Genomic DNA, 288,358 nt, shown 5'->3' on the forward strand with positions numbered 1-288,358 from the left:
ATGCAAGTAGAGATCCTATGTTTAAAAGAGGTGGGCTTGTTATTTTGTCCAGTGCTGGGGCTTCAAATCAGGCCCTGGACCAGGCCTGACATTCTAGTCTTCAAGGATGGTGAGCTTCCCCTTTCCCCACAGTGCAATGGGGTTACCCAGATTTGAGTTCAAATCCCAGCACTGACAAAAGTTTCATCCTGATGTCAGAAGCCAGTCTTTGCACCTGTTTTCCTCTCATGTGGAAGTCCTTGGTCTCAGCTAGGATGGAGAATGAATGCATAGGCAACTCTGTAACCATGTGAACAGGTTGCCATCCATGTCAGCACAGTTATATCTGTCACCATACTCAGTAAAATACACAATACCTCCATGAATTAGACACAAGTTAAGGAGAAGTGCGCCGAACACAAGATGCTATCTACACCAATATGTTAATACAGATCTTGTTTCAATTATAAATTTATGCCTATCCTGGCTCTCCCTGGGGCTCGATGTCAGGTCCTGGGAATGGCCTAACTCCTCAGCTGCTCACAGGCCAGTGTCCTCCCCTTGACCCTTTTACCAATTGGGACTGCTAGGCTTTGAGTTCAAATCCCAACTCTGCCAAAACATGAATGCTTCTTTCAGAAGCCCTTTGTTGCACCTGTTTTCCTGTGCTGTGAAGTCCTGGGTCTCAGCTAGGACACAGTATGCTATATAGGCAACTCTATACACATTGGAATAGGTTGCCATCCATATCAGCAAAGTTATATCTGTCATCATATGCAATAAAATACAAAATGCATCCCTGATTAAGACTCAAAATAAAGAGAATAACTACACTGAATGCATGATGCATTCCACACATGTAAGTAAATAGAGATCATCTCTGTAAATTATGAATTTATAACAATAATGGCCCCCACCAGGGCTCAATCTCAGGACCCGGGATGGACCTAACCCTCTATTAGCTCAGAGGCTGGTGTACTCACCATGACCCATTCACCGCTTTGGTTTTCTAGGCCTTGAGTTCAAATCCCAGCACTGTCAAAAGATGAATACTGATGTGAGAAGCCAAGTGATCCTCCTCTTTTCCTTTGCTGTGAAAGTCCTGCTTCTCAGCTAGGAATGGAGCATGCTATATAGGCAACTTTATAGCCATGTGAACAGGTTGACATCCATGTCAGCACAGTTATACCTGTGACCATACTCAGTAAAATACACATTACTTCCATGAATTAGACACAAATTAAGGAGAAGTGCACTGACCTCAAGATGCTGTCCACACATGTATATAAATAGAGGTCCTATGTTTAAATTATGAATTTATGCCTATCCGGGCCCTCCCTGGTGCTCAATGTCAAGTCCTGGAAATGGTCTAGCTCCTCAGTTGCTCACAGGCCAGTGTCCTCACCTTGACCCTTTCGCCAAATGGGCCTGCTAGGTTCTGAGTTCAAATCACAACACTGCCAAAACATGAATCCTGATGTGAGCAGTACATCAGTTCACCTTCTTTCCGGCCCTGTGAAAGTCCTGGGTCTCATCTAGGATGGACAGGCATAGGCAACTCTATAGACATGTGAATAGGTTGTCATGCATGTCAGCACATTTATATCTGTCATCATACACAATAAAATACAAAATGCATCTCTAATACACAGAATAAAATAAATAACTACACTGAAAACATGATGCATTTCACACATGTATGTAAATAGAGATCCTATGTGTAAAATAGGTGGGCATATGATTTTTGCTAGTGTTGGGGCTTCAATTCAGGCACTGAGAGCAGGCCTGAACTTGTACTCTTCAAGAATGGTGATCTTCCCCTTCCCCCACAGTGCAACAGAGTTACCCAGACCTGAGTTCAAATCCCAGCTAAGGCAGTAAAATGGGGTGAATTCGGAGCTAGGGTTCTTCCTTCACAATTTTTTTTAACAGACTCAGAGCTTGAACTCAAGTCGTGGCAACTCTGCTTCAGTTCCAATCATCCTGGGCTGCAGCCTCTGGACCTACAACTCATCGCATCCTAGGACCCCAGGGCTTGCAGGGAAAAAAAGCAGCGAAGGGGAAAAAAAAGTGGCACGAAGTTCGATCTGGCGCTTTTTATGTTCATTTTCCTTTGCATGGTGACCATGCTGGGTCCGAACTCGGCGGCCTGCAGAGTGAAGGTGACCTGGGCTTCCGTTCAGGCCCTGGGAGCAGACCTGACCTTGTAGTCTTCAAGAATGGTGAGCTTCCCCTTCACCCACTGTGCTATAGTGTTACCCAGATCTGAGTTGGAATCCCAGCTGTAGCAGAAAAAATGGTGCTAATTCTGGGCTAAGGTGGTTTATTATTTATTATTTTTATTTTATTTTATTTTTTGCCAACCAAGGGATTTGAACTCAGTTCATGGCAACTCTGCCTCAGCTTCGATCACTTTAGGCTGGTGGGCTGCCATGGGCGCATAGCCGATCCTGTGATCCTAGGCCCTGAAGCCTTGCAGGAGATAAAAAAAAAAAAAAACCACACTGGAAAATAGCTGCGGGATGGATTTTTTACATTTTATTCCTTTGCATGGTGACCAACCTGGGTCTGAATGACAAAGCTACAAGTTTACTTCACTTAGCATTGGCCAAGGCTAGCGGGCTATCGTGGAAGCCACAGGCCCATATGTCATCGAAGGCCCTAATATTGAATCCTGGTCCTGACACCTACCAGTGGGGAGGTTTCCCAAGAGACTTGTTCCTATGCACGGGAATAACGATGGAATGTTTGCAAACTCATGAATGTATAAGTTTCTGCGGGCATTGGTCCAATCTAAAATGGGATGCAATGATCCTAGGATGCTGATTGATCTTAATGAATGGTTTATTAAGCATGAAAACAATACTACTCCTTCAATGGCAGCATAATAATACATAAGAGTTGGTAGGAATGTAGTTGATGTCATTGAATCCTAAGTAGATGTCTCTGGAATTCTATACAAATATATGTTTATTGGTATACTGCCACCTGCCTATCCATGTATGACTATTTTGTCCACCCTTGTGGCTCAATCTCAGGGTCTGGGAACTGTCTGGAAGCTTCTTTGGCTAGAGGTTGCCGTGTTGAATTAGGTCTGCTAGGCCCTGAGTTCATATCCCAGCACTGCAAACAATTGGATTGTGGAATAAGAAGTCAAGTGTGACACCTGTTTTCCTTTTCTCTGAGAGTCCTGGGTGTCAGACATGATGGAGAACACGTCTACAAATTTAGATACTATGTGATGGGATGCCATCAGTATAATAAATGGAATGCATATCATCACAGTCAATAAATGGTAAATAATTGAATAAAACAAAAATGCAATCAATAACCACAACTAACAGGATATGGACTGAACATCTGTAGTAAATACAAATACTATCTTTACAATAAATATAAATAGTATGTTTTCCAGGGCTGAGGCTTGAATTCAGGCCTAGGGACCAGGCCCAAATTTATTGTCTTCAAGCATGGTGAGCTTCCTCTTCGTGCACAGTGCTACAGAGATACCCAGACCCTGAGTTCAAATCCAAAGCCTAGTAGAAGAAAACAGCGTGAATTGCAAGCCAAGGAGCTAATTTATTTATTTATTTATTTTTGCGAAGCAAGGTCTTGAACTCAGGTCATGGCAACTCTGCCTCAGCTTCCATCATCCTAGGCTGGGGTGCAGCCACTGGAGCCACAGCCAATCCTGGAATCCTAGATCTCCAAGCCTTGCAAGTGGAAAAAATATGCACAGAAAAAAAGTGGCAGAGCCGGGGGCAGGTGGCTCACAACTGAAATCCAAGCTACAGAGGAGGCTGAGATCTGAGTATCGCAGTTCAAAGCTAGCCCGGGAAAGAAAGTCCGCTAGAATCTTATCTCCAATAAACCACTAGAAATCCGGAAGTAACACTGTGACTCAAGCGGTACAGTGTTTGCCTTGAGCTGAAGAGCACAGGGACAGTACCCAGGCCCAGAATTCAAGCCCTATGACCTACCAAAGAAAAAAATGTTGCATGATTGCACTTTTACATTTCCTTCCTTTGCACTATGACCATCTGGATCTGAATGACAGGGCTCCAAAGGGTGCTTCATCTTGCATTGCTGAAGGCTAGCAGGCTATTGAGGAAGCCATAATCCCGCACAGGAACATAGGTCTAGATTTCAAATCCCAGTCATGCCACTTCCAAATAGTGGAAGATCTTAAGAGACTCGTTCTCATCCATAGGAATAACGATGGAATGTTATCAATGTCACAGTTGAATGAGCTAATCGTGAATGCTACTCATATAAAATTAGACATCATAATTTCAGTAGACTGATTTTATTTAATATGAAGCATTAAAAGAATACAATTTCTTACAGGGATATAATAATTTCAGTACCTTGATTTACTTAATAGTTTGTTAAGGATGAAAAAAATACTATTAATTACATAGAGGCATAATAAATACCCCAGAATTGGTAGAAATGTAGTCTATATAACTGAATAATGTGTAGACACCTCTGGCACTCTATAAAGATATAGATTTATTAGCATAATACCATCTACATGTCAATTTGTTCTTATTTTGTCAACCCTAGGGGCTTGATCTCAGACCCTGGGAACTGCCTGTCAGCTCAGTTTGCCCCAGGATGGCGTTCTGATATTCACCCATTAAGGAATTTGGCCTTGTAGGCTTTGAGTTCAGACTCCAACACTCCCAAACAATGAATCATAGAGTAAGAAGCTGATGGTGACACATTTTCTTTTTCTGTGAAATTCCTGGGTATCAGGTATGAAGTGGAATACATATGCAGACCTATATCCTATGTAATCAATGTAATCAATATTCTATGTGCCATAATACTCAATAAAATAAATGGCCAATACGTGAATAAAACAAAAAATAAAATGAATAACTACACTGAATGCAATAAAGAGTCAACATATGTATGTAAACATAAATAATGTATGTAAAATATACATGAAAAAGATGTTTTCTAGTGCTGGGGATCGATTTCAGACCTAAGGAACAGACTAGAATTTCTTGACTTCACGGAGGTGAGCTTCCCCTTCCCACACAGTGCAACAGAGTTACCCAGACCATGAGTTCCAATCCCAGTCCTGGCAGAAAAAATGGCACCTTCATACAATGTGACACCCAATTCTTAGATTTTTCATTATGCCTCCATTTAATGAATATGATTGTTTAAATGCTTCATAAAGTGTTAGTTTAAAATTGATTAGAGTCTTAGGATATAATTGTGTATTATTTTATCCTATAATCGTTTAAGAACTGCCCATTCAATCATGACATATATCATATTCCATTGGTATTCATATGGATAGGAATAAGTTTCTTAGGATCTCCTGCCATTTGGAGGTGGCAGGAACAGGATTCAAACTGTGGGCTCCAGCTTCCACCATTTAATCCTCAGGATAGGGAACTCACAAGTCTGCCCAAGAACATCGGCAATACCAATGATTAGGCAGGCACCCGTGGCTCTCAGTAGTTCTCCTTAATACTTACAAGTCTGTGATAGGAGGATCATGGTCAAAGTCACCCTTGTCCAACTTCAGTGCCAACAAAGTCAGAAGTAGAGTCTTGTGGCTCCAGAGGTTGAGGGCTAGCCTTGAGCAAAAGCAGCTCAAGGACTGTGCCCAGATCCAGAGTTAAAGGTCCAGGACAGGCAACAAACAGACATACAGAACAATCTGTGCAGCCATCCAGCTAAGGCAGGTCACCTTCGTTTCCCCAGCAGGATTGGACAGAGTTTCCTTGGAAAGCAGCTGCTCTCATCTTGACTCCGCCCATTCTGCCTGCATCACAGTATTCTGGTCACATCTCCATTCTTTCATGGTTCTTTCTGAACAATGGGATACAAGAATGGAGGCCACACCCAAATTCCATGCTGCCCAGAAGGACCAGGATTCCCTCTGTTGGTTGACACCACTACCAGCAGTTGAGGAAAGTAGAGGTGGCTAAGTGGTGAGCAAGAGACTCCAGGTGACTTTGGAGTAGAGTATGAAATTGACATATTAATCAGTGAGTGGGAGAAGACAGGATTTCCCAGAGCCTGGGAATGTGGCCAGCCCATCTTTCCCATCCTAGCGCTCAGATGTCTGAAACAAGACTCCATGAGAAAGCTGTGGGGATGAAACTGCCACCAGAACACCGGTAGAAGAATCCTCCTGACAGATCTGCAACATTCAAGAAAACAAAGAACATGAAAAAGGGAAGGGTCCGGCCAAAGGTGATGCCCACCACTGGCCTCCCGTGCCTTTGGACACAGTCACAGCCACGAGGTTCCAGAGTGTCAATGGTCCTGATACCACCAAGGATCTGCAGAGGTGCTACTGACACGTGGTGCCCACCCTGGATCCCAGCAAAAGAAGAAACCAGGCACTCTATGCCAAGATCCAACCACTGAAGCAGGAAAAGTCAGACCTGCAGGATCAATGGAAGAAAAAGAGGCAGAAGATAGCCCAGGTGCATGCAGCACCTAAAATGGAGCTAGAGATCCACAAGGCACCCATACAGAGTTTGATTTCTGCAGAAGGCAATTTACAATGTGCACCCGCCTGCGTGCAGCAGGTGGCCAATGACACAGAAAGGGAGCAGGAAGCTCTCACCAGCTGCCTGCAGGCCACAGAGCAGTGCATGGTAGAGCTGGAGATGTCAGCTTCTGTGGTTACTGATCACAGAATGAGACTGAAATGTTCTTTGAACAGCTGCATGTGGTGACCCTTCTGCTCAAGGAAGGCGAGAAGCTTCGATGACCTGGAGCAAGTGAACTCAAAGTTACAGGAGAAGCTGGATGTGCTCTGGACAATAGGGAGAAAGGAATCTGCAAGTTCCAACAAGCACTGGTGGGGCATGAAGAATTGAAGAGACTACTAGACAACGTGAGCTGACTGGTGAGCACAGCGAATCTAGAGAGACACCTTCACAGAAGACCTGAGCATTGAGAGGACCACGTGGAAGGAGGCGGCCCTGCAGCTGACCCAGAAGGTAAAACAACTGACAGAGGAGAAGGAGCGAGGGTCGAGGCAGGTGTTCGGCCTAGAGAATACTGGAAGAACCATGGCCCATCTCAGGCTGAGTGGCAGTTCCAGGCCCAGGCCTACTGCACAAAGATGGAGTTGAAAAACCTGGAGGAATAACTTCACATCCAGATCTAGGAAAACCAGAGGCTCCATCTCCAGAATGCAGAGCAGCAGGAGCAATTGTGCAGACTGGAGGAGAAGGCCAAGGTTTGGCAGGAGATCCCCGAGACCCCATGATGTGCATATGTGTGTGACAGACAGCTGGAGGAACAGCTGGCCCTGCTGTGGGAGGCTCTCCACAGGGTGATCGGTGAGGAGAAGGAGCTCGCCAGCATCCTAGACACAGCAGCAGGTGAAGAAACACCTGTGGGAACAGCTGGTACACACAGAGGAGAAGAGAGAGGAATGGAAAGAAGTGGCTGAGAGAGAAAGAAAGCCAAGCATCTCAGGATCAGCAGGAGCAGTCCCTGGCCCCGCTGCAGGAGCTCAGAGCCATCTATGAGCGGCACATCACCACCAATTAGCGGCTTAGCTCCGAGAAGGAGGCCCTGCAGCAGCACATAGAGAGGCAGACCCAACTCCTGGAACAGCTGAATAAAGTGCACAGCCCGACCAACTGAGGAGACCAGGTGGTGCCCTCAAAGTGGCAGGACACTCTCAAGTGCCTGAAAGTAATCAGACCACAGGAGGAGCGGCTGCAGGCCCAGCTGAGCTTCCTGGTGTTCCTTGGGAAAGGGGAAGTCTAAAACCCTGGAGAAGCAAAAGGAGAGGAGTCGACTCCCCACCACATGACCATTTCAGAGGATGGAGACATTCCCCAAACTGAGAGGGACATGGATTTGTGAGCACTCTTAGTGGCTGAAATCCACAGGGGGAAACTCCTGCAGCAGGAGTGGCAGGCCTGCTGCAGGCACCAGGTTCACTTGGCAGCTCAGTGCCAGAGAAAGCTTGAGCCACAAGCACTCCATCCCATGAGCTGGCACCACAGCTGTGTGGGGATGGGAAACGGGACACGTGGGCGTCTGAGAAGAAATTATACTTTGTCCACTACCTGCCTAATAAGATGGACTTCCATAGTCCAGCGGGTGATCTTCAACATAGATGCAGCCAGCTGTCGGCACAGATCGCACTGTTGAGGAGTCCCTCGTGGCATGTAAAGAGCAGATGTTCATTCTGGCTGAGCTGTATCAGAAGAAACCTGAGCGTGTGTACCAGCTGTCCTAGGAGAAGATGGAGAAATGGAGAGGGCTGTGGGAGCCGTTGTCACTCCTCACAGGGGAAGACATGGACAACGGGCTCCTGATGCCAGTACAGGCTGAGTCTCCTGTCACTGCCGCAGCTTTGGATGACTCCAGGCTCCAGGGCGGGCGAAATGAGGGAGGAGAAGAAAGGTTTTAAAGAATTGCCACTTCAACACAGTGTGGAAACTACCAGAAGGGAGATCAAGATTCCCAACCCCATAGAGGACTCCCCCACAAAGCACATCCTGCCGCAGCTGCCCCACATCCAGAGCTACCCACAGCTCATGGGCTCAGTTGAGGAACAGTCCCTCCCTTTCTTCTGTAGACTGATGTAGATGATGACTACGTGACATGATGATTCTCCAAAGCCTCAGCAGCCACCATAAGTAGGTGGCCAGGTGGCCTTCTCTCAGGCCTCCATCTGCTGAGTCATGGAAAGGGTAAACTGCGGGTTGGGTAGGCCAAAGGCTGCTGGGAGGTGTCCCATATTCAAGGGACATCTATTGGTGGCCAGGGAAGAGGCCCATGCTATGCTTATCACAAAGAAGAAAATGTTTTCAAAGGGAAAACAAGCCTCCAATAAAGATTGTTCTTCCAGTCCTGGAGCTTGAACTCAGGTTCCTGAGCTCTTTGTCTCATGGCTAGCACTCTACCACTTGAGCCACAGGGCCACTTCTTGTTTTCTGATGGTTCATCGATGATAAGAGTCTCACACACTTTCCTGCCAAGGCTGGCTTTGAACCATGATCCTCCAGATCTCAGCTTCCAGATTAGCTAGAATGACAGGCATGAGCCACCAGTGCCCAGCTTTTGATACCTTTTGAAGGCATCTTGGCGAGTCTGTAAAAGGATACCTAAAGGGCCTGGATAGACCTTGACCCAGTCAAGGAGCTGGGTGGGGGAAGGCTGACCTTCTAGCCATTCTGTTCCCCAAAATTAAAAATGCCAGGTGGTGTTGGATGCATCAAACATCTAGGCCAATAGCCACCAGACTCAGTGGGGAAAAGGTAGAGAATACCCAAAGATTTCAGTGTAGAAATCCTTGATTTTGCATGCATGTGGTGTGTGTGCATGTGTGTGTGCGCGCGCGTGTGTGTGTGTGTGTGTGTGTGTGTGAACTCAGGGCCAAGGCTCTATCCCTGAGTTTTCTTGCTCAAGACTAGTGCCCTGCCACTTGTGCTTTTCAATGGTTAATTGTAGGTAAGTCTCAAGGACTTTCCTGTCCAGGGTGGCTTCAAAGCGTGATGGGAGCCCCAGGGAAACAAGATTAAATACAACTGATACAATCCTTATGGTGGACAAATCCTGCCTCCTCGTGGCTAGAGGTAGAACATGCATCCCTCTGCCATCATGGAGGACTATCGTCCTCTAGAGTTCAATTTGGGAAAGTGACCAGGGCCAACCTGACTTTAGCTCACCCTGAGTGATGATTCCAGAGCAGATCTGTTCCACCCTAGGCCAAGAGAGCTCCAGTAGGCCCTGCTCCTAGGGGCACAAGGAAGTGAGAAGTCAGCTCCAGGGCCACCTAGGAGCCTTTGCCCATGGACACCCCAACTTGGCCTTCCTGATTACCATAAGACCTGTCAAAGAACAACCCCAAAAAAAACAAACCAAAATTGGATCTGTGAATCAAAGTGGTAGAGTTCTAGCATTGAACCAAAGAGCTCAGGGACAGGGGCCCTAAGCTTTGAGTTCAAGACCCCCAGCTGACCTTCCCCCATAAAACACACATTAGCTAAATGTGAACTAGTAGGATTTGTGAAGTGTTTCTGAAGAATGATGATACTGCAGAAAGCACCCGAATTCTAATGACAACTGAACTTGTGACATACAGGTATGTGCTGAGTCCTTCACAGGGTGCTGTTTTTCGAGTCCTTCCCACATAGGGTGTTTTTTCTGAGTCTTCAAAAACCATTCTGTGTGCTGAGTCATCCCAAAGGGTGCTATGTTCTGAGTCCTTGAGAAGAGTAGGCTGTGCTGGATTTTTCAAAGAGTGCTGTGTGCTGAGTCCATTACACAATGTACTTTATGCTGAGTCCTTCAAAAGTGTGGGATGCTAATTCATCCCAAATGGTGTTATGTGCTGACCGCTTGAGAAGGGAGGGACAGGTGAATTTTTCAATGAGTGCTGTGGGCCCATTCCTTTACACAGGGTACTTTTGCTGAGTGCTTCAAAGAGGGCTGTGTGCTGAGTTATCTCAATGGGTGCAATGTGCTGCATCCTTGAGAAGAGAGGATGAGGTGAGTGCTATGTGCCGAGTCCTGTAGACAGTGATCTGTACTGTCTTTCAAATAGCGCTGTGTGTTGAGTTCTTCCACAAGGTGGTATGTGCTGAGTCCTTCAAAACTGTGCTATGTGCTGAGTTTTTCAAAGGGTGTTGTGCACTGAGTGTTTTACACAGGGTGCTACATACTCAGCCCTTCAAAGGGTAGTATGTATGGAGACTTAACACAGGATGCTATATGCTGAGTCCTGGGAAAGGGTGCTACGTGCTGAGTTTTTCAAAGTGTGCCATGCACTGAGTCTTATACACTGCATGCTATGGATTCCCTCCTTCAACTGGTGCTGTGTGCTGAGTCATCCCAAAGGCTATTATATGCTAAGTCCTTCAAAGGGCACATTGTGCTGAGTCTTTTACTCAGGGTGCTTTGTGATGTTTTTTGAAGTATGCTGGGTGCTGAGTCATCCAAAAGGGTGCTATGTTCTGAGTCCTTGAGAGGTAGTTTTCCCCAACAATCTCTCTCAGTCTCTCTGTCTCTCAGTCTCTCTGTCTCTGTCTCTCTCTGTCTTTCTGTCTCTCTCTCTCTCTCTCTCTCTCTCTCACTGGGTCACTGTGCATGTGCTTGATATGTGGAGTGGAGAGGCTTGGAGGAGAGTCTCCTCTTGTTGTGGGGCTGAGGGGAGATTCGATCCCCTGAGCAAGTGCTAGGGTTGGTGGGGAGTGCTGAGTTGAGGTGAGGCTGTAATTCCCATGGCCTGGAAGCCTTAGGGCCCAGTCAGGGCTGCTCTTGTGGGCAAGGGTAGGGGGCAGAGCCAAGGGGAAGAGGGGACTGGGCCGAGGGGAGGAGAAGGCAGGGCTCAGGGGCCTCACTGTGGAGGCAGCAGTGGCCAGGATCTCACAGGGGCAGGTGCGCATACACAAAGGGTGTGAGGCGGCCCGCGAGAGAAGTGGAGGTAGAGAGAGAGAGCAGAGAGTAGCTAGGACAGGCACGAGGGGAAGTGGCTTCACATGCTCTGTTCGTGGATCAATAGAAAAATAGCCAAAATGAGAAAAAGGCAACAAATGTACAGCCAAGAAGAATATAGTTAGAATAAAGGTAGAGGCAATAAAGGTGCAGCCAAATGTATAGGAAGCCTTGAACCAACACCCCCTTCCTGCAGGCATGCTTCCATGAAGCTTATGCTTTGTCTGGCATGATCTCTCATGCAGATTCAGCAGGAGGTGTCATGGAAATTCTTCCTTTTTTATTTTTTTACTGAAGATCATGAATGTCTTGGTTCACAGAAGAGACAAATCTAAAGATCATCCGGAAAATGACTGGAAATATAAGAATAAGAATTGGGTGAATTGATCTGACAATGGCAATTTTAATTATTACATGAATCCAATCCAGAGGATTGAGGGCCTCCACGTTATGCTTAAATAACGCTGCCAAAGATTGTAAATTTTTTACATCTGAATGAGCTTTACTAACTGCTGTAATTTTGTCCTGTAAAACCTCCATAACATTAGAGATATCTTTATCTATCCAAACTCCTAACAAATGATTTTTGGTGGCATTCCAATTAAAAGAAAATTTATATTTTAGAGCAGTAACACAGATATATTTAAAACTAGCCTGACATTTACCTAAGAGTTGTGTTTTTAAATTTTGGACTTCCTGACCTATAGACAGAACCACTTCCTCCAGAGCATTTATTTTCATTTCTAACTTTTTATCTATAATTTATTGTTTTACTAGGGCTAATGAAATATTTTTGCTTAAATCAGTAACAAAACGAGCAGTGTTTACTTCATTTATTAAGGCTGCTGTAGAAATCACTAAAGAGCTAATTATTGTTATTAAAGCACTTATTCCTAAAATCAAGGCCGCAACAAAGCGTTCTGGCTGCAACATAATATCCAGAGATTTCAACATTTGTAAAGCAGAATTTTTAAACCAAGGGTCATTTTATAGATCTACACGTAACATTACATACGAAGGTCTTTTTAAAATAAAAATTACAGAATATGTTTTACCCAGAGAAGAAGTAAAACAATTAGTAAAAATAAAATCTTTACAGCTAATATAATAAGATTTTCCTTGATTAATAATGATTAAATTATCTAGTTTTCCAGCTAAAATTCCCATAGGATAACCCACACATGCTCTTACCCCAATTGCAGTACTCTTAGTTTCCTTGGGCTTTTTCAGTAAAATCATGGTTTTTGCTGCAAAAATTCTGAACCAATCCAGCTGAATGCCCGTTTTATTGTGAAAGGGACAGTGACTAACCAAAATGGAAGCCACCCACCCTGGAGTGAGCCATCTTTTCAGGGGTTCCCCGTGCGTATCAGGAGCATAGCCATTCAACTTTGATGAATTATGTTTTAAGTAGCAGGCATAATCATAATCGGGGTTAGCAATGGAAAAATCAAAAATACTATCTGGTGCCCAATAGGATTATAAAAAAGAGGCCTTTTGAAATCCACATTCCCACCATTTTGGTGAGGTAATTAATGCATCCCCAAACTGATCCTTGTCATGATATTTTCGTAGGCAGTTACCTAAATGTATATTACTCTTGGGAATGAAAAAGGATTCATTATAAGTATGAAAGTCTAATGTCATCATGCCAATTTCCCACATCAATCTTTTTTTGAACTTTTTATCATTGGATTGATCAAGGGCATCAGTCAAAAAAGTTCTATAGTTTATAGGCAAACACCCAGGGAGATTTTCTCCTGATAGCGTTATACAAATTGGAGTTTTATCTGTCATTCCTTCATAATTAATTGTTTGAGAAGTCATATGAGAATTAGAATAGTCCTCCAAACCCCCTAGCAGGTCACTATTATTTGTCATTACTTAAATCTTCATCCCTCCCATCGCACGGGATATAGAAGAGGAGGATTAGGAACATATGCCCTGTATTGTTCTCCTGAAACAGACACTGACTGCATAGCAATAATGCCAAGCATAGGAAGAAACATATTTTCAACTGTGATAGTCTTTCCCGTAGAAACCACAATCTCCTCTGCAGAATGGGTGATCTTCTTAATTTGTTACCAGGTTGGTGGTTGAGCATTTTTGTTGTCTTTGCCTGTTGAGGAGAAAGGTGAAGACTTTTGAGCTTCTGCATCGTTTTCTTCATTAGCATCTTCTGTTTTTGTTTTTGTTTTTTTGTTTTTTTGGGTTTTTTTTGCTGGGTTTCTCTTATCTTTGTAGAGGCACACGAGTCGGTTGAGATTCCAGATGGGTGACTCGGCATCCTGTGGAAACACACATGTATACCCTCTTCCCGAGGTGATTAATACATCAGGCCCTTTCCAGGTGCCTGTGAGCAAATCTTTCCTTTTAACTTTTGGCTGAACTTTAAATCCAATTTCGCTCCAATGTTTTTGCACAAGTGTAAGTTTTTGTTCATTAGTATTAAGGTGATTAATTACAAATAAAGCATGATGGTTTCTCTAGTTAATAAGTCAGTCATCATATTTCCAAATGAAAGAGGTGGGAAACCGCCATCTATTCCCTATAATGTAAGCTGGACCAAACTCAGTCATAACTGTTGTGGGAATCTTTCTTTTCCATTTATTATCAGAGGTCCCTTTTTCTATAACTCTCTGTGCTTTTGGGATAACTCCTTCTGGTTTAGTTTAATTCATTAATTCTGCCTATTGTAACATATCTGGAAATTTTATATTTCTATATTTACTATGAGGGAGCCGTAAAACTGCTTTTGAAGTTGCAGGAGTTTCTGGAGGCAGCTTCCCATCAGATGATATATTGATTGGGGAATTGTCCACATCTAATCTTTGGTCTTAGTCTTTATTATATAGAGAAGCCGTCTCTATTGGACTGGAAAGAAACAACATGCTCTGTTCACGGATCAATAGAAAAATAGCCAAAACAAGAATAAAGGCAGCAAATGTACAGCCAAGAAGAATATAGTAAGAATAAAGGTAGAGGCAATAAAGGTGCAGCCAAGTGTATAGGAAGCCTTGAACCAACACCCCCTTCTGCAGGCATGCTTCCATGAAGCTTATGCTTTGCCTGGCATGATCTCTCAGGGAGACTCAGCAGGAGGTAATGTGGCAAATGGGGTCTGCTCTTAATCATGCAATAGGTGTGGGATAATGAAACAGAACATGGTTCTCTTTCATCATTACCCAATCTCCATGATGAAGGGAATCCTTCACTCTATTCAGTTTTGCAGCTGGGGAAAATGAGGCATGGAGAAGCCAGGTGATCTACTCATGACCCCCAGTGCACAGGAAGCTTGGCCTGACTTCTCTGCCATGCTCCCTAGGACAGTGGGTGCTATGCAGTCCACTTCTTATGATGGGAAGTCCACTGCTTGTCAGTCGTGGGGCTTGAACTCTGGGCCAGGGCACTGTACCCAAGCTCCTCAGATCAAGGCTAGTGCTCTACCACATGAGCCACAGAATCACTTCCGGTTTTCTGGTGGTTCTTTGAGAATAAGATTCTCACAGACATTCCTGCCTGGGCCAGCTCTGAACCATGATCTTCATATCTCAGCCTCCTGTGTAATTAGGATTATAGGCCTGAGCCACCGGCACCCGGCATAAGTGTAATTTTGTCCTTATTTATCTCTCTGTCTCTCTCTCACACAGGAACTGGTTGAATGGGTGTTGGAGGAGGTGGCCCAGCATCCCTATCTGGCTGGAACCCAAGGTGGTCCTCTCATTCTGGTTGTGGGCTGTGGGTCAGGAGCTGTGTCGGTCACCCTGTTGAACCAGCTTCATGAGGTAAGCCCCTCTGTGCACTGTCTGGACCATGATGGTTATGCATTGTCCATCCCATCAGTCCTTCCCCAAATCCCTCTGCTAGACCATTGAAGGAAATTGGATGAGGAGGCATTGTCCCCCTGCCTAGCACTATCCTGGGCCTCTGACCCTCACCCTCACCTATCTGGTCAGACCCTGGTTATAAGACAATGAAAACACTCAGTGTCTACTATCCTTTGTTAGGGTGTGTCATTTTGGTTAGGGGGGCAGAGTGCAGAAAAAAAAACCTAGACCTGAAACCTCCCGGGGGACGTTTGTTCTTGTGACAGAGCCCAGTCATTGCTGTGGATAAGGAGGAAGCCACCATCAGACTGACCCAGAACAATGCTGAAAGATAGGAAGGCTGTTAAAGTATCAAACCCACTCATGTCTGCTTCCCACTCCCAACAATGGGGTGCAGTGTGGGTGGCTCAGCCCTGGGCCTAAGGGATTATAAATGGATGGTGGCAGTCAGGAGCTGGTGGCTCCGGCCCATCATCCTGGCTATTTGGGAAGCTAAGGTCTGATGGTCGTGACTAAGAGCCAGCCCGGGCAGGAGAGTCCGTGAGATTCTTATCTCCCAAGAACAACCTCCCCCTCAAAACCCACACACAGAAAAGCCAGATTTGGTGTTGTGGCTCAAGTGGTAGATCCTCAGCCTTGAACAAAAGAAGCTCAGAGATAACCTGAATCTAAGCCCTAGGACTCACAAAATAATAATAAAATAAGTGAACTGTGTATACATTTTATCAGACAACCAAGACAGATGGATTCAGTCTTCACGTTGGTACCTGTAGCCAAAGATAAGGGGCTTCCCTTGATGTTCCCCAAAACTTCTCTTTCTCTCCTTTATCTGTCCAGGTTCGGTTGCAGGGCATAATTCAGATCATCCCCCTGGATGTGACCTTAGGTACCCTCCCCCATTCGTCTTCCTTGGGGTGACTATTCTGGATGCACTCCCTGCTGGAAAGATTTGGTACTGGAGAGATGGGGGTAGGTATCCCCAACAGACTCCCACACACCCACACCCACACACCCACACACACCACTAGGCCTACTCAGACTAGCCTTTTCCAAAGACACTTTATCTCCTTGGATTAACTGACCTAGGAGAGGATCTTGATCCCCTGAAACTGATTACTTTAACTTGGGCTTGCTAGTTGAAAGGGGAGCAATAAAATAATAGCCTTTGGTGCCCGTCAACCGGGGCTAAGACTCACACTGTCATCCTAGCTACTTGGGAGGCTGAGATCTGAGGTTCACAGTTTGAAGCGAACCATAAGCTAGAAAGCCTGTGAGACTCTACTTTCCATGGAACCACCAAAAAGCCTGAAGTGGAGCTCTGGCTCAAGTGGTAGAGCCCCAACCTTGAGCACGAAAATTCAGAGAGAGCTCCCAGATCCTGAGTTCAACCCCACACAAAGAAACGGCCCCATCTTCTTGCCCACAGACTGCCTGAGCTTCGAGGGCCCTATCTCGGAGTGTGGTACAACACCTGTCCCTGGGTGGTGTATCAGTGCCTTCAGAAATCCGGTGGTGGAGCCCTTCCCCTTTGTGCATTCTCAACCCACACTGGATGGAAGACAGGGTGTGATAAGGCCAGAAGCCTGCAGAGCAGAGAGGTTCCAGCTCTACCAAGGTGATCAGAACGGGCTTCTTAGAGGCATCACTTGAAAAGGGGGCCTTGCTTAACAAGGAGGTGCTGACAGGAAGCACAGAGAGCAAAGTTGCAGCAGATGATGGAGAACATAGCAGAGCGTGTTCATTTCCAGCCAGGACTGTTGGTGGGAAACATGGTAGAGATGTGCAAGACTGTCTGGAGACAGGCCCGATGGGTCACAGAAGAACAGCTATGCAGGGCTGGGATTGTGTCTTAGAGGTAGAGGGCTTGCCTAGCATGCAGGAAACCCCGGGTTCGATTCCTAGGTCCTGCATACACAGAAAATGTCAGAAGTGGCACCGTGGCTCAGGTGGAAGTGCTCACCTGGAGCCAAAGAAACTCGGGGATACCACCCAGGCCCCAAGGCCAAGCCCAAGGGCTGTCAACATAAAATAGCTCTCCAAGGGACCTTGGTGACCGGTGGATGGCTATGCCCTGTAGCTCTTAATAGATCATGCATGCTTTGTGTTTCCTTCTTTGACAGAAGTGAGCTAGACACTCCTTCTGCCCTGGAAACCCTGGACACATTATCAGCAACCCTCCCAACATCTTCCACTGGGACATGGAACAGCTGGCCCCAGAAATTCTCAGGTACTGGTTGATTGGGGCAGGGGGATACAGGGAAGGCACCAGAACTCCTAGTGGGTCTGATCTGTCCTGGACGACCAGGCCATCCATAGGAGGCAAATGGTAGCTTAGACAGGGCTAGTGATGTGGAGGGGGCCCTTTAATGCCCATGGCTCCACCCAGATTCTGAGCTTCCCTTTGCTGTCCCTGAAGGAGGTAGAGGGGTGTCTAGGTGGTAACATCTAGAGGAGGACAAGCTGGAAATTCTGAAGGACAAGACACCTTAAGCTGTGTGCAGGTGGCTCACACCTGTGATCTCACACCTGTTATCCTGGCCACTCGGGAGGTTGAGATCCAGAGGATCTCATTTCCCAGCCCAGGCAAGAGAGTCCCATGAGAGCCTCATCTCCAATCTGCAACTGGCAGTGGTACTGTGGCTCAAGTGGTCGAGCACTGGCCTTAAGGAAAATTAGAATTCAGGGACAGTACCGAAGCCCTGAGTTCAAACCCTGCAACCAAAATTCAAAGAAAGGAAGGAAGAAAGAAAGACACCCCTTCCTTGCTTGCAAAAGATGTTGAAGTAGTGAGGTTGCTGTGGTTGGGAGACCAGGTGCTGGCCTCACTGTACAGACATTTCTAAGAACTCCCCAGGTTTGCCCCAGTGTGAAACCACAGTAGGATGGATGGTGCCTTACCAAGAACTCTATAGGTCGTGGCCTGTGGCAGGCAGGGAGTGGGTGAATGGGAGCAGGGGTGGGATATTAGGGTCAATTATATGCTCTCCATCCATGGAAGAATGGTTTTGGATGCTGGTGTAAAAGTCTGAACTGAAGGGTTGCATGTGGTTTGTGGCATGACCAGATGGGTTTCCCCTGGGTCTAAGAAGGTGGCTGAAGCCAGGCGCCGTTGGTGGCTCACACTGTGTCATCCTAGATACTCAGGAGGCTGAGATCTGATTGATGATCGTGGTTCAAAGCCAGCTTGGAAAGGAAAATCTGTGAGACTTTATCTCCAGTGAACTACCAGAAAGCCAGAAGTGGCACTGTGGCTCCAGTGGTAGAGGGCCCACCTACAGCTGAGGAGCTGAGGGATTGTGCACAGGCCCAGAGTTCAAACCCCATGACAGACCAACAATAAGGCAGCTGAGATTTCTGCATAGTCGTGTGTACATTTAGGAAATTCCAGGCTGTGTTATGAGCCATTCCAGATGTGTGAGAGGCCATGAGTTTTGTCTTCAGTTGGTCTGAGGATAGTAGTACCATCTTCTTTGGGGTGGGATGTTCAGATTGCTCAGGGACTTCTGAGGCCTTGGGCTACTTGTGTGTGTGTGTGTGTGTGTGTGTGTGTGTGTGTGTGTGTGTGTGTGTGTGTGTATTTTTCCCTCTTCTTTCTCTGTCCACTTCCTGGGTGCCTGTTTGACTCTTTCTGCCTCAGATGGTGCCCCTCCTCCATGCCGACCTTGTGCTTTAGCACCCTATCAAGGTCAACAATGAGTCCTAAATTGCCAGAGGCCTGCATTTCAGCGTTACTTTGAGACCCAAGTCTGGCCTGTCCAAATCTTTGGGCACCTCCAGGGGATTCTGGGCCAGCAGGGCCGGCTGGCATAGGGTCTCCCCTGCCTCTGTGGGTCCTTAGTCATTCGATGTCCTGTTCTTTTTCTCAGCTGGACCTCTGGCTGCAGGTCCCTCTCTTTAGGCTGGCAGTGAAGTGGAGAAAAGGGGGTTTCTGGTGGCTCTGGCCAACTTGAGCTTGATATCTGACTGAAGGCTGCCCATGCAAGGAAGGTCCGGGGATACATGGGAGGTGAGGCCAAAGTGGCTTAGAAGTATCCGTTGGTGTCTAGGAAATGTCAACGTAACTTGTCGCAGGAAAGTCTATCTTCCTGCCCCAGCTTGGTCTCTCAGGTCGTTCTAGAATATTCTGGATGACCAGAATACAGAGGCACAGACTTTAGATTCTACGTACAGGGAACTGGGGCATGAGAAACTGGTATGGCCAATACCTCAATGTTCTGGGGCATTAGCCTTGACCTGGCTATGCCCCTCTTGTTAAAAGTTCTCTTAATCCAGTACTGGCCACACACCGGCCACTTGTGACAGTGCTATAAAAGTGGCAGGAGTGGAAGTGAGATCAAGGGGTGACCGAAATCTGGATTTATAGCCTGATTGGGGGTGAGGTGGAGGCAAAGTGTGTCTGTAAAAAAAAATCTTAGAGCTGGAACTCAGGGCCTAAGCACTTTCCCTGAGCTTCCTTTGTTCAAAGCTTAAACTGTGTCACTTGAACCACAGCTCACCTTTCATCTTTTTTAGTAGTTTCCTGGAGAGAAGAGTCTCACATGCTTTCCTGCCTGGGCTGGCTTCAAGCAGCCATCCTAAGAGCTCAAAATCGTAAGTAGGTAGGATTGCTGGTATGAACCATTGGGACCTCCTAAGGATGTTGTTGTGTGTGCTTTTTTGTGCATGAGTGTGTGTGTGTGTGTGTATTTGCGTGAGTGTGTGTATGTGTGTGTTCGTGCGTCTACCGAGGCTTGAACTCAGAGCCTATGTGGTATCCTTTAGCTTGTTTGCACAAGGTTTGTGCTCTACCACTTGAACTACAGTACACATAAGCTCCCAGCAGCCCCTGACTGTGTCTGGGCCATGGCAGTAAGTTCCATGGGACCTGCCCCTCCATCCATGCACAGGGCCACAGGACCAAGGGAAATGTCACTATGGATGCTCTTTTATAGTCGGCCCACGACTGAAGACCTTCATTGGACCTCAAGCACTGGTGAGCCCTGGAACTCCAGGGATAGCGAATGCTACAAGCACCAGCCAGCCGGCTCTGGATTCCTGAACCCACAACTCTTTCATGAGCCCAACTCAACACCCACCGGAGGTGTGCCTGACAGATTTGCACTGTTATGATATCTACATGAGTAGGCTTTACCTGCCATGCCACCTTCTGCCGCTCCTGGCCCAGAACCGTGGTCTGAGACATTGATTTACTGCTCAGACCCACACTGCACCCATGACAGATTTCATTCTGATGAGCCAGACAATGACCTCCATGCCCCAAGGCTGGACACTTCCCTGATAATGTGGCTCAATCTGTAGGCAAAAGCCTCCAAATGGGCTGCTCTCAAGACTTGTAGGATACCTAGACATTGGGAGAAACTCAGGGGCCCACTGGAAAATACTCTGCTTAGAACCACTAAGAGATCCAAGCAGGCCAGGTGTTGGTCATGGGTTCATGGGTTGCTGTCACCTAGCTTCAGCTTACCACTTGAGCCAGAGGGCCACTTCCAGGTTTCTGGAGTTTCAGAGTCCCCGGACTTTCCTGCCTGGGCTGGCTTTGAACCGGGACCCTCACATCTCAGCCTCCTGAGGAGCTAGGAGGACAGGCATGAGCCACCAGTGCCTGGCTGATCTGGCCTTTCACAACAGTCGACTAGGAGCTCCTGAAAGCTTTTCTTTATTTTTTTTTTTTTTTGCCAGAACTGGCCTTGAACTCAGGACTGGGCTCCGGTCTCCTAACTTTTTCCTTGAGGTTGGCACTTTACCACTTGAGCCATAGCACAATTTCTGGCTTTGGGTATTTCACTGGCAAGAAGAGTCTCACTAAATTTCCTCCTCTGAGCTGGCTTTGCCCCACGATCTCTGAACCCAGTCTCCTGATTAGCTAGGATTTACAGGAGTTGAACCACTGTTAACATTGGGCTAGAAGCTTTTGCCCTGACTCCTCAATGCAAAGGATGCCTGAGTGTCAGGAGCTGTGAAAAATAGGCTTCCAGCCACAAGAAATGGTTGAGGTCCATGGTGAAAAGTCAAGCTAATCTTCCCCCTGGGCCTCATTCTGGGACCCCATCCTCTTCCCTACCAGTGACTCAAGTACAAACCTTGACCCAGACTCGCATGTCCTGCCAGATTTGTCTGAAGCCACAGAACCTCCATTCCACCCACACCACCTGCTCTACACCACACCTCAGGACCTTTGCCCATGTTGTACCTTCTGCATGAGGCTCTCTATCCTGTTTCACGCCTTAGAACTTCTGTGGAATTTTGGCACTGGTTATATCACCTGCTGGAGCAAGTCTTCCCTTCCTTTTTCCCTCGAGATATGGAAATTGTGCAGGCTAACTGGCAAATGCTCTATCTTGGTGTGTGTGTGTGTGTGTGTGTGTGTGTGTGTGTGTCTGTGTGTGTCTGTGTGTGTCTGTGTGTCTGTGCCAGTCTTGGGGTTTGAATTCATGGCCTGGACACTATCCCTGAGCTTTTGTGCTCAAAGCTAGCACTCTACTCCTTGAATCCCAACTCTACTTCTGGCTGTTTGGGTGTTTAATTGGACAAAATTGTTTCATATAGACTGTCCTGCTTGTAATTGTGATCCTCAGAACTCAGCCTCCTGAGTAGCTTAGATTACTGGGGTGAGCCACAAGCACCTGCCCTCTACCTCTTTCCTCTAACCTCGGCCCTCCTGAGTCCCAGAAGAATATGTCTCACCATGCTCCCTTTTATTTTTTTGCCAGTGTTGGAGCATGAACTCAAGGTATGGGCATGTTCCTTAGATTCTTTTGCTCAAGGCTAGTCACAGTGCCACGTTTGGCTTTTTCTGTTTGTGTGGTACTGAGGAATTGAAACCAGGGCTTCGTGCCTATTAGTTAAGCACTCTACCGCTAAGCCATATTTGAAGCCCAAGGCTGACTTGTAATAGGAGTTATGAGGGTAGGATTTATTGGCTTACGCTTTGGCATAGAAATCGCTGACTATTTCATAACGTTGCCAAGATTTGGGACCAGTCAATGACTCGGCAATGAGGAATGATGAATGAGTGAGAGCCACCAGGCCACAGAGGCCTAGGCTCACATCCTACAGAGGGATAGAGAATATAGATCCAGAAACTTCGACCACTCCTGGAGGCAGTGGCTGGCTGCTAGGTGTCCCAATGGGACACCTCAGCTAGAACATAATGCATCCATTGCACACACCAGCCTAGGCAAAGCCTTCGGGGCTTCAGTTATTAAATGGCAGAGGGATGCTTTGTTTAAGCTGCCGGCGCATACTTAGTACTCTCTGAGGGCTTGTCCCAGCCGGCCCAGGGGCTGCTGGGCATGGGCAACCTGCTGAATGCCCATCATCCATACATCATCCATGCATACACAGAGACATGGAGTTACTGCTCCCTTTTTTTGGGGGGGGGGGGTGCAGGTATGGGGTTTAACTATGAGCCTAGGCCTTGTCCCTTAGCTACATTTGCTCAGGGGAAGCACTATGCAACTTGAGCTACAGCCCCACTCATGGTGTTATTTTTTTCCTGTGATCTCTTAGAAATAAGAGTGTTGCCGACTTTCCTGCCCTGGCTGAATTCAAATTGGCATTTGCTACATCTCAGCCTCCTGAGGAGCTAGGATTACAGGCAGGAGCCGCTGACATCTGGGTTTCTTTTCTTCCTGTTGTTCTTTTTTTAATCGTGACAGTCTGAAATCTTCAAGGTGTCAGTCCAATGGTTTGCATTCGAAGTAAACTACCCAGTCCTGGAGTTCAAATTCTAGGACGGCTACCCACAAATGAAGGGAGATCCTGACAAACTCATTCCTATTTTTGTGAATGCGAATGGAATGCTAAAAAAGAAATAATTAAATTTGCAGTTAATGAATGATTCTATTTTAGAATGCCACACAAATATTATTGGATTTATGTCTTCCATTCTAGCACCATAGTATGATTCCCGAAATGGAAGGATATTGACTAATTTTTAATTAATGCTTTTATAAGTATTCTACCATGATACTTCATTAAATAGTGGCATAATGTAATAACTAATTATTGGTGATAGTATACATAATTGAATATACTCACATTCCCTCTTTTTCTCTATATTATATATATATATATATATATATACACACACACACACTCACATACATATCTATCAATGTGTATATTGGGCACTACTCTGGCTTGATCTAAGCTCCTCAGAATTTCCTCACAGCTCAGTTTGCTAGAGGCTGGTGTGCTAAGACTGAGACCCCATTTATGAATTGGGCATTCTAGGCTGTGAGTTAAAATCCCAGCAAGGCCCAAAATTTATTCATGAAGTAAGAAGCCAATTTGACAAATTTTTATCTTTTCTGTGAAAGTCCTGGGTCTCAGTACGATGTATAATCCATATGCAAATATAATCTAGATGAAATGATGTAATAAATGAAGTGTTATATGTATAATACTAAATAAATAAGGGTAATAAACCTTATACGCATTAAACCCATGTATGTAAATAGATCTCATATATGAATATTATGCTGAGGCTTTAATTCCGACCCTGGGAACTGGTCTGAATTTCTTGTCTTTAAGGTCAGTGAGCTTCCCCTTCACCCACAATACTACAGAGTTACCCAGACCCTGAGTTCAATCCCAGGCTTGCCAGAACAATGATGCAAATTGCACACCAGAGCCTTATTATTTATTTATTTACTTACTTACTTATTTGCCAAGCACAGGGCTTGAACATAGGTCTTGGCACCTCTGCCACAGCCAACCCTGGTTTCCTAGGACCCGAGATCAAATCTCAAGGCTGGCAAAAATAATAAGGAAAAGGATAAAATTGAGAAGTTCAAGAAGGTGGTTTTACTTTTTTTTCCCTTTGAACTGTGACCATCCTGGGTCTAAATGACAAGGCCCAGAAAGTACACATGACCTTGCATTGCTGATGTTTGGTGGGCTATTAGGGAAGCCATAGCCGAAACCGGCAACTTAGACCTGGAGGTCGAATCCTGGGACTGCCACTAATGAATGGCGGCATGGTCTAAGAAATGCATCCCGATGTTACATCCGTACAAATGGAATGTTATAAAAGTAAGAATTAATTTAGTATTAGATAGCTAGCTCACTAGGTAGGTAGGTAGGTAGGTAGGTAGGTAGATGATAGATAGATAGATAGATAGATAGATAGATAGATAGATAGATAGATAGATAGATAGATAGATAGATAGATAGATAGATAGGCGATCTGGTCTTAGACATCAGGAGGAAAGAAGGAAACAATTCCCAGTCTTGAGACCTTCTGCAGTGCTCTAGGCCACCAGCATCGCCATCACACACCACAGAGCAGGAAGACTGTCCCTATCCCACTTCTCAGGCAGCAGAAGAGCCAAGAGGGCAGAGCCAGGTTCTAACTCAGGTGCTTGGAGATAGTAGAGAAAGGGCCCTGCCTCTCCTTGGAGTGGAGATTTGCATTAATGATGTGGAGAATGAAGGAAGGAGAATGGACTGGAAGAGGTAGAAGAAGGGCCTTCAAATCTGACAGAGAGTCAAAAACCTACTTCCTAAGATCAGAGAGTAGGGTTTTTCTACTCTGTTCCTCCCCTCTCCTCCATGAAACTGGCTCTCTATTATTAACATAAAGATACACTGAGGCTCCCTTCACCTGAGGAAAAAGGTTAATTAGTCATTGTTTGAAGAGGCTGAGAAAAGCCTGCCCCTGGTGTAACTCTAACAAATGTTTGAGGTTTCCTCTTTGCAGGCTATGCCTGGAATGAATAAAGTGGTTTTGCAGCTCACTTCCCTGTTGAGTGTGTACATTCTGCCTCCTAATCCTGCAGGCCTAGGTCTCTTCACCTAGCCAGGCTTTTGAAACTGTTTTCTGTCCTTCAAATCCAGTGTTACACTGGAGTTCTTCCTGCTAACAGGGCTAAGGATTGAATCCTGAGAACTTCATTTGAACCCAGGATGGGTCAACAATGTTTCTTTCCTGTTTCTATAGCTTGAGAACTCTAAGAACATTTAGAGTGCAAGTAACCTCTCATCACCAAGGGAAACACACAGGAAGCTCTTGAACTTCTGACCTTTCAGAAGTGGAAGTCAGAATGTCGTAGACTTTCCTGCCCTGGCTGGCTTCACCCTGTGATCCTGAGACCTCAGTTTCCTGAGCTAGAGTTATGGGCCTGAGCTACTGGTGCTGTGCTAGGTTCAGAACTGTAATGACATTGACAATATAAGTCAAGTGCTTATCACAAAGGGCTTGGGGAGCATATTATGCCTTTCAACATTGGACCTTTCAGAACTCTGTAGGACACAAGGTTATAATGTTAGAGTCTGAGAGGCTGGACATATGGATCTGCTATACTTGAACCTTGAGCCCTGACTCCAACTCTGATGTATATCAATGTTCATTTTCCAGAAAATGTTCTCATAATTAGCAAATTGGAAAAGTACTTTGATTATCCCTCACTCTTTTTCCAGTTGTTTTTCTCATACTGAAGCCTGGGTGCTCTCCCTGCACCCTTCAGCTCAAGGCGAACACTCTACCACTTGAACCACAGTGCCATGTGAGGTCTTTTGGTGATTCATTGGAGATAAGAGTCTAACAGGCTTTCCTTGTGTAGGCTGTCTTGGAACTGTGGTCTTCAGATCTCAGTCTCCTGAGAAGCTAGGGTTCCAAGAATTCCCCACCAGCAACTGGCCTATTGTTTTTACCAGTCCTGGGGCTTGATCTAAGGGCCTGGGTACTGTCTCTGAGCTTCTTTTTCTCAAGGCTAGCACTCTATCACTTGAGCCACTTCACAGCTTCTGGGTTTTTCTGAATATGTGGCACTGAGGATTCAAACCCTGGCATTCATGCATGCTGAGCAAGCTCTATACCACTAAGCCACATTCCCAGCCCCACCCTTAAAATTTTATCCCTCAACTTGCCTATCCTCAAGAAAAGGCTTCTGATTATAAATCATCTAAAGGAATCCCTATAGTAAGTTGTCAAAAGATAACTAAGACAAAGCTCATACTTGGGAGAGACTCTAAACATGTGATGAATGTGACTAATGCCTCCATTTAATTATGTATCATGTTTCAACATTTAATATAGTATTAATGAATAACAAGTCAATGATCTGATTTATTGTGTATAATTTTATACTAGATGTACAAAACATAATAAATATTATGTGTATAATAATATTAAATACAATAAACTATAAAATGAATAAAATAAAATAAATACAAAATCAATAATTATAATAATCAATATATAATATTCATGCATATGTACATATATATCATATATTACACATGTATAGAAATATTTTTTACATTGCAGGGCCTCAATGCAGGCCCTGGGAACTCTAGCTTGAATTTCTTTTCCTCAAGGACAGTGAGCTTCCCCTTCACCAATGGAGTAAAAGAGTTACCCGGAAATGAGCTCAAATCCCTTCAATGGCAGAAATACTGGCTCCAATTCCAAGACAATGACTTAAAATTTTTAATGGAAGCATTTATGTTTATTCAGTTCCATACTGAACATTAAAAAAAAAAGCAATGTAGAATTTTGTACAGTTATTCAGATATCCTTCCCTTACCCCCAAAGTGCTTCTTTGAGCACTACATTATTTATGTATGTTTTCTATTGTAAAAATGTTGTACAGAGGGGTTACAGTTACATTAACAAAGTAATGAGTACATTTCCTATTGAGCATTGTTGCTTCCTTCTTTGTTCTCCTCCTACCTGTTTGATCTTCATCTGTCCCGCGGAAGATGAATGGGGTCTGTGGAAAGGTAAGTGTGCTGCTGGCCCATTCGCCAACCTCCCGTAGCCCCGGAGACAGTCAGATGCAGCAGGGAGTCAAGTCAAGCAGGAATTCGTTTATCACCATGCAGCAAGCAATTTTTAAAGCAAAAAACCACGTGGCATGGAAGGGGAAGAAAAGGAACCAACCAATCACTGTAGAGGTCATCCTATCATGCACTTAAGCTTTCTATACTTTCTCTGCTGTCTTTCGTGCTATATAACTACAGACGTCACTGTTCCTGGTTGTGGTACACAGTCAGATTTTAACATAAACAACTCCGTCTCTGCCCACTCAACTGCCTCTCAGCGCCACCTTTGCTGTCCATGTGCCCTACAGATTCCCCCTTTTATAATGGCAAACCCACCTCTTTGCTGAGGTTCAGGTCAGGGCACCTCCTATGAGGTTCAACCAATTGGCACCTCCTCTTTCCGTGGTTCACCTAAAGTATGGAGTAATCTTCAGCACTGAGCTTATCATAATAGACACAGAGAGCCATGCGTTGGATCTCTTGGTCTCCACCCTTTCCCATATAACTGCAACCCCCACATCCTGCTCATCTCCCAGTTAGTTATCCTTTTTCCCTCCTCAGTAAAGTTAATAAACGTCAGCCCCACCACAGTTAGAAATGTCCGAAGCAGTTTGATTACTTCTGGGACATATATAAAGTCACTATCTTATAAGGTTGACCTCTTTAAAGCATGGGAGCAGCCTGGATATTGGGGGTACCACACATGAGGCACAGTGCATCCTCGTGGGCCCCCTTGGTAAAGGGGGTCTCAATCTCCAACATCCCAGGATCCTCTAGCCAGGTCAAAGATGTCAAAATGCAGCTCAGGCCTCCAGGTCGAAGGGACAGCATCTCTTTTGGTGCTGTTGATGATTTCTCCATTTGATCACTGCCCAGGTCACACATTGAGGTTGATGTGGATTCCGTAGGGCCATTGCCAGGACTAGGAGGGTCAGGACAGCCAACAGCTGGAGTATCACCATCTGCAATTGTTAAAGAATGCAAGAGCTTCTCAAGGGCTGATTGCCCTTGGGGATGGTCAGTAATCATCTTTTTAGCTTTCTCTCTTTTAAACACAAGCCTCGACCAGCATAGCCATTTTACTTTCCTTGTTGGTTAGTTTATCCTTGGGCTTCTTCCTGTATAGAAGAAATGGGTAAAACTTAAAGTTCCTGGCTGGGATCCAAATGAGGGCTGTCTCTCCTATGGAAAAAACATATCTGAATCCCCTGCCCATGGTAACTAGGGGGTCAGGTCTGCTCCATTGTTGTGTCAGGGAGTCCTTCCACCTGACTTTCACTTGGGGCTTAGGATTTAGTTGTCCCCAGTGTTTCTGAAACCTGGATTCAATTGCCCCTTTTGAAAAATTTAAAATGTTAATGGTAAAAAAAGCTTTCTGTAACTATATATGGGGGTTAACTCCCACTTATTTCTATAATTGCTTGGCCTTGGAGATTATAGGGATTTCCTGTATGAGTAATATGCCATCTCTCAAAGAACTATGACATTGCTTTACTAACAAAACAATGTCCATTATAGTTTTAACTTGTGCTACTAGACCCAAGGTGGCAAAGCATTGAAGAAAATGTGCTTCTGAATGTTTAGTTCTTTCTCCTGTATGTGCTGTAGCCCAACATGCTCCTGAATATATATATTTAGAAAAAAATATATATTTAAGCTTACCAAAGGCTGGAAAATGAGTCACATCAGGTTGCCAGAGGACATTGGGTTTGAGGCCTCTGGGATTTACCTCTGGTGGTTGTAGCGGGGGTACTTTTAAGAAGGGCTGGCATGTTTTATGGGTATGTATTATCCTTTTGAGATCCTTTACAGGAACCTGAGGAAATCTATGTTGAAAACCTCTCCAATTATTGTGGGTTAAATCATGTAAATGGGTGGCCTCTTGTAACATTAAAGCTTGTGGGCCAGTAGCTAACTGGTCTGTCCAATTATTGCCCATGGATAAAAACCCAGGAAGTTTTGAATGCCCTCTCAAATGTTGAATATGAATAAGGGCTCCCCGTCCATCTAAAAGGCACTTAAGGGTGTCCAAAATGGGAAAACAGGGTTTCCATCCAGCTTAATATGTGCCTGGGGAATATGAGGGAGCAAGTTAATCATATAAACTGTCAGAATACAAATCAAGGGGTTTTTGAATGTCCCAAAGGATCATAATTACGGCAAACATTTCTTTTTATTGTGCTGACCCTTGACAAGGTTGAAATCTTTGTTGGCTTGTGGTCTTTTGTTGATCCTCAAAGGCTGCCTACACAGAGCCTGTTTTACCTCCATCAGTAAAAACATGGAAAGCGCCAGGAATAGGTTTAGGAGAAAATAGAGAAGGCATTATGAGGGGAAGTCACCATAACATGACGGTCCATTTAGATGACCCATAATGGCAGTCAATTTGACCTAGAAACCCTTCCAGGGAGAGAGCAAGTTGAGCATTGGCTCAAGTGAACACTCAACGTCTGCCATCCGAAATGGAAAAACAATGGAGTGAGGGTCAAGGCCATAATGCCTTTGGGATTGGGTCCTGGAACCAACCCAGATGCCCCTCAGTAGATGAATGGATCAAGAAAATGTGGTATATATACACAATGGAATTCTATGCCTCCATCAGAAAGAATGACATTGCCCCATTTGTTAGGAAATGGAAAAACTTGGAAAAAATTATATTAAGTGAAGTAAGCCAGGCCCAAAGAAACGTAGGTCCCATGGTTTCCCTTATTTGTAATATCTAGTATATGTATGAGTCAAGCGGAAAAGGTCAGATAATGTGATGTCAGGAAAATGAACCCTTAGATGTGTATTTTAATGTTTTTTTCTTTCATGCATGTGTTTCTAACACATTTATAAGATTATCTCTTTGTTGCTTTGTATGTCCCTCCCCCACAGTATAACCCTTGCTTTCACTATATTTGATGTCAGTATAACTTGTGGAGGAGATAGGGAAAAACCAGTTGTTTAAGGATACAGGTGGACCTGTTGCAACAATGAGAAGTACAAGTTGTCATGTCCAAAACGAACTTTACAACGTTGGTGCGGGGGGGGGGGGCTGGGGGGGGAGGAAGGAGGAGGATTGGGATTAGGGGGGGAGGGGGGAGGCTGGGAAGGGATGTGAAGGGTAAACAAAGGAGGAGGCTGCAATGCTTGGTAAGAAATGTACACATTATCCTGCCCATGTAACTGTAACTCCTCTGTACAGTATGTTCACAAATAAAATTAAATTAAAATTAAAAAAAAAAAAAAGAAAATAGCATCGGCAAGTTGGTCTGCCTGAGAGTACACCTGAGGTGTGCCCCCCAGAGGAGTGTGAACACACTCTAATGGCTCCCCCTCTTTGACTTAAAACTGCAGAAATCAATGTAACACCTGCAAACAACGAGAGGGAAATGGGCTTAAGAATAGAATACCTTTTCAGGGAAAGTTCATACAGGGCTCTTTGGAACTGTAAAAATATTGCCCGATGGCTGCTTGTAATTATAATAACTTCTTGGGGTGTCCTGTCTTTTAGTCTGGTGAATAAGGGCACAAGACTATTTTAGGGATGGGAACCCATGGAAACAGCCAATTGATTTCCCCTAAAAGACTTTGAAGTTTGGTTAGGGACAGAGATGCTGGAATATCCAGCAAAGGCTTAAGGGGGCTGGCCTGAGTCAAGGTAAGGTGGGATCCGAACACCTTAAAGGAGGTACCATTTGAATTTTATTTAGGGCTATGGTAAAAAAAAAAAAAAACCCTTTTTTAATATGGTGAGAACCTGGGCTAGAAGACCCTCCAGGCGGCCCAGGTCTTGATGCCCCAGAATTGTTTCATCCATGTAGGCATAGGCAAGGGAGGTGTCTGAACCCAGCACAGGCCCTAAAAGTGTGGCCAAGTATTGTTAGCAAAAGGCAAGGCTATTGGCCATTCCCTGTGGCAGCAACGTCCATTCAAACCCCCGATCAGGATGGGAAAAAATTAAGAGAGGGGATGGAGAAGGCAAATTTCTTGCAGTCATCCAGATGCAAGGGGATCAAAAAAAACTATCTTTAATATCAATTACAACCAAGGTATATTCTGAAGCGGGAGTCCAGGGCATTCCTCTTAGGGAATTCCTACTAGCTCTATCCTTTCAGTTTCCTTATGTAGATCTTGGAGCACAAACCAAGCCCGGATGCTTTTTGGATAACAAATACAGGTGTGTTCCAATGACTCACAGAAGGAAGTATGTGCCCAAGTTTTATCTGTTCCTCCACCAAAAGGTGGCGTGCTACAAGTTTAGGTTAGGTCAATGGCCACTGCTCCACCCAAATAGGGCTTCTCGGTTTCCACCTAATGGGAGGTACTTGGGGGACAATTGCCTTTAGGATTGGGGGTGCACCCAAGTGGGTCCCTTATGTTCTTCTCTGTACTTATGAAAGTTAAAAAATTCTTTTTCTTAACTCCCTCTAGATCCTGTTTAAGTTTTTGTGATTTTACTCTATCCAGGATATCATCATAGGATGCTCGATGGTCTGTAGTGACCACAGCATCCATTTGTCTTAGCATGTCTTGCCCTAGTAAATTGGCGGTGAGGTTTTTTGTCACTAAAGGGCATATATTTCCCTGCTCTCCATCTAGGCTATTCCATTTCATAAGGGCGACCGACTCTTTGGACTGGGATTTGCCCCCTACCCCCAATATCGGGGGTCTGTGTGCAAGCTTCCAGTCCTAGGGAACTTCCTCCTCCCTGAGTATGGTTCAATCTGCCCTCACATCAATTAGGCAGTGAAACTGCTTTACCCCTATGAAAATACACATTTTAGGGTGGAGTCCTTCCCTCAGGGGGATGGTCCAATGGGCCTGGGTCGTCCTGCCATGAGGTTGCCTGGGCCTTATAGCAGAGGGGGTTCCTCCTTGAGCTAACGGGGCTGGAGGATGCCCCTCCCCTAGTTTAAAGGCTTCCCATCTAAATCAAATTTGGATCAACAATCCTTTCTCCAATGGTATCCCTTCCTGCACTTGCGGCAGGGTGTAGGGAGTGGTTTGGACCCCCCTGGCTGGTTGGCAGTGGGTGGAGGGCAGGGGGGATTGTTTTGAACAGTCCCACTTAAAGGGGACCTCCTGTCTGCATTTAAAACAAGTCCCTCTCCCTGATGGCCTTGGGGTTCATTGGCCCTGGGCTGCCAGAGCCTGGGTAAAAGCCTGCAGATGTCTGAGCCTGTAAAGTTAAAGATAGTGATTGGGCCTGGGGCTGTTGTGTTCCACATCCTGGGAGGCCATCACCCATGTGCTCAGGGAACACTCTCTCAATCCCACGCAGGCTGTGTGGTGGTCTGCATTCATCCCTTCCCAAACCAGTAGCTTTACAAACTGATCTCAGAGGTCCCCTGCTGGCGACTTGCGGTGAACACTGTTGGACTTGGTCTATAAAATCAGGTAGAAGCTCACCCAGGTTTTGTCTCACTCCTGCTATGGGGAACTTAGTGGGTCCTTCATCCAATTAGTACCACTCGGCAAGTCCGGCCTGCCTCACCTGGTCGCAGTACGGGCCAGTTATTGAGTGATGTCTGTATCTTATTTTTATATATTATATTATTACCAATTATTTGGTATAAAATTATACCTCCATTAATTAATCACAGTAGAAGACTTAATAAAGTATTAATTAATCAATGACCTATATTTATTGCTTACAATCATATACTGGAATGACTAGCTAATTAGTAATTTAATTAGTACATTTCAAACATTGTATTTGTATTCCTATAGATAGGAACAAGTTTCCTAGATCTTCAGCCGTGTGCACTCCCGGGATTGAACTCAGGGCCTAGGTGTCTGGGTTGGACTCAGGCTTCACTGACAGTCTCCAGCCTTCGACCATGCAAGGTCATGTACAATTTTCAAGCCAAGCAATTGAGACCCAGGAGGGTCACAGTACTAAGGAAACAAAAGTAAAACTGTTGTATAAAACTTCCTGGTCTTTTCCTCCTCCATTTTTGTTGGTTTGATTTTTTTTTTTTGTTTTGTTTGTTTTTTTTGTTTTTGTTTTTGCAAGAGCTGGGAGTTGAACTTGGGTCTTAGGATCCCTGAATCATCTGTGTTTGTAAAAGCTGCACCCAGCCTAGGGTAATCATGGTTTAAGACACAATAAAATGCTTCCTTGAGTAAAAGGAGCTCAGGGAAAATGTCTAAGCTCACAGTTCAAGCCTCAGGAATTGCCACAAAAAAAGAGCCAGTAACTCCATGTGTCTGTGAATTTATCCATGTATTTGTATCGGTGAACATCCAGATTCTCTATGAAGAAAGGCACCCAGATAGGAAATTTGCTTTGAATAGAAAGATTTCATAGCACAGAGAGTACTTTCAAGATGGTGCATGTTCCTTGGCTCCCCTCAATATTCCCAGTGTAGCCTGAGGGGTTCTTCATACCCCAGGCTGCTGGAGAAAGTCTGCCTCATTGTTGGAACAGGCAGAGAAAAAGCCTCACTCCTTTACACTCTGTAACAAACAATTCATGCAGGGCAATTAGGGAGGATGTGTGTGGGCAGGATCTGAAAGTCAGGAGAAAAAGGCCTCTTTGTACCCCAATGTTGGGTCTTCGTCCATCCCACAAAAGAAGGAAGGGGTCCTCCATCAGAAAGAATGACATTTCCCCATTTGTTAGGAAATGGATAAACTTGGAAAAAATTATATTAAGTGAAGTAAGCCAGGCCCAAAGAAACATAGTTCCCATGGTTTCCCTTATTTGCAATATCTAGTATATGTATGAGTCAAGCAGAAAAGGTCAGATAATGTGATGTTAGAAAAATGAACCCTTAGATATGTATTTTAATGTTTTTTTTCTTTCATGCATTTGTTTCTAACGCATTTATAAGATTATCTCTTTGTTGCTTTGTATGTCCCTCCCCCACAGTATAACCACTGCTTTCACTATATTTGATGTCAGCATAACTTGTGAAGGAGATGGGGAAAAATAAGTCATTTAAGGATACAGGTGGACCTGTTGCAACATTGAGAAGTACAAGTTGTCATGTCGAAAATGAGCTTTATAACTTTGGTGGGGGGGGGGGGGCGTGGGGAGGATTAGGGGGGGAGGCTGGGAAGGGATGTGAAGGGTAAACAAAGATGAGGCTGCTATGCTTGATAAGAAATGTACGCATTATCCTGCCCATTTAATTGTAACCCCTCTGTACAGTATGTTCACGCAACAAAAATTAAATTAAATTAAACAAAAAAAGAAAAACTGTTTTATTAACAGAGAGCAGGCTTTTTTAAAGCCAAAAAGGGCTGGTGGCATGGCAAGGGAGGAAGAGGAACCAATCACTGTCAAGGTCACCCCCTATCATTAACCTGAGCCTTCACGGGCTGGTTAGGCACTGATCAGAAGATCAATTGGGCCCTGCCCAATCTACTCTCTCCCAGCGCCCTCTTGGCTGCCCATGTGCTCTACAGTAAATTGGGCTCTGCCCACTCTACTCTCTCCCAGTACCATCTTTGCTGCCCATGTGCTCTACAGTAAACTAGGCTCTGCCCACTCAACCCCCTCTCAGCGCCATCTTTGCTGCCCATGTGCTCTACACCCCAAGCTATCTCTCCTCCCAGTGCTCTGTTTTGACAGAAAGTCTTCATTTGTGCCATCTCCCGTGGCAGGCCAAATTCTCTGCACTCATCCTGTCTTTGTAAGCCTATGTTTCAGTGTTGAAACATACTGCTACCACTAATTCAAGAGTCTTTCTGGCAGTCAATTAGGGAGCTGAACTTAATGAAATGATTCATTATTGGCAACGGTGCCTCCGTGTGTGTGTGTGTGTGTGTGTGTGTGTGTATGTGTGTGTGTGTGTGCATACACCAGTCATGGTGCTTGAACTCAGTTCCTAACCACTCTGAGTTTTTCTCCTGTACAAGGACAGCACTCTACCAATTGAGCCACACAGCCATTTCAGGCTTTTTTTTTCCCTAGGGATGTGTTACTGAGAATTTAACCCTGGGTTTCACACATGCAAAGCAGTCTACCTCTAAGAAAAATTCCCAGTGCTCCACTTCTGGTTTCTTTCTTTCTTTTCTTATAAGTTGGAGGAGTTGAAGTCTGGGCCTGGTGCTGCCTCTGACCTCTTCAGCTCATGTGTAATGCTCTACCACTTTAGCTACAGCACCCCTTTAGGCTTTCTGGTAGTTTATTGGAAATACCCATCTCAAGGAATTTCCTGCCCAGGCTGGCTTTGGACCGTGATCTGGGATAGTTTTGAACCAAGATCCTCAGCATCCTGAGCAGGCAGGATGATAGACCTCAGCTAAAGACACCTAAGCCTTGACACTTTGCTGCAAGCATGTCCTTGGCTCCACATGGTAGAACATTAGCCATGAGCCCAAGAAGAAAGTCAGCAACTAGTCTCTGAGTTCAAGGTTCATGATGGAGAAAACAAAACCAAAACAATTGTCTGGAGGAGACAAGTCACTACAGCTCGGTGTATACATAAATTGGGCCTTGCCTTGGGGACATATATGAGCCTCTGCACAATTATCTTACTTCTGTAGCTCCTATAAGGACCAGATGAACCAATATAACTCATGAAGGACTCAGTATATAGGACCCTGTGAAGGACTCAGCACACAGTACCCCATGAACGACCTAGCACCCCTGGAAGGACTCATCACATAGCTGTATTCCACAAACTGTCATTAGAATTAGGGTGCTTTCATCAGTATCACCATTCTTTTAGATACATTTCACAAACCACACAAGTTCACATCTAACGGTTTAGAAAGGTCTTTTTTGTGGATAGGGTCATCAGCCTCTGGGATTGCACTCATAGGTTGGAGGTACTGTCCTGAGATCTTTTCCTCAAGGCTACATCTCTACCACTTTGAGGCACAGCTTATAGTCTGGCAGACTTCCTGCCAGGGTTGAGTTTTCAACCCACTAGTGTCTTATGTCATCCCCCGAGCAGCTAAGGGTGAGCCAGCAGTGTCTGGTTCCATGGTGCTGGGTTGCAGCTGTTAAACTCTGGCTAAGTCAGGTTAGATGCCAACCATCAGCTTCAGATTCCCAGCTTGCTCTGTGATGAGGTATTTGCAGTGTTATCCTTATATAGTTGCAGTCAGAACAGTCTATCTTTTTTTAATCCCATTCCTGGGTCTTGAGTAAGAGTCTAGACACAGTCCCTAAGCTTTTATGCTAAGCTAGTGCTTGGCTGTTTGAGTAACAGCATGACTTCTGGATGTTTCTGTGCACACAGTAGAGAGGAATCGAACCCAGGGCTTTGTATGTACTAGGCAAGCACTCTACCACTGAGCCGCAGGAATGACAAATGTAGAAACAGATATATAGATTGTTTCATAGATATATAGAAATATATATATATATGCATGTATGTATAAAACAAGACAAGGATATCTGTATATTATTTGATTTTATATACTATATTACTACCACTTATCGATAAATTATTCCTTCCTTTATTTAAGAATGGTGGTTGAATACATAACAAAGTATTAATTGAAAATTAGTCAGTGTACTATAATTATTGTGCATAATTTTATAATATAATCATACACTACTAATGTAATTGTTAGTTTACAACATTCCATTCGTATGGATGTATATCGGAATGTATTTCTTAGGATCTCCCACCATTCGTAGGTGGCAGTCCTGAGATTCGCACCCCGGGCCTAGGTTGCTGGTTTTGGTTATGGCTTCCATGATAGTCCACCAAACTTCAGCAGTACAAGGTCATGTACACTTTCTGGGCCCTGTCATTTAGACCCAGGATGGTTGCAATGCAAAGGAATAAACTATGTAAAACCGCCTTCTGGAACTTCTCAGTTGTATCCTTCTCCTTTTTCCCCCCGCTTTTAGTTCTTCTATTTTTTTTTTTTCGGTATTGGGCCCAGAACTCTGAATCTGGGTGCTGTCCATCAACTATTCAGCTCAAGACTATCGTTCTACCACTTGAGCCATAGCACTACCTCCAGCTTTATTCTGCTTATGTGGTGCTGAGGAATCAAACCCAGAGCCTTGTGCATGCAAGCTAAGCACTCTATTACTGATTCACCTTCCCAGCACTTCTCCTTTTTTTTTTTTTTTTGCGAGTCCCAAGATTTGAACTCGGGTCATAGGATCTTAGGATGGGCTGTGGGTCCAGAGGCTGCACCCCAGCCTAGGATGATAGAAGTTGAGGCAGAGTTGCCACGAGCTGAGTTCAAGCTCCAGGCCTGGCCAAAAAAAATTAAGGCCCTGGCTTGGAATTTGCACCATTTTTCTGGAAGGCCGAGAATTTGAACTCAGGGCCTGGGCAATTCTGTGTCACTGTGGTGCAGAGGAAGCTCACTATCATTGAATACAACAATTTCAGCCCAGTTTCCAGGGCCCGAATTCAAGCCCCAGCACTGATAAATAATATTCATATATAAGATCTATTTACATACAGGGGTTTATTCCCTATGACATTTATTACCCTTATTTTTCCATGAAAAGGTCAGTGTAGAGAAAAAGCCCTTTGCAAACTGAGCTGCCAGCCAGTTCTGAGGACCTGAGAACAAGCCATAGTAGTGGTTGATAGATATAGATATAGAGATTGAGACTGATATAGAGATAGATAGATAGATGTGTAGTTGGCTATATATGAGAGAGAGAGACTATGTGAGGATATTATATTATATATATTATGAATTGTTATTAAATTATACCTCCATTTAATGAAGTATCATGGTTGAATACTTATTGAAGCATTAATGTAAATGTAGACAGTATTCCTTAATTGGGACTATCACACCGTGGTGCTAGAATGGAAGACATAATCCAATACTTTTTGTGTGGCATTGTATAAGAGAATCATGAATTAACTGCAAATATAATTATTACTTTTATAACACTCCATTAAACATTCACTTGAATAGTGAAGATTTTCTCAAGATCTCCCTCCATTTGTAGGAGGCAGTCCTGGCATTCGAACTCCAGGCCTGGGTAGTTTACTTCAAAATGCAAACCATTAGAATGACACTGTGAAGGTTTCAGTTTGTCACAATGAAAAAAAGAACAAGAAGAAAAGAAAGCCAGGTGTCATTTGTGCCTGCCTGTAATCCTAGCTCTTCAGAACTCTGAGAGGTAGAGAATGCCAGTTTGAATTCAGCCAGGACAGGAAAGTCCACAGCACTGTTATTTCTATGGGATCTCAGAAATAAAAAAAATTGCCATGAGTGTGCCTGTGGCTCAAGGACAGAGTGATACCTTTGAGCAAAAGGAGCTCAGGAAATGTGCCTAGGCTCATAATACAACCCCTGAACCTGCCAAAAAAAAGTAACTCCCTGTCTCCCCATATATGTATGCATGTATTTCTATCGGTGAAGGTCCAGAATCCCTAAGATGAAAGGCACCAAGCTAGGAAAATTGCTTTGAATAAAATGATTTCATAGCACAGTCAGTGCTTTCAAGACAGTGCATGTTCCGGGGCTCCCCGATACCAGTGTAGCCTGAGGTTTTCTCGACACCAGGGATTGCTGGAGGAAGTCTGCCTCATTGTTGGAACAGGCAGACAAAATCCTCACACCTTTACAGCTGTGTAACAAACAACTCCACCTGGGCCAATTAGTGAGCAGGAGTGTGGGTGGGCTCTGAAGCCTAGGAGAAAAAAGGCTCCTTTGAAACTCAAGCTATCTCTATCCTCAGTGCTATTTTGACTGGAAGCCTCCATTGGTGCCACCTCCTGTGGAAGGCCAAGTTCCCTGCACTTATCCTGTCTTTGTTAGGCTATGTTCCAGTGTTGAAATAACTTGCTACAATAAATTCAAGGGTCCTTCTGGCAGACAACAAGGGAGCTGAACCTTATAAAATGATTCATGATTGGCAACAATGCCTTCCTAGTGTCTGGAAGCTTGCTAAATCTAAGCACATGTGTAATATCACAATACTTCCTGTCATCTAGAGCTGGTGAAGCTCATCAAGTTTTAAAACCTTTGAACTCTCCTAGTTGGTCCCTGGGTGGCTAGGTTTTGGGGTTGAACACAGGGCCTGGGTGCTGACCATGAGCTCAGAACAGAAGCTCAGTGCTTTACCATTTGGTGTCACAACATCACTTCTGGTATCTGTGTGTGTGTGTGTGTGTGTGTGTGTGTGTGCACGAATGTGTGTGCATACACTTGTCCTGGAGCTTGAACTCAGGACCTGAACACTGTACCTGAGTTTCTCCTGTACAAAGATAGCACTCTACCACTTTAGCCACAGAGCCACTTCAGGCTTTATTCTAGTGATGTGGTACTAAATAATCAAGCCCAGGTATTCATACATGCAAAGCACTCTACCCTAAGACACATTCCCAGCAATCCACTTCAGGTTTCTTTCTTTCTTTTCTTGTAATTCAGAAGAATTGAAGTCTAGGCCTGGGTGCTGTCCTTGCGCTCTTCAGCTAAATACAAGTGCTCTACCACTTGAGCTACAGCACCCCTGCAGGTTTTTGTTAATTCACTGGAGAGAATCCTCTCAAGGAATTTCATGCCCAGTCTGGCTTTGGAAAGTGATCCTCAGCTCTCAGGCTCCTGAGTAGCTAGGATGACGGTGCGAGTTATTGGCACCCAGCTTCCACTTCAAGTTTCTAAGTAGTGAATAGGAGATAATAGTCTCTTGGGACCTTTTGTGTCTGGGATAGTTTGGAACCGAGGTTGTCAAATACCAGCTTCCTGAGTAGGTAGGATGACAGACCTCAGCTACAGATGTAGATGTAACACTCTTTTGAAAGAGGGTTCTTGGCTCCACATGGTTCAGTGGCTAGGTCCTGAGTTCAAGGTTCACGACCAAGAAAAATAAACCAAAACAATTGTCTGCAGGAGACAACTCAATAGAGTTAGGTACATTCACAATTGGCACTGACATTGAGACATATCTGAGCCTCAAGATTCTCATCTGCACCATCATCTGACTTCTGGAGCCCTTACAAGGACCAAGTGGAAGAATTTACCCCGTGAAGGACTCAGCACACAACACCCCATGAAGGACTCATCACATAGCTGTATCCCACAAGCTGCCAGTGTTAGGGTGCTTTCCTCAGTACCACCATTCTTTCAGAAACACATAACAAGCCACATAAAGTTCACATCTAATGATTAAGAGGGATGGGGTTTTGGGGGGAGGTGGAGTCAGCCACGGGAACTGCACTGAAAGTTTGGGGGTACTGTCCTATGATCTTTTGCTCAAGGCTAGAACTCTACCACTGTGGGCCACAGCTCAGAATTTCAGCGACTTCCTATCAGGGCTAGGTTTTAAACCCACCAGTGTCAGATCTCAGCCCCCGAGTATCTTGCATGACAAAGGTGATGGAGCCAGCACCATCTGGTTCTGTGGAGCTGGGTTGCAGCCGTTTACCTCTGGCTAAGTCAGGTTAGATGGCAGCTGTCTGCATCAGACTTCTGGCTTGCTCTGTGATGAGGTATTTGCAGTGCTATCGTTATATAGTTGCAGTCAGAACATTCTTTTTTTGGTGCCATTCCTGGGTGTTGAGTAAGAGTCTAGACACAGTCCCTAAGCTTTTATGCTCAAAGCTAGTGCTCCGTTGCTTGAGCGACAGCACAACTTCTGGATTTTTCTATGCACATTGTAGTGAGGATTGAACCCAAGGCTTTGTATGTACTAGGCAAGCACTCTACCACTGAGCCCCAGTAGTGCCAGTAGTGACAAGAGAATAAACAGATCAATTGTGTAGATTGGTAGATAGATAGATAGATAGATAGGTAGATAGATAGATAGATAAATAGATAGATAGATAGATGTGTAGATATATATATATATATATGCATAAAGAGAGAGGGAATGTGAGGATATTAAATTATGTACATTATTACCGATTATTAGTTATGAAATTACGCCTCCATTTAATAAATTATCTTGGTTGAATATTTATAGAAGCATTAATTAAAAATTATTCAATATCCTTCCATTAGGGGAAATCACACCATGGTGCTACCATGCCAGATATAAATCCAATAATTTTTGCGTGGCATTCTAAAATAGAATCATGAATTAACTGCAAATTTAATTATTACTTTTATAACATTCCATTAGCATTCACATAAATAGGAATGAGTTTGTCAGGATCTCTTTCCGTTTGTGGGTGGCAGTCCTGGCCTTCGAACTCCAAGCCTGGGTAGTTTTCTTTGAATCCAAACCATTGGAATAACACCATGAAGATTTCAGATTGTTATGATTACAAAAAGAACAAGAAGAAAAGAAAACTAAGACCCAGGGGCTCCTGCCTGTAATCCTAGCTCCTCAGGAGGCTGAGATGTAGAGAATGCCAGTTTGAATTCAACCGGGGCAGGAAAGTCCGCGACCCTCTTATTTCTAAGAGATTACAGAAAAAAAAAAAAACATGAATGGGGCTGTGGCTCAAGGGCAGAGCAATACCCTTGACCAAAAGGAGCTCAGGGACAGGGCCTAGGCTGATAGTACAACACGGAACTGCCCCCCCCAAAAAAAGGAGGCAATAATTCCATGTCTCTGTGTATGGATGGATGATGTATGGATGATGGGCATTCAGCAGGTTGCCAATGCCCAGCCCCCCAACCTGGGCAAGCTGAGACAAGCCCTGAAGAGTACTAAGTGTGAGCCGGCAACTTGAACAAAGCATCCTTGTATGCCATTAAATAACTGAAGCTTGATGTTCTGGCTGAGATGTCCCATCGGGACAATTAGAAGCCTGCCACTGCCTCCATGGAGACCACAGTTCCTAGACTGTAGGAGTTGTCAAAGTTTCTGGCTCCATATTCTCTATCCCTCTGTAGGATGTGAGCCTAGACCTCTGGTGCCTGGTGGCTATCACTCAATTAACATTCCTCATTTCCTAGTCACAGGCTGCTCCCAAATCTTGGTAAAGGTATGAAATAGTCAGCGATTTCTATGCCGAAAGAGGTATGCCAATAAATCCCACCCTCATAACTCCCTTTAGAAGTGAGCCTTGGGCTGCGAATGTGGCTTAGTTGTAGAGTGCTTGCCTAGCATGCACTAAATCCTCGGTTCGATTCCTCAGTACCACAGAAACAGCAAAAGCCAAAAGTCGCATTTTTGCTTAAGTGATACCCTTGAGCAAAAGAAGCTCAGGAACTTGCCCAGACCCTGATTTCAAGCTACAAGACTGGCACAAAAAGATGTGAACCTGGTGAGACATATTTTTTCTGGGACTCAGAGGAAGGCCAAGGTTATATGTAAGAAGTAGGGTAGAAGGCAGGTGCTGGTGGCTCACCCTTGGAAGTTACTCAGGAGGCTGAGATCTAAGGATCCCAATTGCAGGCAAGAAAGTCTATATGAGAACCTCTTTTCCAATTAAACACCCCCAAAGCCAGAAATAGAACTGTGGTTCAAGTAGTAAAGTGCTAGCCTTGAGCACAAAAGCTTAGGGATAGGATAGCATCCAGGCCATTAATTCAAACCCAGGAGAGGCACACACACACACACACACACACACACACACACACCACACCACACAAACACACACACACACACACACACACACACACACACACACACACACACACACACACACCAAGATAGAGCATTTGCCAGTCAGCCTGCAAAAATTCCATCTCTACCAACTCAATATAACAAAAGAGGTAGAAGGGAAGCAAAGACTTGTTCCAGGAGGTGATATATCCAGTGCCAAAATTCTACAGGAGTTCTAAGATGTGGATACAGGAAGAGAGCCTCAGGCAGTAGGTACAGCATGGACAAAGGTCCTAAGGTGTGCTGTAGAGCAGGTGATGAAGGCTCTGTGGCTTCAGAAAAGTCTGGTAGAACATTCAAGGCTGGGTCAAGGTTTGTACTTGAGTCACAGGGCAGAGGGTGGGGTCCTAGAATGGGCCCCAGGGGGAAGATTAGCTTGGCTTTACACCAAGGACCCCAGCCATTTCCTGTGGCTGGAAGCCTATTTTTCACAGCTCTTAACCCTCAGGCATCCATTGCATGGAGGAGTCAGGGCAAACACAGGGAAGAACTCTTGCTTAAGAAAAGCTTCTAGCCCAATGCCACCAGTGGCTCAAACCCTGTAAATTCTAGTTACTCAGGAGACTGAGATAGAGATCGAGGGTCAAGCCAGATCAGGAGAGGAAAGTTAGTGAGACTCTTCTTGCAAATGAACTACCAAAAACCAGAAATGGAGCTGGGGCTCAAGTGGTAGAGTGCTAACCTTGAGGGAAAAAGTTAAGAGACCAGAGACCAGACCCTGAGTTCAAACCCAGTGCTGGCACAGAAAAATAAAGAATAGCTTTCAGGAGCTCCTAGTCCACTCTGGTGAAAGGTCAGATCAGCTGGGCGCCGGTGGCTCATACCTGTCCTCCTACCTCCTCAGGAGGCTGAGATGTGAGGATCGCAGTTCAATTCCAGCCCAGGAAGGAAAGTCCGGGAGACTCTGATCTCCAAGGAACCTCCAGAGGACTGAATGTAGTTCTGTAGCTCAAGTGGTAAGCTTAAGAGCTAGGACAGAGCCCAGGTCCAGAGTTCAAGCCCCGTGACCAACACCTGGTCTGCTTGGACCTCACTGTGTGGCTCTAGGCAAAGTAGTTTCCAGTGGGCCCCCTGAGGTTCTCCCAATGTGTAGGTGTTCTACAAGTCTTGAGTGGAGCCTGTTTGGAGGCCATTGCCTACAGAACGGGCCACAGTACCAGAGAAAGATCGAGCCTTGGGGCATGGAGATCATCAGAATTGCATCTGTCATGGGTGTAATGTGGATCTGAGCAGTAAATCGCCATCTCAGACCAGGATTCTGGGCCAGGAGGGGCAGGTGCAAGATGTCACACCAAGTAACGTCCACTCATCCGGGTATCACAAGTGTGTGAATTTGTCTGGCACACCTTGGGCAGGTGTTGAGTTGGGCTCATGAAAGCCTTTTAGGCTCAGGAATCCACAGCCAACTGGCTGCTGCTTGTAACAGTCGCTATCCCAGGAATCCCAGGGCTCGGAGTCCTGCTTTCCTCACCAGTGCTTGTGTGCAGATTAAGATCTGCAATCGTGGGCCAACTACAAACGAGCATCCCTAGTGTCCTTCCCTTGGTCCTATGGCCCATGCACAGATGGAGGGGTAGGTTCTATGGAACTTACTGCCATGGCCGAGACCCCTCAGCCCAAGGAAGACTTAGGGAGAAACCACTTGATTTGGCTTGAGAGTTTACTTTGACTATGCCTCACGACTGGCCCCAGTTCTAGCTCAGCTCATCATTACTACCTTCCTCTGTATGTGTATGTATGTGTGTGTTTGTGTATGTGTGTGTGTGTGTTTGTGTGTGTGTGGTGTGTGTTTGTGTGTAGATGAGCAAGTATGATCTTGGTACTAAGGCTTGAACTCAGGGCCCAGGCTCTGTCCCTCACTTTTTTCATTCAGGGCTAGCTCTCTACCACTTGAGCCACATCTTTTCTTCCAGCTTTCAGGTGGTTCTGGGGAGAGGAGAGTCTCACAGACATTTCTTGCTGCACTTCCTCTGAATGGCAATCCTCAGATTTCAGACTCCTGAGGAGTTAGGAATATGAGACATGAGCTATTAGCATTTGGCCACACTTACCTTCTTGGCTAAAACAGACTACCTCTCTCCCAGCTAAGCACCTATCTACAGCCACCACTCCTATCCCAGGCTTCAGACGAAACATAACCTCCTCCCCTGAGGACAAAGAAATGGGATCAGTTTGACCTTTGTGGTCTCTTCACAATCAGGGGCTGGTGGGAGCTGTTATGGAGGTCAAAGATCTTGGCCAGGGCAAGTAGACATCTGTTACAATAGAAGAGAGTATGAAAAGATATCCTTACAGCTGGATGCCAGTGGCTATAATCCTGGCTACTCAAGGCTGAAATCGGAGGATCAATCAAGATTAAAAGCTAGCCTGGGCAGACTCTTATCGCCAATAAATCACCAAAAAGATGGGAAGAGAGCTACTGTAGTTCAAGTGGCACAGCACCAACCTTGTGCAAACAAGCTAAAGGATAACACCTAGGCTCTGAGTTTAAGCCCTGGGAAACACACACACACACACACACACACACACACACACACACACACACACACACACACACACACACACACACACCCAACCTTAGCAGTTGCCCGTGGCTCATACCAGCAATCCTAGCTACTCAAGGGGCTGAGCTCTTAGGGTGGCAACTTAAAGCCATCCCAGGCAGGAAAATATGTGAGAAACTTCTGTCTACTAAACTACTAAAAAAAGATGAAAGGTGAGTTGTGGTTCAAGTGTTAGAGTGTTAGCTTTGAGCAAAGGAAGCTCAGGGACAGTGCCAAGCTCTGAGTTCCAGCTCTAAGATTTTTTAAAGACATCCCCCACCCCACTCCGGCCATAAATCAAGATTTTGGTCATCCTAGATCTCATTTCTGATCCTGCCACTTCCACAGCAGTAGTAGCTCGTGTGTGGCCATGGACTAAGAAGTGAACTTACACAAGTGGGTGATAGCCATGTCAAGGCTAATGCCCCAGTACATTGAGGGACTGGTACATACCAATCCCTTATCCCAGTTACCTGGTCCTGGAATCTAAAGTCTGTGCCTCTGTATTCTGGGCTTCCGGAATTGTTTAGAAGCACCTGAGAGGCCCAGCTGGGCCCAGAAGATAGACTTGCCTGTGATAAGGTACCTTGACTTTTCCTTGATACTGTCTAACACTTCCCAGCCACCTTGGCTTCCCCTCCCATGTAGCCCCAGATCATCATTGCTTGGACAGCCTTCAGTAAGCTATCAAGCTCGATCTGGCCAGAGCCACTGGAAACCACCCTTCCCCCACTCCACTGCCAGCCTGCTGGGAGTGGGATATGCAGCCAGAGGAAAATGACAGAACAACGCATGACTGACCCTGCCAGCCCAGCCCAGAGGCAGGGGAGAACACATGCCAGCTGACCCTGCTGATTCAGAATCCCCTGGAGGCGGCCAAAGATATGGACAGCCGGACTTGGGCCCCAAAGAAAAGCTGGTATATGCAGGTCTCTGGCAATTTAGGACTCATTGTAGACGCTTATAGGGGGCTAAATGCAAGGTTGCCAGGGAGGAGGGGCATCATCCAAGTTCAGGAAGAGGCAGACAGGCACCCTGGAAGTGGACAGAGATGAGGGAAATACACACACACACACACACACACACACACACACACACACACACACACACACACACACACACACGGGTAAGGCAAGGCCTCAGCAGTCCCTGATCACCTGAACATCCTAACCCCCAGAAAGATGGCTCTACAGTCCTCATATCAAATGTAGACAAAACTCAGAGCCTCTCACACATCTGGAATGGCTCATAATTCAGCATGGCACTTCCTACTGTACTCACTGCTATGAAGAAAAGCCAGCTACCTTATTTTTGGTTGTCGGTCATGTTGTTTGAACTTTGGGCCTGTGTGTAGTCCCCCAGCTCTTCAGCTGAAGGTGTGCGCTCTACCACTGGAGCCATAGCATCACTTCCGGTTTTCTGGTGGTTCACTGGAGATAAAGTCTCTCAGACTTTCCTGCCCAAGCTGGCTTTGAACTGTCATCCTCAGATCTCAGCCTCCTGAGTAGCTAGGATGTTATTTGTGAGCTATGGGCAGCTCCTGGCTTCAGCCACCTTCTTAGACCCAGTGGAAACCCAACTTGTCAGGCCACAAAGCACATTCAACCCTTCACTTCAGACTTTGGCGCCAGCATCCAAAACCATTCTTCCTTGGATGGAGAGAATAAAATTGACACTACCCTCCCACCCTTGCTCTCATTGGTCCACTCCTTAGGTAAGGTAGGACACAACCTCTGGAGTTCTTGGTAAGCCAATGCACACCCTGGTGTGACTTCACACTGGGGCAAACCTGGGGAGTTCTTAGAAATGTCTGTACAGTGAGGCCAGCATCTGTTCTTCCAACCATAGCAACCGCACTCCTTCACCATCTCTTGTAAGCAAGGGGTGCATTCTTTTTTGTTTTTTTGTTTTTTGTTTTTATTTTTGGTTGAGGGGCTTGAAATCATGGCTTGGGTACTGTCCCCGATGATGATTTTTGCTCAAGGACAGTGCTCTACCACTTGAGCCATGGCACCACTTTTGGTTGGAGATTGGAGATGAGACTCTCATGGGACTTTCCTGCCTGGGCTGGGAAGCAAGTTCCTCTGGATCTCACCCTCCCAAGTAGCCAGGATGACAGGTGTGAGCCACCAGAGTGGGACTTACGGTTTCTCATTCCTTAGAATTTCCAACTCATTCTCCTCTAAACACTACCACCTAGACACTCCTCTACCTCCCTCAGGCATGGCAAATGGAGGCTCAGAATTGGGGTAGGGCCATGGGTATTAAAGGGCCCCCTTCACATCACTACCTCTCTCTAAGATCTCATCTGCCTCCTCTGGATGGCCTGGTCTTCCAGGGCAGATGAGACCACTAGGTGTTCAGCAGCCTGCCCTGTATTCCCCCGCCGAACCCAACCAGTACCTGAGAATTTCTGGGGCCAGCTGCTCCATGTCCCGGTGGAAAATGTTGGGAGGGTTGCTGATAAGTGGGTCTAGCAGTGCTCAGGACAGAAGGAGTGTCCAGATCCCCGCTGTCAAAGAAGGAGACACAATGCATGGATTGATCTACTAGGAGCTACAAGGCATAGCCATCCACCTGTCACCCAGGTCCCGTGGAATGCTGTTTTATATTGTCAGTCCTGCGGCTTGACCTCGTGGCCCAGGCGCTGTCCCCGAGTTAGTTTTGCTCGAGGCCAGCACTCGTCCACCTGAGCCAAGGTGTGACTTCTGGCTTTTTCTGTGTATGTGGAACCTAGTAATCAAAACTAGGGTTTCCTGAGTGCCACGCAAGCCCACTACTGCTAAGACACAATCCCAACCTTGGAAAGCTGTTCTTCTGTGACCCCTTGGACCTGTCTCAGCACAGTCTTGCACAAATTTACCGAGTTTCTCAACAGCAGCCCTGGCTGGAAATGAACACACTCTGCTATGTTGTCCTTGATTTACAGCATCGTTGCTCTCTGTGCTTCTTGTCAGATCCTCCTTGTTAAGCAATGCCCCATTTCAAGTGCTGTCTCTAAGAAGCCCACTCCAAAAACCCTGGCAGAGGAGGATCTTTTCCACTCTTCAAGCTGCCAGTATTGTCATGCTCTGCCTTCCAGTTGATGTGGGTTGAGAGCACACAAAGGGGAAGGCCTGGCTTCCACCATCCAATTTCTTTCTGAAGGCCCATACTACCCAAGGACCAGTGCTGTATTTAACTCCATGACAAGGCACTCGAGGCCCAGGCAATCTGGGGCAACAAATGGGGCCATTTCTTTGTGTGGGCTTGAACTGAGGGTCTGGGAGCTGTCTCTCTGAGATTTTGTGCTCAAGGCTGCTACTCTATCACTTGAGCCACAGCTCCACTTCTGGCTTTTTGGTGGTTCCATGGAGAGTAGAGTCTCACTGACTTTGCAGCTTATGGTTGGCTACAATTTTTGATCCTCAGATCTCTGCCTCTCGAGTAGCCAGGTTGTCAGGTGTGATCCTGAGCCAGAGGTGACAGGCACCAGGGCCTTTCTTTTGAGATTTTGTTTATCTCATGTCAACTAGCAAGCCCTAGTTAAAATAATCATTTACAGGGGATCAAGTTCCTCTCCTAGGTCAGTTAATCCAAGGAGATAAAGTGCCTTTGGAAAAGGTTAGTCTGAGTTGGCTAGGTGAGTGTGTGTATGTGTTTGAGTATGAGTTTCTGGGATACCTACCCACATCACTCTGGTGCTTCATTCTCCCAGCGGTGAGTACATCCAGGATCTCCACCCCAAGGAAGGTGGGTAGAATAGGGTACATAAGGTCACACCAAGTATGATGATCTGAATTCTATCCCACAACTGAAGCCGGGAGAGTTAATAGAGAGAAGGAGAGGTTTAGTGGAACATCAAAGGAAGCCCCTTACCTTTGGCTACAAGTACCAGAGAGAAGACTGAATCCATCCTTTTTGGTTGTAAGATAACAGGTGCCCACTATTCATTTATTTTTTTTTTGTGAGTCCTAGGTCTTGGATTCATTCCCTGAGCTTCTTTAACTCAAGGCTGAGGCTCTAACCCTTGAGCGACAGCACCACATCTGCCTTTTTGTGGGGGAAGAGGTGGTTTATGGAGATTAGAATCCCTCAGACTCTCCTGCCTGGGCTGGCTCTTAGTCATAACCATCAGTCCTCAGCCTTCTGAATAGCCAGGATGACGGGTGAGAGCCACTGGCACCTGACCGCCACCATCCATGTATAATCCCCTAGGGCCAGTGCCGGGCCACCCTCAGTGCACCCTCCTTGTTGTGAGTGGGAAGCAGACATGGGTGGGTTTGATACTTCAACAGCCTACCTACCTTTGAGCATTGTTCTGGGTCAGTCTGATGGCTGCTTCTTCCTTATCCACAGCAATGACTTGGCTCTGTCACAAGAACACATGTTCCCCAGGAGATGTTAGTTCTCAGGTCTTTCTGCTGCACACCGCCCCCCCCACCTCTCCGAAACAACACACCACAGCAAAGCGAAGTAGACATAGAGTGAATTCATTTTCTTATAGTCAGAGTCTGGCCAGATAGGTGGCGTGAAGATCAGAGGCCCGGGATCGTGCTGTGCAGTTGGACAACGGAACACTTCCTCATCCACTTTCCTTTAAATGTCTTAGCAGAGGGTAGTGGGGAAGGTCTCACCAGACGGACTGACAAGGAATAACCATCACAGTCTATCCCAGGCACAGAGAGGCTTACCTCAAGGAGCTAGTTCAACAGGCTGAGCGAGACAGCTCCTAAACCACAGCCCACCTCCAGAATGAGAGGGACACCGTGACTCACAGCCACATGGGGACCCTGGGCCACCTCCTCCAACACCCATTTAACCAGTTCCTGTGAGAGAGTGAGAGAGAGAGAGAGAGTCAGAAATACACTTAAGCCGGGTGCCAGTAGCAGAGGCCTATAATGGTAACTACACAGGAGGCTGAGATATGAGGATCATGGTTCATAGCAGCCCAGGCAGGAATGTCTGTGAGACTCTTATCTCCAAAGAACCACCAGAAAACCGGAAGTGGTGCTGTGGCTCAAGTGGTAGAGTGGTAGCCTTTATCTGAGGAGCTTGGAGACAACGCCCAGGCCCAGAGTTCAAGCCCAACAACTGACAATAAGTGGACTTTCCACAAGAAGTGGACTGAATAGCACTCATTGTCCTAGGGAGCATGGCAGAGAAGTCAGGCTGAGCTTCCTGTCAGTTGGGGGTCATGAGTAGGTCACCCAGTTTCTCTGTGCCTCATTTTCTCCAGCTACAAAACTCAACAGTGAAGGATCCCCTTCCTCATTGGATAGTGTAAGGATGAAAGGGAGCCATGTTTTGTTTCATAATCCCATACCTGCATCACGATAAATAATAGGCCCCATCTGAGCTCTTTCCAGGTATCTTCCTGTCATATGCTCACATAATTGCCAAGAACCATATCTGATGACCACTCCCTCAATGCCTGGTTCTACCCCACAGATCCCCCTGTATTGATCCCTTCTTTCCTCACAACTGTCCTGTGAAGAGACTGAGGTCAGAGTGTTGAGGCCCAATGCAGAGCTTCAACTGTGGTCAAGAATCAGCTGCCATGGATTAAGAGTTTGGGACAATCCATCTAACCAATGACTGAGCATGGCGTTATATGTCTAGCATCCCAACTAGAGAAGGACCAGGCATGGTGACCAATTCCTGTCACAGGAGGATCGCAATCCAGCCCAGCCTGAGCATATATTGAGTCTCTATCTCAGAAATGACCAAGACAGAAAGGCTTGGCTCCTGTGGTAGAAGACCTGACTGGAAAGCCTAAGGCCTTGAGTTTATACCCTAATATACCGAAAATAATCAGAGGCCCACTGCCAGAGGCTCGTGCCTATAATCCTAGATACTTTGGAGGCTGAGATCTGAAGATCACAGGTCAATATTTAAAATAGGGTTGGCCTCTTCCATCAGACATCATGATGAGAAGACCCAGTCTGACCCATGCAAATATGCTCCATACTAACGGGGCTCACATCCATACTAAGTGCTGGCCACGTTCCCTGTTGCCCTGGGGAGCCACACCCTGTGGGCCCCACCCCCAGGTCCTCCCAATCTCCCTCTGTCACCAACCAGGCCCAAGGGAGTGAACAGTTCCAGGGCACACAAATCCCTTCATCTTATAATTTAGCAGCCCTGAGTCCCCTTCAAGTCTCACCCTTCCAGGCCCCCAGACCTCAGCCATAAAGCCCATTCACCCCCCAAAGACAGCGGTTAGAAGTTATCAAAGATTCAGGTGCTCCTTGTTACAACCCACTTCTATACACACACACACACACACACACACACACACACACACACACACACACACACACACACACACACACAAAGCCAGCTCAAGTGGCTCCTGTCTGTCATCCTAGTTATTTAGGAGGCTGACATCTGAGGATCACTATTCAAAGCCAGCTCATGCAGGAAAGTCTGTGAGGTCCTTATCTACAGTGAACCACCAAATAGCCAGAGGTGGAGCTGTGGCTCAAGAGTCAGAGCAATAGCTTTGAGCACAAAACTCAGGCACAGCACCTAAGCCCTGAGTTCAAGGCCACTTTTTCTACCTCCAAAAACACACAGACACAGACACACACACACAGACACAGACACACAGACACAGACACAAACTCACACACACACACACACACACACACACACACACACACACAGACATGTATAGCCCAAGGCTTCAGCAGTCCCTGAGAACGGAACCATGAACTCCCTCCATTAGGGTCATATCCCATCCCCAAGAAGCTGGCACTCCCGACTTCAGACCCACTGTAGACAAAACAATGAGCCTCTCACATATCTGAAATGTCTCACAACCCAGCATAGAATTTCCTACCATACACAATGGTATACAGAAAACTGAGTCACATCTTATTTTCTTGTTGGTCATGGGGTTTGAACACTAGGCCAGGGTACTGTCCCTCAGCTCTTCAGCTGAAGATGAGCACTCTCCAATTGAGCCACAGCACTACTTCCTGTTCTCTGGTGGTCCATTGGCCATCGAATCTCACAGACTTTCCTGCCCAAGCTGGCTTTGAACCATGATCTTTACAGCTTTATGAGTAGCTAGGATGACAGTTGTGAGCACCTGCGGCGCCCGGCTTCAGCCACCTTTATATACCCAGAGGAAACCCAATTTGTCAAGCCACAAACTTCTTGCAAACCTTCACTTCAGACTCTGACACCCAGCATCCAAATCCATCCTTCAATGGAGAGAATACAGACACAACAATCCCACCCCTGCACCCATTCACCCAATCCCTGCCTGCTACAGGCCACGTCCTACTGAAGCTGTGGCTTCAAACTGGGGCAAAATTGGGGAGTTCATAGAAATGTCTGTACAGTGATGCCATCACCTAGTCTTCCAACCACAGCAACCGCCTGCCTGCCCCCCCCACCTCCCCCACCCTTTGCAGGCAAAGATGTCTGACTTTCTTCCTTTTTTTCTGTTGTGGGGCTTGAACTCTGGGTCTGGGTGCTGTCCCTGGTCTCTTCAGCTCAAAGCAAGCACTCAACAACTAGAGCCACAGCTTCACTTCCAACTTTTTTGGGGTGTTTAATTGAAGATAATGAGTTCTCATTGACTTTGATGCCAAGGGTGGCATGCAACTACAGTCCTCAGATCTCAGTCTCCTGAGGGGATAGGATGACAAGCATGGAAAATATCTTTCACTGGATGCCAGTAGCTCATGTTTGTCATCCTAGGTACTCAGGAGCTGAGATCTGAGGACCATATGTCAAAGCCAGCCTGGTCTGGATAGACCCTGAGACTCTTGTCATCAAGGAACTGACAGAAAACCAGAAGTGGTAGTGTGCTAGCTTTCAGCATCAATGCCAAGGGATAGGACCCAGTTCCTAGTTTCATGCTTTTTCTAGCCAAGACCCACCCAAGAAAGAGAAGCAGTTGGGCACATGGGAGCTCGACGTTAACACATAATACTCAAGACCCCCAGAACAGGCCCCATCATGCTCTGATTCTTTAGATTCTATGTCCTACATCATGACAGTCTTAGATGGGACTGACCATGCACCTAGTTAGGACATTCAAGTACAATCTCATACTGAGGATCCCCTGACCTTATCAAAGACTCAGGATCTCTCACTGTACTGCCTCATTACTGAGCAGTGAGGTGAGTTCTAGTTATCTAACCACAAGATGTGGGAACGAAAGGATTTCTGGGCCAAGGGTCCCTCTCTCTTCGAAAGGAGAAAAGGGCTCATCCATCCCAGGAATGTTCCTAGGTGGTGAGTATCCTCAAAGAAACAACAATGCTCAGAGCCTAGTGCCTCTAGTTTTCCCACCAGCCTCTACCCAACGTTTCCCCACCTTCAGTTGGCCCTCTCTGAGTCCCAGATCTGCCATCTAGACTAAAGGCTGAGCCAGCAAAGAGACCCACCTCTGCCTCTGAGAATGGCAATCACAGGGTCCTAACGCCCACTCGAGGAAGACTGGCACCACTGAACCCGACTCCCGCCCTCATTCCCTGTCTATCCTGTGCCAGTGGCATGCTTACCTCTTTCTCTGGTCGAGAAATGAACACCGGGCATGTGACCTTCAGATTGAGCCTGGAAATCCCAGTCCCCAAAGTCGTACTGCACAGGCTCCTGCAGTGGATTATAGCCAGGTGGTCAACGGGCACCAGGACATTTAATTGCAACGTGGCTGGGTCAAAAGCTCTATCAGTGATGGTCTAGGTTGACAGGCAAGTTCCTGACACACCTGAACTGGGATCATCCTCCCTCTTCATCTTCCTTTTTATCCCTTGCTCCCCCCTCTTGACACTCCATCACCCCAACACCTCCCTAGCCCTTACACATTTCCTTCTTATCTGACCAGAAAATAAACTCCTTGGGGCCGGAGATGATTGAAACCTGGTGACCCACCCTGAGACCAAGGGTCTACTCGAGGCTGCTTCCCGCTTCAGTCGGTGACCATCAGGCTTCTGGATGTCATGAAGTTGCTGAGGGGTCTGTGGCTTGGTCCTACATACTGCCTTTATGCTCTGAAACTGTCCCCACAGAGATGTGAATGGTTGGCTCCTTGATCCAGGGACTCCAAACCAAGGTTTGCATGTTCTTCCTTCTTCCTTCCTTTCTTCCTTTTCTCTCTCTGTAATTCCCTCCTCTTTCTCTTTCCTTTCTTTCTCTCACTCCTGGGCCTTGAACTCAGAACCTGGGTTATGTGACTGAGCCTATTTACTCAAGGCCAACAGACTACAGCTTCAGCCACACAAACACTTCTGCTGTTTTCTTTTTGTTAGTTAGTTGGACATAACAGTCTTACAGGCTTTCCTGCCCCGGCCTTAAGCCTCTATCCTCCCATCTCAGCCTCTTAGTAGCTAGGATGACAGGTGTGAAGCATCGGCATCCAGCTCAAACCAAGGTTTCTTCATGTACTGTGGAATCAGCACTGGAACCTTTCATTGTCTATCGACCCCCCGGAGCCTGACTCACACTGTAACTGTTTTTTGGATAAATAAATGAGCATCTTCCTACGACAATACTACAGAAAAATCCCATCTGATACAGCTAAGCATCCAGGTGGGGGGGGGAAGCCTGATGTAGCTCTCCCACAGTTCTCTGTCTTCCCTCTTCCTGCCCTCCTGGTGCCACTGCACTTAACTGTTTTGGCTCCGAGGAAGTGAGCCACGATGTACTTGCTGGATTCCGGGGCCTCTGGGATGCCTATCTTCTCAAAGATCTCTGTCCAGTGGCTGACCATCTCTGTGGCACTCAATTCCCCACACAGGTGTGAACGAGGTTGCCTGGAGCTGAAGGCCTGGCTGAAGGGGCCTCCTCTTCTCCCCCTAGGGCTAGCCAGGATGGTCTACCATATCCGGCCCCCAAGATTCATGTTGCAGAGAAAGGATCCTTGAAGGATCCAGGGTTTCTGAATCTCCAAGAGTCCAGTGCAGATGCTGGGAATAATCTCTGCTCACAGCAGGCAAGCTGGAGATGGTGAGGTCACAATCTCTGCCCCCCCCCATGTCCTTGACTGTTGTGGTCACCCTAGAGAGAGCAGGAATAGAATCAACAGCTGTCAGAGAAAGGCAGTCAAGGCATGATGTTCATAGCAGGAGACCATCTGGCTAGGGAACTCTGCCTGTGGTGCTTTGAACGTCATTGTTTGGTGGCTGAAATGGTCTGTCAAATTTGACCCATAATCCCAGGTGTTAGTAGAAATTGCCAGCTTCATGATAAAACCCTGGAAAACATGGTATTTAATTTGTCCCAATCAAAAGGTTCCAAAGTCAGCTGTCCCCTTTTCCTTCTAGACAGACTACACAGGTTACAGAAACTGGCATTCAGAGGAGTTCCTGGAAGATGGCAGAGGAGAAGCTCGAGGCTCAGCAAGCTCTCGCAAAGAAAGCAGTTTTAGAGTTCCAGTGAACAGTCCTAAGCCAGAGAATCACACCAAGTGTCCCAGCACAGGACAGAGAGTTAGGCCAGAGAGGGAAAATCCAGGCAAGGAGACAGATCTGAGCTATGGCCAGCAGCGGCCGCCGCTTCAGCTGCGGCGGTGGCCGTACCGCCATACCTGAAAGAGAGAGAGTCTGGGACGAAAGAGCCAGATGCGGCAGGCAAGCGGATTCCACTCAACAACACCAAGAACCGACAAGGAGCAGCCATCTTCATCCTGCAGTTTGCAGACCAGAGACGACCCAGGAACCAAGACTTGGCGTGAGTAGAAGCCTGACATCCTCAATCCTTCGTAGAGAGCAGAAGAGGGAAGGCCACCCCTCCCCTCCCAGTACGGGAGATCTCCATCTTGGATACCAACAAAGCTCGGTGGAGCTGCTAGCTCCAACTCAGGCCTTGGAATAAAAGGCGTCATTTATCAGGTCACAAGAACTTAACGGCATGAACTGCTAGACTCAGCTCCACCCAGTGAAAAGTCACCCAGTTCGGGTGCCAGCCCTAGGAGTGGCTTTCTTCACTGGGTAATCAGAGCCAGAGGCTGCCCCTACCTTTAGCAGCCTCTATATCAGTAAAGAGAAACCCTGAGAGTGGCTCCAGGCTGGGCTCTGTGAGTTTCTCACAAACTAGCCCCCGGGAAAAGCTACTGTTTACTGAAAGGCCTCAACTCTACCCAGAACCTAGGCTCATCACAGCATCTCCAAACTTGAGGAAAAAGCCATCTCCCTCTTTTGTGATAATCAAAGCAGACCCCCCTCCCATTGAACTAACTTGGGAGGAGAATCGCAAAATCCTGGGTAAAGCAGAGCATTTTTCTGCCTGTCTAAAAAAACTGACTTAAGAAATCAACAAAGCCACAGGACCACAAGCAGACCATAGACTGCAACCAGAGGCTGATTACAGACACAAGGGAGATACAGGATTTTTCCCAACCCTCCCAAAAAAAATCGAAGAATTTTTTCTTCTTCTTCTTCTTTTTTATACCTTTTACAAAATTTTTTTTCTTTTCTAAAACTTTATTTTAATTTTTAATTTTTAAATTTTTTGAAAAAAATTGTTTTCTAGAAACATTTTTCCCCTTATAATCTTTATTTTAGTGATACATGCGTGTGTGTGTTTTTCATTTTTTTCCCTTTTTTAAAAAAATATTTTTTTCTTTTTGTTTTTTGCTTAGCTTGACTGAACTTCTGATCTTTTTTTTTGCTTTCTTCCTTATCCTTCTCAACTTTTTCTCTCTTTCGTTCTTCTTTATGGGACTTAATTGTTGTTCTGCACATCCTCACATAAACCCGTAGTTGACTCTTAGACCCTATCCCATATTGTGTACACACTTAATCCACAAATTTATTACTCAATTCAAAACCTCTGAGACTTAAATTCCTTAATAGCAGTACTACCTCTTTATACCTATATAATATTTTAAGTATTTTTATTTTTAAATTTTTCACATCTCCTTTATATCCCTCCCTTTCTTTCATTACATTAACGTTCTTTGAATAGTTTGTTCTGGTTTCTGCATATTAATAATTTTTATTTTTGTATTTTTTCTGGTCTCTTTTTTTATTGCTTTCTCTTTCTTCTTGAATTCTCTCTCTCTACTTTCATCCTATCCAACCTATTTCCTGCTTTGAGACTAGGACTTAGATAAGTTAACTCTCCCTGTACCTTCCCAAATCACACTATTCCTATATTTTACCCACAACTCTCCCTAACCCTAATAATTTCTGGTTTATCAAATTCTTCTTTGAGGTTCATAGTCCATTAATATATAGCTGTTTGATGTTGAATAGAGGTATCTGTTGAACTAGATTGTATCTGCAGACTATTGACTGTGCAAATTCAGACTTTCATTGATGCATGCCTTAAGTTAGTGTTCTAGCACAAAACTGGTGTTCTTTTTATCGCAAATGGGCAGAGTAAGCTGGAAAACCACAAGAAAAATGGCATTATAATCAGGGGACAGAACAGATAATGAATAATCCAAAGGAGAGTTCCCAAATAGCTCTACAAACACTGCTGACAAACATGATAAATGAAAACATACAAAGAACCCTGTATGAGCAAGGTAGGAAGAGAGAGGAGGCAAACAAAAGGTCAATACAGGAAAAGATTGAAAACCTACAAAAGACTCTGTATGAGCATGATAGGAAGAGAGAATAGGCAAACAATAGGTCAATGCAGGAAAAGATTGGAATCCTACAAAGGACTCTGTATGAGAGTGAGAGAAAGAGAGAGGAGGCAATCCAAAGGTTTATACAGGAATATCATGAGCGTGAGGAAGCTACTCAAAAACTGCTACAGGATTTGCATGAGCAGCTTGCGAATACTCAAAGAGAAAGGCAGGAATGGTGTGAACAGGCTGAGAACACTCAAAGAGAACTACAGGAATGGCATGAACAGGAGGAAGCTAAGCAAAGAGGAATACAAGAATTGAGAGAGCAGGATGAGAATACAAAAAGATCACTAAAGGCATTCATGGGATCCATTAACAAAGAGTTGAAGCCAGTCAGGGAGACCACAAAGGGAATGCTGAATGGAACCCAGCAGAAGGAATGGGAGTCCAAGGAAACCATAACCAATCAACTAAGTGATTTGAAAATAAACACTGAACACCAAATTAAGGAAGTAAAGAAGTTCATACAAGATCTAAAACAAAGCTTCAACAAAGAATTTGAAACTATCAAAGCTGACCAATTGGAAGGAAAAGAAATAAAAAACAAAGTAGAAAGTCTTGACAGCAGGTTAGACCATGCAGAAGACCGAATCTCAGGGATTGAAGACAGCCTGGATATTATAGAGAAAGAACATACAACCATCCAAGACAAGTCCAAGAAATATGATAGATCTATCCAACACTTGGAAGACACCATCAGAAGACCTAATCTAAGGATAATGGGTATAGAGGAGCACGTAGGAACAGAAGTTAATGGTCTAGGAAATTTGTTTAACAGGATCCTAGCAGAGACCTCCCCAAACATGCAAAAAGATGGACCTATTCAGATACAAGAAGCTTTTAGAACTCCAAATAGACCATCCCACCGTCACATTATAATCCCCACAGGATCAACTCAGACCAAGGAAAAGATCGTTAAACCTGTGAAGGAGAAAAGATTAATCACCTATAAAGGAAAACCAATTAGAATCACCTCAGATTTCTCAGCAAAGACAATCAAAGCAAGAAGAGCCTGGAATGAGGTATGCCCAGCCCTAAAAACAAACAACTATCAACCAAGAATACTGTACCCATCTAAACTCTCCTTCATAACTGAAGGCCAAATATAAAACTTCCATATCAAAGAAAAATTGAAACAATACATCTCCACCAAACCAGCCCTACAAAAGATTCTTAAAGATGTCCTACATATAGAAAATCAACAAGACCACAATAAAGGAGAAGAAACTGCACCCAAACTGAGAATCCAAGAACCATAGGAAGAACTCAGATTTTGCAACGCCCAAGAAGGTGGATAACATGGCAAGAACTCCCAAATACCTCTCAGTCCTATATCTTAACATTAACAGACTTAACTCTCCAATTAAGCGACATAGACTGTCTAGTTTGATTAAAAACAAGATCCTTCTATCTGCTGCTTTCAGGAGTCACATGTTGCCCATAAAAACAAACACAATTTCAATGTTAAAGGCTGGAGAAAAATCTACCAAACAAACGGACCCCATAAACAAGCTGGAGCTGCAATCCTAATATCAGATAAAATACACTTCAAATTAAAATTCGTGAGAATATGTAAAGAAGGTCAATAAATACTAATTAAGGGATCCCTCCTTCAGGAGGATATTACAATTCTAAATATCTATTCGCCAAACAATGGAGCACCCAAATTTATCCAAGAAACACTACTTTCCCTCAAATCCCACATAGATCCAAAGACATTAATTATTGGGGATTTTAACACACCACTCTCCCCACTAGATAGATCAACTCTGCAAAAACTCAACAGAGAAACCGCAGATCTAAACACCTGCAAAATCAACTAGATTTAACAGACATCTACCGAATATTTCACCCAGCAATATCATAATACACGTTTTTCTCAGCAGCACATGAAACATTTTCTAAAATAGACCACATTTTAGGCCACAAAGCAAACTTGTCCAAATTCAGAAATATTGAAATTATACCTTGCATTCTCTCTGACCACAAGGAAATAAAATTAGAACTCAACACCAAAAGCCACCAAAGAAAGTCCGGTAACACAAGGAGGCTGAACAACACACTACTGAATCACGAGTGGGTCATGGAAGAGATTAGAAAGGAAATTCAAATGTTCATGCTATTCAACAAAAATGAGCACACAAATTACCAGCTCCTCTGGGACACAGCAAAGGAAGTACTCAGAGGCAAGTTTATAGCTCTGAGCTCCTACATCAAAATATTGGAGAGATCTGAAACCAACAATTTAATGACACATCTGATACTCCTTGGAAAAGAGCAGCAAGATAAACTCCAATCCAGTAGATGGAAAGAAATAATCAAAATTAAATCAGAATTAAATGAATTAGAATCCACAAAAACTACAGAAAGAATCAACAAAACCAAAGTTGGTTCTTCGAAAAAATTAACAAAATTGACAGACCCTTAGCAAATCTTATCAGAAAAAGAAGAGAACACACCCAAATAAATAAACTCAGAGATGAGAATGGAAACATCACCACGGAAACAACCAAGATTCAGAACATTTTAAGGGAATACTTCTCAAAACTTTATGCTAATAAGTTTGAGAACTTGACAGAAATGGACCTTTTCCTAGCAAATATTGACATGCCAAAACTAAACCAAGATGAGTTAAACCATCTTAACAGGCCCATATCAAGCATTGAAATAGAAACAGCAATAAGAGACCTCCCAGCTAAGAAAAGTCCAGGACCAGATGGTTTTACAGTGGAATTCTACAAGGCCTTCAAAGCAGAGCTCACACCAATACTCCTCCAACTCTTCAATGAAATTGAAAGAGAAAGTTCACTACCCAACACATTCTATGAAGCCATCATAACCCTCATCCCAAAACCAGGCAGGGACTCATCAAAGAAAGAGAACTATAGACCCATTTCTTTGATTAACATTGATGCAAAACTTCTCAACAAAATTTTGGCCAATCGACTCCAACAATTCATCCAAAAAATCATACACCACGATCAAACAGGATTCATTTCAGGGATGCAATGCTGGTTCAATATATGCAAATCAATTAATATTATTCATCACATCAACAGGAGCAAGGATAAGAACTACATGGTTATCTCAATAAATGCAGAAAATGCATTCGACAAGATCCAATACCCCTTTATGATGAATGTTTTGGAAAAATTAGTAATCTATGGAACATTCCTCAATACAATAAAGGCTGTATATGACAAACCTACAGCCAGCATTATTCTTAATGGTGAAAAAATAAAGCCATTTCCTTTTAACTCACGAATAATATAAGGATGACCACTCTCTCCACTTCTCTTCAATCTCGTATTAGAATGCCTAGCTACAGCAATAAGAAAAGATGCAAACATAAAAGGGATCCAAAGAGGGAAAGAAGAAAAAAAACTCTCACTTTTTTGCAGATGATATGATCTTGTATTTAAAGAACCCCATAGACTCCAATCCCGAATTACTCAAGCTGATTCAAAACTTTGGCAACGTAGCAGGGTATAAAATTAACCCCCCAAACTCAATGGCTTTTCTGTATGTCAACAATGAGAAAAGTGTGGCTGAAATTAGGATAGTAACTCCATTTGTAATAGCCCCTCAAAAAATAAAATACCTAGGAATTAACTTAACGAAAGTAGTGAAGGACCTCTATGGTTAAAACTTTACAATCTTGAAAAAGGAATTCAAAACAGAACTTAGAAAATGGCAAAACCTACCATGCTCCTGGATTGGAAAGATCAACATCGTGAAAATGGCAGTACTTCCCAAAGCTATCTACAAATTCAATGCGATACCTATCAAAATTCCAACCTCATTCTTCAAGGAAATAGAAGAGGCAATCCAAAAATTCATATGGAATAATAAAAGACCCATAATAGCTAAAACGCTCCTCAAGGCAAAGAACACTGCTGGAGGAATATCAATACCAAATTTCAAACTATTATAAAGCCATAGTAATCAAAACAGTTTGGTACTGGCATAAGAGCAGACCTCAGGACAAATGAAATAGAATTGAAAACCCAGAAATGAACCTACAGACCTATAGCCATCTAATCTTCGATAAGGGAGCTAAAATGATAGAATGGAAGAAAGACAGCCTCTTCAGTAAATGGTGCTGGCAAAATTGGTTAACTACTTGTAGAAAACTAAAGCTAGATCCTTATATATCACCCTGCACCAGAATCAACTCCAAATGGATCAAAGACCTCTGAGTCAAAGCAGACACTCTGAAAACATTAAAGGATGGAATAGGAGAAACCCTAGGTCTCCTTGGCTCAGGCAGAAATTTTCTTAATAGAGACCCGGAAACACAACAAATCAAACAAAGGTTTGACAAATGGGATTGCATGAAGTTGCAGAGCTTCTGCATGGCAAAGGACATATCTTGCAAGATCAGTAGAAAGCCCACAGATTGGGAGTAGATCTTCAATAGCCTTACAATGGACAAGGGTCTCATTTCTAAAATATACTTGGAACTCAAAAAATTAAATCCTCCAACAACAAATCCTCAAAGAAACAACTGCCCAATAAATAAGTGTGCTAAAGACTTAAAGAGAAACTTCTCTGAAGAAGAAAGAAGGATGGCCAATAGACACATGAAGAAATGCTCAACAACCCTAGCCATAAAAGAAATGCAAATCAAAACAACATTGAGATATCACCTCACCCCAGTTAGAATGGTTATAATCAAGAACTCTAACAACAACAGATGCTGGAGGTGATGTGGACAGAAGGGAACCTTACTTCATTGTTGGTGGGAGTGTAAACTTGTTCAACCACTTTGGAAACAGTATGGAGGTTCCTCAAAAGACTTCACATAGAGCTCCCCTATGACCCAGCAATACCACTTTTGGGCATTTACCCTAATGTTTACAAACAAGACCACACTAAAGCTACCAACAAAACTATGTTTATTGGAGCATTATTTACCATAACTAAGATATGGAACCAACCCAGATGCCCCTCAGTAGATGAATGAATCAAGAAAATGTGGTATATATACACAATGGAATTCTATGTCTCCATCAAAAAGAATGACATTTCCCCATTTGTTAGGAAATGGAAAGGCTTGGAAAAAATTATATTAAGTGAAGTAAGCCAAGCCCAAAGAAACATAGGTCCAATGGTTTCCCTTATTTGCAATATCTACTACATGTATGAGTCAAGCAGAAAAGGTCAGATAATGTGATGTTAGGAAAATGAACCTTTAGATATGTATTTCAATGTTTTTTTTGCTTTCATGCATGTGTTTCTAACTCATTTATAAGATTATTTCTTTGTTGCTTTGTGTGTCCCTCCTCCACAGTATAACCCCTGCATTCACTATATTTGATATCTGTAATTTGTGGAGGAGATGGGGAAAAACAAGTCATTTAACGTTTCAACTTTGAGAAGTAGAAGTTGTCATGTCGAAAACGAACTTTACAACTTTGGTGCGGGGGGAGGGGGGGAAGGTTGTGTGGGGGGGCGGGTGGAGGCTGGGAAGGGATGTGAAGGGTAAACAAAGGAGGAGGCTGCAATGCTTGGTAAGAAATGTACTCATTATCTTGCTTATGTAATTGTAACCCATCTGTACAGTATGTTCACAAAAAATAAAAATTAAAATAAAAAAAAAAGAAACTGGCATTCAGAGAGCCCTTGCTAACTGCCATGGCCTGATAAGGAGCGGGATCCGCAGGGGGAATGCACGTGCCTACCACTGCCCAGCTGGAAACTGCCTAGGCGGGACACAGATTGGAGTTTTCTGGACCCCAGAGATGATTGACCACTGGTACAATGCCGCGCGAGGGAATCCATGTCACCAGTGGGGGTCCAGAGCACCCTGCCCAGATTCCCACAGACACAGTCAATGCTCTGGGTAAGTTTGCCTTCTCATCCTTGGTCGTGGTGAACCATGTGCCATGTCACACCGTTCACCACTCTCCAAACCCTCCTAGCCTCACAGCCCCTGCCCTCCTCCCTCACCCCCCCGCATTTAATTCCTTAATTATATTTGGCAGGCACATTCCCAACCCTTGAATTAGCTCCAAGTATACACATGAGAGCAGACTGTCTGGCTAGAAGAATACGGCTGCATTCACACTTGCCTCATCATCCTTCTGGCTGAAGACAGAAGGACAGGTGTCCACTCTGGTCTGCAATTCACACAGGCCTCCTAGGGGAGACCCACACAGGCCCAGCAGCTACTGTGGGCTAGAGGAAATAGGGAAGAGGTAGGTGGAAAGGAACGTCTACTGAAAATTTCTCCAAAAAGGAGCCAAGAAACGTTCAAGGAGAAAACAAAAATTATGGCTGGACTCATACTTGGCATTGATGAAAAAAGAAGCATACACACACACACACACACACACACACACACACACACACACACGCATACATATAAAATGCTTTTGCTCTTTTTAGACACAATGACTTAAATATGTTTTCATTGTTCTCCCTGTTCTCCGAACACACACACACACACACACACACACACATAAATCCAGACCTGTGACAGAAGACTCCTCCATGCAGCACCTGCAATTTCCAACTGATCACTCACCTGAGCACAGACAGGCAAGTGTAAGGAGAACGATGATCTCTCTCTCCTTCTCTCTCTCCCTCTCTGTCTCTCTTCCTCTCTCTATCCCTCTCTCTCTCTGTCTCTCTCTCTCCCTCCATCCCTCTCTTTCTCTCTCATGCATACACACACACACACACACACACACACACACACACAGACACAGACACACACACAAATAGACCCAGCAGTGTCTCTCCTGAGTTTGTTGGTTCCTCCTCTGGGACAAGGTACAAGCTGGAGCACAGGGATTCCCTTGTCAAACTAGTGGCTCCCACCCAAAGGAGGACCGCTCTAATAACGCAGAACCACTCTGCCTCTCCCTTTCTCAAGGGCCAGGCACTTTCCCTTGGGAACTACCAGCATTTCCTCACCATTCACCAAAATCCCAGGCCAGGATTCTCTATGAAGGTGTCCTGAGATAGGTGGATCCTCAGAGCCAGGATTAAAAACAAGCAGGGGTGTCACAGTATCCCAGAGGGGTGTCTGACCTGGGGTGGGGGCAGTGTTGCAAAATGCGTGGGGTCCTAAAGGCTACATACATGGACAGACTCCCTATTTCCAGTCTAGATGCTTCTGGGTGACTTCGGGGATTCTTGTGAAGGACTAGGAGAGCAGATGGAATGTGAGCCAGCAGATACTGGGAGAGCTAGGAAATGTGATCACCCTGTGAGAACAGTTGACAGCTGATGTGGGGGGACAGGTCAGGTATATGCGTGTCAGAGGGGGTGTGTTCTTCCCAGATATTCACCTTCTATCTGATTCCAAGTGCCCTCACATAACTATTGGGCTTTTCTGGGACCCTCCTCAGTTGAAAGGGTGACCGAGCACAGAACATAAGGGCTCACACAGCAAGGAGGGCCTATCTTTTGCATCCAACACCCACCACCCCCAGCAAAAAGCAAAAGACCCAAGAAGGCAGGTGTGGAGGTGCTGCTTCCCACCTCTGACTAAAGCCACCAGGTTCCCAACAGGGAGAGGAAGGGTGCAGATGCACAGCTGTGTGGCTCCCACTGTTCCAGGCCACGAGCTCTGTGGCGGCCCCTCCTCACCCATTCCTGCATCACTCCATTTCCTGGTACACCATTTACTAGTGTGGTGGTGGGATCCCGGGGTCAACACCCACTCCCACTCTCCAACCCTGGGGTACATTTGTGGCAGGGACATGACTGGCTGTGGGGCATGGGGCACACAATAGCAGGACAGGAGAGGGGAGGCAGGAAGGGCGGGTCAATGTCAGCAGGAGAGGGTCTTTTGGCAGGAGGGTTCCCAGGGTGCAGGCCCATGGGGCAGCCACTCATGTGTGCTACTGGGAGAAGCTGTAGGCAGAGGCTCCAGAGGCATGCAGGCCCAGAGTATGAGGACTGGGATCCGAGACCTGCTAGGGGCTGCAAGCAAACCAGGGGCGTGCCATCTCTGCTAGGCGACTTCAAAGAGGCACCATGGGTCTGAGCCAAAAACACCATGTTTGAAACGCGATGCTGCAGGAAGTGGGCAGGCTCACGTCTGCGGGGCATGTAGGGACTGCACATGGCCTCTGCTCCTCCTCATCAGCCAACACTGCCCCCACCTCAGCCACCTCCACTGCCATACTCCCTGTGCAGGGACCTCAGACTCAGGCCTGCCATGGCCACCACACCTCTGAGTAGCTGCCTGTGGCAATGTCCTGCTGCATAAGCTCCACATGCTCTGTGCTCCCCGACAGGAGATGCGCTAAGATTTGGGAGGTTGCCAGCCTATAAAGCTGCTTGCCTTTGTGTGTGTGCTCACTCTTCGATCTGCTCTCTCTCTCTCTCTGCCCTCACTCCTCTCCTGGGCTGCCTTGTCCCCACGGAGTGCACCCGCCCCCTGCTGCGAACACAGTGTGCCCTGGGTCCTACCCCTCCTCCCCTTGCCATGCTCCCTTCCCCTTTGCCCCCGCCCCCACCCCTGCTGCAAGCCCAGCCCTGACTGGGCCCTAAGGCTTCCAGGCCACGCAATTGTAGCCTCACTTCAGCTCATCACTCCCCCCTAACTCCAGTACCTGCCCAGGTGATCGAATCTCCCCTCAGCCCCACCACGGGAGGAGACTCTCCTCCTTCCCCCTCCACTCTACACACCAAGCAGGTGTACAGTGACCCTTGTGTGCATGTGTGTGTATGTGTGTGTGTGTGTGTATGTGTGTGTTTGTGTGTGTGTGCTTGTTGGGGATAACTGCCTCTCAAGGACTCAGAACATAGCACCCTTTGAGATGACTCAGCACACAGCACACTTCAAAAAACAGCCCAAAGCACCCTATGTAAAGGACTCAGTACACAGCTCCCTTTGAATGACTCAGTATATAGTACACTGTGTAGAGCACTCAGCACACAGCATCCTTTGAAAGAGGGAGTCCATAGCCCACAGTGTAAAGGACTCAGCACATGGCATGCTTTGAAAAACTCAAGCGCACAGCACTGTTTCCCAGGGACTCAATACATAGCATCCTGTGTTAAGACACACACAGCCCCCTTTGAAAGACTGAGTACATTGCACTCTGTGTAAAGCACTCAGTGCATAGCACCCTTCAAAAACTAAGCAGATAGCACAATTTTGAAAGACTCAGCACATACCACAGTGTGGAAGGACTCAGTACATACCACACTGTCAAGGGATTCAGCCCATCGCACCATTTGCAGGACAGTACAGAGCACCCTATTTTAAGGTCTTGGCACAAAGCACTTGAAAAATTCACCTCCTCCCTCACTTCTCAAAGGCTCAGCACATACCAGGACCCTTTGGGGTGAATTAGCACACTGCAACTTTTGAAGGACTCAGCATAGAGTACGTTGTGTAAGGGACTCATCACACAGCACCCTTTTAAAAACCCAGCATGGCCCACTCTTCTCAGGGACTCAGCACATAGCACCCTTTGGGATGACTCAGAAAACCACCTTTTTGAGGACTCAGCACAAAACTCCATGTGGGAAGGCCCCAGCAAACAGCACCCTGTGAAGGACTCAGCACATAGCTGTATGTCACAATTTCAGCTGTCATTAGAATTAGGGTGCTTTCTTTAGTATCACCATTCTTCAGAAACACTTCACAAATCCTACAAGTTTACTTTAGCCAACCTGTGTTTTATGGGGCAGGGTCAGCTGAGGGTCTTGAACTCAAAGCTTGGAGGCTCTGTCCCTGATCTCTTTGGTTCAATGCTAGAGCTCTAGCACTTTGACCCATAGCTCCAATTTTGTTTTTTGGGGGTTGTTCTTTGTCAGATCTTATGGTGATCAGGAAGGCCAAGTTGGGGTGTCTGTGGGCAAAGACTCTTAGCTCGGCCTGGAGCTGACTTCTCCCTTCCTTGTGCCCCTGGGATCCGGGACTCCTGGCACTCTCTTGGCCTAGGGTGGAACAGACCTGCTCTGGCATCAGCACCCATGGTGAGCAAAAGTCAGCTTGGCCCTGGTCACTTCCCCCAATTGAAATCTAGAGGAAAATGGCATGGCCTCTCATGTTCCACGTCTGGCCAGCAGGGTCAGGAGTTGCCCACCATGGGGATTGTACCTGTGAGTTGTGTTTACTCTTGATCCAAGCCACCTTGGACAGTAAAGTGCATGAGACTCCTACCTACAATTAACCATCATAAAACAAGTGGGACTGTGGCTCAAGTGGCAGAGTACTAGGCTTGACCAAGAAAACTCAGGGATAGAGCCTAGGCCCTGAGTTCACACACACACACACACACACACACACACACACACCACATGCATGCAAAATCAGAGATTTCTACACTGCAATCTTTGGGTATTCTCTACCTATTCCCCACTAAGCCTGATAGCTGTTGGCCTAGGTATTTGATGCATACAACACCAACTGGCATCTTTAATTTTGGAGAACAGAATGGCTAGAAGGTGAGCCTTCCCCCATCCCAGCTCCTTGATTGGGTCATGGTCTATCCAGGCCCTTTGCGACTCATTTTACAGACTTGACAAAATGCCTTCAAAAGTCATCACAAGCTGGGCACTGGGGGCTCATACCTGTCATCCTAGATACTCAGGAAGCTGCGATCTGGAGGATCATGGTGCCAAGCCAGCTTGGGTAGGAAAGTGTGTGAGACTCTTATCTTCGATGAACTATCAGAAAACACTCAACTGGTAGAATGCCAGCCTTAACCAAAAAGAGCTCAGGGACAGGGGCCAGGCCCTGAGTTCAAGCCAGAGGCCTTGAAGAACAAATCTTTGTTGGAGGTTTTTCTTTCCTTTGAAAACAATTTATTGTTTGAGATAAGCATAACATAGGTCTCTTCCCTGGCCACCAATGGGCTATTAGATATCCCTTGAATTCGGGCCGCTTCCCGGCAGCTTCTGCCCTAACTGACCTTCAGTTTACCCTTCCCATCACATGGCAGATGGAGGCCTGAGAGAAGGCTACCTGGCCACTTATTTCTGGTGGCTGACGTGGCTTTTGAGAATCAGTATGTCACATAGAGAGTCATCATCCACATCAGTCTACAGAAGAAAGAAAGGGAGCGCTCCTTGACCAATCCTACCAGCTGTAGGTGGCTCTGGATGTGGGGCATCTGCTGCAGGATGTGCTCCAAAGGGGAGTCATCTATAGGGTCGGGAACCCAGACCACTCCTCTGGCAGTTTCCAAGCTGTCTTGAAGTTGCAATTCTTCAAAACCTTTCTGCTCCTCCCTCATTTTGCCCACCCCAGAGCCTAAGGCATCTGAAGCAGCTGCAGTTATGGGGGCTCATCCTGTGCCAGCATCTGGAGCCTTCTATCTGCTCCTTCCCCTGCAAGAAGGCACAGCAGCTCTCCCAGCTCTTTTTTCTCCATCTTCTCCTGGGAGAGCCAGCACACACGCTTGGCTTTCTCCAGACACAGTTCATCCAGGATGAACATCTGCTCTTTACACGCCATGAGGGACTCCAAGACAGTGCAGATGTGTGCCAACAGCTGGCTGCATCGATGGTGGTGCTCATCTGCTAGACTATGGAAGTCCACGTCATCATACAGGTCATGGATGAAGCAGATTTTGTTCTCAGATGCCCCTGTCCCATTTCCCATCCCCACGCCTGCTCTGGTGTCAGCTCATGGGGCAGGAGGCCTGTGGTTCCAGCTCTGTCTGCCACTGAGCTGCTGTGTGGTGATCCCTGCAAAGGGGTCACCACTCCTGCAGCAGGAGTTTCCCCCTGTGGATTTCAGCCTCTGAGTGCTCGCAGAGCCACATTCCTCTAGGTCTGGGGCATGTCTCCATCCTCTGCGATTCTCAATTTCTAGAGGTGTCACCTCCTCAACTTTTGCTTCTCCAAGGCTCACAACCTATGTTGTCATGCAGGACAATGCTTCCACAATAACCCGCCATTAAAAAATTAGCCCCCTGGTTTGCAATTCGTGCCATTTTTTCTGCCAGGCCTGGTATTTGAACTCAAGGTCTAGGTAAATATGCAGCACTGTGAGAGAAGGGAATCTGACCATGCTTGAAGACAAGAAAGTCAGGCCTGTTCCCTAGGTCTGAATTCAAGCTTCAGGCTGGGAAAACAGACTCTTCATATCCATTTTAAACACAGGATTTATACTTCCATACAGATATTCAGTACGTATTGTGTTTGGTGTAGTTATTCATTTTATTTCTGGTTTTATTCATTTATTTAGCAATTATTTTATTGACTCTGATGACACCGCTACCATTTATTACATTGTTTACATCCTATCACAACATCCAGATTTGTAGATATGATATCCATCATGCCTGACACTCAGGACTCTCCCAGAAAAGGAAAACATGTGTCATACTCGGCTTCTTACTGCAAGATTATATTTTTGGCAGTGCTTGGATCTGAAGTCAGGGCCTAGCAGTCCCAATTCATGAATGGATGTGTGTGAGCACAGCAGCCTCTAGCCAATGAAGCTGTCAGGTGGTTCCCAAGTGCTGAGATCCAGTCCCAGTTTTGGCCAAAACAGTGATACATGGATAGGCAGATGGTGGTATGCAAATAAATACATATTGGAAAGGAGCTCCAGATCTGTTTGTCTATGATTGAATGAAACCTACTATATTCCTAACAACTTTTAGGCATTTATTATACCGCCACTGAAGGAATATTATTCTTTTCATGTTCAATAAACTATTAAGATCAATCCGTATGATAGGATTATTGCATCCAATTTTAGACTACACTGAAGCATGAAGTACTCTTTCAATAGGTATTCCTATGCACAGGAATTAGTCTCTTGTGATCTCCTGCCATTGGTAGGTGTCAGGATCAGGATTTGAACCCAGGGCCTATGGTTGACAGGTAGGCCTATGGTTTCCCTGATAGCCCACCAGCCTTCAGCAATGGCTGGTCAGGTCCAATTGCAGCTGTGTCATTCAGAACCAGGATGGTCACCGTGTAAAGATAAAAAATGTAAACCCCAGCCCTCTGCAGCTCACCACTTTTTGTGGTATCCTACTTTATTTTTCTTCGTGCAAGCCCTCTGGGCCTAGGATCCCAAGATCGGCTATAGGTCCAGAGATTGTACTCCAGCCTAGGGCAATCGAAGCTGAGGCAGAGTTGCACGACCTGAGTTCAACCCCTGTGTTGGCAAAATAAAGATTAAATTAAAAAATTAATTAATCATTTAACTAAATAAAAAAATAAAGCTCCCTGGTTTGGAATTTGTGCCAGTTTTCTTTCCTAGCCTGGAATTTGAACTCAGGGTCTTGGTAAATGTGTTGCAATGTGAAGAAAAGTTCAGAGTTGCCACTACTTGAGATCAAACCCTGTGCAAAGCCAAAAATAAAAAAAATAAGTCACTGAGATCGGCAGGAGGAGTAGATGTGGAGATGGGAGGGAAGGGATGTTTTGGGGAAAACAAAGGAAGAGGCAACAATGTTCAATAGGAAATGTGCCTTGCTCATTTAACTGTAACCCATCTGTATAATATTTTTACAATAAAAAAATGAAAAAAGTCATGCTCAGAGAAGCCTTTTGGGGGTAAGGGAAAAATGTCTGAATAGATACACAAAATTCTACACTGCTTTTTCTTAATGTTCAGTATGGAACTGAATAAGCATAACTACTTGATTTTTAAAAATTTAGTCACTGTCTTGGAACTGGGGGCAGTATTTCCATCATTGCTGGGATTTGATCTCACATTCCAGGTAACTCTTTTGCACCATGGGTGAACGAAAAACTCACTGTCCTGGAGAAAAAGAAATTCAGGCTAGAGTTCTGAATGAAGGACCTGTAATAGAAAAAATATTTCTATATATGTGTAATATATTATATATTTACATGTGTATGTTTATTACATATTATGATTTTAATTGATTTTGTATTTATTTTATTTTATACATTTTATAGTTTATTGTATTTAGTATTATTATACACATAATATTTATTATGTTTTTCACATCTATTAGAAAATTATACAAAATAAATTAGGTCATTGACTTGTTTTTCATTAATACTTTATTAAGTGTTGAAACATGATACATAATTAAATGGAGGCATAAGTCACAGTCATCACCTTTAGAGTCTCTCCCAAGTGTGAGCTTTGTCTTAGTTATCTTTTGACAACTTCCTAAGGGATTTCTTTAGATGATTTACACTCAGAAGCCTTTTCTTGAGGATAGGCAAGTTGTGGGATAAAATTTTAAGGGTGGGGCTGAGAATGTCTCTTAGTGGTATAGAGCTTGCTCAGCATGCATGAATGCCAGGGTTTGAATCCTCAGTGCCACATACTCAGAAAACCTAGAAGCTGTGGAGTGGTTCAAGTGGTAGAGCGCTAGCCTTGAGAAAAAGAAGCTCAGAGACAGTACCCATACCCTAAGATCAAGCCCCAGGAGAGTAGAAACAATAGGCCAGATGCCGGTAGCTCACAACTGTATACCTAGCTTCTCAGGAGACTGAGATCTGAAGACCACAGTTCAAATACAGCCTATGCAAGGAAAGCCTGTTAGACTCTTATCTTCAATGAACCACAAAAAGACCACATGTGGCACTATGACTCAAATGGTAGAGTGTTCACCTTGAACTGTAGGGCTCAGGGACAGTTCCCAGGTTTGAGTTCTAGACAGACAACTGGAAAAAAGTGAGGGTCAATCAAATTACATTTCCTATTTGCTGATTAGGAGAACATTCTCTGGAAATGAACGCTGATGTACACCAGAATTGGAGTCAGAGCTCCAGGTTCAAGTGTAGCACATCCATATGCCCAGTCTCTCAGACTCTAGAATTACAACATTGTGTCCTACAGGGTTCTGAAAGGTCCATTGTTGAAAGGCTTAATATGCTCCCCAAACCCTTTATGATGAGCCTTGACTTGTATTGTCAATGTCATCACAGTTCTGAACCTAGCAGAGCACCAGTACCTCACACCTGTCATCTTAGCTGAAGTCTCAGGATCACAGGGTGAAGCCAGCCAGGGCAGGAATGTCTATGACACTCAGGCTTCCACTGCTGAAATGTCAGAAGTTCAAGAGTTTCCTGTGTTTCCGTTGGTGATAAGTACTTGCACTCTAAATGTTCTTAGAGTTCTCCAGGTATAGAAGCAGGAAAGAAACATTATTGACCCATCCTGGGTTCAAATGAAGTTCTCAGGATCTGAGCCCTAGCCTTGTTAGCAGTAAGAACTCCAGGGTAACATTGTATTTGAAGGTAGAAAACAGTTATGAAAGCCCTTCTTTCCTCCTGACATCCAAAACCAGATTCATCTCTCATCTTTCTATGTATCTATCTATGTATCTATGTATCTACATACCTACCTACGTACCTATATACCTAGCTATCTCTTTGCCAGTTCTTGGGTTGAACACAAGGCCTTGGCACTGTCTGTAGCTCTCTACTACTTGAGCCACAGAACTAATTCTGGCTTTTTCTGTGTATGTGCTACTGAGGAATCGAACCCAGGTCTTCTTGCATGGAAGGAAATGACTCTCAGTAATCCACATTCCCATCCCCTTCATCTTTTTTTAATGGTAGTTTTTATGCTACCATTTTATGTTCCAAAGTTTAATTTTCTGAATATTGATTACTTCTAAGAAACCTCATCTTCTCTTTCCCTGCCTGGTTTGTGCTTGTTCCTGCATTGGCCTCAGCATAAAATGTAAATAAAGGCTGCTGAGGGTCACCTGCTTTACCTGGATCGCTGCACAGATTGTTCTATATATCTGTTTCTTGCCAGTTCCAGATCTTGAACTAAGGATCTGGGCACAGTCGATGAGCTGCTTTTGCTTAAGGCTAGCCTCCTACAACTGGAGCCATACGCCCCAACTTCTGGTTTGTTGGCACTGAGGTAGGAAAATGGGCTCAAGGACATTTCTGCCTAGGGTGACATTGACCATGATCCTCCTATTACAGCCTTATAAGTATCAAGGAGGAATGCTGAGAGACACTTGTGCCTGCCTTATCACTGCTCTTGCTAATGTTCTTGGACAGACAGGTGAGTTCCCTATTCTCAGGTTTAAGTGGTGGGAGCTGGAGCCCACAGTTCGAATCCTGATCCTGCCACCTTTAAATGGCAGGAGAGGCTAAGAAACTCATTCCTATCCATATGAATACCAATGGAATGTGATGTTTGTCCTGATTGAATGGGCACTCCTTGAATCATTCTAGGATAAAATCATACACAATTATATTATAGGACAGTGATCGATTTTAATTACTAAATTATGAAGGATTTAAACAATCAAATTCATTAAATGGAGGCAGGATGAAATACCTAAGAATTGGGCATCACATAGTATAGAGATGCCATTTTTTCTTCCAGGACTTTCTTTAGTTAATCGGTATATACCATTTTCTGAATGTAGTTTAGTGTATGAAACTAGGATATATTATATCTGACCAGAAAATCAATTATTTAAACATTTTTTATCAGTAATGCTTAAAGCGAATTGTAGAGGTACATCCAAATTACGTATATTTGAAGGCAATGCTTGGTTAGTCCTCTTCTCACATTCCCCATTCCTTTCAAGAGAATAATACACATTTTAAGGAAATATTTAGAATGTTTTGGAGAAATAGGTTGATTTAAACCAGTGAGTTGCTCTATGATGCATATTGTTATTTTATATCCAGAAAAGCTAAATTCTTACTTTATCATTTTCCTTAGGCTTTATATTCAGACTTAATCTCTGATGGGTGACAAAGATATAAACATTTTTAAACAGTGGCTGAATTTAGGCTGAGGTATCTAGGTACAATGATACTCATGCAGATAGGCCTCATCAGTCATGAGACCCTGATATCCAAATGTTAACCAATGCTTTTGGTGTCATGCTTATGAGATTTTGTGTATTATAAACAGTGGCTATTAGAATTATTTTGTAATCAACATCATTTCACGGGTTAGGAACGGAAGTGAGACATTACACTCAGAACAAAATTTAAGGAGGCATCCAAAATTAGTTACCAAGTTATACATCATTTAACACAATGTTTTAAAAATAGCAAACTAAAGTAAATAATTAATGAAAAAATCAACATTTACAATAAATACAGAATCAGTATGACTGATTTATCTTTTTTATTGTGAAAAGTACTATACAGAGGGGTTACAATTACATGAGCAAATAATGAGTGCATTTCTTATCAAACATTGTAGCCTCCTCCTTTGTTTCCCCTTCCCATCCCTTCCCATCTTCCTCCCGCACCCCCATCATCCTCCCCCCACCAAATTTGTAAAGTTCATTTTCGACATAACGACTTTTACATCTTATTGTTGAAATGGGTCCACCTGTATCCCTATTTAAACGATTTGTTTTTTCCCTTCCCCTCCACAAATTATACAGACATCAAATACTGTGAAAGCAGGGGTTATACAGTGAGGAGGGACATAAAAAGCAACAGAGAAATAATCTTATAAATGTGTTAAAAAACAATCTCATGAAAGAAAAAAAAACATTTGAATATATATCTTAGGGTTCATTTCCCTAACATCAACTTTTCTGACCTTTTCTGCTTGACTCAGACATATACTAGTTATCACAAATAAGGGAAACTATAGGACATATGTTTCTTTGGGCCTGACTTACTTCACTTGCTATCATTTTTTCCAAGTTTTTCCATTTCCTAACAAATGGGGCAATGTCATTCTTTCTGATGTAGGCATAAAATTCCATTGTGTATATATACCACATTTCCTTGATCCATTCATCTACTGAGGGACATCTGGGTTGGTTCCATATCCTAGCTATGGTAAATAAGAGTGCAATGAACATAGTCGTGCCTGTAGCTTTAGTGTGGTCTTGTGTGTGAACATTTGTGTAAATGCCCAAAAGTGGAATTGCTGGGTTATAGGGGAGCTCTATGTGTAGTCTTTTGAGGACCCTCCATACTGCTTTCCAAAGTGGTTGAACAAGTTTATACTCCCACCAACAATGTAGTAAGTTTCCCTTGTGTCCACATCCCGTCCAGTATCTGTTGTTACTAGAGTTCTTGATTATAGCCATTCTAATTGGGGTGAAGTGGTATCTCAATTTTACCCCAGTTGCAATACGGCTTACATGATGACTTTTCTGGTTATATGTTTAGTTAGGTCTTGATATTTAGTTGTAGAAGTTATGTTTTTTCATATATTTATTTGTCAGGTCAAAGAGGAAATGAATTCCTTGCCAGAGTCAACATCCATAGAAATGTTACAGATGTATCCTGCAACTTTGCCAAAGTTTCAAATCAGCTCGAGTAACTTGGGTCTTTTTCTGGATCTAACTAAATAGGTGTGCAATTTTTTCAGTACTAGAAAGATTTTGACCACCATTTATTAAACTAGTATTTTCCAGTAACTTCTTCTCTCTTTTCATGAGATTTTTATTTCATTTATATCAGGTATTGAAGTTTTCCTTTAGATAACCCACATTCAGTCTTCTACAAAGTGTAATTTGGAGTAGTTTAAAATTATGTAGACTCATGTACACTGCTCAGATTGTATAGTTGCATATTTTTTCTTGTTAAATCAGTAGGAATCAGTTTTCAATATGGATATTATTGGACTTATTCATTGCATTTCTGAATTTTTAAAATATGTCATGATTTTGTTATTTTATTCTTTTAATTTTGTGCCGATCTCAATTCTTATACAGTCACATTTGTTTTAAACAATTTTATCCATTCAAGGGATTTGCTATATTAGGTTCATCTAGACGAATTTAATTACGAATTAACACAACCGTATTTTTGAGACACAGTTATCTTTATGACTCTACTCCAAGTTAATATGTATTTGAGTTATTTGTGCTTTCAAAAAAAAATGGACAAACATGTTTTTGTTCCGGGGGGAGTTCTACTTTGTTGGTTGTTTTTTCAGTTGTAGTGACTTCAACATATGTGTGCATTATATATAAATTGTTTTGTGTCTATATTTTGTTTCATATAACGGAAAGTATAAAAAGAATCAGTGATTGAGAACTTTTCCAAATAGAATTCTAAGAGAGACACTTGAAGCTTTGTGACAACTGGGAATTGGCAGGTCATCAAATAGGTGGGGTTAGCAAAATAACGGAGACATTGTTTGACATGATTTTAATTCTTCCTCCTCTTGCCTCACTATTTCTAATAGTGTTACTTCAAAGTCTTTAGTGGAAAGAAAATAATTATGTCTGTATGAACTCAGAATTTTAGGTTCAGTTGGGACACACTACACATTCATATTTCTTTTAAACTTGAAAAAATTTTTTCCTTCGTTTAAAATCACAGATGTGAATTTATAATGCTAAAATAGCATCTACTAATTTATATGAAATGGTTCACTTCACACTATATGTAATATAGACTCTAACAATAATAGTGAGTAATATAGTATGTAATAATTGACTTTGAGGGAAATCAATTGCAGTGGATTTTTGTGAGATACTTAGTAATAATAAAACTTATATTTGATTCTATCGAAAAACTCACAGTTACATCTAAAAGTTACTCATAGTTATAAACTAATGCTGACAAAGTAAGATTGTTTCTTGGAAAAAGCCAGAAGTTTCAATAAGCTTGCTTTTTTAAAATTGTCTTGGATCTGCGCTTTGTTCACTCATCCTGTAATCCTAGCTACACCAAAGTCTGAGATCTAAGGATAGTGGTTCAAAGCCAGCCTGGGTAGAAAAGTCTATGAGACTCTTATCTCCAACATAACTCTTGAAAACTAGAAATGGTACTGTGGCTCAAGTGGTATAGTGGTATCCTTGAACTGAAGAGCTGAGGGACAGTGCCAAGGCTCAGAGTTCAAGACCCATGACCGACAAAAAAAAGTGACATGGATTTTTACTTTATAATTTCATGATTTTTATTGTAAAAATGCACACAGACGGTTTACAATTACATGAATAAGGTAATGAGTACATTTCTTATCAATCATTGTTGCCTCCTCCTTTGTTTCCCCTTCCCATCCCTTCCCATCTCCCCCTCTGCACCTCCACACCCCACGGCAAAGTTATAAAGTTTGCTTTTTGACAGAATATCTCGTAGATGTCATTGTTGTAATGGGTCACCCTGTATCCCTATTTGTTTTTCCCTTCCCCTCTCAAAATCATATCAACATCAAATATTCGGAAAACAGGGGTTAAACCGTGGAGTAGGAACATGCAAAGCAACAGAGAAATCATCTTATAAATACACTAGAAAAAAGAAAAGAAAAAAAATTTGAGTCCTTACCAAGGGGTTCATTTCGCCTAACATCAACATATGTGACCATTTCTGCTTGTCTCAGACATAAATTAGTTATTGCAAATAAGGGAAACCATGGGACCTATATTTCTTTGGGTCTGGTTTACTTCACTTAATTTTTTCCAAGTCTTTCCATTTCCTAACAAATGGGGAAATGTCATTCTTTCTGATGGAGGCATAGAATTTCATTGTGTATATATACCAAATTTTCTTGATCCATTCATCTACTGAGGGGCATCTGGGTTGGTTCCATATCTTAGCTATGGTAAATAATGCTGCAATGAACATAGTTTTACTGGTAGTTTTAGTATGTTCTTGTTTGTGATCACTTGGGTAAATGTCAAAAGTGGGATTGCTGGGTCATCAAGGAGCTCTATGTAGAGTCTTTTGAGGAACCTCCATACTACTTTCCAAAGTGGTTGAACAAGTTTACAATCTCACCAACATCCCGTTCAGGATCTGTTATTATTAGAGTTCTTGATTATAGCCATTCTAACTAGAGTGATGTTGTATATCAGTGTTGTTTAGATTTGCATTTCTTTTATGGCTATGGGGGCTGAGCATTTCTTCATGTGTCTATTGGCGATCCTACTTTCCTCTTCGGAGAAGATTCTCTGTAAGTCTTATCCCACTTATTTATTGGGCAGTGGTTTCTTTGAGGATTTGTAGTTGGGGGATTTAATTTTTTGAGTTCCAGGTATATTATAGATATGAGACCCTTGTCCCTTTTATGGCTAGTGAAGATCTTCTCCTAATCCATGGGCTTTCTATTGATCTTGAGAGCTTTGTCCTTTGCCTTCCAGAAGCTCTGCAATTTCATGCAATCCCATTTGTCCAACCTTTCTTTGATTTGTTGTGTTTATGGGTATCTATTAAGAAAATTTAGTCCTGTTCCAAGGATATCTAGAGTATCTCCTATTTTGTACTGTAATGTTTTTAGAGTGTCTGCTTTGACTCTGAGGTCTTTGATTCATTTGGAATTGATTCTGGTGCAGGGTGATATATAAGGATGTAGCTTTAGTTTTCTACAAGTGATTAACCAACTTTGCAAACACAATTTACTAAAGAGGCTGTCTTTCTTCCATTCTATTTTTTAGCTCCTTTCTTCAAGATTAGGTGGCTATAGATCTGTGTGTTCATTTTCTGGGTGTTCAATTCTATTCCATTGATCCTGAGATCTGTTTTTGTGCAAGTACCAAGCTGTTTTGATTACTATGGTTTTGTAGTACAGTTTGAAATTTGGTATTGATATTCCTTCAGCACTGTTGTTTCTGTTGAGGATTGTTTTTGCTATTCGGGGTCTTTTATTGTTCCATATGAAATTTTGGATTGCCTCTTCTATTTCCTTGAAAAATGAGTTTGGAATATTGATAGGTATCACATTGAATTTGTAGATAGCCTTGGGAAGTATTACCATTTTCATGATGTTGATCTTTCTAATCCAGGAGCATGGGAGTTTTTTTTTTTTTTTTTTTTTACCACTTTCTAAGTTCTGATTTGATTTCCTTTTAAAGTTTTCATCATAAAGATCCTTCACTTCTTTGATTAAGTTAACTCCTAGGTATTTTATTTTTGTGGAGTATTATGAATGGAGTTGCTTTCCTAATTTCAGCCACGCTTTTCTCATTGTTGGCATACAAAAAAGTCATTGATTTCTGAGAGTTAATTTTATACCCTGCTAATTTGCCAAAGTTTTGAATCATCATGAGTAATTTCTGAATGGATCCATGGGATTTTTTAAATAGAAGATCATGTCATCTCAAAGAGGGAGAATTTTACTTCATCTTTCCCTATTTGGATCTCTTTTTTATTTGTATCTTTTCTTATTGATGTAGATAGTCATTCTAATACTAGATTGAAGAGAAGCAGGCAGAGTGGACATCCTTGTCTCCTTCCTAAGAGAAAATGGCTTTAGTTTTTCACCATTAAGTATAATGCTGGCTGTAGGTTTGTCATATAAAGCCTTTATTGTATTGAGGAATGTTCCCTGGATTCATAGTTTTCCCAGAGCCTTCATTATAAAGGGGTGTTGGATGTTGTCAAATGCTTTCATTGCATCTATTGAGATAACAATGTGGTTCTCACCCTTGCTCTTGTTGATGTGATGAGTTACATTAATTGATTTGCATATATTGAACCAGCTTTTCATCACTGAAATAAATACTGATTGATCATTGTGTGTGAGTTTTTGGATGAAATGTTGATGTCGATTGGCCAAAATTTTGTTGAGGTGTTTTACATCAATGTTCATCAAAGAAATGGGTTTATAGTTCTCTTTCTTTGATGAGTCCCTGCCTCGCTTTGGGATGAGGATTATGGTGGCTTAATAGAAAGATTTCTGTAGCGAACTTTCTCTGTCAATTTCATTGAAGAGTTTTTGGTGTATTCGTGTGAGCTCTGGTTTGAAGGCCTTGTAATATTCCTTTTTAAATCCATCTGGTCCTGGGCTTTTCGTAGATGGGAGGTTTCTTACTGCTCTTTCTATTTCTATGCTTCTTATGGTCATGTTACTTGATTTATCTCATCCTTGTTGAGTTTCTGCAAGTCGATATTAGCTAGGAAAATGTCCATTTCTGCCAGGTTCTCAAACTTATTACCATAATGGTTTGAGAAGTATTCCCTTACAGTGTTCTGAATCTTGGTTGTTTCTGTGGTGATGTTTCCATTTTCATCTTTGAGCTTATTTGGATGTCTTGTCTTCTTTGGTAAGAATTGCTAAGCGTCTATCAATTTTGTTAAATTTTTTTGAAGAACCAATTCTTTGTTTTGTTGATTCTTTATATGGTGTTTTTGGATTCTAATTCATTTAATTCTGATTTAATTTTAATTATTTCTTTCCATTTCTTGGATTGGGGTTTATCTTTGCTGCTCTTTTTTAAGGAGGTTCAGATGTCTGATTAAATTGTTGGTTTCAGATCTCTCTAATTTATTGATGTAGGAAATCACAGCTATAAACTTGCCTCTCTGTACTGCCTTTGCTGTGTCCCAGAGGAGCTGGTAATTTGTGTGTTTATTTTTGTTGAATATCATGAACATTTGTATTTCCTTTCTAATTTCTTCCATGACCCATTTGTGATTCAACAGTGTGTTGTTCAACCTCCATGTGTTACAGGACTTCATTTGTGGCTTTTGGTGTTGAGTTCTAATTTTATTCCCTTGAATGCAGTTTCTCACCCTTTACTGTGGTCTTGTTCATTTTCTATGAGTAGGACACCTTTAAGTATCTTTTGTACAGCTGGTTTGGTGGAGATTTATTGTTTCAATTTTTCTTTGAAATGGACTCTTTTTATTTGACCTTCGGTTATGAAGGAGGGTTTAGCTGGGAACGGTATTCTTGGCTGATACTTACTATCCTTAGGGCATGCATACATCATGCCAAGCTCTTGCTTTATTCATCTCTGCTGAGAAATCTGAGGTTATTCTAATTGTTTTCCTTTTAGAGGCGACTGATCTGTTCTCCTTGACAGCTTTAAGGATCCTTTTCTTGGTCTGAATTGATCCTGTGCAGATTACAATATGACGGTGGGATGTTCTGTTTTGGTCTGGTCTACATGGGGTTCTAAAAGCTTCTTGTATCTGAATAGGCCAATATTTTTGCATGTTTGGGAAGTTCTCTGCTAGGATTCTGTTAAATAAATTTCCTAGACCATTAACGTCTGTCTCTAGGTGCTCCTCTACACCCAGTATCCTCACATTCGCCTTCTGATGGTGTCTTCCAAGTGTTGAATAGATCATATTTCTAGGATTTGTCTTGGATAATTGTATGTTCTTTCTCTATAATATCCAGGCTGTCTTCAATCCCCGAGATTCGATATTCTGCATGGTCTAACTTACTGTCAAGTCTTTCTACTTTGTTTTTTATTTCTTTTCCTTCTAATTGGTTTGCTTTGATGGCTTCAAATTCTTTGTTGGAGATTTGTTTTAGATATTGTTTGAACTTTACTTGCTTAATTTGATGTTCAGTGTTTATTCTCAAATCACTTAGTTGATTGGTTATTGTTTCCTTGGACTCCCATTCCTTCTGTTGGGCTCCATTCATCATCCCTTTTGTGGTCTCTCTGAATTGTTTCAGCTGTCTGTTTATGGATTCCATGAATGCCTGTATTGATCTTCGTCTAATCTCATCCCACTCTCCCAATTCCTGTATTACACGTTGATAAGTTTCCTCACATTCACACAATTCCTATAATTTTCTATGACTGTTTTCAGCTTTCTCATGTTATCCTTGTATTTCTCTTTAACTGTTCTCAACCGGCTTATGCAATTCCTGTTTTAATCTTTAAGTAGCTCCCTAATGCTCACAAGATTCCTGTATTAATTTTTGTTTGCCTCCTCTCGCTCTCTATCATACTCACACTGAGTCCATTGCAAGTTTTCAATTATTTCATTCACCATGTTTACCAGCAGTGTTTGTAGAGCTTTTGATAACTCTCCTCTGAATTATTCATTAACTGTTCTGTCAACTGATTATCATGAGTGGGAGTTCAGACACCTGGACTTGCCATTTTTCTTGTGTTCTTCCAGCTTATTGTGCCAATTTGGTATGAAAGTAACACCAATTTTGTGCTAGAATATTATTTTAAGGTAAGCATCAACCAGAGTCCTGTAGTTGCACAATCAAAATGGCTTCAAATACAATATAGTTCAACAGATACAATCTATTCAACATCAAACAACCATGGATTAATGGGTTACAAACAGCAAAGAAGGATTTGGCAAACCAGAAATTATTAGCTTTAGGTAGAAATGTGTGGAAAAATAGGACTAGAGGGATGTGGACAGATTAAAGGAGAGTAAATTGAACCAAGTCCTAATCTCTGAGAGGGAAATGGATTGGGCAGAATTATAGGAGAGATATTTTAAAGAAAAATTGGAAAACAAAAATTCAAGTTTAAGAAGTGAAACACAATTTATGTAAGTTTAAAGAAATGATATTGAGAGAAGAAAAGAATAGGACGAGAAGAGGGGAGGAGAGAAGGAGACATGAAAAATTAAAAAATAATTTTTTATATTGGTTACTAGAAAATTATGTAGGTATAAAGAGATAAGACTGCTCGTAAAGAATTTAAGCCTAAGAGGTTGTGAATTGAGTAATAAATTTCTGTATTAATTATGTACAAAATGGGGGATAAGTTGTAATAATTGACAACAGGCATATATCTGGGGATGAGCGGAACAGCAATTAAGTCATGCAAAAAAGAAAGAGAAAATATGAAAACAATAAAAAGGACCAAAAGGTCAAAAGATATTAAACACACACATACACCAAAAAAAAATTATGAGAAAAATATTTACAGAAAACACTTTAAAAATAAAAATTTTAAAAAATCATAAAAGAGGTCTTTGGTTTTTTGAGTTTTTTTAGGGGGACAGGTAATGGGAAGAACCTGTATCTCCCCTGTGTCCATAACAAGTCTCTTCGTCGAGTCTCTGGTCTGTTTGTGGTGTTTGGTTTTCCTATAGCTTGATTGGTTTCTTAAGTCAGTTTGTTTGGGCAGAAAATGCTCTGTGTTAGGCAGAATTTTGTGTTCCTCCTCCCAGGCTAGTTCAATGGGAGGGAGATCTGCTTTGAGTATCCGAAAAGAGGGAAATGGCAATTTCCTCTAGTTTGGAGAAGCTGTGATGAGGCTAGGTTCTGTGTAGATTTGAGGCCTTTCAACAAACAGTAGCTTTTCCCTGAGGGGCTAGCTCCTGAGACACAGAGTCCAGCTTTGAGTCATTCTCAGGATTTATGTTTACTGAATTTCAATTGTTTGTCTAGGCTTCTGTAGGGAGGGACAGACACTGCCTCTGTTTACATGGTGAAGAAAGCCACTTCTCTGAGGGCAGAGCTCTCTCTGCCTGGGCGGGGTGACTTTCCCCTGGGTGGAACTGAGCCTGGCAGGTCCCTTCTAGTTCCTGTGATTTGCAAAATGACTCTTTTGTTTTTTTCAAAGGGCTGAGTTGTAGCTACCTGCTCAGCCAGGCCTTTGTCAGTATCAAAGATGGAGATTTCCAGTGGTGGAAGGGGAGAGGGCTGGCATTCCCACCTCTGCTCCCTGAGAAGGAGTGAGGATTTCAGGGTTCTACTCCTGTCAGTATCTTAGTTCCTGGGCACTCTCTGGTCTGCAACCTGAAGGATGAAGGTATCTGCTCCTTCTCAGTTCTTGCTGGTGTTGAGTAGAATCCCCTGTCCGCTGTGTCTGGCACCTTTGTCCTGGGATCTCTCTGTTGTAGGGATGATGGCTATGGCCGCTGCTGCTGCTGCTCCAGCCACAGCAGCCACGGCTACTAGCAAGTGCTCAGATCTGTCTCCATGACTGGATTTTCCCTTTCTGGACACACTCTCTGTACTGTGATGGCACATTTGGTGTGATTCTCTACCATAGGACTGTTCACTGGAACACTAAAACTGCTATCTATGAGAAAGCTTTTTAGTTTCCAGCTTCTCCTCCACCATCTTCCTCAGAATTCCCTTAACACTTTATTATGACATGATATTGTGACATCATATTGACATTGTGATATTACTCTACCATTCTGTTTTCACACACCTATTATGACATCTCATGTTAGAAAACTCATGGGTTTTAGGACTTCTATCTCCTTCCTTGAACTCTTTTCCTCATTGTAAACTAGTAGCAATTGAAATCAGACATGTGATTGTAATATTACAAACTCATAATGACATCACTATTCCATGAGTGACCTCATGACCCCAGTGATACCACAAACCTATTGCATCATCACATTGCCATTGTGACATCACCATCACATTGTGACGTTTTAATCAGTTATGATCTCTTAGCATCTTTGAAACAGCATATGGCCTTTGTGACAAAAAAATTCAGTAGTTTACCTATGTATTCATTGTGGTCTAACGATTGAGATCAGTTATACCATTGTTATATTAAAAACCCTTCGAAGCAGAATCACCAGTGTGACATCATTAACCAGTCCTCTCCTCATAAATTTGACATGATGCCCTTGTGATACATAAACCCTTTTTGATCTGATAATCTGTTTTTTACTTATTTCAGGTATGACGTGATATTAGAAATGCACTCTGATATCATGAAAATTATGTCATCACTTTGTCAGCTATCATGCACATTGTAAACCATTGTGACATTACATACTTGTTGGGAGTTCATAACGTTTGGGCTAATGCATAACTTTGTAGATCTCACAATCCCATTCTGGATTTATATTCACATTTGTTAAAGGAAAATTGAAGTCTAGCATGTCATTGTGACATCATCAATCCATTGTGACATCATAAACCTACTTTGACCTCACCACCATTATGGCATCACCAACTAATTATGACATCAAAATATTATTATGACTTGATATTGTGACATCATATTGCCATTGTGATATCATTGTCCCATTGGGTATTGCAAACCTATTATGACCTTATAACATTTTACAAAATTCATGGCCTTTGACTCTATTAACTTGTAAACTCGTATACTTATGTTGCACAAAACACAAGACAATCTAATAAGGCACATTGAGGATAACTTTATTTATGCTAGTAATGGGCCTGCATTTACCTTGTCCTGGGCTGTACACACATTGACAAGCCAGCCCCAAACACCAAATCTCAGACCTCCAATGGGCAACCCTGCACATAGTTAATTAGTGTGCAAACCACCAACCCCCCAAATTATCATCTCGAAACTCCACACTTCAATAGGTAAGGCTTTTTCCTTTTCTCTTACTCCCTCCTTCTTTATAGACATGTTCTTCCTTTCCCTTTTTCCCTTCCATCACTTCCTTCTTCTCTTTAGGCCTCTCCACTATCCACAGGCCTACACTTCTCTGGCCTGGTGGCCAATTGGCATCCTTCTCCTCCTGCACTCCCTCAAATTCCTCTCCTCCCAAGTCTTTCCCCTCCTGCTATCTCACCACTTCCTTCCTTCAAGGTCTTCACTTGATTTTCTCCAATTCCATTGCGCTGACCATGCAGCCTATATATAGGTTGAACCCCTCTCAGACCCAGTGGGTCTCTTGCCTAACAGTTTTCAACCATCACTTCATGAACTGCACATTCCTCAGTAACTTCTTCACAGCTCATTTGAGAATGACATCCTACCCCCTCCAGCAGCATGCCCTGTCCCCGTTTGTGGCATGACCCATGCACTCCTGTGGGCCAGGACATGGGGCCACATTGATTAGTGGGTCATGCTGATTATTAGGGCTTTGCTGCTTTATACATCCCCTACTGGTTTTCATGTCAAATCAAATACTTGATTCCTTCTTACCAAATCCTAAAATTCCCATATCTCCACCCACTGAACAGGATTAAAATGTAAATTTAATTGTAAACAAGTAAATTATAAAAACACACTAGTTATTACTAATTAACACTTAGTAAGTCTTATCCTTATGGGACCCTCGAAGTGTCTGCACAGTCCATCTTGTAGCCTTCTCTTTATATGGGTCCACTGCCTATTTCACTAGAGACTGATGTATCTAATGCTGTTTTTCGTGCTAATATAATAGGCAACAGTGAAGTTAGCACGACCAAGTAAGGTCCTTGCTACTTCGGTTCCAATTCAGGAGTATGATGCAGTTTTACACACACCAGCTGTCCAGGCAAGGAAGAGTGGGTGGAGTTTCTTTTTTTTTTCTTTTTTCAATTCAATTTCTTAGTTTATTTCATTTATTTGAGGTCTAGCTTTTGAATTTAATGCTGAAGTGAGACTTGCTATAGAATACACTACATTACTCTCCCCAAAGAAATTTTCCTTCCAACTGGATTTAATTTCTTACTTTATATTTGAACTTATTTTATCGTCAACCTAATGTTTATTTATTTTTACACAGTTTTTATTATTATTATCTATAAATAGTTTTACAAAGAAGTTCCCATCCTACAAAACAGTACATGAATACAAGGTGTCTGACAACATTATCACTCATCCCTCATAACCCTTCCCTTCTCACACGTTTTGAAAAAATCGAGATAGGTGATTACATATATTTCACATATTTCACAGTATTGTGGAATTGTGATACTTAGTAAAGTCACAAACACTTTTTAACCTTGACAAGGCAAATTATTGTTATCATGGTCTAAAGTTTGTTAATTATATGAGCTTTGACAATCCAAATTATTTTTCCCACCTCAGATGATGTTTACATTTTTTTCCTTTTGCTTAGTGTAGGCTATTCCCTCTTTCCCTCTTTCCCTCTTTCCCACTCATTCCTCCCTTCCCATCACTGTGTTTGGGTTGCTTAGTTATTTTTCTTCTATGTCCAGTGCAGCTGATGGGCCACTTTGTTGTATGTTGTTCCATTTTCCACTTATTGTGTTCCTCCTCCTGGCTTCCCTCCATTGCGTGCATATTTCAACCGTCTACATGGTCAAGAACATGGGGTCATTAATGGTGATACAACAAAATGAGTGGCTGTCCTTTGTTTCTCGAGACCTGTTTACTTTGTCATACCTTCTTGCATTTTGGCTTTAGCCTCCACATATCAGGTAGACCCTGTGCCATTTGTCTTGTTGTTCTTGGCTTACCTCACTCAAATAATTTGGTCTAGTTCCATTCATTTCCCTGCAAATGCCATCATTTTGTCCTTTTTAAAGGCTGCATAGTGTTCCATTGTATATAGGTACCACAATTTTTGGATCCACTTATCAGTAGTGGCTCATCTGGATTGTTTCCAAATCTTGGCTATTGTGAACAGTGCTGCAATAATCAATGAGGTGTGTGTCTTTGTATGCTGGTTCCTGTTGTTCATAGTAGATGCCTAGGAGTGGTATGACCAGTTCATAGGAGAGGTCGATATTTAGCTTTCTGAGGTTCCTCTAGACTGCTTTCCAAAGTGGTTGTATTAATATACATTACCACGAGCAATGCAGTAATGTTTCTCTTTCTTTGCATCCCTTCCAGCATTTGTCATTGGCTAAATTTAGGATGTGGGCCATTCTGAATGGAGTAAGGTGGTATCTCAGATTTGTTTTTATTTGCATTTCTTTTAAAACCAGGGATTATGAACATTTCCTCATGTGTTTCTTTGCTGTTTTTTTTTCTCTTCTTCTGAGGACTATCTGTTTAGCTCACTTGACCATCTTAAGATTGGTTTGTTAGATTTATGAAGAGTTAGATTCTTAAGTTCATCATATATAATGGCTATTAGACCCTTGTCTAATATATTGCTGGCAAATATTTATTTTATTTTATTTTTATTGTGAAAAAACTGTACAGAGGGGTTACAATTACATGGGCAAGTTAATTGCTGGTAAATATTTTCCCCAATTATTTGGCTTTCTTTCTAGTTTGATTGCTATTTTTTATCTGTGCAGAAACTATTTATTTCAAGGTAGTACCATCAAGTCATTCTCAAATTTGTAGTGACCCTGGAAATCTGTTCTGGAAGTTCCTGCCTATGCCTATAAGTTCAAGTGTCTCTCATACTCAGTCCTGCAGTAGTTTCAGAGTTTCAGGCTTGATATTAAGATCTTTAATTCATTTTGAGTTGATGTTAGTGCATTGTGATAGGCTAGGATCCACTTTTAGTTTTCTGCATGTGGCTAGTTTTCCCAACACCAGTAGTTGAAGAGGTTGTGTTTCTTCCACTGTATGTCTTTGGCTCCTTTGTCAAATATCAACTGACTGTTCAAATGTGGCTATATTTCTGGTTCCTCTAACCTGTCTCATTTATTTTTGGGTCTCTTTTTGTGCCAGTACCAAGCTGTCTTTGTTAATATGGCTCTATTGTATAGCTTGAAGTCCTGTATCATGATCTCTCCTGCATTCTTTGTTTTGCCTAAAATTGTTTTGGCTTTGCTAGGTCTTTTGTTGTTCCATATGAATTTTTGGACTATTTTCTCAATTTCAGAAACGTAGGTCACTGGAATTTTATTGGAAATAGCATTGAATGTATTTATTAATTTTGGCAGTATGGCCATTTTCACCATATTAATTCTGCCTATCCAGGAATACGGGAAATCTTTTGATTACTGGTATCCTCTATTGTCAAGGTCTAGTGTGTTGGGATCCCTGGGTAAGGGTCACGAAATCACCAGGATACAGGGGATGCAGAGTGCAAACAGCAATTGCCACTGCATGCTGTGCTTTATTGTTAGTGGTTATTTAAAGACAAGCAAGCATGATCTTTGCCAAGATTTGGTCAAAAAACCTTCACACAAAAATTTCAACAGATACATTTTTACTTGACATATGAGACAATGTCTTGGTATATTATTATCTAAACTATTTTAGAGCAAGCTCAGAACACTTCTCCAATCTCAGGAAAATGCTTGACCAGCTGTTCATCTATGCTTAAGCAAGCAGAAAAGCTACTTCCTCAGCTTTCAGGAGTCTGTGACATGTGTTTTGAGATAGGGAGAGAGAAAATTTTCCCTCTTTAGCCCGGCGTGCCAAGAGCTTTCCTAATCCCAAACACAGTCCTCAGATAATCCTGAGGCTCTAGCCTGTATCATTCTGCCCCCTCAACATAGACCCTGAGTCTTCACAATTTCCTTCTTTTTTCTTTTGTTTTAAAAGTAAAGCTTTCCACAGGGTTATCATAGAAGCTTGCATTGGGTTCATAAAAATCAAATATAACAGCACAAGTGCAAACAGAATAATCACAATCATAATTCCCATACCATTAGCAGTATATGACATGGTTTGTAGTATTCTTTTCAGATCCAATCCTTCCAACTGTTTAATAAATGTATCAACAATATTAGAAGCATCATCATTGGCAAATTGTTTACAAAAAATATCATGTACATTAAATTGTAACTGAGCAATCAGTTGAGCAGCAGTAGAATTTCCAGATAAATACTGCTGTAATCCATTTCAATCATGTATAGATTTATTATATTTTACATTAGTAATGCAAAAGGTAGTAGAATTCCAATAACATTTTAACAATAACTGTTTCTCCAAAACTAATAACTTTTTCCTAACCATCCCACTGTCTGTTTAATAATATTAATCTGTGTTTGTAATTGAGCATCAATTTTTGCCTGTAAGACCCACAATTTATGTGAATCCCGGTGCCATTCTTTCACAAAGTGTTAGTTTATAAGGAAGTGTGTAGGTCAATTCCAGACACCGCAGCAACAGTGGTAATAGCAATTTGGATTAAAATCACAGCTATAATGGCTCCAATCATACGTTTTGTACGTTTTAGTAGTTTGGTAAAAAAATTCAGTAACAACACTATCCAAAGGATTTTGGGACCATTCTCTTCCTAATTTAACAGGTAGCCAAATATGAGTTCTTTGTGGAAAATCATAATACTATCACTGTCATTAAAATTAAGAGAGGAATTAATGCAAGAATACAGGGGACAATTAAAACAAAAAATAGTAGGATAAAATGTAAAATTTCCCACTAAAAATACATAAGGCAGAGGCACACAAGCAGTTACATTATAAGATTTGTACAAAGTAAAATGATAAGTGGATGCAGAGTTCGCCATCCCCGAAAACAATCCATTTGGTAGCATCATGGGTTTCAGCGCTGCTGCGATCTTCTAAAGATGAGTTTGATCAGCAGTGGGTACAGACATGAAAGCCCATCGAGCATCAGTAATGCCCCCATCTCCCCAGGCCATCAATCGAGCTCCAGTAAGCGATCCATTAATGGCATCCGGCATCCTAGTGACATTTGATAAATCACATCTGGTAATATTTCATTCTGAACATGTGTTAATAAATTGTCCAAAAGTTCCCCAATTAATACAATTATTGAACATTTTTCCAAATGTTCCTCTACACTCTTGCCACACAAAAGGCTGATATTTTAAATCAATATAAGTAAAATCAGGGCACATTGGTAAGGATAACTCGCCATCAAAGGTGACTCTTTCCCAGCTACTATTAATGGACTAAGTAGTTAATCGCTGCAGCTGTGTTTTAGAATTGGAAGTGTGTTTCCCAGGTAAAACCCAATGTTGCCAATTCATAAGTAAACATGGAGGAGGCTCCAGAAAAACAGGCAAGGAATGAGTATAGTAAGTAAAATTTAAAAAGCTATCATTATCCTTATTGTAAAATGTCAAATTATTCCAAGGAGGAGATAAAACAGCAGGAACAGTATAGACAGTTATATCCATGTCTCCCCAAACAACAGGTTCCCAAAAAGGAGGGTTAGGAACAAAGGCCCAATAACTTACATTAGCATTAGCATGGACAGGATTCACAGTAAGCAGGGCACACATGGCCAGAACAAGTGACAGGTTTACCAGTGTGTTGTAACATCTTTTGTCCTTCTCCAGTCAACTTTTAAACCTGCCCCCAGGTGGGCAGTGGCGATTTATTCTTCCTCAACTGGTGGACGATTTCTTGCAGGATATGGGGCTGTCCTCACTGGGCCGCGTCTATATCCATCATACAGGAAGCCAGTATTGTTTGCCATCCTGTGTAGACACAAAACTCTATCCTCGCCCCTTATATAATAATGTTCCTAGTTGCCATTCTGCTTTCAATGTGATCTTAATCCATGTGGGAGCATTTAGATAATGTTTTTGTGATATTTGTTCAAAATGGCGCTCAGCTCTAGTTAAAATATCTCCTTGTGGTAAGTTTAAAAAGTTAAGAACAAAAAGAGCTTGATGTAAAATTATTTTAGGTTTTTGCATGGAAAACCACAAATTATTCATACCTTCATCCAACCTTTTCCTCCTTTTTAATTTTTTAATTTGTTGTTTTAGTGTGCCATGAACTCGTTTAATACTAGTTTGTCCTTGGGGGTTATATTCTATTCCTGTAATATGTACCACATCATAAAGTTCTCAAAATCTTTTAAATTTGATATTTTTAGGCTGGTCCATTATCAATCTTTATTTTGGCAAGCATTCCCATAATGTCAAAAGCTTCCAAGAAGTATTCTATTACATGGTTAACAGTTTCTCCTATAAGGGCAGAAGCCCAAACAAATTTTGAATAAGTATCTATTGTAACATGTACAAACGAAAAATGGTCAAAGGCTTGTACATGGGTTATATCCATTTGTCAGAGCTTGTTAGGTGGTAATCCTCGAGTATTTACTCTAGCAGGTACAACTCTCAAATGCATTGGTCTGCAGATAGGACACCTTTTAATAATTTGTTTAGCTTGAGAATAAGGTATTTTATAATGCATATGTGAATGGCCAGCATTTGTATGTAAATGAGCATGATCCTGTTCAGCAGAAGCAAAACTAACTAATTTATCAACCTGATTATTGCCATATACAAGGTACACAGGTAATGAAGAATGACCCTTAATGTGAGTTCCAAATACTTTGGCTTTACGTTGTTGCAGTAATGCTTGTAATTGTTTAAATAACTGAGTTAGCTGGGGTTTAGATTAATATGTAATAGCAGTGACTATATTAGTCACATCTACTACAGCTTAGGCAGAATCAGTAACAATATAAATATCTCCCACAAAATCTTGCAACACCTTAATAATAGCAAAAGTTGATTTTGTTGAACTGATGCTAAAGTAGTTGTTTGTACCCAATATTTATTTGTTGCACAATAAGCACTTTTTTTTTTCGAGCCATCTGTAAAACCGGTAATAGCAGTGGGAATAGAGGCCTTGGTAATTATATCATTAATGACAAATTGTTGTTTATGCAAGCAATCCCACAATCTACCTTTGGGAAAATGATAGGAAAATTGCCCACTAAAATTTACTAATGCTATTTGTAGCATTTCATACATGTTTAACAAATATTTTACTTGGTCTTTTGGCAAAGGAAAAATAATTTTAAATAAATCATACCCCAATAGGGTAAATACCCGTTGCCTGGCCTGTTGAATAATAACTGTCAACTGTTGTTCATAAGGCATAATATTCTTTGTAAATCTATGCCGTGTATAAATCCATTCTAATCATAGCTCATTTTGTCCTATAATTTGTGTTGGGTATTTCCATGTATCCAAAATATATAAATTTATGGGTTGATTCAGCATTACTCGATGTAAAAACATTTCTTTTTTATTTTTTGCTCTACAAATTGTAATTTATTTTTAGCCTTCTTATTTAAAATTTTTTGCTATGTAAATCAGGCTCCCCTTGTAACAATTAAAACAAATTATGTAATTGATAAGTAGGAATTTCTAAGGTTGGTCGCATCCAATTAATATCTCCTAATAGCTTTTAAAAATCATTTAACGTATGTAATTGATCACGTCATAAAGATATTTTTGAGGTGTCACTGTTTGTCTGGAAATAACATATCCTAAATATTTAACCACTGTATCTTTTTGTATTTTTTAGGTGCTATTTTAATTGTGATAAAAATTTAACACAGGGTTTATTAGTTTTTTGAATTACTTTAGTCCAAGAGCCATAATGCTCTTCTACTGTCCAAATCCTTTCCCATGCTATGTCTTGTAACTCTTCATGGATCTCTTTCAGAGAGTTCACTTGCATACGAGCCTCCACATATTGTTCTGTTACACTCAACATGGGAAAGGTTATGACCTGTAGGCGTGGATTACTGCTCTGTGCATTTTGTCTAGACCTTTCTGTACATAACTCAGTAAACCACATTTGCCATTGTAGGTATTTAGGTTTCTTAAGCAAGGCTCTACAAAGCATCTTCCGATCCTCGGGAGCAAAATTATTGTAATGTCGAGCAAGCCCATTAAGCAATACCTTAACATAATGATACTGAGGTCCATACAAAGTCACTGCCTTTTTAAGTTTACCAATATCATAAACAGCAACACCTTCATATCTGGCTGGTTGAGCTATACCATTCATACGGGGTGGTCGAATTACAGCATAAGAAAAAATAGGCATTTCATCATCAAACTCACTGTCTGAGTCCTCTGTTTCGTGAGGGAGTGACGCTGTAAAAATTGTATCAGCCAGCAGAGGAGCCGAAGGCTGCTTTACTTTCACTTTCTCAGGTTGTTCTTTCACTCTGCTAACTTCCAACTCCATATGTTGTAATTTTGATAAAATCAATTCCATTTGCTCATTTTATTTACACTTTCAGTTTGTTCCTTTTCAGCCCATTTTTACCTCTAGTTTTTTCTCTGTTAATTGCAATGCATCCTTATCTATTGCGTCCTTAACCTCAGAGTCCAATTGTAAATCTACAATAGATGGGGTGGCCTCTTTCTTTAAGTCTGCTATTAATGTTTCCTCATTCAAAGCTTTAAAAAGGGTATGTAAAATAGCCCAAAATCTAATAGGACCAAAATCTAATCTCTTCCCCTTCTCGAACAGCTCTTTCTTCATTATTCTTTACTCGTTTACAATTATCAACATCTAATGTTCCTTTATCGGGGAACAAAGGATTCCATTCCCTAACTACATTAATACACATTTCTATGTCAAAAGAAGAAATATTTACACCATAGGCAGCAAGAAAATGTTTAAGCATATGTAAGTACGGAGTAGACTTAACTTGTCCCATCACCCTGTAATTAAAAGTACTTACCTGAATATCCCTTCCTGAATTCAACAATGCAGGGTCCCTGTTTGGGCGCCAATTGTCAACGTCTAGTTCATTGGGGTCCCTGGGTAAGGGTCAGGAAATCAGCAGGACAGAGGGGATGCAGAGTGCAAACCGCAATTGCCACTGCATGCTGTGCTTTATTGTTAGTAGGTATTTAAAGACAAGCAAGCATGATCTTTGCCAAGATTTGGTCAGAAGACATTCACACAAAAATTTCAACAGATACATTTTTACTTGACCTATGAGAAAATTTCTTGGTATATTATTATCTAAACTATTTTAGAGCAACCTCAAACCGCTTCACCAATCTCAGGAAAATGCTTGACCAGCTGTTCATCTATGCTTAAGCAAGCAGAAGAGCTACTTCTTCAGCTGCCAGGAGTCTGTGAAATGTGTTTTGAGATAGGGAGAGAGAACATTTTCCCTCTCTAGCCCGGCGTGCTAAGAGCTTTCCTAATCCCAAACACAGTCCTCAGATAATCCTGAGACTGGAGCCTGTATCATTCTGTCCCCTCAACATAGACACTGAGTCTTCACACTCTATGATTCATTTTTTAAGGCTTTTACACTTTCCATGAAATAGACCCTTTACATCTTTGGTTAGTTTAATTCCTAGATACTTTTCTATTGTGAATAGGGTTGTTTCCTTGATTTCCATTTCTGCTTGTATATTGTTGGTGTGCAGAAAGAAGACTGATTTATGTGGGTTAATTTTGTATCCTGCTACTTTGACAAATTGGTTTATAAGCTCTAAGAGTTTGGGGCTGAGCTTTAGGGATCATTAATTTATAAAATAATGCCATCTGAAAAAAAATAGATGGTTTATTTTCTTCCTTTCCTGTGTGGATCCCTTTAATGTCTTCTTCTTGCCTTATTGCTCTGGGTAAGAATTCCAGAATTATACTGAAGAAGAGTGGAGATATTGGGCATCTTTGCCTTTTTCCTGTTTTTAAGGGAATTGGTTGTTGTTTTTCCTCATTAAGTATAATATTGGCCTTTGATCTGCCGTATAGGGCTTTTATGGTCTTTTCAAATGTTCCATATATTCCTATTTTTTTCCAGAACTTTTAGCATGAATGAGTGCTGAATTTCATCAAAAACCTTTTCTGCATCAATATTGATATTCATGTGGTTCTTGACCTTGGATCTGTTGATGTGATGGATTACATTTATTAACTTACATATGTTAAACCATCCCTGCATCTCTGGGATGGAGCCTACTTGGTTATAATGTATGATATTTTTTGTGAGGTTTCTGGATTCTGTTGTCTGCAATTTTATTGAGGAGCTTTGCATCTGTCTTAATAAAAGAGATTGGTGTATAGTTCTTTTTTTGTTGAGTCTTTGCCTGGTTTGGGTGTGAAGGTGATATTGGCTTCATAGAATGAGTTTAGGATTACTCCCTCTGTTTCTATTTCTCTGAAGAGCTTGAGGAGTATGGGAATTAGTTCCTCTTTAAAGGCCATATAGAATTCTGTAGTGAATCCATCAGGTCCTGGTCTTTTACAGTTGGAAGACTTCTGATTACTTCTATTATCTCTTTGTAGGTTATTGACATGTTTAATTGATTTATTTCTTCTTGGTTCTGTTTGGGCAATTTTTTTTTCAGGCAGGAAAAGAATTTATTTACCGAACTGCTGCCCCCACCATGCATGGTGGAGAAGCATGGCTGAAAATGAAGGGGTGACCCACCTCTGGACCAGGACTTATCTAGGCCAAGAACAGGAGAAGGTGTGGCCAGGTGGGGGAAAGGTGTGGTCACACTGGATCCAGATGTGACCTCAGGGTCTGGTACCCTCTTAAGATCAGATGGGAGGCATGTGACCACAGGTGGCCCAGGATGTGACCTAAAAGGAGGGGAAAGTGACTGCTTCCAGGTCTGCCAGTTACCTATGTAACAGATACTGGGCTGAAACTTAGCCACGAGGGAGGAAGGTGTCCCTGTTCACACCTTATATTCCAGCCTTTTGATAATTATGAAAAAGGGCGAAGATTCTCTCTGGCTACTTCCTGTTTTCACGGGTGTCAACAGTAGGGGTAAAAGGCTGAGATATGGTCCCCTCTAGGAGAAGGCAGCAGGAAGCAGCTGTCACTTGGGCATTGAGTGCTTAGATGAAGTCTAGAGGAGACAAGTCTCTTGGATGAAGTCTGGAGAAGACTCAGGCATTGAGGGACTGAAAAAAATAATATAGAGCAAATAAATAACAAGAGGAAGGACTTGGGGCTGAAAATGTTGGTACAAATGTCGCTAGCTATTTCTGACATATGGTGACTAGGTAGAGAATAAGTCAAGTAACAAAGGCAAGAATGTAAATTCCTTTCCAGTTGAAAGTTAAACAGGTATTGACATTAGATGGGCAGTCTTCTTACTTCTGTTGATCTCCCGGCTCTGGTTAATTTTTAAAGTGCAGGCACAAAATGGATGATGTGATAATATCTCCTCTTACTCCTTTCCATTTTTCCTTGTTCCCCAGACTGGCTGAATCTAGGTGCTTGTTACTGGGATGGTTTGTCCCAGTTGGTATTCAAGGAGGTTTGAACTCAAGACCTGGGCACTGTCCCTGAGCACTTCTGCTCAAGACTAGCACTCTACCACTTTGAGTTATAGTACCACTTGCAGTGTTTGCTGGTTAGAGATAAGAGGCTTGAGCAAATGCTTCCTGCCTGGCTGATTGCAGGTTAGTTGGGAAATGGAGTCTGAGGGATTTTTCAGCCCGGCCTGGCTTTGAACTGCAATCTTTGCCACAAAAGCCCTTTGTTATTTCCAACTAAAGTAACAAGGAGATCAAATAGAATAAGTAGAGCTTACCTGGTCCTTATCAAGAATTGACCAAATATTCTGCAATGAAAAAACTCATTAGATGAGAGAATCTTAGGACACATATGCCCAATATTTTAGAATCATGTTGTCAGTACTAGAACACAACACAAAACAAAAAAGGCAAAACGCAAAACCTAAATTTTTTGACAATATTTTTTAGACATCTTTGCTAACAAATCATATCAGATGGTTGGGCCTCAGTTACCAGGGTCTGTGAAAAGAACAACTTGATAGCAAGGCACATTAGAATAGGTGGTTGGAGGAGTAGTAAGCTTGGTGGAGTGGAAAAGGTTGTGTGGGGCCAAACCCTTAATCAACCATGTGGCCAAGATGGTGAACTCAAGATGGCAAATTTCTGAAAAAAATGCAAAGAAAGCCTAAACAAAAAAATCAAGCTTAGTTTGGCAAGCCTTTGAGAGGGAACCCAGAGGGTTCCCCATGTTCCCCATATTCCCCAGCCCATATTCCATTCTTCAGGACACAATCCAAAAAGTTGTAGAAAAGAAAGGGAGAGATATAGAAAGTTGGATATGAATAGCAGAGAGCATAGAGAACCTGAAAGTAAACAGACTTCTGACCATGTACCATTGCAGAGGCAATAATCGTCTAAATCTGAGAACAGTATTAAAACATTAGGTGCTCTGGCTATCCAAAGAGCACAGGGGGCATATCAAAGGGGTTTCACGGCTCGGGCATGACTCACAGCACCCCAGTAAATGTGTAGGAGAGTCAGTCTGGTGAATGAAGAAGAGCTGACCAGGCATAAGCAGCATCCCGACTTTCCACAGAGACCTCTAGAGAGAAATGGCCAAGCCCCACAAACCTAGCATCCTCAGCGTCATAGGTGACCAGCCTTTCGGCTAAAGGCCATACGAGCTATCTGTCATGGTGCCACATCTGCAGAGAGATTGACCAACAGAGAGCCATAGAGAGTAGTTTCACTCACCAGACTGGACAAGTAATGTGGATGTGGATGTGAAGGCCAGCAATGGTATTGGTTAAAAGTCTCAAGGCAGTTTGGTTCACAGAAAAGTGGTGGTTAGGAAATTCTAACATTTCTGACTCAAAAACCACATCCGAATCATGGCACCATATGTAAGGTATATGAAATAGGTAGGTTTCATTAGGAAGCCAATGAAGAGAACACCACATGTTATTCAGGCAGGAAAAGATGTTTGTTTACCAAACTGCTACCCCCACAATACATGGTAGAGAAGCATGGCTGAAAAGGAAAGGGCAGAATAAAAATTTGAATTTCTGTAGAAATTTATCCCTCTCTGCTAGGTTTTCCTTCCTTTGTGATTAGAGTCTGGAATTACTTCTTTACGATTGTTTGGATATCTTGGATGTCTGTTGTAATTTTCCTGGGATATCTCTGATATTATTGATTTGGGTCTCCTCTCTTATTTTGTTAGTTACTCTTGCCAATGGTCCTTCAGTTTTATTGACTTTTTAAAAAAAACTTTTTATTTTATTAATTTTATTTATAATTTTCTTAGTCTCTTCCTTATTAATTTCAGCTCTTATTTAAGTTATCTCTTTCTGTCTAGCAAATTTAGGTTCAAATTTTTCTTGTTTCTCTAGCAGTTTTAGTTGCATCATAAGATTGTTTACTTGATCTTTGTTTTCTTTTTTTCTTTTTTTTTTTTTTGGAGGGTGGGGTCTGGTCATGGTGCCTGAACTCTGGGCCTGGGCGCTGTCCCTCAGCTCTTCAGCTCAAGGCTACCACTCTAACACTTGAACCACAATGCTACTTCTGGCTTTTTTTCTTTTTGCTTATGTGGTGCTGAGGAATCGAACACAGGGCCTCATGCATGCAAGGCAAGTATTCTACTACTGAGCCACTTTCCCAATCCGGTCTTTGTTTTCTTGATGTGTGCACTGAGAGCAATAAATTTGCTCCTCAGGACTGCTTCTGGTGTGTCCCATAGATTTCGCTGTGATGTTTCTTCATTTTCATTGAATTGTAGGAAGTTTTTAATTTCTTCTTTAATTTCTTCTGTGACCCATGTATTGGTCAACTGAGTTCTGTTTAATTTCCATGTGTTTAAGTTTTTTCTACTTTATGCCTTATTATTGAGAACTAGTTTGATTCCACTATGGTCAGATAGAATACAGGGTATTATATCGATTCTCTTGTATTTGCTTAAATTCCTTGTATGAACTAAGAAATGATCTATTTCAGAAAAAAATAGGGGGTTGGCAAGAATAAGACCTTGCTGGTGTGAATGCCTGTAATTCTAACTATTCAGGAGGCTCAGATATGTGTATTCAGGTTCAAAGCCAGTCCAGGCAGGAAAGTTTATGACTTTTCTGGGGTTGTTCAGGACCACACCCTGCCTCAAGTCTGGGGTTGTTCACCCCCTTTGCCATCATTGGCCTGGCTGGGCTGCTTATGAAAACCAGTATGGAGAAGCACTGCACCCCACTATGAGTCAGGAGTTGTTCGCTGCTGCTGTTGATGCCACTGCTGCTGCCACAGCTGTTGCCACTGCCTTAGCTGCTGCCACTGCTCCAAGATCAGCTGGGCCACTTATGCAAGCCAGGCACCCCACCACCAGTCAGGTGTTAACCACTGCTGCTACCTCAGGCTAGGCTGGGCTCCTTATGCGGACCAGTATGGAGAGGCACAAACCGTCACGGATCTGGAGTTGTTCACTGCAGCTGTCCCCGCCCCATTCACTGCTGCCGCCCCGGGCTGGTCTGGGCTGTTCCTGTGGGTTAGTGTCAAGAGGCATTGTGCCCAGAGTCTGGGTGGTTTGCCACCACTGCCAGCTGCCGCTGCTTCTCCAGGTTAGGCTAGGCTGTTTAAACCACCAGGACAGAGGAGCCACGCTGCCAGTCTTGGGTCATTTGCCACTGCTGACAGCTGCTGCTGCTCCTGACTGGATTGGGCTGCTTGTACCAGCCAGGAAGAGGTGCTATGCCAGGGAGGGTGAGGCGAGTTTTCGTGCTGGCTCTGCCTTCTGAGATTTCTGCTTGTATTCTCTAGGTTGGCACCACCTCTTGGCAGTCTTCTGAGAGCCTTGGGATGCTTGTGAGTGTGTGGTCCACAGACAGTCCAGAGTCTGGCCACTTAAGGAGCTGGGCATGAAACCCCACCAATTAAGCTGCTTAGTGTGGAGCCCCATCACCAACAACGGGTGGGGGAAGGGTCTTCCCACTTTACTGTCTGTGTAGGTTTTTCCCTTTTCTTTTTTCACTTCCTGTATCTCTCTGAGTAATTGCCTTTTTTGTGGGTCATTTCGAGAAACAGAGCATTGAAATCCAAACTCTGTATTTGGTTGGAGAGAGCTGAGGTGTTTCCCTGCTGTTCCATCACCATCTTGGCCCCTTCCTTTCAGGTGGAGTTTTTCTTAGGTGGCTAGTGGGCCTTGATTACCAAAGGATAGGTACATCAAAGAATATGTTTTAATGCCTGCAGTCTGTAGTTAGACATTTCTGTTAATATAACCTTCCCAAGTTTAGGAACCAAAGGGGGTGGTCTACACTAAAGTATTTCAAAGGGATTAAATCCTTTAACATAGAAGCTACATCTTGCTCAAAGGAGAGCAAAGTGGAGGAGGCTTACGTAGCCATGGCCAGTATCTTTATTTAATTTAGTTAGTTTTCTTTAAGGTCATATTCATTCTTTCTAGTGCCTTGAACTCTAAGGTCTATAAATGGATTGTAACTTCCAATTTATTCCTAGGTTGTTAGTTAAAAATTAAGAACTTGGACCATGAATGCAGGGCCATCTTTGGACCCTAAATCTAAGGGTAAGCCAAATCAAGGAATTAGTACACACCTCAGCTCAGCCTGAAGAATTGTCCACTATTACTAACAGATACCAATAGCCATACTTTCCAGGCTTTACATCTGTGGAGTCCACTTTCCCAAATTCATGATCTGAGGTTCTTCATATATGAATTCTTTCCATAGGTTCCAGCTTTTCAGCATTTACCTGATGGAAATTACCTACACACATTACACAGAATGGTCAGGCTGAGGCCCCACTAGTTTCAGAAGTTTTAGGCAGTGGCCTCACTCAATTTACCTGGGTGCAAATATCTATATGTAAACTGACAGAAAGCTTGAGCCTGTATGTTATTTTCACAAGTTCAGTATCAACATTTGCACACTTATTACTATTGTGTTCGCTTCTTCTTTTAATCTTAACAACTAGTAGCTCTAGAGAACCAACTGGTTTTAGAGTGGTCTCCCAAGCTACGTGATCAGCTCAGATGTTTCCCTGTATCTTAGTGTCTCTAGTTTCTTTACTTCCTGTATTGTACTCTGAACCTTGGAGTCTTCTTCCATTTTATTCTCCTCCTTTTCTCTCAAACTTGCTTTCGTGATCCCACTCTAGTTCTCAATGTGCTCCTTAACCTGCAAGTGTTTTGGCAGGGTCACAGGAGAGTTCTTTGACTAGCCAACTGCTGCTCCTTCTCACAACACCTTTGCTTGCTCTTCAGCTCCTCCCTTAAGTTCACAAAGGTGCTATTGAGATGTAATTTTTCCCACCTCCACCTGTTCCATTGGGACATGAAGTTTCTGCATTACATTTATGGTGAAGATCTCAGCAGTCTTTTTGGCTTTTTATTCTAGTAGTCTCTCTTTCTAGTTTTCCACTTTAGTGTATTTTTGTGACAGATCTCCCAACTGTTTGTTTAGCTCTTCTGTTTTTGTTCCTAATGCTCTTTTCCTTTCCCTGGCATGCTCTGGCAGAGAAAATTATGTCAGAGCATGTCAGAGCATGTGGTCCTTTAACTCTTTCTGAATAGTACCAATCTCTTTCTTGAGCCTGATATTTTCCAGTTCACTTTTCCTGGCCTCCTCTTCTATGACACAGCACTTCCCCGTCTTCTCTGCTAACTACTCTTTCCTTCTTTCTCTGTTGCTTTGAATTTCTGGTGACACTCTTCAAAGCTTATAATCAACATGTACTTCAGCCTAATACATTCTTATATCAGGTCCAGCTCCTTTGTCATGGCGATGGTTTCTTAATGCAGCATTAGGATCTCTTCTTGGCCTCACTTGTGGTTAGCAAGGATGGCAGCATTGCTGTCCTGTGCTTGTTTGCCTCTGACCTGTGGTCCCCTAATTTGCCTCATGCTCACCCAGGCTAATGTACTTGAATTTCATTTGATTTTGAGTGTTTTCTAGGTTCTTTTTGAGGATTTTCTTCTCCTTTTTGACTCGCACAATTTCTTAATTTATATCTTTAAATCTATTCTTCACGTCAAATAATTTTCTCTGTTTTCTCCAATGTGCTCTTCTATGTGCTTTCAATCTCTTAGTGGGTTTTGACTGGTATATATTGGAGACTCAGTCTTTTATAAGACTATGTTTTGAGATAGAATGGTGGAATTTTTTCTTTGCCACATTTCTTAACTTCAGAGGGCTGCTTTTTAAATTAAACATAGTTGGAATTCAGAGCCCCAAGCTCCTTTGCATGTTTCTCCAGATATATGAACACATTTTCCAGGTGGTTAATGTGATTAATTAACCTGTCATTTTCTATCTTTCTCCTCCTTGGGCATTCCTTTTCCCAATGTCTATTTTGTTTGCAATAAGCACACTGATGTAGTCCTAGAGGTTCCCTATAGCCATTTGCAAATGAATTGTACTGTCTTTGCCAAGGGTTTCTTGATCCCTATTCTGGTGTTCCTACCAAAACTCAAACCCTTTTCTTAGACTCTTTTTCCCAGGTATCTCTGTTAACAAACATCCTCTGGACGACTAATTCCAAAGTAGAATAAACTTTTCCCTCAAAACCTTCTGACTTTTGAAGCTTTATTCTAATATTTGGGGCTGTCTGGGTAACAAATGCCATATTTAGGAGGACTCTTTCATTCTCCAGGGCTTCAAGATCTATAGGCCTATACATCCTATAGGCTTCTGGGAGAAGTTTCAGAAAAGCATTAGGGTACTCACTGGGGAACTGTAAAATCTCACCCACCTTAGATTGATGATTTGGCTTTTTAGCCACTGCGGTATCCCTGCTAACAGAACCTGGCAATAATAGGTAAGCACCTCCATACCTCAATTGCTGTTAGTCTCAGCTTGGGTAAGTCTGTGCAAAGACTTGCTGGTTCAATAGTGGGGCTACTCTCTGGTCGAAGGACCACCTTCAAGTCACCAAGCAGGATTCACTCCCTTTTCTACCAGGTGAAAAGTGACTGTAAAATTTGCTGACACTCATCCCAGATGTGCTTGTGTTTGAAAATTACTGTCTCTAACGAAGTAATGAGCCCCTTTTTTCTGAAAAGCATGGATTTTGCTGTTTCCAGTTATACAGGTCACTAGTTGTAAAGGGAACATATATTAGAAATGGGGCTTGCCCACCATCTCCTCCATGTTCCTGTCTCAAAGGTAATAAGGGTAACATACCACATTGTACCACCTCAGATTGGTACAAGTAACCACTTTTGGTATGGGAGGACTTAACATTAGAGGTGATGATGGCAAAGAATAGGAGAGAGAGTACATCAGTGCATCTTCCTCTGAGGAATTCTGTAAACCTGGAGGCGAATATGTTTTGGATATGACACCTTTAGGCCTTGTTCTCCCATCCTGAGAAAAGGAGTAAACAGAGGTGCATACAGGACACAGAACTATCAGCATACATACACAGACCAATAGCCACAGACAACCCACATCTCCCATGCCTCTCAATGTTGACCTCTACAGGAGGTCCCAGATGACAGAGAGAATGTCCCAGATTGTCTCTTGAGGAGGCCACAAATGATCTTTGGAGGATGTCACATATGTCATTCCTAGGAGGCCCTAAAAGACCTCTCATGGAGGTTTCAAATGGCTTCCCAAGGAAGTGTTAGATGACCTCCAAGGGATGTCCCAGATGTCCTCTCAATGTGGCTGAGATTACCTCTCGAGTAGCTCCCAGATGGCCACTCACAGAGGCCACATATGAACTTCAGAGGAGGTTCCAGATAACCCTCTTGAGAAAGCCACAGATTACATCCAGAGAAGGTCCTATATGGCTCCTCAAGGAAGTCACAGATGATGTCCGAAGATAGTCATACATTTCTCATCAAGGTAACCCGAGATGACCACCCAAAGAAGCTCCAGATGACCTCAGGAGTTGGTCCTAGATTGCCTCATAACGAAGCCCCAATGACTACTTTTGAAGAGGTCTCAGGTGGCCTCCTGAAGAAGCCCCAGATGACCTCTGGAGAAAGTCCAAGATGGCCCCTGGAGAAGGCCCCAGATGAACTCCAGAGTAGGTCTCAGATGGTTTCTTAAGGAAGTCACAGATGTACTCTTGATGAGGTTCCAGATGGCTTTCTTTGGAAGCCCTACACAGCCTCTCAAAGAGTTCCCAGATGGCTTCCCAAGGAAGCCACACTTGACCTCTAGAGGGGGTCCTCAAAACAAGCTGGCAAGCTTGCCCAGACGTAGCCTTAGAGGTTCCTAAATGACTTTTGTCCCTGTTGGTCCTCTGGAGACAAACACTCGAGGTAAACTCTCAACTCTGAGTGCTGACACTCTCTCCTATGGGGATTTTTCATTGGGGCCAAGGCCTGTTGCCATCCAAATGGATTATGTCAATGTGGTCTCTAAAAATTAGGACCTTTATAGTTCAAGAGAATCCATCAAGACACAGTTAATATAATAAATGTTCTCCAAACCATCAACCCCCAAAATTATGATATCAAGAGCTCCAAACATCAAAGGGCAAGCCTTTTTCTCCCCTTCCTTTGTCTCTCCTTCACAGTCCTATACTTCCTTCGAGGTCTTTCCCTTTTTCTCTTCTACCAGTTCTTTCTTCTCTTCAGGCCTCTCCACTCTCCACAGGCCTGAACTGCTTTGCCTGGGTCGTCAGTTGCCATTCTTCACCTCCTGCTCTCCCTCAACATCCTCTCCTCCGAGGTCTTTCCCCTTATGCTATCACACCACTTTTTTCCTTCCAGGACTTTTCCCTTTTTCTCTCCACTTCTATTGAAGTCTGTACCCCTTCTCCACTCCAACTGCCTAACATTTTTCAACTGTCACATCCCAAACTGCCCACAGCCCAATAAATTCTTAACAGCTCAACACATGGAGATTAATGCACCAGCACCTCCCACCAAATGCCCCACCTTCTTTGGTGGCATACTTTGTCCTCTCCAGCTTGCCAGGAGATGGGGCCACGCTGATTATTGGACCCTATATATTATTGGGACCCTGCTGATTATTACAGTATCTTCCTTGTGAACTGGTAGCAACTGAAATTGGAAATTTGATTGTGATATTACAAACTCGTTGTGACATCACAAACACATTTTGACATCATCACCACCATGACATCAGAAAGCAATTGTGACCACATTGTCATTTTTACATCATGATTCCATTGTGACATCTCAAATCTATTATGACCTCTTAACTCCTTTGAAAAATCACATGCCCTTTGTGTATCCATATCCTTGTTGTTAAGTAATGACAATTGAGATCAGACATGCCACTATAACATCAAAAAGTGTGACATCCTCAACAGTGTCATATCACTTTTTCATTATGGAAACATCAGCTCATTGTGACATCACCAAACTCAATGACATATTGCATTATGACAACAATTATCATTATAACATCATAGACATATTGTGAATGCCTATTCTGTGATGCTGTGGTATGAGAATTGATATGAGAAAGGCACTTTTGTGCCTACATAACCATTTTGACATCATAATCACTTTGTGACATCACAGTGCCATTGTGCTATCACTAACACAATGTGACAACACAAACTTCTCCTGTCCTCATAACTTTTGTGACATGCTGACATTGTGATATCTTAGACCTTTTGCCCTCAGAATTTGTTTTCAACCTCATATTTCATGTGTTACATGAGATACCAGAAATCCACTGTGATATCACATTGACAGATGTCATGATCATCGTGTAATATTATGACTTCACAAATTTTGATGTCACAGTTAGTTTCTGATGCCATACAGATAAGGGGTAATCGTAGGTCTATGATGTCATAATTGGTTGGTGATATCCAAATGATAAAAAGAATCCCATTTGTCGTGAAATCACAGAGAATAAGAGTTCACAAACAGACTGAGGTATCTCCAAAGGCAGGTGTTGTCACAAATGTCCTAAGAGGCTTGTGATGTCACAGTGTGATGCAATATTCATGGTGTCTGTCAGTATGATGTCATAATGATCATGATGTCACAGTGGATTTATGATGTCACATATCATAACTGAAATATTATAAGGTTTAAAGCAGATTACAAGCTTATAAAGGCCCTAAGACATCACAATTGCAGCACATCTCAAGACTTATGAGGACAGGGCAGACTTGTGATGCCACAGTGTGTTAGTGATACACCATGGCACTGTGATGTCACAAAGTGATTATGATGCCATATATTTATGAGATCACAATGGTTTTCTGATATCAACCCACATGCTACATTTGAAATAGAGTGAAATAAGAGAATAGGCATTTACAATGTGTCTATAACATCACAATGACAATATAATGTCATAATGCTATGAGGTCATTGTAAATTGGTGATGTTGCAAGGAAGTAATGATGTCATAATGAATATGTGGTGATGGGGTCACAAAGGGTTTGTGGTGTTACAACGGCATATATGAATTCAATTGTCATGTGTTCACAATGAGGATATGGGTACACGTATGGACTGTGATGTCACAAATGCCATGTGAGTTTTCAGAGGTACTTAGGGGTCATGATAGCTTTATGATACACAGTTGTGATGAGGTCACCATGGGTTTTTGATATCATGATGATTTTGTGATATCTCAAACACATGTCCCAATTCAATTGCTAGTATTTCACAATGTGCATAAAGTTCACAAAAGGGACTTGAAGTCCTAATGGACATGGATTTTTAAAAATGTTATGAGGTCATATTAGGTTTGTGAATACACAATAGGACAGTGATATCACCATGGCAATATAAACTCACTACATCATTTCAAAATATTCTTTTGGTGTCACAATTAGTTGATGATGCCACATTCGTGATGAAGTCACAAAAGATCAGTGATGTCACAATGTATTGGGCATGTCACAATTACATGATGGTTCTCAATTGTCTTTAACTTACAATGAGTATATGAATTCACAAAGGTACTGTGGCTTCTCCAAAAGTGTGTTGTCACACATATATTGAAATCCTAAAAGATTTGTGATGTCAGAATTTGGCACAATGGTTATGACATCTGGTAGTGTGATCTCACCATGGTCATGATGTCACGGGGAATTTGTGATATCAAATGTCATATGTGAAATCTGATGAGGTCGACAACAGATTATGAGGACAAAAAGGCCTAAGGTATCAGAATTGCAGCATGTCACAAAAGATGATGACAGGATAGGTTTGTGATGTCACGGTGGGTTTGTGATATTACAATGGCAACGTGATGTACAAAGGGATTGTGATGTCACAATGGTTATGAGTTCATGATTTGTTTATGATATCAACCTACAGGCCACATTTGAAATAGAATGAAATCAGAAAAGGCATTCATACTGTGTCTATGATGTCACAATGACAATGTGCAGTTCTAATTCTATCATATCATTTTCGTTTTGTGATTTCACAATGAGCAGATAGTGTCAAAACTTCAATGTGATGTGACAATTGTGATGATCTCACAAATTGTTTTTGATGTGAAAATGTCATGTATGATTCTCAATTGTTACTATTTCACAGTGGGGATTTGGGTGCACAAAGAGACTGTGATGCCACAAAGCTATGTATTTTTTTCAAAGGTTATAAGAGGTCATAATAGATTTGGGATGTCACAGTGTGATCCTAGTGTCAAAACAACAATGTGATTTCACAATGGGTTTGTAATGTCACAGTGGTGATGAGGTCACAATGGGTTAGTTATGTCACAAGTTGTAATATCACAATTATTTGTCCAATTTCAATTGCTCCTAGTTCACCATGAGGACACTGTAATAACCAGCAGTGCCCCTATAATCCACGGGAACAGATAGTCATCATGGCCTCCTGGTCTAGACCACCGGAGAGGGGAGTACATGCCACTGGAGGGGGAAGGACATGCTGCTGAAGGAGATCGGATGTCAAGCCCCACATGGTGAGCTGCCAAGAAGTGATTTGGCATGGACATTTGGGAAGTTATGTTTGAAAACCCTTATGCAGGAAATATATTCCATTGGGGGAAGGGTACAGCCTATATATAAGATGCATGTTCAGAGCAACAGAAGGGGAGAGAAAAAGGAGAAAGTCCTGGAAGGAAAGAAGTGATGAGACTACAGGAGGGTAAAGACCTGGGAGGAGAGGAAATTGAGGGAGAGCAGGTGGTGAAGGATGGCAACTGGCCACCTGGACAGGGCAGGGCAGGTCTGTCAAGAATAGAGCAGCCTGAAGAGAAGAAGGGAATGGTTGAAGGAAAAACTGAAAAGACCTGAAAGATAGGACAGGTCTGGATAGAAGTAGGATGAAGAGAAAGGAAAAAGCCTTTTCCTTTGAAGTGTAGAGCTTTGGAGTTCATTATGTTGGGGGCTGGTTGTTTGCAGACCAGTTAACAAATGGCTCCGTTCATCTTGAGAGGTCTGAGGATTCGTGGTTGAGGCTGCATTTAGCTCTGGGCATCCAGCTCAGGTCAAGGTAGTCGCTTATTACAAAATCTGTAAGGTCAAGACAGGTTTGTGATGTTACATTGCATTAATAATATCACAATGTCAACATGAGTTCACAAAGGGATTGTAACGTCACAATGGTGATGTGGTCACAATAGGTTTCTTAAATCAACCTATATGCCACATTTGAGATAGAATGAAATCACAGAATAGGCAATCACATTGTCTCTATGACCTCACAATGAAAATGTGATGTCATAATGCTATGAGGTCATTGTCATTTTGATATGTCACAATGGGCAGTTGGTATCATAACAACGTGATCTCAATCGAGATGATGTCACAAAGCATTTGTAATGGTACAATGAGATGCCTGATGTCAGTTGTCCTTTGTTCACAATGAAGACATGGTTATCCAAAGGGACTGTGATGTCACAAACACCATGTGCTTTTTCAAAGGTGCTGAGAGGTCACAACAGGTTTGGGATGTCACAAGGTGATCATGATATCACTGTGGTAAGGTGATGTCACAAAGGGTTTGTGATATCACTTTGGTGATAAGGTCACACATGGATAGTGATGTCACAATGAATTTGTGATATCACCATTATATGTCCAATTTCATTCTACTAGATCACAAGATATGAGTTCACATAAGGAGCTAGAAACCAGAAAGGCCATGAATTTTGTAAAATACTAGGAAATAATAGATTGGTGAAAATGCAATGGTGAAAATACCATTGACAATGTGATGTTACCATTACATGAGATAGTATTTTTTTGAAGTCACAAACAGTTGGTGATGCCATACAGGTGAGGAGGTCACATAGATTTGCGATTTCACAATGGGATGGTGATCTCACAGTATCATGCCAGATCTCTAATTGACAATGAATATATAAGTTCACAAGTGTTAATTGTCTCTCCAAAGGAATATATTGGCACAAGTTTAATGAGTTTTAACAGAATTGTGTCATAATGCGACTCAGTGGTCATGACATCTGGCAGTGTGATGTCACAATGGTCATGATGTCACAGTGGATTTATGATATCACGTGTCATACCTGAAGTATTATGAGTTAAACAATTTATGATCTCAGAGAAGCCAAAGATAACACACTGGAAGCATGTCAAAAAATTATGAGGATAGGACAGTTTTATGATGTCACAGTGGGTTAGTGATATCATAATGCCAATATGGTGTCATAAAGATATTGTGATATCATAATGGTTAGTGGTCACAATGCATTTCTTTTTTTTTTTTTTCTTTTTGGGTCCGGTCGTGGGGTCTGAACTCTGGGCCTGGGCACTGTCCCTCAGCTCTCAGCTCAAGGCTGGCGCTCTACCACTTAAGCCACAGCGCCACTTCCGTTTTTTTCTTTTTGCTTATGTGGTGCTGCGGAATCGAACCCAGGGTCTTGAGCATGCATGGCAAACGCTCTACCACTGAGCCACCTTCCCAGCCCTCACAATGTATTTCTGATATCAATTCACCTGCCACATTTGATATAGAATGAAATCACAGAATAGGCATTCCAAGGTATCTGTAACATCACAATGACATTGTGATGTCATAATGCTGCGATGTCAGTGTTGTTTTATTATGTCACAATGGGCTGATGTTGTCATAATGACAATGTGATGTTACACTGGTAATGATGTCACAAAGGTTTTGAGATCTCAATTGTCATTAGCTCAAAGTGATATGGGTACACAAAGGTCTGTGATGTCACAAAGGGCATGCTTTTTTCAATGCTTTTGAGATCACAGTAAGTTTGAGACATCACAATGTGTTCATGGTGGCACAATGGCAATGTGATATCACAATGAGTTTGTGATGTCACCGTGGTGATGAGGTCACAATGGGATAGTGATGTCTCATCAAGTTTGTTATATAACAGTGACATATACAACTTCAATTTCTTCTAATTCACTATGAGGATACTGTAATAACCAGTGGGGACAGAATTATCTTTGGGAGCTGATTATCATTTTAAATTCTTGGCCTGGCCCCCCGGAGAGTGTGGGGAATGCTGCCAAAGGTGGAGGTGTCTAACCTCACATGGTGAGCTGTCAAGAAGTGATTGAACATTGGGCAGTTTGGGAAGTGATGGTTGAAAACTGTTAGGCAGGAGACCCGTTTGAGTGAGGAGGGTTACAACCTATATATAGGTTGCATTTTCAGAGCACTGGAAGGGGAGATAAAAATGGGAGCTCACGGATGGAAGAAAGTGGTGGGACAGCAGGAAGGAAAAAATCTGAGAAGAGAGGAAGTTGAAGGAGAGCAGAAGGTTGGCAAGTGGTCACTGGCACAGAGAAGGGCAGGCCTGTGTAGAGTGGAGTGGCCTGAACAGAAGGAAGTGGTGGAAGGGAAAGACCAGGAAGGAAGGACAGGTCTGTGGCGAAGGAGGGAGGAATGGAAAAGTAAAATGCCTTGCCCATTGAAGTTTGGAGCTTTGGAGATGATAATTTTTTGGATGTTGGTTTGCAGACCAATTAAGAAAGGGTGCCCATTGGAGGTCTGAGGTTTGTTGGTTACGGCTGCTCTTGGACCTGAGTATCAAGTCCAGGGTAAGGTAATCAGTCCCCTTTCTAGTGTAAATTGGTTTATTATATTAAATGTGACTCAATGGTTTTTCTCCTTGCCTTAGAGGTCATAAGTACAGGAGTTCACAGAAAGAGCTTGAAGTCTCAAAGGCCATGAATTTTCTAAGATGTGATGTGGCCATAATAGGTTTGTAAAAACACAATGGGACAGTGATATCATGCTGGCAATACCACAATGTCATGTCAATGCTTTAAGACCACAATTAGTTGTTGATGCCATTGTCATCATGAGGTTACAATAAGTTTGTGATGTCACAATGGGTTCATGATGTCAGAGGGGCATGGCAGTTCTCAATTGTCATTAATTGGCAATGAATATATGAGTTCAAAAAGGGACTGTAATGTCCCCAAAAGCATGTGTTGTCACAAATGTGATGCCATTCTAACAGTTTTGTGATATCACAATGTGACACAATGGTCATGACCTCTGGCAGTATGATGTCACAGGGGATTTCTGATATCACATGTCATACCAGAAACATGAAATTGAAAACAGATTGTGAGCTCGCAAAGAGCCTAATATATGACAATGGCAACATGTCACTAAACTTATAAGGACAGGACTGGTTTGTGATGGCACAGTAGGTTAATGATATCACAATGCCAATGTGATGTTACAAAGGATTGTGATATCAGAATGGTTATATTGTCAAAATGGGTTTCAGAAATAGAATGAATTCCTAGAATAGGCCTTCACACTGTTACATCTATGATGTAACAATGTCACTGTGATTTATAATGCTATGATGCCATTATCGTTTGGTGATGTCACAATGAGCTGATGGTGTCATAATAACAATTTGATGTCACTGCTGATTTATAATGCTACAATGGTTATTAGGTCACATTATGTTTCTGATATCAACACACATGTCAAATTTGAAATACAATGAAAAAGTTGGGCGCTGGTGGCTCACACCTGTAATCCTAGCTACTCAGGAGGCTGTGATCTGAAGATAACAGTTCAAAGCAAGCTCAAGCAGGAAAGTCCATGAGACTCTTATATCCAATAAAAACCACTAGAAAACCAGAAGTGGCACTGTGGCTCAAGCGATAGAATGCTCACCTAGAGCTGAAGAGTATGGAGTGCACCCAAGCTCAGATTTCAAGCTCCACGACCCACGACCCACACACACACACACACACACACACACACACACACACACAAAGATTAAAAATAGACATTCACATTCTGTCTATAACATCACAATGAAAATGTGTCCTCTTATCACTGTAGTTTTGTGATGTCAAAAGTAGTTGATGCTGTCATAATGAGAATGTTATATCACATTGGTGATGTCACAAAGGGTTCGTTATGTTACAATGGCATGTCTGATATCAATTGTCAGTTCATAATGAGGGTATAGTTACACAAAGGGATTGTGATGTCACAAAGGATATGTGTTTTTTCAAAGGTGCTAAGAGGTTCTAATAGGTTTGGGATGTCACAATGTGATAGTGATGTCAAATGACAATGAAAGCTCACAATGGGTTTGTGATGTCACATTGGTGATGAAATCAAATAGTTTTGTGAAGTCACATCTCATAATCACATGTCCAATTTCAGTTGCAACTATTTCACAACGAGGATATGAGTTCACAGAAGAAGAATGAAATATAAAAGGCCATGAATTTTCTAAAATGCTATGAAGACATACTAGATTTTTGAAAAAACAATGGAACAGTGATATCACAATGGTAATGGATGTTGCAATATGATGACAATATAGTTTTGATATCACAATTGGTGAGGCCACACTGGTGATGAATTTACAAGAGGTGTGTGAGGTCACAATAGGTTGGTGCTATCAAAATGACACATATGATCTCAATTGTCATTAACTCTCAATGAGTATATGAGCTCACAAAGGGACTGTGATGTCTCCAAAGGCATGTGTTGTCTCAAAAGTGATGCAGTCCTAACAGGCGTGTGTTGTCAGGATGTGACAAAATACTCATAACATCTATCAGTGTGATGTCACCATGATCTAGATGTCAACTGAATTCAGGTATCACATTTCGTTCCTGGATTGGGTATGAGAGGATTGCAATTTCACAGTGCGTTAGTGATATCACAATGAAAATGTGGGATCACAAAGGGATTGTGCTACCACAATGGCTATTAGAACACAATGTGTTTCTACTATAATAGGTTTGTGTTGTCACAATTGGTTGGAAATGTCACCATGCCATGCCAGATCTCAAATGTTATTAATCCACAATGAAGATATGAGTTCACAAAGGGACTGTGTTGTCTCCAAAGTCATGTATTGGCACAAATGTGATGAAGTCCTAACAGATTTGTGAGTTCACAATATGATACCATGGTCTTGATATCTATCAATGTGATGTCACAATATTCATGATGTCAGAGTCAATTTCGAATATCATATGTCATACCAGAATTATTATGAGTTTGAAAACATTATAAGCTTACTAAAGGCAGCATATCACACAAGTTATGATTAAAAACTCAAGGTCTTTGGAGCTTAAATTTCTTTCTTCAAAATTGTTTCCTCATTGTGAACTAGTAGAAATTGAAATTACACATGTCATTGTGATATTACAAACTCATAGTGACATCACAAATTCATTTGGTCTCATCACCACTGTGACAACACAAACCCATTGTGACATCACCTTGCTGTTGTGCCTTTGCAATCACATTGTGACATCACAAAGCTATTGTGAACTCTTAGCACCTTTATAAAACACATGACCTCTGTGGCATCACAGACCCTTTGTGTACCCATATCCTCATAGTGAACTAATGAAAATTGTGATCACACATAGCATTGTATCATCACAAATACTTTGAGCAATAATTATGACTGTGAAATCACATTGTCATCATGACATCTTCATCTCATTGTGACATCACCAAACCCCAATGACACCATATCATTTTTTCTTTTTATTTTCTTCTCCGTTATTTATTGTAAGTATAGTGTACAGAGGGATTGCAGTTACATTAGTGAGGTAATGAGTACATATCCTATCAAACATTGCTGCCTTGACATTATATTGTCATTTGGATGTCATAGACCCATTGTGAATGCCTATTCTTTGATTTCATTCAATTTCAAATGTGCCATGTGAGTTGATATCAGGAAACCATTGTGAACTCATAACCTTTGTGACATCAAATTTCTTTGTCACAGAACATTGCTTTTGTTATATCACTAACCCACTGTGACATCAAATACCTCTCTTGTCCTCATAATTTTTGTGACATGCCATTGTGATATATTAGGCCCTTTGTCAGTTGAAATACTGTGTTCGACCTCATATTTCAGATATGACATGAGATATCTAAAATCCAATGTAACATCATGATATCACAGCACTGGACATCATAACCATTATGTCACTTTGGACATCTCAGAACTGTAAGTTCTTCACCTTTTTGATTACATATACTTTGGTGCCATCAGAATCCCTTCCCAAACTCATATATGTATGATGAGTTAATGACAATTGAGATCCTACATGCATTGTGACATCACCAACCCCTTGGGACATCTCAAATCTATTGAGACCCCTTATCCATATGGCGTCACCAATTGTGACCTCAAAACATTATTATAACATGATGTTAAGACATTACATTGTCATTGTAAAATCACTGTCCTATTGGGTTTTCACATGCTATGACCTCATTCTATGAAGCTTCTTCTATCATCTGGTATCCTCACATTGAATTATGAGTAATTGGAATTGGATATATCATTCTGATATTATAAATAAACTGACATCACAAGACTTTTGTGACCTCATCACCACTGTGACATCAAAAACCCAATAAGACATCTCATTTCCATTGTGACATCTCATTCCCATTGTGACATTATGGATCACATTTTGCCATCACAAACCTATTATGACTTCTTACCACCTTTGAAAACACACGTGACCTCTGTGACATCACAGAACTTTTTTGTATCCATATCCTCATGGGGAACTAATGACAACTGACATCAGACATACCATTGAAACATAACAAATCTTTTCTGACATCATCATAATTGTGAAATCATGTTGCCATTATGACACCATCAGCTAATTTTCACATGTAAAACTACAATGACATCATAGCATTGTAACATCACATTGTCATTCTGATGTCATATACACGTTGTGTTTGCCTATTATGTTATTTGATTCTATTTCTAATGTGGCATGTTGGTTGATATCAGAAACCCATTGTGAGTTCATGACCATTGTGATATCACGGTGCCTTAGTAGCATCACGTTGCCTTTGTTAGTCACATTGCCAAATTGATGTCACAAAGGGATTTTGATGTGACAATGGTTATGACATCACAATGAGTTTCTAATATCAACCCATATGCCACATTTCAAATACAATGAAATCACAGATCAGGCACTCATAATGTGACTATGATATCACAATGACATAATGGCAAATCCTATAATGTCATTGTCAATTTGTGATGTCACCATAAGCTAAAGATGTCATAATAACAATGTGATATGACACTGGTTATGACGTCACACAGGGTTTATAATGTTACAATGGTTAAGAGGTCACAATGTGTTTCTGATATCAACTGATATGCCACATTTGAAATATTATGAAATCACAGGATATACATTCACAGTGTGTCTATGGCAGCAAAATGACAATGCTATGATGTCACTTTAGCTTGGTGATGTCACCATGAGCTGATGGTGTCATAACGACAGTCTGATGTCAAATTGGTGATGATGTCACAAAGGGTTTGTGATGTCAAAATGGCATGTCAAATCTCAATTGCCATTAGTTTATAGTGAGGATATGAGAATGAAATCATAATGACATACACAAATGAACTGTGATGACACAAAGGCCATGTGTTTTTGTCAAAAGTGCTAAAATTCCTAACAGATTTCAGTTTTCAAAATGTTAATGATATAAAAATGGGTTAGTGATGTCAAAACTAGTTTGTAATGTCACATCTTATTTCAAATTTCAATTGCTACAAGTTCATAATGAAACACGTTCATAGAAAGAGCTTGATATCCCAAAGGCCATGAATTTTCTAAGATGTGATGAGGGCATAATAGATTTGTGAAAGCATGATGGTACAGTAATACTACAACTGCAATATGATGTCAAATTATGTCATGAGTGTTATGTGACAATTAGTTGGTGATGCCATAATAGTGATGAGTTCAAAATACCTTTGTGATGTTGCAATAGATTGCTGATGTGACAATGGCATGCCAGACCTCAATTGTCATTAACTCAAAATGAGTATATAATTTTAGAATGTGATTGTGAGGATTCCAAAGGCATTTGTTGGCACAAATGTGATGAAGTCAGAACAGATTTGTGATGTGACAATGTGACACAACAGTCATTACATCTAGCAATGTGATGTCACAATATTCATGATGTCACAGTATATTTCTAGTATTTCCCTAATTCTAATGACAGCTTGTGGAATAGATCTATGTGCTGAGTCCTTCATTGCATGCTCTGTGCTGAGTCTTGCACAGGGAGCTATGTGCAGAGTCTTTCATAGTGTGCAGTGTGCTGAGTCTTGCATTGGGTGCTGTGTTCTGAGTCTTTCACAGGATGCTGTGTGCTGAGTCAAGCTAAGAGTGACATGTGCTGAGTCCTTCTCAGGATGCATTCTTTCATTGGGTCCTTGTAAGAGCTACATACTGAGACGATTATGCAGACAAGAAGTTTGAGCTCAGATATGTCTCCATGGCAGGGACAAAATTATGTATTACTGAAGACTAGTGAGTTGTCTCCTGAAGACAATTGTTTTGTTCTGCTTTGGCTAAGTCATGACCTTGAACTCAGGGCCTAGGCTCCTACCCTTACCTCTTGGGCACATGGCTACCACTCCACCATGTGGAACCACGGATCCCCTTGCAGCAGAGTGCCATGACCTAGGGGTCGATAGCTGCCTTCTCAGGAAGCTGAGATCTGAGGATCTAGGTTCCAAACTATCCCAGACACAAAAGGTCCTATGAGACTATTATGTCCAATTGACCCCTAAGAAACCTGAAGTGGAAGCTTGGTACTTTTGGCTCATGCCTGTCATCCTAGCTACTCAGGAGGATGAGATCTGAGGATCATAGTTCAAACTAGTCTGGGGCAAGAAAGTCCTTTAGACACTTAGCTCCAATGGGTCACCAGAAAACCTGAAGTGGCTCTGTGGCTCAAGTGGTAGAGCACTAGACTTGAGCTAAAGAACTCAGGGACAGCACGCAGGCCCATGCATCATCTCCTACAACCAACAACAACAAAAAAGCAGAAAAAAATCTAACAAACCTGAAGTAGAGGGCTGGGAATGGGCCTTAGGGGTAGAGTGCTTTGCATATATGAAACCCTGGGTTTTATTTCTCAGGACCACCTCACTAGAATAAAGCCTGAATTAGCTCCGTGGTTCAAGTGGGAGAGAGCTATCCTTGTGCAAGAAAAACAAAGTACAGTGCTGAGTTCAAGCTCCAGGACTGGTGTATGCGCGCGCGCGCACACACACACACACACACACACACACACACACACACACACAGACCAGAAGTGAAACTGAGACACAGAATGGTAAAGCACTGGGCTTCTCCATTGAGCTCATGTTCAGCACCCAGGCCCTGTGTTCAACCCAAACCTAGCCACCCAGGGCCCAACAAGGAGAGGTCAAACGTTTCAAAACATGATGAGCTTCACCAGCCCTAGATGACAGGAAGCTTTCTGTTATGTCATATGTGCTTGGATTTCCCAAGCTTCCAGAAACCTAGGAAACGCATCATAGGCCCATCATCACCTGCAATTAAACATTTCCTTAGGTTCAATATCTTAGTTTTCTGCCAGAAAAACTCCTGAATTTTATTGAGCACTGTATCTGAACACCGGAATATAGTCTCACAAAGGCAGGATAAGTGCAGGGAACTTGGCCTGCCAATGGAGGTTACACAAATGAAGGCATCCTGTCAAAACAGCGAACTGGGGAGAGAGATAGCTTGGGGTACAAAGAGGCCTTTTTCTCTGGGCCTTCAGAGCCTACCCACACTCATCCTCACTAATTGGCCCAGAGGGAGTTGTTTCACCGCTGTACAGGAGTAAGGCCTTTTGTTTTCCTGTTCAGACAATGAGTGAGACTTCTTCCCACAGCATGGGGTAGAGAGAAACCCTCAGGCTACACGGAACAGTAAGGGGAGTACCTGAACATGCACTGTTTCGAAAGCACTCTCTATGCTATGAAATCATTGTATTATAAACAAATTTCCTAGTTTGGTGCTGTTCATTATAACTACTCTGGAGCTACACCTAAAGGAACATCCATACACACGCAAACACATGGAGGTACAGGACCTTTTTGTGGGGGCAGGTCCTGGGGTTGGATTATGAGCGTAGGCATTGTTCCTGAGCTGCTTTTGCTCAGGTATTGCATTAAAAGCCCCACATCTGGGCTTTTCTCTGAGCTCTTAGAAATAACAGTGTCATGGACTTTCCAATACTGGCTGGATTCAAACTAAGGTTCTCTACATCTCAGCCTCCTCAGAGCTGAGATTAGAGTCAGCAGCCACTGGCTCTTCCCTTTCTTTCCTTCTTCATTTTTTACTCTGGACAAGCTGACTTCTTAACAGGGTCATTCCATTGGTTTGAATTTATAAGTAAACTACCCAATGTTCTTTATAGCTGCTTTCTCTGAAAACGATTTTCTCTCCTCATCTTCTCCTCTGGTCACAGGCTTGCAACCAAAAGTGAGAAATGAGTGTTCCAGGATTTGGGAGCAAATGTCCACAGGACACATCAGTTCAGTCACTTAGCATTGAGCTGCAGTAAATTTACTGTCTCAGGATGAGTGGAACAAAAGCTGGAATGATCCTCATGCAGTCTGCACTGCTCCTTTTGCCTATAAAATGACCTACTAATTATGAGTGTTTCCAACCTTAAGTATCTAGAACACACTAGAAACATCTTCCTGTTTCTGTTTTTCTCCAGTACCTCTCGAGATTTAGACTAAAGGTTTGTGTGGAGCGGTTCCTCGGCGAATCCCTGAGGAAAGTTGCTTGAATCTTCCTCAGATCGCTGTCCAAAGCCAGCCTGAGCAGGAAGTTGTGAGTCTCTTTTCTCCAATAAACCACCAGAAAACCAGAAGTGGAGCAGTGGCCTAGAGGGAAGAGCTCCAGCTTTGAGAGAGAAAGCCAAGCAGGAGATATTGGCCAGAGCAGGCTGGAAAGCCTGGGAGGTGCTTATGTCCAATTTTTATCGACCAGATGGCTGGAAGTGGAGCTGTGGTGGTGGTAGAGCCTCAGCCTTGAGTAACACAACTCAGGATTGTATAGGGCCCTGAGTTTAAGCCCTGGGATGACCACAAAAAAATTCAAAGGGAGAAGGCCAAGTTATGTATCAGTGCCTTACCTACTTATGTGTGTATTACCTCCCTGAGTGCAAACAAACCATACGCAATGCTTCTGCTTTTATTTACTGATTTATTTTTCAGAGATGTCTGTTGCACGAACTGCATCTTAATCTTCATTTCAGGCCCATCGCTTTTCTCTTCCAGGGTTTCAGGCCTGTGTCCTTATATGATGCACACTTAGGCTTTCAGCAGGGTTTATTTACATTTTATTATGAGGCCAACACAGGAACAATCACAAATCAGGCAAGGGAAGACAAGATCAGGTTTCTTAGAAGTAACCGGTATTCAGAAAAATTAACTTGCGGACGAAAAATGGCAGCATACTTATGTAAAAAATACCATTAAGAAAAAGATGAGAGGGCTGGGAATGTGGATTAGTGAGAGACTGTTTACCTAGCATGCAAGAAGCCCTGGGTTCGATTCCTCAGTAGGACATACACAGAAAAAGCCAGAATTGGTGCTGTGGCTCAAGTAATAGAGTGCTACATATAGTGCCCAGGCCTTGAGTTCAACGGAGAACTGACAAAGAGATAGATAGGTAGGTAGGTAGGTGGGTGGGTAGATAATAGATAGATAGATAGATAGATAGATAGATAGATAGATAGATAGATAGATAGATAGATAGATAGATACAAACATGATAGATGAATCTGCTCTTGGACATCAAGAGGGAAGAAGGGAACAATTACCAGTCATGAGGCCTTCTGCAGTGTGCCAGGATACCAGCATCGCATTCACATAACCACAGAGCAGGAAGACTGTCTCTCTCCCACTTCTCAGGCAGCTGAGGGCCCCAGAGCCAAGAGGGAAGAGCCAGGTGCTTGGAGAGAGAAGAGAAATGGCCCTGCTTCTCTTTGGACTGGGGATTGGCATTAATGATGTGCAGAAGGAAGGAAGGAGATTGGACTCACCGAGGTAGAAGAAGGGCCTTCAAATCTGAGAAATAAAGAGTGAAAAACCCACTCCTTAAAACCAGAGATCAGGGTTTTCAACTCTGTTCCTTCCCCCCACACACACAAACACTCGCACACTAAACTGGCTCTCTGTTGGTAACCTAAAGATAGTTTGAGGCTCCCTTCACCTGAGGGAGGAAGGTTAATCAGTCATTGTTTGAAGAGGTTGAGAAAAGCCTGACCCTGGTATAACTCTAACAAATGTTTGAAGTCCCCCCTCCCCCGTTGCTGGTTGTGCCTGGAATTAATGAAGTGGTTTTGCAGCTCACTTTCCTGTTGAGTGTGTACATTCTGCCTCCTAATCCTGCAGGCCTTGGTCTTTTCACCTAGCCTGGCTTTTGCAACTATTTTCTGTCCTTCAAATACAGTGATATAATGGAGTTCTTCCTGCTAACAGGGCTTTGACCCTGAGAACTTCATTTGAACCCATGATGGGTCAATAATGTTTCTTTCCTGCTTCTATAGCTTGAGAACTTTAAGAACATTTAGAGTGCAAGTAACTTCTCATCACCAAGGGAAACCCAGGAAGCTCTTGAACATCTGAGGTTTCAGAAGTGGAAGTCAGAGTGTCATAGACTTTCCTACTCTGGCTGACTTTACCCTGTGATCCTGAGACCTCAGCCTCCTAAGATAGGGTGATGGGCGTGAGCTACTGATTCTCTGCTAGGTTCAGAACTGTAATGACATTTTCAGTACAAGTCAACTGCTTATCACAAAGGGCTTGGGGAGCATATTAACCCTTTCAACATTGGATCTTTCAGAACCCTGTAGAACACAAGGTTATAATGCTAGAGTCTCAGAGACTGGGCATATGGATCTACTAAACTTGAACCTTGAGCTCTGACTCCAATTCTGGTATACATCAGCATTCATTTTCCAGAGAATGTTCTCTTAATTAGCAAATAGGAAAAGTACTTTGAATAACTCTCACATTTTTCCAGTTGTGTGTCTCGAACTCAAGCCTGGGCACTGTCTCTGAGCCCTTCAGCTCAAGGCAAACAGTACCACTTGAGCCACAGTGTCTTTTGGTGGTTCATTGGAGATAAGAGTCTAACAGGCTTTCCTTGCTTAGCCTTTCTTTGAACTGTGGTCTTCAGCTCCCAGTCTCCTGAGAAGCTAGTTTTCCAGATGTCAGCACCAGAATCTGGCCTATTATTTTTGAAAATCCTGGGGCTTGATCTTAGGGCCTGGGCACTCTCTGTGAGCTTCTTTATCTCAAGACTAGAGCTCTACCACTTGAGCCACTCCACAGCTTCTGGGTTTTTCTGAGTATGTGGCACTGAGGATTCAAACCATGGCATTCATGCATGCTGAGCAAGCTCCTTACCACTAAGTCACATTTCTAGCCCCACCCTTAAATTTTATCCCTCAACTTGCCTATCCTCAAGAAAAGACCTCTGATTATAAATCATCTAAAGAAATCCCTATAGGAAGATTTCCAAAGATAAAGAAGACAAAGCTCATCTGTGGGCGAGACTCTAAACATATGAAGACTGTAACAAATGCTTCCATTTAATTATGTATCATGTTTCAACACTTAATAAAGTATAAATGAAAATGAATCAATGTCTTAAATTATTGTGAATCATTTTATAATAGATGTAAAACATGTACTAAATATTATGTGTATAATAATACTAAATACAATAAACAATAAATAAATGAATCAAATAAAAAATAAAATACAAAATCAATAATAAAATTTATATGTAATAAACATACATATGTAAGTATATATCATATATTACACATGTATAGTAATATTATTTTCCATTGCAGGGCATTCATTTGGGCTTTCAGAACTCTAGCCTGAATTTGTTTTCCTCAAAGACAGTAAGCTTCGTCTTCACTCTTGATGCAAAAGAGTTACCTGGAGGGTGAGATCAAATCACAGCAATTACAGAAATACTGACCCCAGTTCCACGACAGTAGCTTAATTTTTTTTTTTTTTACTGAAAGCAGTTATGTTCATTCAGTTTCATACAGAGCATTTAAAAAAAAAACAGTGTAGAATTTTATACAGCTTTTCAGACATCCTTCCATTATCCCCAAAGTGCTTCTCTGAGCACTACATTTTTTCCTTTTTTGTACATTTTTATGGCAAAAATGTTGTACAGAGGGATCACAGTTACATGAGCAAGGTAATGAGTTCATTTCCTATTGAGCATTGTTGCCTCCTCTTTTGTTTGTTTTCCCCCTACCTTCCCTTCCCTCCCATCTCCACAACTACTCCCCCTGCCGAGCTCAGTGACTTTTTTTTATTTTTGGCTTGGCACGGGGTTTGAACTCAAGTAGTGGCAACGCTGCACCTTCCCTCACATTGCTACAGATTTACCAAGACCCTGAGTACAAATTCCAGCTTAAGGAAGGAAACTGGCAGAAATTCCAAACCAGAGATCTTTATTTCTTTTTAATTTAGTTAAATAATTAATTAATTGTTTTATTTATTCTTTATTTTAACCACGGGGCTTGAACTCAGGTTATGGCTATGCTGACTCAGCTTCCATCACCCTAGACTGTGGTGCAGTCTCTGGACCCATAGCCCATCCTGGGATCCTAGGCCCTGAGGGTTTGCAGGAAGAAAAAAAAGTAGGATACCACAAAAAGTGGCGAGCTTCAGAGGGCTGGGGTATTATGTCTTTTTCTTTGCACCGTGGGTCTGAATGACAAGGCTACAAAGTGGACATGACCTGCCGTTGCTCATACATGCAAGGCAAGCACTCTACCACTGAGCCACCTTCTATTTTCTCATTCCTGGGAGAAGCTGCACATGATCCTCATTTTTAGTCTGTACCTTTGGATACGGAGGAACATCTCTCCTTTGCTCTCCATCAATTCCCTACTTTCCAGTTAGAATGACTTAGAATAATAAAAATGTAAAAAGAGAAAATAAATCATCATGAAAAAAACAGATGCAGAAAATTCACTGTATTTTTCCCACAAGTTCAACCATTATGAACTATTGGGGAAATACATGGACACCTTATTCCCACTGGCACTGAAAGACTCTAGTTAGGCAATTCTGATGAAGATGAGTAACAAAACGAAAAAGTGAGAAATTGTATCAATTGCAAGAAAAAAAAATGGAGTAGGATCCAAGCAAATTTCTTCTTTGTGCTGCTGAAAATAATCGGCTTACTATAGTGTGGTGACTACTTTCCATAAAGGCCACTCATGTGAATACTAGGGATGACAATGAATATACCCCTCTTCATCGGGAAGCCTACAGTGGACATGTAGACATTGTCCATGAGTTGGTGGCTCAAGCAGCAGATATTCATGCAATAATTGTTAATGGCTGGATACCCCTGTGCAGTGCTTACTCGTGGAATAATACCAGTGTGGCGTCTTTCTAACTTCATCATGATGCAAATACCAATGCCCAAACTAAATGCCTCTTGACTCCCTTGCATCTTGCTGCTGGGAATATAGATAGCAAAGATACACTAGATCTCCTTCTGTTGAACCATTATATCAAACCAGGTCTGAAGAAAAACTTGGAAGAAACTGCCTTTAATATTACCAAAAGGATAAGTATGTATCACTACTCTTTGAAGTTGTGGAAGGTTGTACAAATTGTTCTATTAAGTTGTAATGGTTCGGTTAAGTTTCTTTTCTTTTATCTTTTTTTTTTGTTGAATTTTATTATTTTACTGTGAAAACACCATACAGAGGGGTTAAAATTACATGGGCAAGGTAATGAGTACATTTCTTATCAAGCATTGTTGCCTCCTCCTTTATTTCCCCTTCCCATACATTCTCATCTCCCCCCCACTCCCATCCCCCCTCACTACCCCTCCCCCCGTCAAAGTTGTAAAGTTCGTTTTTCTACCTGACGTCTTGTATATATCATTGTTGCAATGGGTCAACCTGTATCCCTATTTAAACAATTTGTTTTTTCCCTTCCCCTCCACAAATCATACCAACATCAAATAAAATTAAAGTAGGGGTTTTACGGTGGTGGAGGGACATACAAAGCAGCAAAGATATCATCTTATAAATATGTTAGAAACAATTGCAAGAAAGAAAAAAGTAACATTTGAATCCCTATCTTGGGGTTCAATTCAACTAATATCAACTTATCTGACCATTTCTGTTTGTCTCAGACATATATTAGTTATTGCTAATAAGGGATACCATGGGATCTATGTTTCTTTGGGCCTGGTTTACTTCACTTAATATATTGTTTTCCAATTCTTTCCATTTCCTAACAAATGGGGCAATGGCATTCTTTCTGAGGGAGGCATAAAATTCCATTCCATAGAATTCTATTTTCTTAATCCATTCATCTACTTAGGGGCATCAAACAAGACCATACTAAAGCTACCAGAACAACTATGTTTATCGCAGCATTATTTAGCATAGCTAAGATATCAGTTACGTTTCTTAAACATCAAAATGCCGGTCCATTCTTTGTGTCCATACAAAATATTTTCACAATCCAAATAACAGCAATATCTTACTGTAAAAATTCCGTGGAATTTTTCCAATTGAATTGCCTGACTTTGATGTCAAAATTTATTTGAGTTGTTTGTGTACATCTATAATGATTTCTGCAGAGTTTGTGATTTTTTAATCAGAAATAATTTGATCTTATCTGTTGAAATGAGTGGTACAGAAGCTAAAGATATTTCTGGTTCTTGACTGAAAAAAGTATATTTTAAAATATTCTATATTCTGTGTTTGCATAATATCCATAATCTATTTAATTCTTTCCTAGATATACTTTGAATTCAACATTGTTTTATAATATGTTATTTATTAATAAATGTGTCCTTTCAGATTGCATTTCATGTAGAAAATTTAAGATTATATTTTCTAGGTTCTTTTTTTTTTTTTTGGTCCAGTCATGGGCCTGAACTCTGGGCCTCTGAACTCTGAACGCTGACCCTCAGCTCTTCAGCTCAAGGCTAGCGCTTTACCACTTGAGCCACAGAGCTACTTCTGACTTTTCTTTTTGCGTATGTGGTGCTGAGATATCGAACCCAGGGCCTCAAGCATGCAAGGCAAGCGCTCTACCACTGAGCCACCTTCCCAGCCCCTTTTTCTAGGTTCTTATAGTAGTTTGTTTCTTTGGGATAAAATGATAATGTTAACTAATTTCAAAAGTTTTGTGAAATTCTATGTAAAGGCCTTTCTAAGGTGAAGATTTAATACACTTATGTCAAACTAACGTTTATTTCTAACACTTGCATATATTGTTACACTTGTAATTTTGTAATTAACCTTTTAATAACTGTTTTTCATTTCTGCAACTGAACAATGGAAAATATGGAATACTTCACAAATTTTCATATTATCCTTGTGCAAGTGTTATGTTAATCTCTGTGTTGTTGTAATTTGGGTATACGTGCTGCTGAAGCATGTAGTATCCTCTAAATTTAAGTAGTTAATGATGCAATCTTTATACAGGCTTATATCCTTGGGTGCCTATTTGTAGCAAGGAAACCTTATTGTTCCTAACAATACTATTGATCTTATTTCCCTAAAATAATGTGTATAGTGGAAAAAAATTACATTGTTCGGTCGATTGCTCACATTTGCGTTTTTTTTTCAATGACAATTTTAAGGCTTTTTCATTTTAGATTTGATCATACTTTGAAGCACTTATAGCTAGGTCCTAAGGTGATGGCTTTTTCAAGTTCTTACTTATGTAACTGAGTTAGCTTTGTGGAGCTAATAGATTCAACGTAAGCCTTGCTTAAGAGCTACTTCTAAACTTCTTCAGCTTAAATTTTCCAAATGAGGTCTTACTGGCACAAATTTCTACCTGACCCTTTATCCTTCTTCCATGTAGGAACAGACCAACCAGAATATCCTACCCTGACAGCATAGATTGTCTTACTGGAACAAAACTAATCTTAGTTACAAGGGATCATAGAGAGATGAACAGTTCAGCAGAACTGTTCAGACTAGAAGGTATTTTATCAAAATTTAAGTGTCTATTATACCTACCATTTCAAAAGTAACTAACGCCAAGGTGAAAAAAATTCGTCATATGCATGATTTCCTAATGTCTGGACTGTCTACCTTCCAACCAGGCAGGAACTTACACTACTGCCTCTCTATCACCAAATATTTCCATAGCTCCAGGAGAAGTCCATGTTTCTCCTCATTATTAAGCCTTAAATTGGTAATGTTTTAATCACAGTGTTTCCTCTTGCCTCCAGGCTGTAAATCTACAAATGCTAAAGATTTAGGTCTAACTCTACCTATCACTGAGGTACAGATAATGCAATAATACTTTAAAACAGAGTTGTCTTTGATACCCTAACCACAACAGAACAATGCAAAACATGTGCCCTTTTTATTATATTATATATAGTTATATATTTTATATTTATATGTGCTGATTTCATATTTCACACAGTGAAACTTAATAGAATTAATTGATAATTTGACAAATAAATTGATAATTATTTATTCCAATAAAGAGAATTAGAATACAAATAATTAGGTTTAGAATACAAACTAGAATATAAAAAGTATCAATGTAATGTCTTCACTATAAACTTGTGATACCTTCTAAGTGTTCTTGTTCTTCTGAATTCACATGGTAAAAAAAAAATGTTGATTTCCTCTAAAGTATAAGGAATTTTACTCTGCTGCTCTGTTTATTCTTTCAACTCGCTTGTTCCAAACTGTTTTTTCTCCATATTTCTGAAGCATACCTATTGATTATACCCAAATTTTTCTGATATTATGTATACAAGATATTATCTTCTGCAAGATGTATGGGTCCTAGGATCCCATGTCCCAATTACCCGCATCATCATATAACAGGGTCAAGACTTCTCAACTAGGCCCAGGCAACATGCCAACAGAAATAATTGAAGAGCCATGTGAATTTCTCATTTCCAATAATATTTCAGGGCCCCAATTCCTTGAGAAGCAGGAATTAGCAGTAAGCAATAGTGAAATGCAAGTCAACTTAAAATGAAGGATGAGACCACAAAATCTATGAGAACGTACTGCAATTCAAACTTTCGATTTACAGATGACTAGCCCATAGGTGTGAACAAGATCACAAAGTGTCACAAGACTATTTTTAATACCCCTTCCCTAATGATTAATGAACGATTTCAGTCCAGCATAAGTGGGCCTGAAAAATAGCTCCTGGAAGGATAGATCCACAATTGGTCTATAAAGGTCAGGAAAACTTGACTTAGAGGTCAAATGTAATTCAGAAAAAAATTAATTGAGAATATCCTTAGTGCTTGATAACACTGTGATATGTACAAGTTGCCATGTCGAAAACAAACTTTACAACTTGGGTGCGGGAGAGGGGAGGGAAGATTGGGTCGGGGCGCAGGGGGAGGATGCTAAAGGATGAGAAGTGGAAACAAAGGAGGAGGCTACAATGCTTGATAAGAAATGTACTCATTATCTTCCCCACGTAATTGTAACCCCTCTGTACAGTATTTTCACAATAAAAAAAAATACACTGGTACTTCAGTAAAACTTGGTTCTGTGGTATAAAAATGTTGTCATTCTCAAAATATTTAATCTCCTGAAAGTGTATTCTTTTTCAAATAATCTTTGAAAAATCAAATTCGCAAACCAGGTACTAGTGGCTCACGCATGTAATCCTAAATACTCAGGAGGCTGAGATTTGAGGATCACGGTTCAAAGCCAGCCCAGGCAGGAAAGTCCGTTAAACTCTTATCTCCAATAAGCCACTCGAATATCAGAAGTGGCACTGTGGCTCAAGTGATAGAGTGCTTGCCTTGAGCTGAAGAACACAGGGACAGTGCCCAAGCCCAGAGTTCAAGCCCCACGAACTACCAAAAAAAAAATCACATTCGCCAAAATAACATTTGACAAATAAATGATACTTAGTGGCAATAGAGTTACAATAGAGGTACAATAGAGTTGATTTACTTACCCAGCACTAATGCCAATCAGGTTCAACCATTCATTAAACTGTAGAAATAGTACCACCCACCATTTGTGTTATTCATTAGGTGCCTTTCAAATTTGTTAAATGTATCAGCCTCCCATATTTCAAACCCAAACGTTAGATAATAAAGTAAATTTCATCATTTAATAAGGTACATTTTAAAAAGTCACAAATAGTTGCCTTATCATATGTTATTTTATGTTTTTCCTATCTGTCTAACATAGTAAATCTTGAATATGGGTACTCGTCAGAGATGTGACAAACATAAAATCTGTCTTCTATTTCTATCATATTCCTCTATAATAGTAAATTTTAATTTTCTTTTTTTCAAAACTTAAATGTACTACAAAATATTATCCCATGTAAAATAAAATAATCACACACCCTTGTACAAAGCCATTTATAAAAATTGGTTGTTTGGAATACATTCTAAACCATTTTTAAACTTTCTTGTTGACTAACGATTAATCTTCTAAATGGATGAGAATTAAATCATGTCTAGGTGCTTCACGCCTCCAGTCTTGCAAATTATTATTGCAGATGAATGAATTATGGAAATATAAGCTGACATAAGTTCAAGTATATGCAGGATTGAAACTCCATGGAATGTATATAAACCTTTCAAACTATCAACAGAGAGTTTAACAGAATGACTATCAGGAAGTTGAAGCTAGAGAGGAATAATTGTAAATACATAGAATGAATGAAAAATGGAACAAGGGGCAAGCACAGCTAGAATATCAATGTACACAAGTGATAAGGAAGTGGTAAATCTGAAATACATCTTGTAGAAGGAGTTGGTTGACTATGATAGAAGGAGTGAAATCTGATCCAGGAGCATTGGACAATTAGATGGACATATTTAATTGTAACACACTTGCACAACCTTTTGAAATTCAGTTAAAAAACACACAAAAATTATAACCAAACAGCAATCTCTAGAGAGTATGAATATGACCTCTCAAAATTTTAAGCAGTTAATGAAGGGCAGTATTAAGAAAAGCAAACAAAACTATTAAAAGAGGGCAGTTTGGGGTAGGGGAGAAATTTGAACAGATTTAAATAGATTGTCTCAGGTTATAAATCACCTATATCTGCTGCAAATGTTATCTTCCTTCTGCGAGTTCTCTCTGAACTGGATACTCCACTCCTGAGCCACACTTGATAGCTTGTGAAGATAGAATGCAAGAGAAAAGATCAAGAACCCATTACTCCGCTGGAAAGAAAACAATTCTCTATGTTTTCTTTCATCTCTCTTCACTACTCTTTCTTCATACTTTTAAGTCAATTAATTTTGAATTATATATTTCCTTCTTTATTCTGGAAAAGTAATTGGTGAAAGTAATTCACTAAATATTATTTGCAATTTTTTTTTATCATGCTGTTTACTTGTTCAAGGGAGTCCATTAAACTTCACCCCTGCATTTGGTTGCCATAAGAACCCAACATTGATGTTAATCAGGACAAACTGTAATGTAAAACTTTGTCTTCCAAAAAACCAGTCCAAGAAACTGTGATCACAAATGTTTGGATATCCGTTTTTCTTTTTTTCTTTTGCCTTGAAAGTCTTCTTGTGTCGGGCTGGGAAGGTGGCTCAGTGGTGGAGTGCTTGCCTTGCATGCTTGCTGCCCCGAGTTCGATTTCTCAGGACCATATAAGCAAAAAGAAAAAAACCAGAAGTGGCATTGTGGCTCAAGTGGTAGAGCACTAGCTTTGAGCTGAAGAGCTGAGGGACAACACCCAAGCCCAGAGTTCAAGTCCCACGACCGGACCCAAAAAAAAAAAAAAAATGAAAGAAAGTCTTCTTGTGTCTAAAGTGCCCACAAACATAAGTACTCCAGCACTTTTTGGTTCAATCACGTCTAACCTCAAAGATATCCTTTGCTAATAAGATGCTTAGAGGAAACCGCAGAATACTCCACTTTTATCTTCTCTCTTAAGACTCTCCTTAGATACCATATCAGAAACAGTGAAGTTATTCTTTGCAAAATTATTTCAATAGATTATTTTTCTCTTAGTCTTGCATTTGGTCAACAAGATATATGGAAGAGAATAAAGTTAAAGCACCCATACCTTGGATGACAGTGTCTGTTACAAAGGACAATGCTTCTATGTCCTATTTCTATGTCCTCCTCTTAGCTCTTGCCTGATTTCCGATTAATCACAGCTTCTTGGCTCCAAGTCTAGTGAAGGTGAAGGACTCTAAGACCTCCCCCACTGCTACATCTTCATGGTTTCTCCTTTAAAACTCTTTTAAGTTGCCTCCATTGGATGTGGGATTTATTTTCATGTCTTCATTCAATCAGTTCTGCATTGTAGTGAGCCAAATCTGCTCTGTAAAATCACTTTAGGTAGCAAAAATATTACAATCTATATCAAAAATTTTGGCCTGCCTCCACTGTTGAAGCCAATTTGCTTAGCCAGGGCTTCTAAGAACACTCTTTTCTTACTTTTTCCATGTGATCAATTCTTTTCTGATCCCAAAACTTTTTGGCTTATGTAATAAGAGAAGTATTCACTATCTCATTTTAATAAGGATTTATATTTGTGAGCCACTTAGAAATGTGAAATCACTGGTTTGAAGTATCCAATCATAATTTTTTCTGTGTTTCAATGATTCACGTGCAAAGAAATTGTGGAAAGAATTACAAACAAAAAGTGTAAACCCAATAGCTTTTTTCATTGTGGAGGGCACTTTCTCCCTAAATATTTTGACCCAAATTATCTTTTTCAGAGGATTACTGTGTGGTAATTAAAGGTCAATTCACAAATTTTGATGTCTTTTTTTTTTTTTTTTAAGAAATTTGAATTAAATTGCACTATAACCTTGTTTCACACAGTGAGAGAATATTTCCTGGGTAAGGACAGTTTTCAAGGAAAGCTACAGGATTTACAGCAAGGTTTCTGAGGTTTGTTTGTTTAGTGTGAAAATGAGCCATCTTCACTCACATTGCTCCCTTTCCACTAAGTCTCCATGGATTTCTTTGCATGAAAGCCTATTTTCCCAGGCAATTTTAAATTTTCTTAATAGGCTACGTTGTTTAAAAGTTTGAACAATTAAAATTTATGTGTCATATTTTTAAAACTCTTTTGAAATTCCTTTATCAAAACCGCAAATTCACCAATCCTAATTCCACCTTTACCATCAAAAACAGTTAACATGTTGTTTTCACGATATAGTGTCCATGCAACTATTATTTTCCAGTGGCTTCGTTATGCATATATATGACCATATAAGCTGATGTTGAACAAAATGAACTCCAAGATATGGAATCAGAGAATTTTATTTGCGGTTGTTGTTTTTTATGTATTATGTGATTTCTATTTTCTTTGGTTTTTCCCCTTTGGTTTATCCTTTGCTGTATTTGATTTTGGTACCCTGTGTATTGTGTATACATTTACCTTAATTAGGGAAGGGAAGAGGAACATCACAATGATGACACAAATGACAAAGGTCAAACCAATGCATTAGCAATACTCACAAGACAATATGTTGGAAATATACATTACAACTTGTGAGGGGGTACGTAGGTGAAGGAAAACTGTGAGAAAAGTGAGGGAGGGGGTAACAAGTTTGAAAAGTTATGTATTCACTACCTTACAATCACTGTAACCCGACTGTACATCACTTTGACAATAAAATTATATTTAAAAAATAAGCTGCATAAAATAAAATTTCACTGTATTGGTATAGTTAACATTATTTTTTATATAGTAAAATTAAAAAAATCAATACTATTTGGCATCTAATTTAATTACCCTTTCTTTATCAGAAGGTCGTCAACTTGAATGTTATCCAACTAGACAATATTTTCACAATATATTTGCATATTTTGGAAAAAAATAAATTTAGCACTTCACACACATAAAACCAAAAACAATTTACTTCTATGGAAACCCATAACTTTTAAAATTATATAAGTTGTGAGGACAGAATATATGTGTTCTTCAAAATTCCTATGACTAATAACTACTCATTTTCAGATTCTGAACATTCCATACCTGAGAGATTCAAAACAGTACTTGTTTTCATGTTATATAATTCTGCCATGGATGCAGATTCCAATGGGGTGTTACACATTGAGAAGTCAACAGAAAAATAGCCACATTCTTGTAGAGGATAAAACTATGAAGCATCTGTAATAATTCTTCAAGAGTAAGCAATCCCAAGCTTTATGCCATAAAGTCATCCTAGCCCAACAGTTTCCAACTTGTAAGGTGCACCTTAAAATTCCCTTATTTCACATCATGAATAGCTTATCTGTACTGTGAAAAAATACTGCATCTCTGGTATTGTGATGCCTTCCTTGTTCTGCAAAGAACACCACAATAAACTCAGTTGCATCAATTTTGCCCCAGTGGTATTCTTGAGATCAGAACTCTTACAAATATTATTTATATTTATACTTTTTAACTATCATAGATATTCAGGATACTAAGATCAGATGATTATGGTTCAAAGGCTATCCAGGCAGGAAGGTCCCTTAGAATCTTATCTCCAATAAACTTCTCAGAAAAAGCCAGACACAAGTGGCACTGAGGTTGAAGTGGTAGGACAGGAGCCTTGAGCTCAGAGACACTGTCAAGGCCCAGAGTTAAAGTCCTAGGTCAAACCAATAAAACAAAATCAAAAATTGGGTTGTGAAGGTGGCTCAGTGGTAGAGCAATTGCCTTGCATGCATGAGGCCCTGGGTTCGATTCCTCAGCACCACATAAGCAAAAAGAAATAAAGCCGGAAGGGACGCTGTGGCTTAAGTGGTAGAGTGCTAGCCTTGAGCTGGAGAGCTGAGGGACAGCATCCAGGCCCAGAGTTCAGGCCTCACGACCTGACCCCCCCCCAAAAAAAAACTAAAAATTAACCCAAATCTAGCAATTTTCTCATTGTATACAGAGGCACATAATTAAGGAAATTGCTTCCAGTGTAACATATAAGTAGAAGAAAGAAGATGTCACACAATTATTCTCTTCATACCATGTTATACCAAACCCTCAAAAAGTGTTTTTTTATTTATAAATTAATATCATCCATTCTTTGGCAACTCTGTCTAGATTATTCACATTATCATTTTATACATGAACTGTTGGAATGATCTATTAACTAAGTTCTAATTATAACTCTCTTGAAAGAATATTCTAGGCAAATTGAATGCCAGAATCATTTGTGAATTTGTCAGTTAAAACCTCTACTTAAAAAGAATTTTGTAGTATCCAATAGAATATGGAATTACAAAAAGAAACAATTTATTTTGAATCTAAATTCTAATTTTGCAAGGTCCACAAAGTCCTACATTAGAAGAACTGTGCTATTTCTCCGGGCTTAAGTTTTGTAAAACTTCATCATTTCTTTGTCATCCAACAGAATGACGCTTACTTACTTTTTCAAATTTTGGATGGGAATCATGAGCTATTTTGCATCTAAGAATATTCTGTAATGAAGAGAGATTTAAAACACAACTGAGGATTATATATTAGTTGCATTTCAACTGGAAACTTCACTTCTCAAAACATAATGACAAAATTAGCCCAAACTTCCAACTGTGTATTTCTTTCTTGTAATTTGGTTTGTTTTATTGAGACAAAATTATACTACCTGGTCCAAGGAAGGTATCACTATGTAATTCCACTCTCTAATCTCCGGTCTTAGTCTGAGTGCTAGAACTCCAGGCTTGTATCACATTGCCCTGCCATAGATTGTTGGTTTATTTAATCTAGAAACACACTAGCAATTCTGAACTTCTCTGATGATCTTATCCATTGACTGCTCAGATTGTTTATGTACAGTTTTGAAAGATGTTCTAACATTTGACACAGGATATGAACATTTTCAGATGCACCTGCAGGGGTCTCTGATTCATTCCTCCATGGATCTGATCCCTTTGATAATGAATTCTTGACTTTCTTACTATCTCTGGTCCCTACCTATATAATAGTCTCAAACTTTTTTGAAGAAAGTTCACTAGAGGACTTTTTAATATTAAAATTTATCACTTGATTCTAGTATTACTCAGGACATATTTTCTATTGCTTTGTAACTTTTCTACATATTCGGAGAGTTGTTTCATTTGTGTATTCGTGGGTGCACATATAAGTGCCTCTGTGTGTATGCGTATGTTTGTATGTATGTATGCAAAAGCCTCAAGCTCTTATTCAACAATCTTGCTCATGAGTGGTATTCCATCACTTGAACTGTTCTTCCAATGCAGATTTGGCTGTTAATTATATATAGTGTCTCAAAGATTGTTCTGCCCAGGCGGGATGCAAACTGAACTTCCCAGACTCCTTTACATTCTTAAGTTTTATTTTTCCAAGAGTATCAACTTTTAAACTACAAACATTTTTGTGAGTGTTAAGTCTAACCTGTAGCCCAGATTTTTAACTCAAGAATTCATATAAAGGTAGATGAACATACACATTACATATGCTGAATGTACACTGTTAGAAATGTGATCTTAAGCTGGGTGGCGGTGAGATCTGAGGATTGAGGTTCAAAGACAGTAGGAAAGTCCCAGAGACTCTTTTGTCTAATTAACTACAAGAAAACTGGAAGTGGCACTGTGGCTCAAGTGGTAGAGCACTAGCCTGGAGCTGAATAGCAGAGGGACAGCGCCCAGGGTTCAAGTGCCATGACCAAAAACAACAACAACAACAATATATATATATATATACATATATATGTATATACATATACATATATATGTATATACATATACATATACATATATATATATATATATATATATATATATATATATAAAGGAAATAAAAAGAAATATGATCTTTGCCTCCAGGTTCATTGCTAGTATAATCCCTGCTCTTTCAAGATGGATGTTTTTTCCAGTTAAGTCCATTCTCTTATATCTGAATTGCATGGAACCAGAATCATACTTCTATTCTACTTTTTACAAATTTGCACGATTGGAAGTATGATTTAGAAAGGGAGTGGCCTCATACTTCATGTTCCCACTTGGGGAAACTTAAAGTCATATTTAGACTTTTTGTTGGTCATGGGACTGGATCCCAGGGGTTCACGCATGGTAAGCAATCACCGTACCATGAAGCCACATTCCCAGAGCTCTAAATGACTTTCTTAAGATGGTATTATATTTTTATTCCATAACTATGTATCATAATTTTGGCCAGTTGCTAGAAAAGGACATAGAAAACAATATTAAGTTCAATAAGGCTGGATGGACAATGAGTAACTGTCACGGTCTAGCCAGGGCACAGAGGGGCTTACCTCATAGGGCTGGTTCAACAGGCTGAGTAAGACAGTTGCTGACCCACAGCCCACCTCCAGAATGAGAGGGCCACCTTGGGTTCCAGCTACATGGGGACACTGGGCCACCTATTCAGTCCCCATTCAACCAGTTCCTGAGAGAGAGACAGAGAGACAGAGAGAGAGAGAGAGAGAAAGAGAGAGAGAGAGAGAGAGAGAGAGAGAAAGAAAGAAAGAAAGAAAGAAAGAAAGAAAGAAAGAAAGAAAGAAAGAAAGAAAGAAAGAAAGAAAGAAAGAAAGAAAGAAAGAAAGAAAGAAAGTCAAAATTACAATTAAGCCGGGTGCCAGTGGCTCAGGACTATAATCCTAACTAAGAGGCTGAGATATGATGAACATGGTTCATAGCCAGCCCAGCCAGGAACGTCCATGAGACCCTTAATCTCCAAAGAACCACCAGAAAACTGGAAGTGGCACTGGGGCTCAAGTGGTAGAGTGCTAGTCTTGAGCTGAGAAGCTCGAAGACAGCACCCAGGCCCAGAGTTCAAGCCCCACGATTGACAAGAATTGGACTTCCCACCACAAGAAGTTTGCTGAATACCACACATTTTCCTAGGGACCATGGCAAAGAAGTCAGGCTGAGCTTTCTGTCAACTGAAGGGCATAAGTTGGTCACCTGGCTTCTCCGTGCCTCATTTTCCCCAGGTACATAACTGAACACAGGGAAGGATCTCCTTCCTCATAGGAATAGGATAAGGATGAAAGAGAACCCTGTTTTGTTTCATAAACCTGTACATGTCACAGGAATAATAACAGGCCTCATCTGAGCCCTTTCCCAGTTATCTTACTGTCGTATGCTCACAATATTGCCAAGAACCGTATCTGACAGCCGCTCCTTCTGTGCCTGGCCCTGCTCCAGAGATCCCTCTGTATTGATCCCTTGTTTCCTCACAACTGTCCCAAGATGAGCCTGAGGTACAATGGTGGAGGCCCAACCCAGAGCTTTATGGCTGCTGTAAACTAAGTTTGGGACAATCATCTAAACTGATGACTGAGCATGGCGCTATATGTCTACCATCCCAACTAAGGAGGACCGGGCCTCGTGGTGCACACCTGTCACAGATAGGAGGACCACGATCCATCCCAGCCTATGCACATATTGAGTGAGTCTCTATTTCGGAAATGCCCAAGACAGAAAGGCTTGGCTGCCGTGGTAGAAGACCTGACTAGCAAGTGTAAGGCCTTGAGTTCAAACCCTAATACACCAAAACGAACAAGAGTCCCGGTGGCAGAGGCTCATGTCTATAATCCTAGCTACTCAGGAGGCTGAGATATGAAGATCACAGCAAAAAATTTAAAATAGGTTTGGCCTCACCCATCAGAAGTCATAATGAGAAAACCCAGAGTCTGACTTATGCTGGTGCACTCCATACCAGCAGGGCTCACATCCTTACTAAGTGCTGGCCATGCTTTCTGTCCCCCTGGGAAGCCAACCCCTGTGGGCCCCATACTCAGGTCCTACCAAGCTCCAGCTGCCACCAACCAGGCCCAAAGGAGTAGACAGCTCCAAGGCACACAGTTCCCTTGGTCTTAGAATATAATATTGCTGAGTCCCCTTCAAGTGTCTCACACTTCCAGGTCCCCAGACCTCAGTCACAAAGCCCATGCATCCCCCAAATGTAGCAAGCAGAAGTTACCAAAGGACTACGCCTCCTCATTACAATCCACTTCTACACACACACACACACACACACACACACACACACACACACACACAAATCCAGACCAGTGACAGAAGACTCGTCCATGCAGCACCTGCAATTTTCCAAATGATCACTCACCTGAGCACAGTCAGGTTATACAAGGAGGAGGATGTTATATCTCTCTCTCTCCTTCTCTCTCTCTCATGCACACACACACACACACACACACACACACACACACACACAGAGTCTCAGAGAAGTGCCTCTCCAGAGTTGTTGGTTCCTCATCTGGGACAATGTGCAAGCTGGAGCACAGGAGTTCCCTTAGAAGAATCAGGGGTTCCCACCCAAGTGGAGCATCACTCTAATGATGCAGCAGCACCACACACACACACACACACACACACACACAGAGACTCAGAGCAGTGCCTCTCCAGAGTTTGTTGGTTCCTCATCTGGGACAATGTACAAGCTAGAGCACGGGGGTTCCCTTGGAGTAATCAGGAGCTCCCACCCAAGGGGAGCACCACTCTAATGATGCAGCATACCCTGCCTATCACTTTCTCCAGGGCCAGACCCTTGACTCCCCATTCACGAAAAGCATAGGCCAGGACGCTGGGTGAAGGAGTTCTGAGATAAGTGGCTCCTCAGAGCCAGGAGAGGAAACAAGCAGGGGGTCATGGTGACCCCAGAGGGGTATCTGACATGAGGTGGGGGCGGTATTGGGGATATGGATGGGGTCCTAAAGGATACATACATGGATTTAGTCCCTACATCCAGCCTGCATGCTTCTGGTCCACATGGCAGATTCTTGGGAAGGACAAGGAGACCAGATGGACTGGGAGCACCAGCAGAAACTGGCAGAGCTGGGAAATGTGATCACTCTGTGAGAACAGTTGAGAGTTGGGGGAGGGGACAGGCTGGGTGTATGTGTATGTGTGTTGGGGGGGTGTTCCTCCCAATATTTACATTCTGCCTTGACCCCCAGCACTCTCACTTCCCTAATGGGCTCTTCTGGGACCCTCTCTTCAGGTGAAAGGGTGACCGAGCACAGAGGACAAGGGCTCACACAGCAAGAGAGACCTGCATCCAGTGCCCCCAACCCCAGAAAAAGAAAAGACCCAAGAAGGCAGGTGTGAAGGTGCTACTCCTCACCTCTGACTAAAGCCACCAGGTTTCCAACAGGAAGATTAAGGGTGCAGATAGGTTGCTGTGTGGCTCCCACTGCTCCAGTCCAGGGCCTCTGTGGTGCCCCCTCCTCACCCATCCCTGCATCTCCCTGTTTCTTGGGACACTGGCAACTAGGGATGGGGGTGGGATACACTGGTCAACACCCACTCCCACCCTTGGGGCACATTTGTGGCACAGCCCTGGCCAGACTGTAGGGCATGGGGGATCTGGAGATCCAGTCTGGAAGGGGAGGATCACGTGGTTTGGGGGTCATAGGGTATGGGCCCAGGAGGAGGTCATTCACTTGTGCTACTGGGAGAAGCTTTTGGAGGCAGCTCCGAGTGGGTTTGAGCAGCAAAGGCAGTAGCATGGCAAATACTCAGGCCTGGAGCAGAGACGAGGGGGCTGGACCAGGTTGGGGCCACAAGCCTGCCTGTGGAGTGCCATCACCTGAGGACTCCAAGAGGTGCCATGGGTCCAAGCAAGCAGTGCTCGGTTTGAAATGCAGTGCCGTGTGGAATGCTAAAGGGGACCGGTGAGTGGGCAGGTGCATGGCAGTGCTGAGCAAGGCCTTTCCTCCTATGGCTTGAGTCTCTTGATCACCACTCAGCCACCTCTACCTTCCTCAACTGTTGGTAGTGGTGTCAACCAACAGAGGAATTCCAGTGCTATCAAGCAGCATGGAATGTGGGTGTGACCACCATTCTTATATCCCATTGGTCAGAAAGAACCATGAAAGAATGGGAGTGTGGCCGGAATCCTGTGATACAGGCAGAATGGGCAGATTGAAAATGACAGTGGCTTCCTCAGCCCCTTTCCCAGGGAACTCTGTCTACTAATTCAGTTGGGGACAAGAAAGTGACTGGTTTTAGATGGTTGTGTATGTCTGTTTGTTGCCAGTCCTGGACCTTAAACTCAGGACCTGGGCACAGTCTGTAAGCTGCTTTTGTTCAAGACTAGCCCTCTACCATTGGAGCCACACAGCTCTACTTCTGACTTTGTTGGCATTGAAGTTGGACAGGGGTCTCAAGGACTTTCCTGCCTAGGGTGAGTTTGAACATGATCCTCCTATCACAGCCTTGTAAGTATCAAGGAGGACTGCTGAGAGCCACTGGTGCCTGCCAAATCATTGGTCTTGCTGATGTTCTGGCACAGACCTGAGTTCCCTATCCTCGGGTTGAAGTGGTGGGAGCTGGAGCCCACAGTAGGAATCCTGGTCCTGCCACCTCCAAATGGCAGGAGAACCTAAGAAACTCATTCTTATCCATAAGATTACCAATGGAATGTGATCAATGTCAAGATTGAATGAGTAGTTCTTGAATGATTTTAGGATCAAATTATACACAATTATATCCTAGGACACTGATCGATTTTAGTTAATAATTCATTAAGCATTTCAACAATCACATTAATTAAATGGAGGCAGAATGAATTACCTAAGAATTTGACCTCACATAATATAAAGATGCAATTTTTTTCTGCCAGAATTGGAATTAGAACTCATTGTCTCGGTAACTTTGTTGCACTGTGTGGGAAGGGGAAGCTTGCCTCCTTAAATTCAGGAAATTCAAGTCTGTTCCTTAGGCCTGAATTAGATCCCCAGCACTAAAAAACATCCTATTCATGTATATTTTAAATATATGATTAATATTCATATACATATGTTCAATCCCTATTACACTCAGTATACTTATTCTTTTTTGTCTTTTCTTGTATTGATAATTTATTTTATTGACTATTATGACATATAGAACATCGATTACATTGATTACATAGGATTATATGTCTGCATATGTATTCCACTTTATACTTGACACCCAGGACTTTCACAGAAAAGGAAAAAAAATGTGTCACTATCAGCTTCTTACGCCACGATTAATGGTTTGGGAGTCCTGGCATCTGAACTCATGGCCTACAAGGCCAAATTCATGAATGGGTGAGTGTCAACACGCCATCCTGGGGCAAATTGAGCTGACAGGCAGTTCCCAGGACCTGAGATCAAGCCCCAGGGGTTGACAAAATATGAACAGATTGACATGCGGATGACAGTACACTAATAAATCTATATGTTTATATAGTGCCAGAGATGTCTATACATTATTCAGTTATATAGACGACATTTCTACAAATTATGGGGTATTTATTATGCCTCCATGTAAATAATGTTATTGTTTTCATCCTTAATGAACTATTAACTAAATCAGTGTCTTGAAATTATTGCATTCCTGTAAATAATAGTATTCTTTTAATGCTTCATAAATATTAAATAAAATCAATCAGCTTCCTCAAATCATCTTGTCTAATTTTATAGGAGAATCATTCACGTTCAACTCCTTCAACCTGACATTGAAAACATTCCTATGGGTGAGAACGAGTCTCTTAGTATCTCATGCCATTGGTAGGTGTCAGGACTGGGATTTGAAATCAGGGCCTATGTTGCCACGTGGTCCTATGGCTTCCCCGATAGTCCACCAGCCTTCAGCAATGCAAGGTAAAATATCCTTTGCAACAGTGTCATTCGGACCCAGGAGGGTCACCTCACAAAGAAAGAAAATATAAAAAGGCCATCTCCACATTGTTCCTGTGATTTTTTTTTTCTCTTCAAGGCCTAGGGATCTAGGATCCCAGGATCAGCTGTGGGTCCAGTGGCTGCACCCCAGCTTATGGTGATCGAAGCTGAAGCAGAGTTGCCAGGACCCAAGTTCAAGGAAGGCTCTGGGAAAAAATAAAATAAAATAAATTTAGCTCCCTGGCTTGCAATTCCCACCATTTATTCTGCCAGGTTTTGGATTTGAACTAAGGGTCTGGGTAAATCTGCAGTGGATGAAGGGGAAGGTCACCGTACTTGAAGATAAGAATTTCAGGCCTGTTCACTAGGCCTGAATTCAAGCCCCAGCCTTTGAAAACATACTGTTTATATAAAGATAGGCTTTGTACTTACCTATAGATGTTCAGTCCATACAAGTTTGGTGTGGTTGTTCCTTGTATTTATTGTTGTATTCATTTATTTACCATTGATTTTACTGAAGATGATGACACCCATTCCGTTTATTACATTAATGACATCCTATAACATAGCATCTAGAGTTGTAGAAGTGTTCTCCATCATGCCTGACACCCAGGACTTTCAGAGAAAAGGAAAACAAATTTCACACTCAGCTTCTTACTCCATGATCCAATTGTTGGTAGTGCTGGAATCTGAACTCAGGGCCTAGCAGCACTAATTGGCAAATAGGTCAATGTGAACACACCATCCTGTGAGCAACTAAGAAGGAAGGCCATTCCCAGGATATGACATTGATCCCCACGGTCGGCCACAATAGTTATAAATTCATTGTTTAAATATAGGATCTATATTTATATCTATATGTGTGGAAAGCATCTCGTGTTCGGTGTACTTATTTTGTGTCTTATCTATGAAGGTATTGTGTATTTTACTGAGTATGGTAACAGATATAACAGTGTTTACATGGATGACAACCTATTTCCATGTCCATAGGGTTTCTAATGCTTTCTCCATCCTAGTTGAGACACAGGATATTCGCAAGTCAGGAAAATAGCTGAATCGATTGGCTTCTCAAATCAGGATTCATATTTTCGCTGTGTTGGGATTTCAACTCAGAGCCTAGCAGACCCAATTGAGGAAAGGGTCAAGGTGAGGACACAGGTCTGTGAGCAATGAAGGTGATAGGCCATTCCCAGGACCTGACATCGAGTGCCAGGGAGAGCCAGATAGTCATAAATTCATAATTTAAATATAGGATCTATATTTACATAAATGTGTGCGCAGCATCTTGCATTCAGTGCACTTCTCCTTATTTTGTTCCTAATTCATGGAGGTATTGTGTATTTTATTGGTGACAGGTATAACTGTGCTGACATGGATTACAACCTGTTCCCATGGTTATAGGGTTGCCTATGCATTCATTTTCCATCCTAGTTGAGACCCAGAACTTTCACAGGAGAGGAAAACATTTGCAACGACTGGCTTCTGACATTAGGATGAAACTTTTGTCAGTGATGGGATGTGAATTTGGGTCTGGGTAGCTCTGTTGAACTGTGATGGAAGGGGAAGCTCACCATCCTTGAAGACTAGAATGTCAGGCCTGGTCCCGGGCCTGATTTGAAGCCCCAGCATTGGACAAAATAACAAGCCCATCTTTTTTAAACATAGTATCTCTCTTTATCTACAGGTATGTTATGCAACTTGCATTCAGTGTAGTTATTCTTTTTATTTTGTGTCTTATCTTTGGGTTCATTTCCCTAACATCAACTTATCTGAACTTTTCTGCTTGACTCAGACATATACTAGTTATTGCAAATAAGGCAAACTTTATCTGTGTCGTTTTATTTATTTTTATTCCTGTCAGTCTTTGAGGCCCAGGAACCCAGGTTTGGCTGTGAGTCCAGTGGCTTCAACCCAGCCTGGAGTGATCAAAGCTGAGACAGAGTTGCCATTATCTGAGTTCAAGCTCTATGCTTGACAAAATAAAAATAAATAAATAAGTACATTAAAATATTTGAAAAATTATGAGGCCCCGTGGCTTGGAATTGACGCCTTTTTTTCTGCCTGGCATGGGATTTGAACAACAAGGTCTGGGAAATCTGCAGCTTTGTGGGAGAAGGGGAAGCTTACTATGCTGGAAGACAAGAAAGTCAGGCCTGTTCCCAGGACCTGAATTCAAGTCCTAGCACTTGAAAACAATAATATTTGTATATATTTTAAATACATGATTTATATTTACAGGTTTACTGCATATTGCGGTTCATGTAGTTATTGATTTTATTTTGTATTTTACTTATTTCTTATGTATTTTAGTGAGTATGATTACACATATAATATTTTTTACATCCTATTACATAGAACATAGATTTGCCTATGTATTATCCATCATTCCTGAGACCCAGGACTTTGCCTATAAGGAAAACAAGTGGGACAATTAGCTTCTTCCACCAGAATTAAGTTTTTGGCATTTCTGTGATTTGAACAAGACCCACTTCATAAATGGGTCAATGTTAGCACACTAGTATGATGCAAGTGAAGTTGGCAGGCAAATTTGAGGACCTGAGATCAAACCCTAGGAGTGGCCAATATATAAACAGATAGATGTGTAGATTGCAGTGTGTGTGTGTATTTACATATGTATATGTATCGATAAATAAATGTATACAGAGACAGATAGACATTTGTGTAGATTCTATTGCATAACTCTATATGTAAAGTGATGTCTATATCTTATTCTTATATATTCTATTGCTACCAATTATTTGGTCTAAAATTATGCGTCCATTAATTAATCACGGTAGAAGACTTAATAAAGTATTAATTCAATTAATCAATGACCTATATTGATTGTGTACAATCTTATACTAGATTGACTAGTTAATTAGTAATTCAATTAGTACATGCCAAACATTCTATTAGTCTTCCTATAGATAGGAATAGATAGGAATGAGTTTCCTAGCATCTTCAGCCATGTGTAGGTGGCAGTCCCAGGATCAAACTCAGGGCCTAGGTGTCTGGGTTGGGCTCAAGCTTCACTGACAGCCCCGCAGCCTTCGGCCATGCAAGGTCATGTACAATTTTCAAGCTGTCATTGAGACCTAGGATGGTCACAGTGCAAAGGAAACAAAGGTAAAATGGTTGTGTAAAACTTCCTGGTTTTTTCCTCCTCCATTTTTTTGCTTTGATGGAATTTTGCCAGTGCTAGGAGTTGAACTCGGGTCCTAGGATCCCTGGATCATCTGTGGGTGTAAATGCTGCACCCCAGCCTAGGGTAACCATGGTTTAAGACACAATAATGTGCTTCCTTCAGCAAAAGGACCTCAGGGACAATGTTTAGGCTCACAGTTCAAGCCTCAGGAGCGGCCACACAAAAAATGAGCCATTAAGTCTGTGTGTCTGTGTATGTATGCATGTATTTCTATTGGTGAACATCCAGAGTTGCTATGAAGAAAGGCACCCCAATAGGAAATTTGCTTTGAATAGAATGATTTCAAAGCACAGAGAGTGATCCCTTCACTGTTTGCAGTGTATCCTGAGGGTTTCTGCACACCCCAGACTGTTGGGGGAAGTCTGCCTCATTGTTGGAACAGGCAAAAAAAAAAGCCTCAATCCTGTACAACTGTGTAACAAACAATTCATGTGGGGCAATTAGTGAGGATGAGTGTGGGCAGGCTCTGAAGGCCAGGAGAAAAAGGCCTCTTTGTACCCAAGCTATCTCTCTCCCCAGTGCTCTGTTTTGACAAGAAGCCTTCATTTGTGCCATCTCCCATGGCAGGCCAAGTTTGCTGCACTCTTTCTGTCTTTGTTAGACTATGTTCCAGTGTTGAAAAAAACTACTACAATTAATTCAAGAGTCCTTCTGGCAGACAACTAGGGAGCTGAACCTAATAAGATTCCTAATTGGCAAAGGTGCCTCCCTAGGTTTCCAGGAGCTTGTTAAATCTAAGCACTTGTGCAAAATCACAATGCTTCCTGTCATCTAGGGCTGGTGAAGCTCATCATGTATTGAAACCTTTGCCCTCTCCGAGTTGGGCCCTGGGTAGGTAGATTTCGGGTTAAACACAGGGCCAGGGTGCTGACCTTGAGCTCAGAGGAGAAACTCTTTGCTTTACTATTGGGTGTCACTGCTTCATTTCTTGTATCATTGTGTGTGTGTGTGTGTGTGTGTGTGTGTGTGTGTGTGTGCACGTGTGTGCGTGCGTGTGTGCGTGTGCATACACCAGCCCTGGAGCTTTTATTCAGGACCTGAGCACTGTACCTTTGTTTCTCCTGCACAAGGACAGCACTCTACCACTTGAGCCACACAGCCAATTCAGGCTTTTTTTCTAGGTAAGTGGTACTGAGGATTCAAACCCAGGGTTTCATACATGCAAAGCACTCTACCCCTAAGACACATTCCCAGCACTCCACTTCAGGTTTCTTGATTTCTTTTCTTGTAAGTTGGAGGAGTTGATGCCTGGGCCTGGGTGCTGTCTCTGAGCAATTCAGCTCAAGTCTAGCACTCTACCACTTGAGCTACAGTGCCCCTTCAGGCTTTCTGGTGTTTCTTTGGAGATAATCATCTCAAGGAATCTCCTGCCGAGGCTGGCTTTGGACCATGATACTCAGCTCTCAGGCTCCTGAATAGCTAGGATGAGAGGTGCGACTCACTGGTGCCCAGCTTCCACTTTAAGTTTCTAAGTGGTGAATAGGAGATAATAGTCTCATGGGCCTTTTTGTTTCTGGGATAGTTTGGAACCCAAATCCTCAGCTTCCTGAGCAGGCAGGATGATAGACCTCAGCTAAAAACACCTAAGCTGTGACACTTTCTGCAAGGGGGTCTTTGGCTCCGCGTGGTAGAGTACAAGCCATGAGCCCAAGAGGAAAGTCAAGTGCCTGGCTCTGGGTTGAAGGTTCATGATGGAGGAAATGAAACCAAACCAATTGTCAGCAGGAGACAAGTCACTAGAGTTCAGTACATACATAAATTTGGCCCTGCCTTGGGGACATATCTGAGCCTCAACTTTTTCATCTGCACAATCGTCTTACTTGTGGAACTCTAACAAGGACCAGATGAAAGAATACACCCCATGAAGGACTCAGCACATAACACCATAGCACCCCGCACACCAGGAGGGACTCATCACATAGCTCTATCCCACAAGCTGTCATTAGAATTCGGGTGCTTTCACCAGTATCACCATTCTTTCAGAAAAACGTCACAAACCACAAATGTTCACATCTAATGGTTTAAAGGGGTGGTTAATGGAGGGGAAGGTCCTCAGCCTTGGGGATTGCACTCATAGGTTGTGGATACTCTCCTAAGACTTTTTCCTCAAGGCTAGAACTCTACCACTTTGAGCCTCAGCTCACAGTCTCGCAGATTTCTTGCCAGGGCTGAGTATCCAAACCACCATTTTCAGAACTCATCCCCGAGCAGCTAGGGGTGAGCCAGCAGCGTCTGGTTCCATGTAGTTGGTTTGCAGCTGTTGACCTCTGGCTAAGTCAGGTTAGATGTCAGCCATCAGCTTCAGACTCCTGGCTTGCTCTGTCATGAGGTATTTGAAGCCCTGTCATTCTATAGTTGCAGTCATAACATTCTAACTTGTTTTTGGTGCTTCAGTGACAGCACCACTTTTGGCTTTTTCTCTGCATATGATAGTGTGGAAATGAACCCAGAGCTTCATACATAATAGGCAAACACTCTACCACTGAGCCCCAGTAGTGACAAGTGTAGAAATAGATATGGTTTGTTTTATATATATACATATATATATATATATGTATATATACACACATATAAAACAAGAGAGAGGTGTCTGTATATTATTAAGTTATATATACTATTTTACTACCAATTATCAATAATTAAATTATTTCATCCTTTATTTAGGTACCATGTTTGAATTTATAATAAAGTATTAATTGAAAATTAGGCAATGTACTATGATTACTGTGTATAATTTTATAATATAACCATACACTAAGTACTAATGTAATTGTTACTTTTACAACATTCCATTCATATGGCTGTCTATTGGAATGCATTTTTTAGGATCTCCTGACATTCGTAGGTGGTGGGGATTTGAACCCGGACCTAGTTTGCTGGTTTGGGCTATGGTTTCCCTGATAGCCCATCAAACTTCAGCAGTGCAAGGTCACGTACACTTTCCAGGCCCTGTCATTTAGACACAAGATGGTCACAATTCAAAGGAAAAAACTATGTAAAACCACTTTCTGGAACTCCCCAGTTTTATCCTTCTCCTTCCTTCACCCTCTTATTTTGTCTGAGTCTGTGCACTGTCCCTCAACTCTTCAGCTCAAGGCTATCATTCTACCACTTGAGCCATAGCAACACTTCCGGTTTTTTTCTGCTTATGTGGTGCTGAAGAATTGAACTCAGGACATTATGCATACAAGGCAAGCGCTCTACTACTGATCCACCTTCCCAACACTTCACCTTTTTTTGCCACTCCAAAGATTTGAACTCAGGTCCTAGGACCTCAGGATGGGCTGTGGGTCCAGAGGCTGCACCCCAGCCTAGAGTGATCAAGGCTGAGGCAGAGTTGCCACAAGCTGAGTTCATGGCCCGGGCCTGGCCAAAAAAATTAAGGCCCTGGCTTGGAATTTGCACCATTTTCCTGGAGGGCTGGGATTTGAACTCAGGGTCTGGGGAACTCTGTGGCACTGTAGGGGAGGGGAAGATCACCGTCTTTGAAGACAAGAATTTCAGACCAGTTTCAAGGGCCTGAATTCAAGCCCTATTACTGGAAAAATAATATTCATATATGAGATCTTTTTACATACGTGGGTTTACTCCATATGACATTTATTACCCTTCTTTTTTCATTGTTTATTTTATTTAGCATTATTACATATATAACTTTTTTTCATTTATTATATGTTATCACATGAATATATTTGCATATGGATTATACATCATACTGAGACACAGGACTTTTACAGAGAAGGAAAAAAATATGTCAAAATTGGCTTCTTACTGCACATATAAACTCAGAGGTCACAATGCATAATTTATGAATGGGTCAATTGTAGAACAAAAGCCTTTGGCAAATTGAGCTGCCAGCCAGTTCTGAGGACCTGAGATTAAGCCATAGTAGTGGGCTATATATATATATATATATATATATATATATATATATATATATAAATAGATTGTTAGATATAGGCATAGATATAGACATAGAGAGATAGATAGATAGATATAGATAGATAGATAGATAGATAGATAGATAGATAGATAGATAGATAGATAGATAGATAGATAGAAAGATAGACAGATAGATATATAGATGTGTAGTTTGCTACATATATGAGAGAGACAATGTGAGGATATTAAATTATATATATATATTATGAATTATTAGTTACTAAATTAGGTTTCCATTTAATGCAGTATCATGGTTGAATAGTTACTAAAGTATTAATGTAAAAGAAGACAGTGTTCTTTAATTAGCAGAACCAAACCAGGGAGTTAGAATGGAAGACATAATCCAATAATTTTTGTGTAGTATTCTATAAAAGAATCATGAACTAACTGTCAATTTAATTGTAACTTTTATAAATTCCATTAAGCATTCCCATGGATAGGAATGATTTGCTCAAGATTTCCCTCCATTTGTAGGTGGCGGTCCTGGCATTCCAACTCCAGGCCTGAGTAGTTTACTCGGAAATGCAAACCATTAGAATGACACTGTGAAGATTTCAGATTGTCATGAGAAAAATAGAACAAGAAAAAAAGAAAGCCGAGTGTTAGTGGATCCTCCCTGTAATTCTAGCTCTTCAGGAGTCTGAGAGGTAGAGAATGACAATTTGAATTCAGTCCTGACAGGAAAGCCCAGGACAATCTTATTTCTAAGGGATCACAGGAATTTAAAAAAAAAAAAAAAACATGAGTGGGGCTGTGGCTCAAGGGCATAGCACTACCTTTGAGCAAAAGGAGCTCAGGGACAGTGCCTAGTCTCATAGTATAATCCCCAGACTTGCCAAAAACAAAAAACAGTAACCATGTCTACCCATGTATGTATGCATGTATTTCTATCTGTGAAGATCCAGAGTCCCTATGTTGAAAGGCATTCAGCTAGGAAATTTGCTTTGAATAAAATGCTTTCATAGCACAGAGAGTGCTTTCAAGACAGTGCATATTCCGGGGCTCCCCTCATTGTTCCCAGTGTAGCCTGAGTGTTTCTGCGAACCTCAGGCTGCTGGAAGAAGTCTGCCTCATTGTTGGAACAGGCAGACAAAAGGCCTCACTCCTGTACAGCTGTGTAATAAAAAACTCCATCTGGGCCAATTAGTGAGGATGAGTGTGGGCGGGCTCTGAAGGTCAGGAGAAAATGACCTCTTTGTATCCAAAGCTATCTCTTTCCCCAGTGCTCTGTTTGGACAAGAAGCCTTCATTTGTGCCACCTCCTCTGGCAGGCCAAGTTCCTTGTACTTATCCTGTCTTTGTTAGACTATTTCCCAGTGTTGAAACAAACTGCTACAATTAATTCAAGGGTCGTTCTGGCAGACAACTAGAGAGCTGAACCGAATTAAAAGATTCCTAATTGGCAAAGTTGCCTCCTTAGGTTATCAGAAGCTCACTGAATCTAAGCACATGGGTAATATCACAATGCTTCCTGTCATCTAGGGCTGGTGAAGCTCATCAGGTTTTGAAACCTTTGACCCCTCCTAGTTGAGCCCTGGATGGCTAGCTTTTGGGGTTGAATACAGGGCCTAGGTGCTAACCATAAGCTTAGAAAACGAAGCTCAGTGCTTTAGCACAATTTGGTGTAACAGCTTCAGTTCTGATACCTGTGTGTGTGTGTGTGTGTGTGTGTGTGTGTGTGTGTGTGTGTGTGTGTGTGTGCATACACTTGTCCTGGAACTTGAGGACCTCAGCACTGTACCTGAGATTCTCCTGTACAAGGATAGCACTCTACCACTTGAGCCACAGGGCCAATTCAGGCTTTTTTTTAGTGATGCGGTACTGAGGAATCAAACCCAGGGATTCATACATGCAAAGCAGTCTAATGCTTCCTCTTCAGGTTTCTTTCTTTCTCTTCTTGTATGTTGGAGAAGTTGAAGTCTAGGCCTGGGCGCTGTCCTTGTGTTCTTCAGCTAAAGCCAAGTGTGCTACCACTTGAACTACAGCATTTCTTCAGGTTTTTGTTGGGTCACTGGAGAGTAGAGTCCATCTCAAGAATTTCCTGCCCAGGCTGGATTTGGACACTGATCCTCAGCTCTCAGGCTCCTGAGTATCTAAGAGGACAGGCGTGAGTTAGTGGTGCCCAGCTTCCACTTCAAGTTTCTAAGTGATGAATAGGAGATAATATTCTCATGGGACGCTTTGTGTCTGGGATAGTTTGGCACCCAGATCCTCAGATCTCAGCTTCTTGAGTAGGCAGGGTGACAGACCTCAGCTACAGATGCCTAGATCTAACTCTCTGTTGCAAGAGGGTCCTTGGCTCCACGTGGTAGGGCGTTAGCCATGAGCCAACAGGGAAGGGTCAGTGCCTAGGCCCTGAGTCCAAGGTTCACGACTGAGAAAAATAAATAATTGTCTGCAGGAGACAACTCACTAGATTTCAGTACATACATAATTTTGGTGAGCCTCAAATTTCTCATCTGCACCATAATCTTACTTGTGGAGCTCTTACAAGGATCAGATGAAAGAATGAACCCCATAAAGGACTCAGCACACACCTCATGAAGGACTCATCACATAGCTGTAACCCACACGCAGTCATTAGAAGGAGACTGCTTTCATCACCATTCTTTCAGAAACACATCACAAACCACACAAAATTCACATCTAATGATTTAGAGGGATGGGTCTTTTTGGGAGGGCTGGGTGTCAGCCACAGGAAATGCACTGGAATGTTGGGGGTACTGTTATAAGATCTTTTGCTCAAGACTAGAGCTCTACCACTGTGAGCCACAGCTCAGAGTTTTGGAGACTTCCTTCAAGGGCTGGGTTTTAAACCCACCAGATTTCAGCCCCTGAGTATCTTGGATGACAGAGCTGAGTGAGCCAGCAGCATCTGGCTCCGTGGTGCTGGGTTGCAGTGGTTTACTTCTGGCTAAGTCAGGTTAGATGTCAACTTTCACCACCAGACTCCCGGTTTGCTCTGTGATGAGGTATTTGCAGTCCTATCCTTTTATCGTTGCAGTTGGAACATTCTATTTTCTTTTTTTGGGTGCCAGTCCTGGGTCTTGAGTAAGGGTCTAGACAAAGTCCCTAAGCTTTTATGCTCAAAGCTAGTGCTCAACTGCTTGATGGACAACATGACTACCAGATTTTTCTGTGTACGCGGTAGTGAGGAATCAAACCCAGGACTTTGTACGTACTAGGCAAGCACCTTACCACTGAGCCCCAGGAGTGACAAAAGTATGAACAGATAAATGTATAGATTGGTTGACAGATAAATGGATGTATATGTATACAACAAGAGAGAGATGTGTCTGTATACAATGTAAATGCATATAGAATATTACTACTGATTATTGGCAATTAAATTCCTTCCTTTTTAAAGTATCATGATTGAATACATAATAAAATATTAATTGAAAATTAGTCAATGTAGTATAATTGTTGTGTATAATTTTATAATAATATAATCGTACACTAACTACTAATTTAATTGTTACTTTTATAACATTCCATTCCTATGGATGCATATGGGAATGGGTTTCTTAGAATCTCCCACCATTCATTAGTGGCAGTCCTGGGATTCGACCTCCAGACCTAATTTGCCGGTTTTGGCTATGGCTTCCTTAATAGCCGCCAAACATGAGCAATGCAAGGTCATGTGCACTTTCTGCGCCTTGGCATTCAGACCCAGGATGGTTACAATACAAAGGAAATAAAAATGTAAAACTACCTTCTTGAATTTCTCAGTATTATGCTTCTCCTTTTTATTTTTTATATTTTTGCCTGTCCCGAGATTTGAACTCAGGTCCTAGGATCCCAGTGCTGGCAGTGGCAGAGATGCCAAGACTTGACTTCAAGCCCCGTAGTTGGCAATAAGAATAATAATAGTAGTAGTAGTAGTAGTAGTAGTAATACCCAGGCTTGGATTTGCACAATTTTTCTGGCAGGTATGGGATTGGAACTCAGAGTCTGGGTAACTCTGTGACACTGTGGGTGAAGAGGAATGGCTCACTGTCCTTGAAGACAAGAAATTCAGACCAGTTCCTAGGGCCTGAATTGAAGCCCCAGCACTGGAAAAAATAATGTTCATATATGAGATCTATTTACATACATGGGTTTACTGTGTTGACATTTATTACCCTTATTTATTTAGCATTATTACACATATAACGTTACTTTTATTATATCATATAACATAGGATATATTTTATACATCATACTGAGACCAAGGACTTTCACAGAGAAGGAAAACAATGTGTCAAAACTGGCTTCTTACTACAAAGAATAAATTTTTGGCCATCGTGGGATTTCAAATCATGGACTAAAATGCCCAATCCATAAATGGTGTCACAGTCTTAGCAGACCGGATTCTGGCAAACTGAGCTGCCAGGAAGATCTGAGTCCCATATATATATATATAGTCCCATATATATATATGTATATATATATGGGATTAGTGTGTGTGGCTTGATCATAGGAATAATGATATATGTATATTATATACAAATATACATATATATGTTGATAGATGTGTAGATTGATATACATATGTATATATACATATATATATATGTACATATATATAGAGAGAGAGGGTCTGTGAGGATATTAAATTATATATATATATGTATATATATATATATATTATTACCAACTATTAGTTATTAGTGCTTCCATTTAATGAAGTATCCTGGTTGAATACTTATAAAAGCATTAATTAAAAATTAGTCAGTATCCTCAATCATACCATGATGATAGAACGGAAGATATAAATCCAATAATTATTCTGTGGCATTCTAAAATAGAATCATGAAGCAAATGCACATTTAATTATTACTTTTATAACATTCCCTTAGCATTCATATGAACAGGAATGAGTGTGTCAGGGTATCCCTCCATTTGTGGGTACCAGACCTAGCATTCAAACTCCAAGCCTGAGTAGTTTAATTTGAATGCAAACCATTGCAATGACACCATGAAGATTTCAGATTGTTATGATTTATAAAAAGAACAAGAAGAAAAGAAAGCAAGGTGTCAGTGGCTCCTGCCTGTAATCCTAGCTCCTTAGGAGGCTGAGATGTAAAGAATGCCAATTTGAATTCAGCCGAGGTGGGAAAGTCCATGATACCCTTCTTTCTAAGCGGTCACATGAAAAAGCAAAACCATGAATGGGTGTGTGGCTCAAGGGCAGAGTGCTACACTTGAGCAAAAGGAACTTAGGGACAGACCCTAGGCTCATAGTACAACCACAGACCTGCCAAAAAAAAAAAGAGGAGGCAATAAGTCCTTGTATCTTTGTATGGATGATGAGCATTCAGCAGGTTGCCCATACCCAGACATCCAACCTGGGCAAGCTGGGACAAGCACTCAGAGTGTACTAAGTCTGAGCCGGCAACTTGAACAAAGCATCTTTCTCTGCCATTTAAAGAACTGAAGCATTATGTTCTGGCTGAGGTGTCCCATTGGGACACCTAGAAGCCAGACACTGCCTCCAGGGAGACCACAGTTCTAGGCTACAGAAGTTGTCAAAGGTTCTGACTTCATATTCTCTATCCCTCTGTATGATGTGAGCCTAGACCTCCGGGGCCTAGTGGCTATCACTCATTTATCATTTCTCATTTTCAAGTCACAGGCTGGTCCCAAATATTGGCAAAGATATGAAATAGTCAGTGATTTCTACAACAAAAGGGGTAAGCTAATTAACCTCACCCTCATAACTCCCATTAGAAGTGAGACTTGGGTTGTGTATGTGGCTTAGTGGTAGAGTGCTTACATAACATGCATGCACGAAGCCTTGGGTTCTATTCCTCAGTACCACAGAAACAGAAAAAGCCAAAAGTGGCACTGGGGCTTCAGTGGTAGAGTGCTAGACTTGAGCAAAAGAAGCTCAGGAACATGCCCAGACCCTGAGTTCAAGCCCCAAGACTGGCAAAAAAAAAAGTCAGCCTGGTGAGATATATTGTTCTGGGACTCAGAGGAGGCCCGAGGTTATAGGTAAAGGTAGGGTAGAGTGCAGGTGCTGGTGGCTCTCCCCTGTAATCTTAGCTACTTAGGAGGCTGAGATCTGAGGATGACAATTGCAAGCAGGAAAGTCTATATGAGACACTTTTCTCCAATTAAACACCCAAAAAGCCAGAAGTAGAGCTGTGGTTCAAGTAGTAGAGCGCTAGCCTTGAGCACAAAGGCTCAGGGATAGAATAGCATCAAGGCCATGAATTCAAACCCCAGGAATGGCACGCGCACACACACACACACACACACACACACACACACACACACATACAACCTCACACACATACACACACACACACATCAAGATAGAGCATTTGCCACTCAGCCTGCACAAGTTCCATCTCTAGAAACTTAATACTAAAATAAAGAGGGAGATTGGAAGGAAAGACTTGCTCCATGAGATGATATACCCAGTGCCAAAATTCCACAGGAGTTCTAAATTGTGAAAGAGGACAGAGAGCCTCAGGCAGAAGGTCCAGCATGGGCAACGGTCCTGAGGTGTGGTTTAGAGCAGGTGGTGTGGGTGGAATGAAGGTTCTGTGGCTTCAGACAAGTCTGGCAGGACATTCAAGGCTGGGTCAAGGTTTATACTTGAGTCACAGGTAGGGCAGAGGTTGGGGTCCCAGAATGGGGCCCAGGGGGAAGATTATCTTGTCTTTCACCATGGACCCCAGCCATTTCCTGTGGCTGGAAGCCTGTTTTGCATAGCTCCTGACCCTCAGGCCTCCTTTTCATGGAGGAGTCAGGGCAAATGCAGGGAGGAAAGCTTGCTTAAGAAAAGCTTCTAGGGGCTCTGAAGGTGGCTCAGTGGTAGAGCGCTTGCCTTGCATGCCTGAGGCCCTAGGTTCGATTCCTCAGCACCACATAAGCAAAAAAGAAAAAAGCTGGAAGTGGTGCTGTGGATCAATTGATAAAGCGCTCGCCTTGAGCTGAAGAGCTGAGGGACAGCGCCCAGGTCCAGAGTTCAAGCCCCAGGACTGGACACCCCCCCCCAAAAAAAGAAAAGCTTCTAGCCTAATGCCACCAGTGGCTCAACCCCTGTAAATCCTAGCTACTCAGGAGACTGAGATCAGAGGGATGAAATTACTGAGGCTCTTCTTGCCAATGAACTACCAAAAGCCAGAAATGGAGCTGTGGCTCAGGTGATAGAGTGCCAGCATTGAGGGAAAAAGTTGAGACCAAAGCCCAGATCCGTGAATTCAAGCCCCAGTACTGGCTCCTGAAAAAAATAAAAAAAGCTTTCAGGAGCTCCTAGTCCACTGTAGTGACACTCCAGATCAGCCCGGCACCGGTGGCTCACACCTGTCCTCCTAGCTCCTCAGGAGGCTGAGACCTGAGGATCATGGTTCAAAGCCAGCCCGGGCCAGAAAGTCTGGGAGACTCTGAACTCCAGAGAACCTCCAGAAAACTGGAAGTGGCGCGGTGGCTCAAGTGGTAAGCTGAAGAGCTGGGGAACAGCAACTAGGCCCAGAGTTCAAGTCCCATGACCAACAACTGGCCTGCTTGGACCTCACTCTGTGGCAGAATATTTTCCAATGGGCCTCTGATGGACTCCCAATGTCTAGGTGTCCCACCAGTCTTCAGAGCAGCCTCTTTGGATATCTTTCCCTACAGAGTAGGCCACAGTATCAGAGAAGGGTCAAACCTTGGGGCATGGAGGTCATCGTTCGAGTCATCAGAATGGCATCTGTCATGGGTGCATTATGGATCTGAGCAGTAAATCTACGTCTCATACCAGGGTTCTGGGCCAGGAGGGGCAGGAGCTGCAAGATGATACAACAGGTAATGCCCACTCACACAAGTATCACAAAAGTGTGAATCTATCAGGCACACCTTTGATGGGTGTTGAGTTGGGCTCATGAAAGACTTGTAGGCTTAGGAATCCACGGGTGGCTGGTTGCTGCTTGTAGCAGTCACTACCTCTGGAGTCCCAGGGTTTGGAGCCTTGCTTTCCTCACCAGTGCTCAGGGGCAGATGAAGGTCTGAAATCGTGGGCCAACTACAAAGAGCATCCATAGTGTCCTTCTCTTGGTCCTGTGGCTCCGTGCATGAATGGAGGGGCAGGTTCCATGGAACTTACTGCCATGACCCAGACCCCTTAGCCCAAGAAGGACTTAGGGAGAAACAACTTGATCTGCCTTGAGAGTTTACTATGATTATGCCTCAAGACTGCCCACAGTTCTACCTGAGCTCATCATTAACACCTCTGTGTGTGTGTGTGTGTGTGTGTGTGTGTGTGTGCATGCATGTGTGCGTGCACATATTTGTACAGGGGTTTGAACTGAGGGCTCAGGCTCTGTCCCTGAGTTTTTTCATTGAGGGCTAGCACTCTACCACTTGAGCCACAGTTTTTCTTCCAGCTTTCTGTGGTTATTTGCAGAAAAGAGTCTCACTGACTTTTCTAGCTAGGCTGCCACGAAAGGCAATCTTCAGATCTCAGCCTCTGAGGAGATAGGAATATGAGAGAATGAGCTATTAGTATCTAACTGGCCACACTTTCCTTCTTGGATAAAACAGAGTACCTCTCTGTCCCAGCTGAGCACCCATGTTCAGCTACTTCTCCAACCTAGGCTTCAGACAAAACATACCCTCCACTGAGGACAAAGAAATGGGATCAGGTTTGAGCTTAATGTTCTCCACACAGTCAGGGGCTGCTAGGAGCTGATATAGAGATCAGAAATCTAGGCCAGGGCAAGTAGACAGCTGTAGAACAGAAGAGTGTATGAAAAGACATCCTTGCCGCTGGGTGCCAGTGGCTCATGCCTGTAATCCTAGCTACTCAAGGCTGACACCTGAGGATCAATCAAGTTTCAAAGCTAGCCTGGGTAGACTCTTATCTCCAATGAATCATCAAAAAACTGGGAAGGAAAGTTATACTATTTCACACGGTACAGCACCAACCTTGTGCAAACAAGCTAAAGGATAGCACCTAGGCTCTGAGTTCAAGTCCTGGTAAACACACACACACACACACACACACACACACACACACACACACTAACATCTTTAGCAGATGCCAATGTCTCAAACCAGCTGTCTAGTACTCAATAGGCTGAACTCTTAGGATGGCAGCTTGAAGCCAGCCCAGGCAAGTAAATCCGTGAGACTCTTCTCTCCACTAAACTACTAAAAAAGATGAAAGGTGAGCTGTGATTCAAGTGGTAGAGTGTTAGCTCAGGGACAGTGCCTAGGCCCAGAGTTCCAGTTCTGAGATTTTTTTGGGGGGGAGGGGGGTCCGGTCATGGGCCCTGAACTCTGGGTCTGGGCACTGTCCCTCAGCTCTTCAGCTCAAGGCTAGCACTCTACCACTTGAGCCACAGCGCCACTTCCGGCTTTTTCCTTTTTGCTTATGTGGTGCTGAGGAATCGAACCCAGGGCCTCAGCCATGCAAGACAAGCGCTCTACCACTGAGCTACCTTCCCAGCCCTCTGAGATTTTTTTAAAAAATAAATACCCTTTGCCATCCCCAACCCCACAGGCCATAAATCCAGATTTTGGTCATCCTAGATCTCACTTCCGTTCCTGCTACTTCCACAGCACTGTCACAAGTAGCCTGTGTGTGGCTAGCTCTGGGTTAAGAATGGAAGTTACACAAGGGGGACATAACCAGGTCAAGGCTCATGCCCCAGAACATTGAGGTACTGGCCATACCTGTCTCTCACCCCCTCTACCCTGACCCTGGAATCTAGTCTGTGCCTCTGTATTATGGTTATCCGGAATTGTTTAGAAGGACCTGAGAGGCCCAGCTGGGCAGCGGGGGGAGGGGCGATAGACTTTCCTGCGATAAGGTACGTTTACATTTCCTAGACACCAATGGGTACTTCGAAGACAACTTTGCCACACCTTCCATGTAGCCCCAGATCCACTTGTTTGGGCGGCCTTCAGTCAGCTATCAGGCTGAAGTTGGCCAGAGGCATTGGCAACCACCCTTCCCCCACTCCATTGCCAGCCTGCTAGGATGGACATGCATCCAGAGGCCCAGTTGAGGAAAAGGAAAGGACATGCATGACTGAGCCCCTCTCCTCCATGGGCAGGGGAGAACCTATGTCAGCTGGCCCTGCTGACCCAGAATCCTCTGGAGGTGGCCAAAGTTATGGACAGCCAGATTTAGGCCCCAACAAAAAGCTAGAATATACAGGTCTCTGGCAATTTAGGATTCATTGTAGACCCAGATAGGGGGCTATAGGCAGGGTGCCATGCCATGGAGGAGGGGCTCCATCTGAAGTCAGGAAGAGGCAGACAGGTGCCCAGGAAGGGGACAGAGAAAGATGAGGGAAAAATACACACACACACACACACACACACACACACACACAGGAGTAGCCCAAGGACTCAGCAGTCCCTGAGCACCATGAGAACTCTTATCTCTAATTAAAGACCCCCAAATATTGGAAGTGGAGCTATGGCTCAAATGGCAGTGTGCTAGCTTTGAGCATAACACAAGGGATGGAACCCAGGCCCTAGTTACAAACTTTTTCTAGCATAGACCTACCCAAGAAAGGGAAGCAGGTAGGCACACGGGAGCTCAAAGCTCACACGTAATACTCAAGACTCACAGAATAGACCCCATCCTGCTCTGATTCTCTAAATTCTATGTCCTAGATTATGTCAGTCTTAGATGGGACAGACCATGCACCAAGTCAGGACGTTCAAGTGCAATCTCATACTGAGGATCCCGTGACCTAATCAAGGCCTCAGGATCCCTCGACACTGGGCGGGCAGTCAGTTGAGGTCTAGTTATCCAGCCACAAGATATGGGATTGAAAGGATTTCTTGGTCAAGGGATGCAGACTGAAGGGCTGTAGGTCCCTCTCTCTCGGGAAGGAGAAAAGGCCTATCCATCCCAGGAATGTTCCTGGGTTGTGATTATCCTCAATGAAACAACCCTGCTCAGAGCTCAGTGCCTCTGGTTTTCCCACCACCCCCTACCCAGCCCTGCCCCACCTTCAGTCGGCCCTCTCTGAATCCCAGATCTGCCATCTAGACTAAAGTTTGAGCCAGCAAAGGGACCCACCTCTATCTCTGAGAATGCAGTCACGGGGCTCTACAGTCCCCTAGAGGAAGTCTTGGGGCAACATGGGTCTGATTCCCCCCTCATTCTCTGGATGTCCTGTGCCAGTGGCAGGCTTACCTCTGTCTCTGGTCGAGGAATGAACACTGGGAGTGTCATCTTCAGATTGAGCCAGCAAAAGTCCCAGTCCCCAAGGATGTACCACACAGGCATCCAGCAGTGGATGACAGCCAGCTGGTCAATTGTAAACCCAAAGTGTCAGGACGTTTAACAGCCATGTGGCTGGGTCAAAGTCTCTATCACTGATGGTCTAAGTTGTTAGATGAGGTTATGGCTCCAATGGCCTGACACACCTGACCTGGGATCATCCTCTCTCTTCATCTTCTTGCTTAGCACTTGCCACCCCCCTCTTGACACTCCCTCAGCCTATACCTCCCTATACTTTGGACAATTTCTTCTTATCTGACTAGAAAATAAATTCTGTGGGCCAGGGGAGACTGAAATTTGGTGACACACCCTGAGCCCTAGGGTCCACCCAAGGCTGTTTCCCTCTGCAGTCGGCGACCACACAGCTCCTGGATGTTATGAAATTCCTGAGGGGTCCGTGGCTTCGTCCTACATACTGGCTTTAGGCTCTGAAACTGTCCCCACAGAGATTGTGAGTGGTTGGCTCCCTTGATCCAGGGACTCCAAACCAAGGCTTGTATGTTCCGTTCTTCTTTCCTTTCCTCCTTTTCTCCCTCCATCCTTCCCTCCTCTTTCTCTTTCCTTTCTTTGTGTCACTCCTGGGCCTTGAACTCAGAGCCTGGGTGCTGTCCCTAAGCCTTTTTACTCAAGGCCAGCAGTCTACAGCTTGAGCCACTCATCCACTTCTGGCGTTTTCTTTTTGGTAGTTTCTTGGAGATAAGAGTTTTACAGGCTTTTCTTCCTGGGACTTAAGCCTCAGTCCTCCCATCTCAGCCTCCTAAGTAGCTAGGATGACAGGTGTGAAGCACCGGCATCTAGCTCAAACCAAGATTTCTTCATGTGCTGTGGAACCAGCACTAGAATATTTCATTGTCTATGATTCCTGGACCTGGCACTCACTTTAACGGTTTGTTGGATAAATAAATGAGCATCTCTCTATGACAATACTACAGAAAACTCCCATCCAACTCAGGTAAGCATCCTGGGGGTGGAGGGGTTAATGGGGGAGGTGTTAAAGCCTGAAGTAGCTCTTCCACAGTTCTCCCTAGTCCCACTTCCTGCCCTCCTGGAGCCACCGCACTTAACTCTTTAGGCTCTGAGGATGTGAGCCACGATGTACTTGCTGGATTTTGGGGCTCTTCGATGCCTCTCTTCTCAAAAATCTTTGTCCAGAGGCTAACTCACAGTTTGGCACTCAATTCCGCCCTCAGGTGTGAATGAGGCATGTGAGGTGAAAGCTTGGCTCAAGGGGCCTCCTCTCCTCCCCCTGGGGCCAGACATGATGGTCTACCACATCCGGCCCCCAAGTTTCATGTTGCAGAGAAAGAATCCTTGAGGGTTCCCAGTTCTCTGAATCTCCCAGATTCCAGTGCAGTGCTGGGAATCGTCTCGGCTCACAGCTGGCAACCTGGGGATTGCGAGGTCACCATCTCTGCTCCCCATGATGTCCTTGACTGTGGTGGTCACCCTAGAGAGAACCAGAGGAGAATCAGCAGCTGCTGGAGGAAGGGAGTCAAAGCAGGATGTTCCTGACAGGAGACGATCTGGCTTGGGAACTCTGCCTATGCCGCCTTGAACATCATTGTTTGGCAGCTGAAATGGTCCATCTAATTTGACCCAAATTCCAATCATTAGTAGTAATTGCCAGCTTAAAGAAAAAATTCTGGAAAAGCTGGCATTTCAGTTGTCCCAATCAAACTTAAAGGCTTCCAAAGTAAGTGGTCCCCTTTTCCTTCTAGACAGCCAACAGCAGGTTACAGAAACTGGCATTCAGCCAGCCCTAGCTAACTGCCGTGGCCTGATACCGTGCAGGCTTCATTAGGGGGAACACACTTGCCTACCACTGCCCAGCTGGAAACAACCGAGGCAGGACACAGATTGGAGTCTACAGGACTCCAGGGAGGACTGCCCACCGGTGCATAGCCCTAGGAGGGAATCCAGGCCACCAGTGGGGGCCTGAAGCCCCCTGCCCAGATGCCCATGGACACCGCCAAACCCTGGGTAAGGTTCCCCTCTCTTCCTTGTTTGTAGTGAACCATCTGTTATGTCACACCATTTGCCACCCACCAGACCCTCCTAGCTTCACATCTGCTGCCCTACTCCCCCCATCACATTCCCTAATTATGTTTGGCAGACACATTCCCAACCCTTGAATTAGCTCCAACTTTACACACCAGAGCACGTTATCTGGCTGTATGAGTGTGGCTGTGGTCACACTTGCCTCACCAGCCTGAAGACAGAAGGACAGGTGTCCACTCTGGTCTGTGATTCACACAGACCTCCAAGTGGAGACCCACGCAGACCCCGAAGCTACTGTGAGCTACAGGAAAGGGGAAGAGAGAGGTGGAAAGAGGTGGAAAGGAACATCTACTAAAACCTTCCCCAAACTATTCATGTAACGGTGAAGGAGAAAATAAAAATTGTGGCTGGGAGCATACATGGCATTGATGACAAAAGAACAATACACATACACAAAAATAAAATGCTTTCGCTCTTTTTAGACATGGTGACTTAAATATGTTTCCATTGTTTTCATCTCCCTGCTCTCCCAACATGCACAACATGCATTCGCACACACACACACACACACACACAAACACACAAAATCCAGACCAGTGACAGAAGACTGGTACATGCAGCACCTGAAATTTGCCAACTGATCGCTCACCTGAGCACAGTCATGCTGTACAAGTTGAAAGATGATCTCTCTCCCTCCCTCTCTCCCTCCATTTCTCTCTCTCTCTTTCTTTCTCTCATACACACACACACACACACACACACAGACTCAGAACAGTGCCTCTCCTGAGTTTGTCAGTTCCTCATCTGGGACAATGTACAAGCTGGGGCATGGGGTTCCCTTGTCAGAACCAGGGGATCCCACCAAAGGGGAGCACCACTCTAATAAAAAAGAACCACCCTGCCTCTCCCTTTCTCCAGGGTCAGAATCTTCCTCTTGAGAACAACAAACCTTAACTCCACATAAACCAAAACCCTAGGCCAGGATGCTGGATAGAGTGCTGAGACAGGTGGCTCCTCAGAGCCAGCACAGATAACAAGCAGGGGTTCATGGTTCCCCCAGAGGGGTGTCTGACCTGGGATGGGGGCGGTTTTGGGGAAATGGATGGGCTCCTAAATGTTACATACATGGATGGACTTCCTACTTCCAGCCTAGATGCTTCTGGGTGACTTGGTGCATTCTTGGGGAGGATGAGGAGACCAGATGGACCGGGAGCACCAGCAGATTCTGGCAGAGCTGGGAAATGTGATCACCCTGTGAGAACTGATGACAGCTGGGGTGGGGAGAATAGGCTGGGTGTGGGTGAGAGGGGGTGTGTTTCTCCCAGATATTAATCTTCTATCTGATCCCCAGTGTCCTCACCTCCCTAGTGGGCTTTTCTGGGACCCTCCTCAGGTGAAAGGGTGACCAAGCATAGAGGACAAGGGCTCACACAGCAAGGGGGTCTATCTTCTGCATCCAACACCCCCACCCCCAGAAATAAAGGAAAAGACCTGAGAAGGCAGGTTTGGAGATGCTGCTCCCCACCTCTGACTGAAGCCACCAGGTTCCCACCAAGGTGAGGAAGGGTGCAGATGGGTGGCTGTGTGGCTCCATTACTACAGGCCAGGATCTCTCTGGTGCCCCCTCCTCACCCAACCCTGCATCTTCCCGTTTCCTGGGACACTGGCCACTAGGGACATGAAAGGGATCCTCGGGTTGCCACTCACCCCCACCCCCCACACCTGGGGTGCATTTGGGGCAGAGCCAGGGTGTACTATGGGATGCAGGGGAGGCACAGGTGGGACAGGAGAGGGGATGCGGGAGGCACGGGTCGGATCCGGGTTCGCAGAATGGGGGAGACTGTGAGGGGGGGTCGAGGGGTTCACTGGGCAATGGGGTCCCAGGGTATGGGCCCACAGGGTGGCCACTCACGTGTGCTGCTGGGAGAAGCTGTAGGCAGTGGCTCCAGGTGTGGCAGGCCCAGAATCCAAGGACCAGCGACCTGGACCGGGTCACTGAAACAAGCCAGCCAGGGGCACGTTATCTCAGCTGGGCAACTGAGAGAGGCTCGCCGGATCTAGGCTAGCAGTGCCATTTTTGAAACATGGCACCTTGGGGAGGGTTGGGGAGGGAGGGGCGGGATCTGAGGGCTCATGGTATGGCAAGCATGGCCTCTCTTCCCCCTCAGCTGCAGACAACTCAGCTCCCGCCTCATCCACAGCCAGACCTGTTTCCGTAGATGCCGCCATCACCCCTGCCACTGCTGCCCCCAAGGCTGCCTCTTTAGCTACCTCCTCCTCAGTGGCCTCCTCCTCTGTGGCCACTGCCACCACCATGATAATTGGAACCTTGGACTTGGGACAGCCCATGGCCACCATGCCACCATGGGGCTGCTTGAGGTGATGTTTCTGCTGTGCTAGCTCCTCATGCTCTGCGCTCCCAGTCAGGAACTTCACTTCAATTGAGGCCTCAGCCAGCCACTGAAGCCACTTCCTCTCATGCATGTACTTACTCCTCTCTGCTCTCTCTCTCTCTCTGCTTCCACTCCTCTTGCTGGCCACTTCGACCCCTCCACGCATGCCTGCTTGCCACTGAGAGCCCCTGGCCACTGCTACCACCACAGTGAGCCCTCTGAGCCCTGCCTCCTCCTCCCCACTGCCCCACCCCCTCCTCTCCTCAACCCCCCCTACTCCCCTCATCCCCGCCCTCCACCCTTGCCTACAAGAGCAGCCCCGCCTGGGCCCTAAGGCTTCCAGGCCATGGGAATTGCAGCCTCACCTCAGCTCAGCACTCCCCACCAACCCTAACACTTGCCCAGGGAATCAAATCTCCCCTCAGCCCCACCACTGGAGGAGACTCTCCTCCATTCCTCTCCACTCCACACATCAAGCAGGTACACGGTGACCCCTGTGCGTGTGTATGTAGGTGTCTTTGTGTGTGTGTGTGTTTGTGTGTGTGTGTGTGTGTGAGAGCGAGCGAGCGAGAGAGAGAGAGAGAGAGAGATTGTTGGGGATAACTACCTCAGAACAAAGCACCCTTTGGGATGACTCAGCACACAGAACACTTCAAAAAACAGCACAAAGCACCCTGTGTAAAAGACTCAGCACAGTGTGCCCTTTGAAGCACTTAGCATATAGTAACCTTTGGGATAACTCAACATACAGCTCCCCTTAAAGGAGGAAGTCCATAGCATGCAGTGTATAGGACTCAGTTCATGGCAAGCTTTGAAAAACTCAGCACATAGAACACTTTTCCAGGACTCAGCACATAGCACCCTGTGTTAAGGCTCCACACACACCACTCTTTGAAGGGCTGAGTATGTAGCACCCTGTGTAAAACATTCAGTGCACAGCACCCTTTACAAAACTCAGCACATAGCAGAGTTTTGAAGGACTCAGCATATACCACCCTGTGGAAGGGCTCAGCACACAGCACTATTTGAAGGACAGTACAGAGCACCCCGTATAAAGGACTCAGCACATAGCACTTGAAAAACTCACCTCATCCGACTCTTCTCAAGGATGCAGCACATTGCATCCATTGGGATGACTCAGCATACAACCCCCTTTAAAGGACTTAGCAAAAGTACTCTGTGTAAAGGACTCGGCCCACAGCACCCATTGAAAAATTCACCTGTCCCTCCCTTCTCAAGGGCTCAGCACATAGCACCCTTTGGGATGAATTAGCACACTGCACCTTTTGAAGGACTCAGCATAAAGTACATTCTTTAATGGACTCAGCACACAGCACCCTTTGAAAAACCCAGTAAGGCCTACTCTTCTCAAGGACTCATAATATAGCACCCTTTGTGATGACTCAGCACACAAATGCTTTTGGAGGACTCAGCACAAAACCCCCATGTGGGAAGGACCCAGAAAATAGCACTCTGTGAAGGACTCAGCACATAGCTGTATGTCACAAGTTCAGCTGTCATTAGAATTAGGGTGCTTTCTTCTGTATCACCATTCTTCAGAAACACTTCACAAATCCTACTAGTTCACCTTTAGTTAACCTGTTTTATGGGGGAGGGTCAGCTGGGGGTCTTGAACTCACAGCGTGGGGGCCCTGTCTCTGAGCTCTTTGATTCAATGTTAGAGCTCAACCACTCTGAGACACGGCTCCAATTTTGTTTTTTTGGGGGGTGGGGGTTGTTCTTTGACAGGCCTTACAGTGATCAGGAAGGCCAAGTTGTGGTGTCCATGGACAAAGGCTCTTAGCTTGGCCTGGAGCTGACCTCTCCCTTCCTTGTGTCCCTGGAAGCTGGGCCTCCTGGAGCTCTCTTGGCATAAGATGGAACAGATCTGCTCTGGAATCAGCATTTAGGGTGGGCAAAAGTCAGCTTGGCCCTGGTCACTTCCCCCAATTGAACTCTACATGACGATAGTCCCCCACGATGACACGGGGCCACATGTCCTGCATCTGGCTACAAGGGGGCAGGAGTCACCCACCATAGGGATTGTACCTGGGAGTTGTGTTTACTCTTGCTTCCCTGGGCCCCTATCATGCTTCAAAGCCACCCTGGACAGGAATGTACTTGAGAGTCTTACCTACAATTAACCATCAAAAAGCAAGTGGGGCTGTGGCTCAAGTAGAAGAGCACTAGCCTTGAGCAAGAAAACTCTGGAATAGAGCCTAGGCCCTGAGTTCACACACACACACACACACACACACACACACACACACACACACACACCAGATGCATGCAAAATGAGAGATTTCTACACTGCAATCTTTGGATATTCTCTACCTTTTCCCCACTAAGCCTGGTGGCTGTTGACCTAGGTATTTGATGCATTCAACACCAGCTGGCATCTTTTATTTTGGGGAACAGAATTGCTAGAATATCAGCCTTCCCACATCCCAGCTCCTTGACTGGGTCAAGGTCTATCCAGGCCCTTTGGGGCTCCTTTTACAGAATAGCCAAGATGCCTTCAAAAGGCATCACATGCTGGGCACTGGTGGCACATGCCTGTCATCCTAGCTACTCTGGAAGTTGAGATCTAGAGGACCTCGGTTCAAAGCCATCTTGGGCAGGAAAGTATGTGAGACTCTTATCCTTGATGAACCATCAGAAAACAAGAAGTGGCACTGTGGCTCAAGTGGTGGAGTGCTAGCCATGAGAAAAAGATCTCAAGGACAGTGGCCAGGCACTGAGTTCAAGCCCCAGGATGGGAAGAACAAATCTATCTTTGTTGGAGGCTTGTTTACCCTTTGAAAACTCTTCATTCTTTGTGATAAGCTTAACATGGGCCTCTTCCCTGGCCACGAATGGTCCATTAGATGTCCCTTGAATATGGGCCACCTCCCGGAAGCCTCTGCCCTACCTGACCCTCAGTTTCCCTTCCCATCACCTGGAGATGGAGGCCTGAGAGAAGGCCACCTGGCCACCTACTTGTGGTGGCTGCTGAGGCTTTTAAGAGTCAGTATGTCACATAGAGATTCATCATCTGCATCAGTCTACAGAAGAAAGGGAGGGAATACTCCTTGCCTGAGCCTGTGAGCTGTGGGTGATCTGCATCTGTGGCTTCTGTGGCAGGATGTGCTCCATGGGGGAGTCCTCTATGGGGTAGGGTACCCCGACCTGTCCTTTGGCAGTTTCCACACTGCTTTGAAGTGGCAATTCTTCCACACCTTTCTGCTCCTCCCTCATTTTGACCACCGTGGAGTCTGAGGTGTCTGAAGCGGTGGTGGTGGCGGGGGACTCAGCCTGTGCTGGCATCTGGTGCCTGCTGTCCATGCCTTCCCCTGAGAGGAATCACAGGGGCTCCCACAGCTCTCTCCTCTTCATCTTCTCCTGGGACAGCCAGCACATGTGCTCAGCTTTCTCCTGGCACAGCTCACAGGACGAACATCTGCTATTTACACGCCACGAGGGAGTCCTTGATGATGCAAATGTGTGCCAACAGATGGCTGCATCCATGGTGGTGTCCATCCACTGGATTCCAGAAGTCCACATCAATAGGCAGGTCATGGACAAAGCAGATTTTCTTCTCGGATGCCCACGTGTCCTGCTTCCCATCCTCACGTATGCTGTAGTGCCAGCTCACAGGGTGGGGGGCCAGTGGCTCCAGTTTCTCTGGCACTGAGCTGCCAAGTGGACATGGCACCCGCAGTGGGCCTGCAACTCTTGGTGCAGGAATTTCTCCCTGTGGATTTCAGCCATGGAGAGTGCCCCCAGATCCACGTCCCTCTCGGTTTGGGGGATGTCTCCATCCTCTGCGATGGTCATGTCTGGGGGAGTTGCCTCCTCACCTTTTGCTTCTCCAAGGCTCTCAACTTTCCCTTCCCCATGGAAAGCCAGGAAGCTCAGCTGGGCCTGCAGGCTCTCCTCTTGTGGTCTGGTCACTTCCAGGCATTTGAGGGTGTCCTGCCACTTTGGGGGCACCACCTGGTCCCGACAGTTGGTGGGGCCTGCACTTGTTTCAGCTGCTCCAGCAGCTGGTCTGCCTCTCTAGGTGCTGCTGCAGGGCCTCCTTCTCAGAGCTCAGCTGCTCATTGGAGGTGATGTGCAGCTCACAGGTGGCTCTGAGCTCCTGCATCTGGGCCAGGGACTGCTCCTGCCGCTCCTGCAGCTCCCAAGCTGCTTGACTCTCTCTCTCTCAGCCACCTCTTTCCATTCCTCTATCTTCTTCACTGTGTGGTCCAGCTATTCTCACAGATGTTTCTTCACCTGCTGCTCTGAGTCTAAGATGCTGGTCAGCTTCTCCTTCTCACTGCTCATCATGTGGAGAGAGGCCCTCAGCAGTGCCAGCTGTTCTTCCATATGTCCGTTGCACACATGCGCATCGTGGGATCTTGCAGATCTCCTGCTGATCCTTGGCCTTCTCCAGTCTCCACAGTTACTTCTCCTGCTCCGTGTTCTGGAAATGGAGCCTTTGGTTTTCCTGGACCTGGATGTGAAGTTGTTCCTCCAGGTTTTTCAACTCCATCTGCGTGCAATAGGCCTGGGCTTTCATCTGCTGCTTGACCGGAGATGGTCCCGAAGGGGGCCATGTCTCTGCCAGCTTCCTTCTCATTTCCCCCAGCTCCTTCTCTAGGTCAAACACCTGCCTTGCCCCTCTATTCTTCTCCTCTGGCAGTTGGTTCACCCACTGGGTCAGCCGCCGGGCCTCCTCCTTATGCACAGACCTCTCAATGCTCAGGTCTTCTGTGAAGGTGTCTCTCTCTAGATTCGCTGCAGTCACCATCCAGCTCAGGTTGTCCAGTAGTCTCTTTAGTACCTCACGCCCTGCCAGCACTTGTTGGAACTTGCCGATTCTGCTCTTCATGTTGCTCCACTGTGTCCAGAGTGCTTCCAGCTTCTCTTGCAACTCAGTGTTCACTTGCTCCAAGTCATTGAAACTTCTGATCTTTTCCTTGAGCTGAAGGGTCACATCATTCAGCTGTTCAAAGAACATTTCGGTCTCATTCTGTGAGCAGTGACCACAGAAGCCGCCATCTCCAGCTCTGCCATGTGCTACTCTGCGGTCTGCAGGCAGCTGGTGAGAGCTTCATTGTCCCTTTCTCTATCATTGGTCGCCTGCTGCACACGGGCTGGTGAACATTGTAAATCACTTTCTTCCCAAACCAACCTCTCTATGGGTGCCTTGTGGACTCTAGCTCCCTCTTCATTGCTGTGTGCAGTTGGGCTATCTTCTCCTCTCTTACTCCCGTTCATCCTGCAAGTCTGTCTTTTCCTGCTTCAGTGGTTGGATCTTGGCACAGAGCTCCTCTTTTCTTCTTTTGCTGGGATCCAGGGTGGGCACCACATGTCAGTACACCTCTGCAGATCCTTGGTGTTATCGGGACCATTGACACTCTGGACCCTGGTGGCTGTGTCTGTGTCCAAAGGCAGGGGAGGCCCATGGTCAGCATCATATTTGGCTGGACTCTCCTTTGAGTCACACTCCCCAGTGGTGTTTGTCTTGGGGATCCTTCACTTTTTCATGTTCTTAGTTTTCTTGAATGTTGCAGATCTGTTGGGAGGATTCTTCTGCCAGTGTTCTTGTGGCAATTTCTTGCCCGCAGCTCTCTCATGGAATCCTGTTGTTTCAGACATCTGAGCGCTGGGAAAGATGGGCTGGCCACTTTCCCAAGGTCTGGAAAATGCTCTATTCACCCACTCACTGTCTAGGACCTCAATTTCCTACTCTACTCCAATGTGGCCTCGAGTATCTTGCTCACCAATCAGCCACCTCTACCTTCCTCAACTGCTAGTAGTGGTGTCAACCAACTGAGGGAATCCAGGTGCTACTGGGCAGCATGGAATGTGGGCGTGTCCACCATTCTTGTTTCCCATTGGTCAGAGAGAAACATAAAAGAATGGGGGTGTGGATGGATTCCTGTGATGCAGGCAGAATGGGCAGAGTAAAGATGACAGCACCCCTTTCATATGAAACTCTGTCCAGTCCAGTTGAGGACAAGAGGGTGACCTGCTTTAGCTGGATGGCTGCACAGATTGTTGTGTATGTCTGTTTGTTGCCAGTCCCTGACCTTGAACTCAGGATCTGGGCACAGCCCTTGAGCTGCTTTTGCTCAAGGCTAGCCCTCAACTAGTGAAGCCATATGGCTCTACTTCTGGCTTTGTTGGCGCTGAGGTTGGACAGGGGTCTCAAGGACTTTCCTGTCTAGGGTGACTTTGACCATGATCCTCCTATCACAGCCTTGTAAGTATCAAGGAGGACTGCTGAGAGCCATTGGTGCCTGCCTAATCATTGATGTTGCTGATGTTCTTGGACAGACCAGTGATTTCCTTATCCTCAGGTTTAAGTGGTGAGAGTTGGAGCCCACATCCTGGTCCTGCCACCTCCAAATGGCAGGTGATCCTAAAAAACTCAATCCTATCCATATAAATACCAATGGCATGTGATATATGTGATTGAATGGGCAGTTCTTGAATGATTCTAGGATAAAATTATACACAATTATATTATAGGACACTGATCAATTTTAATTAATACTTTATCAAGCATTTAAACAATCACATTCATTAAATGGAGGCAGAATGAAATACCTAAGAATTGGACATCACATAGAACAGTTGCCATTTTTTCTGTCAGGACTGGGATTGGAACACATGGTCTGGGTCACTCTTTTGCACTGTGTGGAAAAGGGAAGCTCACCTCCTTGAAGTCATGAAATTCAAGTCTGTTCCTTAGACCTGAAATCAATCCCCAGCACTAGAAAATATCCTATTCATGTACATTTTAAATATTTTATTTATATTTATATACATAGGTTGACTCCATATAGCTTTCAGTGTTTTCGTTTTTATTTTTTGTTTTATTCATGTATTGGCCATTTATTTTATTGACTATTATGGCACATAGAACATTAATTCCATAGGATATAGGTCTGCATATATGTTCCACTTCATACCTGACTCGTAGGACTTTCACAAAAAAAGAAAACGTTTGTCACCATCAGTTTCTTACTCCACGATTCATTTATTGGAAGTGCTGGCATCTGAACTATGGCCTACAAGGCCCAGTTCATGAATGGGTGAGTGTCAACACGCCATCCTGGGGCAAATCGAGCTGACAGGCAATTCCAAGGACCTTAGATCGAGCCCCAGGGTTTTACAAAATAAGAACAGAGTGACACCCAGAGGTAGTATGCTAATAAATATATATCTTAATAGAGTGCCAGACATGTCTACACAATATTCAGTTATGTAGACTACATTTCTACCAAATTCTTGTGTAATTATTATGCCTCTATGTAATTAATGTTATTGTTTTCATCCTTAATAAACTATTAAGTAAATTAGTGTCCTGAAATTATTGCATCCCTGTGAGAAATAGTATTCTTTTAATGCTTCATAAGATAATTAAATAGAATCAGTCAGCTGACTGAAATCATGAAGTCTAATTTTATTCAAGTATCATTCATGAACAACCTATTCAACCATGATATTGATAACATACCATCGTTATTCCTGTGAATGTGAATGAGTCTCTTAGGATCTCCCACCATCCAGAATGGCATGACTGGATTCGAACTGTAGGCCTATGTTGCCATGCGGGACTATGGCTTCCTCAAAAGCCCACAATTAAAAAAAAAATATTTAGCTCCCTGGTTCGCCATTCGAGCCATTTTTTCTGCCAGGCCAAGGATTTGTACTCAGGTCTGGGTTACCCGATATTCTGCTAGCCACGGCCAATGCAAAGTGAGGTACCCTTTGTAGCCGTGTAATTTGGACCCAGGTTGGTCACCATGAAAAGGAAGAAAATGTAAAAAATCCATCCTGTGGCTATTTTTCTGTGTGGGGTTTTTTTTTTACTCCTGCAAGGCTTCAGGGCCTAGGATCACAGGGTCGACTATGGGCCTATGGCATCCCACCTGCCTAAAGTGATCGAAGCTGAGGCAGGGTTGCCATGAAGTGAGTTCAAATCCATTGGTTAGCAAAAAAAAAACAAGACCCAAAAAAAACCCTAAAAACTAATAAAGCACTCTAGTTCAGAATTCACACCAATTTTCTGCCACAGCTCAGATTCCAACTCAGGTCTAGGTAACACTATAGCACTGTGGGGGAAGGGGAAGCTTACCATCCTTGAAGACTACAAGGTCAGGCCTGCTCCCAGGGCCTAAACTGAACCCCCAGCACTGGAAAAAATCATATGCCCATCTATTTTAAACATAGGATCTCTATTCACATTCATTCATTCAGTACAATTATTCTTTTTATTGTGTGTCTTAGTCATGGATGCATTTTGTTTATTGAGCATGATGACAGATATAACTGTGCTAGCATGGATGACAATCTATTCCCATGTCTATAGAGTTGCTTAAGTCTTCTCCATACTAGCTGAGACCCAGAACTTTCACAGGACAGGAAACAGGTGGATAGATTGGATTCTCATACCTGCATTCCTCTTTTGGCAGTGTTGGGATTTGAACACAGAGCCTAGCAGGCCCAATTGGAGAAAGGGTCAAGGTCAGGACACCATGATGTGAGCATCTAAGGAACTAGGCTGTTCCCAGGACCTGAGATTGAGCCCTGAGGATAGGGCAGGTGGGAGCACCATAGTCATCCATTCATAAGCTGAAGATAGTATGCATATTTGTTTAGAGTAGGAGAGATGCCGACCTGTGATGGAATCCAATCTACCTTGTGACTACTGATTCTTGGATCTTTCCCGATGGCTACATTTCATGACTCTGATGATTATGGTCATGCTTCATCAATTCTTCATTAAAAATAATCGATACCCCAGGAATCTTGCCTATCATTTAATACTCACATCCTGCAGGAACTACTCATTCAAGGATGAGATTGATCACATTCCACGACTCTTCCTAAGTCCGGAAACAAGTATCTCAGGATCTCACGCCAATCCTTCAATGTAGGGGGCTGACTGGGATTTGACCTCTGGGGCTCTTTGCCTGGATGGCCTGGGGCTTCCCCAACAGCTGCAGGCCTTCAGCCATTCCAGGTAAACTTCACTCTGTAGGTCACCGAGTTCAGACCCACCATGGTCACGGTACAAAGGAAAATGAATGTAAAAGCACCAGGTGGAACTTCCCACTGCTTTTTTTTTCCCTCACAGCTTTCTTTTTTTCCTGCAAGCCCTGGGGTCCTAGGATTTGAGGATGGGCTATAGGCCCAGAGGCCACAGCATAGGATGATCAAAGCTGAGGCAGAGTTGCCACTACTTGAGTTCGAGCACCGGGTCTGGTAAAATATATATATATATATATATATATATATATATATATATATATATATATATATATATATATATATATATATATGAAGGAAGGAAGCACCCTAGTGCAGAATTCTCGCCATTATCCTGCCAGAGCTGAGATTTCAGCTCAGGTCTGGGTAACTCTGTTGCACTGTTGGGGAAGGGTAAGCTAAACATCTTTGAAGACTACAAGGTCAGGACGGGTCCCAGGGCCTGAATTGAAGCCCCAGCACTGCCAAAAATCATATGTCCAACTATTTTACACATAGGTTTTCTATTTACATACATATGTGGAATGCATCATGCTTTCAGTGTAGTTATTCTTTTTATTGTGTGTCTTAGCCAGGGATGCATTTTGTATTTTATTGAGTATGATGACAGATATAACTGTGCTGACATGGATGACAACCTATTCCCATGTCCATGGAGTTGCCTATGTCTTCTCCACTCTAGCTGAGACCAAGGACATTCACAGGACAGGCAAACAGGTCGACCTATGGGTTCTCACATCAGGATTCTGCTTTTGGCAATGTTGGGATTTGAACTGAGATCCTAGCAGGCCCAATTGGTGAAAGAGTCAAGGTGAGGACACCAGCATGTGAACAACTGAGGAGCTAGGCCATTCCCAGGACCTGACAATGAGCCCCAGGGAGGGCCAGGATAGGCATAAATCCATACTTGAAACATAGTATCTGTATTGACATATATGTGTGGGCAGCATCTTGTGTTCGGTGCATTTCTTCTCCTTAATTTATGTCTAATTCATGATGGTATTGTGAACTTTACTGAGTATGGTGACAGATATAACTGTACTGACATGGATGATGACCTGTTCCCATGGTTATAAGGTTGCCTATGCATTCATTCTCCATCTTAGCTGAGACCCAGGACTTCCACATTCGAGGAAATCAGGCGCAATAACTGGCTTCTGACATCAGGATGAATCTTTTGTCAGGCCTGGGATTTGAACTCAGGTCTGGGTAACCCCGTTGCACTGGAGGAAGGGGAAGCTCATCATCCCTGAAGACTAGAATGTCAGGCCTGGTCCAGGGCCTTATTCGAAGCCCCAGCAGTGGACAAAATAACAAGCTTACCTTTTTTAAACATAGGATCTCTATTTACATACAGGTGTGGTATGCATCTTGCTTTCAATGTAGTTATTTTTTAAATTTTGAGTCTTATTCATGGATGTATTGTGTATTTTATTGAGTATGGTGACAGGTATATCTGTGCTGCTGTGGATGACAAGCTATTCCCATGCCTATAGATTAGCCTATATAGCATTCTCCATCCTCAATGAGGCCCAGGACCTTCACAGGACAGGAAATCATGTGGATCCATTGGTTTCTCACATCAGGATGAATCTTTTGGCTGTCCTGGCGTTTGAACTCAGAGCTTAGCAGGCAGAATTGGGGAATGGGTCAAGGTGAGCACACCAGAATGTGAGCCACTAAGGTGCTAGGCCGTTCACAGGACCTGAGCTCATGCCCTGCGGGGGTCAATATACTCATGAAATCATAATTTAAGGAAAGGAGCTATATTTCCATACATGGGTCGGTGGCATCTTGCGTTCAGTGTACTCATTCTCTTGATTTCGTGTCTTATTCATAGATGCAATATGTATTTTACTGAGTGTGATAACAGTTAGAACTATGCTGACATTGCTGGCAAACAATTCCCATGAGTATAGAGTTGCCTATATAGCATATTCCATTCTAGCTGAGACCCAGGACTTTCACATCATAGGAAAACTGGTGCAACTATTGGCTTCTCATATCAGGATGAATCTTTTGGTAGTGCTGGGATTTGAACTCAAGGCCTAGCAGGCTCAAGTGGTGGATGAGGCATGGTGAGCACACCAGCACGTGAGCCACTAAGCATCTATGTCTTTCCTGGAACCTGAGATCAAGCCCCGGTGGACGCTATAGTAGTCATAAATTCAGAATTTAAACAGACGATCTCTATTTCCATACATGGGTGGGCGGCATCTTGGGTTCAGTGTAGTTATTGTCTTTACCTGGTGTCTTACTCATTGATGTATTGTGTATTTTCTTGAGCATAGGATGACAGATATAACTGTGGTGACCTGGATGACAAGCTATTCCCATGAGTATAGAGTTGCCTATACATTTTGCATCCTAATTGCGACCCAGAACTTGCACAGCACAGAACAGGTGCAACAACTGGTTTCTCACATCAGGGTGAATTTTTGGAAGTGCTGTGATTCGAACTAGGGGCCTAGGAGGCCCATCTGTCCAATGGGTCCACATGAGCAAACCAGCCTGTGAGCCACTAAGGAGCTGGGCTGTTCCCAGGAGCTGAGATCAAGCACCAGGGAGGCCACAAGAGTCCTCAATCCATCATTGAAACATGGGATGTATATTCACTTCAGTGTGTGGACTTCCTCATGCATTGAGTGTAGTTATCTTCTCTATTTTGTATGCTATTCATGGATGTATTATGTATGTTCTTGAGTATATATGACAGGTGTAACTGGGCTGACATGGATGACAACCTTTTCCCATGGCCACAGGGTGGCCCATGCATTCTCCATCCTAGCTGGAACCCAGGACTCACACAGGAAAACAGGTGAAATGTCTGGCTTCTGACAGGATGAATATTTTGGCACTGTTGGGATCTGAACTCAGCACCTAGCAGGCCCAATAGGCGAATGGGTTCATATAAGCACACCAGCCTGTGAGCCACTAAGGAGCTCAGCCGTTCCCAGGACCTGAGATTGAGTCCCAGGGGAAAGGCAGGGGGAGCACAATAGTCATCTATTCATAAGCTGAAGGTAGTAAGCAAATAAGTACATATCTGTATAGAGTAGGAGATATGGAGACCTGTGTTTGAATCCAATCTACCCTGTGACTACCGATTCTTGGATCTTCCCTAATGCCTCCATTTAATGAGTGTGATGATTATGGTCATGCTTCATCAACTCTTCACTAAAAATAATCGATATCCCATGAGTCTTGACTATCATTTCCTACTCGAATCCTCAGGAACTACTCATTCAAGGAAGAGATTGATCGTATTTCATGTCTCTTCTTAGGTCCAGAATTGAGTATCTCAGGAATTCCTGCCATTCCCTCAATGTAGGATGGCTGACCAGGATTCGACCTCGGGGCCTCCATTGCCCGGTCATCCTGTGGCTCCCCCGACAGCCAGCAGGCCTTCAGCCACACCAGGTCACCTTCAATCTGCAGTCCACCGGGTTTGGTCTCATCATGGTCAACATTCAAATGAAAATAAACATAAAAGCACCAGTTGGAAGTTCCTGCCACTTTTTCTCCTCCGGCTTCTTATTTTTTCCTACAAACACTGGGGTCCTAGGATCCGAGGATGGGCTGTGGTTCCAGAGGCTGCAGCCTAGGATGATCGGACCTGAGGCAGAGTTGCCACAACTTGAGTTCAGGCCCCAGGTCTGGCAAAAAATATTAAAAAATTGAAAAATTATGAATGAAGCACCCTAGCTCAGAATTCACGCCATTTTACTGCCAGAGCTGGAATGTGAAATCAGGTCTAGGTAACTCTTTTGCACTGTGGGGGAAGGAGAAGCTCACTATCATTGAAGACTGCAAGGTCAGGCCTGGTCCCAGGGTCTGAATTGAAGCCCAAGCTCAGGCAAAACATAGGATCTCTATTTACATACATGTGTGGAATGCATAATGTTTTCAGTGTAGTTGTTCTTTTTATTGTGTGTCTTAGTCAAGGATGCATTTTATATTTTATTGCATATGATGACAGATATAACTGTGCTGACTTGGATGGCAACCTATGCCCATTTCTATAGAGTTTCCTACTCCTTCTCCATCCTAGCTGAGACTCAGGACATTCTCGGGACAAGAAACCAGGTGGATCAATGGGCTTCTCACATCAGGATCCATGTTTTGGCAGAGTTGGGATTTGAACTGAGAGCCTAGCAGGCCCAATTGGCAAAAGAGTCAAGGTGAGGACACCAGCCTGTGAGCATCTAAGGAGCTAAGTCATTCTCAGGACCTGAGGTTGTGCCCCAGTGAAGGCCAGGATAGGCATAAATTCATAATAGAAACAGGATATGTATTGACATATATGTGTGTATAGCATCTTGCATTCAGTGCATTCCTCCTTATTTTGTGTCTAATACATGGAGGTATTGTGTATTTTACTGAGTATGGTGACAGGTATAACTCTGCTGACATGGATGATGGCTTTTTTTTTTTGGTGCTGTTTTCATTTTTGTTTTCCTGTCAGCCCCCGAGGCCTAGTATCCCAGGATGGTCTGTGGGTCCAGAGGCTGCACCATCCCTGCCTAGGTTGATGTTAGCTGAGGCAGAGTTGCCACGATATGGCAAAAAAATAAAAAATAAAAAAAATAAATATTTTTAAAAATATTAAAAATAGCCTGGTGGCAGTTATGGTTCATGCCTGTAATCTTAGCTACTCAGGATGCTGAGATCTGAACATCATGGTTAAAAGTCAGCCAGGTCAGGAAGTCTGTGAGACACTTATCTCCAATAAACCACTAGAAAACCAGAAGTGGTGCTGTGTCTCAAGTATTATAGCACTCGCCTTGAGCTGAAGAGCACAAGGACAGCTCCCAAGGCCAGAGTTCAAGTCCCATGATATACATACATATATACAAACATACAATACTAATGAAGCTCCTTGGCTTGGAATTCATGTCCTTTTTTTCTGCCAGGCCTGGGAATTGAACTCAGAGTCTGGATAACTCTAATTCACTGGGGGGATGGGGAAACTCACCCTATTGGAAGACAAGCCATTCAGGCCTGTTTCCTCGGCCGGAATTCAATCCCCAGGCCTGTTAATGTAATATTCATCCACATTTGAAATAATGATTAATATCTACATACTTATGTTTATTGCAATTTTCTTTGAGTGTATTTATTTTATGTTTTGTATTATTCATTCATTATTTTATTGACTATTATTACACTTATAACATGTATTAAATTGATTACATCTTTTGAGAAATATACAGATTTGCATATGTATTATATATATTATTTTAGACCCAGGACATTCATTGAAATTTTTGAGTAGATCATCCCATGCTTAGAAAAACAGAAAGAATACATCAACCAAATTAATTTATCCCTAGGCACCCCAGTGGCTTACATCTGTAATCCCAGCTACTCAGGAGGTGAGAACTGGAAGATGAAGTTTCAAAGCAAATCCAGGCAGCAAAGCCTGAGAGATATCATCTCCAATTAACTAGCAAAAAGCCAGTCTATAGGTATGGCTGAAGTGGTAGAAAATCAGCTACGAACCACCAAGCCAAGAAAGAGCAAGCTGAGTTCAAGTGCGGGGAGAGGTGGGTAGGGGGATAAAGGGGAGGGAAATCCTCCAAAAACAGAGAACAAAAAAACAGTACACAAATCCCACTTAATTTATGGTACCAACAAACTGAAAGAAAATCAATCTTGTGCATTTGTATAATTTTACATGAGCCCATATGTTCTTAGGTACACTTCAAAGCTATGTTTTTAATAATATTTGTATATATAAATTAATAATGTATATATATATAAATAAACTAAGAAACCAGCCAATGAAAAAATACTTCTAAATTAGTGCCTTAACCATGGCATTATAAATTATTTGTACAAAAATTATGTTCGAAGTTTCTTTCTTTAGAATCAATCTTAAAATGTTTGTTCATTTATCAGGCATCAGTGGCTCACACCTATAATCCTAGTTACTCAGGAGGATGAGAGCTGAGGATGGCAGTTCAAGGCAAGCCCCGGGAGACTCTTTCCTCCAATAAACCAGTAGAAAACAGGAAGTGGCAATGTGGCTAAAGCTGTAGAGTGCTTGCAAAGAGCTGAAGAGCACAGGGATAATGCCCAATCCTTGAGTTCAAGCTCCACCACCGACAAAAAAAAAAAAGGAAAGAAGTTTGTTCATACAAAATCCTAACATTCTGAGCCTTAGGAAACTTTTCTTCCAGGATCTTATGCTCTTTAGGCAACTATTCCACAACTGAGCTACATCTTAGTACCAATGTTTTTGTTTTTCATTTTAGAATCCATTCATTCCCAAAATGCTTACAAGTAACTACTGTCCTCACAGAAGTGATTGTTTATTCAGAAACTCAACCTTTGGTGGTATGAAGACTCCCCTAGTCTATTTCGTGGTAGGCACTGAGGAAAACTCACAGGACACAATTGCAGACATTTTATAATTACAAAAATTACTCTAAATAGAAATAACATCAACTGCCGGGCACAGGTGGCTTATGCCTATAATCCTAGCTACTCAGGAGGTTGAGATTTGAGGAAGGCGACTCAAGGCTAGCCAGGGAGAAAAGACTGTGAGACTCTTATCTCCAATAAACCTCTAGAAAACTGGAAGTGGTGCTGTGGCTCAAGTGCTTGAGCGTTTGCCTTGAGCACAGGGACAGCAACCAAGCCCAGAGTTCAAGCCCCACAACCGACAAATTAAAAAAAAAAAAATAGAAAAAATAAGAAATAACATCAACTGTCCCGAACTTCTAGGGAGAAATGATATCCTCATTTTCATTCTCACTCTTCATGGCAGATGGTCAAAAACACCAATGTGCTATGCTGAAATGTAAAAATTTCAACACGTTTTTTGAAAAAATCTCATGTTATAAAATCAAAATGTTTCAAATAAAGGCAAAGTGAACTTTAAAAAAATATTAAAAATGCTAATGAAACTCCTTGGCTTGGGATGTGTGATTTTTATCTGCAAGGCCTGGGATTTGAACTTAGGGACTGGGTAACTATGTTGCACTGTGGGGGAAGGGGAAGCTCACTGTGCTTGAAGACCAGAAATTCAGGCCTGTTCCATAGGCCTGAATTCATGCCCCAGTCATGCTCCTTATATATGTTTTAAAGTTAGGATTGAACTTCCATATACATGTTCAGTCTATATCATGTTTGGTGTGGTTATTCACTATATTTGTTGTTTTATTCATTTATTTACCATTTATTTTACCGATTGTAAGAACACGTAAACATATGTGACATTGTTTACATACTATCAAATTGCATCTAGATTTGTAAACTTGTTCTCCATCATGCCTGACACCCAGCACTCTCCCAGAAAAGGAAAACAGGTGTCACACTTGACTTCTTACTCGAGGATGAAATTCTTGGCAGGCACTGAGATCAAGCCCTAGAGGTAGCCAAAATAGCCATACATGGATAGGCAGGTGGTACTATGCCAATAAATGCATATTAGTAGAGAGTGCCAAAGCCGTGTATCTAGTATTCAATGGTATCTACTATGTTCCTACGAAGTCTTAGGCATTTAGACAGCCAAGATATTATGGAGAAAGAACATATAACCGTCCAAGAAAAGTCCAAGAAATATGATAGATCTTTTCAACAGTTGGAAAACACCATCAGAAGGCTTAATCAGAGGATAATGTGTGTAGAGAAGCACCTAGAAACAGAAGTTAATGGTCTAGGAAATTTGTTTAACAGGATCCAAGCAGAGAACTTCCCAGCCATGCAAAAAGATAGGCCTATTCAGATACAAGAAGCCTTTAGAACCCCAAATAGACCAGACCAGAATAGGACAACCCAGCATCACATTATAATCTTCACAGGATCAAATCAGACCAAGGAAAAGTACCATAAAGCTGTCAAGGAGAAAAAATCAATCACCTATAAAGGCAAACCAGTTAGGATCACCTCAGATTTCTCAGCAGTGACAATCAAAGCAAGAAGAGCCTGGAATGATGTATGCCATACTGTAAAGACAAAAACAATCAACCAAGAAAACTGTACCCAGCTAAACTCTCCTTCATAAACGAAGGTCAAATAAAAACCTTCCATAGCAAAGAAAAAATGAAACAATATATCTCCACAAAACCAGCCCTACCAAAGATTCTTAAAGATGTCCTACACATAGAAAACCAACAAGACCACAAAAAGGCCAAGAAACCACAGCCAAACTGAGAATCCAAGAACCACAGAACGAACCCAGTTGCCACAGCCCCCAAGAAGGTGGATAAAATGGCAGAAACTCCCAAACACTTCTCAGTTCTATCTCTCAACATTAACGGACTTAACTCTCCAATTAAGAGACAGACTGTCTAGTTGGATTAAAAAGCAAGAACCTTTTATCTGCTGCCTTCAGGAGTCACATCTTGCCCATAAAAACAAACACATTTTCAATGTTAAAGGCTGGACCAAATTCTACCAAGCAAACGGCCTCCATAAAAAGGCATGAGTTGCAATCCTAACATCAGATAAAATAGAATTCAATTTAAAATAAGTGAGAAGAGTTAAAGAAGGTTGCTACATACTAATTAATGTATCTCTCCTTCAGGAGGATATTACAATTCTAAATATCTATTCACCAAACGGAGCACCCAAATTTATCCAAGAAACCCAACTTTCCCTCAAATCCCACATAGATCCAAAGACATTAATTGTTTGGGACTTTAACACACCACTATCCCCACTAGATAGATCAACTTGGCAAAAACTCAACAAAGAACGTGCATATCTAAACAACTGCACAGATCAACTAGATTTAACAGACGTCTTCCGAAGATTTCACCCAGCAGCACCAGAATACCCGTTTTTCTCAGCAGCATATGGAACATTTTCCAAAATAGACCACATTTTAGGCCACAAAGCAAACTTGTCCAAATTCAGAAACATTGAAGTTGTACCTTGCATTCTCTCAGACCACAAGGGATTAAAAGTAGGACTTCACACCAAAAGCCACTAAAGAAAGTCCTGTAACACATGGAGGCTGAACAACACTCTGCTGATAATCATGAGTGCATCATGGAAGATATTAGAAATGAAATTCAAATATTCATGATATTCAAAAAAAATGAGCACACAAATTACCAACTCCTCTGGGACACAGCACAGGTAGTACTCAGAGGCAAGTTTATAGCTCTGAGTTCCTATATCAACATATTGGAGAGATCTGAAACCAACAATTTAATGAGACATCTGAGCCTCCTTCAGAAAGAGCAGCAGAATAAACCCCAACCCAATGGACAAAGAGAAATAATTGAAATTAAATCAGAATTGAATGAATTAGAATCCAAAAGAGCCATATAAAGAATCAACAAAACAAACAGTTGGTTCTTCGAAAAAATTAACAAAATTGACAGACCCTTAGCAAATCTTATCAGAAAAGGAAAAGAACATACCCAAATAAATGAACTCAGAGATGAGAATAGAAACATCACCAGAGAAACCACCAAGATTCAGAACATTATAAGGAAATACTTCTCAAAACTTTATGCTAATAAGTGTGATAACTTGGCAGAAATGGACCTTTTCCTAGCAAATACTGACATGCCAAAACTAAACCAAGATGAGTTAAATCACCTTAAAAGGCCGATATCAAGCACTGAAATATAAACAGTAATAAGAGATCCTCTCATCTTAGAAAAGTCCAGATCCAGATGGTTTCACAGCGGAATTCTACAAGGTCTTCAAAGCAGAGCTCACATTAATACCCCTCGAAATCTTCAATGAAAGTGAAAGACGAAGTTCACTACGGAACTCATTCTATGAAGCCATCATAACCCTCATCAAATCCAGGCAGGGTCTTATCAAAGAAAGGGAACCATAGACCCATTTCTAGGATGAACATTCATGAAAAACTTCTCAACAGAATTTTGGCCAATCGACTTCAACAATTCATCCGAAAAATCATACACCAAGATCAAACAGGATTCATTTCAGGGATGCAAAGCTGGTTCAATATACGCAAATCAATTAGTATAATTCATCACATCAACAGGAGCAGGGATAAGAACCACATGGTTATATCATTAGATGCAGAAAAAGCATTTGACAAGGTCCAACACCCCTTTATGATGAAGGTTCTGGAAAAATTAGGAATCCATGGAACATTCCTCAATACAATAAAGGCTGTATATGACAAACTTACAGCCAGCATTACAGTTAATGGTGAAAAACTAAAGCTATTTCCTCTTACCTCAGGAAAGAGACAAGGATGTCCACTCTCTCCACTTCTCTTCAATCTAGTATTAGAATGCCTAGCTACAAATAAGACGAGATGTAAACATAAAGGGGATCCAAATAGGGAAAGAAGAAGTAAAACTCTCCTTCTTTGCAGATGACATGATCTTGTGTTTAAAGAATCCCACAGACCACACTCCCAAATTACTCAAGCTGTTTCAAAACTTTGGCAAAGTAGCAGGGTATAAAATTAACCCTCAAAAATCCATGGCTTTTCTGTATGCCAACAAAGAAATAGTGAGGCTGAAATTAGGAAAGCAACTCCATTCGTAATAGCCCCACAAAAAATAAAATACCAAGGAATTAACTTAACCAAAGAAGTGAAGGATATCTATGAAGAAAACTTTGAAAACGTGAAAAAGGAAATCAAAACAGAACTTAGAAAGTGGCAAAAACTCCTATGCTGCTGGATTTGAAAGATCAAGATCGGGAAAATGGCTATGCTTCCGAAGGCTATCTCCAAATTCAATGCAATACCTATCAATATTCCAACCTCATTCTTCAAGGAATTAGAAGAGGCAATCCAAAAATACATATGGTACAGTAAAAGACCCCGAATAGCCAAAACAATCCTCAACAGAAAGAGCAGGGCTGGAAGAATATCAATACCAAATTTCAAACTCTACTACAAAGCCATAGTAATCAAAACTGCATTCTACCTGCATAAGAACAGACCTCAGGACCAATGGAACAGAATTGAAAACCCAGAAATGAACACACAGACCTATAGCCAACTAATCTTCGATAACGGAGCTCAAAAAATAGAATGGAAGAAAGACACCTTCTTCAGTAAATGGTGCTTTCTAAATTGGTTAACTACTTGTAGAAAATGAAAGCTAGATTCTTATATATCATTCTGCACCAGAATCAACTCCAAATGGATCAAAGACCTCAGAGTCAAAGCAGACAATCTGAAAACATTACAGGTTGGCATAGGAGAAACCCTAGGTCTCCTTGGCACAGGCCGAAATTTTCTTAATAAAGACTTAGAAACACAACAAATCAAAGAAAGGTTGAACAAATGGGATTGCACAAAAGTGCAGAGCTTCTGCATGGCCAAGTGCATAGCTAGCAAGATCAATAGAAAGCCCACAGATTGGGAGAAGATCTTCACTAGGCATACAACTGACAAGGGTCTCATATCTAAAATATACCCGGAACTCAAAAAATTAAATCCCCACATAACAAATCTCCAAAGAAACAGCTGCCCAATAAATAAGTGGGCTAAAGACTTATAGAGAAACTTCTCTGAAGAGGAAAGAAGTATTGCCAATAGACACATGAAGAAATGCTCAGCCTCTCTAGCCATAAAAGAAATGCAAATCAAACCATAGAGATATAACCTCACCCCAGGTAGAATGACAATAATCAAGAACTCTAATAACAACAGATGCTTGAGGGGATGCGGAGAGAAGTGAACATTACTACATTGTTGGTGGGAGTTAAACTTGTTCAACCACTTTGGAAAGCAATATGGAGGTTCCTCAAAATACTCCACATAGAGCTCCCCTATTTCCCAGCAATCCCACTTTTGGGCATTTACCCAATTGATCACAAATAAGACCACACTAAAGCTACCAGCACGACTATGTTAATTATTGCAGCATTATTTACCATAAGTAAGATATGGAACCAACCCTGATGCCTCTCAGTAGATGAATGGATCAAGAAAATGTATGTATATATACACAATGGAATTCTATGCCTCCATGAAAAGTAATGACATTGCTCCATTTGTTAAGAAATGAAAAGGCTTGGAAAAAAATATATTAAGTGTATTTGTTAGATTGGAAGTTAAACAAATGATATTATTGTTAATATTAATTTTATTGCAATTTCAGGGAACTCTCCTGTCTCTGAACTCCTAACACTTGTATTTTGGGGTTTGTCCCTCAAATCTAGGATTCAGCAGGACTCAAAATAAGCCAAGATCTTGCCCATGTAGTTGTAACTCCTTTGTGTAGTATTCTCACAATTAAAAAAATAAGCCAAGTGTATATGAATTCTACTACTAAGGATTAATGAATGATCTCTACTGATCTTTCTCTTAAGTGTGTTGTAGAAACCAAAGCTGAAATTAACTTGGACTTTTGTGGTGGATGTAAATGTCTTAACTACCATCGCTGGTAGTTGGTACCATTAAATTTCAATTAGCCATCACAGGCTCAAGCTTGTAATCCTAGCTACTCAGGAGGCTGAGATCTGAGGATCGTTATTCAAAGCCAGCTCGGATAGGAAAATCCATGGGACTCTTACTCCAATTGACTGCCAAAAAGACTAGAGGTGGAGATGTGTCTCAAGTGGTAGAGTGCTAGCCTTGAGGGACAAAGCACAGGTTATGAGTTCAAGCCTAGATACTGACCATCAATTAAAAAATTCAGAGTTTCCACTGTGAGTGCTATATTCTTTTAGAGACTGAAGTAGTTTTTTTGCATAGTCTTTCAAACATCAGCATCTCTAATGGTGAATCATTCTAGATCCTTCTTTTCCACTTGATTAATTGTTAGTCTCCAGGTGTAGAGTGGCCAAGAGGCTTGCAGATCAAGAACTCGGATATTAAATTGGCTAAAAAGAGATAAAATTAAAATTTATTCTTTGGTTGCAAATACCACATTTTTGGTATGTGTTTGCTAGCCCTGGCACTTGAACTGAAGGCCTGGGTGCTGTTCCTGAGCTTTTGTGTCCAAGACTATTGCTCTACCACTTGAACCACAACTCTACTTTGGGCTTATTGGGGGTTATTGGAGATAAAAGTCTCACAGACATTCTGGACATGGGTGGCTTCAAACTAGAATGCTGAGTAGCCAGGATTACAGGTATATGCCACCAGCATCTGGCTCAAATACCACCTATAACGTTAAAAGTCAAGGATATCTGTTAACATCTATCTCTGACAGATGTACAATATTTTACTCCTCACTGAATGAATGTTCCTTTGAACAGTATTGCATCAAATGTAGTGGACTCAAGTTAGGTCTTGAACACCAACAATCTGGTTTGGTGGAAGTGGCCTTGTTTTTCTACACGTATTTGGCCATTGGTGTGGATTGTAGAAAAAAAGACAATTCAGTAAAAACAAATTCAAAGAGTCTGAGACACTTACACAAGTTCTGGACATCACTTCCTCATGGGCTGCTGTTGTGCAGGCCTAATATTTGATCTGAAGAGAAACTTGGAATTACAAAAGTTAAAACCCAAGGTCTAGTAACCTCTAAAATGCCTGTGTAACTCCTTGGTTCTCTACCTGATACTAAATATTGCAGACTTCTCCCTTAGTGTTATCAACTTCATTCCTGGTTCCAGCACAGACTTGGCTCAGGTCTGTGAACCTGACTGTAGACGTTTGAATCTTCATAGTGTGAATGGAAATTTGGCCTCCTACTAAGATAGCAGTTTGAGGGACTTGGATAGCTGTGGGCAAGTCTCTTTTTAATAGGCTGTTCTTTGTACACATTTGGTTTAGATGCAGGGATTCATAACTAACTAGTCGCAGTGGTCACCTCAGGGTAGAGCAAGAGAGACAGAGTAGAGGGACAGTGATCAAGCTCACGCCATCTGCCATTTTATGCTGCTTTAATTGACATGTTCTTCATGTATTTTAATAATTCAAGAATAAAAATTAACATTACATATAGATTTTTTAATTGCTTCTTTGTTTCTGACAAAAATTAAAAGTAAATATGAATTTAAATAGAAAGGCAGTATGATAAAAGCAGGGAAAAGGAATGGAACAATGATCATGGGCAGCTCCTGAAGTCCAACCTAGAGGTTTTATTTACCAACATTGGGGAATAAAATAAAACTATGTAACAAGACAGGCCTGCCTGCTTTTTCTCAGCAACAAGGCAGCCCTGTCTGCTTTCCTTAGCAACACAACAGCCCTGCCTGTGTTCTCTCATTTATGCCAGAGTCAAAGGGGTCAATAGACCATGACTAAGAGAGGAAATTAGAGCTGTCATTGAAAGATCAAAAAGAACAAGCCCTGGATATGTCTGGAAACCTATAAAGCATCTGAAGCCTTAAACACTTAGGCCTTTCAGAGAGAAAGCCAAGATGTGCTCTGAAGTCTGTAGATTCCCTTACTCAGAGAACACACAGACCTCCCAATGACAGAATCATCCCTGCCAACAATAGAAACTTCCTAGTGAGGCTCAGGGAAGAAAAGACACATTAAACTTTTCTCACTGCCAGAAACCATCACACACTCAGAGGGCACCAGGACAATACAAGAGGGAGGGCTCAGCCCTATTACAAACAATGGATGAAGCTCAGATGCCCACACATAATCTCATGATGTACTCAGACCTCCTAAAGGTTCAACAGCTTCCAGATGATGTCCGCAGCCCTTCAGAAAGATCAATCTGTGATGCCCAGCTCTAAAGCCCACCCTGTGTTTAGGGGCCCCCTGAGCTCAGCTTCTGCTCCGGAACCTGCCCATGTATTCTGTAAAGAGCCCAGAGGAACCCTTGGCATTTGTTGTGCCTCAGAATTCAGGCCACAGTGAGGCTTCTGCAGCCCCACCCTTGCTCCAAGCATAACCACCAACAAGGGAACACCCCCAGGTTCCACCGCAGACCTCTAATTTGTAATAAAAAGAGGCTGTGCTTGTGCTGACACAGTCACCAGTCAGCAGTCCAGGCAAAGGGGCATCTGCTAAGGCCACCTCAAGTATCTGTGGAGTTCTGACATCAAGAGAGAGGCAGGCAGGTGCACCCATAGAGGCTGCCTTTGAGAAGCTCCTCTTCCAAGGGCAGGCCTGCCTGGTGGCCTTTGAAGCAGAGTATGACACTGCAAAATTTCACAGCACACTAGAAGGACCAGACAAGCAATGGCCCTGTGCTCAGAGACCTAACCAAGGCAGGAAATGAGTGAGAGAGAGAGAGAGAGAGAGAGAGAGAGGCTATCTGTGCTTAATACCTATTTCAATATCCTTGGCGAGTAATGCATATTTTTATCAAGAAATAAAGAGGAAAACTTCAAACTCTAACTGATGGAGTAGTTAGGATCAGTCTAAACTTCCTACCATAAACAATCACAAAAGTGGAAGCTATATAAAACTATATATGTATATAAATGTATATATAATATAAACATGTAGGCATATATATGTATATTCACGTATACAATGTGAATATATAATGTATTATATATATATATATATATATATGTATACAGAGGGAAAAATAGAAATACATAATATTTGAAGGAATAAAAACAAATACCTTCCCAATTTTAATTGAAAGCATGAACCTTCCATGCAGGAATCTATCAGCTCAAAAATGTCAATTAACATAATTACACAGGTCCACATTAAGACACATTCTAATTAAACAAAAATAGAAAACTTCCCAAAGCACAAAGACAAAATTCATCATACACAAATAATCTTCAATGATATTAAGACTAATTTCTCATCAGAAACTAGATACACTATTAGACAGCAAGGGCAACAAATTTAAAGTGTTAAAAGTACACATCTAAAAACCACCTTTCTAACAAATATACTTCCTCCAAATGTAAGAGATGAGCTAAGTACCTACCGATGGCTCAGGCATATAATCCTAACTACTCAGGAAGGTGAATTGTGAGGGTGGTGGCTCAAAGCCACTCTGGAACTTGTCCCCTCAGGAGGAAGTTGTAGGACACAGCTGTCCTTGAGAAGGACGGAGGCCTTTGTGCAGTACTATTGCTGGAAAAAGACATTGGATAAGGTGGCCATCAAGAATGGTGGCTATTAACTAGTGTCTACAGAGAAGCAATTTATAAGATTCAGTAGTCCTCTAGAAAATCAGAGGATTTTGACCACTGTCCTAGTAGTTTCAGAAATGCCACGAGAATGACCAAAGCAACCTTAAGCCACATGGATTCCTTAGCAACAGTCTTTGAGGTCCAAGAGCTAGAGTGTCAATGCTGAAAGGCTGTGATTGGTCCGCTATTTCTCTGACCTCACTGGGCCAGACTCTGATTGGTCTATTTCTTCTATGACATCACTATGCCTGGTTGTGATTTCTCCATTGTGTGAGGTCATGAAGGATATATAGGAAACCACTGTGCTCCAAACTATGTTAGTTAACAGAGCTTGGAGCTCTTGCTTAATGACCCACTGGACTGAATCAAAGTTAAATGATTTTTTTGGTAGTGGGGACGGGCTGTTATTTGGATTTTGGTATTTCTTTTTACTCTTTCTGGGTTTTCCTTTATTTAATTTAATTTATTTAGGTAGACTAGCTACTTACTATTGTAGCAGAAGGATGGAAGTACAGAAAGAATCAATCTCAAGCTCCTTGAAGGAGGAGATCATAAACAATACCAGAAGAAAGAGCTCTTCCACACAGGTACCATTGAAAGGTGAAGCTGGCTCATTCCCTCCTCACAGACAAGGACGTGGAATTTAAAATACTCTGGAAGTGAGAGTCCTCATCATTGGATAAAGAATGAGATGGACATTTTTAAGAATATATGGCACAAACACATCATCAGGTTGTACCAGGTAATGGAGAAGGAAGAGTATGTGTATCTCATCATGGAACTGGCCACTAGGGGATACCACCTGGGGTGGATCTGAAAATTCGGCCGCCTATATGAGGATGAAGCCAGGAGGCTTGTCACACATGTAAGTGCAGTTCACTACTTACACCAAACAAAATCATACACGAAAACCTTAAGACCAACAATATCCTTTTGGACACCAAAGACAGTATCAAGGTCAGTGGATTTGGTCTGAGCTTCTGGCTCACCCTGGGGCAGTTGCTAATGAATGTATGTAGTACTTCTATTCCATCCCCCTGACATGTTCTTGGAAGAAATGATGGCCTGGTGCAGGTGTCTCTGTAATCCTAGCTCTTCAGGAGACTGAGATCTGAGGATCATGGTTCAAAGCCAACCCGTATGACTCTACCCTCTGAGCAGACTCAAACTGATTAGAAAGACTAATTTGAGTAGGAATGGCAGAGGATAGAGGTGGCTAGCAAAATAGCTACCATTCTTCTCAGAAAAAGCTGCTGAATGTGGGCCCAGATGAATTGGTTTATAAAATGTGAGGTGTGCATAAATTATGACTCATCCACAAAAGGCTGCAATTAATATATGTCGGTCATGGATGGACACAAAATAATCTATTTATGTGAAATATATTGACTAAAGTTCATAAGGGAAAAAAGATTAAAAGTTTCTGGGGCTGGGGGACAGTGGCTGACACCTGTAATCCTAACTACTCAGGAGGCTGAGATCTGAGGATCACAGTTGAAAGCCAGCCCGGGCAGGAAAGTATGTGAGACTATTATCTCCAATAAAACACTAGAAAACCGGAAGTGGCGCTGTAGCTCAAGCAGTGGAGAACTCGCCTGGAGCTGAAGAGCACAGAGACAGTGCCCAACCCAGAGGTCAAGACCCATGACAGACCAAAAACCAAACCAAACAAAACAAAAGTTTCTGGTGCAGGTCATTGTGTGGATTCCATCAGTATTGAAAAGAAAGTTCACAAGCAGAGGTAATGGTTAAAAAGTAGTGTGGATATAGTTAATGTCACTGAATTTTATACTTAGCTAGCATGAGGCCCTGTGTTCAAACCCCTGCACTTCAAAAAAATGCTAAATCTTCCTTCTGTTACCTACCTTAAGTGGTAGGTGCTCTTCTACTGTTATGATTGTATTGCTCAGAGCTTCTCTGGTGGATGTTTATTCATGCTATTACATATAATACATTATTTGAATATTGATATTGAGTTTTAAAGTTTGAATATTGATGTTGAGTTTCAAATACAGGCAAAGCCTGTATTTCTAACTCAAGAGGCTAAAGCAGGAAGATGCCTATTCAGTCAAGGCTGCATAGAGAGGTCCTTCCTAAATTCTGATGCTAGAGCTGAAACTGGAGGGACAATTGTTTGTAAGCAATTACAAGTGAGAGATAAGTTTCTGATCGTATTAGGTTTTGGTCATGTCAGTTTGGATATAATATTTACATGAATTTTAAAAATTTTCACTTTCCCCTTACTCTCAGTATGTCATTTTGAAACTTTGTAGTATGTTTTGGTTTGCTGCACTTAAAAAAAAAACAGTTTTCCTTTGTATCATATTAAACATGATTTTTTCTGTGTTACAATTTATTATTTATTTTTGAAATTTTTTATGTTTTTTTTCTCTCCATCTAGGGACTGGCCACTGTCTCAGAGATTTTGCTCAGTTCTGCCAATTGAGCCACAGCTCAACTTCTGGCTTCTTTCTTTTTGAAGAGTCTCATACGAACCCCAGCACTACTAAGGAGGCTGAAATCTGAGGATCTTGGTTTGAAGCCAGTCTGAGCAGCAAAGTCTGAGGGTTTTTTTTATTATTATTTTGCCATTGGTTATGAGCCTGAAAACTAGGCTTTGGCACTGTCCATCAGCGTTCCAGCTTAAGGTTAGTGCTCTATCAACTGAGCTGCAGCAACATTTTCGGCTTTTCCTGCTTATGTGGTTCTGAGGAATCAAACCCAGGTCCTCATGCATGCAAGGCTAGCACCCTACCACTGAGCCAACTTCCCAGATGAAGTCTGAGATTCTTTTTCTTTTTTTATTTTCTTTTTTATTTTTTTTAAATTTAATTTTATTTTATTTGTGAACATACTGTACAGAGGGGTTACAATTACATGGGCAGGATATTGTGTACATTTCTTACCAAGCATTGCAGCCTCCTTTGTTTACCCTTTACATCCCTTCCCAGCCTCCCCCCTCCCCCGCCCAATCCCAATCCTTCTCCTTCCCCCCTTCCCCCCCCCCCCCCCGCACCGATGTTGTAAAGCTCCTTTTGGACATGACAACTTGTACTTCTCATTGTTGCAACAGGTCCACCTGTATCCTTAAACAACTGGTTTTTCCCCATCTCCTCCACAAGTTATACTGACATCAAATATGGTGAAAGCAGGGGTTATACTGTGGGGGAGGGACATACAAAGCAACAAAGAGATAATCTTATAAATGCCTTAGAAACACATGCATGAAAGAAAAAAAACATTAAAATACATATCTAAGGGTTCATTTTCTTAACATCACATTATCTGACCTTTTCCGCTTGACTCATACATATACTAGATATTGCAAATAAGGGAAACCATGGGGCCTATGTTTTAGCCTCTTGAGGAAACAGAATTACAGTTATGAGCCACCAGTAATGGGCTGATTGGCTCATTGCAGCCTCAGTTATTGGTTCTTCTTTTTCTTCTAGTCTTCTTTGCATTTCATTCTTTGTGAATGTGCTAGTGCTGGAGCCAGAACTCATGCAAGGCCTGGCCTGTTTCAGGATGCTGAAATCTGACCATCATGGTTCAAAGCCAGGCTGAGCAGGAAAGTGTCAGATCCTTACCTCCAATTAACTGCCAAAAATCTGGGAGTACTACAGTTCTAGCCCCAGGATGGCCCACAAGCAACTGTCTTGTGGACTTTCCTGCTAGAATTGGCCTTTACACTGGATACCCATATTTCTGCCTCCTGGAGAATTACAGGCATGAGTCACAAGCCCCAGGTTCTCTTCTTATTTACATTTTTGTGATCCTGAGGCTGGATCTCTTAGCAAGGGCACTGTTTCATAGCTTTCTCACTCAAGCCTGGTGCTTTACAACTCCATCACGATTCACTACTGTTTTCTTGTTTACATGTTTTGCTGGTGATTTGAAGATTAGAGACCATAGCCCTCAGCTTTAATCTATCTTAGTATTTAGGATTACACACAAAAGAAGTGGCACTGTAGCTCATGAGGTAGAGCACTAGCATTGAAATGAAGAGCTGAGGGACAGTGCTCAGGCCCAGAGTTCAAGCCTTACAACCGACCAAAAAAAGAGGATTATACACAAAAACCAAAATCTCATCACTCATTAAAAAAAAAAAAATTGAATTTTCTTATACATTTTTTAATTTCTACTTTTTATTTCCATATGTATGCTGGGCTTGGGGCTATAAATCAGTGCCTAGGTATTGTCCCAGTTCCTTTTTTTTTTTGCCTGTCATGGAGCCTGAACTCTGGGCCTGGTCGCTGTCCCTCAGCTCTTCAGCTTGAGGCTAGAGCCGTACCACTTGTGCTACTGAGCCACTTCTGATTTTTCCTGCTTATGTGTTGGTGAGGAATTGAGCCCAGGGCCTCATGCATGCAAGGCAAGCACTTTCCTACTGAGTCACTTCCCAGTCCCCTCCCAGTACATTTTTAAAACTAGCCCTCTAATATGTGAGACACAGCACAATTCGGAGCTTCTAAAAAAAAAAACTGTAATTGGCTAATTAGCGTAGAGTTCATGGACTCCCCTGCCTTAGCTGGCCTTGAGTACTGATCCTCAGATGTGAGACCCTTGAGTAAGTACAGTAACAAGTGTAAGCTAACTCAATTTTGCTCATTTTAACCTCTGAAATCGGCTCTCCCTTTTCTTCTTCCAACTTTCTTTTCATTTATTTATTTTATTCTTGTGTGTGCTGGTCCTGGAGCTTGATCTCAAGGTGTGGGTATTGTCCCAGAAATCATTGTCTCATTTCTGCCATTGGGGCCACATCTCAACCCCAGGTGTTTCTTGTTTTTTTGTTTTTCTTCTTTTTGGTGGCTCATTGGAGATAAGTGTCTCATGCAAAGCACAGAATGTCTCAGGAAGCCGAAATCTGATTATCAGTTTGAAGTCAGCCTGCACAGAGAATTCCATGAGACTCTTTACCTCTAATTAGCTGGTAGTCATCCCACCGATTAGCTGAGAGTAATAGAACACCAGCCTTGAATAAATTAGAACAAATTCAACCCCCATGACTGGCACACACAGAAAAAAATGTTCCATGTACTTTCCTGCCTGGAATTGCCTTTAAATGTTTTTTTTTTTTTTTTTGATGAGTTCTGGGAAGATGGTGGAGGAGAAGCTGGAGGCTAAACAAGCTCTTGCATAGAAAGCAATTTTAGTGTTCCAATAAACAGTCCTAAGCCAGAGAATCACACCAAGTGTGCCATCACAGGACAGAGAGTTAGCCCAGAGAGGGAAAATCCAGGCAAGGAGACAGATATAAGCACTTGCCAGTGGCCACGGATGTGGCGGCAGCGGAGGCAGCCATAGCCACAGTACCTGCAACAAAGAAAGTCTGGGACTTAAGCGTCAGATGCGGCAAGAGAGCGGTTTCTACTCAACACCAGCAAGAACTGACAGGGGGCACACATCTTCATCCTGAAGTTCGCAGACCAGAGATGAGCCAGGAACCAAGACTCTGGCGTGAGTAGAAGCCTCACATCCTCACTCCTTCTCAGGGAGGAGAGGAGGGAAGGCCAACCCTCCCCCACCCCATTACCGGAGATTTCCATCTTGGATACTGAAGAAGCCTGGCTGTTCAGCTAGCTCCAACTCAGGCCTTGGAAGAAAATAAGAGTCATTTAGCAGGTCACAGGAACCTAACCTGACCTGCCAGGCTCAGCTCCTCCCTAGGAAAATCACCCAGCTTGAGCAGCCAGCCCCAAGAGTGGCTTTCTTCACTGGGTAAAGAGAGCCAGAGGCTGCCCCTCCCTACAGAAGCCTTGACAATCAATTGAAATTCAGTAAACATAAACCCTGAGAATGGCTCCAGGCTGGGCTCTGTGAGTTTCTCAGAAGCTAACTACTCAGGGAAAAGCTGCTGTTTGCTGAAAGGCCTCAACTTTACCCAGAACCTAGCCTCATCACAGCATCTCCAAACTAGAGGAAAGAGCCATCTCCCTCTTTTGTGAAAGTCAAAGTAGATCTCTGTCCCATTGAACTAGTCTGGGAGTAGGATCACAAAATCCTTGGTAAAGCAGAGCATTTTTCTGCCTGCTCAAACAAATTGACTAAAGAAACCATCCAAAGCACAGGAAAATCAAACACCACAAGCAGACCAGATAATCCAACAAGAGACTGGTTATGGACACAAGGGAGATACATGAACGTTCCATCCCCCCAAAAAATCAAAGATCTTTTTTTTGTACCTTTTATAATTTCTTTTCTAAACCTTGTTTTAGATTTTTAACTTTAAAAATTTTTGTTTTCTATTAACATTTTTTTCTTCCTCATAATTTTTGTTTTGTGGTTATATGTCTGTGTGTTTTTTTTTTCTTTTTTAGAAATTATTTTCGTTTTTTTTTCTTTTTTTATGCAAACATACTGTACAGAGGGGTTACAATTAAATGGGAAGATAATGAGTACATTTCCTATCAAGCATAGTAGCCTCCTCCTTTGTTTACCACTCACATCCCTTCCCAGCCTCCCGATGTTGATGTCCTCCCACCCAATCCTCCCCCCACCCCACCAAAGTTGTAAAGTTCGTTTTCGACATGACAACTTGCACTTCTCATTGCTGAACGGGTCCACCTGTGCCCTTATTTGAACGACTTATTGTGCCCCTTCCCCTCCACAAATTATACTGACATCAAATAGAGTGAAAGCAGGGGTCATACTGAGGGGGAGGGACATACAAAGCAACAAAGAAATAATCTTATAAATGTGTTAGAAACAAATGCTTGAAAGAAAAAAAAACATTTAAATACATATCTTAGGGTTCATTTTCCTAACTTCACCTTATCTGACCTTTTCTGCTGGACTCATACATGTACTAGATATTGAAAATAAGGGAAACCATGGGACCTATGTTTCTTTGGGCTTGGCTTACTAAACTTAATATAATTTTTTCCAAGACTTTGAATTTCCTAACAAATGGGGCAATGTCATTCTTTCTGATGGAGGCATAGAATTCGATTGTGTATATATACCACATTTTCTTGATCCATTCATCTACTGAGGGGCTTCTGGATTGGTTCCAGATCTTAGCTAAGGCAAATAATGCTGCAATAAACATAGGTGTGCTGGTAGCTTTAGTGTGATTTTGTTTGTAAAAATTTGGGTAAATGCCCAAAAGTGGGACTGCTGGGTCATAGAGGAGCTCTATGTGGAGTCTTTTGAGGAACCTCCATACTACTTTCCAATGTGGTTGAACAAGTTTACACTCCCACCAACAATGAAGTAAGGTTCTCTTCTGTCCACATCCCCTCCAGCATGTGTAGTTGTTAGAGTTCTTGATTTTTGACATTCTAAATGGGGTATCTCAATGTTGTTTTGTTTTGCATTTCTTTTATGGCTAAGGAGGTTGAGCATTTTTTCATGTGTCTATTGGCCATCCTTCCTTCTTCTTCAGAGAAGTTTCTCTTTAAGTCTTTAGCCCACTTATTTATTGGGCAGTTGTTTCTTTGAGGATTTGTTTTTGGGGGATTTAATTTTTGACTTCCATGTATATTTTAGATATGAGTCCTTTGTCCGGTGTATGGCTAGTGAAGATCTTCTCCCAATCTGTAGGCTTTCTATTGAGCTTGCTAGCTATGTCCTTTGCCATGCAGAAGCTCTGCAACTTCATGCAATCCCATTTGTCCAACCTTCCTTTGATTTGTTGGGTTTCAGGGTCTCTATTCAGAAAATTTCGACCTGCGCCAAGGAGACCTAGGGTTTCTCCTATTCCATCCTGCAATGCTTTCAGAGTGTCTGCTTTGACACCGAGGTCTTTGATCCATTTGGAGTTGATTCTGGTGCAAGGTGATAGATAAGCGTCTAGTTTTAGTTTTCTACAAGTATTTAAACAATTTTGCCAGCACCATTTACTGAAGAGGCTTTCTTTCTTCCATTCTATTGTTTGAGCTCCCTTATCGAAGATTAGACGGCTATAAGTCTGTAGATTCCTTTCTGGGTTTTCAATTCTATTTCATTGGTCCTGAGGTCTGTTCTTGTGCCAGTGCCAAGCTGTTTTGATTACTATGGATTTATAGTAGAGTTTGAAATTTGGTATTGATATTCCTCCAGCAGTGTTCTTTCCATTGGGGAGCGTTTTTGCTATTCGGGGTCGTTTATTGTTCCATATGAATTTTTGGATTGCCTCTTCTATTTCCTTGAAGAATGAGGTTGGAATTTTGATAAGTATCACATTGAATTTGTAGATAGCCTTGGGAAGTATTGCCATTTTCACAAGATTAATCTTTCCAATTCAGGAGCATGGGAGGTTTTGCCATTTTCTAAGTTCTGTTTTGATTTACTTTTTCAAGTTTTTAAAGTTTTCATCATAGAGGTCCTTCACTTCTTTGGTTAAGTAAATTCCTATTATTTTACTTTTTGTGGGGCTATTGCAAATAGAGTGGCATTCTGAATTTCAGCCACACTTTTCACATTGTTGGCATACAGAAAAGCCATTAATTTTCGGGGGTTAATTTTATACCCTGTTACTTTGCCAAAGTTTTGAATCAGCTTGAGTAATTTGGGAGCAGATTCTATGGGATTCTTTAAATGCAAGATCATGTCATCTGCAAAGAGGGAGAGTTTCATTTCTTCTTTCCCTATATGGACCACCTTTATGTTTGCATCTTTTCTTATTGCTGTAGCTAGGCTTTCTAATACTAGATTGAAGAGAAGTGGAGAGAGTGGACATCCTTGTCTTGTTCCTGAGTTAAGAGGAAATGGGTTTAATTTTCACTATTAAGTATAATGCTGGCTGTAGGTTTGTCATATAAAGCCTTTATTTTATTGAGGAATATCCCATGGATTCTTAATTTTTTTCAAAACCTTCATCATAAAGGGGTGTTGGATCTTGTCTCATGCTTTTTCTGCATCTATTGAGATAACCATGTGGTTCTTATCCTTGCTCCTGATGATGTGATGAATAAAATTAATTGATATGCGTGTATTGAACCAGATTTGCATCCCTGAAATGAATCCTGTTTGATCGTGTTGTGTGATTTTTTGGATGAATTGTTGACTTGGATTGGCCAAAATTTTGTTGAGAAGTTTTGTATCAATGTTCATCAAAACATGGGTCTATAGTTCTCTTTCTTTGATGAGTCTCTTCCTGGTTTTGGGATGAGAGTTATGAGAGTTATGATGGCTTCATAGAATGTGTTTGTTAGTGAACTTTGTCTGCTTTAAAACCTTCTGGTCCTTGACTTTTCTTTGCTGAAAGGTCTCTTATTGCTGTTTCTATTTCAATGCTTGATATAGGGCTGTTAAGATGGATTAACTCATATTGGTTTAGTTTTGACATGTCAATATTTGCTAGGAAAAGGTCCATTTCTGCCAAGTTCTCAAACATACTAGCATAAAGTTTTGAGAAGTATTCACTTATAATGTTCTGAATCATGGTTGTTTCCGTGGTGATGTTTCCATTCTCATCTCTGAGTTTATTTATTTGGGTGTGTTCTCTTCTTTTTCTGATAAGATTTGCTAAGGGTCTGTCAATTTTGTTAATTTTTTCAAAGAACCAACTCTTTGTTTTGTTGATTCTTTCTATAGAGATTTTGGATTCTAATTCATTTAATTCTGATTTAATCTTAATTATTTCTTTCTGTCTACTGGATTGGGGTTTATTTGCTGCTCTTTTTCAAGGAGGTTCAGATGTCTCATTAAATTGTTGGTTTCAGATCTCTCCAATATGTTGATGTAGGAACTAAGAGCTATAACCTTGCCTCTGTTCACTGCCTTTGCTGTGTCCTAGAGTTGCTGGTAATTTGTGTGCTCATTTTTGTTGAATAGCATGAATATTTGAATTTGCTTTCTAATCTCTTCCATGACCCACTCGTGATTCAGCAGAGTGTTGTTCAACTTCCTTGTGTTACCAGACTTTCTTTGGTGGCTTTTGGTGTTGAGTTCTAATTTTATTCCCTTGTGGTCTGAAAGAATGCAAGAAATAACTTCAATGTTTCTGAATTTGGACAAGTTTGCTTTGTGGCCTAAAATGTGGTCTATTTTAGAAAATGTTCCATGTGCTGCTGAGAAAATCGTGTATTCTGATGCTGCTGGGTGAAATGTTCGGTAGATGTCTGTTAAATCTAGTTGATCTATGAAGCTGTTTAGATCTGTAGTTTCTCTGTTGAGTTTTTGCCGAGTTGATCTATCTAGTGGGGAGAGTTGTGTGTTAAAATCCCCAACAATTAATGTCTTTGGATCTATGTGGAATTTGAGGGAAAGTAGTGTTTCTTGGATAAATTTGGGAGCTCCGTTGTTTGGTGAATAGATATTTAGAATTGTAATATCCTCCTGAAGGAGAGATCTGTTAATAAGTATATAGCGACCTTCTTTATCTCTTTTAACTAATTTTAATTTGAAGTCTACTTTATCTAATATTAGGATTGCAACTCCAGCTTGTATATGGAGGCCATTTGCTAGGTAGATTTTGTTCTAATCTTTCACATTGAAAATGTGTTTGTTTTTATGGGCTAAATTCCTAAAGGCAGCAGAAAGTATGATCGTGCTCTTTAATCCAGCTAGACAGTCTATGTAGCTTAATTGGAGAGTTAAGTCCGTTAATGTTCAGAAATAGGAGAGAGAGGTATTTGGGAGTTCCTGCCATTTTATCCACATTTTTGGGGGCTGTGGCAACTGTGTTCTTCCTATGGTTCTTGGATTCTCAGTTTGGGTGCAGTTTCTTGGCCTCTATTCTGGTCTTGTTGGTTTTCTTTGTGTAGGACATCTTTAATAATCTTTTGTAGGGCTGGTTTGGTGGAGATGTATTGTTTCAATATTTCTTTGCTATGGAAGGTTTTTATTTGGCTTTTAGTTATGAAGGAGAGTTTAGATGGGTACAGTATTCTTGGAGGATAATTGTTTGTTTTTAGGGCATGGCATACATCATTCCAGGCTCTTCTTGCTTTGATTGAATCTGCTGAGAAATCTGAGGAGATTCTAATTGGTTTCCATTTATAAGTGATTGATCTTTTCTCCTTGACAGCTTTAAGGATCTTTTCCTTGGTCTGAGTTGATCTTGTGTGGATTATATTGTGCCTGTGGGATGTCCTATTCTGGTCTGGTCTATTTGGAGTTCTAAAAGCTTCTTGTATCTGAATAGGACTAACTTTTTACATGTTTGGGAAGTTCTCTGCTAGGATCCTATTAAACAAATTTCCTAGGCCATTAACTTCTGTTTCTAGTTGCTCCTGTACACCCATTATCCTTAGATTAGGCCTTCTGATGGTGTCTTCCAAGTGTTGGATAGATCTATCATATTTCTTGGACTTGGATAGTTGTATGTACTTTATCTATAATATCTAGGCTGTCTTCAATTCCCAAGATTCGATCTTCTACATGGTCTAACCTGCTGTCAAGACTTTCTACTTTGGTTTTTATTTCTTTTCCTTCTAATTGGTCAGTTTTGATAGCTTCAAATTCTTTGTGGAAGCTTTGTTTTAGACCTTGAATGGACTTCTTTACTTCCTTAATTTGGTGTTCAGCGTTTATTCTCAAATCACTTAGTTGATTGGTTATGGTTTCCTTGGACTCCCATTCCTTCTGTTGGGTTCCATTCAGCATTCCCTTTGTGGTCTCTGTGACCTCCTTCAGCTCTTTGTTAATGGATCCCATGAATGCCTTTAGTGATCTTTGTGTAGTTTCATCCTGCTCTCTCAATTCCTGTATTACTTTTTGCTTAGCTTCCTTCTGTTCATGCCATTCCTGTAGTTCTCTTTGAGTGTTCTCAGCCTGTTCAAGCCATTCCTGCCTTTCTCTTTTAGTATTCTCAAGCTGCTCACGCAAATCCTGTATCAGTTTTTGAGTAGCTTCCTCACGCTCATGATATTCCTGTATAAACCTTTGTATTGCCTCCTCTCTCTCCCTCTCACTCTCATGCAGAGTCCTTTGTAGGTTTTCAATCTTTTCCTGCCTTGACCTATTGTTTGCCTCCTCTCTCTCCCTATCACGCTCATACAGAGTCCTTTGTCTGTTTTCAATCTTTCATTTATCATGTTTTCCTGCAGTGTTTATTAGAGCTTTTTGGGAATTCTCCTCTGGATTATTCATTATCCGTTATGTCCCCTGATTATCATGAGTGGGAGTTGAGATTCCCAGACTTGCCATTTTTCTTGTGTTTTTCCAGCTTACTCTGCCCATTTGGGATGAAAATAACACCAGTTTTCTGCTAGAACACTAACTTAAGTCAAGCATCAACCAAAGTCTGCATTTGCACAGTCCATAGTCTGCAGATAAAATCTAGTTCAACAGATACATCTATTAAACATCAAACAACTATACATTAATGGGCTACGAACCGCAAAGAAGAATTTGGAAAATCAGAAATTATTAGGGGTAGGGAGAGATGTGGGTAAAACATAGGAATAGAGAGATGTGGGAAGAGACAAGGAGAGCTAACTAAGTCCTAATCACAAAGCAGGAAATAGGTTGGGTAGTATGAAAGTAGAGAAAGAGAAAAAAAGAAGAAAGAGAAAGGGAAAAAAGAGACCAGAAAAAATACAAAAGAAAAATTTAAAATATTATGCAGAATCGAAAACAAACTATCCAGAGAAGAACGTGAATATAATGAGAGAAACAGAGGGATATAAATGAGATGTGAAAATCTTAGAAATTATAATACTTAAAATATTATATAGGTATAAAGAGGTAGTACTGCTATTAAGGAATTTAAGTCTCAGAGGTTTTGAATTGAGTAATAAATTTGTGGATTAAGTGTGTTCACAATTGGGAATAGGATCTAATAGTCAACTACGGGTTTATCTGAGGATGTGCAGAACAACAATTAAGTCACATAAAGAAGAATGAAAGAGAAGAAAAGGTGAAAAGGGTAAGAGAGAAAGAAAAAAAAGATCAGAAGTTCAGTAGAGGTAAACAAAAAGAATTTTTTTTAAAAAAAACAAAGAAAAAAAAAGAAAGAAAGAAAAACACACACACACATGTACTCCTATAATAAAAATTATAAGAGGAAAAAAAGTTACTAGAAAACAATTTTTTTCAAAAAATTTAAAAATTTTTAGAAAAGAAAAAAAGTTTTTTATAAAAGGTACAAAAAAAATGAAGAAGAGAAAAAATAGTTCTTTCGTTTTTCTGGGAGGGTTGAGAAAAATCCTGCATATCCCTTGTGTCTGTAACCAGCCTCTTGTTGGAGTCTCTGGTCTGCTTGTGGTTCTGTGGCTTGGTTGGTTTCTTAAGTCAGTTTGTTTGAACAGGCAGAGAAATGTTCTGCTTTACCCAGGATTTTGCGATCTTCCTTCCAGTTTAGTTCAATGGGAGGGAGATCTGCTTTGAGTATCACAAAAGAGGGAGATGGCTTTTTCCTCAAATTTGGAGAAGCTGTGATGAGGCTAGGTTCTGGGTAGAGTTGAGGCCTTTCAGCAATCAGTAGCTTTTCCGGGGGGCTAATTTGTGAGAAACTCACAGAGCCCAGCCTGGAGCCATTCTAAGGGTTTATGTTTACTGAATTTCAATTGTCAGGGCTGCTAAAGGGAGGAGCAATCTCTGGCTCTGATTACCCAGCGAAGAAAGCCACTCTTAGGGCTGGCTCCAAAGCATGCTGACTTTTCCCTGGGTGGAGCTGAGTCTGGCAGTTCAGCTTAGGTTCTTGTGACCTGCTAAATGACTCTAGTTTTCTTCCAAGGCCTGAGTTGGAGCTAGCAGCTCTGCTGAGCTTTGTCGATATCCAAGATGGAGATCTCCAGTACTGGGGGGAAGGGTGGCCTTCCCTGCTCTGCACCCTGAGAAGGAGTGAGGACATCAGACTTCTACTCACGCCAAGTCTTGCTTCCTGGGTTGTCTCTGGTCTGCGAACTGCAGGGTGAAGAATTCCACTCCTTGTTGGTTCTTGCTGGTGTTGAGTAGAATCTGCTCGCCCACTGTGTCTGGATCCTTCGTCCCAGACTCTATGTGATTCAGGTATGGCGAGTTCGGCCACCGCCGCCACCGCTGCTACTGCAGTGGCGGCAGCAGCTGGCAAGAGCTCAGACTTGTCTCCTTGTCTGGATTTTCCCTCTCTGTCCTAACTCTCTGTCTTGTGATGGCACACTTGGTGTGATTCTCTGGCTGAGGACTGTTCACTGGAACTCTAAAACTGCTTTCTATGTGAATGATTGTTTTACCTCCAGATTCTCCTCAGCCATCTTCCCAGAACTCTCTCTTTTTATCTTTTAAAATAATTTTTTTTATTTAGCTCTAGTGACCATTTGATCCTTTTCTTTTTCCTTCTTGTTCTTTTCACGTTTTCTTCTCTTTCATGCTTTGCATGACTTAATTGCTGTTCTCATCCTCATATATACCCGTAGTTGATTATTTGACTTTAGCCACATTGTGCACACACTTACTCCAGAAATTTATTACTCAGTTTAAAGATGCTTAGACTTAACTTCCTTAATAGCAGTACTACCTCTTAATAACTATATAATATTTTTAGCATTTTTATTTTTAAGTTTTCCACATCTCCTTTCCATCCCTCCTGTTCTCTTATTCTATCCACATTCTTCTCTGAATATTATGTCTTCAATTTGCATAATTTTTAAGTGTTGCACTTCTTAATTTTTAATGTTTGTTTTCCTGTTTTTTCTTGTCTTTTTTCTTTCTCTTTCTTCTTTTTTTCTCTCTCTACTATCATTCTATCCAAGCTATTTCCCGTTTTGAGTTTAGGATTTGTTGTGTTAACTCTCCCACTGCCTTTCCACATCACTCTATGCCTATTTTTTACCACATCTCTCCCTAAACCTAATAATTTCTGTTTGCCAACTTATTCTTTGCAGTTCGTAGCTCAATTATACTTAGTTGTTTGAAGTTGAATAGATATATCTATTGAATTATACTGTATCTGCAGACTTTTGACTGTGCAACTACAGACTTTGGTTGATGCTTGCCTTAAAATAGTGTGCTAGCACAAAGCTGGTTTATTTTCATCCCAAATGGGTAGAGCAATCTGGAAAACACAAGAAAAATGGCAAGTTCAGTTATCTCAACTCCCACTCATAATAATCAGGGGACAAAAAAGATAATGAATAATCCATAGAAGTGTTCCCAAAAAGGTCTACAAATACTACTGGTAAACACGGTAAATGAAAAGATTGAAAACCTGTGAAGGACTCTGTATGAGCGTGATAGGGAGAGAGAGGAGGCAAAACAAAGAATATCATGAGTGTGAGGAAGCTACTCAAAGTTTGATACAGGAATTGCGAGAGTAGTTTGAGAACACTTAAAGAGAAATAAAGGAATTGCATGAGCAGGCTGGGATCAGTCAAAGAGAAAGTCATGAATGGCGTGAGCAGGCTGAAAACACTCAAAGAGAACTACAGGAACTGCATGAATATGAATAAGCTAATCAAAGAGTAATAGAGGAATTGAGAGTGGGGGGATGAGAATACAGAAAGTTCACTAAAGGCATTCAAGGAATCCATAAACAGAGAGCTCAAACAAATCAGGGAGACCACAAAAAGAAATGCTGAACGTAACCCAACAGAAGGAATGGGAGTCCTAGGAAACCATAACTAATCAACTAAGTGATTTGTGAATAAATACTGACACCAAATTAAGGAAGTAAAGAAGTCCATACAAGATCTAAAACAAAACTCCAACAAGGAATCTGAAGCCATCAAAGGCGACCAACTAGAAGGAAAAGAAATAAAAAACAAAGTAGAAAGACTTGATAGTAGGTTAGACCATCCTGAAGATCGAATTTCAGGGATTGAAGTCAGCCTAGTTATTATAGAGAAAGAACATACAACCATCCAAGACAAATCCAAGAAATATAATAAAGCTATTCAACAATTGGAAGACACCATCAGAAGGCCTAATCTCAGGCTAATGGGTGTAGAGATAGAAGTTAATGGTCTAGGCAATTTGTTTAACAGGATTCTAGCAGAGAACTTTCCAAACATGCAAAAAGATAGGTCTATTCAGACACAAGAAGCTTTTAGATCACCAAATAGATGAGACCAGGATAGGGCATACCACCATCACATTATAAACTACACACATTCAATTCAGACCAAAGAAAAGTTCCTTAAAGCTGTCAAGGAGAAAAGCTCAATCACCGGTAAAGGGAAACCAATTAGAGTCACCTCAGATTCCTCAGAAGAAACAATTAATGCCAGAAGAGCCTAGAATGATGTATGCCATGCCCTAAAGACAAACAAATATCAACCAAGAATACTGTACCCAGATAAACTCTCCTTCATATCCAACTAGATCACAATAAAGGCCAAGCAACAGTACCCAAACTGAGAATCCAAGAGCCATAGGAAGAACCAAGTTGCCGCAGCCACAAGAAGGTGGATAAAATGGCAGCAGCTCCCAAATACCTCAGTCGTATCTCTCAACATTAACGGACTTAACTCTTCAATTAAACGACATAGACTGTCTACTTGGATTAAAAAGCAACATTCTTCTATCTGCTTCTTTCAGGAGTCACATCTTGCCTGTAAAAACACACATTTTCAATGTGAAAGGTTGGAACAAAATCTACCAAGCAAATGGCCCCCATAACCAAGCAGGAGTTGCAATCCTAATACCAGATAAAATAGACTTCAAATTAAAATAAGAGAGAAAAGATTAAGAAGGTCTCCACATACTCATTAAGAGATCTCTCCTTCAGGAGGATATTACAATTCTAAATATCTACTTGCCAAAAAATGGAGCTCCCAAAATTATCCAAGAAACACTACTTTCGCTCAAATCCGACATAGATCCAAAGACACAGGCTGAAATTTTCTTAATAGAGACCCAGAGGCACAACAAATCTAAGAAGGGTTGAACAAATGGGATTGCATGAAATTGCATAGCTTCTGTATGGCAAAGGACATAGCTAGCAAGATCAATAGAAAGCCCACAGATTGGGAGATGGTCTTCACTAGCCATACAACAGACAAGGGTTTCATATCTAAAATATATCTGTAACTCAAAAAATTAAACCCCCCAACAGCAAACCTTCAAAGAAAAAACTGCCCAATAAATAAGTGGGCTAAAGACTTAAAGAGAAACTTCTTTGAAGAGGAAAGAAGGATGGCCAATAGACACATGAAGAAATGCTCAACCTCCCTAGCAATAAAAGAAATGCAAATCAAAACAGCATTTAGATACCACTTCACCCCAGTCAGAATGGCTAGAATCAAGAACTATAATAACAACAGATGCTGGAGGGCATGTGGACAGAAGGGAACCTTAATACATTCTTGGTGGGAGTATAAACTTTTACAACCACTTTGGAAAGTAGTATGGAGTTTCCTCAAAAGACTCCACATAGGGCTCCCCTATGATCAAGCAATCCCACTTTGGGGCATTTAACCAAATGTTCACAAGCAAAACTATAAGAAAGTTACCAGCACAACTATGTTTATTGCAGACTTATTTACCATAGCTAAGATCTGGAACCCACCCAGATGCCCCTCAGTAGATGAATGGATCAAGAAAATGTGGTATATATACACAATGGAATTCTATGCCTCCATCAGAAAAAATGACATTGCCCCATTTGTTAGGAAATGGAAAGATTTGGGAAAAATTGTATTAAGTGAAGTAAGACAGGCCCAAAGAAACATAGGTCCCATAGCTTCCCCTATTTGTAATAACTAGTATCAGTCTGAATCAAGCAGAAAAGGTCAGATAAGTCGATTTTAGGGAAATGAACCCTAAGATATTTATTCAAATGTTTTTTTTCTTTCATGCAATTGTTTCTAAAACAATTATAAGATCATTTCTTTGTTGCTTTGTATGTGCCTGCACAACTTTAGAACCCCTGTTTTCACTGTATTTGATGTTGTTATCATTTGTGGAGGGGAAGGGAAAAAACAAATCATTTAAATAGGCATACAGGTGGACCCATTGCAACGAGATGTACAAGTCATTATGTCAAAAACGAACCTTACAACTTTGGTGGGGGATTGAGGGGTGAGTGGTGGGACGGGGGGGAGAATGGGATGGGAAGGGGAAACAAAGGAGGAGGCTACAATGCTTTATGAGAAATGTACTCATTGTCTTGCCCATGTAATTGCAACCCCTCTGTACAGTATTTTCACAATAAAATAAGTGGTCTATTTTGGAAAATGTTCCATGTAGTGATGAGAAAAAAGTGTATTCTGATGCTGCTGGGTGAAATATTCAGTAGTTGTCTGTTAAATGTAGCTGATCTAGGCAGTTCTTTAGATCTGCATTTTCTTTATTGAGTTTTTTCGAGTTGATCTATCTAGTGTGGATAGTGGTCTGTTAAAGCCCCCAACAATTCTTATCTTTGGATCAATTTGAGATTTTGGGGAAAGTAGTATTTGTTGGATAAATTTCGGTGATCCATTGTTTGGCGAATAGTATTTATTATTGTAATATCCTCCTGAAAGAAAGATCCCTTAATTCGTATGTAGTGACCTTCTTTATCTCTTCTCACTAATTTTAATTTGAAGTCTATTTTATCTGATATTATGACTGCAATTCCTGTCTGTTTATGGGGGCCATTTGCTTGGTAGATTTTGTTCCAGACTTTCACGTTCAAAGTGTGTTTGTTTTTATGAGCAAGGTGTGATTCCTGAAGGCAGGAGATAAAAGGATGTTGCTTTTTAATCCATCTAGACAGTGTATGTCGCTTAATTGGAGAGTTAAGTCCGTTAATGTTGAGAAAAAGGACTGAGAAGTGTTTGGTAGTTTCTGCCATTTTATCCACCTTCTTGGGTGCTGTGGCAACTTGGTTCTTCCTATGGTTTTTGGATTCTCAGTTTGGATGCCGTTTCTTTGCCTTTATTGTGGTATTGTCAGTTCTGTCTGTGTAGGACATCTTTAAGTATCTTTTGTAGGACCAGTTTCGTGGAGATATTTTTTTTTCAGTTTTTCTTTGCTATGGAAGGTTTTTATTTCACCTTTGGTTATGAAGGAGAATTTAGCTGTTTACCCTATTCGTGGTTCATCCTTCGTCTTTAGATCATGGCATGCATCATCCCAGGCTCTTCTTGCTTTAATTTTCTCTGCTGAAAAAAATGAAGTTATTCTAATTGTTTCCCCTTCATAGATGATTGATCTTTTTTCCTTGACAGCTTTAAGGATCTTTTCCTTGGTCTGAATTGATCTTGTGCATATTATAATGTGATGGTGGGATGTCCTGCTCTTGTCTGGTCTATTTGGGGTTCTAAACGTTTCTTGTATCTGAATAGGCCTATCCTTTTGCATGTTTGGGAATTTCTCTGCTAGGATCCTGTTAAACAAATTTCCTAGACCATTATCTTCTCTCTCTAGGTGCTCCTCTACACCCATTATTCTCAGATTAGGCTTTCTGATGGTGTCTTCCAATTGCTGAATATATCTATCATATTTCTGGATTTGTCTTGGATAGTTGTACATTCTTTCTCTATAATATCTAGGCTGTCATCATTCACCGAAATTCGATCTTCTGCATGGTCTAACCTACTGTCAAGGCTTTATTCTTTGTTTTTCATTCATTTTCCTTCTAATTGTTTAGTTTTGATGACTTCAAATTCTTTTTGGGAGCTTTGTTTCAGATCTTGTATGGACTTCTTTACTTCCTTAATTTGGTGTTCAGTTCTTATTCTCAAATCACTTAGTTGTTTGGTTATGGTTTCCTTATACTACCATTCCTTCTCTCGGGTTCTAATCAGCATTCCCTTTGTCGTCTCCCTGAATTCTTTCAGCTGTCTGTTTATGGATTCCATGAATGCCTCTATTGATCTTTGTTTATTTTCGTCCCTCCCTTGCAATTCCTGTATTACTCTTTAATTAGCTTCCTCATGTTCATGCAATTCCTGTAGTTCTCTTTGACTGTTCTCAGCCTGTTCACGCAATTCCTGACATTCTCTTTGTCTCTTTTCAGCCTGCTCATGCAATTCCTGTATTTCTCTGACAGTTCTCAGCCTGTTCACAGAATTCCTTTATTTCTCTTTGAGTGTTCTCAACCTGTTCACACATTTCTGTATCAACCTTTGAGTAGCTTCCTCATGCTCATGAGATTATTGTATTGATCTTTGGTTTGCTTCTGCCCTCTCCCTATCATGATCACACTGAGTCCTTTGCAGGTTTTCTATCTGTTCATTCACCATGTTTCCCAGTAATATTTATTGAGCTATTGGATAACTCTCCTCTGGAATACTGGTTATCATGAGTGGGAGTTGAGATACCAGGACTTGGATTTTTCTTGTATTTCTCTGGCTTGTTCTGTCCATTTGATATGAAAGTAACACCAATTTTCTGGTAGAATATTTTTTCAAAGGCATGCATCAACCAAAGTCCTGTAGTTGCACAGGCAAAAGGACTCAGATATAATCTAGTTCAACAGATACAATCTATTCAACATCAAACAACTATGGATTAATGGGCTAACAACAGCAAGGATGAATTTGGCAAACCAGAAATTATTATATTTAGGGACAAATATGAGGAAAAATAGGATTAGAAGAATGTGGAGAGGTAAAAGGAGAGTGAATTTAACCGAGTTCTAATCTCAAAGAGGGAAATGGATTGGACAGAATAGTAGGGGAGAGAAAAAAACAGACAAGAAAAAAATGGGAAAAACAAATATTAAATTTATGAAATGAATCTTTAAAATTATCTAAGTTTAAGGTGGTATTGAGAGAAGAAAAAGATACAATGAGAGGAGGGGAAGGATAGAAAGGAGACATGAAAAACTAAAAACTAAAAATTCTCAAAAATTATATAGCCTAAAGAGATAATACTGCTATTACATTATTTAAGGCTAAGAAGTTTTGAATTGAGTAATAAAATTCTTGATTAAGTGAGTATACAATGGGGGTAAGGTCTAATATTTGACGACGGGCATATATCTGAGGATGAGCAGAATAGCAAATAAGTCACACAAAATACAAGGAAACAGAAGAAAAAATGAAAAGAATGAAAAAAAAAAGAAAAAAGGACCAAAAGGTCATTAGAGATTTAAACAAAGCACACTCACACACACATACACCTAAAATAAAAATTAGGAGAGAAGAAAAAAAGATTAATAGAAAACAATTTTTTAAAACTAAAAATTAGAAAAGGTACAAAAAAGAGTTCTTTTTTTTTGGGGGGGGGGGGAGAAGTAGATGGGAAGATCCTGTATCTCCCTGTGTCTGTAACCAGTCTCTTGGTGGAGTCTCTAGTGTGCTTGTGGTGTTTGGTTTCCCTGTGGCATGATTGGTTTCTTAAGTCAATTTGTTTTAGCAGGCAGAAATATGCTCAGGATTTTGTGATCCTCCTCCCAGGCTAGTTCAATGAGAGGGAGATCTGCTTTGAGTTTCACAAAAGAGGGAGATGGCTGTTTCCTCTAATTTGAAGATGCTGTGATGAGGCTAGGTTCTGGGTAGAGTTGAGGCCTTTCAGCAAATTGCAGCTTTTCCCTGAGGGGTAGCTTCTGAGACACTCAGGGAGCCCAGCCTGGAGCCATTCTCAGGGTTTATGTTCACTGAATTTCACTTGATTGTTTAGGCTGCTGTAGGGAGGGGCAGCCTCTGGCTCTGTTTACCCAGTGAAGAAAGTCACTCCCCTCGGGGCAGAGCTTTGTCTGCCTGGGCTGGGTGACTTTTCCTAAGGAGGAGCTGAGCCTGGCAGTTCAAGTCAGGTGCCTATGACCTCATAAATGACTCTTTTGTTTTTTTTCCCAAGGCAAGGCCTGAGTTGGAACTAGCTGCTCAGCTGGGCCTTTTCAATATCAAATATGGAGATCTCCAGGGGTGAGGGCGGGAAGGGTGGCCTTCCCTCCTCTGTTCCCTGAGAAAGAGTGAGTATGTCAGGATTCTACTCACGCTGGAGTCTTGGTTCCTGGGTTGTCTCTGTTCTGTGATCTGCAGGATGAAGATATCTGCTACTTGTCAGTTCTTTCTGGCTTGAAGTAGAATCCCATCACCTGCTGTGTCTGGCACCATTGTCCCAGACTCTGTGTTGTTCTTTTGGTGGCTCGGCTGCTGCGGTTGCCACCACCACCCCAGCTGCAGCTAATGGCAAGTGCTCAGATCTGTTTCCTTGACTGGATTTTCCCTCTCTGGCCAAACTCTCTGTACTGTGATGGCACACTTCGTAATTCTCTGGCTAGGACTCTTCACTGGAACACTACAACTATTTTCTATGTGAGAGATTCTTTAGCCTCTAGCTTCTCCTCCTCCATCCTCCCCTAAAGTAATCTATTGTTGCTTTTTAAAAAACTGGTGCCTGTGTCTCATGCCTATAATCATAACAACTCAGGTGGCTGAGATCTGATAATCGAGGATTAATAACAGTCTGGGTAAGAAGGTCTGTGAGACTATTATCTCATTAACTGGTTACCAAGAGACTAAAAGGAGCACTGTGGGCCAAACTAGTAGAGTGATAGCCTTGAGCACAAGAGAACAGCGATTTCAACCAGGGCCTAAGTTCAAGCTTCTCATGTTAAAAAAAAACGTTAAAAACAATTTGCCATCATTTGTAATTTCAGCCAATTTGTAATTTAAAGCCAATTTGCATCTCAGTTTGCAAGTATATCGGTGGGGGAACTAAACTTATGTAACTGTTAAAAGGAAAAAAAAATGAGCACAAGTGTACAGTTGGCTCACGCCTGTAATCCTATCTTCTCAGGAGGCTGAGAAATGAGGATGGTGGTTCAAAGCCAGCCCTGGGCAGAAATGTTCCCATGAGACTGCTATTTCCAATTAACCACTAAAAAACAAGAATGGCACTATGGTTTAAACTTGTATGGTAGAGTACTAACCTTTAGCAAAGAAGCTCTGGGACAGCACCCATGCCCTGTATTCAAGCCCCATGTCTGAAGGAAAAAATAAAGATTTCAGGGCTGGGAAGGTGGCTAAGTGGTAGAGTGCTTGCCTTGCATGTATGAGCCTTTGGGTTCGATTTCTAAGTACCACATAAGCAGAAAAGCCAGAAGTGGCACTGTGGTTCAAGTGGTAGAGTGATATCTTTGAGGTGAAGAGCTAATGGACAGTGCCCAGGCCCAGAGTTCAGGACCCATGATGGACAAAAAACAAACAAAAAAAGAGTTTAAACAAACGATGTGCACAATAGACTATACACTAAAGATGAAAGATTAAATTAATAAATTAATAATTAAAATGATGAACATTGTTTCAATTTTGTAGGTGATGAATGTAGCAGAAAAAGTGATAAGAAATGATTCATTTCTAACAACTCTTCCATTTTTAACCTCATTTACTACTTTTAAACTAAAGAGGCATGTATCACTTTACAGAAAAACAAAATTGTACATGTATTTTAGCCTGAATTCCACATTCTATAATTTGCCTTTTAGTAAACAATCAGTATCTTTTCATATAAAATAGCTGTGATACCTTTATTTAATACTTCACATCTTTCCTGTATTTGGTTATATCAAAATTCCTCCTTTCCTTCTTTTCTTCTTTCCATTCCTTCATATCCTTTCCTCCTTTCAATCCTAGCAATTAAACTCAGGGCTTCATGCATTTTAGGTAGGTGCTCTACAAAGTGAGCCATACACCTGCTCTTTTCGCTTTAGTCACTTTTGTTTTTGTTGGTCATGTGGTTTGAACTCTGCACCTGGACACTGTCCCTGCACTCTTCAGCTCAAGGCGAGTGCTCTACTGTTTCAGCCACAGTGCCGCTTCTAGTTTTCTTGTGGATTATTGAGATAGGAGTCTCACACACTTTCCTGCCTAGATTTGCTTTGAACTGGGATCTTCAAATCTCAGCCTCCTGAATAGCTAAGATTAAAAGCATGAGCCACCTGCGCTCAGTGCTGCTTTAGCCATTTTTATGACAGGGTTTTCTGTTTATGACCAGCCCAGCATGGATCACAATCCCTAGATGACAGGGAGGGTTGTGTGTAGCAAGTCAGATACAGTGGGGAAACAACTTTCTCTGCCCATCACAGGGAGAATTTTGGAGTATTGTATTAGAAATTTCTAGAAGTGGGTTGTGAGGAGCATTCTGCTTCCAGGAGTCTCTTCCCACTTCCCAACATTCTAGTCCTGCCAGAAAGGGTCTATAGTAGAAGGCTCAGGATGGAGATAGCAGACTCTCATTTTCCTTGTCACCAATATGCCCACAGCATCGATTGTTCCATCTTAACTATTTGGATGGACATCTACCCTGATGATTTTTATGAGCACAAGAAACTTGACATCCTGAAAAAACTTACACAGTATGACAAGCTCAACATGCCCTCTTCAGACTTGCTGTTCTGCTTACATATTCTTCTGGACCAGCTGGAGCAACGCATGGCCTGTGAGACCAAGAAAAAGAGTAAATAATCCTTGTTTAGATGCCTTAGAGCTTGTGAGTAGGGATAGATCCTAGGTCTCAAGGGATGGGCCTGCTTGGCCAAGAGCCCTTTGTACTACCCAGCTTGGCAAAATGTCCTTTTATGGATGTTCTATGCCGGGTAATGTCTGTTCCCTTTTTAAAAGAACTTGGACATAACCACTCATTAGAAACACCCTACCTTCTCATCAGTGTTCAGTCCAAACTCAAGTTCTACAGCTTCTCCTACTAAATCCTCATAGAAGTTTAGTCACACTTTAACTTCTAGAGTGTACTCTAAGACTCCTGTACCTGTTTCCATTCTTATGTTTGTGTCACTGTAGAGAACTTCCTGCTGAACTCCAGATAAAGAACCCATCAGTAATGTCGCCTATGGTGACTGATGGAGATTGGAAGCCAACACTGGACTCCAGAAAGCATGTGAACATAGAGGCTTTTTTCAATGTGTAGAAAGACCCAACTAGGTTTTGAGTCCTGTGGACATCCCACTGGTTCTGAACTCCACATGTTATGTAGGTGTACCTGCACATACCACCAAGGAAGAAGATGATCCAGAATGTCTTCCATTGATGTTCACAATTCACCTAGATCACATCCAAACCAGTAAAAAATGTTTTGGTCTTGGAGTGCAGGGTAAATATGTGCTAATGGAAAATGACCCCAGTCTATGTTCAGGAAAACCAATAAGTTAGGTCCAAAGTCTAGATTCAGTTGAGGAAAGGGAATCTGTTCTGACAGAATATCCAGACTAATCTGTCCTTCTGCTGGGGATCCAATTTCCAGTTGAGAAATAAGATCTGTCCCTCCCTAGACTCAGGAAGAAAATACTGCCTTTAATGAGGAAGTAGATCATTTTGAGGACTCCGAGGCAGAATTTGTGTCTGAAGGCAACTTAGAAGACAATCCAGATTTAGAGATTGCTTCCGTCCTTATTTAGAAAATCTTTATATTTCTTTTTGGTCCTGATTGTTGTAAAATGATCATTCTAGTTATTTTTGTAACGTTATTAAAATGTCAATGTTTATGTTATGTTATACAATTCATGAGCCTTAAATGTGTTTTTCTTTTTCAACCTACAATGTAAAGCACCATGCACATGTGTTTTGTGTGTGGGAAAACAGAGTGACAGGGGGATGAACAAGAGAGCCTACTGGATATAAAGGGAATGGTTAAATGCACAGGGAGTTGCAAGGAAGCCAGGCCATGCCTGCATGTGGTGATAAGGTGGCTACAACAGATCTAGGACATACCAGATCAGATGACCTAGAAAGCTGTTCTGTCAATTGGGACATATGCTACAATACTTATACTGGTATGTGGGACTTTCTTCCAACAGTGAGCTCAAGTCTGTGTACATATTCATTGTGCTTTGGGAAATATTGAAGAAAAAATTGGCTCCATTAACATAAAAATTCTACTTAGGGCTGAATATATTTGACAAAATACATAAGAAATATCGACACTGGAAAGTATAAGCCATCATCAATAGAAGAAAGAAGGTTTACATAGATGGACAAACAAAATCAGGAAGCAATTAAATCAGTTATATGGAAATACATGTTATATTCATTACATTTTATATAGTATATTATATGATGTATAAGATCGAATATGATTTTTCATACTACAAGGGCTTTTAACTTTTTCAATCTTAAGTATTTTTTTCACATAATATTTGTGTAAAACATTATTGGGGAAAGCGGTAATATAACTTTGATTATAATTATATGAATACATATTTTTGTGTTTCTAGATATAACACTGATTATAAATAGATGAATAAATATAAACATATATTTGTATATCTGTCTATGAGGTGAATATAATGAAACAGGCTACACGATGTATAAAAAGGCGGTTATGAGTTAGTATATGAGACTCAGGCCTGTAATCCTAGTGATGTGGGAAGCTGAGTTCTGAGTTTTAGTTTCTCTTACTCCCATGCCATTAGATTTTCAGAGGAGACCTGGTCCCTCGAGTGTAGCCAAGCGACATGTATGCAGTTGGATCACACTCTGTGACCCCAGAGGAAAGTCTGTAGAAGTCAGGACAAGCCTCTTATGCTATGACAGTCTACTCAGTTCCTGTGCCAAGATGGACATCTGTAGAACATCAGATGGAAAGTTGGCATTCCCTCCCAAAATGTTTTTGACTATCCTGAATTAAACCTTATTTCCCTTCCCAAGCTGCAAACACATAGAAATATGTCAAGGGCTCAAGAGAGATGGACAAAGACTTACAAATACATAAAATTATATACTTTTGGGGGGTGCCCAGTTGTCAGCTTGAACTCTGGGCCTGAGTGCTATCCCTCAACTCTTCAGCTCAAGGCTAGTGCTCTACCACTTGAGCTACAGGGCCACTTCTAGCTTATTTTCTTTTTGCTTATGTGGTTCTGAGGAATCGAACCCAGAGCCTCATGCATGCAAGGCAAGCACTCTACCACTGAGCCACCTTTCCAGCCCCCAAATTATATACTTTGTTTCAGTAATTCAATGACAAATCATGAAAGGCATATCTTGATTTTTCTTTTTTTAATGGAAATGGGAATATACACTGAGTGCATTAGGGAGTAGGTGATAGTTTGGATGCTGAGTTGTGGAATGCACTCCTGGGCATGGGAGACACTTGCCTTTGAGAACTTCTGTGGGGATGCGTCTCCGCACACAGCTTCACAAAACAATGCCCATAACTTGTATGGTGTCATAGCCATCTTTCCATAACAGCAAATAGGTGTCAGGCACTGATCTTTCTCTGAAGTGGACTCAGCAACACAGAAAGGCACAAAGAATGACAGGGAATGACTGCTAGCCAACAGATATCAGCTTCAAGAGCTGTCCTGACCAGAATCTAGGATAAATTGAGCTGGAGAAGGCTGATCCCCATGCAAGGCTCCTGAGCACTAAGGACCAGGCACTATTATAGGTGTTGGAGAAACAAGTGAATGTTGCTCTCTCCTCATCAATTTCATGCTGAAAAGAAAACCAGAAATCATAATGATAATTTTTGTAAATCAGAGACATGACATTGGTAGTTTTGTGGCAACAATTTCACAGCGGGTATGTGAGGAGATATCCCTGAGGAGGAGATAGTTAACCTGAGAGTCATCATCCATGCAATTAACTAGAAGCAGATACTCCAGGCAGTAAGAGCAGCAACTACATCCCTCAGTGATGGGAAAGGACGTAACTTGCTTCAGAAAAGGAAAACATCACTGACGTGCTTGCTTGTGAAGTAAGAAAAAAAAGGTACAACGAAGAAAAAAAGATCAGACATGAAGATCAGAATAAATTATATAGATATTGGATGCTGCGAGTTACAAGGAGAAAAATTCTGATGTTATTCTAAATCTGACATGACCCACTGGAACCAAAGTGCTCAAATAGTACCTAGACACATCTGATTCACCTATATACTTTTAAAATGTGATTCTAGCCAGGCTCTGGTGGCTCACAACTGGAATGCTAGCTACTCGGGAGGCTGATACCTGAGGATCAGGTTTGAAGCAAGCCCAAAGAGGAAATTTGGAAAGACTGATCTCCAATTAAACACCAAAATTATGGACATGAAGCTGTGTTCAACTGGTAGAGCACTAGCCTTGATAAAAAATTAAGGGACAGCACCCAGGCTCTAGGTTCAAATCCCTGGACTTCACAAAACAAAGAAGTCAACAAATAAAATTTGGTGCTCAGTCGATCAGCACTTAGCATTCTACTTCAATGTATTTAGTATGAGCCTAGGAAGTTACATCCTTAGCAAATGCTCTCCCCTCATATTCTGCTTCATTACCAGTATTCAAATGCCTGGCATTAACAAAGTCTCTTCCCAGTTAGCATAGCAGTCTACCACTGGGAATTAATAGATATATTTTGATTAATCATGATCTATCCACACACATCAAATGAGTGGTAGCCACATTCCACTATTCTGAATGATTTTGCTCCCCCTTTGAGTTAATAAGGCTTACCATTAAAAGCTATAGAATACTTATCAAATTAAGTCAACAATCATCATTCTTCGACCCAATCTTGTAACCTATGTTATGTGTGTGTTTTTTTTTTTTTTTTGATGTCGATGCCCTGTATCTTGTATATACATTTCTCTAGCTTTGGGGGGAGAAGGGAAAAAACAAATGCTTAACTAGGGATACAGTTTGACCCATTTTAACAATGAGATCAAGACACTATGTTCAAAAACGAACTTTACAATTTATGCAGGGAGTGGGGAGGTGGGATGGAAAGGAGTAGTTGTGGAGGTGGAAGGGTAGGGATAATAGGGGAAAAACAAAGGAGGAAGTAACAATGCTTGAGAGGACATGAACTCATTACCTACTTTATGTAACTGTAATTCTTTGTACATTATTTTTACAATAAAAAACGTATTAGAAAAGATGAAAAGACCCAGAAATAAAACTACATACTTACAATCATCTGATATTCGACAAAAGAGCGAAAGATGTAATGTGGAAAAAACATAGCCTTGCTGGGTGCCTGTGGCTCATGCCTTTAATCTAGCTACTCAGAAGGCTGAGATCTGAGGATGGTTGTTGAAAGCCAGCAGGGCCAGGGAAGTCCATGAGACTCTTAGCTCCAATAAACCTGAAGAAAATGGGAAGTGGAACTGTGGTTCAAGTACTAGCCTGGAGATGAAATGCAAAGGGGTAGCTCCGAGGCCCAGAGTTCAAGCCCCACGACCAACACACACAGACACACAGACATACACACACACACACACACAGACACACACACACACACATATACACACATCATAGCCTCTTCAACTATTGGTGTTGGGAAAACTGGACATCCACAGGCAGAAAACTAGAAGTGGATCTCTGCTTGCACTAACATCAACTCAAAATAGATTAACTATATTAAAATCAGCCAAACTACTATAACACAGAAAAAGGGTGATATTAGAACTTATAGGTATTGAGGTGTGAGCTGGGCAGCTGCACGCCGAGCACCAGTAGTTGTGCTCCAGATCCTGCAATCTCACACCGCCTGCCTAGACCCAGTAACCGCTTACTCCAGTTGGCCCCTGCGACAGGCGCCATGCATCGAGCGGCGCCCCGCACTCTGGGCAGCTCTGCTCACCGCCCTGGCTCTGTTCCTCAGGCCGCCGGTGACGAGGGTCCCATCTTACGCTGAGAGCCCTGTGATGCCAAAGCGCTGGCTCAGTGCAGGGGTGTGCCGATCTGGTGCCCGAGCCAGGCTATGCCTGCTGCCTGATATGTGCTCTGCGCAAGGGCCAGCCGTGCGGTGTCTACACCGAACGCTGCAGCTGCAGCTAGGGGCTCAGCTGCCAGCTGCCACTGGGCAAGCCGTGCCCACTGCAGGCGCTACTGGACGGCTGCAGGTTCTCCCCCAATGCCAGCATCCCGGCCAGCTGAGGCTTACCTGCTGCTGGTGCCCTCCGCCTCAGGAAATACTAGTGAGTCGGAGAAGGATCGAGGCACAGGGAGCGTGGAGAGCCATGCCCTGCCCAGCACACATAGGGTGCCTGACTCCAAGTTCCATTCCATTCACGCAAAGCTGGACACCATCAAGAAAGGTCACGCGAAGGACAACCAGCGCTATAAAGTTGACTATGAGTCCCAGAGCATGGACACCCAGACCTTCTCCTCGGAGTCCAAACGGGAGACAGAATATGGTCCCTGCCTTAGAGAGATGGAAGACACCCTGAATCACCTGAAGTTCCTCAATGTGCTGAGTCCCAGGGGTGTGCACATCCCCAACTGGGACACGAAAGGATTTTATAAGAAGAAGCAGTGTAGCCACTCCAAAGGCAGAAAGCGGGACTTCTGCTGGTGCGTGGACAAGTATGGTCAGCCCCTCTCAGGCTTCAAGAGCAAGGGCACTGATGACGTGCACTGCCTCGGCATGCAGAGGCAGTAAACCCCACTGCATCAGTTAAATTGGAGCTCCAATACGCCTTACTTTGCACAAAAGACTGCCACGGACAGAACAGCACCTGCCTACAGCCTCAACTTATATTTCTTTTTGTGATGACTTGGTTTTGTGTGTGTGTTATTTTTTTAGAAAACCAAAGTTTAGACAGAGATTTTTGAAATGTCTATTGTTCCTTTAAATGGTAAACTTGAGCATCTTTCCACTTTTCAGTAGTCAGAAAAGAAAATTAATTTCTCTGTTGCTTTCTGTAAAAATAACTGATACTCCTGCCCAAAGCATCCGATTTGATCCCCTTCTAGAATCCTCTCCACATCTGCCCATTGGAACAGCTGACCTTCTGCCTCCCTCACTTCAGTGGCTATTGTAGAAGACACCTCTTTGCCCTCCGCCCTGCTCAGGCCTCATGGAGAACAGGAAAGTCAGAAACTCCAGTCACCTGGACAGGACATCTCTACCATACATGAGACCCCTGGCCCTCTTGGAACTATCTGATTCCAAGGCATGGACCCCTGGGCCACAAAGCTTCTTCATTATCTGCAAGTGACTTGATCTGCTTGGAAAATACTGGAGACATTGAGGTTGGAATATATCTGACCAAGAAAGTTCTATAAAACTGACCAAAAAATTTCTAGCACATTTTGGGAAACTTGTAAATGCAGATCTTTCTGACTTCCCTCCATTAGGCAGCTTTTCAAGGATGGAGCCCAGTGGAAGGCCCAGGGTGGCCTTGGCTGTGGTCCAGCAGGGCATGGAGGAGGCTGGGAGTATACCCCACACTTCACCAGTAATGGAGTAATCGCTCTGGAGACAACAACAACAACAACAAAATGTTTTCTAATTTAACTCCTAGTTTGGGGTTGAGGATAATAAACTATTTAAAGGCAAAGGTTTATTTTCACCCCTCATCTTTATTCTTGACCTAACAAAACAATGGTGTTTAATGTTATCTAAACAGGAAAGATGAACAGCTTGTTGAGAAGCCTCATAGGGACACTGGGAGCACATAGAGAATAACTTGTGTTTGTTGAACTTGGAGTCCAACTTATACTTTACAATTCACACATATATGCAGAGAGAGTTATATGTTCTCAATAGTTCACATTGTATACAGCATAGCCCAACTATAATAGGATCCATACTAGATAATCCTAGACAGTGTTAGATACTGGAAGGTGTCACTATGGCCGTGACCAGGAGAGGACACTCAGTCCAGGCTGGGCTTTTCTCTCCCCAAGGCCAAACCTATGGCAGCGTTGGGTGTGTGGCGATTGTCCTGTCCTACACTGCAGAGAGCTCTCCTTAAGAACAAAAAGAGGCCGGGCGCTGGTGGCTCACGCCTGTAATCCTAGCTACTCAGGAGGCTGAGATCTGAGGATCGCGGTTCAAAGCCAGCCCGGGCAGGAGAGACCGTGAGACTCCTATCTCCAATAAACCACCAGAAAACCGGAAGTGGCGCTGTAGCTCAAGTGGTAGAGCGCTCGCCTTGAGCTGAAGAGCTGAGGGACAGCGCCCAGGCCCAGAGTTCAAGCCCCACAACCGACAAAAAAAAAAAAAAAAGAACAAAAAGAGGCCTCAAGACAGTCTGCCTACTTATTACGAGCTTTCCTTTATTTTTTTAATTTTTTGGGGGGGGAAAGTATTTTTTGAAAAGTTTTGTCTTGCGATGTATTTATAAAAGTAAATAAAGTTTTTACCATTAAAATAATAATTAAAAAAAGAACTTATAGGTACTGGCAGGAACTTCCTGAATAGAATCCCAGGGGCATAATAGATAGGAAAGAGACCCAACAAATGGGACTACACCAAAGAAAAAACCTACACAGGCTAGAGACATAGCCACTAAATTAAAAATACAGCCAACAAATTGGGAAAAGATATTTACCTGCAATACATCAGACAAAGGGCTAATTTTCAATGTATACATGGATCTCAAGGAACAACTCCTCCGCAAACTAATACACCAATCACCAAATGGGCAGAGGAGCTAAGGAGAGACTTCTCATAAGAAGAGGTAAGAATAGCAAAGAAACATATCAGGAAAAGGTTCATCATCCCTGGCCATAAAGAAAATATAAATCAAAGTAATCCTGAGATACCATCTTATCCAAATATCTTGAATTAGACAACAAATGTTGGTGGGGAAGTGGAGAAATTAGAAAATGGCAAGGACATTTGTACAACCATGTTCCTTGCTGCTCAATTCACAGTGACAAGAAATGTATACAACCCAGATGCCCCACAATAAATGAATGGAACCAATAATTATGCCATCTATATACAATGAAATTTTACAGAGCCATTAGAAAGGATAAAATAATGTCATTTGCAGGGAAATGGAGACACTAGAATAAATCATGTTAAGAAAGTTAAGAGAACATCAAATTGACAAATGGTACCTGTTCCCCTGATATGTGGAAGAAAGGTTTAAAACACAATGGGATATGACATACTGTACAGGACTCTAGGCATCATTTACAGTAAGAACAGAAGAGGAAGCATTTGGAGAAAATCACAAAGTTGTAATACCCAAGCACCTTTTGTATATAATACTATATATATATATATATATATATATATATATATATATATATATATATATATATATATAGGAGAGAGAGAGAGAGAGAGAGAGAGAGAGAGAGAGAGAGAGAGAGAGAGAATTGAATTGCAATGATAAGGAAACAAAGGAACTTTTCTTAATTTGTCTTTTCATTTTCTGATGAATCTGTATTCTTCACCTAATATACAGGGAAGATGGGGGAAGGGCACAGAATTAGTGGGAAGTGGGTGCAAAAAATGCAGCACCAGAGCCCTCTGGCTGTACTGGACATTGATGAAAGTGAACCATGCAAGTCGAGGGTCAAGATGGGAGGGAGGGTATGGAAGAGATTGTGGGAACAGAAAGGTAACCCTGCTCTATATCACCGCTAAAACAATTTTTTTTTAAAAGAAGAGGGTTCCCAAATGAGAACATATGAGAATAGGAAAATACAGAGCAGATAATTCTTTTTTTATGTCCTTGGTATCTGATAGTTTCAATCAATATCTATTGTCCTACCAACTGAGTCATACCTCTAAACCCAAAAGTCCTTACAATATTCAAATATTTCATTGATTTCTTCATATTTTCTATTTACTTTTTGGTTTATGTGTGTGTGTGTGTGTGTGTGTGTGTGTGTGTGTGTGTGTGTGTGTGTGTGCGTGTGTAAGAAATGGAGTTTGATCGCAGGATCTAGGTGCTATCCCTGAGCTTCTTTTTTATTCAAGAGTACACTCTACCACTTGAGACAAAGCTTCACTTCGAGATCTTCTTGAACAGTTTATGGGAGATAAAAGATTCACAGAGACGTTTTTGCACCGCTAGATTCAAATCATCATCTTCAGATCTCAGCCTCTGGAGTAGGTAGTATTATAGGCATGAGTCAAGGCTTCTGACTTATGAATTGTTGTCCCTTTTTTTTTATTTTTAATTTAATTTTATTTTATTTGAGAACATACTGTACAGAGGGGTTACAATTACATGGTCAGGATAATGCATACATTTCTTACCAAGCATTACAGCCTCCTCCTTTGTTTACCCTTCACCTCCCTTCCCAGCCTCCCCCCTCCCCCCCACCCAATCATACCCCCCCTCCCCCCCTCTGACATTGTAAAGCTGGTTTTGACATGACATTTTGTACTTCTCATTGTTGCAACAGGTCCACTTGAATCCTTAAACGACTTGTTTGTCCCCATCTCCTCCACATGTTATACTGACATCAAATATAGTGAAAGCAGGGGTTACACTGTGGGGGAGGGACATACAAAGCAACCAAGAAATAATCTTATAAATGCGTTAGAAACACATGCATGAAAGAAACAAAAACATTAAAATACATATTTGAGGGTTCGTTTTCCTAACATCACATTCTCTGACTTTTTCCGCTTGACTCATACCTATATTAGATATTGCAAATAAGGGAAACTATGGGACCTATGTTTCTTTGGGCCTGGCTTACTTCACTTAATATAATTTTTTCCAAGCCTTTCCATTTCCTAACAAATGGGGCAATGTCATTCTTTCTGATGGAGGCATAGAATTCCATTGTGTATATATACCACATTTTCTTGATCCATTCATCTATTGAGGGGCATCTGGTTTGGTTCCATATCTTAGCTATGGTAAATAATGCTGCAATAAACATAGTTGTGCTGGTAGCTTTAGTGTGGTCTTTTTTGTAAACATTAGGGTAAATGCCCAAAAGTGGGATTGCTGGGTCATAGGGGAGTTCTATGTGAAGTCTTTTGAGGAACCTCCATACTGCTTTCCAAAGTGGTTGAACAAGTTTACATTCCCACCAACAATGAAGTAAGGTTCCTTTCTGTCCACATCCCCTCCAGCATCTGTTGTTGTTAGAGTTCTTGATTTTTGCTGTTCTAACTGGAGTGAGGTGATATCTCAATGTTGTTTTGATTTGCATTTCTTTTATGGCTAGGGATGTTGAACATTTCTTCATTTGTCTATTGGCCATCCTTCTTTCTTCTTCAGAGAAGTTTCTCTTTAAGTCTTTCGCCCACTTATTTATTGGGCAGTTGTTTCTTTGAGGATTTGTTGTTGGGGGGTTTAATTTTTTGAGTTCCAAGTATATTTTAGATATGAGACCCTTGTCCGTTGTATGGCTAGTAAAGATCTTCTCCCAGTCCGTGGGCTTTCTATTGATCTTGCTAGCTATGTCATTTGCCCTGCAGAAGCTCTGCAACCTTATGCAATCCCATTTGTCCAACCTTTCTTTGATTTGTTGTGTTTCCGGGTCTCTATTCAGAAAATTTCGGCCTGAGCCAAGGAGACCCAGGGTTTCTCCTATTCCATCCTGTAATGTTTTCAGAGTGTCTGCTTTGAGTTCAAGGTCTTTGATCCATTTGGAGTTGATTCTGGTGCAGGGTGATATATAAGGATCTAGCTTTAGTTTTCTACATGTAGTTAACCAGTTTTGCCAGCACCATTTACTGAAGAGGCTGTCTGTCTTCCATTCTGTTGTTTTAGCTCCCTTATCGAAGATTAGATGGCTATAGGTGTGTAGGTTCATTTCTGGGTTTTCAATTCTATTCCATTGGTCCTGAGGTCTGTTCTTATGCCAATACCAAGCTGTTTTGATTACTATGGCTTTATAGTAGAGTTTGAAATTTGGTATTGATATTCCTCCAGCAGTGTTCTTTCCGTTGAGGAGCATTTTTGCTATTCGGGGTCTTTTATTGTTCCATATGAATTTTTGGATTGCCTCTTCTATTTCCTTGAGGAATGAGGGTGGAATTTTGATAGGTATTGCATTGAATTTGTAGATAGCCTTGGGAAGTATTGCCATTTTCACGATGTTAATCTTTCCAATCCAGGAGCATGGGCGGTTTTGCCATTTTTTGAGTTCTGTGTTGATTTCCTTTTTCAAGATTTTGAAGTTTTCATCATAGAGGTCCTTCACTTCTTTAGTTAAGTTAATTCCTAAGTATTTTATTTTTTGTGGGGCTATTACAAATGAAGTTGCTTTCCTAATTTCAGCCACACTTTTCTCATTGTTGGCATACAGAAAAGCAATTGATTTTTGGGGGTTAATTTTATACCCTGCTACTTTGCCAAAGTTTTGAATCAGCTTGAGTAATTTGGGAGTGGAGTCTATGGGATTCTTTAAATACAAGATCATGTCATCTGCAAAGAGGGAGAGTTTTATTTCTTCTTTCCCTATTTGGATCCCCTTTATGTCTGCATCTTGTCTTATTGCTGTAGCTAGGCATTCTAATACTAGATTGAAGAGAAGTGGAGAGAGTGGGCATCCTTGTCTTGTTCCTGAGTTAAGAGGAAATGGCTTTAGTTTTTCACAATTGAGTATAATGCTGGCTGTAGGTTTGTCATATACAGCCTTTATTGTATTGAGGAATGTTCCATGGATTCCTAATTTTTCCAAAACCTTCATCAGGAAGGGGTGTTGGATCTTGTCGAATGCTTTTTCTGCGTCTATTGAGATAACCATGTGGTTCTTATTCTTGCTCCTGTTGATGTGATGAATAATATTAATTGATTTGCATATATTGAACCAGCTTTGCATCCTTGAAATGAATCCTGTTTGATCGTGGTGTATGATTTTTTGGATGAATTGTTGAAGTCGGTTGGCCAAAATTTTGTTGAGAAGTTTTGCATCAATGTTCATCAAAGAAATGGGTCTATAGTTCTCTTTCTTTGATGAGTCCCTGCCTGGTTTTGGGATGAGGGTTATGATGGCTTCATAGAATGTGTTCGGTAGTCAGCTTTCTCTTCGAATTTCATTGAAGAGTTGGAGGAGAATTGGTGTGAGCTCTGCTTTGAAGGCCTTGTAAAATTCCGCTGTAAAACCATCTGGTCCTGGACTTTTCTTAGCTGGGAGGTCTCTTATTGCTGTTTCTATTTCAATGCTTGATATGTGCCTGTTAAGATTGTTTAACTCATCTTGGTTTAGTTTTGGCATGTCAATATTTGCTAGGAAGAGGTCCATTTCTGTCAAGTTCTCAAACTTATTAGCATAAATTTTTGAGAAGTATTCCCTTATAATGTTCTGAATCTTGGTTGTTACCGTAGTGATGTTTCCATTCTCATCTCTGAGTTTATTAATTTGCGTGTGTTCTCTTCTTTTTCTGATAAGATTTGCTAAGGGTCTGTCAATTTTGTTAAGTTTTTCGAAGAACCAACTCTTTGTTTTGTTGATTCTTTCTATAGTTTTTTTGGATTCTAATTCATTTAATTCTGATTTAATTTTGATTATTTCTTTCCGTCTACTGGATTGGGGTTTATCTTGCTGCTCTTTTTCAAGGAGGTTTAAATGTGTCATTAAATTGTTAGTTTCAGATCTCTCCAATTTGTTGATGTAGGAGCTCAGAGCTATAAACTTGCCTCTGAGTACTGCCTTTGCTGTGTCCCAGAGGAGCTGGTATTTTGTGTGTTCATTTTTGTTGAATAGCATGAACATTTGAATTTCCTTTCTAATCTCTTCCATGACCCACTCATGATTCAGCAGTGTGTTGTTCAGCCTCCATGTGATACCGGACTTTCTTTGGTGGCTTTTGGTGTTGAGTTCTAATTTTATTCCCTTGTGGTCAGAGAGAATGCAAGGTATAACTTCAATGTTTCTGAATTTAGACAAGTTTGCTTTGTGGCCTAAAATGTGGTCTATTTTAGAAAACCTTCCATGTGCTGCTGAGAAAAACGTGTATTCTGATGCTGCTGGGTGAAATGTTCGGTAAATGTCTGTTAAGTCTAGTTGATCTATGCAGCTGTTTAGATCTGCGGTTTCTCTGTTGAGTTTTTGCCGACTTGATCTATCTAGTGGGGAGAGTGGTGTGTTAAAATCCCCAACAATTAATGTCTTTGGATCTATATGGGATTTGAGGGAAAGTAGGGTTTCTTTGATAAATTTGGGTGCTCCATTGTTTGGCGAATAGATATTTAGAATTGTAATATCCTCCTGAAGGAGAAATCCTTTAATTAGTATGTAGCGACCTTCTTTATCTCTTTTCACGAATTTTAATTTGAAGTCTATTTTATCTGATATTAGGATTGCAACTCCCGCCTGTTTATGCGGTCCGTTTGCTTGGTAGATTTTGTTCCAGCCTTTAACATTGAAAATGTGTTTGTTTTTACGGGCAAGATGTGACTCCTGCAGGCAGCAGATAGAAGGGTCTTGTTTTTTAATCCAACTAGACAGTCTATGTCGCTTAATTGGAGAGTTCAGTCCGTTAACATTAAGAGATAGGACTGAGAGGTATTTGGGAATTCCTGCCATGTTATCTACCTTCTTGGGGGCTGCGAAAACTGGGTTCTTCCTATGGTTCTAGGATTCTCAGTTTGGGTGCAGTTTCTTGGCCTTTATTGCGGTCTTGTTGGTTTTCTATGTGTAGGACATCTTTAAAAATCTTTTGTAGGGCTGGTTTGGTGGAGATGTATTGTTTCAATTTTTCTTTGCTATGGAAGGTTTTTATTTGGCCTTCAGTTATGAAGGAGAGTTTAGCTGGGTACAGTATTCTTGGTTGATAGTTGTTTGTTTTTAGGGCATGGCATACATCATTCCAGGCTCTTCTTGCTTTGATTGTCTCTGCTGAGAAATCTGAGGTGATTCTAATTGTTTTCCCTTTGTAAGTGATTACCCTTTTCTCTCTGACAGCTTTAAGGATCTTTTCCTTGTTCTGAGTTGATCCTGTGTGGATTATAATGTGGCGGTGGGATGTCCTATTATGGTCTGGTCTATTTGGGGTTCTAAAGGCTTCTTGTATCTGGACAGGCCTATCTTTTTGCATGTTTGGGAAGTTCTCTGCTAGGATCCTGTTAAACAAATTTCCTATACCATTAACTTCTGTTTCTAGGTGCTCCTCTACACCCATTATCCTTAGATTAGGCCTTCTGATGGTGTCTTCCAGGTGTTGGATAGATCTATCATATTTCTTGGACTTGTCTTGGATGGTTGTATGTTCTTTCTCTATAACATCTAGGCTGTCTTCAATCCCTGAGATTCGATCTTCTGCATGGTCTAACCTGCTGTCAAGACTCTCTACTTTGTTTTTTATCTCTTTTCCTTCTAGTTGGTCAGCTTTGATGGCTTCAAGTTCTTTGTTGAAGCTCTGTTTTATGTCTTGTATGAATTTCTTTACTTCCTTAATTTGGTGTTCAGTGTTTGTCCTCAAATCGCTTAGTTGATTGGTTATGGTTTCTTTGGGCTCCCATTCCTTCTGTTGGGTTCCATTCAGCATTCCCTTTGTGGTCTCCCTGACTTCCTTCAGCTCTTTGTTAATGGATTCCATGAATGCCTTTAGTGATCTTTGTGTGTTCTCTACCTGGTCTCTCAATTCCTGTATTACTCTTTGATTAGCTTCCTCCCGTTCGTGGGATTCCTGCAGATCTCTTTGAGTGCTCTCAGCCTGCTCATGCCATTCCTCCCTTTCTCTTTGAGTATTCTCAAGTTGTTCACGCAAATCCTGTATCAGTTTTTGAGTAGCTTCCTCACGCTTATGATATTCCTGTATAAACTTCTGGGATGCCTCCTCTCTCTCCCTATCGCGCTCATACAGAGTCCTTTGTACGTTGTCAAACTTTTCATTTATCATGTTTGCCAGCAGTGTTTGTAGAGCTGTTTCGGAACTCTCCTCTGGATTATTCATTATCTCTTCTAACCCCTGATTATCAAGATTGGGAATTGAGATACCCGAATTTGCCATTTTTCTTGTGTTTTTCCGGCTTACTCTGCCCATTTGAGATGAAGATAGCACCAGTTTTGTGCTAGAACACTATCTTAAGGCAACCATCAACCAAAGTTTGCATTTGTACAGTCAATAATCTACAGATACAATCTAGTTCAACAGATACATCTATTCGACATCAAACAACTATATGTTAAAGGGCTTCGAACCAGAGAGAAGAATTTGGAAAACCAGAAATTATTAGGGTTAGGGAGAGATGTGGGTAAAAAATAGGAATAGATTGGTGTGGGGAGGCACAGGGAGAGTTAACTATGTCCTAATCACAATGCAGGAAATAGGTTGGGTAGGATGCAAGTAGAGAGAGAGAGAAAAAGAAGAAAGGGAAAGGGGAATGAAAAGAGACCAGAAAAAAAAAAGAAACGTAAAAATTAATGTTATTTTAGAGATTAAAGGACCATCTATTTATAGAGGAATATGAATATGTTGAGATAAAGTGAGGGACATATAGGAGATGTGAAAAACTTTAAAAAAATGCTTAAAATATTATATAGGTATAAAGAGGTAGTACTGCTATTAATGAATTTAAGTCTCAGAGGTTTTGAATTGAGTAATAAGTTTGTGGATTAAGTGTGTACACAATGGGGGATAGGGTCTACTGGTTAACTACGGGTTTATCTGAGGATGTGCAGGACAAGAGTTAAGTCATATAAAGAAGAACAAAGAGGAAAAGATGGAAAGGATAGGAGAGTGAGAAGAAAAGATCAGAAATTCAGTAGAGCTAGACAAAAAACAAAAAGATAATTAAGAATGAAAGAAAAAGAGAAAGAAGACAAGAAAAAAAGGAAAACACACATTCACGTATTCCTAAAATAAAAATTATAAGAGGAGAAAGAAAAAAAAAAGTTAATGGAAAACAATTATTTTTTTAGAAGAGGCAAAAATTAAAGATTAATAAAAGTTTTAGAAAAGCAAAAAAATTTTTTTTATATATATAAGGTAACATAAGACGAAAAAAAAAACAAAACAAAAAAAGAAAAAAGAAAAGAAGAAGAAGAAAAAAAAAAGTTCTTTGATTTTTTTTTTAGGGGGGGAGGGGTGGGAAGAGTCCTGTATCTCCCTTTTGTCTGTAACCAGAGTGTGGGTGGAGTCTCTGGTCAGCTTGAGGTCCTGTGGCTTGATTGGTTTCTTAAGTCAGTTTGTTGGAACAGGCAGAAAAATGCTCTGCTTTACCCAAGATTTTGAGATTCCCCCTCCCCGGTTAGTTTACTGGGAGGGTGATCTGCTTTGAGAATCACAAAAGAGGGGGATGCAGTGATGAGGCTAGGTTCTGGTAGAGTTGAGGCCTTTCTACAAACAGTAGCTTTTCCCTGGGGCTATTTTGTGAAAAAAACTCACAGCACCCAGCCTGGAGCCATTCTCAGGGTTTCTGTTTTTCAATTGATTGTGGTGGCTGCTAGAGGGAGGGGCAGCCTCTGGCTCTGGTTACCCGGTGAGGAGAGCCACTCCAATGGCTGGCGCCTGAGCTGGGTGACTTTTCCCTGGATGGAACTGAGTCTGTGAGGTCACTTCGCCGTTAAGTTCTTGTGACCTGCTAAATGACTCGTTTTATTCCAAGGCCTGAGCTGGAGCTAGCCGCTCCTCCGAGCTTTGTCGGTATCCAAGATGGAGATCACCGGTGCTGGGGGGGGAGGGGTGGCCTTCCCTCCTCTGCTCCCAGAGAAGGAGTGAGGAAGTCGGGCTCTACTCACACCGAGTCTTGGATCCTGGGTCATCTCTGGTCTGCAAAGTGCAGGATGAAGTTGTCCGCTCCTTGTCGGTTCTTGCTGGTGTTGAGTAGAATCTGGTCGTCCGCTGCGTCTGGCTCCTTCGTCCCGGACTGTGTCTCAGGTGTGCCCCGCGGCGGCGGTGGTCGCTGCCCCGACCCTGCCGCCGCAGCAGCAGCTGCTGGCAGGCGCTCAGATGTGTCTGCTTGGCTTCCCCTCTCTTGACTAACTCTCCGTCCTGTGATGGCACACTTGGTGTGATTCTCTGGCTTGGGACTGTTCACTGGAACTCTGAAACTGTTTTCTATGCAAGAGCTTGTTCATATTCCAGCTTCTCCTCCGCCATCTTCCCGGAACCACCTTGTTGTCCCTTTTTAAAAAAGCTGGTGCCAGTGGTTCATGCCTGTAATCGTAGCACCACAGGAGGCTGAGATATGATAATTGAGTTTTAAAGACAACCTGGGTAAGAAAGTCTGTGAGACCATTATCTCATAATCTGGTTAGCAAGAAACCAGAAGGGGCACTGGCTCAAACTGGTAGAGTGATAGCCTTGAGCACAAAAGAACAGGGACTGCCCCCAGGCCCTGAGTTCAAGCCCCACATATAAAAAAAATGTAAAAAAATTGCAATCACTTGTAATCTCAACATCCTCAATTGGTGGTGTATCTAAAGTTAATTTGCATCTCACTTCGTATGTATTTGAGGGGGAACTAAACATATAACATTTTTTTAAAAAAATGAGCAGTTGGGTTCAGGTGGCTCATGCCTGTAATCCTACCTTTTCAGGAGGCTGAGAAATGAATATGGTGGTTTAAAGACAACCTGGGCAGAAAAGTTCCCATGAGACTGCTATTTCCAATTAACCACTAAAAAACAAGAAATGACACTGTGGTTTAAACTGGTAGGGTAGAGTACTAGCATTGAGCAAAGGAGTTCTGGGACAATACCCATGCCCTGTGTTCAAGTCCCATGTCTGAAGGAAAAATAGAAATCAGGGCTGGGATGTTGGCTCAGTGCTAGAGTGCTTGCCTTGTATGTTGAACCTTTGGGTTCAATTACTCAGTACCACATAAGCAGAAAAAGCCAGAAGTGGCATTGTTCCTCAAGTGGTAGCTGCTAGCCTTGAGGTGAAGAGCTAAGGGACAATGCCCAGGCCAGAGTTTAAGATCCATGATGGATAAAAACAAACAAAAAAATAGTCAAACATTTAAATGATGTGCACAATAGACTATATACTAAAGATGAAAGATTACATTAATGAATTAATAATTAAAGTGATCAACATTGTTTCGATTTTGTAATTGGTGAATATAGCAGAAAAAGTGATAAGAAATAATGATTCAGTTCTAACCACTCATATTGTTTTAAACTTATTTCTACTTTTAAACTAAAGGGGCACATAAGTATCATTTTACAAAAAAACAAAAATTGTACATGTATTTCAGCCTGAATTCCACATTTTATAATTTTCCTTTTAGTAAACAATCAGTATATTTTCATATAAAATACTTGTAATGCCTTTATTTAATACTTACATTCTAGTATGTGATTATATCATAATTCCTCCCTTACTTCTTTTCTTCATAGCCTTTCCTCCTTTCTATACTAGCAGTTAAATTAAGGGATTCATGCACTTAAGTTAGGTCCTCTAAAAATGAGCCACATGCCACATGATTTGTTGGTCATGTGGTCTGGGCCTGGAGACTGTCATTGCACTCTTCAGCTCATTGCAAGTGATCTACTGTTTGAGCCACAGTGCCACTTCTGATTTTCTGGTGGTTTAATGGAAATAAGAGTCTCACAGACTTTTCTGCCTAGACTGGCATTGAACTGTCATCTTCAGATCTCAACCTCCTGAGTAGCTAAGATTACAGGCATGAGCCACCTGCACCCAGCTCTGCTTTAGCCTTATTTTTTTTTGGGGGGGGGGCTCAACTCTGGGCCTGGACACTGTCCCTCAGCTCTTCAGCTCAAGTATAGCACTCTACCACTTGAGCCAAAGTTCCACTTCCAGTATTTTTTTATTCTGCTTATGTGATGCTGAGGAATGGAACACAGGGCTTCATGCATGCAAGGCAAGCGCTCTACCACTGAGCCACCTTCCCAACCCTGCTTTATCCATTTTTATGGCAGGGTTTTCTGTTTATGACCTGGCCAGCATGGTCCACTATCCTTCTTTTTACCTTTTCTGAGTAGATAAAATATAAAGCACAATGCATTGGGTTCAGATATTGATTGAGATCCAATATTGTGAATGTTTCCCTGGGCTAGCTTCAAATCATAATTCTATCTGTATCAGTCAAGACCTAATAGCTAACATTACAACTATGAGCTCTCATGCGTGGCTCAAATTTCTGACCACTAAAACATATGAACAAAGTTTTAATAATTTTAAATGTTCAATTTGAGGACAATGAGTGCTTTTAATTGCCTAGTTTCAAATTTCACCAAAAAACACAAATATTAACTTTTGATTTCCTAGATTAAATAAGCAGATAAACTTTAAAAAGCAATTAACTATTTAAAGAAAAAATCTAGGGCTGGAAAGGTGGCTCAGTGGTAGGGCGCTTGCCTTGCTTATATCTGACTTGCTTTGGAAACAGGATTATTCTTCCATTCTACTTTCTACAAAGTTGCATGATTAGCAAACATGATTTAGAATGAGAATGGCCTCATACTTCATGTTCCACGTAGGAGTCTTCCTTTCTGTATATCACTCCCATAAATCTACATACTGGACTTGGCTTTATTGTTTCAATGTTGTCTTATTTGTAGTCTTCAATACTGTATTGAACCCTTATACTTAAACTCAGAACTTCTCTTTCTCCTATTATTGCTATTGTTTCCCTTACTGTTAGCTCATGTACACTTGGGAAATTATGAACAGCACGTACACTCACAAAAAGAATGTTCTGAAAGCCTTCTTCCCATTTAAAATTCCCTTAATTCACAGAGAACTTACAAAGTTTGAGCTCAATGTACTCATGTATAATGTATTTATAAGCAATATAAATTTCACATTTTCTCTTTATTAAATTGTCTCTGAAACATGTGTTACCTCAGGTCCAAAGTGTCCTAGTGTTATTTCAGTGAAGCCATTATACCTCAAGCAGCACAATCGATTGTTACTGGAAGTAACTGTTACTGGATGTGGAAAATGACCCCAAGAGAGGAATGGAACATAGAGGAATAACAAAGTTCAAATTATCTTGTGCTTTCCTTTTTACTGTACAGGAAAAGTATCCCAAGGCTTGAAGGAAACTCTATCCCTGGCTTTTCAGAGTGTGTTCTTTACTCATATAAAAGTTTTCTGTAAACTTCTAGTTGAGAGTATTACAAAAGGAAATAATGAACCATTTGAAGGCCAGCATAGAACAAAAGGAAATAATGTTGTTTTAAAAGTGTTCTCCTGCAAAGGAACAAAGACATGGATGTTTTAAAGTGTCTTATGGATGGATATTTCACCCCTGAGATGATTCTCTTGATGCAGAAGTCAGTTATCAATTCCTTTGGTCTGGTCCTGAGTTCTCCAGAGCAATGAGGATTCCAAAAAAGCAGGATCCAGTGAATATGATCAACAAAAGGACCCTCTTCTCTGAACAGTACACCTTTAAGATATTTCCCAAAGAAATATCTGGGATTTTTGTTTGCTTGTTTGTTTAGTTTGTGCTGGTTCTGGGGATTTAGTCCAGAGGCTGAATCCTGTCCCTGAACAGTTGTCTTTCCTGCCCACCTGCCCCCAAAGCTAGTACTCTACTGCTTGAGCCAAAACTCCACTTCTGTTTTTTTGGTGTTCAATTTTTAATAAAAGTTTGACAGACTCAACTGCCTGGTTTGGCTTTGAATTAAGATAGTAAGAAAGCTAAGTGACATCAATTGCCTACACTTCTCTTTTGAAACAAGAAATATTAGATGAAGTTTATTGTAAAGCTAATATTTGACAATTTTCAAAGGAAGAGAATATGTCTAGCAAAGAAGCCATAACTTAAGTAACTCAGCAAAAGTAGGTGCACTGAATCATTTTGAAATTATTTTTTCTGCTTGAGAAGATTATTGATCTTGTTCTTCCTTTTGGGGAAACTTAAGGTAATATTTGCACTTTTTGTTGGTTGTCAGACTTGATCCTAGGCGCATTCCCTCAGCTCTTCAGCTCAAGTTGAGCGCTCTACCTCTTAAGCTACAGCACCATTTCCGGGTTTCTGGTGGTTAATTGAAGATAAGGGTCTCATGAACATTCCTGACCAGGCTGGCCTTGAACCACAATCCTCTGGTCTCAACCTCCTGATTAGCTAGGATTACAGGCATGAACCACCAGCACCCACCTCATATTTGCCCTTATGTGCACTGAATGACACTATGTAGACAAATAATGGAAATTTGAATCAAATGATGGCATTGCAGCTTTTCAGAAAATTTGAGGTAGCAATAAATATGTCCTCCTTTCCATGTTGTTTCATTAATGACTCATGAGCTATGGGACCCTTACATTTGCATCCTCTGCCATCTGTGTAGGTGTATTTAGTATCAGGAAATGTTCATAGAGAAATACAGAAAGACAGATTTTTAGAAAGCAAAGAAGATAAGATATGAAAGAACAGCACAGAAGGAGATACATTTATTACACAGAAATTAAGAAGTAGCCTAAGAAATTTAGAATGCTAAAGGCATTGAGGAATAAGACTAGTTGATAACTATTTGTTCAATAACCAAAAATGGTTCTCTAAAATGATTTCTGGTATACCTTAGTTACTGTCCTTTATTCATTAACTCTGGAATTATGCCTTCTCTTCTGTCACAACTGTTAATTTGCCTCTGCTGTTTTGATGCCATAAATGACCAAAACTATTTCCAAATCTCACTTAGACTACCCTTCTCATTGTGATGAGCAGTGACCATTCAAAAACCTGGAGTCTTTGGGCTGGGAATGTGGCTCGGTGGTAAAGTGTTTGCTTTGCATGCATGAGGCCCTGGGTTCGATTCCTCAGCACTACATAAGCGAAAAGAAAAAAAGCCGGAAGTGGCGCTGTGGCTCAGGTGGTAGAGCGCTAACCTTGAGCTGAAGAGCTGAGGGACAGCGCCCAGGCCCAGAGTTCAGGCCCCACAATCTGACCCTCCCCCCCCCAAGAACCTGGAGTCTTTGAATTTCCAGAATGAATCTTCACCTGACATCTAAGCACATTCAAGCCATTAATTGCTGTGACCTAATGAACAAAACTTTTTTTTCAACGCAATATCCTAATATAAGTAAAGTACATGAATTAGGGACTATTGTCAGGAGTCAGTATGGCAGGAGCAATTATATATTCCGAGTATGGGTTCCTTATTTTGTATTTACTATCTAAATGTTTTTTTGGTTTTGTTTAGCTTTTTGTTTTTGCTAGTCAAGGGGCTTAAACTCAGGGCTAGGGAATAATTCCTGAATTTATTTATTTTTTTTGCTCAAGCCTATCACTCTACCACTTGAGGCACAACACCACTTCCAGTGTTTTTCTGTTTATGTGGTACAGAGGAATTGAACTCAGGGTTTCATGCATGCTAGGCAATCACCGTATCATGAAGCCACATTCCCAGAACCCTAAATGACTTTCTTAATTTGATATTATATTTTCATTCCATAAATATGTACCATAATATTGGCCAGGTGCTAGAAAATGATGTAGAAAAGAATACAATAAAATAAATCCAGTAAGGCTACTTGGACAATGAATAACCCTCACAGTCTAACAAGGGCACAGAGGGCTTACCTCATGGCGATGTATCAACACGCTGAGTGAGACCATTCCTGACCCACAGCCCACTTCCAGAACCAGAACGAGTAGGCTATCTTGGGTTCCAGCAACCTGGGGATGTTGGACCACCTCCTACAGCACCCATTCAATCAGTTCCAGAGAGAGAGAGAGACAGAGAGACAGAGAGACAGAAAGAGAGAGAGAGACAGAGAGACAGAGAGACAGAAAGAGAGAGAGAGAGAGAGAGAGAGAGAGAGAGAGAGAGAGAGAGAGAAAGTGAACCAGCATTATAGTTAAATCCGGTGCCAGTGGCTTAGAACTCTAATCCTAATTAAACATGAGGCTGAGATATGAGAATCATGGTTCATAGACAGCCCAGGCAGGAACATCTGTGAGAATCTTATCTCCAAAGAACCACCAGAAAACTGGAAGTGGCAATGTGGGCTCAAGTGATAAAGCGCTAGCCTTGAGCTGAGGAGCTCAGGAACAGTGCCCAATCCTAGAGTTCCAGACCCACAACTGAAAGAAAGTGGACTTCCCACCACAAGAAGTGGACTGAATAGCGCCCATTGTCCTAGGGAGCATGGTAGAGAAGTCAGGCCGAGCTGCCTTTGAACTTGAAGTCATAAGTAGGTCACCTGGCTTCTCTGTGCCTCGATTTCCCCAGCTGCAAAACTGAACAAAGTGAAGGATCCCCTTCCTCATTGGGATAGGGTAATAATGAAAGAGAGCCATGTTTCAGTTCATAATCCCACACCTGTGGTACGATTAATAACAGGCCCCACTTGAGCCCTTTCTGGTATCTTCCTGTCATATGCTCACAGAATTGCCAAAAACATATCTGAAGGTCGCTCCCTCTCTGCCTAGCCATTCTCCAGAGTTCTGTCTGTATAAATCCCTTGTTTCCTCACAACTGTCCTGTGAGGAGAATCAGGTCCAATGGTTGAGGCCATACCAAGAGCTTCACATGTGGTCAAGAATCGGCTGCTGTTCACTGAGTTTGGGATAATCCATCAAAACCAATGACTGAGCATGGTGCCACATGTCTACCATCCCAGCTAGAGAGGACCAGGCCTGGTGGAGCATATCTTTCACAGGAGGACTGGGATCCAGCCCAGCCTGAGCATATATTTATTTTCTATCTCAGAAATGCTCAAGACAGAAAGGCGGCTCATCAGAGCCGGGAGAGGAAACAATCAGGGGAGCCATGGTGCCCCCAGAGGGGTGTTTGACGTGGGTTGGTGTTGGGGCGGCCACTCACCTGTGCTGCTGAGAGAATCTATTGGCAGCTGCTCCAAGTGGGGCAGCAGCTATGGCAGCAGCATTGGGGACACATGGGCCCAGAGCAGATGACTAGGGGCAGAGAACAGGTTGGGGATTTAGGCCTGCTGGCAGCACGCCATTGCCTGAGGTTTGAAACCTGGCACCGCATGAAGGAAGGAAAGGGCCATGTGGGGGTGTGAGCATCAATTGGCTACTATACATCAACGTCACCTTGAGTCTCTTCCTCACCACTCAGCCACCTCTACCTTCCCCAACTACTGGTAGTGGTGTAAACTAATAGAGGGAATCCCAGTGCTACCTGGCAGCATGGAATGTGTGCGTGGCCAGCATTCTTGTATCCCATTGGTCAGAAAGAAGCATGAAAGAATGGGGGTGTGGCCAGAATCCTGTGAAGCAAGCAGAATGGGTGAGTGTCAACAGGCCATCCTGGGGCAATTTGAGCTGCCAGGATGTTCCCAGGACATGAGAACGAGCCCCAGGGGTTAACAAAATAAAAACAGATGGAAATGCACATGGCAGTATGCTAATAAATACATATCTTTATAGAGTACCAGAGATGTCTAAACATTATTCAGTTATTTAGACTATATTCCTACCAATTCTTGAGTATTCATTATGCATCCAGGTAATTAATGTTACTGTTTAAATCCTTAAAGTATTAATGAAAGCACAGTGTCTGAAATTATTGTGTTCCTGTAAGTAATAATATTCTTTTAATGCTTCATAAATATTAAATAAAATCAACCAGCCTTCTGAAATGATGCTGTTTAATTTTATAAGATCATCATGCACCATGAACTCATTCAACTGTGACATTGAGTAAATTCCAGTGTTATTCCCTTGGATGGGAATAACATCCCATCTTAGTATCTTAGTATCTCCTGCCATTGGCTGGTGTCAGGACGGGGATTCGAAATGAGGGCCTAGGTTGCCACGTGGGCCTATGGCTTCCCTGATAGTCTGTCAGCCTTCAGCAATGCAAGGTGAAGTACCCTTTGCAACAGTGTCATTCAGACCCAGAAGGGTCACTGCAAAGGAAGAAAACATGAAAGGCCACATTTTTTCTGTGCATTGTTTTCCCTGAAAGACCTGGGGTTCTAGGATCACAGGAAGATCGCCTTACATGAAGATAAAAAAGTCACGCCTGTTCACTAGTCCTGAATTCAAGACCCAGCCCTGGAAAACCTGCTATCTATATATATTGTAAAGATAGGATTTATCCTTACCTATAGATGTTCAGTCCATACATGTTTGGTGTCGTTGTTCCTTGTATCTTTTGTTTTATTCATTTATTTATCATTGATTTTACTATGATGAAACCCATTGTGTTTATTACATTGATGACAACCTATCACAGAACATCTAGATTTGTAGAAATGTTCTCCATCATGCCTGACCCCAGGATTCTCAGAGAAAAGGAAAAAAGTTTCACACTCTCCTTCTTACTCCACGATCCACTTGTTGGTAGTGCTGGGATCTGAACTTAGGGCAGAGCAAAAACAATTGGCCAATCAGTCAAGGTGATCATACAAATCTGTGAGCAAATAAGGAGTTTGGCCATCCCCAGAATCTGACATTGATCCCCAGGGTGGTCCACTATAGTCAGAAATTCATAATTTAAACATAGGATCTAAATTGACATGCATGTGTTAACAGCATCTTGTGTTCAGTGCAATAATTTTCGTTATTTTGTCTCTAATTAATGGAGGTATTTTGTATTTTAATAAGCATGGTCACAGGTATAACTGTGCTGACATAGATGACAACCTGTTCTCATGGTTACAGGGTTGCCTATGTATTCTCTCACAGGAGAGGATAAAAGGCACAACGACTGGCTTCTGACATAAGGATGAACCTTTGTCAGTGCTGGGATTTTAGCACAGGTCTGGGTAACTCTGTTGCACTGTGGGAGAAGGGGAAGCTCACCATCTTTGAAGAGTAGAATGTCAGGCCTGATGCAGAGCCTGATTTGAAGCCCCAGCAATGGACAAAATAGCAAGGCCACCTTTTTTAAACATAGGATTTCTCTTTACCTGCAGGTGTGATATGTATCTTGCATTCAGTGTAGTTATTCTTTCTATTTTGTGTCTTTTTCAAGGATGTATTGTGTATATTATTGCATATGAGGTGACAGATATAACTGTGCTGACATGGATGACAGCCTATTCCCATGGCCAAGAGTTGCCTATATAGCATTCTCCATCCTCAATGAGACCTAGGACATTCACAGGACAGGAAAACCTGTGCCACCATAGGCTTCTCACATCAGAATGAATCTTTTGGTAGTGCAGGAATTTGAATTCAAAGCCTAGCAGGCCCAATTGGTGAATGGGTCATGGTGAGCACAGCAGGCTATGAGCCACTAAAGAACTAGGCCATTCCTGGGACCTGGGATGGAGCCCTGGTGGGGGCCAATATAGTGATAAATTCATAATTAAATAGAGGATCTATATTTCCAAACATGGGTGGGCGGCATCTTGCGCTTGGTGTAGTCATTCTCTTTGTTTTGTGTTTTATATATTGATGTATTATGTATTTCCTTGAGTATACGATGACAGATATAACTGTGGTGAACTGGATGACAACCTATTCCCATGAGTATAGAGTTGTGTATATTCCCCCATACCACTACCAGCCTACTGGGAGTGGGAAATGCAGCCAGGGGCCCAGCTGTGAAAAAGACAGGACACAGCATGAGTCACCCTGGTTACCAGAGGCAAGAGAGAACATATGCCAACCCGCCCTGAGGACCCAGAATCCCCTGGATGATGCCAAAGATATGGACAGCCAGACTTGGGTCCCAAGGAAAAGCTGGAATATGCAGGTCTCTGGCAATTTAGGATTCATTGTAGACCATGATAGGGGACTAAAGACAACGTTGCTATTGAGGAAGGGCACCATCCAAGGTCAGGAAGAGGCAGACAAGCACCCAGGCAGTGGGCAGAGAATGATGAGGGAAAAATACACACACACACACACACACACACACACACACACACACACGGGTAGCCCAAGGCCTCAGTAGTCCCTGAGCAACTGAACATCCCAAACTCAAAGAAGATGGCACTACCATCCTCAGACAAAATCTTGACAAAACTCAGAGCCTCTCACACATCTGAAATGGCTCATAAAACAGCATGGCATTTCCTACTGTACACACCGCTATGATGAAAACTCAGCCACAGCATTTTGGTTGTCAGTCATGGGGTTTGAACTTTGGGCCTGCGTGCTATCCCTCAGCTCTTCAGCTGAAGGTGTGCACTCTACCAATAGAGCCACAGCACCACTTCCAGTTTCCTGGTGTTTCCCTTGAGATGCAGTCTCACAGACTTTCCTACCCAAGATGGCTTTGAACCGTGATCCTCAGATCTCAGCCTCCTGAGTAGCTAGGATGACAGTTGTGAGGCACTGGCAGTGCCCGTTTTAAGCCACCTTCTTACAATCAGGGGAAATCCAAATTGTCAGGCCATAAAGCACATGCAACCCTTCACTTTCAGACTTTGACACCAGTATCCAAAGCCATTCTTCCTTGGTTGCAGAGAATATAATCGACACTACCCTCCAACCCTACTCCCATCCGCTCACTCCCTGCCTAAAATAGGTCACAACCTCTGGAGTTCTTGGTAAGACAACGTCCAGCCTGCTGTAACTTTACACTCGGGAAAACTTGGGGAGCTCTTAGAAATGGCTGTACACTGAGGCCAGAACCTGGTGTCCCAACCACAGCAACCACCCTCCTTCACCATCTCTGGCAAGCAAGGGGTGTCTTTCTCTCTTGTTTTTTTGGATGAGGGGCTTGAACTCAGGGCTTGGGTTCTGTCCCTGATGATGAATTTGCTCAAGGCCAGTGCTCTACCATTTGAGGCATGGCACCACTTCCGGTTGGAGATTGGAGATGAGAATTTCATCGGAATTTCCTCCTTGTGCTGGGAAACATGTCCCTCTGGATCTCAGCCTCCCAGTAACCAGGATGACAGGCGTGAGCCATCAGCACATGGCCAATGGTGTCTCATTCTTTACAATTTCCAACTAGTCTTCCTCTAGACACTACCACCTAGACCCTCCTCTACCTCCCTCAGGGACAGCAAAGGGAGGCTCAGAATCTGGGGAAGGCCATAGGCATTAAAGTGCCCCCTTCACATCACTACCCCTTTCTAAGCTCCCATCTGCTTCCTCTGGATGACCTGGTTTTCTGGGGTATATCAGACCCACTTGGACTTCTTAGGCCTCCCTTGTATCCCCCCGGCACATCCAACTTGTACCTGAAAATTTATGGGGCCAGCTGCTCCATGTCCCAGTGGAAGACATTGGAAGGTTGCTGATAACCGGTTGTAGGGGTGCCCAGGGCAGAAAGACTGACCAGATCCCCTCTGTCAAAGAAGGAGACACAAAGCATGGATGGATCTCTTAAGTGCTACAGGGCACACCATCCACCTGTCACCCAAGTCCCTTGGAGTAAAGTTTTACCTTCACAGAAGTGGGGCTTGAACTCAGGGTAAAGGTGCTGTCCCTGAGCTTCTTTTGCTTGATGAGAGCACTCTTCCACCTGAGCCACAGTACCACTTCTGGCTTTTTCTGTGTATGTGGGACCTAGCAATCGAACCCAGGTTTTCCTGTGTGCTAGGTGAGCCCACTACTGTTGAGACAAAATCCCAACATTGGATAGCTGTTCTTCTGTGACCCCTTAGGCCTGACTCAGGACAGTCTTGCACATCTTTACTGAGTATCTAACCAGCAGCCTTGGCTGGAAAAGAACATGGTCTGCTATGTTGTCCTTTATCTATGGCATCTTTTCTCTCTGTGCTTCCTGTCTTATCCTCCTTGTTAAGCAAGACCCCCTTTCAAGTGCTGCCTCTATGAAGCCTGCTCTAATCACCCTGGCAGAGGAGGATCTTCTCCAGGCTGCTGACCTTGTCATGCTCTGCCTCAATCTGGTGTGGTTGAGAGTCCACAAAGGCGAAGGCCTGGCTTTCACCACCCAATTTCTGAAGGCTCTGATACACTACACAGGAACCAGTGCAGTATCACACTCTGTGAGAGGGCACTTGAGACCCAGGCAATCTGGGGGCAACAAATGGGGCCATTTATTTTGTGGGCTAGAACTGAGGATCTGGGAGCTGTCTTTCTGAGTTTTCATGCTCAAGGCTGCTACTCTACCACTTGAGCCACAGCTCCACATCTGGATTTTTGGTGGTTCCACGCATAGAAGTGTCTTATCAGATTTCCAGCTTCTGGCTGGCTTCGATCTTTGATCCTCAGATATCTGCCTACCGAGGAGCCAGGATGTCAAGTGTGAGCCAGGCTCCAGAACCTTTCCCTTGAGCTTCTGTTTATCTTGTGTCAACTAGCAAGCCCTAGTTAAAATAGTCATTTATAGGGGATCATGTTCCTCTCCTATGTCAGTTAACCCAAGGAGATAAAGTATCTTTGGAAAACGCTAGTCAGAATTGGCCTAGGTGAGTGTGTGTGTGTGTGTGTGTGTGTGTGTGTGTGTTTGTGTGTCTGTGTGTGTGCATGTTAGTATGAGTTTCAGGGATACCTACCCCCATCTCTCTGGTTTTCCTTTCACCCAGTGGTGAGTACATCCAGGATGCCCACCCCAAGAAAGGCGGGTAGGGGAGGGTACTTAAGGTCACATCAAGTGGGATGATCCGAATTCTATCCTGCAACTGAAGGCAGGAGAGATAATAGAGAGAAGGAGATGTTTAGAGGAGCATCAAGGGAAGCCACTTACTTTGGCTACAAGTACTAGAGAGAAGAATGTATCCATCCTTTTTGGTAGTAAGATAACAAGTGCCCACTTTTCATTTCTTCTATTTTTTCTGAGTCCCAGGTCTCAGATTCAGGGACTCGGTTTCATCCCTGAGCTTCTTTTACTCAAGGCTGAGGCTCTATAACTTGAGCCATAGCACCAAAACTAGCTTTTTCGGGGAGGAGGGAGGAGGTAGTTTATGGGAGATAAGAATCTCACAGACCTACCTGCCTGGGCTGGCTCTGAGTCATGACCATCAGAACTCAACCTCCCGAATAGCCAGGATGACAGGCGAGAGCCACTGGCACCTGACCGTCACCATCCATTTATAGTCCCCTAGGGCGAGTGCTGGGCTACCTGCACTGCATCCTCCTTTTTGTGACTGGGAAGCAGACCTGTGAGGGTTTGATACTTCAACAGCCTACCTACCTTTGAGCATTGTTCTGGCTCAGTCTGATGCCAGCTTCCTCCTTATCAACAGCAATGACTTTGCGCTGTCACAGAACAACTGTCCCCCCAGGAGGTGTCGGACCTGGGGTCTTTCCTCTGCACACTGACTCTACTCCCCGAAATGACACACTGCAACAACGTGAAGTAGACATAGAGTGAATTCAGTTTCTTATAATCAGGGTCTGGCCAGATAGGTGGCAGTGAGGATCAGAGGCTCGGGATAGTGCTGTGCAGTTGAACAATGCGATGCCTCCTCATCCAATTTCCTTTAACCGTCTTAGCAAAGGGTAGTGGGGAAGGACTCACCAGACAGACTGACAATGAGTAACCATCACGGTCTACCACGGGCACAGAGGAGCTTACCTAAGGGAGCTAGTTCCACAGTCCAAGCGAGAATGATCCTGACACACAGCCTACCTCCAGAACGAGAGGGTCACCTTGGGTCCCAGCCACATGGGGATGCTGAGCCAACTCCTCCAGGACAAATTCAACAAGTTACTGAGAGAGAGACAGAGACTGAGACAGAGACAGAGAGACAGACAGAGAGAGAGAGAGAGAGAGAGAGAGAGAGAGAGAGGGAGGGAGAGAATTACACTTAAGCAGGCTGCCGGTGGCACAAGCCTCCAATGGTAAATACACATTGAGATATGAGGATCATGGTTCCTAGCCAGCCCAGGCAGGAATGTCTGTGAGACGCTTATCTCCAAAGAATCACCAGAAAACCAGAAGGGGTGTTATGGCTCAAATGATTGAGCCCTACACTTGATCTGAACAGCTTGTGGACAGTGCCCAGTCCCAGAGTTCAAGCCCCACGACTGAAGATAAATGGACTTCCCACCACAAGAAATGGACTGAATAGCACCCATTGTCCTAGGGAGCATGGCAGAGAAGTCAGGCCAAGCTTCCTGTCACCTGGGGGTCGTGAGTAGGTCACCCAGCTTTTCCGTGCCTCGTTTTCCCCAGCTGCAAAGCTGAACAGTGAAGGATCCCCTTCCTCATGGGGATAGGGTAAGGATGAAAAAGAGCCATGTTTTGTTTCATAATCCCATACCTGTGGCATGATAAATAACAGGCCCCTTCCGAGTCCTCTCCAGGTATCTTCTTGTTATATGCTAACAGAATTGCCAAGAAACTTATCTGATGACCGTTGCCTCTATGCTGGCCCTGCCCCAGAGTTCCCCTTGTGTTGATCCCTTGTTTCCTCACAACTGTCCTGTGAGGAGACTGAGGACCAATGGTTCCAGGCCGAACCCAGAGCTTCAAATATGGTCAAAAATCGGTTGCTGTGCACTAAGAGTTTGGGACAGTCATATAAACCGATGACTGAGCATGGCGCTACATATCTACCATCCCAACTACAGAGGACCAGGCATGGTGACACCTGCCTGTCACAGGAGGACCATGATCCAGCCAAGCCTGAGCATATATGGAGTCTCTATCTCAGAAATGCCCAAGACAGAAAGGCTTGGCTCCCATGGAAGAAGACCTGATTGGAAAGCCTAAGCTCTTGAGTTCAAACCCTAATATACCAAAAAGAATCTGAGGCCCGGTGCCAGAGGCTCATGCCTATAACCCTACCTACTCAGGAGGCTGAGATCTGAAGATTACAGGTCAAGATTTAAAGTAGGGTTGGCCTTGCCCATCAGACTTCATGATGAGATGACCCAGAGTCTGACGCATGCCAATACGATCCATGCTAACAGGCCTCACAGCCTTACTAAGTGCTGACCACGCTCTTTGACCCCCTGGGGAGCCAATACCTATGGGCCCCACCCACAGGTCCTCCCGTGCTCCCTCTGCCACCAACCAGGCCCAAGGGAGTAGATAGTTCTGTGTCACAAATATCCCTTGCTCTTATAATTTGAAGGTGCTAAGTCCCTTCAAATGTCTCTCCCTTCCATGCCCCCAGACCTCAGCCACAAAGTCCATGCACCTCCAAAATATAGCGGTTAGAAGTTACCAAAGGGTCCAGCACTCCTTGTAACAACTCCTTGTAACAACCAACTTCTACAAACACACACACACACACACACACACACACACACACACACACACACACACACACAAACAAACACAGAGCAATCACGGGTGGCTCCTGTCTGTCATCCTAGTTATTCAGGAGGCTGAGATCTGAGGATCACTGTTCAAAACCAGCCACTCAGGAAAGTTTGTGAGGCTCCTATCTACACTGAACCACCAAATAGACACAAGTGGTGCTGTGGCTCAAGTGTCAGAGCTCTAGCTTTGAGCAAGATATCTCAGGGACAGCACGTAGGCCTTGAGTTCAAGGCCCAGTTCTTCTACCTCCAAACACACACAGACACAGACACAGACACAGACACAGACACAGACACAGATAGTCAGCCAGACAGACAGACAGACAGACAGACAGACACAGACACACACACACACACACACACACACACACACACACACACACACACACACACACACACAGGATAGCTCAAGGATTCAGCAGTCCCTGAGAACAGAAACATGAACTCCCTCAATTAGGATCAGATCCCACCCCCTAGAAGGTGGCAGTACTGACATCAGACCCACTGTAGACAAAACATTGAGCCTCACACATATCTGGAATGTCTCATAGACCAGCAAGGCATTTCCTATCATACACACTGCTATGTGGAAAACTTAGTCACCTCTTTTTTTGTTGTTGGTCAAGGGGTTTGAACTCTGGGCCAAGGTGCTGTTCCTCAGCAATTCAGCTGAAGGTGAGCACTCTCCCGCTTGAGCCAAACCAACACTTCCTGTTCTGTAGTGGTCTATCATCAAGTCTCCCAGTCTATTTTGCTCAAGCTGACTTGTAATCACGGTCCTCACATCTCAGCCTTCTGGGTAGCCAGGATGAGAGTTGTGAGCCACCGGTGGCTTCCGGCTTCAGCCACCTTCATATACAAAGAGGAAACCCATTTCGTCAGGCCACAAACTGTTTGCAACTCTTCATTTCAGATTTTGATAACCAGCATCCAAATCTATCCTTCAATGTAGAAAATAAAGACAAAACTATCTCACACCTGCACCCCTCCGCCCACTCACTGCCTGTCACAAGACACGTCTTCTTGAAGATGTGGCTTCAAACTGGGGCAAACATGGGGAGTTCTTACAAATATCTGTACAGTGAGGCAAGCACTTGGTCTCTCAAACATAGCACCCTCTCCACACCCCCACACCTCCACCATCATTTGCAGGCAACGATGTCTTACTTTCTTTCTTTCTTTTTTATGTTGTGGGGCTTGAACTCTGGGCCTGGGTGCTGTCCCTGATCTCTTCAGCTTAAGGCAAGCACTCAATTGCTTGAGCCACAGAACAGCTTCTGGTTTTCTGGCAATTCCTTTTAGGTAAGAGTCCCAGGGTCTTTCCTGACCAGGCTAACTTTGACCCGTGATCCTCAAATCTAACCTCCTGAGTACCTAGGATAACAGCTATGAGCTACTGGCACCCAGCCAAACAAACTTTCCCATTCCTGTCATCCTCTACCCCCAGGAGACTGAAATCTGAGGTCTGCATTGGGTGTCACTTAGCAGCAAAGCCCGTGAGAACTCTTTATCTCATATTAAACACCCCAAAAAGATGGAAGTGGAGCTGGGATTCAAATGGTAGAGTGCTATCTTGGAGCATAAAAGACAAGATCCACGCCCTAGTTTTAAGGTTTCTCTAGCATAGACCCACCTAAGAAAGGGAAGCAAGTGGGCACACGGGAGCTCAAAGCTAACACATAATACTCAGGACTCCCAGAACAGACCTGATTCTCTAGATTCTATGTCCTACATCATGGCAGTCTTAGATGGGACTGATCATGCACCAAGTTGGGACATTCAAGTACAATCTCATACTGAAGATCCCCTGACCTTTTCAAAGACTCAGGATCTCTTGCTGTCCTGCCTGAACACTGGGCAGTGAGGTAAGGTCTAGTTATCCACCACATGATATGGGAACCAAATGGATTCCTGGACAAGGGACGGAGACTGGGGGAATCTATTTCCCTCTTGGGGAGGTGAAAAGGGCTGCTCTATCCCAGAAATGTTCCTATGTTGTGAGTATTATTGAAGAAACCACCCTGCTCAGAGCCCAGTGCCTCTGTTTTTCCCACCAGCCTCTACCCAGCTCTGCCCCACCTTCATCCTGCCCTCTCTGAATCCCAGATCTGCCATCTATACTAAAGAGTGAGCCAGCCAAGAGACCCATTTCCTGCCCTCATTCCCAGGCTGTCCTGTGGCAGTGGCATGCTTACCTCAGTCTTTGGTGAAGGAATGAACACCGGGACTGATATCGTCAGATTGAGCCCTGGAAAGTCCTAGTCCCTAAGGATGTACTGCACAGGCATCCTGCAGTGAACGGCACCAGGGTTGTCAATGATGAACCCAAGGTGCCAGGACTTTTAATAGCAGTGTGGCTGGATCAAAGGCTGGTAGTCTAAGTTGTCAGGTGAGGTCATGGCTCCAATGGCCTGACACACGTGACCTAGGATCATTCTCCCTCTTCAAATTCCTACTTATATTTTGACCCCACTTTAAACTCTCTCACCCCAATACCTCCCTAGCCCTTGGAAACTTTCTTCTTATCTGACCAGAAAATAAACTCGATGAGGCTGGGCATAATTGAAAACTGGTTACCCACTCTGAGCCCTAGGTTCTGTGTGGTCGGTGAACACACAGCTCCTGGATGCCATGAAGTTTTTGAGGGGTCAGTGGCTTGGACCTACGTACTGGCTTTAGGCTCTGAAACTGTCCCCACATAGATTGTGAATACTTGGCTCCCTTTATCCAGGGACTCCAAACCAAGGCTTTCATGTTCTGCCTTCTTCCTTACTTTCCTCTTTTTCTCCCTCTATCCTTTCCTCCTGTCTCTCTTTACTTATTTTGTGTCAGTTCTGTGCCTTGTACTCGGATCTTAGGTGCTGTCCCTAAGCCTTTGTATTCAAGGCTAGCAGTCTATGGCTTGAGCCGCACATTCACTTCTGGCATTTTGTTTTTGGTAGTTAATTCAAGACAAGAGTCTTACAGGCTTTCCTGCCCAGGCCAAAAGCCTCAATCCTCTGATCTCAGCCTCCTAAGTAACTAGGATGACAGGCTAGAAGCACTGGCATCCAGATCAATCCAAGGTTTCTTCATGGGCTGTGGAACCATTCCTGGAACTTTTCATTGTCTATGAACCCCCAGAGCCTGGTGCACACTGTAATGGTTTGTTGGTTAAATAAATGAACATCTGTCTATGACAATACTCCAGAAAATTCCCATCTGATTCAGGTAAGAATCCTCTGTGGGAGGGTGGGGACAAAGCCTGATGTAGCTCTCCCACAGTTGTCCCTCCTCCCTCTTTCACACTCCTCGTGCCACAACACTTAACTGTTTTGGCTTTGAAGGTGTGAGCCACTATGTACTCGCTACATTCCAGGGCCTCTGGGATGTCTATCTTCTCTAAGATCTCTGTCCAGCAGCTGACAAGCTCTGTGGCACTCAATTCCACATGGAGGTGTGAATCAGTTTGCTGTGAGCTGAATGCCTGGCTCAAGGGGACTCCTGTCCTCCCTCTGGGGCCAGCCAAGATCGTCTGGCCCCTAAATTTCATGTTGCAGATGAAGGATTCTTGAGGCAGCCTGGGTTCTCTGAATCTCCTAGAGTCCAGTACAGGTGCTGGGAATCATCTCTGCTCATTGCTGGCAAGCTGTGGATGGTGAGATCACAATCTCTGCTTCCCACAATGTCCTCAAGTGGGGTCATCACCCTAGAGAGATACAACAGCTGCCAGAGAAAGACAGTCAAGGCACAACGTTCAAAGCAGGAGACAATCTGGCTTGGGAACTCTGCCTGTGCTGCTTTGAACATCATTGTTTGATGGCTGAAATCATACATCTAATTTGATCCATAATCCCAGGCATTAGTGGAAATTGCCAGCTTAAATAAAAAAAAAAAAACCTGGAAAATGTGGTATTTAATTTGTCCCAATCAAACTTAAAGGTTTCCAAAGTCAGTGGTCCCCTTTTCATTCCAGATAGCCTATAGCAGGTTACAGAAACTGGCATTCAGCGAGCCCTAGATAACTGCCACCTCCTGATACCGAGCGGGCTTCAGCAGTGGGAATGGACTTGCCTACCACTGCCCAGCTGGAAACAGCCCAGGCGGGACACAGATTGGATTCTGCAGGACTCCAAGGAGGATTGACCCTGGGCACTGCCCCAGGAGCGTATCCTCTCCACCAGTGGGGACTCGCAGCCCTGTGCCAGGATTCCCACAGAGACCGTTAATGCCCTAGATATGGTTCCCCTCTCATCCACTGTCTTGGTGACCCATCTGCCATGTAACACCATATGCCAGTCCCCAAAAACCTCATAGCTTCACAGCCCATGCCTTATCATTTCTCTCATCTCGTTCCCTAATTATGTTGGGCCAATACATTCCAAACCCTTGAATTACCTCCCACTAAACACACAAGAGCAAAGTGTCTGGCTGTAAGAATGTGGCTGTGATCTCATTCGCCTCACAAAAATTCTGGCTGGGGATAGAAAGACAGGAGTCCACTCCTTTCCAGGGTTCCCACAGTTCTTCTGGGGGAGGCCCACTCAGGCCCAGCAGTTACTGTGGGCTACATGAAATGGGGAAGAGAGAGGTGGAAAGGGGATGAAAGTAATGTCTACTGAAATCTTCCATAAAGGAGCCATGAAACTGTGAAGGAGAAAACAAAAATTGTGGCTGGGCTTGTACTTGGTATTGATGAAGCAAAACAACAACAAATACACACACACAGAGAGAGAGAGAGAAATAAAATGCTTTTGCTGTTTTTAGACATGGTGATTTAAATATATTTTCATTGTTCTCATCTCCCTGCTTTCCCAACACACACACACAAACACACACACACACACACACACACACACACACACACAACTCCAGAATGGTGACAGATGACTCTTCCATGCAGCACCTGTAATTTGCCAACTGATCACTCACCTGAGGACAGTCAGGCTGTACAAGGAGAAAGATTCTCTCTCTCTCTCTCTCTCTTTCTCTCTCTCACTGCTCTCTCTCTCTCTCTCTCTCTCTCTCTCTCTCTCTCTCTCTCTCTCTCTCACACACACACACACACACACACACACACATGCAGACTCAGAGTAGTACCTCTCCTAAGTTTGTTGGCTCCTCATTGGATCACGTGGGTGCCCATTCTCCATTCCCTTGTCAGAACCAAGGGCTTCCACACAAGGGGAGCACCACTCTAATGACACAGCAGGACCCCGGCTCTCCCCTTCTCCAGGGCCAGACCCTTCCCCTTGCGAACAACCAGCCTTAACTCCCCATTCACCAAAGCCCTAGGCCAGGACGCTGGGTGAAGGAATCCCCAGACAGGTGGCTCCCCAGAGCAGGACTGAAACAAGCAGTGGGTCATGGGGTCCCAAGGGGGGTGTCTGACCCAGGGTGGGGGCGGTGTTGAGGAAACGGATGGGGTCCTAAAGGCTACATACATGGACAGTCTCCTACTTCCAGCCTAGATGCCTCTGGGCAACTGGGCAGATTCTTCGGGAGGACAAGGAGATGAGATGGATAGGGAGCACCAGCAGATGCTGGCAGAGCTGGGAAATGTGATCTCCCTGTGAGTACTTTTGACAGTGGGGGTGTGGGGATAGGCAGGGTCTATGTGTGTCTGAGGGTGCGTGTTCCTTCCATACATTCACCTACTATCTGACCCCCAGTGCACTCATCTCCCTAGTGGGCTTTTCTGGGACCCTCCTCAGATGAAAGGGTGACCGAGCAGAGAAGACAAGTGCTCACACAGCAAGAGAGGCCTATCTTCTGCATCCAACATCCCCCACTCCCAGAAAAAAAGGAAAAGACCCAATAAGGCAGGTGCATTGGTGATATTCCCCACCTCTAACTAAAGCCACCAGGTTCCCACCAGGGAGAGGAAGGGTACAGGTGTGGGACTGTGTGGCTCCCACTGCTCCAGCCAGGGGCTCAGTGGTGACCCCTTCTCACCCATTTCTACATCTCCCCATTTCCAGGGATACTGGCCACTAGGGTGGGGGTGAGTTCCCAGAGTCAACACCCACTCCTCAACCCCCCAATTCTGGGTCGCATTTGTGACAGAGTCAGGGCTGTCCTGCCTGTGCTGGAGAGGCATGGTTGGGACACAAGAGGGAAGGCAGGATTTGCAGGGGAGGGAGTGGTAGTGATAGGGGGAGGTCGCAAGGTGTTGACCTGCGGGCGGCCACTCACTTGTGCTGCTGGGAGAATCTGTAGGCTGTGGTTCTGTGTGCAGCATGCAGCGATTGTGCGAGGGATGTGCCTGATGTGCTGGTTTTCTGTGCCCTGTGCTCCTGGCCCAGACCAATGCTCTTACAGCAGCAGAGTCTTTGAGGCCGCCATCCCTGGTGCATGAGCCTGCTCTTCTCTCTGCTCTCTCTCTGCCCCCACTTCTCTTTGGGGCTGCCCCACCCCCGCTGCACAAGTGCTCCAGCCCCTGTGTGCCCCTGGCTGCAGCAGATATGTGCCCCCTCAGCCACACCCTGTCCTCCCCTGGGTCATGCCTCCTCCCTCCCTCAGCCATGCCCCATCCCTGGTTTTGTGCTGTCCTGACTCTGCCCTAAGGCTACCAGACCATGGCAGAAGCAGCCTCACCTCAGGTCAGGGCTTCCCCCCAACCCCAGCAGCTGCCCCGGGGGGGGATCGAATCTCCCCTCAGCCCAACCGCTGGGGGACTCTTCTCCATCCACCCCACACACCAAGCAGGTGCACGGTGTCCCTCTATGTGTGTGTGTGTGTGTGTGTGTGTGTGTGTGTGTGTGAGGAGAGAGAGAGAGAGAGAGAGAGAGAGAGAGAGAGAGAGAGAGAGAGAGAGAGAGAGAGAGAGAGAGAGATTGTTGGGGATACCTACTCACAAGGACTCAGAACAATTTTAAAAAATAGCACAAAGAACCCTGTGTAATGGACTTAGCACAATGAGCCTTTTGAAGGACTCAGCACATAGCAACCTTTGGGATCCTCGTGGTAATCTAATGACTAAGATAAGACATGCCATTTTAACATCACTAAACTTACATATCATAGTATTATGACATCATATGTCAAGTGACATTATAGACATATTGTGAATGCCTATTCTGTGATTTCATTCTATTTCAAGTGAGCAATATTGGTGGATATCAGAAATCCATTGTGACCTCAAAGCCATTGTGACATGAAAATCCCTTTGTGACATAACAGTGCCATTGTGATAGTAACCTGTTGTGACATCACAAACTGGTCCTGTCCATTGTGACCTCATCACCAAGGTGACATCACAAAGCCATTGTGATATCACATCGCTGTTTTGACATTACAATCACCTTGAGACCTCCCAAACCCATTATCATCTTTAGCAGCTTTGAAAAAGAACACATGGCCTTTGTGACATGACAGTCCTTTTGTGTATCCATATCCTCATTGTGAAATGTCAATTGACATCAGATATGCCAAAGAAATATCACAAAGTATTTACAATATAATCATCGGTGTGACATCACATTGTCATTGTGACAATATCAGTTCATTGTGACATCACAAATCTGTAATGACATCATACCACTATGACATCACATTGTCATTGTGACATCATATATACATTATGAATGCCTATTATGTGATTTCATTACGTTTCAAATGTGGCATGTGGGTTCATATCAAAAACACATTTTGACTTCATAGCCATTGTGACATCACAATCCCTTTGTGATGTGACATTGAAGTTGTGATATCTCTAAACAACTGTGACAACTCAAGCATATCCTGTCCTCAAAAGTTTTGTGACATGTTGCCACTGTGTTATGTTAGGCCCATTGATAGCTCAATCTATTTTCGACCTCATATTATTTCAAGAATGACATGAAATATTAGAAATATACTTTGACATCATAAGCATAGTTACATCACACTGATAGATGTAATGACCATTGTGTCATATTGTCACCACAAATCTGTTCTGACGTCATCATATTTGTGCCAACAAATGCTTTGGAATCCTCACAAGCCCCTTCTAAATTTATATACTCATTGTGAGTTAATGACAATTGAGGTCTGGAATGCCATTGTCACATCATCAATCTACTGCGACATCACAAAACAATTTTGAACTCATCACTATTATGGCATCACCAATTAATTAGAATTTGACATCATATTGCAATTGTGATATTACTGTACCATCATGCTTTCACAAACCTATTAGGACCTAATCACATCTTAGAAAATGCATGGCCTTTGGGACATCAAGCTCCTTCTGTGAACTTGTATAATTGTGAAATTGTAGCAATTGAAATTTGAAATAATATGTAATATTACAAACTAGTTTTGACATCATTAACCCATTTTTATATCATTAACATTTTGACAACCAAAACTTGTTAGGAACTTTAGCACTTTTGACAAAAAAAACATGGCGTTTGTGTCATCACAGTTCATTTGTATATGTCATGGTAACTTCATTCTCATGTCCTCACTGTAAACTAATAGCAATTAAGATCTGACATACCATTGTGACATCATAAACCATTTGTGCCATAATAACCAGTGTGATATCAATCATTATGACACCATCAGCACATTGTGACATCAACAAGCTACAGTGACCACATAGCATTATGACATCGCATTGCCATTTTGCTGTCTTAGACACATTGTTAATGTATATCCTGTGATTTCATTCTATTTAAAATGTGGCAAGTCAGTTGATATCAGAAACACCTTGTGACCTCATAACCATTGTAACATTATAAACCCTGTGTGACATCATAACTGGTGTAACATCACATTGTTGTTATGACATCTTTAGCTTATGGTGACATCACAAAATGGCAATGACATTATAACATTTGCCATTATATCATTGTGATATCATAGTCACATTGTGAATGCCTAATCTGTGATTACATTGTATTTGAAATGTGGCATGTGAGTTGATATCAGAAACTCATTTTGATTTCACAACCATTGTCACATCAAAATCCCTTTGTGACATCATTTTGGCAACATGACATCACAATGGCAATGTGATGGAACTAAGCCATCATGATATGAAAATGGTCATGAACACACAATGGGTTTCTGATATCAACTGACATGCCACATTAGAAATAGAATCAATAACATAATAGGCAAACACAACATGTCTATGACATCACAATAACAATGTGATGTTGCAATGCTATGATGTCATTGTAGTTTTACATGTTAAAATGAGCTGATGGTGTCATAATGGCAACATGATATCACAATTATGATGTCAGAAAGGATTTGTTATGTTTCCTTGTTATGTCTGACGTCAGTTGTCATTAGTTCCCCATGAGGTTATGGATACAAAAAAGGTTCTGTGATGTCACAGAAGCCATGTGTGTTTTCAAAGGTGGTTATAAGTCATAATAGTTTTGGAATGGCACAATGTGATCCATAATGTCACAATAGAATGAGATGTCCCTTTGGGTTTTTGATGTCACAGTGGTGATGAGTTCACAATGGCTTTGTGATGTCACAGTTTGTAATATCAGAATGATATATCCAATTTCAATTACTCATATTTCAATATGGGGATACCATTTGATAGAAGAAGCTTCATAGTGTGAGGTTATACTTTGTGACAACCCAACGGGACAGTGATTTCACAATGACAATGTGATGTCCAAACATCATGTTGTAATAATGTTCTGATGTCACAATTGGTGATGCCTTACTGATGAGGAGGTCATAACTAAGTCATAACTTGTGTGATATGCTGCCATTAGGATCTTTTAGGCTTTTAGTAAGCTTATAATTTTTTGAAACTCATAATAATTCAGATATGACATGATATCAGAAATTGACTCTGACATCATGAACATTGTGACATCATGAACATTGTAACATCACATTGATATATATCAAGACCATGGTGGCACATTATGTACTCACAAATCTGTTAGGACTTCATCATATTTGTGAAACACATGATTTTAGAGACAACACAGTCCCTTTGTGAACTCATATCTTCATTGTGAATTAATGACATTTGAGATCTGGCATGCCATTGTGACATTTCCAACCAATTGTGACAGCACAAACCTATTATAGTAGAAACACATTGTGATCTAATAGCCATTGTGATAGTACAATCCCTTTGTGACCCGACATTTCCATAGTGATAACACTAAGCCACTGTGAAATTCCAATCCTCTCAAATCCAATCCATGTATGAAATGTGATACTTGAATCCAGTGTGACATCCAGATTATGGTGACATCACACTGATAGATGTTATGAGCATTTTGTCACATTCTGACAACACACACCTGTTAGGACTTCATCACTTTTGTGAAAATACATGCCTTTGGAGACATCAGAGTCCCTTTGTGAACTCATGTACTCATTGTGAGTTAATGAAAATTGAAATCACATGTGTCATTTTGATATCACCAACCCATTGTGACATCACACACTTCTTGTGAACTCATCAGTGTGGCATCATAAATTATGATATCAAAATATTAAGTCATCCTATTGCAACATCACATTGCCATCATGATATCACTGTCCCATTGTGTTTTCAAAAACCTAGTATGTCTTCATAGCATTTTAGAAAATTCATGGCCATTTATACTTGTCTTCTTCTGTGAACTCATATCCTCATTGGACATGTGAAATTGGACATGTGATTATGAGATGTGACTTCACAAAACTATTTGATATCATCACCAATGTGTCATCACAAAACCATTGTGAGCTTTCATTGCCATTTGACATCACTATCACATTGTGACATCCCAAACCTATTAGGACCTCTTATCACCTTTGAAAAGCCACATGCCCTTTGTGAAAACACAGTTCCTTTGTGGAACTATACCCTCATTATGAATTGACAATTGATATCAGACATGCCAATTTAACATCATGAACCCTTTGTGACATCACCAGAGTGACATAACATTGTCATTATGACAGCATCAACTACTTTTGACATGACAAAACTACAATGACAAGATAGCATTATGAGATCACATTGTCATTGTGATGTTATAAAGATCGTGAATGCCTGTTTTTAATATTTTTTTTTGTTGGTCGCGGGGCTTGAACTCTGGGCTTGGGTACTGTCCCTGCTCTTCAGCTCTAGGCGAGCGCTCTATCGCTTGAGTCAGAGCCACTTCCGGTTTTCAAATGGTTTTTATTGGTAATAAGATTCGCATAGACTTTCCAGCCTGAGCTGGCTTTGAACTGCGATCCTCAGGTCCTCAGTGTCTGGAGTAGCAGGGATTACAGGCATGAGGGACCGGCGCCCAGCTTTTCCATTCTATTTCAAATTTGACATGCGTGTTAATATCAGAGACATAATGTGACCTCATAACCATTGTAACATCATACATCAGCAATGACATCAAATTGTCATTATGACACCATCAGCTCATTGTGACATAACCAAACGACAATGGCATCATAGCAATATAAATCACAGTGACATTGTTACATCATAGACTTAACACTGTGAAAGCCTATTCTGTGAATTCATTCTATATCAGAAACCCATTTTGACCATATAACCATTGTGATATCACAATCCTTTGTAACATCCCATTGCCAATGTGATAAATTAACCTGCTGTGCCATCACAAAACAGTCCTGTTCTTATAAGTTTTGTGACATACTGCCATTGCCATATATTAGGCCCTTTGTGAGCTCATAATGTTTTCAATCTGATATTTCTGGTATGACAGGTGATATCAGAAATCCCCAGTGACATCAAACTGCCAGTTGTCCTGACTATTTTGTCACATTGTGACCTCACATTTCTAACAAAACATGCCTTTGGAGACATTTCAGTCCCTTTTTGAACTCATATATTCATTGCCAATTAATGACAGTTGAGATCTCCAATGCCACTCTGACACTGTGAACCCATTGTGACATCACAAACTTATTGTGACCTCATCACGAGAATGGCATCAACAACTAATTGTTGTATCAAATCATTATTTTGACATGATATTGTGGATTGCTCTTGTGATATCACTCTCCCATTATGTTTTTACAAACCTGTTATGGCCTCATCAGATCTTAGAAAATTCATGGACTTTGAGACTTCAAGCTCTTTCTGTGAACTCATGTACATATGACTCTAAGGCGAGGAGACAAACCATCCAGTCACATTTAATATAATAAACCATTTTTTCACTAGAAAGGGGACTGTGATTACCTTATCCTGGACTGGATACCCAGGTTCAAGAGCAGCCATGACCACCTAACCTCAGACCTCCAATGGGCAGCCCCACCCTTTCTTAATTGGTCTGGAAACCACCAACCACAAAATTATGATCTCCAAAGCTCCAAACCTCAATGGGCAAGGTTTTTTCCTTTTGCATTCTTCCCTCCTTCTCTACAGACCTGTCATTCCTTCCTGGTCTTTTCCTTTTTCACTTCCACCATTTCTTTCTTCTCTTCAGGCCTCTCCACTCCCCACAGGCCTGCCTTACTCTGTCCCAGTGACCACTTGCCGACCTTCTGCTCTCCCTCAGCTTCCTCTCTTCTCAGGTTTTTCCTTTCCTGCTGTCTCACCACGTTCTTCCTTCCAGATAACTCCCATTTTTATCTCCCCTTACAATGCTCTGAAAATGCAACTTAAATATAGGTTGTACCCCTCCTCCCTCCAACGGATTTCCTGCATAGCAGTTTTCAACCATCACTTCCAAAACTGCCCAATGCTCAATCACTTCTTGACAGCTCACCGTGTGAGCCTTGACACCTCCACCTTTGGCGGCATTCCCCACACTCTCAAGGGGGCCAAGCCAAGAATTTACAATGAATATCAGCTCCCACAGATAATTCTGGCCCCACTGGTTATTATACTATCCTCATAGTGAATTAGAAGAAATTGAAATTGTATATATCATTGTTATATTACAAACTTGATGAGACATCATTAACTCTTTGTGACCTCATCACCTCGGAGACATCACAAATTCATTGTGTTATTACATTGCCATTGTACCAACATGATCACATTGTGAAATCCCCAAACTATTATCACCTCAGAAGCTTTGAAAGAAATCATGGCTTTTGTGACATGACAGGCCTTTTGTGTACTCATATCCTCATGTTGAGCTAATGACAACTGAGATCAGGCATGCCAATTTAACATCGCAAAACCTTTGTAACATCATCACCAGTGTAATATCACATTGTCATTATGATAACATCAGTCCATTATGACATCATAAAACAACAATGATATCAAATCACATGTAATTGTGATGTCACAGATACATTGGAATGCTATTCTGTGATCTCATTCTATTGCAAATATTGCTGGTGGGTTGATATCAAAAATACATTGTGACCACATAAGCATTATAATATCACAATACCTTGATGACACCACATTGCCATTATGATATCACTAACCCACTGTGACATCACAAAACAGTCTTATCCTCATACATTTTTTGACATGCTGCCAGTGTGATCTCTTTGGCCTCCCTGAGTTCATAAATTGTTTAACTCATAATACTTCAGGCATGACATGTGATATCAAAAATCCATTGTGATATCATGACCACTGTGATATCACACTGCCAGATTTCTTGACCACTGAGTCACATGAGGACAACACAAACATGTTAAGACTCATTACACTTGTGCCAACATATGCCTTTGGATACATCATTAACACTTGTGAACTTATATATTCATTGTCAATTAGAGATCTGGCAGGAGATTGTGACATCACCATCCCATTGTGAAATCAAAAACCTATGTGACCTCATCACCTGTATGGCATCACCATTTGTAACTTCAAAACAATACTATCTCATGTAATGTAGCATCACATTGCCAGTGGGATATCTCTGTCTCATTGCATTTTCACCAGCCTATTATGTCCTCATAATATTTTACAAAATTCATGGCCTTTCTGACTTCTAGCTCCTTACGTGAACTCGTATCTTCATTGTGATCTAGTAGAATGAAATTGGACATGTAATGGTGATATTACACATTCATTGCAACATCACTATCCAAGAGTGACCTTATCACCACTTGACATCACAAACCCATTGTGACATCATATTGCTACAGTGATATCATGATCACCGTGTGACATCCCAAAACTGTTGTGACCGCTTAGCACCTTTGAAAAAGCACATGGTGTTGTGATATCATGATCCCTTTGGGTAACCATGTTGTCATTATGAACAAAGATAACTGACATCAGACATGCCAGTGTACCATTACAAATGTGTTGTGACATCATCTCCAGAGTGAGATCACATTGTTGTTATAATACCATCAGCCCATCGTTACATCCCAAAATGACAATGACATCATGGCATTATGACATCACATTTTCATTGTGAGGTCCTAGAGACAATGCGATTGCCTATTCTGTGATTTCATTCTATCAAAAATGTGGCATATAGGTTGATTTCAGAAACCCATTGTGACCACACCATCATTTTGACATTACATTCCCTTTGTGACTTCATATTGACATTGTGATATCATTAATGCAATGTAACATCACAAACCTGACTTGTCCTCATAAATTTTGTAACAAGTGACTACCTTGGCCGGGCTGGATGCGGAGAGGTAAATTCAGTCTCAACCATGAACCCTCAGACCTCTAAAGAGCAGTTCAGCCATTTGTCAACTGGTCTGCAAACAACCAACCACCAAAATAATGATCTCCAAAGCTCCACACTTCAAAGGACAAGGCTTTTTCCTTTCGCTTCATTCTCCTTCTCTACAGATCTGTCCTAACTTTCAGGTCTTTTCATTTTTTCCTTCCACCATTCAATTCTTCTCTTCAGGCTTCTCTGCTCTTGAAAGGCCTGCCCTGCCTTGTCCAGATGGCCAGTTGCTGTCCTTCACCTCCTGCTCTCTCTCAATTTCCTCTCCTCCCTGGTCTTTGCCCTCCAACAGTCCCATCACTTCTTTCCATCCAGGCCTGTAACCTTTTTCTCTCCCCTTCTCTTGCTCTGAAAATGCAGCTTATATATAGGCTGTACCCTTCCCCAACTGCAATAATTTCTTGCCTTCCAGTATTCAATTATGCTCAAATCAATTCTTGGCAGCTCACCATGTGGGGCTTGACATCCTATCTCCTTCAGCAGAATGTCCTGCCCCCTCCAGTGTCACGCAACCTGCCCTTTCAATTGGTCCAGACTAGGAGGCTATGATGACTATCTGTTCTCGTGGATTATAGGGCACTGCTCGTTATTACAGTGTCCTCATGGACACTGGTAGCAACTGAAATTTGACAAATAATTGTGATATTGCAAACTCATGACATAACAAACCCATTGTGACCTCATCACCACTGTGAAATCACAAACCCATTGTGACTTCACATTGTTGTTTTTGATACCAAGATCACATTGTGACATTTCAAATCTATTATAACCTCTTATAACATTTGAAAAATACATAGCTTTATGATATCAGAGTCCCTTTGTGTACCCAAAGCCCCACTGTAAAATATTGACAATTGAGAATCAGACATGACATTTTGACATCCAAAACAGTTTGTGAGATCATCATAATTGTGACATCACATTATCATTTTATACCATCTACTCATTGTGAAATCACAAAACTAAAATGATATGATAGATTTATAACTTTACATAGTCATGGTGACATCATAGACACATTATGAATGCCTTTTCTGTGATTTGATTCTATTTCAAATGTAGCATGTAGGTTAATATCATAAACAAATCAGGAACTCATAATCATTGTGACATCACAATTCCTTTGTATATCATGTTGCCATTGTGATATTACTAACCTATCCTCTCATTTGTGACATGCTGCAATTCTGATACCTTAGCCCTTATTGTCCTCATAATCTGTTGTTGACCTCATTAGATTTAACATATGACATTTGATATCACAAATTCCCAGTGACATCATGACCATGGTGGCATCATACTGCCAGATGTCATATCCATTGTGTCAAATTCTGACATCACAAACCTTTTAGGATTTCAATATATGTGTGACAACACATACTTTTGGAAAAACCACAGTCCCTTTGGGAACTCATATACTCATTGTAAGTTAGGACAATTGAGAATCATCATGTCATTGTGACATGCACAACACATCACCAATATTTTGTGACCTCACCACCAATGTGGAATCATCAACTAATTGTGACACCAAAACAATATTTTGACATGATGTAATGAGTTGACATTGTCATGGTGATATCACTGTCCCATTGTTCATTCACAAACCTAAAATGACCTCCTAACATTTTTAATAATTCATGTCCATTAGTACTTCCAGCTCATTCTGTGAATTTGTATGCACATTGTGAAATAGTAACAAATGAAAATGGACTTGTGTTTGAGATATTAAAAAATCATTATGACATCAAAATCCCATTGTGACCTCATCACATCTGTGTATCATAAAGCTATAATGACCCCTAAGTACCTTTGAAAACACACATTTCATATGTGACATCATAGTCCCTTTGTGTACCCATATCCTCATTGTGAATACATGACAATTGAATTCAAATATGCCATCGTAACATAACAAACCCTTTGTGATCCCATCACCAGTGGGACAACACATATTCATTATTACACAATTACCTCCTTGCAACATCACCAATTTACAATGACCTCATAGCATTATGGCATTTATTGTCATTGTGATGTCATAGACACATTGTAAATGCCTATTCTCTTATTTCATTCTATGTCAAATGTGGCATGTGGGTTGATGTCAGAAATATATTGTGATCTCATAAATATATGGCATCACAATCACTTTGTGACATCACAGTGCTATGGTGATATCACTAACACACTGTGATATCACAAACCTGCCCTGTCCTCATGTCTTTGATGTGCAGCAATTGTGATGTCTTAGGCCCTTTATGAGATCGTAATCTGTTTTCAACGTTATAATATTGCAGTTATGATATATGATATCAGAAATCCACTGTGACATCATGACCATTGTGACATCACACTGACAGACATCATAAAAATTGTGTCACGCTGTGACATCACAATCCTCCTAGGACTTCATAACATTTGGGAAAACACATGACTTTGGAGATACCACAGTCTGTTGTAAACTCATATTCTCTGTGATTTCATGACAAATGAGATCTATTATGCCATTTGGATCACTAACCAATTGTGACATCATAGACCCCTTACCGTATTGCATCACCAATTAATGGTGACATCAAAACATTTTGTGATGTCATAATGTGACACGATGATCATGACATCTGTCAGTGTGATGTCACAGTGGTCATGATGTCACAGTTGATTTCTGTTATCTCAAGTCATACATGAAATTTGAGGTTGAAAACAAATTATGAGGGCAAAAAAGTCTAAGATATCACAATGTCAGCATGTCACAAAAGTTATGAGGACAGGAGAGCTTTGTGATGTCACATTGTGTTAGTGATATCACAATGGAACTATGATGTCACAAAGTGATTATGATGTCAAAGTGGTTTGTAGGCACAAAATTGCGTTTCTGGTATCAACTCTCATGCCACATTTGAAATACAATGAAATCACAGAATAGGCATTCACAATGTGCCTAAGATGTCACAACGAGAATTGTCAAAATGCGATTCTGTCATTGAGTTTGGTGATGTCAAAATGAGCTGATGCTCTCATAATGAAAATGTGATGTCACACTGTTGAGGATGTCACAAACACTTTTTGATGTTATAATGGCATGTCTGATCTCAATTGTCATTACATAACAACAAGGATATGGATACACAAAGGGACTGTGATGTTGAAAAGGGTATGTGATTTTCAAAGGAGCTAAGAGGTCATAATAGATTTGAGATGTCACAATCGAATCATGATGTAACAATGACAATGTTGTCACAATGGCTTTGTGATGTCGTGGCGGTGATGATTTCAAATGGGATTGTGATGTCACAACGAGTTTGTAATACCACAATCAAATTTCCAATTTCAATTGCTACTAGTTCACAAGGAGGATACTGTAATAATCAGCAGGGCCCGATTATCTTCAGGGTCTGATAATCAGTATGGGCCCATCTCCTGGCCAGCTGGAGAGGACAAAGAATGCCACCAGAGAAGGTGAGGCATCCTGTGGGAGGGACTGGTGCATTAATCACCACGTGTTGAGATGTAAAGAAATGATTGGGCTGTGGGCATTTTGGGATGTGATAGTTGAAAACAGGCAGTTGGAGTGGAGAAGGGGTACAGACTTATATAGGCTGCTTGTTCAGAGCAATAGAAGGTGAGAGATAAAGGGAAAAGTCCTGGAAGGAAAGAAGTGGTGTGATAGCATAAGGGGAAAACCTGTGTGGAGAGGAAGTTGAGGGAGGGCAGAAGGTGAAGGATGGCAACTGACGAGCCTCGCAAAGCAGTTCAAGTCTGTGGAGAGTGGAGAGTCCTAAAGAGAAGAAGGAACTGGAAGAAGGGAAAAAGGAAAAGACCTCAAAAGAAGTATAGGTCTGTAGCGAAGGAGAGATAAAGAGAAAAGGAAAAGAGGCTTTCCCTTTGATGTTGGGAACTTTGGATATCATAATTTTGGGGGTTGGTGGTTGGGAGAACATTTATTATAGAAAACGTGTCTCGATGGATTTTCTTGAACTATAGAGATCATTATTTTTGAAGACTCTATCGAAATAATCCATTTGGATTGCATCAGGCCTTGGCCCCAGGAAAAAATCCTCATAGATGAGAGTGTCAGCCTTCAGGGTTGAGAGTCTACCTCGAGTGTTTGTCTCTGGAGGTCCAACATGGACAAAAGTCATTTATGTACCTCTAGAGGTGCATCTTGGCAGGCTTGCCAGCTTATTTTGGACCACTCTGGAAGCTATTTGTGGCTTCCTTGGGACGCCATCTGGAACCTACTTGAGAGATAATGTAGGGCTTCCATGGGAAGCCATCTGGAACCTCATCAAGAGTACATCTGCAACTTTCTTGAGAAGCCACCTGAGACCTACACTGGAGGTCAGCTGGGGCCTTCTCCAGGGGCCATCTTGGACTTTTTCCAGAGGTCATCTGGGGCTTCCTCAGGAGGCCACCTGAGACCGCTTCAAAAGTAGTCATTGGGGCTTTCTTAAGAGGCAATCTAGGACCACCTCCTAAGGTCATCTGGAGCTTCTTTGGGAGGTCATCTCAGGCTACCATGATGAGAAATCTATGACCGTCTTTGAACATCATCTGGGACATCCTTGAGAAGCTATATAGGACCTTCTCTGGAGGTCATCTGTTGCTTTCTCAAGAGGGTTATCTGTAACGTCCTCTGGAGTTCATATGTGGCCTCCTTGAGTGGTGATCTTGGAGCTTCTTGAGAGGTAATCTCAGCCTCATTGAAAAGACATCTGGAAACTCCTTTGGAGATCATCTGACACTTCCTTGGGAATCCATTTGGAACCTCCATGAGAGGTCATCTAGGGCCTCCTAGGGAGGATATATGTGACATCCTCCAGAGGTCATCTGTGGCCGTCTCAAGAGGCAATCTGGGACGTTCTCTCTGTCATCTGGGACCTCCTGTAGAGGTCAACATTGAGAGGTATGGGACATGTGGGTTAAGTGTCTGTGGCTCTTGGTCTTTGTATGTATGCTGATAGTTCTATCTGTGTCCTGTATGCACCTGTTTACTCCTTTCCTCAGGATGGGAGAACAAGGCCTTAGGTTGTCATATCCAAAAAATATTCTCCCCCAGGTTTACAGAATCCCTCAGAAGAAGATGCACTGACGTACTCTCTTTCCTATTCTTTGCATCAGCAACTCTAATAAGTCCTCCCATACCAAAAGTGGTTACTTGTACCAGACTGACGTGGTACAATGTGGTATGTTACCCTTATTACCCTTGAGAGAGGAACATGGAGATGGTGGGCAGGACCCCTTTCTAATATATGTTCCCTTTACAAGTAGTGACCTGTATAACTGGAAACAGAAAAATCCATCCTTTTCAGAAAAAAAAACAAACAGGGACTCATTACCTCATTAGAGACAGTAATTTTCACACACAAGCACATCTGGGATGAATGTCAGCAAATTTTACAGGTGCTTTTCACCTGGTAGAAAAAGGAGTGAATACTGTCAGTGATTGACGGTGGTCCTTGGACCAGACAGTAGCCCCACAATTGAACCAGACTATTTGGAACAAGTCTTTCCTCAGACTTACCCAAGCTGAGACTAACAGCAGTTGAGGTATGGAGGTGCTTACCACTTATTTCCAGGTTCAGCTAGCAGGGATGCCACAGTGCTTAGAAAGCCACGTCTTCAATCTAAGGTGAGTGAGATGGTACTGTTCCCCAGTGAATACCCTAATGCTTTATCTGAACTTCTCCCAGAAGGCTGTAGGACCTATAGGCTATAGATCTTTAAGTCCTGGAGAATCAAAGAGCCCTAAATATGGCCCTTGTTACGCAGTCAGCCACAGATATTAGAAGAAAGCTTGAAAAGTTAGAAGGTTTTGAGATAAAGTGGTTGCCCAGTTGATGTTGGATAACAGAGACACCCTGAAAAAAAAAAAACGAGTCTAAGAAGGGAGTTTGAGTTTTGGTAGGAGCACCAGAACAGGGATCAAGAAACCTTTGGCAAAGACAGTACAATTCATTAGAAAATGGCAGTAGGACCCTCTAGTACTAGCTCAGTGAGATTAATGCAAGCAAAATGGACATTAGGAAAAGGAATGTCCAAGCAGGAGAATGATAGAAAAATGAAAGTTTAAGTAAGCACATTAACCACCTGGAAAATTTAAATGACAGGTTAAGTAATCACATTAACCACATGGAAAATGTGTTCGTAGCTCTGGAGAATCATGCAAAGGACCTCTGAATTCCATTAAGAAATAATGGCTATGAAAAAGGAGCTGGGGTCCTGGGAATGTGCTCAGTGGTAGAGTGCTTGCCTTGCATGCATGAGTCCCTGGGTTCGATTCCTCAGCACCACATAAGCAAAAAGAAAAAATCCAGAAGTGGCCCTGTGGCTCAAGTGGTAGAGCGCTAGCCTTAACCTGAAGAGCTGAGGGACAGTGTCCAGCCAGAGTTCAGGCCCCACGACCGGACCCAATATAAAAAGGAAAAAAAAAAAAAGAAAAAGGAGCTGGACCTGATATAAGAATATATTAGGTTGAAGAACATGTCAGTTATAAGCTTTGAAAAGTGTCACCAGAAATTCAAAGCAACAGAGAAAGAAGGAAAGAGTAGTTAGCAGAGAAGACGGGAAAGTGCTGTGTCATAGAAGATGAGGCCAAGAAAAGACAACAGGAAAATATCAGGCTCAAGAAAGAGATTGTTTCTCTTCAGAAAGAGTTAAAGGATCACTTGCTTTGATAGAGAATGCCATGGATAGGGAAAGAGCATTAGGAATAAAAACAGAAGAACTAAACAAACAGTTGAAAGAGCTGTCACAAAAATACACAGAAGTGGAAAACTAGAAAGAGAAACAACTAGAGTAAAAACCCCAAAAGACGGCTGAGATCTTCACCATAAATGTAATGCAGAAGCATTGTGCCCCTGTGGAACAGGTGGAGGTGGGAAAAAATACCTCTCAATAGCACCTTTGTGAACTTAAGGGAGGAGCTGAAGAGCAAGCAAAGGTGTTGTGAGAAGGAGCAGCAGTTGGCCAGTCAAGGGAAATCTCCTGTGACCCTGTCAAATCATTTGCAGGTTAAGGAGCACATTGAGAAAGAGAGTGGGATCATGAAAACAATTTTGAGATAAAAGGAGAAGAATAAAATGAAAGAAATCTCCAAGGTTCCAAGTACTTTACAGGAGTTAAAGAAACTAGAGACCCTAAGATACAGGGAAACATCTGAGCTGATCAGGTAGCTTGGGAGACCAGTCTAAAAGAAGTTGTTTCTCTAGAGCTACTAGTCATCAATATTAAAGGAAGAAGCAAAAACAGTGGTAATAAGTGTGCAATTGTTGACACTGAACTTGTGAAAAATGCATACAGGCTCAAGCTTTCTGTCAGTTTACATGTAGATATTTGCAACCTGGTAAATTGCCCAAAGACACTGCCTAAAACTGTTCTGGAAACCGGTGGGGCCTCAGCCTGACAATACTTTGTAATGTGTGTAGTTAATTTCCAACAGGTAAATGCTGAAATTCTGGAACACATGGAAAGAATTCATATGTGAGGAACCTCAGATGGTGAATTTGGGAAAGTGGACTCCACAGGGGTAAAGCCTCGAAAGTATGGCTATTGGTATCTGTTAGTAATAGTGGACATTTTTTCAGGCTGAGCTGAGGCATGTAATAATACCTTGATTTGGCTTACCCTTACCTGTGGGGTCCAAAGATTGCCCTGATTCATGGCCCAACTTCTCAATTATTAACTAATGCCCTAGGAATAAATTGGAAGTTACAGTCCATTTATAAGCCTCAGAGTTCAAGCACTAGAAAGAATGAACATGACCTTAAAGGAAACTTTAACTAAATTAAATACAGAGACTTGCCATGGCTAGGTAAGCCTCCTCCACTTCACTCTCCTTTGAGCAAGATGTAGGCCTTATGTTAAAAGTTTCAATCCCTTGAAATACTTTAGTGTAGAACACCCCTTTGGGTTCCTAAAATTAGGAAGGCTTTATTAACAGAAATGTCTAACTACAATCTGCAGGCTGTACAACATATTCTTTTATGTACCTATCCTTTGGTAACCAAGGCCCAATGGCCGGATAAGAAAAACTCCACCTGAAGGGGTGGGACCAAGAAGGTGATGGAACAGCAGGGAAACACCACAGCTCTCTCCACCAAATACAGAGTTTGGATTTCAATGCTCTGTTTCTCCAAGTGACCCACAGAAAAAGGCAATTACTCAGAGAGATAAAGGAAGTGCAAAAAGAAAAGGGAAAAACCTACAGAGACAGTAAGTGGGAAGACCCTCCCCCCACTCTTTGTTGGTGATGGGGTTCCACGTTGCACAGCTTAGGTGAAGGGGTTTTGTGCCAAGCTGCTTAAGTGCCCAGGGTCTGGACCCTCTGAAGCCCACACACCCACAAGCATCCCAAGTCTCCAAGGAGACTCCCAAGACCTGGGCCAACCCAGAATTTACAAACAGAAATCTCAGAAGGCAGAGCTGGAACAAAGACTCCCCTCACCCTCCCTGGAACAGCACCTTTGCCTGGCTGAAATAAGTAGCCCAGCCCAGTCAGCAGCAGTAGCAGCTGTCAACAGTGGCAAATGACCCTAGTCTCTCAGGGTGGCACCTCTGTCCTGCTGGTGTAAATAGCCTAGCCTAACCTGGAACAGCAGCAGCAGCTGGCAGTGGTGGCAAACCATCCAGAATTGGGGCACAATGCCTCTTGGCACTTGCCCAGACCATCCTGGGGCAGCAGCGGTGGCTGAGGTGCGGACAGCTGCAGTGAACACGTCCAGACCCGTGGTGGTTTGTGCCTCTCCATACTGGCCTGCATAAGTGGCCCAGCCTAACTTGAGACAGTAGCAGTGGTTAACATCTGACTTGTGGTGGGGTGCCTGGCTTGCATAAGGGGTCCAGCTGATCCTGGGGCAGTGGCAGCAGGTGGGGCAGAGGCAGTAGCAGTGGCAGCAGCAGTGGCATCAACAGCGGAAGCAAACAACTATGGACCCGTAGTGGTTGTGTTGCCTCTCCGCACTGGTTTGCATAAGCAGCCAATGGTGGCAAAGGTGGTGAACAACCCTAGACTTGAGGCAGGGTGTGGTGCTGAGCAACCCCAGAAAGACTCCCTGGGCTGGCTTTGAACCTGAATACACAGATCTGAGCCTCCTGAGTAGCTAGGATGAAAGGTATCATACCAGTAGAGTCTTCCTCTTGCAACCCCCATAACGTTTTCTAAAATAGATAATTTCTTAGTTCATACATGGAATTTAAGCAAATACAAGAGGATCAACAATACTCTGGATTCTATCTGAGCATAGTGGAATCTAACTAGTTCTCAATAACAATGCATGAAGTAGAAAAAAAAACATGGAAATTAAACAGCACTCTGTTGAACAACACATGGATCACAGAAGAAATTAAAGAAGAAATTAAAAAGTTCCTGCAATTCAGTGAAAATGAAGATACAACACAAAGAAACCAATGGGATACAGCAAAAGCAGTCCTGAGAGGCAGATTCATTGCTCTCAGTGCACACATCAAGAAAACATGGAACAAGTAAATGATCTTTTTATGCAACTAAAACTGCTAGAGAAAAAAGAAAAAATTGAAACCAAAGTTGCTAGATAGTGAACCGAAATAAGAGCTGAAATTAAAGAGACAGAGACTATGAAAATTATAAATAAAATTAATTTTTAAAAGCTGTTTTAAAAAGTCACTAAAACTGAGGGACCACTGGCAAGAGTAACTAACAAAATAAGAGAGGAGACCCAAATCAATAATATCAGAGATACCACAGGAAAAATTACAACAAACATCCAAGACATCAAAACAATCATAAAGAAATAATTCCAGACTCTACTCACAAAGGAAGGAAAACCTAGCAGAGAGGAATGAATTTCTACAGAAATACAAACTGCTATCCCCCCTTTCCTTTTCAGCCATTCTTCTCTACCATGTATGGTGGGGGGAGCAGTTCGGTAAATAAACTTCTTTTCATGCCTGAATAGTGTGTAGTGTTCTCTTCATGGGCTACTTAATAAAACCTACCTATTTAATATACCTTACAAATTGTTCCATGACTGGTATGAGGTTTTTGAATTGGAAATGCTAGAATTTCCTAAACACCCCTTTTCTGCAAATCAAACTGCCTCGAGACACCACGTGAGACTTTTCACCAATACCATTGCTGGCCTTCACATCCACGTCCACACCACTTCTCTACTCTGGTGAATGAAAATACTCTCCACGGCTCTCTGTTGCTCAATTTCTGCTCAGATGTGGCACCATTCCAGAGAGCTCCTACAACCTTTAGCAGAAAGGATGGTCATCTCTGAAGTGGAGAATGCCTAGTTTGGGGGGCTTAACCATTTCTCTCTATAGGGGTCTGGGGCAAGCCGGAACACCACTTCTTCCTGGTCAGCTCTCCTTCACTCACCAAACTGACTCTCTAATGCATTTAATGGGGTCCTGTGAGTCATGTCTGAGCCGTGAAACCCCATTGACATGCCTCCTGTGCTCCCTGGATTTCCAGATGACCTAATATTTTTTGCTGTTCTCAGATTTAGACATTTTATGCCTCTGCAATGGTACATGGTCAGAAGTCTCTTTACTATCAGGCTGTCTTTGCTCTCTGCTATTCATGTCCAACTTTCTATATCTCTACAACTTTTTGGATTGTGCCCGGAAGAGTGAAACATGGACTGGTTCCCGGGGAATCCCTATAGGTTCCCTCAAAAAGGCTAGCCAAACTAGGCTTGATTTTTTGTTCAGGCTTTCTTTGCATTTTTTCAGAAATTCGCCATCTTGAGTTCACCACCTTGGCCACATGATGGGTTAAGGGTTTGGCCCCATCCAACCCGTACACTTCCACGAAGCTTGTAACTCCTCCATCCATCTATTCTAATATGCATTGCTAACAAGTTGCTCTTGTCACAGACCTTGGTAACTGAGGCCCAATCATCTGATGTGCTTTGTTAGCAAAGATGTCTAAATATTGTTGTCAAAAATTTTAAGTTTTGAGTTTTGCCTTTTTTGTTTTGTGTTGTGTAGTCTAGTACTATGTGATTCTAACATATTGGGCATATCTGTGCTAAGATTCTCACATCTAACAAGTTTTGTCATTGCAGAATATTTGGTCAATTCTTGATAAGCACCAGGTAAGCTCTACTTATTCTATTTGATCTCCTTGTTGCTTTAATTGGAAATAACAAAGAGCTTTTGTGGAAAAGATTGCAGTGCAAACCAGCCTGGGCTGAAAAATCCCTCAAACTCCATCTCCCAACTAACCTGCAAAGAGCCAGGCTGGAAACATGGCTCGAGCCTCTTATCTCTAACCAGCAAACAGTACACGTGGTACCATCATTCAAAGTGGTAGAGTGCTAGCCTTGAGCAGAAGTGGTCAGGGACAATGCTCAGGCCTTGAGTTCAAGCCTCCTTGAATACAAACTGGGACTAACCATCCCAGCAATGAGCACCTAGACTCAACCAGTCTGGGGAACAAAGGAGCATGAGGAAGAGTAAGAGGAGATGATATCACATCATCCTCTTTGTGCCTGCCCTATCAAAATTAACAAGAGCTGGTAGGTCAATAGAAGTAAGAAGACTGCCCATCTAATGTCCATACCTGTCTACCTTTCAACTGGACAGGAATTCATATTCTTGCCCTTGTTAATTGACTTCTTTTCTATCTAGTCTCCATGTGTCAGAAGAAGGTAGGGACATTTCTACTAACATTTTCAGCCCCAAGTCCTTCCTCCTGCCATCTATTTGCTCTCTAGTATTTTTTTCAGTCCCACAATGAGTCATGAGACTTCTCCAGACTTTGTCCAAGAGACCTGCCTCTTCCAGACTTTATCTAAATACTCAATGTCCAAGTGACAGCTGTTGCCTTCTGCCTTCTCCCAGATGGGACCACATATCAGCCTTTTACCCTTACTGTCAATGCTTGCAAACAGGAAGTAGCCAGAGAGAATCTTCACCTTTTTCCATAATTATCAAATGGCTGGAATGTAAGTTCTGAACAGGGACACCTCCCTCCCTCTTGGCTAAGTTCCCACCCAATATCTATTACATAGGTAACTGGCAGACCTGGAAGCAATCACCTTCTCCTGCTAGGTCACATCCTAGGCCACCTCTGGTCACATGCCTCCCATCTGACCTTCGGAGGGTTCCAGACCCTGAGGTCACATCCGGATCCAGTGTGGCCACAATTTTCCAGCACCTGGCCACACCTCTTCCTGTCCCTGGCCTAGATAAGTCCTGGATCAGGGGTGGGTCGACATCCATTCCTTTATAGTTATGTTCTCCACCATGCATGGTGGGGGCAGCCTTTTTGTAAATGAACTTCTTTTCCTGCCTGAAAAAATAAAAAGAAATACAAATGGCCCAAACGGAACCAAGAAGAAATAAATCAATTACAAATGTCAATAACCTACAATGAGATAGAAGAAGTAATAAGAAATCTTCCAACAGGAAAAGCCCAGGACCTTATGGATTACTACAGAAATCTATAAGGCCTTTAAAGAGGAGCTAATACCCATACTCCTCAACCTCTTCAGAGAAATATAAACAGAGGAAGAAATTCCAAACTCATTCTATGAAGCCAATATCACATTCATCCCCAAACCAGGCAAAGACCGAACAAAAAAAGAACTACACACCAATCTCTTTGATTAAGACAGATGCAAAGCTCCTCAATAAAATTGCAGCCAAAAGAATCCAGAAACATATAAAAAAATCATACATTATGACCAAGTAGGCTTCATCCCAGTGATGCAGGGATGATTTAACATATGTAAGTCAATAAATGTAATCCATCACATCAACAGATCCAAGGTCAAGAACCACATGATTATCTCCATTGATTTGAAAAGGCATTTTGATAAAATTCAGCACTCATTTATGTTAAAAGCTCTGGAAAAAATAGGAATAAAAGGAACGTTCATAAGACAATAAAAGCGTTACATGGCAGATCAAAAGCAAATATTATGCTTAATAGGGAAAAACTACAATCAATTCCCTTAAAAACAGGAACAAGGCAAGGATGCCCACTCTCTCCACTCCTCTTCAATATAGTTCTGGAAATTTTAGCCAAAGCAATAATTCAAGAAAAATACATTGAAGGGATGCACATAGGAGAGGAAGAATATAAACTCTCTCTTTTTGCAGATTGTATTATTTTTATAAATTAACGATCCCTAAAGCTCCATCCCCAAACACTTAGAGCTTATAAACCCAATTGGCAAATACCAGAATACAAAATTAACCCACAAAAATCAGTCGGCTTTCTGTAAACCAACAAAGTACAAATAGAAATGGACATCAAGGAAACAACCTCATTCACAATAACCTCAAAAAAAAAAGTATTAAGGAAGTAACCTAACCAACGATGTAAAGGGTCTATATCATGAAAACTATAAAAACCTTAAAAAAGGAATCTTAGAGGATACCAGGAAATGGAAAGACTACTCATGTTCCTGGATAGGCAGAATTAATATAGAGAAAATGGCCATACTGCCAAAATTAATAAACACATTCAATGCAATTCCCATTAAAATTCCAATGACTTACTTTACTGAAATAGAGAAAATATTCCAAAAGTTCATATGAAACAACAAAAGACCTAGCATAGCCAAAACAATTATAGGCAGAAGAAAGGATGCAGGAGGGATCATGATACAGGACTTTAAGCTCTATTATAGAGTCATAATAACAAAAACTTTAGACCATGTTAACGATAATTTGCCTTGTCAAGGTTAAAATGTGTTTGTGACTTTAACTAAGTATCACAATTCCACAATATTGTGAAATATATGTAATCACCTATCTCAATGTTAACAAAAAACTGTGAGAAGGGAAGGAAGGGTTATGAGGGATGGGTGACAATGTTGTCAGACACCTTATATTCATGTACTGTTTTGTAGAACAGGAACTTCTTTCTACAACTACTTAAAAATAATAACAATACAAAGTATTTAAAAAATAAACAGGATGGCAACAGATAAGTTCAAATATAAAATAAGAAATTAAATCCAATTGGAAGGCAAATTGGGGAGAGTAATATAGGTTATTCTATAGCAAGTCTCCTTCAGCAATAAATCCAAAAGCTAGACCTCAAGTAAGTGAAGTAAAGTAAGAAATGGAGATACAAAAAAAAAAAAAAAACCACCCACTCTTTCTTGCCTGGACAGGTGGTGTGGGTAAAAATTTATCAGGCTCCTGAGTTAGAACCAAAGTGGCAAGGACTATACTTGGTGGTGCTAGGACCAATATACAGAGAAGGCTGCAAGGAGAACTGTTCAGAGACACTCAGATGATCCCTTAAGGATAAGACTTACTAAGTGTTAATTACTGCTAACTAGTTTCTATAATTTACTTGTTTTCTATTAAATTTACATTTTAAGCCTGTTCATTGGGTGGAGAGAAGGGAATTTTTAGGATTTGGTAAGAAGGAATCAAGGATTTGATTGGACATGAAAACCAGTGGGTGGTGTATAAAGCAGTGGGCCCTAATAATCAGCAGGGCCCACTAATCAATGTGGCCCCATGTCCTGGCCCCCTGGAGTGCATGGGACATACTACCAAAGGGCCAGAGTATGTTGTTGGAAGGGGTAGGATGTCATCCTCACATGATTAGCTGTGAAAAAAGTGATCGGGGAATGGGCAGTTTGTGAAGAGATGGTTGAAAACTGTTAGGCAGGAGACCCACTGGCGTGATGGAGGGGTTCAACCTATGTATACGCTGCATGGTCAGAGAAATGGAATTGGAGAAAATCAAGGGAAGAAAGTGGTGAGACAGTAGGGGGGAAAGACTTGGGAGAAGAGGAATTTGAGGGAGAGTAGGAAGGAAAGTATGCCAATTGGCCACCAGGCCAGAGAAGTGTAGGCCTGTGGATAGTAGAGAGGCCTAAAGAAAAAAAGGAAGTGATGCAAGGGAAAAAGGGAAATGAAGGAATGTCTATAAAGAAGAAGGGAGTAAGGGAAAAGGACAAAGCCTTACCTATTGAAGTTTGGAGCTTTGGAGATGATAATTTGGGGAGTTGGTGCTTTGCAGAGCAATTAACTATGTTTGACTGCCCATTGGAGGTCTGAGATTTGATGTTTAGGGCTGGCTTGTCACTGAGTGTACAACCCAGGACAAGGTAAATGAAGGTCCATTTCGAGTGTAAATGAAGTTATTTTCAATGTGCCTCATTGGATTGTCTTGTGTTTTATGCATCATAAGTATACTAGTTCACGTTAGTAGTCTCAAAGGTCATGAAATTTGTAAAATGTGATGAGGTCATAATCGGTTTGCAAATCCGAATGGGACAGTGATGGCAATATGATGTCACAATATCAAGTCATAATAATATTTTGATGTAATAATTAGTTGGTGATTCCATAATGTTGATGAGTTCACAATAGGTTTATAATGTCACAATTGGGTTGTTGATGTCACAATGGCATGCTGGACTTCAATTTTCATTAACTCCCAATGAGAATATGAATTCAGAATGAGATTGTGAGATCTACAAAGTCATGCATTGGCCCAAATGTGATGAACTCCCAACAGTTATGTGATATCACAATGTTACACAATGCTCATGATATCTGACAGTGATGACACAATTTTCATGATAGAGTGCATTTCTAATATCACACATCATATCTGAAATATGAAGTCAAAAACATTATGAGATCACAAAGGCCTATGTATCAAAAGGGCATCGTGTCAAAGTTATGAGGACAGGACTGGTTAATGATGTCACACTGGTGATCCTGCCTCCAAGGGTTTGTAATATTACAATGGTATAACTGATCTTAATTGTTAGACCACAATGATGATATGGGTAAACAAATGAACTTTGATGTCACAAAGGCCAAATGCTTTTTCAAAGGTGCTAAGAGCTCATAACCGATTGAAATGCCACAATGTGATTGTGATGTCACAATGGCAATGTGATGCTGCAATAGCTTTGTGATATCACGTTGGTAATGAGGTCACCCATGGAATAGTGATGTCACTACTAGTTTGTAATATTACAATCACATGTCTGATTTCAATTGCTACTAGTTTACAATGAGGACAAGAGTTCAAGGAAGAAGCTAGAAGTCCTAAAACCCATGAATTTTCTAACATGTGATGTCATAATAGGTTTGTGAAAACAGAATGGCACAGTGATATCGCAATGTCAATGTGATGTCACAATATCATGTCATAATAATGTGTTAAGGGAGTTCAGAAGAAGATTGCTGAAGAGAGGTTGGATTCAAAACAAGTGCTCGCATAGAAAGCAGTTTTATTGTTCCTGTGAACAGTCCTAGGCTAGACAATCACACCCAAGTGTGCCATCACCGTACAAAAAGTATGGCCAGAGAGGGAAAATCCAGGCAAGTAAATAGATCTGAGCACTTGCCAGTAGCCATGGCTGAAAGGGCTGGGGTGGCAGTGGCGGCGGCCATAGACACCATACCTACAACAGAGAGTCCAGGACAAAGGGGCCAGACATAGTAGACTTGCAGATTCTACTCAACACCAGCAAGAACTGAGAAGGAGCAGATATCTTGATCCTGCAGATTTCAGACCAGAGAGGGTCCAGGAACCAAGAATCCAGCGTGAGTAGAACCCTGACTTCCTGACTCCTTCTCAGGGAGCAGATGTGGGAAGGCCGCCCCTCCCCTCACCACCACCGGAGGTCTCCATCTTTGATACTGACAAAGGCCCAGTTGAGCAGATAGCTTCAGTTCAGGCCTTGGAAAAAAACAAGAGTCATTTTGCAGGTCACAGAATGTAGAAGTGACCTGCCAGACTCAGTTCCAACAGGGGAAACTCACTCTGCCCAGGCAGAGTAAAATTTGCCCTCGGAGAAGAGACTTTCTTCACTGGGTAAACAGAGCCAGAGGCTGCCCCACCCTACAGAAGCCTAGACAAAAATTGAAATTAAGTAAACATCAACCCTGAGAATTGCTCCAAGCTGGGCTCTGTGAGTGTCTCAGGAGGTAGCCCTTCAGGGAAAAGCTACTGTTTGCTGAAAGGCTTCAACCTTACCCAGAACCTAGCCTCATCACAGCATCTCCAAACTAGAGGAAACAGCCATCTCCCACTTTTGTGATACTCAAAGATCTCCCACGCACTGAACTAGCATGGGAGGAGGATCACAAAATCCTGTCTAACACAGGGCATTTTCTGCCTGACCAAACTGATTTAAGAAACCAATCAAGTCATAGGAAAACCAAACACCACAAGCAGACCAGAGACTCCACCAAGACACTGGTTATAGATACAGGGGAGATAGAGGCTCTTCCCATTCCCCCTCCAAAAAAAAACACCAAAACAAAGAACTCTTTTTTTAAATTTTTTTTAATTTTTATTTTTTAAGTGTTTTCTCTTGATCTTTATTTTCTCATAATTTTTATTTTTGGTGTATGTGTGTGTGTGTGTGTGTGTGTGTGTGTGCATGTTTAAACTCTTTGACTTTTTGGTCCTTTTTTATTGTTTTCATTTTTTCTCTCTTTCTTTATTTTTTGCATGACTTAATTGCTGTTCTGTTCAACTCCAGATACATACGTGTCATCAATTGTTAGACCTTCTCCCCCATTATGTACATAGTTAAGCCAGAAATTTATTACTCAGTTCACAACCTCTTAGCCTTAACTTCTTTCATAGAAGTATTATCTCTTTATACCTACATAATTTTCAAGTAACTAATTTTTAAAATTTTATTTTATAGTTTTCACGTTTCCTTTCTATCCCTCCCTCCTCTCATTCTATCCTTTTCTTCTCTCAATATCATTTATGTAAACTTACATAATTTTTAAGTGTTTCATTTCTTAAATTTAAATTTTAGTTTTTCCATTTTTTTCTTTTTTTTTTTAATTTCTCTCCTATGATTCTGTCCAATCCGTTACCCTCTCAGAGATTAGGAATTGGTTACATTTACTCTCATTTTACCTCTCCACATCCCTCTAGTCCTATTTTTCCCCACATTTCTCCCTGAAGCTATTAATTTCTGGTTTGCCAAATCCTTCTTCGTTATTCTTAACCCATTAATCCATGGTTGTTTGCTTTAGAATAGATTGTATCTGTTGAACTAGATTGTATCTGCAGCTATTCTGGTTGTGCAACTGAAGGACTTTGGTTGATGCTTACCTTAAAATAGTGTTCTAGCACAAAATTGCTGTTATTTCATACCAAATGAGCAGAACAAGCTGGAAAACACAAGAAAAATGGTAATGATAATAATATGAATATGAATAATATGATATGAATATAATAATGATAATAAAAATGATAATAATAATAATAAATAGTTCCCCCAAAAGCTCTACAAACACTACTGGTAAACATGGTGAATGTAATGATTGAAAATTTGCAAAGGTCTCAGTGTGAGTGTGATAGGGACCAAGAGGAGGCAATCCAAATAGTAGTACAGGAATCTTGTGAGCATAAGGAAGCTACTTAAAGATTAATACAATAATTGCATAAGCAGGCTGAGAACAGTCATAGAAAATTACAGGAATTGCTGTAATGTGAGGAAACTAATCAAAGAGTAAAACAGGAATTGCGAGAGTGTGATCAGAATAGACAGAAATAAATAGAGGCATTCAAAAAATCCATAAGGAGAAAAGAGACAGCTGAAACAATTCAGGGAGACCATAAAGGGAATGTAGAATAGAACCTGCCAGAAGGAATGGGAGTCCAAGGAAACCATAACCAATCAGCTAAGTGATCTGAGAATAAACACTGAACACCAAATTAAGGAAGTAAAGCTCATACAAGATCTAAACCAAAGCTCCAACAAAGAATTTGAAGCCATCAAAGCCGACCAAGTAGAAGGAAAAGAAATTAAAAACAAATAGAAAGTCTTGACAGTAGGTTAGACCAGGCAGAAGATCAAATCTCGGGGATTGAAGACAGCCTAGATATTATAGAGAAATAACATACAAATATCCAAGATAAATCCTAGATATATGATAGAACTATTCTATATTTGGAAGACACCATCAGAAGGCCTAATCTGAGGATAATGGATAGAGGAGCACCTAGAGAAAGAAGTTAATGGTCTAGGAAATTTATTTAACAGAATCCTAGCAGAGAACATGCAAAAAGATAGGCCTATGGCCTATTCAGGTTAAAGAAGCTTTCAGAACCCCAAATAGACTAGAACAGAACAGGACATGTCACCCTCACATTATAATCCGCACAGAATTAATTCAGACCAAGGAAAGGATCCTTAAAGCAGTCAATGAGAAAAGACCAATCACCTATACAGGGAAAACAACTAGAATCACCTCAGATTTCTCAGCAGAGATGATTAAAGCAAGAAGAGCCTGGAATGATGTATGCCATGCCCTAAAGAAAAACCACAACAAAGAATAGTGTATCCAGTTAAACTCTCCTTCATAACTGAAGGTCAAATAAAAATTGTCCATAGCAAACAAAAATTGAAACAATATATCTCCACAAAACCAGAGCTACAAAGGTACTTAAAGATATCTTACACATAGAAAACCAGAGCTACAAAGGTACTTAAAGATTCCTTACACATAGAAAACTAACAAGATAAAGGCCAAGAAAAGGCCTGACAGAAATGGACATGCCGAAGCTCAACCAAGATGATTTAAATCAAATTAACATGCCCATATCAAGCACAGAAATGGAAACAGCAATAAGAGACCTCACATCTAAGAAAAGTCCAGGACCAGACGGATTTACAGTGGAATTCTACAAGGCATTCAAAGCAGGGCTCACCCCAATCCTCCTCCAACTATTCAAAAAAATTGAAAGAGTAAGTTCACTACCAAATTCATTCTATGATGCCAACATAACGGTTATCCCAAACCAGGCAGGGACTCATCAAAGAAAGAGAACTATAGACCCATTTCTTTGATGAACATTGATGCAAATCTTCTCAACAAAATTTTGGCCAATCAACTTCAACAATTCATCCAAAAAATCATACACCACAATCAAACAAGATGCAAAGCTGGTTCAATATATGAAAATCAGTAAATATAATTCATCACGTCAACAAGAGCAATGATGAGAACCACATGGATATATCAATAGATGCAGAAAAATAATTTCACAAGATCCAACACTCCTTTATGATGAAGACTCTGGAAAATCTATGAACCCAGAGAACATACCTCAATACAATAAAGGCTGTATATGACAAACCTACATCCAGCATTATAATTAATGGTGAAAAATGGAAGCCAATTCCTCTTAACTCAGGAACGAGACAAGGATGTCCACTCTCCCCACTTCTCCTCAATTTAGTATTAGAATGTCTACCTACAGTAATAAGACAAGATGCAAACATAAAAGGGATCCAAATACAGAAAGATGATGTAAACCTCTCCCTCTTTGCAAATGACATGGTTTTGTATTTAAAGAACCCCAGAGACTCCACTCCCAAATTACTCATGCTGATTAAAAACTTTGGCAAAGAAGCATAGTATAAAATTAACTCTCAAAAATCAATGGCTTTTCTGCATGCCAACAATGAGAAGTGTGGCTGAAATCAGGAAAGCAACTGGATTCATAATAGCCCCACAAAAAATAAAATACCTAGGAATTAACTTATTCAAAGAAGTGAAGGACCTTTATGATGAAAACTTTAAAAGCCTGAAAAAGAAAGTCAAAACGGAACTTAAAAAGTGGAAAAACCTCCCATGCTCCTGGATTGGAAGGAACAACATTGTGCTAATTGCAATACTTCCCAAGGCTATCTACCAATTCAATGTGAAACCTATCAATATTCCAAACTCATTCTTCAAGAAAACACAAGAGGCAATCCAAAAATTCATATGGAACAATAGAAGACCCCGAATAGCAAAAATGATCCTTAACAGAAAGAACAGTGCTGGAGGAATATCACTACCAATTCCAAACTCTACTACAAACCCATAGTAATCAAAACAGCTTGGTACTGGTACAAGAACAGACCTCAGGACCAATGAAATAGAATTGAAAACCCAGAAATGAACCTACAGACCTATAGCCATCTAATCTTCGATAAGGGAACTAAAAAAAAACAGAATGGAAGAAAGACAGCCTGTTCAGTAAATGGTGCTGGCAAAATTGGTTAATCACTTGTAGAAAACTAAAGCTAGATCCTCATATATCACTCTGCACCAGAATCAACTACAAATGGATCAAAGACGTCGAGTCAAAGCAGACACCCTGAAAACATTACAGAATGGAATATGAGAAACCCTAGGTCTCCTTGGCACAGGCCGAAATTTTCTTAATAGAGACCCAGAAACACGAAAAATCAAAGAAAGGTTCGACAAAAGGGATTTCATGAAATTGCATAGCTTCTGCCTGGCAAAGGACAAAGCTGGCAAGATCAATAGAAAACCCACAGATTCGGAGAGGATCTTCAGTAGCCATACAACAGACAAGGGTCTTATATCTAAAATATACCTGGAACTCAAAAAATTATATCCCCCAACAACAAATCGCCAAAGAAACAACTGCCCAATAAATAAGTGGGCTAAAGACTTACAGGGAAACTTCTCTGAAGCGGAAATAAGGATAGTGAATAGACACACGAAGAAATGCTCAAACCCCCTAGCCATAAAAGAAATGCAGATCAAAACAGCATTGAGATACCACCTCACCCTAGTTAGAATGGCTATAATCAAGAACTCTAATAACAACAGAAGCTGGTGGGGATATTGGTGGGACCGTATACTTTTTCAACCACTTTGGAAAGCAATATGGAGCTTCCATAGAGCTCCCCGATGACCCAACACTCCCACATTTGGGCATTTAACCAAATGATTACAAACAATACCATACTAAAGCTACCAACACAACTATGTTTATTGCAGCATTATTTACCATAGCTAAGATACGGTACCTACCCAGATGCCCCTCAGTAGATGAATGGATCAAGAAAATGTGGTTTATATACACAATGGAATTCTATGCGTCAATGGAAAAGACTGACATTGCCCCATTTGTTAGGAAATGGAAAGCCTTGGAAAAAATTATATTAAGTGAAGTAATCTAGGCCCAAAGAAACATAAGTGTCATGGTTTCCCTTATTTGCAATAACTAGTATATGTCTGAGACGAACAGAAACTGTCAGACAAGTTGATGTTAGGAGAAATGAACCCTAAGATAAGGACTCAAATTGTTTTCCGTTCTTGCTATTGTTTCTGCCATATTTATGACATGATTTATTTGTTGATTTTTATGTCCCTCCCCCACGGTATAACCCCTGTTTTCACTGTATTTGATGTTGGCATAATTTGGGGATGGCAAGGGGAAAACAAATTATTATACAGGTGGACTAATTACCACAATGACATGTACAAGACATTATGTTGAAAACGAACTTAAAACTTTGGTGTGGAGGGGGGTGGTGTGGTGGTAGAAGGGGAGATATTAAGGGATGGGAAGGGGAAACAATGGAGAAGGCAAAATTGCTTGAAAAGAAATGTACTCATTACCTTCTTCATGTAATTGTAAACCCTCTGTTTGTATTTTCACAATAAAAAATCATAAACTAATAAAGTGAAATTAATGTCAATCTTGTTTTGTCGGTCGTAAGGCTCTAACTCTGGGCCTGGGCACTGTCCCTCCTCCCTTCGGCTGAAGCATACCATTGTATCTCTTCAGCTACAGTGCCGTTTCTAGTTGTCAAGAGATATATTGGAGATAAGAGTCTCACAGACTTTTCTGCCCAAGCTGACTTTGAACCAGTATCCTCAGATCTCAGACTTTTGGTAGCTAAGATTACAGGCATGAGCCAACAAAGTCCAGATCTAAGACAATTTTTAAAAAGTAAGCTTATTGAGACTTCTTGCTTTTTCCAATAAACAATCTTACTTTTTCAGCATTAGTTTATATCTATGATTTATTTTTAGATGAAACTGTGAATTTTTTAATCTTTACTATTACTCAGTATCTCACAAAAATCCAGTTATTGACTTTCCCCAACATCTATTATTACATACTAAATTACTTACTATTATTATTACACTCTATATTACATATAATGTGAATTGAAAATAGTTTAGATCATTTCAGATAAATTAGTAGCTGCTATTTTAGCATTATAAATTCACATCTGTGATTTTAAACGAAGGAAAAAAATTTTCGAGTTAAAATGAAGTTTGAATGTGTAGTGTGTCCCAATTGAAACAAAAAAATCTGAATTCATACAGACAAAATTATTTTCTTTCCACTTATGAATTTGCAGTAATACTATTGGAAATAGTGAGGCAAGAAGAGGAAGAATTCAATCATTTTTTTTTTGTCAGTCGTGAGGCTTGAATTCTGGGCTAGAGCCCTGTCCCTGTGCTCTTCAGCTCAAGCCAAGTGCTCTACCGCTTGAACCCCAGCTCTACTTCTGGTTTTCTAGTGGTTTTTTGGAGATAAGAGTCTCACAGATTTTCCTGCCAAGGCTGGCTTTGAACCGTGATCCTCAGATCTCCGTGATCTTCCTGAGTAGCTAGGATTACAGGCGTGAGCCATCGGTGCCCGGCAAGGAGGAAGAATTCAAATCATGTCAAACAATGTCTCTGTATGAAGACCTGCCTATTCCCAATTGTCACAAACTTTCAAGTGTCTATCTTAGAATTCTATTTGGAAAAGTTCTAAATCATTGATTCTTTTTGTACTTTCTGTTATAGGAAACAAAATATAGACACAAAACAATTGAAATAAAATGCACACATACGTTGAAGTCACAATTGGAAAACAAACTAACAAAGTAGTACTCGCCCAGGAACAAAAGCATGTTGTGCCAAGTTTATTTTTTTTTAAGCACAAAAACCTCAAATACATGTTAACTTGGAGCCTTAAAGATAACTGTGTCTCAGAAATACGGTTGTGTTAATTTGTAATTAAATTCATCTAGATGAACTTAATATAGAAAAACCCTTGAACGGATCAAATTGTTCAAAACAATTGTGACTGTATGCGGAGTGAGATCTGCAAATATTTAAAAGAATCAAATAAAATCATGACATACTTAAAAAATTCAGAAATGTAATTAATAACTCCAATTGTATCCATATTGAGAACTAATTTCTACTGATTTAACAAGAAAAAATATGCAAATAGTCGAATCTGAGCATTGTACATGAATGTACATAATTTTAAAATACTCCAAATTACACTTTATAGAAGACTGAATGTGGCTTATCTAAAGGAAAACATCAATGCATGATATGAATGAAATTAAAAATCTCATGAAAAGAGAGAAGTGGTTTCTGGAAAATAATAGTTTAATAAATTGTGGTCAAAATTTTTCTAGTACTGACAAAATTGCATATCTATTTATTTAGATCGAAAAAAAGACCCCAAGTTACTCGTGCAGATTTGAAACTTTGGCAAAGTATCAGTATACATCTGTAACATTATTATGGGTGTTGACTCTAGCAAGGAATTCATTTCCTCATCGATCTGACAAATGAATATATGAAAGAACTTCTCCAACTAAATATCAAGACTTAACTAAACATATAACCAGAAAAATCATCATGTAAGCCGTATTGCAACTGGGGTAAAAGAAAAATCAGTCATACTGATTCTGTGTTTATTGTAAATGTTGATTTTTTTCATTAATTATTTCCTTTAGCTTCCTTTGTGTTACATGATGTATATATTAGTAACTAATTTTGGATGCCTCATTAAATTTTGTTCGGAGTATAATGTCTCACTTCAGTTCCTATCCAATGAAATGATGTTGATTACAAAAATTCTAATAACCACTGTTTATAATACACAAAATCTCATAAGCATGACACCAGTAAGCATTGGTTAACATTTTGATATCATGGTCTCATGACTGATGAGGCCTATCTGCATGAGTATCATTGTACCTAGATTCCTCAGCCTGAATTTTGCTACTGCTAAAAATATTTATATCTTTATTTGTCATTGATCAAAGATTTAATCTGAGTATAAAGCCTAAGGAAAATGATAAAGTAAGAATTTAGCTTTTCTGGATATAAAGTAAACAAAATTCAGCATAGAGTAACTCACTGGTTTGAAGTCAACCAATTTCTCCAAAATATTCTAAGCATTTCCTTATAATGTGTATTGTTCTCAAGAAGGGAATGGGTAATATGAGAAGAGGACTAACCAATATTGTCTTCAAATATACATAATTTGGATTACCCTCTACATTTGGATATAAGCATTTCTGATAAAAACTGTTTGAATAATTGATTATCAGGTCAGGTATAATATATCCTAGTTTCATATACCAAACTACATTCAGAAAATGGTTTATACCAATTTACTAAAGAAAGTCCTGGCAGAAAAATGGCATCCCTTCACTATGTGATGCCCAATTCTTAGGTATTTCATTATGCCTCCATTTAATGAATGCAATTGTTTAAATGATTCATGAAGTATTAATTAAAATTGATCAGTGTCTTACAATATAATTATGTATAATTTTATCCTAGATTCATTCAAGAACGGCCCATTCAATCATGACATACATCACATTCCACTGGTATTCATATGGATAGGAATGAGTTCTTAGGATCTTCTGCCATTTGGAGATGGAGGACCAGGATTTGAACTATAGGCTCCAGATCCCACCAACAAAACCTGAGGATAGGGAACTCACCTGTCTGTCCAAGAACATCAGCAAGACCAGTGATTAAGCAGTCACCAGTGGCTCTCAGCAGTCCTCCTTGATACTTACAAGGCTGTGATAGGAGGATCATAGTCAAAGTCACCCTAGGCAGGAAAGTCCTTGAGATCCCTGTCCACCTTCAGTGCCAACAAAGCCAGAAGTAGAGCCATATGGCTACAGTGGTAGAGGGCTAGCCTTAAGCAAAAGCAGCTCATGGACTGTGCCCAGATCCTGAGTTCAAGGTTCGGGACTGGCAACAAACAGACATACACAACAATATGTGCAGCCATCCAGCTAAAGCAGGTCACCCTCTTGTCCCCAACTGGATTGGACAAAGTTCCCTGGAAAAGGGGCTGGGGGAGCTGCTGTCATCTTGAATCCACCCATGCTTCCTGCATCACAGGATTCTGGTCACACTCCCATTCTTTCATGCTTCTTTCTGACCAGTGGGATAAAAGAATGGTGGCCACACCCACATTCCATGATGCCCAGCACCAGGATTCCCTTTGGTGGTTGACACTACCACCAGCAGTTGACGAAGGTAGAGGTGGCTGAGTGGTGAGCAGGAGACTCAAAGAGACTTTGGAGTAGAATAGGAAATTGACGTCCTAATCAGTGAGTGGGAGAATAGAGGATTTCGTAGAGCCTGGTAACATGGCCAGGCAATCTTTTCCATCCCAGTGCTCATATGTCTGAAATAACAGGACTCCGTGAAAGAGCTACAGGCAAGAAACTACTTCCAGAACACCAGCAAAGGAATCCTCCCATCATACCTGCAACATTCAAGAACACAAAGAACACAGAAAAGGGAGGGATCCCCAAGACAAACACCACTGAGGAGTGTGATTCAACAGAGGGTCTGGCCAAAGGTGATGCAGACCGTGGGCCTCCCCTGCTTTTGGACACAATCACAGGCACCAGGAGCTAGAGTATCAAGGGTCCTGATAACATCAAGGATCTGCAGATGTGGTAGTGACACATGGTGCTCACCCTGGACTGCAGCAAAGAAGAAACTAGGCACTCAGTGCCAAGATTCCACCACTGAAGCAGGAGAAGACAGACCTGCAGGATCAACTAGAGAAACAGAGGGAGAAGATGGCCCAGTTACATGAAGCACCACAAACGGAGCTAGAGATCCACAAGTCACCCATACAGAGGTTGGTTTCAGCAGAAAGAGATTTACAATCTGCACCAGCCCAAGTGAAGCAGGTGGCCAATGACAGATAACTGGAGCATGAAGCTATTACCAGCCACCTGCAGGCTGCAGAGCGGTGTGTGTGGCAGAGCTGCATATGGTGGCTTCTGTGGTCACTGCTGCACAGAAGGAGACTGAAATGTTCTTTGAACGACTGAATGATGTGACCCTTCACCTTGAGGAAAAGACCACAAGATTTGATGTACTGCAGCAAGTGAACACAGAGTTGTAGGAGAAGCTGGAAGTGCTCTGGACAGAGAACAGCACCAGAAGAACATAATCTGCAAGGTCCAACTAGTGCTGGTGGGGCATGAGTTACTGAAGAGACTAGTGGACAACCTGAGCTGGATGGTGACCTCAGCAAGTCTGGTGAGAGACACGTTCACAGAGGACCTGAGCATTGAGAGGTCCGCATGTAAAGAGGAGACTCAGTAGCTGAACGAGCAGGTGAACCAACTGACAGAGGAGAAGGAGAGAAAGGAGAGGCAGGTGCTGGAGAATGAGCTGGGGGAACTGAGAAAGAAGATGACAGAGCCATGGCGCCCCGCAGGACCATCTCAGGTGGAGCTGCAGTTGTGTTGCAGGCCTAGGCCTACTGCACAGAGAAGGAGTTGAAAAAACTGGAGTAACAAGTTCACATCCAGGTCCAGGAAAACCAGAAGCTCTGTGTCCAGAACACAGAGCAGCAGTAGCAACTGCAGAGACTGAAGGATAAGGCCAAGGATCTGCAGGAGATACACTAGACCCCACAAGGCACATGTGTGTGTGTGTGTGACCCATAGCCAGAGAAAGAGCTGGCCCTGCTGTGGAACACTCTCCACAAGGCGAGCGGTGAGAAGGAAGAGCTCACCAACATCTTGGACTCAGAGCAACAGGTGAAAAAAGAACTGTGAGAACACCTAGACCATTCAGAGGAGAAGATAGAAGAATGGAAAGAGGTAGCTGAGAGAGGGAGAGAGAAAGAGAGAGAGAGGGAGAAAGAGAGAGAGAGAGAGGGAGGGAGTGGGAGGGAGAAAGAGAGAGAAAGAGAGAGAGAGAGAGTGCCAAGCATCATGGGAACTGCAGGAGCAGCAGGAGCAGTCCCTGGCCCAGCTGCAGGTGCTCAGAGCCACCTGTGAGCAGCATATTGCCTCCAATGAGTGGCTGAACTCTGAGAAGGAGGCCCTGCAGCATCACCTGCAGAGGCAGACCCAGCTGCTGGAGCTGCTGAAACAAGTGCAGGGCCCGAACAACTGGGGGGGCCAGGTGGTGCTCCCAAAGTGGCAGGACACTCTCAAGTGCCTGGAAGTGACCAGAACATAGGAGGAGCGCCTGCAAGTCCAGCTGAGCTTCCTGGCTTTCTCTGGGGAAGTGGAAAGTGTGAGTCCTGTGGAAGAAAAGGAGAAGAGTTTACTCCCCCCCGACGTGACCGTCCCAGAGGATGGAGACATGCCCCAGACCTAGAGGGACAGGATCTGCGAGCCCTCTCAGAAGCTGAGATCCACAGGGGAAATCTCCTGCTGCAGGAGCAGAGGCGCTGCTGGGGGCATCCAGCCCACTTGCAGCTCAGTACCAGACAGAGCTGGAGCTACAGGCCCCCTGATCTGTGAGCTGCCACCACAGCTGGCATGGGGATGGCAAGTGGGACACGTGGGCATCCGAGAAGAAAATCTGCTTCATCTACGACCTGTCTGATGAGGTGGACTTCCAGAGTCCAGTGGATGAGCTCCACCATCAATGTAGCCAGCTGTCGGCACACATCTGCACCACCGTGAAGTCCCTCATGGCATGTAAAGAGCAGATTTTGTCCTGGATAAGCTGTGTCAGGAGAAAGCCGAGCACGTGTGCTGGCTCTCCCAGGAGAAGATGGAGAAGAAGAGAGAGCTTCAGGAGCTGCTGTGGGTCCTCGCAGGTGAAGGCACGGACAGTGGGCTCCAGATGCCAGCACAGGCTGAGCCCCCCTCCCCCACTGCTTCAGACGCCTCAGGCACTAGGGTAGGCGAAATGAGGGAGGAGCAGAAAGGTTTTGAAGAATTG

General features: G+C 42.2%; 2 pseudogenes; one reads left to right on the forward strand and one right to left on the reverse strand.

The window, feature by feature from the left end:
• Positions 1–63,327: 63,327 nt before the first annotated feature.
• On the forward strand, positions 63,328–218,911 carry LOC122125921 (annotated as a pseudogene).
• On the reverse strand, positions 125,736–125,835 carry LOC122125933 (annotated as a pseudogene).
• Positions 218,912–288,358: the final 69,447 nt, after the last annotated feature.

The sequence above is a fragment of the Dipodomys spectabilis genome, unplaced genomic scaffold (genome assembly GCF_019054845.1).
Source record: "Dipodomys spectabilis isolate Male_0828 unplaced genomic scaffold, ASM1905484v1 ptg000267l, whole genome shotgun sequence".
Classification (NCBI taxonomy): Eukaryota; Metazoa; Chordata; class Mammalia; order Rodentia; family Heteromyidae; genus Dipodomys; species Dipodomys spectabilis.